Source organism: Athene noctua, chromosome 33 (genome assembly GCF_965140245.1).
Source record: "Athene noctua chromosome 33, bAthNoc1.hap1.1, whole genome shotgun sequence".
NCBI classification, from domain to species: domain Eukaryota; kingdom Metazoa; phylum Chordata; class Aves; order Strigiformes; family Strigidae; genus Athene; species Athene noctua.
In genome coordinates, this window is record NC_134069.1 from 1813436 (window position 1) to 2076830 (window position 263395).

At 59.9% G+C, this 263395-nt stretch overlaps 6 protein-coding genes, 1 long non-coding RNA gene and 1 pseudogene across 10 annotated transcripts in view; 4 read left to right on the forward strand and 4 right to left on the reverse strand.

Moving 5' to 3' along the window:
• The window catches only part of LOC141972475 (antigen WC1.1-like), a 9564-nt gene extending 8164 nt beyond the window's left edge, over positions 1-1400 (reverse strand). The window contains exon 1 of the mRNA XM_074930342.1: positions 1070-1400. Within this exon, the coding sequence (XP_074786443.1) occupies positions 1070-1400 (331 nt within the window). The remainder of the gene's footprint in view (positions 1-1069) is intronic.
• Positions 1401-24675: 23275 nt separating this feature from the next.
• On the forward strand, positions 24676-34241 carry LOC141972476 (antigen WC1.1-like). The gene is made up of 13 exons (XM_074930343.1): positions 24676-25006; positions 26679-26987; positions 27216-27530; positions 28109-28435; positions 28520-28834; positions 29190-29504; positions 29977-30039; positions 30117-30431; positions 30850-30885; positions 31167-31304; positions 32022-32117; positions 32611-32763; positions 34105-34241. The coding sequence occupies exons 1-13, from the start codon at positions 24676-24678 to the stop codon at positions 34239-34241; spliced, it is 2850 nt and encodes a 949-aa protein (XP_074786444.1).
• A 5436-nt stretch (positions 34242-39677) lies between these two features.
• LOC141972526 (uncharacterized) lies at positions 39678-41855 on the reverse strand. The gene is made up of 3 exons (XR_012635409.1): positions 41768-41855; positions 40533-40920; positions 39678-40081 (listed from the first exon to the last, which is right to left on the reverse strand). It is a non-coding gene; the product is annotated as an uncharacterized LOC141972526 (long non-coding RNA).
• Positions 41856-43100: 1245 nt separating this feature from the next.
• Positions 43101-58332, forward strand: LOC141972512 (SUN domain-containing protein 5-like). 4 transcript variants are annotated; one of them, XM_074930402.1, is made up of 15 exons: positions 43101-43215; positions 44024-44076; positions 50774-50934; positions 51841-52455; positions 52892-52983; positions 53233-53311; positions 53697-53761; positions 54318-54379; positions 54580-54620; positions 54873-54966; positions 55548-55623; positions 56175-56281; positions 56866-57033; positions 57368-57457; positions 57902-58332. In XM_074930402.1, exons 4-15 carry the CDS (start codon positions 52355-52357, stop codon positions 58028-58030), a joined length of 1104 nt encoding a protein of 367 aa, XP_074786503.1. In that variant the 5' UTR covers positions 43101-43215; positions 44024-44076; positions 50774-50934; positions 51841-52354; the 3' UTR covers positions 58031-58332. The 4 variants fall into 4 exon arrangements, with proteins under 4 accessions (XP_074786503.1, XP_074786507.1, XP_074786506.1 ...); XM_074930406.1 differs by having other exon boundaries at positions 51866-52455; XM_074930404.1 differs by lacking the exon at positions 43101-43215 and adding an exon at positions 44287-44337 and having other exon boundaries at positions 43898-44076.
• A 14500-nt stretch (positions 58333-72832) lies between these two features.
• On the reverse strand, positions 72833-82068 carry LOC141972477 (E3 ubiquitin-protein ligase PHF7-like; annotated as a pseudogene).
• A 6083-nt stretch (positions 82069-88151) lies between these two features.
• On the forward strand, positions 88152-237933 carry LOC141972478 (scavenger receptor cysteine-rich type 1 protein M130-like). The gene is made up of 17 exons (XM_074930344.1): positions 88152-88548; positions 89127-89453; positions 89538-89852; positions 90208-90522; positions 227757-228169; positions 230378-230681; positions 230910-231224; positions 231803-232129; positions 232214-232528; positions 232884-233198; positions 233671-233733; positions 233811-234125; positions 234544-234579; positions 234861-234998; positions 235716-235811; positions 236305-236457; positions 237797-237933. Exons 1-17 carry the CDS (start codon positions 88152-88154, stop codon positions 237931-237933), a joined length of 4281 nt encoding a protein of 1426 aa, XP_074786445.1.
• Positions 122518-125375, forward strand: LOC141972517 (sperm-associated antigen 4 protein-like). The gene is made up of 5 exons (XM_074930423.1): positions 122518-122666; positions 123218-123324; positions 123909-124076; positions 124411-124500; positions 124945-125375. The coding sequence occupies exons 1-5, from the start codon at positions 122555-122557 to the stop codon at positions 125071-125073; spliced, it is 606 nt and encodes a 201-aa protein (XP_074786524.1). The 5' UTR covers positions 122518-122554; the 3' UTR covers positions 125074-125375.
• LOC141972429 (uncharacterized) lies at positions 163633-177700 on the reverse strand. The gene is made up of 11 exons (XM_074930299.1): positions 177434-177700; positions 177241-177303; positions 176446-176498; positions 176185-176263; positions 168105-168157; positions 166999-167092; positions 166342-166417; positions 165684-165790; positions 164932-165099; positions 164508-164597; positions 163633-164063 (listed from the first exon to the last, which is right to left on the reverse strand). Exons 1-11 carry the CDS (start codon positions 177698-177700, stop codon positions 163935-163937), a joined length of 1179 nt encoding a protein of 392 aa, XP_074786400.1. The 3' UTR covers positions 163633-163934.
• Positions 237934-263395: the final 25462 nt, after the last annotated feature.

A 263395-nucleotide genomic window follows, 5' to 3' on the forward strand; every position in this document is an offset into this window, starting at 1 on the left:
GGGCTGCCCAGTTCTGGGCCCTGGGCACTGTCACACCCAGAGCACTTGGGGTTCAGGGAAATGGGCCCTGGGGTGTTGCGTTTTGCAGCTTGATCTAGTCCACTGAGCTCAGGGAGATGCATGAGGAACCCCTTGGTGACATGAGAAACAGAATCCATTGCCACATGGGTCTTGTGCTGTTGGGGCGCTGCTGAAGGACAGGAGAAATCACAGGTCTAAATTACAGTGAGGCTGTACTTGCAATCGGTGACTGTGCCACCACCCTGCTCAGGCGCCTACCCAGGAAAGAGGTTCTCAGCCACGGCCAGAGTGCACTGCTGGGCATGCACGTCCCTGCCCGTGGCCGGGCAGAAGGCCGGAGAGTGGAGAGAAGAGCAGCCCTGGGCTTACACGAGCTCCCGGTGCAAGGGCAGGCACAGAGCAGAGACAGCAAGTGCTGACAAATCCTCCGTGGCACCGAGCAGCCAGGGGCCGGGGCAGGCAGGAGAGGCTGGGCAGCAGGTCAGCACTGCCTGGCGGGGCCATGTCCCCATGCTCCGGCTCTCATGGGGTGACCTGGGAGAGGAACGAGGAGCCACGTGCCACCCTGCTCTTCTGACCAAGCCCAGCGCTTCTCCTCTCCATGTAACCCCTTTTCCACCGCGAAGGGACTCGTGACTGCCAGGGGGCACAACCCAACAGCAGCTATCCATCTCATGCCCTCGGCCAGGACTGTGGGTGGCCACAGGAGTCACTTGTGGTGCCTCTGGCACGGGGGCACGTGGCCCTCAGCACTGACAGACAGGTCCTGGGTGAACAGGAGGAGAGAGATGGGAATTGACAGACAGTGCAGGACAGGGATGGAGGGTTCATCTGCGGCACCTCAGGGGCCAGGCACCGTAAGGGCAACCCTGGGCAGGGTCCCACTGGCCTTTCCCCAGGGACTGGGGCACCAGTGATGACAGTGCCAGCTCAGCAGTGTGACCAGCCACATTGGGCACTGCTCTGGTGCCTGACGGCTGATCCCTGAGGGCACTGCCAGGTTCCTTCCACAATCCCAAACCGAGATGGAGAATAGTTGTCCCCTTACCTGAACACATCACTCCAGCGTCCCCTTCATGGACACAGTTATGTTCACCCCATCCGCTGTGTGTGCAGTCAGACAGGGCAGATTCGGTGCCATTACAACCAACATCGTCCATCCAAATTGGGCCAGAACCTGGCCCAAAGTGTCCGTACTGAGGAGCTCCAACAGCAGACCCACAGCCCAGCTGCTTACAAACCACTGCTGCATCATTCATGCTCCAGTAGTCACCACACACGGTCCCCCAACGGCCCTGTTGTTTCATCTCCACTCTCCCAGCACAGCGACTGCCGCCATCCGCCAGCCTCACCTCCACAGCTCCTGCAAACACCGACATGAGATGGGTCAGGAGAGCACCAAGGCCCAGCACTGCGGGTCTGAGGGAAGCCCCAGCCCGGGTAGTGTCAGAGGTACCAGGGTGGGAGCCCACTCACCCCCAGGCTGTCCCCAGGGCACTGCAGGGGTCCCTTCTCTCCTCATGGGCTGTGCAAGGCTGGGGGTGACAGCTCCAGCCCTGATGGGTCATTTGCCATCCCACCACACAAGGCATCTTTTCACAGCCCAGTGGGTACCTCCCTCCTGCCCATGGCCACCCGCACAGTGCCCAGCCCTGCACTGGGCCCCTGCTCCTCCCCAGCACCCCCTGAACAGCCCCATGTGCCCAGGCCTGCAGCTTCCCATGCAAACTGCCTGCCCCAGCACCATCCAAACCCACCGCCATGCCCAGGGCTTTCCCTGTTCCCACTGAGAGGATCCGGAAGGTCCCTGCACCCACATCCCCTCCTCACCCCCGGTGTCAGCCCAGTCCCTGCACTGGGCCGGGCCCCCCCGGCAGGATGTCCCTCTATGGTAGATGCCCCAGTCCCCTTCTCTCAGTGGGGTACAAACTGTCCCTGTGGGGTCAGGGCTCCCCTGGAACAAGGGGGCAGGGAGCAGCACACAAACCCTTCGGGGCACCCGAGAGATTGGCTGTGCCCTGGGGGATCTCTGGGGGCTGCCATCAGCCACTAGGCCACCACCGGCTCCAGAGGCTCAGTGACAGGGAACAGGGGGTCCCAAAAGGAACCCCAGGACAGGGTGTCTGTGAATCCAGGCAGGCACAGGCTGCCCTAAGCAGCAGAAGCCTGGAGAAGGAGATGATGCTCTCTCCCACCCAGGTGGGCACAGGGCCCAGGGACTGAGCACATTCGCCCCTCATCTCAGTAGCGCCTGCAAAGAGTCCCCATTCCCCGACAGATCCCGATGACCACGCTGGTACCCGCTGGCCCTGGGCTGTGGGACAAGGGAGATGGCACTTACCCCTGCACAGCTGTACCCAGAGGAGCAGCCACAGCACCTGAGGGGACAGGAGTCCCTCTCTGCCCATCCTGAGCCTCCTGCCCCGCCCGCACGTCCCTGCTGCGCCACGCTCCCTGCCACAGCTCCTGGGGCCTCGTGGGGACAATGACGACGGGAGGGCAATATCTCTCTGCACTGCCAGCCCAGCTACAGGAGGAGCCAATCACAGCAGCAGCCCCTTTTTAGACATTATCGGGAGCGATCTCCCCTCCGACACAGCCCAGCCCTCCAATGAACTTCTCCAGTGCCATTCATGACCATATATGAGGGATGGCTCCGCTGCAGGTGTCACGTCACGGTGGCGGTGGGGCGTCACAGGACAGGGTCAGTTGTAGTGGGGGAAATGGGTTTTTCATGCCTTGAAGCCTGCTGTGTGGACCAGGAGCGCTGAGCATCTCCTACACTGGGCACATCCAGGAGCCCAAGGTGCGCGTGTCCAGCCATGCCCCTGCCATGGGAACCGCAGGGCTGGGACTGCCCCGGGGGCTGTGTCAGGACGGGAAGGAACCAGCCCCTGCCCCTGCTTCAGACCCCTCTGTGCTGGGAGCAGCAGCTGGGAAAGGGCCTTAGCCCAGGCCAGAGCCCATCCCCGGAGCGCTGGCTCACCCGCCCCTCCCTGCAGAGCCCCAGGGAAGGGCCCTGCCAGTGAGCTGGAGCTGGAGCTGGGCCCTGTCCCTGTCCCGGCAGCAGACACACAGCTCAGACATATCCCTGACTCTCGGCATGTCACCGAGGGGCCGTTATTCCCCACGGGTGGCTCGGGAGCCGCAGCCTGCAGGTGCACAAACCACAGCCCACGTGAGCTCGCCGCGCTCCCTGCGCTCCCCCCGCAGAGCCCGGGCAGGAAGTCTGTGGTTTCCTCCTGGCGCCGAGCCCAGGCACATCCCTGCGGTGCCCCCGAGCCACCCCACGGGGACAGCTCCAGCCAGGGCTGCAGGGGCTGCTCCTTCGGCCTCGCAGACACGGGGCCGGGCAGCTCCTGCCCCTGCGACGCCCCTCTGAGGCACACGGCCGCTCTGCGCTCAGCCCCACGGCCACGGGGGGCATCGGTGACGGGACCTCACACCCTCCTGTGGCCACCACTGTGTGCCCAGGAGTCACACTGACAGTGACCTCACACCCTCCTGCCGCCACTGCTGGGTGCGCGTGCGTCACGCTGTCACACGCGTGTGCGGCGTAGGGACTTCTGCTGGCCATGGTTCTTCCAAAAAGCCACATCTGGGCACGCTCTAAAGATCCTTTGGTGACATCGGAAGCACCCACACAAGCGATGGGCCAGATCCTGGCCTGTCAGCTGCTCAGGCACCAGCGACATCACAAGCTCACACACAGCCAGGGGCTGCTCCTGGCCTATCTGCTACTCAGCCCCCGGCGATGTCACAGCATCCGCCCCTGCTCTTGGCCTGCTCCTGGCCTATCGGCCGTTCAGACACCAATGACCTCAAACCCGCCAACACAAACTCTGGCTCTGCCCCTGCCCTGTCAGCTGCTCAGGCAGCGGGGACATGATGAGCACCTACACATGCCGTGGGCCTACTCCAGGCCGAGGAGCTGCTCAGGCGTGAGTGACCTCATCAGCACAGACACAGCCGTGGGCCTGCTCCTGCCCTGTCAGCTGCTCAGGCAACAGTGACCTCAAAACACCCTACATGTATTTGTCGTGGTGTGACCCCAGGCAGCAGCTCAGCCCAACAGTCCTCACGCACTCTTTCATTAAATACAAGTTAGTTCTATCCCAGCCAAAACCAGTACAATGCCAGCTGCCTGCTCCTGCCCTGTCAGCCACTCAGGCACCAGTGACCTCACGAGTACAGGTACACCCATCGCCATGTTCTCACTGGTGAGGTACTCGGCCTCCAGTGACCTCACATGCCCCTGTCGAGGCCGTGCACCTGGTCCCGGCCAGTCAGCTGTTCAGCCAGCAGGGACATCACAAGCACAGTCCCAAGGCATTTGTCTCCCTCTTGCCTATCAGCTCCTCAGACACCTCTGACCTGACCACCACGCATCCCTCCGCTTGTGATCTGCTCGCCTACAAGGGAAGCAGGCACAAGTGACCTCGCAAGCTCTGACACAAGTCATGTGCATGCGCTTGGCCTATCAGCTGCTCAGGCACCAGCAATCTCACAAGCCCTACCGTATTCAGCACATTTACACCCAGCACCCCCTTCCCCATCCCCTGACATGACACACACACACAGAGCAGACTGGCTTTGGCTGGTGTGGCTCAGAGGGACCTGGACCAGTCCCAGCACACGCCTGACTCCTCCCCTCACTCAGTCAGCCAGAGCTATTCGGGCCATTCAGTCCGGTTACCAACCGAAGGACAAGGACATTTCTGTAGCACCAGCCTGCACCCCACAGTGCTCCTAGAGGCAGCTGTGAGACCCCCCCAGCCATGGGGAAAGGGAGTTCCCCTCCAGCACCCTACCCCTCTCTTTGGCACCTCCAAATCCAGTCTGTGGTTCCTGGGCTAACTGGCGAGTTCCTCTGGCTCACATGGTCTTTTCTGGGATCCCCTCTGGGTCCTTTCACTACTGTCCCCATGCACATATTCTTCTGGAGTTGGCATTTTGTCCTGCTTTCCCATGTTCGCAGACAGTGTTGCCTGTGCCTTGCAGCACCAAGAAGAGCTCAGAGTCTGCCCCAGTCTACGCTGCCTGGCCGTCCGGCAGGGCTGGGCTGCTGGGGCCTTCCAGTCCAGCTGGCAGCATCAGGCTCTTCTCTGGCTGCGCCAGGAATGGTGCTGAGGGCCCCTTAGTGATGTCCTGGGAGGGGCCATCGCCCTGGGGCATCTTCCAGCTTGTCTGTGTCCCCCCACCTTCTTGAGGTCCCCCCCAGCCCAGACATGTCCGGACTTCTGCAGCCTGGTGAGGTAGGGGTGGCTGAGGGATCTGGAGTTCTTAGGCCCATCGGTGTGGAGGCTCCAGGCAACACAGGAGTAGCCTGAGAGTGACCGAGGGGGGATTTCAGAGATGATGGAGATTTTATTTGTAGTAAGATACAGCATGAGAAGGAAGTGATGCCACACAGTGCAGCTGGAGTGGCCCAGACTGCGCACACAGCAATATCAGTCGAAGGGCAGTGCTGTGGTGTGACGAGTCACCCAGAGGGAGACTGGAGCAGCCCCAGGCTTTGTGTTTGCAGGAGCAGCCAGGGAGGACGGAGAGATCTCAGTAAAGGAGGGAAGATGCTGAGCCGAGAGCAGGGTGTGCTAGCCGGGTGGATGTCTCCAGCCTGCAGAGAAAGAGGTGCAGGTGTGGGACATGGTGGGACAGCCTGTGGTGGAGACGGTCGAGGGATGAAGTCTGAAAATCCCCCAACAGGAGATGGGCTCTTTCGGCCCTTGGCTCTGGCTGCTGTCTCAGCCACAGATGCCATGAGGAAGCCCCTTCCCCTTCCAGCACTGGGTGAGATAGGGAATTTAAACAATTTGAGTTAGATGGCGCAGGACTGAGGAGCTTGCGCCAAGATGAGGGGGCTATGCGCGAAGACATACCAGGGGCTGACAGTGTTGCTAAGATATTATCTTCTGGCTCAAACAGAAGCTTCCTATTGTCCTTGAAGTAGTACAAATCAGCAATAGATCACCTCAAATCCTAACACTAATTGGCCTTGCGGTTTAGCTAGGAGCCAGGGAACAACTGAGGCTGCGCACAAGGATAGGGTAAAGAGTTCATCAGCGAGGAAGAGGAGATACTTCATCTGTACGACCCCCAACCACCAAAGGAGCTCAACGCGCAGACGCAAGAGGAGGAGACCTAATTACCATGAGAAGCGAGGGGAGGCGGGGAAATATTATGTTTATGTATAAGCATTCTATGAATATGCATTATTTTGTAATATATAAGCAGGATGAGAGCTGCAAGGGGCGCACATGCTTGCGGAGGAGCGATCCCCCATGCGCCTGGCGCTGAATAAACATACCTACTTTACAACTTCACAGTTGGAGAGTTAGTTTTTTCCACAAGTCACTGGGGAAGGGGAAAGCTTTGTTCTAAAAACCCAAACTTCTTCATGGTTCTGAATTTGTTTTCAAAAAAAGAGGTTTTCTGTCACAGCTGGGGCTGTGCAGACGTTCTGCTGTGTGACTGTGCTGTCCTTTTCCCTTGAACTCGGGGGGTTTTGCTCTCTGTAGGGGTCTGTGGTGTCTGCGGGGTTTACCTGTCAGGTTTCCCCAGGGAAAGGGAATTTTAGCCCTTTATTTTTACTTCAGGTGGGAAAGAAGTGACACATTTCATATTCTGTGCTCTCTGTGGGGATTTGGGGGGCTCAGCCTGATGAAACACCTCGGAGCGGTGCTGCAGAGGGTGCCGGTCACCAGAGCCGAGAGGTGCTGCTCAGGAACCGGCATGAAGCCCGAGGGCGAGAGCTGGCCCAGGCGGGCTCTTGCCTTCTGGCTGTGGGACAGTGTTTCCCAGCTGGGAGGTGCTGGGAGAGATGTGGGGGGTGAGCAGGGGTGTGCTGGAGCCCAGCCCCTCTGCAGAGCCCGGCTGCTCCTCTGGCTTTCTGCACAAAGGTCAGTGTCTGTGCAGAGCTTCTACTTCACACCTAACTCACTGAACACGCTGAACTAACCTGACCATAGAGAAGACTGAGGTGAAGAGACCTGTTCTGTCAGTATTGGGTCCAGTGTCTGAACTGTAGTTCTCCCAAGAAGCAGCAGAAGGAGGGGTGTTCCTGCATCCATTCCCGCTCTCTGCTCTGGGATGCTGGGCCCACAGCCCTGCCAGCTGCCGGGTGCAAGGCAAAAGGTCTCTCTTCATTAAAATGACTTGTCTCATTTCAGAAACTGCCCACACAGAGTTCAGAGTTGTACTTTCCATATTCTGTTTGCACACTCGGAGAGAAGCAGTGGGGGGGTTTCAGGGCTGTGCCTGTGAAAGAGGCTTTAGGAGATTCTTGCCTCTCAGATGGGTGATGAAGAGGGTGAGAAAGTCATGGATATTGTTGATGTTCCCCAAAGCAGTTTGCTTTTGTGTAGCTTCTAGCCAGAGGCTGAATATTCGCAGTCTGATTTGGCATCAGCCTCGAAGCCTTTTTTTCCCGGTATGATGTGTGTGCACAGGAGCTGTCTCTTCCATTGTCACGGTTCTCCCTGTAGGTAAATGCTGCACCCGTCTGTACAGATGCTGGGCAGAGCAGAAGCTGTAGTGCCAGTCCACAATGGCAGCTCGGTGCTGGGATCCTGCTGCAGCTCTCCCAAGTGAGGAGGTTTTTGTTTGTTGGTCACGGATGTGTTAGAGGAATTTCCCAGGTTTGGTATCTAATGGGAAACCCCGGGGATGCTTCAGGGTGTCAGGGCTGGTGAAAGATGGTCCGTGTCGGAGTGGCTGCCTCAGTCCTGTGCGCTGGCTCCCCGCAGGGCGGCATCGACACCTGCCAGGTAGGAGCCTGCGACAAGGCAGCGCCCAGCGGCACCGGCAGCCCCCTAGAGCCACCCAGACACCCCCCAGCACGGGCTGTGCCTGGCCAGTCGCCCTCCCACCACCGCTGGGTCCCCACCGCTGCTGGGGCTCCCCTTCCCCGGCTGCAGGTCCTTGCCCAGGGCCCCACTTGCCCCAGAGGCCCGGGACTCTGCCCAGAAAGCCCACCCAGCGCTCCTGGCAGCCCCGAGGTCCGGCTCCCAGCCCTGGAACATCCCTCTTGCACCCGGCCAGCGTCGCTGTGCAGAGATGAGCGCCAGCCCTACCCCACGGGCCCACCACCCCCTCCCAGACAAGGTCCTGTCGGCCCCAGCACCTGAGCAGCGCCTCTGTGCCGCGGACACAGCTCTGGGGGTGCTGGCAGAGAGAAGGAGCCGGCCCCAGTGCTGCCAGCGGCCACCCGACACCACCGTGACCCTCTTTCCTCCGTCGCAGGGGGACAGCGGCGGTCCTCTCGTCTGCAAAGACAGGAGTGCTGACTACTTCTGGCTCGCTGGGGTGACCAGCTGGGGGAGAGGCTGCGCGAGAGCGAAACGGCCCGGAATCTACACCTCCACTCAGCACTACTACGAGTGGATCCTGGAACAGATGGGGCTGTACTGGACACCAAGGGCTGCTCCAACGTCACGGCCATGGAGTCCTTCTCTCAGCGCCTCAACCCCTCTTCAGAGGCCCAGCCCAACACCAGCACAGTCGGGCTGGTTTAGCTCCTGCCCCTTTCCCCTCCAGCAGCTGCTGCAATTCTTTACCCGGCTGCAGGGGCTCCTGCAGATCCTAAAGGGAACAAAGGCTTGAGCAGCAGGAGGAAGAGGATCCAGCGCAGGCGGCAGCGGACCAGGGCCATCTCCTGCTGGGACACTCCCTGCCTGCGGACCCAAAGGCAGCCTCCGTGTCAAAGGCCTGCTCCGTCCTGCCCACGCTCCTCTGAGCGCACACAAACGCTCAGCCTGACTTAGTGGTTGAAATAAAGTTGCCGGGTTTCCCAGCTCGCCACGCTGCAGGCCAGTTCAGTCTCCTGTGCAAGGCAAGGACTTCCATGCCTGGCACCTGCAGGGTGAGGCTGCAGGCAGCCACGTCGGGCACAAAGGGAAAGAGTCCCTCCAAAGGGCTGACCCCGGCCTGGTCGCAGAGGAAGGTGCTCAGAGCCACCCGGCACGGAGGGGACTGGCACATCGGGGCAGAGAGGGGACAGGAAAATGGATGTGACACGCAGACAGCTCTGGGGCACGTGCACACACACACACACACACACACACACACCCCACGCGCACAGGCAGCGCGTGCACACGCTGCAGCACACACGCACGCGGGATGCAGCCACCCGCACCCCCGCACGCACGCTTGCCAGCAGAGCAGGGTAATGGGGGGAGCAGAGCAAAGGATCCTCCTGTCGCCGACCCCTTGACAGTCTGCAGCTGCTCTCCATCGCTCATCGCCACCCAGACTGAGAAGGCTGAAGGGGTTCGGTTCTCCTGGAGTCGGGGCCAAATAACGGGCACTTGTCGCCGCACATCTGCACTTGGGACTCGTCCACGTCTGACTGACACGACCACGGCTGTGTAACACAGCGCAACACCCACAGTCTGTCCTAACACTCGATAACCGCGCCCAGAGGGCACCGCTCATGAAACAGCAGGGCCAGGCCTGAGGCAGAGATCTGCCCAGGGCAGGGGGAACGGGGAGGAAGATGCCATGCTGGAAACACCGGGCTCCTGAAGCTGACGGCAGCACGGGCGCCATCCGGACAAAAAGTTGTTTTCTCCAGGGTTTGGTCACCAGAGAGCTGCCCACCAGCCCCTGGGCAGAAGAGCACATCTCCTCCCAGGGGGGCAGCTCTCACTGCCACACTGCTGCCCAGGGAGCGCAGGGGAGGAGAGTCAGGACAGCTGCAAAAATTCATGGCTCTTGTCAAAGGGAAAAAAAGGAAAGAGAAAATAACCAAGATCTTTTTACCAGGCTGTCTGTGACAAGAGCCATCAAAGAGGAGTGTGGGTGATGGACAGCTGGGGAGAACAGTCGGGATTCGACAAAAGAGTGCAGACAGCATGAAATCAGAATGAGAATGAACATTCACCAAAAAAATCACTTAGTATTTTGCTCTGCCCAGGAGGTACCTCTGAGGCACAGGGTAAATATCCCATTCCGCTGCCCAGAGCCAGACCAAGCCCACTCCTTTCCCGAAGGCGGCTGCCACAGCCCGCGGCAGGGTGAGGATGGACACCATCTCTTCTCCAGCTGGTGAACCTGGGGAAGAGGAGCTCCCTGGGGTCCGACACACTGACTCTGGCAGGTATTCGAGTGGGCTGTGCTGCTCACACTCAGCTATGGCAGGATGGGCTCATGGCCTTGTCAGAGCCACAGCGGCAGCTAAATCCAAACCTCAGCCACGCCGACCTTCCTCATCTGCTCTGGTTTCATAGAGGTAATGCCCGTTTGGAAAGTAACTCCACACAACTCAGCTTTAGTGCCAGGGAACCCATCTTCAGTAGGGTTTTCCCCCTTTCCTTAAGGACGAAGGAAAGGGCAGGGGGGAGACGGATCAATTTGTTTCCCATCCGCGGGGAGCATTTGCTCAGCCCTCCAGCGCTGGGAGGCAAATGAGCTCTTGGTGCGAGGCCACAGAGTTCAGCACAGTTCTGCCAGCAAAGAGCTCGGCCCAGGTCTCCCTTCTCGATCCCTGCTTTCTAACAAGCATCCCATTGCTGAGCCGGGATTCAGGAACGGGGCACCCACACAGCTGAGCAGACCCGGGCTCCCACTGCCTCCTCCTGCCTTCCACAGCAGGCCTAACGCCCAGGGAAAAAAGATCCAGGATCATCAGACATAACATCTCCTTTGTTCCTTACAGCTGCCCCTGTTCTTCCCCCCAGGCCATTATGGTCAAAATGCAAGGTAATTAGCGTCCCCCTGCGGGTCCGTTCTCCACAGGGTTTGGAAGGGCAGCTCGGCAGCAGAGCCCCATGGAAATGGAGGCAGCTCCGAGATCTGCATCCCCAAGCTCAGTGGGGAGCGGGCAAGCCAAGTCGTGAGAAAAAGTCCGTCTTCCCCAGGAAGCCACCTAGGACACAATTCCCGCGCCCTCTGCCCTGTGCTCTAGCAGTTCCCTTTGTCACACCCAAGGTCTGCGGTGTCTGACGGTGCAGTTCGACACACTGCTCCCTCTCGTTGCTTCACAGCACTCCTGCTGTCACAGTACTGCCTCCAGAGCTCCTGTTCCCCAGCCAGAGCAAGGCTGCCCCAGCAGTCAGACACCAGAGAACAGGTTTACCTGGCGCGTTACAGCCAGCTCCGGCACAGCTCAAGCCCTGCACACTTTCTGGTGCTGCTGGAAGCTGGTGGCTACGGTTCAGGCAGCTGTGCATTTGGACAGGCACAGCCTCGTCCCGCTGGGGCTCTGCTGTGCCAGCCCAGAGCCAGACGTCTGTTCCACGCCGACACAGGGGGGATGTAGTCCCCAACTAGTCCTCCCAGCACACAACAGACAATTCTTAAAGAATTCCCATTTCTGCTTAGCAAGGAGGGGTGTGTTTTCATCCAACGGCTTTCCCGCCAGCTCACTACAGCACATCAGTGGCCTGCACTTCACTCACTTCCCAGTACTTGCTGACAGATCACGCTGGGAACAGATTTCCCGGGCCAGAAAAATCAGAGCCAGGTAAGATTCATTTGCTTTCATGTCCCGCCTCAAGAACTCCTTGTGCCAGGACTGCACTCACAGGGTGCAGCACCCGCTTGTCCTTTCTATCACTGTTACTGTTTTATTACAGTTGCTAGACCGTCTGCAGCCATCTCCATGTCACAACTGCAGCCGTGGCACCGGTCGGCACCTGTAAAGTAAAGGAGCTTTGCCCCTGGTGTGACCCTTCCCCGGGGAGACTGAGCCGGCTGCGGGGCCAGCGAGGCCCGAGGCACACGGCCATGGCGCTGGGCAGCCGGCCAAGGCCAGCCCGCAAGGAGGGAGGGCTGGGCAAGGGCTGCCAGGCCCCGGGGGAAGAAACCCTCTGGGCCCGGCCCCTAACGCTGCCCCTGGAGAAAGGGAGAGGCGGAGGAAGCCGACAGATGAGCGGGGAATCTCCCAGGGCAGAGGCCAACGGACAACTTTATTGTGCTGGTGGAGGGGGATCGGGGCCATCACGTGGGGACGGCGCACGGCTGGTCCCGCGTCTGCGTCCGGGCCGGCTGTAAGGGGTTTGGGCCCGACGTTCCAGGCGGGAGCCGTCCCTCCTCCGCACGGGCCCACGGCGGCTGGAGCTGCTGCTGCCCTCGAGCGCTGGGGAGTCCTGGGACGGCCCCGGTGCCGCCTGGCTGGGGGTGCTGGGGCTGCTGCTCTCCGGCACTGGGGAGCCCGGGGACGTCCCCAGCTCTGCCTGGCCGGGGGTGCTGCCCTCAGCCCTTGGTGCTGGCGCGCGGCTACTCTCCCGGCGTGTTCTGGGCCGGCTGTAGGGCGTCTGGGCACGACGCTGCACCTGGGAGCGGCGTTGCCTGTGCTCGGGCCCAGGTGAGCTGGAGCTGCTGCTGCTGCCCTGAAGCACTTGAGAGTCGGACGGCCCCGATGCCGCCTGGCTACCAGTGCTGGGGCTGCTGCTCTCCGGTGCTGGCGAGCCGTGGAATGACCCCGATCCTGAGCCGCTACCATTGCCAGAGCCAGCGAGCTCTGAGCTGTCAGTGGAGGCTGTAAGGGGAAGCGGGAAGGTCAGGGGCACAGAGGCCACAGTGGAGAGGCCGGAGCGGTGCCCCCAGCCCTCCTGGGGCAGAGAGGCTCTGCCAAGCCCAGCCTGGGCACCCGCTGCCAGGCCTTGCCTGGGCCCTGGCTCCAGCCCAGGGGCATGAAGGTGCTTTGCCTCTTACCGGTGCCCTGGCCAGCACAACTCCCACACTCCCAGCTGGTCTGGCTGTTCCTGACGCTGGAGCAGCGCCGGTGAGTGCGCCTGGCAGCGCAGGAGCTGCACAGCAGCAGTTCCCAGGGCCTGGGGAAGCAAAAGCGTTCACGGCTGTGAGGACAAAGCGACCACAGCACGGGGTTGTGCGGCACAGCTCCTGTTCTCAGTCCTTCTGCTTCCAGCTCTTGGCGAGGCAGCGATCCCGTGCAGAGCCCAGGGTGCTGCTTTGCCAACTTACCCCTGTTCCTCTGCGTGCTCCCTGCCTCCGGGACACAGGCACTCACGGGCATCGCAGCGGCTGTTCAGGATCAGTGCTTCAAATGGAGGCCTGTTACCCTGTGGTAGCAATCTAATGGAGAAAGGGAAATGGCTGAGCCCCTGCTGCCCCGGCATGAGGCCGATGCAGGGCAGCCCTGCTCCTGCCCCCTGCCCGGTTTCCAGCTCCTCCCTGAAGCTGAAGCCCAGGCAGACGGGACAGCGGAGGGGCAGGACTGCAGGGGAGCCCCGGGCACGGCACAGGGCTTGCAGCCTCCTGTGCTGTGAGCCGGCAGGACACCAACCTCATGGGGACTCGGATGCCCATGGTGAGCATGTCCCTGAGAAAGTCATTTCTGTCTCTGCAGTGGGGGCAGCTGAAGGTACTAATAGTGCTGTACCGACCCTGACCCTGCAGTGGAAACAGAAGGAGCAGGAGTCAGGCCCTGGTGCTGCCCAGCTCCTGCCGTGTCCCCGGGGCGAGGGAACGGCTCCTACCTGGATGCAGCCCCGGTGGAACCAGGCGTGTTTGCAGGCGGGACACACCAAGGTGTGGAAGGACTTTCTGTCCCCCACAGGCTCCAGGCAGATGAGGCACTCGGTGTCCTCCTCCAGAGCTGCCTCCACCTCCTGCTCTGGGCGGTGCTCCCTGCAGAAGGACCTGGGGGTCAGAGGCAAGGGATGGGTGAGGTGAGAAGCGCTGGGTCCTTCCCCGGTGGGGGCGAGGAGGGGAGAGGATGTACCTGAATGGGAAAAAGTACTGGGTGATGCATTCACCCTCCATGGCACAGGGCAGGTGGAAGCTGCGGTCGCAGCCCCGCCGGGTGCAGGTGATGGCGGCCCCGCTCTCCCCGCAGACGAAGCATCGCTGGAAAGAGCAGAGCAGCCCCGTCAGCGGCAGCCCCAGGGCCTCCCCAGCCAGCCCCACGCCTCCGGGCAGGGCGCAGGATGTGGCCGCTGCCGGGTCACAGCCCACACATCTGCCCGGCGCACGAGGCTCCTGGGCTGGAGCCTCTGTGGAGCTGCGGGGAGCAAGGCTTTTGTCCCAGAGCTGCTTGGAGGGGCTGAGATTTCTTTCCTGGCCTCTGGGGTAAGCTCCCCCAAACCTCTCCTGATATAAATCTCCCTGACCTGGTCAGGTCCTCACCTTCCATGCTGCCCGCTCGACTATGTGGTCAATGTGCTCAGTGACATATTTATGCTCCCCTGATTCGTCATCCTGACAGTCAAAAAGCACACTGGCAAAAATCTGCAAAAGAGAAGAGAAAAGAAGAGAGGAGTGATGAGGAGAGCGTGGCTGGGAGTGCATGTCAGGGAGCAGGTTGGCCCGCGGGACTCACCGTGCAAAAGAAATGCACACACAGGAATTCCACATCTACTTTTGGGCCGCAGAGAAATTGGTCCGCCGCTGCCTGGCCACACAGCACACACTCTGGAGGGAGAGAGCAAATGCCAGCGGGAATGAGCACCTCTGTGTGCCGGGGGAAGCATCCCTGAGGGATTGTCCCCAGGGCCCTGCCCCGTCCCTGAGGGGCTGAGGGGCAGGGCTGGGGGCCGTGGCGAGGAAAGGGCAGCGCAGGCACTGCCTCCCCCTGCCACCGCGCTCGGCCCCACGCTGGCCCCCCGACAGCCCCTCTGCTGTGCTGTGGGAGGAAACTTTGCTCTCACCCTGCTCCATGGAGTCGGGGGCCTCCTCCTCTCGCCTCTCGGCCATGGCGCACGTCCTCAGCGAGCGTTGGGAGCGTCCCTGTCCCAGCAGCACCGGGGTGTCTCTCCCAGATGCTCCTCGGCTGACTCTGAGGGAGAAGCGGGGCGCGGGTCAGCTCTCAGCACAGCCCCGGCGCCCCGAGGTGTGGGACCCCCCACTCCTCCCTCAGCAGCCCCCGACCAGCCCCATCCCTCCCCTGCCCTCTCCTCACCTCCCAGGTCGCACTGACGCACGGCTGGAGCCCAGCGACCCTTGTTACAGGCCTGTTGCCGTGGGGCACAGCGGCCATTGTGACATCAGGACCCCCATACATGGGCAGGATCAGCTCTGGCGGTCACCGTAGAACGGTGACATCAGCACCCCCACGTGCGGGCGCTGACCCGCCCAGCCCGAGCGGACTCCTGACAGCAGGGCTGGGCTGCAGACGTGGCTGCAGGTGCTGCGGGGAGACGCTGGGTGTCCGGGGGCTGACCTGGCTGCTTTGGTGGTTTGAGGGCGCTGTACTCTCTGCGCCCGCTGCTCAGAAGGTGTTTTCTGTCGGCAGGGCTGGGGGCCCATCGCTCTGTGTTCTCAGAGGTGAGCCCACAGGAGTCCCTCGCTGGGCCTGGCTGCAGAGAGCTCTGTGGTACTTGACAGGGTTTGACATTTCCCAGACAACGCCCAAAGCTGCCAGCTGACGCTGTTTGACACTCTCCTCTGTAAGAGCCTCCCAGCGGGGATGCCTCTCAACTCTGGCTTTCCCTTCAAGGAATTGTTACCAAAAGCTGCTGTATCTTTGCCACTTGCCAGATGCCACCAATGAATCTCGACTCCTGTTGTTTTGGGCTTTTACGTGTTGCCTTTAATTAGGATGTGTGCTCTTCTGCCCAGGGGCTGGTGGGCAGCTCTCTGGTGACCAAACCCCGGAGAAAACAAGGGCGTTTGCTGTAGGACCTCTGGTACTGGAAGGAACAATCCTTTAGCCCAGGTGTCTTGGGACGTGTCTTGTGGGAGGGGGATACCAGGCCTCCAAACCCAGCAGTTTCTGTCAGCTCATTCTTTGGTCTGTTTTGCTTCTGGCCCTTAACCTGCAGCAGCAGTTTGGGGCTGCACAGAGGTTCAGGGCAGGGTCACCTCTTCCTCCAGGACAGGATCTGCGGATTCAGCTCAGTATTTTAAGCAAGATGGAGCCAAATAAATCTTCCTTCTAGCAAGAGCTGGTACCCAGGGTGGATGAGCAGTTCATTCACAGCTCCTTCAACACTGAAGGAAGTTCCATTTGTCTATTTAAAATCCCTTTCTTGACCACTGTTTAGCATCCTGGTTAAAATTCCTCCGGCACCTTGGATCCGTGTATGGGGATTTAAAAGTGCTCCAGATGAAGCAGGCAAATGAGTCGAACGGCATTTAGTTAATTCCCTGGCTGTCGATAATGCAGCCCACCCTGTGCTGAAGACACCTGGGGCTCGTCTGCTGTTCCTAGTGGAGGTGTCGGGCCCGTTCTCAGAGATGTCCCCGCTCTGTCAGGGACGGCTTTACTGACCAGAGGGCAGGAGGCACTTTGGGAGTGGCCCCTTCGGATGGAGGCTGGAGAGCTCTGCTCTTCTGGCCTGGCCGTCAGGCCGTGGCTTTCACAGTGCTCCCGTCTCTCAGCTCAGCTCTGCTTTCTGTCCTTAGGACACAGCTTTGATTTGCCAGGGCTGAGTCCATCGGGACGTCCCCTACTGCCCACCTGCACGAGACACCCCCCTCTAGCAAGGGACAGGACAACCTCACACATACAGAAAGCAAAACCTCTCGCTAATTACTCCATGGGAATGAGCCGGCAGAGCTTTTTGTCCGGATGGCGCCCGTGCTGCCGTCAGCTTCAGGAGCCCAGCGCTTCCAGCACGGCATCTTCCTCCCCGTTCCCCCTGCCCTGGGCAGATCTCTGCCTCAGGCCTGGCCCTGCTGTTTCATGAGCGGTGCCCTCTGGGCGCGGTTATCGAGTGTTAGGACAGACTGTGGGTGTTGCGCTGTGTTACACAGCCGTGGTCGTGTCAGTCAGACGTGGACAAGTCCCAAGTGCAGATGTGCGGCGACAAGTGCCCGTTATTTGGCCCCGACTCCAGGAGAACCGAACCCCTTCAGCCTTCTCAGTCTGGGTGGCGATGAGCGATGGAGAGCAGCTGCAGACTGTCAAGGGGTCGGCGACAGGAGGATCCTTTGCTCTGCTCCCCCCATTACCCTGCTCTGCTGGCAAGCGTGCGTGCGGGGGTGCGGGTGGCTGCATCCCGCGTGCGTGTGTGCTGCAGCGTGTGCACGCGCTGCCTGTGCGCGTGGGGTGTGTGTGTGTGTGTGTGTGTGTGTGTGCACGTGCCCCAGAGCTGTCTGCGTGTCACATCCATTTTCCTGTCCCCTCTCTGCCCCGATGTGCCAGTCTCCTCCGTGCCGGGTGGCTCTGAGCACCTTCCTCTGCGACCAGGCCGGGGTCAGCCCTTTGGAGGGACTCTTTCCCTTTGTGCCCGACGTGGCTGCCTGCAGCCTCACCCTGCAGGTGCCAGGCATGGAAGTCCTTGCCTTGCACAGGAGACTGAACTGGCCTGCAGCGTGGCGAGCTGGGAAACTCGGCAACTTTATTTCAACCACTAAGTCAGGCTGAGCGTTTGTGTGCGCTCAGAGGAGCGTGGGCAGGACGGAGCAGGCCTTTGACACGGAGGCTGCCTTTGGGTCCGCAGGCAGGGAGTGTCCCAGCAGGAGATGGCCCTGGTCCGCTGCCGCCTGCGCTGGATCCTCTTCCTCCTGCTGCTCAAGCCTTTGTTCCCTTTAGGATCTGCAGGAGCCCCTGCAGCCGGGTAAAGAATTGCAGCAGCTGCTGGAGGCGAAAGGGGCAGGAGCTAAACCAGCCCGACTGTGCTGGTGTTGGGCTGGGCCTCTGAAGAGGGGTTGAGGCGCTGAGAGAAGGACTCCATGGCCGTGACGTTGGAGCCGCCCTTGGTGTCCAGTACAGCCCCATCTGTTCCAGGATCCACTCGTAGTAGTGCTGAGTGGAGGTGTAGATTCCGGGCCGTTTTGCTCTCGCGCAGCCTCTCCCCCAGCTGGTCACCCCAGCGAGCCAGAAGTAGTCAGCACTCTTGTCTTTGCAGACGAGAGGACCGCCGCTGTCCCCCTGCGACGGAGGAAAGAGGGTCACGGTGGTGTCGGGTGGCCGCTGGCAGCACTGGGGCCGGCTCCTTCTCTCTGCCAGCACCCCCAGAGCTGTGTCCGCGGCACAGAGGCGCTGCTCAGGTGCTGGGGCCGACAGGACCTTGTCTGGGAGGGGGTGGTGGGCCCGTGGGGTAGGGCTGGCGCTCATCTCTGCACAGCGACGCTGGCCGGGTGCAAGAGGGATGTTCCAGGGCTGGGAGCCGGACCTCGGGGCTGCCAGGAGCGCTGGGTGGGCTTTCTGGGCAGAGTCCCGGGCCTCTGGGGCAAGTGGGGCCCTGGGCAAGGACCTGCAGCCGGGGAAGGGGAGCCCCAGCAGCGGTGGGGACCCAGCGGTGGTGGGAGGGCGACTGGCCAGGCACAGCCCGTGCCGGGGGGTGTCTGGGCGGCTCTAGGGGGCTGCCGGTGCCGCTGGGCGCTGCCTTGTCGCAGGCTCCTACCTGGCAGGTGTCGATGCCGCCCTGCGGGGAGCCAGCGCACAGGACTGAGGCAGCCACGCCGACACGGACCATCTTTCACCAGCCCTGACACCCTGAAGCATCCCCGGGGTTTCCCATTAGATACCAAACCTGGGAAATTCCTCTAACACATCCGTGACCAACAAACAAAAACCTCCTCACTTGGGAGAGCTGCAGCAGGATCCCAGCACCGAGCTGCCGTTGTGGACTGGCACTACAGCTTCTGCTCTGCCCAGCATCTGTACAGACGGGTGCAGCATTTACCTACAGGGAGAACCGTGACAATGGAAGAGACAGCTCCTGTGCACACACATCATACCGGGAAAAAAAGGCTTCGAGGCTGATGCCAAATCAGACTGCGAATATTCAGCCTCTGGCTAGAAGCTACACAAAAGCAAACTGCTTTGGGGAACATCAACAATATCCATGACTTTCTCACCCTCTTCATCACCCATCTGAGAGGCAAGAATCTCCTAAAGCCTCTTTCACAGGCACAGCCCTGAAACCCCCCCACTGCTTCTCTCCGAGTGTGCAAACAGAATATGGAAAGTACAACTCTGAACTCTGTGTGGGCAGTTTCTGAAATGAGACAAGTCATTTTAATGAAGAGAGACCTTTTGCCTTGCACCCGGCAGCTGGCAGGGCTGTGGGCCCAGCATCCCAGAGCAGAGAGCGGGAATGGATGCAGGAACACCCCTCCTTCTGCTGCTTCTTGGGAGAACTACAGTTCAGACACTGGACCCAATACTGACAGAACAGGTCTCTTCACCTCAGTCTTCTCTATGGTCAGGTTAGTTCAGCGTGTTCAGTGAGTTAGGTGTGAAGTAGAAGCTCTGCACAGACACTGACCTTTGTGCAGAAAGCCAGAGGAGCAGCCGGGCTCTGCAGAGGGGCTGGGCTCCAGCACACCCCTGCTCACCCCCCACATCTCTCCCAGCACCTCCCAGCTGGGAAACACTGTCCCACAGCCAGAAGGCAAGAGCCCGCCTGGGCCAGCTCTCGCCCTCGGGCTTCATGCCGGTTCCTGAGCAGCACCTCTCGGCTCTGGTGACCGGCACCCTCTGCAGCACCGCTCCGAGGTGTTTCATCAGGCTGAACCCCCCAAATCCCCACAGAGAGAGGAGAGAATATGAAATGTGTCACTTCTTTCCCACCTGAAGTAAAAATAAAGGGCTAAAATTCCCTTTCCCTGGGGAAACCTGACAGGTAAACCCCGCAGACACCACAGACCCCTACAGAGAGCAAAACCCCCCGAGTTCAAGGGAAAAGGACAGCACAGTCACACAGCAGAACGTCTGCACAGCCCCAGCTGTGACAGAAAACCTCTTTTTTTGAAAACAAATTCAGAACCATGAAGAAGTTTGGGTTTTTAGAACAAAGCTTTCCCCTTCCCCAGTGACTTGCGGAAAAAACTAACTCTCCAACTGTGAAGTTGTAAAGTAGGTATGTTTATTCAGCGCCGGGCGCATGGGGGATCGCTCCTCCACAAGCATGTGCGCCCCTTGCAGCTCTCATCCTGCTTATATATTACATAATAATGCATATTCATAGAATGCTTATACATAAACATAATATTTCCCTGCCTCCCCTCGCTTCTCATGGTAATTAGGTCTCCTCCTCTTGCGTCTGCGCGTTGAGCTCCTTTGGTGGTCGCAAATTCCTGGGCGGGGGTCGTACAGATGAAGTATCTCCTCTTCCTCGCTGATGAACTCTTTACCCTATCCTTGTGCGCAGCCTCAGTTGTTCCCTGGCACCTAGCTAAACCGCAAGGCCAATTAGTGTTAGGATTTGAGGTGATCTATTGCTGATTTGTACTACTTCAAGGACAATAGGAAGCTTCTGTTTGAGCCAGAAGATAATATCTTAGCAACACTGTCAGCCCCTGGTATGTCTTCGCGCATAGCCCCCTCATCTTGGCGCAAGCTCCTCAGTCCTGCGCCATCTAACTCAAATTGTTTAAATTCCCTATCTCACCCAGTGCTGGAAGGGGAAGGGGCTTCCTCATGGCATCTGTGGCTGAGACAGCAGCCAGAGCCAAGGGCCGAAAGAGCCCATCTCCTGTTGGGGGATTTTCAGACTTCATCCCTCGACCGTCTCCACCACAGGCTGTCCCACCATGTCCCACACCTGCACCTCTTTCTCTGCAGGCTGGAGACATCCACCCGGCTAGCACACCCTGCTCTCGGCTCAGCATCTTCCCTCCTTTACTGAGATCTCTCCGTCCTCCCTGGCTGCTCCTGCAAACACAAAGCCTGGGGCTGCTCCAGTCTCCCTCTGGGTGACTCGCCACACCACAGCACTGCCCTTCGACTGATATTGCTGTGTGCGCAGTCTGGGCCACTCCAGCTGCACTGTGTGGCATTACTTCCTTCTCATGCTGTATCTTACTACAAATAAAATCTCCATCATCTCTGAAATCCCCCCTCGGTCACTCTCAGGCTACTCCTGTGTTGTCTGGAGCCTCCACACCGATGGGCCTAAGAACTCCAGATCCCTCAGCCACCCCTACCTCACCAGGCTGCAGAAGTCCGGACATGTCTGGGCTGGGGGGGACCTCAAGAAGGTGGGGGGACACAGACAAGCTGGAAGATGCCCCAGGGCAATGGCCCCTCCCAGGACACCACTAAGGGTCCCTCAGCACCATTCCTGGCACAGCCAGAGAAGAGCCTGATGCTGCCAGCTGGACTGGAAGGCCCCAGCAGCCCAGCCCTGCTGGACGGCCAGGCAGCGTAGACTGGGGCAGACTCTGAGCTCTTCTTGGTGCTGCAAGGCACAGGCAACACTGTCTGCGAACATGGGAAACCCGGACAAAATGCCAACTCCAGAAGAATATGTGCATGGGGACAGTAGTGAAAGGACCCAGAGGGGATCCCAGAAAAGACCATGTGAGCCAGAGGAACTCGCCAGTTAGCCCAGGAACCACAGACTGGATTTGGAGGTGCCAAAGAGAGGGGTAGGGTGCTGGTGGGGAACTCCCTTTCCCCATGGCTGGGGGGGTCTCACAGCTGCCTCTAGGAGCACTGTGGGGTGCAGGCTGGTGCTACAGAAATGTCCTTGTCCTTCGGTTGGTAACCGGACTGAATGGCCCGAATAGCTCTGGCTGACTGAGTGAGGGGAGGAGTCAGGCGTGTGCTGGGACTGGTCCAGGTCCCTCTGAGCCACACCAGCCAAAGCCAGTCTGCTGTGTGTGTGTGTGTCATGTCAGGGGATGGGGAAGGGGGTGCTGGGTGTAAATGTGCTGAATACGGTAGGGCTTGTGAGATTGCTGGTGCCTGAGCAGCTGATAGGCCAAGCGCATGCACATGACTTGTGTCAGAGCTTGCGAGGTCACTTGTGCCTGCTTCCCTTGTAGGCGAGCAGATCACAAGCGGAGGGATGCGTGGTGGTCAGGTCAGAGGTGTCTGAGGAGCTGATAGGCAAGAGGGAGACAAATGCCTTGGGACTGTGCTTGTGATGTCCCTGCTGGCTGAACAGCTGACTGGCCGGGACCAGGTGCACGGCCTCGACAGGGGCATGTGAGGTCACTGGAGGCCGAGTACCTCACCAGTGAGAACATGGCGATGGGTGTACCTGTACTCGTGAGGTCACTGGTGCCTGAGTGGCTGACAGGGCAGGAGCAGGCAGCTGGCATTGTACTGGTTTTGGCTGGGATAGAACTAACTTGTATTTAATGAAAGAGTGCGTGAGGACTGTTGGGCTGAGCTGCTGCCTGGGGTCACACCACGACAAATACATGTAGGGTGTTTTGAGGTCACTGTTGCCTGAGCAGCTGACAGGGCAGGAGCAGGCCCACGGCTGTGTCTGTGCTGATGAGGTCACTCACGCCTGAGCAGCTCCTCGGCCTGGAGTAGGCCCACGGCATGTGTAGGTGCTCATCATGTCCCCGCTGCCTGAGCAGCTGACAGGGCAGGGGCAGAGCCAGAGTTTGTGTTGGCGGGTTTGAGGTCATTGGTGTCTGAACGGCCGATAGGCCAGGAGCAGGCCAAGAGCAGGGGCGGATGCTGTGACATCGCCGGGGGCTGAGTAGCAGATAGGCCAGGAGCAGCCCCTGGCTGTGTGTGAGCTTGTGATGTCGCTGGTGCCTGAGCAGCTGACAGGCCAGGATCTGGCCCATCGCTTGTGTGGGTGCTTCCGATGTCACCAAAGGATCTTTAGAGCGTGCCCAGATGTGGCTTTTTGGAAGAACCATGGCCAGCAGAAGTCCCTACGCCGCACACGCGTGTGACAGCGTGACGCACGCGCACCCAGCAGTGGCGGCAGGAGGGTGTGAGGTCACTGTCAGTGTGACTCCTGGGCACACAGTGGTGGCCACAGGAGGGTGTGAGGTCCCGTCACCGATGCCCCCCGTGGCCGTGGGGCTGAGCGCAGAGCGGCCGTGTGCCTCAGAGGGGCGTCGCAGGGGCAGGAGCTGCCCGGCCCCGTGTCTGCGAGGCCGAAGGAGCAGCCCCTGCAGCCCTGGCTGGAGCTGTCCCCATGGGGTGGCTCGGGGGCACCGCAGGGATGTGCCTGGGCTCGGCGCCAGGAGGAAACCACAGACTTCCTGCCCGGGCTCTGCGGGGGGAGCGCAGGGAGCGCGGCGAGCTCACGTGGGCTGTGGTTTGTGCACCTGCAGGCTGCGGCTCCCGAGCCACCCGTGGGGAATAACGGCCCCTCGGTGACATGCCGAGAGTCAGGGATATGTCTGAGCTGTGTGTCTGCTGCCGGGACAGGGACAGGGCCCAGCTCCAGCTCCAGCTCACTGGCAGGGCCCTTCCCTGGGGCTCTGCAGGGAGGGGCGGGTGAGCCAGCGCTCCGGGGATGGGCTCTGGCCTGGGCTAAGGCCCTTTCCCAGCTGCTGCTCCCAGCACAGAGGGGTCTGAAGCAGGGGCAGGGGCTGGTTCCTTCCCGTCCTGACACAGCCCCCGGGGCAGTCCCAGCCCTGCGGTTCCCATGGCAGGGGCATGGCTGGACACGCGCACCTTGGGCTCCTGGATGTGCCCAGTGTAGGAGATGCTCAGCGCTCCTGGTCCACACAGCAGGCTTCAAGGCATGAAAAACCCATTTCCCCCACTACAACTGACCCTGTCCTGTGACGCCCCACCGCCACCGTGACGTGACACCTGCAGCGGAGCCATCCCTCATATATGGTCATGAATGGCACTGGAGAAGTTCATTGGAGGGCTGGGCTGTGTCGGAGGGGAGATCGCTCCCGATAATGTCTAAAAAGGGGCTGCTGCTGTGATTGGCTCCTCCTGTAGCTGGGCTGGCAGTGCAGAGAGATATTGCCCTCCCGTCGTCATTGTCCCCACGAGTCCCCAGGAGCTGTGGCAGGGAGCGTGGCGCAGCAGGGACGTGCGGGCGGGGCAGGAGGCTCAGGATGGGCAGAGAGGGACTCCTGTCCTCTCAGGTGCTGTGGCTGCTCCTCTGGGTACAGCTGTGCAGGGGTAAGTGCCATCTCCCTTGTCCCACAGCCCAGGGCCAGCGGGTACCAGCGTGGTCATCGGGATCTGTCGGGGAATGGGGACTCTTTGCAGGCGCTACTGAGATGAGGGGCGAATGTGCTCAGTCCCTGGGCCCTGTGCCCACCTGGGTGGGAGAGAGCATCATCTCCTTCTCCAGGCTTCTGCTGCTTAGGGCAGCCTGTGCCTGCCTGGATTCACAGACACCCTGTCCTGGGGTTCCTTTTGGGACCCCCTGTTCCCTGTCACTGAGCCTCTGGAGCCGGTGGTGGCCTAGTGGGTGATGGCAGCCCCCAGAGATCCCCCAGGGCACAGCCAATCTCTCGGGTGCCCCGAAGGGTTTGTGTGCTGCTCCCTGCCCCCTTGTTCCAGGGGAGCCCTGACCCCACAGGGACAGTTTGTACCCCACTGAGAGAAGGGGACTGGGGCATCTACCATAGAGGGACATCCTGCCTGGGGGGCCCGGCCCAGTGCAGGGACTGGGCTGACACCGGGGGTGAGGAGGGGATGTGGGTGCAGGGACCTTCCGGATCCTCTCAGTGGGAACAGGGAAAGCCCTGGGCATGGCGGTGGGTTTGGATGGTGCTGGGGCAGGCAGTTTGCATGGGAAGCTGCAGGCCTGGGCACATGGGGCTGTTCAGGGGGTGCTGGGGAGGAGCAGGGGCCCAGTGCAGGGCTGGGCACTGTGCGGGTGGCCATGGGCAGGAGGGAGGTAGCCACTGGGCTGTGAAAAGATGCCTTGTGTGGTGGGATGGCAAATGACCCATCAGGGCTGGAGCTGTCACCCCCAGCCTTGCACAGCCCATGAGGAGAGAAGGGACCCCTGCAGTGCCCTGGGGACAGCCTGGGGGTGAGTGGGCTCCCACCCTGGTACCTCTGACACTACCCGGGCTGGGGCTTCCCTCAGACCCGCAGTGCTGGGCCTTGGTGCTCTCCTGACCCATCTCATGTCGGTGTTTGCAGGAGCTGTGGAGGTGAGGCTGGCGGATGGCGGCAGTCGCTGTGCTGGGAGAGTGGAGGTGAAACACCAGGGCCAGTGGGGGACCGTGTGTGGTGACTACTGGAGCATGAATGATGCAGCAGTGGTTTGTAAGCAGCTGGGCTGTGGGTCTGCTGTTGGAGCTCCTCAGTACGGACACTTTGGGCCAGGTTCTGGCCCAATTTGGATGGACGATGTTGGTTGTAATGGCACCGAATCTGCCCTGTCTGACTGCACACACAGCGGATGGGGTGAACATAACTGTGTCCATGAAGGGGACGCTGGAGTGATGTGTTCAGGTAAGGGGACAACTATTCTCCATCTCGGTTTGGGATTGTGGAAGGAACCTGGCAGTACCCTCAGGGATCAGCCGTCAGGCACCAGAGCAGTGCCCAATGTGGCTGGTCACACTGCTGAGCTGGCACTGTCATCACTGGTGCCCCAGTCCCTGGGGAAAGGCCAGTGGGACCCTGCCCAGGGTTGCCCTTACGGTGCCTGGCCCCTGAGGTGCCGCAGATGAACCCTCCATCCCTGTCCTGCCCTGTCTGTCGATTCCCATCTCTCTCCTCCTGTTCACCCAGGACCTGTCTGTCAGTGCTGAGGGCCACGTGCCCCCGTGCCAGAGGCACCACAAGTGACTCCTGTGGCCACCCACAGTCCTGGCCGAGGGCATGAGATGGATAGCTGCTGTTGGGTTGTGCCCCCTGGCAGTCACGAGTCCCTTCGCGGTGGAAAAGGGGTTACATGGAGAGGAGAAGCGCTGGGCTTGGTCAGAAGAGCAGGGTGGCACGTGGCTCCTCGTTCCTCTCCCAGGTCACCCCATGAGAGCCGGAGCATGGGGACATGGCCCCGCCAGGCAGTGCTGACCTGCTGCCCAGCCTCTCCTGCCTGCCCCGGCCCCTGGCTGCTCGGTGCCACGGGGGATTTGTCAGCACTTGCTGTCTCTGCTCTGTGCCTGCCCTTGCACCGGGAGCTCGTGTAAGCCCAGGGCTGCTCTTCTCTCCACTCTCCGGCCTTCTGCCCGGCCACGGGCAGGGACGTGCATGCCCAGCAGTGCACTCTGGCCGTGGCTGAGAACCTCTTTCCTGGGTAGGCGCCTGAGCAGGGTGGTGGCACAGTCACCGATTGCAAGTACAGCCTCACTGTAATTTAGACCTGTGATTTGTCCCGTCCCTCAGCAGCGCCCCAACAGCACAAGACCCATGTGGCAATGGGTTCTGTTTCTCATGTCACCAAGGGGTTCCTCATGCATCTCCCTGAGCTCAGTGGACTAGATCAAGCTGCAAAACGCAACACCCCAGGGCCCATTTCCCTGAACCCCAAGTGCTCTGGGTGTGACAGTGCCCAGGGACCAGAACTGGGCAGCCCAAGGTCTCTGGGGCAGCAGCACTTTGTCTGAGAGATTCCTGTGGCTGTGGCTGTGGGGAGAGAAGCAAGCCCACGAGTGCTGTGCTGATTTCTGAGGAGCAGCAGGGTGGGGGCTGATGTGTTTGGGCCATCAGCACCCCCTGAGAGCAGCTGGGGATGTCGTGGGGATTTTTGTCTGTGGCCACCTGGGAGATCGGTCAGGGAATTGCCAGAGGGCTGTGGGAACTCTCAGGGGTCTTTGGCTGCTCCAGAATCTCTGCAGCTGCTCTGAGGGGACAGCCCCTCCTGAGGACGTAGAGGGACCCTTGATGAGGATCTTTGGAAAACTGTCTGTGACTCACACTTCGGTCCCAAAGGCACCCACATGGTTTGCAGGGTCTGCTGTGGGTCTGTCCCCGACACAGCCCCCTGAGTGCTGTGATGGAGCAGTGGAGGCGTGCAAGGGGGCCGGGATGTGTTTGTGTCACCAACACTCCCCCAGCAGCTTCCTCTGGGCTGTGCAATGGGAGAATTGGTCACGGCTTGCTTGGAGGGGATGTGGGATGTGGGCATGTAACTGCCAGAGGGCTCTGGGAACTCCCAGCTCTTTTGGGTTTTTTCCAGGATTTGTCCGTCTGGTGGAGGGGAAGAGCCGCTGCTCAGGCCGTGTGCAGATCCGTGACGGGGACCAGTGGAAAACTGTCTGTGATTCCCACTTTGGTGCCAAAGCTGCGGACGTGCTCTGCAGGGAGCTGCAGTGCGGCGCAGCCCTGCCTGTCCCTGGAGGAAGTCCCTTTGGAGAAGGGGCGGGTCCCGCCTGGGATGGAGAGCTGCAGTGTGTGGGGAATGAATCCCTCCTGGCCTCCTGCCCCAGGGGGTCCCGCGGGGACCAGCCCTGCAGCCCCGCAAACAGCGCTGCTGTCAGCTGCACACGTAAGGGCTCAGGGAGGGTGTTGAACGCTGGGGCTGTGCCGGGGGTTGGGCACCAGAGCAAGGACCGCGCTGGGCCGGGTGTGAGGACAGGAGGGGTGGGTGGGGTTGTCTGCAGCAGGAAAATAGTGCAGAAGGAGCACAAGGGCATGTTGTCCCTCTGGCCTCTCCGGCAGCTGCTGAGGGTCCCAGAGCACCCATCCACCCTCTCTCCTCCTCCTCTGTCCCCAGAGTACACAGGGTTCCGGCTGGTGAACGGCAGCGCAGTGTGTGCGGGGAGGGTGGAGGTGCAGGTGCTGGGGACCTGGGGGACCCTCTGTGCCTCCCGCTGGGATCTCTCGGACGCCCACGTTCTCTGTCGTCAACTCAACTGCGGGTTTGCTGAGTCCATTCCTGGGGGAGAGCATTTTGGGAGAGAGACTGGCCCTGTCTGGAGAGACTCCTTCCACTGTGACGGGACTGAAGCCCACCTGCAGCAGTGCCCAGTGACCGCCCTGGGGGCCTCACCGTGCTCCCGAGGGAACACTGCTGCTGTCATTTGCTCAGGTGAGTGCCAGGAGAATGCTGCATTCACTCCGTTTGTCATCTGTGTGCATCACGGCCACCCAGAGCAGGGCTCCCGTGGCCATACCAGGCTGACCTTCTCCGCGGAGAAGCCCTGGCTTCCCCAGGAGCCATCTGGAGGGCTTTCCCTGCTCAGAGTGAGCGCTCCGCTTTGGGAGAGCTGAGGCCTGAAGGGAGGCAGGCATCTGCCCCCAGGGCAGGGGCTGAGGCCCCAGTGCCACACCGCCAGGCCTGGGCTCCTCTGTTCTCGTACTGTGCAAGGAGCCCGGGACAGGGCCGCAGGGCTCTGCCCCATCCCTCTGGCTGCAGACACCCACATCCCATCCCGCAGAGAGCCCTGCAGAGCCTCGTCCCAGCACCCAGCAGGAGCTGCCTGGGTGCCCCCAGCAGCAGCAGACCTGGCTGTGAGGTGCAGGGAGGGCCCAGGCTTTGCCCTCGCTTCTCCTCAGCACAGGCTCCATCTTGTCCCGTTTGGTGGGGAAATCCCCCCTCGCCCCGCTCCCTGAAGGGTGCCACGCTCCCGGTGCCGCCCTTGGCCGTGGCATCTCTGCTCTCCCCAGGCTCGGCCGGCTTTGGATCCCTGCGGCTGGTGGGCGGAGGGAGCCGGTGCGACGGACGCGTGGAGATCTTCCAGGACGGGGCGTGGGGCAGAGTCCTGGATGACCAGTGGGACGTGCAGGAGGCCAGCGTGGTGTGCCGGCAGCTGCGGTGTGGGGAGGCCGGGACAGCCTACAGCCCCCCAAAGGCTGAGCGAGGGACGGGCCCCGTGGGGCTGCGAGGGGTCCGGTGCGCAGGGCACGAGGCCAGCCTGAGCCTCTGCAACACCTCCCTGCCTGAGAGCGCGCTGGCGGCAGGGGTCGCGGAGGACGTGGGAGTCGTTTGCGGGGGTGAGTGTCACTGCGCAGGCCCCCGGGTGACGTCTGTGCGGGCAGGCGGTCCCTGGCAGCAACCGGGGTTTGTACCCGCTGCAGGGAGCCGGTGGCTGCGGCTGGCGAACGGGGCCGGGCGCTGCGCGGGGAGAGTGGAGATCTACTACCAGGGCGTCTGGGGGACGGTCTGCGACGATGGCTGGGACCTGTCTGATGCCGCCGTCGTCTGCCACCAGCTGGGCTGCGGAGGGGCAGTGGAGGCAGCCGGCTCCGCTCGCTTCGGGGAAGGCTCCGGGCAGATCTGGCTGGCTGCTGTGAACTGCTCCGGGGCCGAAGCTGCTCTCTGGGACTGCCCGGCTGGGGCCTGGGGGCAGCACGACTGCGGGCACAAAGAGGATGCGGGAGTCATCTGCTCAGGTCTGTGCCGGGAGCGGTGGTGGGAGCCTGGTTCCTGGGGAGGCCAGGACGCGGGGAGAGCCGGGCATGGCTGAGGCTGTCCCTGGCTGCCTCTGAGCTCCTGCCCGAGCCCATCCTGTGGGCACCCGTGCCTGGGCACCCTCAGTCCCACTGGGGGTCCTGGGGAGCTCATTCCCTCCCAAGGGTTCTCGGGAGGGGCAGGGGTGTGTGTCCATCAGGGACTTCTCTCTGGCCCTGGGTGCAAAGGGGACGTGTTGGCCCTGCCCCTGCCTGGCTGAGGGCCTGGGGGTGCAGAGGTGTCCTGGCTCCCACACCCCAGGGCAGCCTGTTCCCCTCTGGGGCCTTTTCCTCCCAGAGTTCATGGCCCTGAGGCTGGAGAACGGCGACGGCTGCTCTGGGCTCCTGCAAGTTTTCTACAACGGGACATGGGGGAGCGTTTGCTCCAACTCGATGACTCCCGACACGGTGACGCTGGTGTGCAAGGAGCTGGGCTGTGGCGATGGAGGAACCCTGGAAAGACGCCAGCCGCCTTACAGGGAGTCTGGCCCTGCCTGGCTGGATCGTGTGCAGTGTGGGGAGAGCACCGGCTCCTTCTGGCAGTGTCCCTCCACTCCCTGGGACCCACAGTCGTGCCAAGACCCGCGAGAGGAGACCAACATCACCTGCAACGGTAACTCTGATCCTCCCGGGTACTCCCGTCAGCCCAGCTCCTGCTCCCCACTGGCCACGGCCAGGCACAGAGAAAGAGCTGGGAGGGGCTTTTCCTTTCCGTGTCAGACCCTTCTGCTGCCAGTGGCACAAACACGGCCACAGCCACACCCGTCCAGCAGCAGTTGCCACCCAGGCTGCCGGCAGCGCCTGGGGGAGGCAGAGGCATCTCCAGGTGAGGTCTCAGAAGAGACCAGACAGGTTTCAGAAGAGCCTCCCCTCCATAGACAAGCTACTGCTGCGCTGCGAACCAGGGAGCTCTTGGGGCTGAGCACTCGGGGTCCCCCCACGGTCCCGTGCGTGTCCCCTGGACGACCGCAGCTCAGTTCTGCCATGACCGAGATGGTACAGGGAGGCCCGAGCAGAGCTCAGCCCCGCTCTCGTCTGCATGGTCCCCCAAACCAGCCCCCTCACCGCAGTGTTTCCTTCTTCAGGGGGACGCCCAGAAATGCCCCTGGCCCCGCTGGCCCCGTGCCCCAACTCCTCGAGCTGCACCGGTAAGGAGTTGCCCCTCTGTGTCTGGCAGGGCTCTGCCTGCTGCCCTGGTGCCATGGGAGGTCTCTGCCTTCTGCAGGCAGGGAGAAGATTCGTGCCGTGGGCGGTGAGGACGGGTGCTCGGGCAGAGTGGAGGTCTGGCACCGTGGCTCCTGGGGGACGGTGTGTGACGACTCCTGGGACATGCGGGATGCCGAGGTGGCGTGCAGGCAGCTGGGCTGTGGCCCTGCGGAGTCTGCCCTGCGTGAGGCTGCCTTTGGGATGGGGACGGGCCCCATCTGGCTGGAGCGGGTGGAGTGCCGGGGGACGGAGCCGTCCCTGCAGGACTGCTGTGCCCGGCCTGGGGACGGCGGTGCTTGCCGGCATAAGGAAGATGCTGCCGTGCGCTGCTCAGGTGAGTGGCAGGGCTGGGACCCCTTGGTCGGGCACTGGCAGGGAGCTGGGGAAGACCTTTAGTCCATGAGGTCCTGACATGGCCCCGACCTCCCAAGAGCAAGAATGTTCCTGCAGAGTGCAGGAGGCTGGTGCCAGGCAGGGAGCAGCCTCGGTTGAACTGGATGTGCTCTGGCCACTGCCCATGGGGCCCTGCAGCCCCAGGGCTATCCCCTGGGCTGCCTGTGCCATCCTGCCTGCCTCCCCGAGCAGGGGCGCTGGGCCCTGGCCTGGCCTCCCTTTTGGGCACTACAGGAGGGGCAATGTGGGTTGGATGTGTCAGGGCCACCTACAGACACCCCCATGGTGTGCTGGGAGGAGGCTCCCCGCTCTCCGCACACCCACTGTCTCAGCCCCGCTCTCCTTTTCCTCCTCTGCAGCGACACCCAGGATGGCAACATCCCCTCCCCAAGCAGGTAAGTTGCCTTTCCCCTCAGGCTGGGTAACCCCGGGGCCAGGCTGTGACTCACAGACGGATGGAAGGGGCTCCTTGCTGGGCTGTGAAACTCTCTGGAGGAGGCACTGGGGTGATGGGAGGGTGAGAGGGAGAGTTTTCATTTTGTCAGCAGGGTGGAAGCTTCCCCACACTCACTCCTGGAGCCCCCCAGCTAATCCTGCCTTGTGTGATGGGGTCAGGACTGGTTCTGCGTCCACCTCTCCCACGTCTTGTACTTCTCCCATGTTCTCTCCCCTGCAGTTGCCACCCGAGGCCGTCAGAGCAGCAGCGGGAGTGTCTCAGTGCCCGTCATCATCTGCATCATCCTGGGGGCCCTTCTCTGCCTGCTCCTGGCCCTCCTGGCTGGGCAAGTGCTGAGCGCCAGGGCTGGGCGCAGAGGTGGGTCCTTCCCCAGAGGTCCCAGGGGGAGATACCTCCTGGAAGGGCTGTGGGGCGCTGTGGGGCGTGTCAGCGAGGGGCACAAGCAGAGTGGGGGATGAGACGGTGTGCTGCCACCTTCTCATGTCCTGCCCCACTGAGTGCCTGTCCGTGGCCACCAGCTGCAAGGGCTGGAGAGAGCCCAGAGGTGGGGGGAGCTAGCGATGGGGCGAGGAGAGAAGTGGCAGAGCGGGGACGGCCAAGGCTGGCAGTGCTCTAGGTACTGCTGGAGGGGGCTCTGGGGCAAGGGAGATGCGAGGAGGAGTGCGGGGCAGCAGGGCCCATCACCACGGTGTCAGGCCCAAGCCTGTCCCTCTGCCCAGGCCTGCCCACCCCCAGGACAGGGCCCCACTATGGACCCGTGGGGCAGACAGGGGCAAGCTCCGGGTGCAGAGGACATGTGGGAGCTGCTCCAGGGTGAGGTAAGGGGGACATGACCCAGGGCCAGAGGGACACGAGCGCTGTCTTCAAAGGGATGGTGCGAGGGCGACGCAGCCCCAGAGGATCTCCACAGCGATGTTGCCCTCACGGGGGATGTGGCAGCCGTGCCTGGGCAGCACCGTGGGGCTGTGCTGTCAGAGCAGTCCTGGGCTGGCCCAAGGCACTGGTTTGGGGGAGCACAGTGAGATCCCACTGCCCCTCTGCCTGTCCCTGTGCCAGCCCTGCTTCTGTCCCCAGGCTCCAGGAGAGCTCAGGAGCCCTTCCTCGAGGCCATGTATGAGGAGATTGGCTACAGCCCAGCTTTGGAGAAGCAGGCCACGTTTGGTCACTCAGGTGGGTGTGGGTCCTCCCTGGAGGCACATCTGCAGGACCCTTTCTGCTGGCCCCAACCCAGAGCTGATCCCCTGAAGCCCCCCAGTCCATGGTCCCTCTGGTGCTTGGTCCGTGGGGTCTGTGGGGAGAGCATCCAGGTCCTGGGCCCAAGAGAGAAGCTTTCTCCCAGTCAGATCAGACTGTCCCAGCCGGACAGCCCCTCTCTTCCTGCCCCTGCACCCCATGTGGCACCTGAGGAGTGAGGGCAGGGGCTGGCCTGGGGCAGCTCTGCAGCAACTTTGAGTCAGGGTTTGGCAGGAAGGGGTTGATCTCCCTGCAGAGATGTGATGGACAGAGGAGTCACTGAGTGTCACCATTGGGGATGGGGAGGACATGGGCATCTCCTGTGGTGCTGCCAAGCCCAGTGTCTCAGTCCTGGGTCCCTGCGCATCCTCCCACCCTCTGCTCTGCAGGACGTCTCTTCTCTCTGTCACCAGCTCCCCTCTCCTTTCAGATGTCCTTGTCCTGCCCAGAGATCACCCAGCAGATGGCTACGATGACGCCCGAGAGGTTTCTGATCTGGGGGAGGATGCTGTGCCTGGGCAGGGAGAGTGGGAAATGCCCAGGATGCCGGAGGAGGGAGCAGGCCCCAGGGATGCACCCAGAGGTGAGAGGGAAAGACAGCGCTGGCTGTTCCTAGGGTGCCATCCCTGCTGCCCCCCATGTCACTACTGTACTGAGGCCCAAACCTCCTGGGAAGGCAGAACCTGCCTGGGAGTTTTCCTTGAAAGGCCTGGAGGTGGGAGAAGGAGCTGAATGTGGTGAGGAGCAGGGAGGGTGGTGGGGTACAGACGCCAAGGGTGAACTGAAACGTCCAGCTTTGCTGCTTGCAGGGGTCACCCCCCGCTCCCGGAGAAGTGCCGAGGTCCCTGGAGCTGAAGGAGACACCTCGTCCCTGTCCCCGGGGAGCATGGGCTATGATGATGCTGAAGAGGTGTCTGTGGCACATCCCCATGAGGACCCAACGCCTGTGACACTGTGGCTTGGTGCACAACAGTCCCTGAGCCCCCGGCCAGGAGAGCCCATCCCTGCCCTGCAGCTGGGTGCAGGCGGGAGGGAGGAGAGGTCTGTGCAGCTGGGAGAGCCGTGAGCACCAGGGAACCGACTCCCTTGGCCCATGGGCAGCAGAAATCAGCGGGTGTTTCCTCTGGTTTTATTCCCATTTTTATGCTGGGCCTCCTTATTTGTTCTCATTAAAAGTCTGTGGGGGCTTTGACCCAGGGCTGTCCTTGCCTGCCAGGTGTCAGGGCATTTCCTGAGGCTGGTCGGGGGAGCAGAGAACAAAGACTCAGTGGTAGGGAAGGGCCGTGTCTCAGGACAGAGGTTTGTGGTCCCTGGGGAATACTCTTAGTGACAGAAATATTTCCATCCTGCTGGCCACAGGCAGTTCCTAGTCAAAATGTCTCTCTGATCGTTCCCGTGATGTACCCCGGTGGGAGCACCCGTCTCCTCACCCGCGGGTTCCGGCTGCTCTTTCCCCCAGGCCCTGACTCAGCCACAGGGATCCCGCAGTGCAGAGGCCGTGACAGAGCTGCCATGTCAGGGGAAGCCCTGGGCTCTGGCTCATAGAAGTGAGCCTAAGGTGACCACAGGGCCCGGAGCGCCCCAGCCTGACCAGGGGAGATGGTAACATGCAGATAGTTCCCTTGGTGCTCAGGGCAGGCCCCAGCATAGAGTGCAGAGCCACTTTCTGTTCACACGGGGCTGGGACTCTGGCCGGATTCCCTGTGGGGAGCAGCCGCAGCTCTGCAGCCCTGCAGACAGCAGGATCTGGCCCTGGAGCAGAAGCGGGGAGGAGGCAGATGTTGGGAACATCCTCTGCTATTGCAGTGTTGGCCCATTCCCTGCTGGGAGCTCCTCCACCCCTGGGGTGACCCTGGGGGGAGCCGGGGGGAGCTGAGGTTCACACACCCCTCTGCCCCACACCCGGAAGCCTTCTTGCTGGCAGCCCCCATGGGAGACCAGAGTTCCCAGGGCAAGACCCCCACGGTGACGGGTGACATACATGGGCGTGGCAAACACAGCCTCCAGCCCCTGACAAACTCCCGCTGGGATAAGCTCCAGCCCCGCATCTCAGAGGAATAAGGTCTGAAAGTGAAGTAAAGAAGAAGAGGGGAGTGTTATCTTCTGGACAAAGGATGGTGGGCGCCTCTGGGCAGTATGGCCTCAAGGTGCCCCAAGCGGGGACTGGGGAGAAGAGCCCAGTGCCTGTCCCGTGCCACCTCCCCGCCAGCTCTGCCCTCCCACAGGTATAATATTTCTGCCTTACTCTGGCAGCTGGTAGAGGTTTGGCTCTTCATTCCAGGCCTGGGTACGCTGGAGGGGGCAGCACCCCTGAGCAGAAGGAACCTGTTTCATGGCATTTGGGCACCGGAACACTCTGGCCCTGATGGCTGGGTCTGTTCTCTGCAGCCAAGCGGGATTGTCACTGTGCCCCAGAGCTGGGGGTGCTCCTGCAGCTCCTGAGAACCTGAGGGGAGCGCAGTGAGACCCCAACCCTCAGCACTGCAGCCCCACACCGGGCAGAGCTCAGCTGCGGAAAGCCCCCGGGAGATCAGCCTTATTTCTGAGTTTGGGCTCACCATGCCCAGGGGCTGGGCACCCTGAAGGGAAAGTCCGTGTCTCACACCCCATTTAGTTGCCAGTGTCTTGCTGGGGGAGCAGCCGAGGCACCACCTCCTGGCTATCGCCGCCTCTGCCTGGCGGTGGACAGGCCTGTGCCTCTCCAATCCCACCCACACAGGGCGGATGGAGACACCAAACACCCCAGCAACAAGAAGTGGGCACCGGCCCCACCAGACCCCCTGTGCAGGGCCGTGCCTGACCTCAGCATCTCCAGGTTCCCTTGTTTTGCAGAGAAATCACTCTATAACTTCTGGAGTTATAACGTGGGTATGTTTATTCAGCGCCGGGCGCATGGGGGATCGCTCCACCACAAGCACACGCGCCGTTTGCAGCTCCCGTCCGGCTGATACGTTACAGAATAGTGCATATTCATGGAACGCCTGTACATATACGTAGTGTACCCCCGCCTCCCCTCGCTCCTCATGGTAATCAGGTCTCCTCCCCTTGCGCCTGCGCCATGAGCTCTTCAAGCTCCGGTCAGGGGTCAGAAATTTCTGGGCAAGGGTCGGATAGGTGAAGTACCTCTTCTTCCTCGCTGATGAACTTTTCACCCTGTCGCTCTGCGCTGCCTCAGTTGTTCCCTGGGCCCCGGCCAAACCGCCAGGCCAGTTTGTGCTGGAATCTCGGGTGATTTGTTGCTGGAACACACAACTTCAAGGACCAGAAGAAACTTCTCTTTGGGCTAGGAGATTGCAGCCTAGCAACGTTATCAGCACCGTATGTCTTGTTCGAACAGTCCCATACGCCTCCCCTTGTTTTTGCGCAGGCCTTGCACCATCAATCTAAGATTGTTTAGACTCCCCGTCTCATCCCCCCCTTTTCTTCTTACTTAGTAAATTCTTTTACTACTTATTTATCTACTTCTTAATCTATTTCCCTTGTCCTATAATATGTTAGTGCTATCCTACAAATCAATCAGTTTATTGCTTAAAGCTCGGATTGTGATATAAAGCGTCATACACAGCTTGCAAGCGTTTTGTAAGTCTCCAGATCCATCCATATATAGCTACAGTAAGGATCAACAAAATTGCTACAGCTATTAATAAAGCAACCACTGGGTGAAGGGCTGTGTTTAAGGTGCCAGTAGCTGTCGGCGACCATCTGAAGAGCGTATCCCAGCAATTATGTTCCCCTTCCTGCTCAACCATCTTTAAGACCTTTTTTATCCTTTCCCCATCATGAAAGGTTGTGAGTAAAGTTTCTTGCCCTTTTTCCTTAACTTCTTCCAGTATCCGGTGTAAGTCTGGGTGTTTTAATAGGCTTTCTATATGACTGACATTTAACCCTGTGGGGACAGGAAGTACCTTTACCATGAGGCTGCTTTTCAAGAGGGAATGTGTAACCACCGGGGCAGAATAAGTGAAATCACACCCCAGGATGATGGTGAAATTACGAATACAATAATTTAGATCCTGTATCAATTTCTTCTCTTGCCCATCTATGATTATTGTGTCACACAGTGTCCTTAAACATGCACATCCCTTTCCGGTACAGACAACAACGGTCCTCAAATCTACATTGGGGCGTGCTTCAAAGTGGCAGATCTTTTGGTCAGTATCTAAGCAGGTACCCTGGGTTATTAAGGTATTACTGTCACATATAAATCCCTGTTGTTCTTTCATGATACAGGGTTTGAGATCTACTGCTTGCCATTTATTACCAGTATTCATAGCCCAGGTCTTATGTGCAAAGGGGTACAGCAGGGTCCCGTTGTAATTGACTCCGAGACTTACAATGGGGTGTATGGTGATTAATTTTGCATCACATATTGTTAACACAAAAGTCGTTACTGTACGTGTGTCAGGCCTATAGGTGAAGTTGACCATGTTCCACCATGATTGTAACTTTGTCTCTGTCTCTGGGCACTATCCCAAACTATTTTTCGAATTTCAGTGGGAAGTGCACCCTCCTCTCCTTCCCTTATTACAGATTCTGCTACTGTTTGCATCCTTAACTGGGCTTGTATGCAACTTAGAGCTACGGCGACATCACCTTGTAACGCTCCCAGGGCTTCAGCAGTAAGTGTGTGCTCCTTTGTGTCGACGGATACAGCCCGGGTATCCAGAATAACACCAATGTGGTTTGCCAGCTCGATCCAATTTTATTAAGCACAGAGCATCTGATATACTATTAGGGCGTGATCGCATACAGCTAAACAAGCTGTGATTGGTTCTAAGCCACTGTCCACACAATATAACTCATATTTCATTGGTACAACGCGAGAAGCACACGCAAGAAGCACGAGCCTATGGACCTCCTACTCAGTGTTTCAACTTCACTCCATATCTCTAGTTAAGGAATTTGCTGAACAATAGCTCTCTGTGCAGTGGCAGCCAGAGAGGAACATTGAACAGTGAGTTCTTTACACAGGGGCAGCTAGCACAGAGTTACCATGTCGGTATCAAGGAGCAGGTGGCCGTTATCTTCCAAAAACTTCTCCACACCCCAACCCCCCGCTCATCCCCACTGCCGGGGCAGGATGGGGCAGCGCACACACATCAGCATCGCAGGGCCACCGCTGCCCTGTCCCTTCCCCGTGGACACAGAATTCACCTCCCCCCAGAAAACCATGCTTGCGATGGGAGATCATGGAGGTGGGGAGAGTGTCGGGATAGGAAACCATCGCGGGGCTGAGAAATCGTCCTTGAGATGGGAAACCATCCCTGGGACGGGAAGCTGTTGGGAGGGGAACCATTGTGGGGATGGGAAATCATCCCTGGAGACAGAACAGCAGGATGGGAACCGCTGGGCTGGGGAGTTGTGGGGTGAAGCAGCAAAACCTCGTAAGGCTGGCTGAAGCAGGTGCTGGTGGAATGATGGCCGTGGGGCCAGACCCCCAAAACCCTGTTTGCCCCAAAGAGACCCCGCAGCGCCCAACCCCCACGGCAGGGGCAGCAGCAGGCTCCCGCTCCTCCTCAGGCTCCTGCTCTCCAGGGAACTCCCCCGCCAGCTCTGCCCGCCCGGCTCTCACCCCGTCACCCCTCTTCGCTCCCCCTGCAGAGAGGGTCCCTATCCAGCCGCCGAGGACGTCGGAGGCGCCCGGCGGGGGCTTCACCCCCCCAGCCATGTCCCCGCCGTCCCTGCCTGAGCGCTGCCCCCTGTCACGGCGCTGCCAGTGCCCCGTGAGCCTGCCCGGGTCCCCGCTGTCACCTGCCAGCTGGCCCAGGCCGCCGCCAGGCAGGGGGTGCCCAGGGCCCTTGGAGCCCCGGGCGGGTGTGTTGCGGGTGAGTGTTTTAGATCACTTGAAGAGTCGCTGTGGAAGGTATTAGCAAAAAGTGAGTTCAACGTGATGTTATAAAAGGGTGATTTTGCAAAGTCTGGTGGCAGCATTCACTCTATTGCTTACTACCTGGAAGAAACATACAAAGGAAAATCAAGTTCAAATTTATTTAAAATTATTTACACAGAGACCAGAAACAGAAAAAGGTAAGGGAGACCTCCCGCTGAGTCACAGAGTTCACAATGGACCCCCTTGCTTTCTCAACTCCTGATGGAGCTTAGATGCAGGTAGATTCAATCTCAATCCCAGACTTGGTCAAAGGTTTCTGCCTAATGGGAGAGGTACAAAGGGTAAGGAAGAGCTCCCGCTGAGACACGAGGTTCAGAACAGATCCCCTTGCTTTCGCAACTCCTTCTCAGAGAGGAGTCCAGGTGAGGCTGGATCCAGGCTTGTGGCAACCGGGGCACGGACTCTGCACCGAAGAGCGGAAGGAAAGACCCTTTCTTATTACAATAGCACATACTTATGCACTCCCCAAAGCTCTTACTTCACAATTAGCAAATCGGCAATTGGACAGCCATCAATCCTTTCTCCTATCAGCACCAGAGCACTCTCACACGCTGTGCAGACCAATCCCCTGCTTGCTCAGGCGCTGTTCACGCGGCGGGAACTCCTCACGGGTCAGGATTTCCCACAGCTCAGGGTGGCAGCTGTCCCTCGTTTTCCCCTGACGCCTCGGCACAACTCGGCAGTTTCTGATCTTTCTCCCCAGGGCTGTTCCTCATCAAAGCCTTGCTGCTGCTCAGGGGCTGTGCAGGGCTGACAGGCCGATGTCTCCCACAGTCAGAGAGTGGAAGAAGCTGCCCAGGGAGGGGGGAGAGTCCCCATCCCCGGGTGTGTTTAAGGGCCATTTGGATGAGCTGTGGGGGGATGTGGGGCAGGGGAGAACTTTGTAGAGTGGGCCTGAGGGTTGGACTCGATGATCCCGAGGGGATTTTCCAACCTGAAGGATTCTGGGATTCTGTGACTCTAAGGCAGCGCCCAGCGGCACCAGCAGCCCCCTAGAGCCGCCCAGACACCCCCCGGCACGGGCTGTGCCTGGCCAGTCGCCCTCCCACCACCGCTGGGTCCCCACCGCTGCTGGGGCTCCCCTTCCCCGGCTGCAGGTCCTTGCCCAGGGCCCCACTTGCCCCAGAGGCCCGGGACTCTGCCCAGAAAGCCCACCCAGCGCTCCTGGCAGCCCCGAGGTCCGGCTCCCAGCCCTGGAACATCCCTCTTGCACCCGGCCAGCGTCGCTGTGCAGAGATGAGCGCCAGCCCTACCCCACGGGCCCACCACCCCCTCCCAGACAAGGTCCTGTCGGCCCCAGCACCTGAGCAGCGCCTCTGTGCCGCGGACACAGCTCTGGGGGTGCTGGCAGAGAGAAGGAGCCGGCCCCAGTGCTGCCAGCGGCCACCCGACACCACCGTGACCCTCTTTCCTCCGTCGCAGGGGGACAGCGGCGGTCCTCTCCTCTGCAAAGACAGGAGTGCTGACTACTTCTGGCTCGCTGGGGTGACCAGCTGGGGGAGAGGCTGCGCGAGAGCGAAACGGCCCGGAATCTACACCTCCACTCAGCACTACTACGAGTGGATCCTAGTACAGGTGGGGCTGCCCCCAGCAGGAACGGCTGCTCCAATGCCACGGCCAGCCTTCCCCTCAACCCCCCTTCAGAGGCCAAGGCCAACACCAACACCATCAGGCGGGTTCAGCTCCCGCCCCCTTCTACCCCAGAAGTTGGTGGAATTCTTCACTTGCTTGCAGGAGCTCCTGCAGAACCTGAGGGAAGGCCTGAGCAGCAGGAGGGAGAGGATCCAGCGCAGGCTGCAGTGCACCACGGCCACCTCCTGCAGGGGCTCTGCCTGCTGAGCCAACGGCAGCCTCAGTGCCAACGGCCTGCTCGGTCCTGCCCACGCCCCCCGACTGCACACAACCACCCATGTTTGTCTTAGCTGTTGAATGAAGCTGCCGCCTTCCACAGCTCACCACGCTTCGGTTCCACCCCGCCTCCTGGGCAAGGCCCAGCGCCTGCAAAGTGAGGCTGCAGGCAGCCAAGGGGGGCACAAAGGGGAAGAGTCACTCCGAGGGGTGACCCCGAGCCTGGTCGAGGGGAGGGGGAGGGTGTGGTGGGAGAAGGGGCCACTGGTCACAGGGCCGAGAGGTCTTGGGGACAGCGGCTGGAACACAGAGTGTCTTAGGGCAGTCGTAGGGGGGGCCACAGGGCAGGACAGAGATTTTGGGAGGGCACACTTGGGGTCTGGGGGGGCAGACTGAGGGTCTGGAGGGGGCACAGGGCAGGACAGGGGCTCTGGGAAAGCACGTTGGGGGTCTAGGGGGCCACAGGGCAGGACAGGGGTCGGGGGGGGGGGCAGATTGGGGACTTGGGGCAGGGCGGGGGGGCTCAAGGGGAGGGGGGGGCAGGGGCTGTAGGTCAGACCCCCCTATAACCCCCCTTCTCCTCCCCACCCCACCATGGGGTGAACAGAGCCCACCGTGGGTCTTGCAAGGGCTCAAACCAGGGAATTTCTGATGAAGTCTGAACTGCGAGGCAGGAAGGTTTTGCTCGTGTTTGTTCCCCAGCGACTCCTCAGCGGTTTTCCGTCGGCCTCTTGGTCTGCGTGGACAAAAGTAAAACGCTCCCCATACACCTCACCGGTAGCAGCCTTCGGTGGGTGCTTGGGCAACCGAGCTAAGGGCAACTCGAAGACAAGGGCCCGGAGATACCGTCTAGGGAGGGTGATCTCGCCCATGCAGGCGGACGACACCTGGACCTTCCTCACGGCTCCTGCTCCACAAAGAGCCGACCCCGCGAAGAAGAGCCCGTACTCCTGCCCTCGGCCACCGAGGCCCCTCACTCTCTTGTCACTGGGCATGCTGGGGCTGCGCAAAGGAATCCCGGGAAGTCGTGATCATAAAACACCCCTTTCCAGGAAATTCACGCCTGTGTATGATTGGCGGGTGTGTAAACTGATGGCCCCCGCTAGTTCGGGGGAGCCCTTATGGTGGAGAAAGCCCAGGGCGACCCCAGCGCTGCTGATCAGGAATTCCCGCCGAGCAGTGCCTTTGGATTCCGACTGGTGAGGGAGTTTCTTGGTTTCAGTCCGGACCCCCCTGCTGTGGGTCCCGCTTGTCACCCCCCCCGGCTGTGGGGCAGAGGCCCCCTCCCGCCGGGGGTGTGGAGGGGAGGAGCGGCTGGAGGATTTGGGGCTGGGGGCCTACACCCCCGTGGGGCTGGTGCAAAACTTCCTCCAGCCCCTGCGCCTCCACGTGGGGCCGCCCTGGTGGGGGCCATGGCCCTCGGTGACCCGGGGCTGGGGGTCTCTGTGGGCTGGGGGGGACCTGGGGGGGTCTCTGCGGGGCCGGGAAACGTCCCCGTGGGGGTTTGTGGGGGGATTTGCGGGCGCTGCCTCGGGGCAGGTGTGGGGGGGTCCCTGGGGGCTGCCCCTGACCCCCCCGCCGCCCCCCAGGGACGCCGGGCCCCGCCTGGCCCCGCTGCCGCTGCCGGCCCGCGCCCCCCGTGCTCGCCGGGACGTCACGGCCCCGGTGACCCCCGGGAAGGGCGGGGAAGGGAAAGGCGAGGGGGGGAAGGGGAAGGGGGGGGAGGACCCGACCCCCCCGAGCCGCCGGGTTCACACCCCCCGGGCGGGGGGAGGCCGCGACGCGGGCGCGACGCCACCCCCGAGGGCCCCCCCACCCCGGGGCTCCCCTACCCGCCCTCCCGCCTCACCGGAGCCCGGGGAAGCTGCCGGGGCCGCCGCCGCCGCCATCACGGTGGCCCTGAGGGGAGCGGGGTCCGCCATGGCGGGTGAGGGCATTGCCAGCGAGGGGGCGGGGCCGGAGAGGAGCATGCGCAGGACGCGGAGGGGGTGCGGGGCGACGCCGCGGCCGCCATGGCGGGTGAGGGCATTGCCAGCGAGGGGGCGGGGCCGGCGCGGCGTGACGGCCCCAGGGCGGGAAGGCGCTTTCCCCCCGCAGTCGCCGCCGCCATTTTGTAGTCGGCGCCGGTCGGGGCGGGCGCGGCTGCCTTCTCTTCCTTCTCTTCTTCCTGCACTTCTGCTCTTCTCCTCGCCGGCTCCTGATGTAGGCAGGGGCTCCCCGCTGGGCGCCCCCTCCCCGTGGCACCGCCCTACGCTGGGGCGGGGGTCCCCGAGTTCTCCCTGGTACCCCCGGGCCCTCACGCACCCCTGTCCTCCCCCCTCGACCCCCCGGCAGGGCACCTGGCAGTGGGGGACGGGACCCCCCTGACAGTGTGGGGAGAGGGACACCCCTGCCCACTGGGATCCCCCGACCAGGGGGTTTTGGGTGGCAGGATCCCTCGGGGACCCCAGGCGAGGGCTGCGCCTCCATTAGTGCCACCGCTGCCCCGCTAACACATTATTTTCGTTCCTCCCCCCCGTAAAAGTTTCCCTTTTTCTCCCGGTTTCTGCCCCTCAGGTGATGGCGGAAGAGGCCGAGCCCGGCGCCCCCGTCCCGGCGGAGGGGACTCCCCCCACATGCCGGGGGTCCCCGCGCATCCCGGAGTCCTCTGAGGGCCCCCCCAAGATCCTGAGGGCTCCCCCCACACCGCGGGGTCCTCCTAGGGGTGCCGCCCCATCGCGGGCCGCTCCGAATGGGGCACCCCCCGACCCAGGGGGGTTCCCCTGAACCCCGGGGGGCAGTGAGGTGCCCCCCCGCCCGATCTCGGGGGGGCGCTGCGTGCGGCACTGGAGGCGGCTCGGACCCAGGACCCCGGGGAGGCGACACCGGCAGAGCTGAGCCCGATTTTGGGGGTCCCCAGGCCCCCTACAGCCCCCCCCCCCCCAAGACAAGTGTCGACACCTGGACGGTGCCCGACTGCTGTGCCACAACCTGTGCCTGGAGCGTTGGGGGGGACCCCAAAATGGGGGAGGTGGGGGCAGCCAAAATGCGGGGGAGGCACTCAAAATATGGGGGAATGGGGAATGTGGGCAGTGGGAGGGGGAGTGTGGGGGTGCGGTGGGGGTTTGGGGGCTCTCTCTGACCCTCCCTGTCCCCCCCAGCCGCTGGGGGGTGCGGCCACATGGTTTGGGGGGACCATGGACCGCTCAGCATCCTGGAGAAGTACGGTCAGAACCTGCTGCAGCCCGGCCCCCCCGGCACTGCCGCGCCGTCCGCTTCGGGAACCCCGTCTTCCGCGGCACCGTCGATGCTGTGCAGGTACCCCAAAAGCTGCACTGGCACCCCAAAACCTCAAGGACCCCAGTCCCCCCATATCACCCCAATATCCCCCACAGAACCCCAGTGTCCCTCACTAGCACCCCAGTATTTTGCTATGGGACTCCAGTATCTCCTGTATCACTCCAGTATCCCCCACAGAACCCCAATATCCCTCTCTAGCATCCCAATATTTTTCCATAGTACCTCAATCCCCCGTATCACCCCAATATCCCCTGTAGCACCCCAATATTTCCCTGTACAATCCCAGTACTCCTAGTATCCCCCCCAGTATCCCTCATATCCCCGCAGTATCCCATTACAGCACCCCAATACTCCCCTTTCACCCCAATATTCTGCTGTAGGTCCCTAGTTCCCCGCCGGGCCCCCCAGTTCCCCCTCACCTGCAGGGGGGCTGGGGGGTGCGGCGTCTGTTGGGGTATACAGAGGAGACAGGGCAGGGGCTGAGATTTCCCCCGAGGTTGGGGGTCCCCAAATCCCCCATGTGGCCACCATCACCGCTGATGTCCTGCTGCTGCGAGCCAAGCTGGACCTGCTGCTGGCCGTGAGCTCTGGGGGCCACTGGGAAGGTCATTAGGACAGTCTGGGGCGGCCCTGGGACATGCTGGGGAGCAGTGGGATATATTGGGGAGCACTAGGAAGGTCACTGGGATACACTGGGATATATTAGGGAGCGGTAAGAGGGTCACTGGGCCATACTGGGGAGTACTGGGAGGGGAACTGGGACATACTGGAAAGTACTGTGCTATACTGGGAGGGCTCTTGCTCTCCCTCTGCCTCTCTCCTCCAGAACGAGTACCTGAACCCCCAGTTCTTCACTGACCTCCTGGTGGGGGGGCTAAGGTGAGTGGGGACTGGGAGGAACTGGGGGGAGCACAGAGGTATATTGGAAGGGACTGGGAGGAGGTTGGGCTGCACTGGGATGGGTGGGTGGGGCACTGGGCTATAGTAGAGGTGCCCAGGGATGTACAGGGGGTGTGGAGTGGGGGTGTCACTGGTTCCTACTGGTCTGTACTGGTGTGAAGTGGGAGCGGTTCTTCTTCCCGTCCCCAGGGGCCGCTGGTGGCCGGATCGCTGGCAATAACGGATGGGGACAGCCCGCAGGTAGGGGGGTCTGTAGGGACTGGGGTCTGTAGAGGGAATATAGGGAGCTCTGTGGGATCTGGGGGGCTGTAGGGATTATAAGAAGCTTGTAGAGGCAGGGCGGAGCTGTAGAGGGGCTGCAGGGCGCTCTGTAGGGGTTGGTGGTCTGTAGTGGCATTATAAGGAGCTCTGTAGGGGCTGGGGTGGGAAGAGTGGTCATAAGGAGCTCTCTGGGGACTGGGGTGCTTGTAGAGTGGTTATAGGGAGCTCTGTAGGGGCTCGGGGGCTGTAGAGGGGATGTAGAGGTACTATAGGGAGCTGGGGAGGGCTGTAGAGGGGTTATAAGGAGCTCTGTAAGAGCTGTGGGAGCTGTACAGGCCCTATAGGGGGCTCTATAGGGGCTGGCGGGTTGTAGAGTGTCCTTAGGGACCTGGGAAGGGGTTTAGAGGGGTTATAAGGACCTCTGTAGGGGCTGCGGGTGTTGCAGAGGGGCTATAATGAGCTCTGTATGGGCTGGTGGGAGCTGTAGAGTGGTTATAGGGAGCTCTGTAGGGGCTGTGGGGGTTTTAGCAGGGCTATATGGAGCTCTGTTGGGTCGTAGGGGGGGCCCTAGATTGGCTATGAGGAGCACAGTCCAGGCTAGGGTGGGCTGTAGAGGGTCTATAGGGAGCTCTGTCGTGGCAGTTGGGGCTGTAGAGGGTTTATAAGGAGCTCTATAGGGGCTGGGGGGCTGCAGAGGGGCTCTAGGGAGCTCTGTATGGGCTGGTGGGCTGTAGAGGTGCTATATGGAGTCATGTAAGGGCTGGGGGGTCTTTAGAGGGGCTAGAAGGAGCTTTGTAGGGGCTGTGGGAGCTGCACAGGGCATATAAGGAGCTCTCTAGGGGCTGGTGGGCTGTAGAGGTGCTATAAGGAGTCATGTAAGGGCTGGGGGGCTCTTTAGAGGGGCTAGAAGGAGCTCTGTAGGGGCTGGGGGGCTGTAGAGGGACTATAGGGTTCTGGGGAGAGCTGTAGAGGGGTTATAAGGAGCTCTGGGGGGGCTGTAGAGGGTCTATTGTGAGCTCTGTAGGGGCTAGGAGGCCGTAGAGGTTCTATAGGAAGCTCCATAGGGACTGAGGGGCTGTAGAGGGTCTGTAGGGACCTGGGGAGGGGTTTATAGGGGTTACAATGAGCTCTGTAGGGGCTGGGGGTGTTGCAGAAGCGCTATAATGAGCTCTGTAGGGGCTGTAGAGGGGCTATAGGGAGTCATGGAGGGCCTGGAGGGGCTTTAGAGGGGCTAGAAGGAGCTCTGTAGGGGCTGTGGGAGTTGTACAGGGCCTATAAGGACCTCTGTAGGGGCTTGGGGGGCCGCAGAGGGTTTATAAGGAGCTCTGTAAGGGCTGGGGGGATGTAGAGGCATTATAAAATGCTCTGTATGGGCTGTGGGTCCCGAAGACTGTTTGTAAGGCGGTTTCTAGGGGCTGGGGGGGGAGAAGAGTGGTTCTAAGGAGCTCTGTAGGGGCTGAGGTGGCTGTAGCAGGGCTATATGCTGTTCTGTAGGGGCTGGGGGGGGGGGCCTAGATTGGCTATGAGGAGCTCTGTATGGGCTGGGGTGGGCTGTAGAGGTGTTACAATGATCTCTGGAGGGGGCTGTAGAGTGGTTACAGGGAGCTCTTGGGGGGCTGTAGAGGGGCTATAAGGAGTTCTGTAGGGGTTGGGGGGGCTGCAGAGGGTTTATAAGGAGCTCTGTAGGGGCTGGTGGGCTGTAGAGTTATTATAAGGAGTCATGTAGCAGCTGGGGGGGCTTTAGAGGGGCTAGAAGGAGCTCTGCGGGGGCTGTGGGAGCTGTACAGGACCTATAGGGATCTCTGTAAGGGCTGGGGGTTGTAGACGGTATATAGGGAGCTGTGTAGGGGCTCAGGGGCTGTTGAGGGGATGTAGAGGTACTATAGGGAGCTGGGGAGGGCTGTAGAGGGGTTATAAGGAGCTCTCTAGGGGCTGATGGAGCTGTAGAGGGGGTATAGGGAGTTCTGGTCGCTGTTGAGGGGCTATAGGGACTTCTGTAGGGACTGAGGTGTCCAGAGCTTATATAACGAGCTCTGTAGGGGCTGGGGAGCTGTAGAGGGGTTATACGGAGCTCTATAGGAGCTGGGGGGGCTGTTGAGGGGCTATAGGGAGCTCTGTAGGGGCTGAGGGGGTGGCCCTAGATTGGTTATGAGGAGCTTTTTACGGGCTGGGTTCGGCTGTAGAGCGGTTATAATGATCTCTATAGGGGTGGGGGGAGCTGTAGTGTGGTTATAGGGAGCTCGGGGGGGCCTGTAAGGGGGCTATAGCCATCTGTGTAGGGGCTTGGGGCCTGTAGAGGGGCTATAGGGATCTGGGGAGGGCTGTAGAGGGGTTATAAGGAGCTCTGGGGGGGCTGTAGAGGGTCTATTGTGAGCTCTGTAGGGGCTGGGGGGAGCTGTAGAGGGTCTGTAGGGACCTGGGGAGGGGTTTAGAGGGGTTATAAGGAGCTGTGTAGGGGCTGGGGGTGTCGCATAGGGGCTATAATGAGCTCTGTAGGGGCTGGGGGAGCTGTAGACAGGCTATATGGAGTCATGGATGGGCTGTGGGGGCTTTAGAGTGGCTAGAATGAGCTCTGAATGGGCTGTGGGAGCTGTACAGGGCCTGTAAGGAGCTCTGCAGGGGCTGGGGGGCTGTAGAGGCATTATAAGATGCTCTGTACGGGCTGCGGTGCCCGAACAATGGTTGTAAGGCACTTTGTAGGGGCTGGGGGGAGAAGAGTGGTTCTAAGGAGCTCTGTAGGGCCTGGGGGGCTGTAGAGGCCCTATTGGGAGCTCAGTGTGCTGTAGAGGGGTTGTAGGGAGCTCTGTAAGGGCTGGTGGGCTGTAGAGGTGCTATAATAAGGAGTCATGTAGGGGCTGGGGGGGCTGTAGAAGGGGTATAGGGAGCTCTGTAGGGGCTCTGGGGCTGTAGAGGGATTATAGGAAGCTCTGTAGGGACTGAGGGGCTGTAGAGGGGCTTTAGGAACCTGGGGAGGGGTTTAGAGGGCTATAAGGAGCTCTGTAGGGGCTAGGGGTGTCGAAGAGGGGTTATAATGAGCTTTGTAGTGGCTGGGGGTGCTGTAGAGGGGCTATATGGAGTCATTTAGGGGCTGGGGGGCTTTAGAGGGGCTAGAAGGATCTCTGTAGGGGCTGTGGGAGCTGTACAGGGCCTATAGGGAGCTCGGTAAGGGCTGGGGGTCTTTTGAGGGTATATAGGGAGCTCTGTAGGGGCTGGCGGGTTGTAGAGTGGCCTTAGAGACCTGGGGAGGAGTTTAGAGGGGTTATAAGGACCTCTGTAGGGGCTGCGGGTGTTGCAGAGGGGCTATAATGAGCTCTGTATGGGCTGGGGGGAGCTGTAGAGTGGTTATAGGGAGCTCTGTAGGGGCTGTGGGGGTTTTAGCAGGGCTATATGAAGCTCTGTTGGGTTATAGGGGGGGCCCTAGATTGGCTATGAGGAGCACAGTACAGGCTAGGGTGGGCTGTAGAGGGTCTATAGGGAGCTCTGTAGTGGCAATTGGGGCTGTAGAGGGTTTATAAGGAGCTCTATAGGGGCTGGGGGGTGCAGAGGGGCTCTAGGGAGCTCTGTAGGGACCAGGGGGCTGTAGAGGTGCTATAAGGAGTCATGTAAGGGCTGGGGCGTCTTTAGAGGGGCTAGAAGGAGCTCTGTAGGGGCTGGGGGGCTGTAGAGGGACTATAGGTTTCTGGGGAGAGCTGTAGAGGGGTTATAAGGAGCTCTGGGGGGGCTGTAGAGGGTCTATTGTGAGCTCTGTAGGGGCTAGGAGGCCGTAGAGGTTCTATAGGAAGCTCCATAGGGACTGAGGGGCTGTAGAGGGTCTGTAGGGACCTGGGGAGGGGTTTAGTGGGGTTACAAGGAGCTCTATAGGGGCTGGGGGTGTTGCAGAGGGGCTATAATGAGCTCTGTAGTGGCTGGGGAGGCTGTAGAGATGCTATAGGGAGTCATGTAGCGGCTGGCGGGTTTTAGAGGGCCTATAAGGAGCTCTGTATGGGCTGTGGGAGCTGTACAGGGCCTACAAGGACTTCTGTAGGGGCTTGGGGGGCCACAGGGTTTATAAGGAGCGCTGTAAGGGCTGGGGAGCTGTAGAGGCTTTATGAGATGCTCTGTACGGGCTGGGGGGCCTGAAGACTGGTTGTAAGGTGCTTTGTAGGGGTTGGGGGGGGGGGGGAGAAGAGTGGTTATAAGGAGCTCTTGGGGGGCTGTAGATGGGCTATAAGGAATTCTGTAGGGGTTGGGGGTGCTGCAGAGGGTTTATAAGGAGCTCTGTAGGGGCTGGTCGACTGTAGAGGTGCTATAAGGAGTCATGTAGGGGCTGGTGGGGCTTTAGAGGGGCTAGAAGGAGCTCTGTAGGGGCTTGGGGTGCCACGGAGCATTTATAAGGATCTCTGTAGGGCTTGGGGGGCTGTAGAGGGACTATAGGGATCTGGGGAGGGCTGTAGAGGGGTTATAAGGAGCTCTGGGGGGGCTGTAGAGTGGCTATGGTGAGCTCTGTAGGGGCTGGGGGGAGCTATAGAGGGGCTGTAGGGACCTGGGGAGGGGTTTAGAGGGTATATAAGGACCTCTGTAGGGGCTGGGGGGGCTGTAGAGGGGCTATGTGGAGTCATGTAGGGGCTGGGGGGAGCTGCAGAGTGGTTATAGGGAGCTCTGTAGGGGCTGTGGGGGTTTTAGCAGGGCTATATGGAGGTCTGTAGGGTCTTAGGGGGTCCCTATATTGGCTATGAGGAGCACAGTACAGGCTAGGGTGGGCTGTAGAGGGTCTATAGGGAGCTGTGTAGTGGCAGTTGGGGCTGTAGAGGGTTTATAAGGAGATCTATAGGGGCTGGGGAGCTTTATAGGAGCTCTAGGGGGGCTGTAGAGGGGCTCTGGGGAGCTCTGTTAAGGGCTGGTGGGCTGTAGAGGTGCTATAAGGAGTCATGTAGGGGCTGGGGAGGCTGTAGAGAGGGTATAGGGAGTTCTGTAGGGGCTGGGGGGCTTTAGAGGGATTATAGGAAGCTCTGTAGGGACTGAGGGGCTGTAGAGGGGCTGTAGGGAGCTGGGTAGGGGTTTAGAGGGGTTATAAGGAGCTGTGTAGGGGCTGCGGGTGTTGCAGGGGGGCTATAATGAGCTCTGTATGGGCTGGTGGGAGCTGTAGAGTGGTTATAGGGAGCTCTGTAGGGGCTGTGGGGGTTTTAGCAGGGCTATATGGAGCTCTGTAGGGTCTTAGGGGAGGCCCTATATTGGCTATGAGGAGCACAGTACAGTCTAGGGTGGGCTGTAGAGGGTCTATAGGGAGCTGTGTAGTGGCAGTTGGGGCTGTAGAGGGTTTATAAGGAGCTCTATAGGGGCTGGGGGGCTGTAGAGGGGCTCTGGGGAGCTTTATAGGGGCTGGGGGGCTGTAGAGGGGCTCTGGGGAGCTCTGTAAGGGCTGGTGGGCTGTAGAGGTGCTATAAGGAGTCATGTAGGGGCTGGGGAGGCTGTAGAGGGGGTATAGAGAGTTCTGTAGGGGCTGGGGGGCTTTAGAGGGATTATAGGAACCTCTGTACGGACGGAGGGGCTGTAGAGGGGCTGTAGGGACCTGGGGAGGGGTTAAGAGTGGTTATAGGGAGCTCTGTAGGAGCTGGGGGGGCTGTTGAGGGGCTATAGGGAGCTCTGTAGGGGCTGAGGGGGGGGCCCTAGATCGGTTATGAGGAGCTTTTTACTGGCTGGGTTTGGCTGTAGAGCGGTCATAATGATCTCTATAGGGGCGGGGTTCTATAGTGTGGTTATAGGGAGCTCGGGGGGGCCTTTAAGGGGGCTATAGCGATCTCTGTAGGGGCTCGGGGCCTGTAGAGGGGCTATATGGAGCTCTGCAGGGGGTTGGGGGGTCTGTAGAGAGGCTATAAGGAGCTCTGTAGGGTCTGGGGCAGTTCTGGAGGGGCTATAGGGATCTCTGTTGGGGCTGGGGTCCTGTAGAGGGGCTATAGGGAGCTTTGGGGGGGCTGTATAGGGTACATAGGGAGCTCTGTAGTGACTCGGGGGGCTATACGGGGACTATAGGGAGCTGGGGGGTGCTGTAGAGGGCTTATAGGGAGCTCTGTATGGGCTGGGGGGTGTGTAGAACGGCTCTGTAGGTCCTGGGGGGTCTATATGTGGCTTCTGTAGGGGCTGTTTGGGGCTGGAGGTGCTCCATGGATTATCTATGTTGGTAGGGGGGTGCGGGGGGGGCTCTAGGGGCTGCAGGGAGCTGTAGAAGGTCTGGGGTGCTCCTGGAGGTCGCATGTGGGACTGTAGGGCCCCTATAGATCCTGAGTGTCCCCCCGCCCCCTTCCTTCTCCAGGCATCCCCTTCCCCAGCCAGCCCCCATGGGGGGACCCCAGGGTGCAGCCCTCAACAGCCCCCCCAGATCCCCTATGGCGATTACGGGTATCTGTGGGGTCTCACCCCCTTTTTTTTTCCTCTCCAGTGCTGTAGGGCCCCCCTCTGACTCTGGGGCCTCCCCCCAACACCAGCAGCGTGGTGGGGGCTGCACCTGCGCCTCCTGCGCCTTCCTGAACCCCGGCCCCAGCGTCCCCCGCGGGGTCTGCGAGTGCCCGCGCCTCGCCCGACGGCCCCCTCAGCCCCCAGGTCAGTTTTGAACTTGAAAGGTCTGAAATTTGAAATTTCCAGATTGTGGAAAACTCCAAACTCTAAATTTGAATTTTCTGAATGTTAAACTTGAAATGTGCGGGGTTTGGAATGTTGGAATTTGGGATTTGGAAATGCCGAATTTTGAAATGTCCGCATTTTGAATTTGAGGTGTGTGGAATTGAAATGTCTGAATTTGAAATTTGAAATTTCCAAAAATTGAAATTTGAATTTCCACATTTCAGAAATGGAACTTTAAATCCAATCTGTGTTCTGTTTAATTGTACGGGCAACTTCAATTTAAACCCAATTGTATGCATGAAATTGGTATCAAGTAGTTTTAAACATCTAACACTCTGAACGTGTTTTATTTCCATTGTGCCATCAATTTAAGGAAGGTAAGGGAAAGAATCTCTTTAAGTGAGAAATATTTTTTTCTTCCTTTGGAACAGGAGAACTTCTCCAGGGAGCTGTGAGCGGGGTGTTTACAAGGTTCCCGCTCCCCTGGAGCGTGTCCTTAAAGGGCCTGACCACAGCCTGTCCCAGGAGAAGCCGCTGCAGTGAAAGGGGAGCTGACCGGAAAATAAGCCCCCGGGGAGCCTGGCGGGGGGGGACATCAGGGACACCCCTTTGTGCCCTGGGCTTAGAGCGGGGGAGCCTGCTGGGACGGCACTTATCTCCCAGGGACTGCGCAGAGTGGGAGCAGAGGCGGGGTCCCTGCTGACTCCCCCAGCTCTGACAGGCTGCAGAAGAGAAACAGTTCTTCTTTTTTTAAATAAGTGTTATTAAAAAAATCAGGAGTAGCACAGAAGAGGGCCTTCTTCAGAAACAGGGCTCTAGAGGTGAACCAGTGGATCAGATCAGGTTTCTAATTAATTCTCCAGTTCTCTGTCCCCTGCCTGACAGGGGTTTACTGAGGATCTCTCCGCAGCGGGCAGCTCTGCAGGGGACACCCAGCGGGCGCGGGGGGACGCAGCAGCCAGCCAGGCCAGACCTACTGCTTGTTCCTGCGTCAGCCAGGAAACCTTAAGGAGGGTGAAAGTTCCTGCTGCGACAGCAGAAGCCGAGCGGGACGAAGGGGCTTGAGAGAGATTTTTAGAGCTGTCTCCCCTCCGCCGTAACCCCGTCGCAAGAAGAGCTTTCCCAGCCCTTGCCGCTCTGCTCTGGCTGCTCTGTCGGGGATCTCTATGTGCCCGGTGGCAGCGGCCGTGTTGCCCCGGGCAGCCCCAGGGACTCCCCGCCCGCTCAGCCCCACGGAGCCCCCCTGTGAGGTCGCAGCTGCCCCTGTGACGTCACAGCTGGCGCCCACCAAGCCCCGCGGTGCGCGGGCAGGAGCCCACAGGTGCTGTGCGGCTGCTGCCCCGAGCAGGTCACGCTGCTGGGGCGGAGGGCACGGAGCAGAGCGGGTACCCGTGAGGAGATGCCGAGAAGGGCACCCCTGAGGAGATGCCGAGGGGCCCCCAGGGGCTCCCTGGGGAGCGAGGGCAGCGCGGCTGAGCCCCAGCCCGTGGAGAGCAGTGGGTAAGAAGTGGGCCGCTGCTGCCCGGGGCGTCAGGTCGGGGGCAGCAGGGACGCGGCTCAACACGGGCGCTGGGGCACGGAGCAGCGTGGGGAAGCGCCAGGGGTCTCTGAAGGAGAGCCCGTGGCCTGCGAAGCCCCTTGTGTGGGGGGTGGGCTGAGAGCCTGGCTGGTCGTGCCTGGCTGAGGGGAGAGGGGTGGCTGGCTGCGGGGGGGCACAGCAGCCTGTGCTGCCTCCTCTCCCGCTGCAGGCCTGTAGAGCAGAGGATGGGGAGGGGAGGGGGGCACCCTGGAAGCAGCCCAGCTGTGCTGCCCCCCCTCCCCGCAGTGGGGACGGGGACAGCCCCTGGGAGGCTTCCCGAGGCCGACCTCTGGCAGAGGCCTCGGCTCACGCAGCGTGGGGACGCTCGGCAATCGGCATCTCTTTTCCCTCCCATAGGAGCCTCTGCGTGGAGATGGAGGTGGCAGTGCGCTTTTTGCCTGCAGCCTCTGGCTCCAACAGCTGTGGCAAGGCGGCAGCAGAAACTGCAGGTAAGCTCAGAGCTGCTGCTTGCTGGGGAGTGCTGGGGGTGAACCCGGAGAGCCGCGCTGTGCCAGGGCTCTGGGCACGTGTCCCGAGCGGCAGGAGAAGCGGGGGCTGCGCTGCTCCTTGCCCCGGGGAGGGAGCGTGTAGGACTCGGTGCCCGCCTCCCCGCAGGGAGCTGGGACGTGCGTGGCTGGGGATGCTCGAGAAGAGACCTCCAGAGCCAGGCCTGACTCTTCTCTGGTTTCTTTGCCCAGGGACGGTTTCCAGCCTTCCGTGCCATCCACGCCTCGCCTCCCTGGGGAGAATTCTGCTGGGCATGTGCATCTTCGCCATGTACGTACTACATGTTTCTGCTGGGGATGGGGATGGGGAGGAAGGGGATGGCCGAGGGCCAGTGCAAGCCACAGGGGGAGCAGGGGGTGTTCCCCAGCCAGACTGCTGAAAAGGAGTCTTCATTTGCTCCACCTCTTTACTTGCCGGGACGATTTTCGTTCCCTTTTGGGAGGTGCTTCTGGCGCCCTCCCTCTGGGGAAGAGCTGCCGGCAGTGTTGACCGGTGCGGATGGAAATGGCGCTGCTCCTGGGCGCTGCTCTGTCGGGTCTCTGGCAGCAGCAGCTTCCAAAACAGAGGCTTTTCAGCCTGAAAATGGAAATCCACTGATGAAGGGCTTTGCTCAAGACTCGGCTCGTGGATAGACGCAGGACTCCCTCTTTTTCAGGCAACGGGTGGCCTCGCATAAGAAGAGGTTTCTACAAGTCATCGTGCTGCTCGCGGTGGCTCTTGGTGAGTTCGCATGAGCAAACATGCTGGGTGCCAGCTTTCTGCTGCCCAGCTTTCCTTCCCGGCCAGTGTGTGTGGAAACTCCCGTGGCCCAAGTGCTTCCTGAGTATGTCCTTGACTGGGACTTGCTTTTGGACTACCAGTAAGACTGGGAGTCTCCAGCCATGCTGCTGCTTGGCTGCTGGTGCAAGTCTGCAAGCCTGCGAGAGAAGGCTGCAGGTATTTCCAAGCCTGAACTGGGGGCTCCCAGAGGGGCCGTGCAGGGAGACTGGTGGAGAGGTGCCTCTCCTAGCCCGTGCAGCCTGGTCTCGGTGCTCACCGAAGCAGCGAGGGGGAATGGGGAGCAGCTCTGGGGCACTGAGCGCACCTGAAGAGCACGGCTGCGCAGTGCCCTCAAGCCTGGGGGGATGGCTCCCGGTCAGAGGCGTGTCCTCTCTCTGCACCCCACGTTACCGCACCAGCGGCCCCAGCCCCAAGGCGACAGGGAGGAGACAAGGTGACTGCAGGCATGGCTGGCAACCCCAGGCAAGTAACTGTCTCTTTGTGATGTGAATTGCAGCTGGTGGTTACTGCTGGACCTCGCTGCCAGCGTGGAGCACGTGCACCGAGGGACTAGTGGAGGTCAGTGACTCTGGTGGGTCGGGCACCTCCTGCAAGGGAGCGTTGCTGACAGCGCTGGATAAATCACCGGCTCCTCTGCTCCCACGCAGGATGACCCAAAGAAGCCGCAGCTTTTGCTGGCTCTTCTTAGGGAAGCCTCTCCTGGGAAGCCCCGGCAGCTCTGGTAGCGGATACCTGAACAGAGTGTTTTTCCCTTTCAGGAGCTGAGACGTGTGTGTGCGGCACCCCTGGAGACCCTGCGGTAAGAGACGTTTCCTGAGCTGGAATTGTGTCTGTGCAGCAGTCCTGGCTGACCTCGTGCTACCTGCACTCCTTTTCCTAACAGCCAGGGCTCTGGTACTTCCCTCCTGCCTTTGCCTTTTGCTCAGCCTGGCGAGGAAGGGGAGCACGTGCGGAGCAGGGAAGGCACACGTGTCTGCTGCTTGCTGAGCTCAGACGGTTCCCAGAGGGGATGGGCAGCTCTCTGACAAGAGCGGCTTTTGTCTTCCTGCAGGAACTGGCAAACTTTGTTGGCAGAGGAAACCCAAAACAAGGAGCGTCTGCGGGAGCAGGTGGCTCAGCTGAAGGCGAAGTTCAGCAGCGCAGAGGTGACCCTGCATTTTGGGGAAGGAGGGGTGGCTGGGCAGAACCCCCGAGAAAGCACTCCTCGGGGTTGTTGGTGGGCTCAGACCGCTGACTGCAGCGAGCCAGCCTTTGCCAGGGGCTTGCTGGGTGAGCTGCTGCGCTGCGCAGGCCCTTCTCCGGGCCCGGTTTCTCTGGGCCGCTTCAGGCAGCGGAGGACTCCCGGCAGCCTTCCCTCGGCACGCCGGGGCCTCTGCCTGCTCTGGCCGGGCCCCGGGGGCAGTGGTGAGACCCAGGTGTGCTCACGGGGTCAGCCAACGCCGGCGGGGCCTGGGACCGTCTCCCGACCGACCTGGAGAGCGTGGAGGGTGGGCACGGGACGGTGGGGACCCTCATCAACCCGCCTCGGGGCTGCGGCCACGGCCACGGCACAGATCCTGTTCCTCAGGCCTGGTGGCTCACACCAGCAGCAGAGCGTCTCTGGGCTCTGCGGACAAGGCTTGGCTTGCACCTCGGGCACCGCCCCTTTGCCTCTGCAGGCGCTAGTGGCCACGCTGCTCTGCCCGCTGACATGGTCCTTTTCTGTGTTCATTCACATCTTTACCAGGAAGTTCAGGACAGCAGCCAGGCAGCGCCTGCCAAAGTCTCTGCCGCGACGTATGACTGGGCCCTGAAAAGCTCTGGTATGGACGCAAGCAGCCCCACCTCCTTGCCCTGCGCTTGCCTGTAGCCCTGCCCAGAGGAGGCCGTGCTCTCCAAAGCGGGGCAGCTGAAATGCTGCCTGGGGTCCCCGAGCCAGGCTGTGGCCGAGCGGCTCTCTCGGGCTCCCTCCCAGTCCTGCCCTTGGCCCCTGCGCGGGGGCCTCTGGCGCTGCCCCCGCACACGCTGCTGCGCTGATGGAGGGGCTCTTCCTGCGGCTGCGTCCGCGAAGGGAACGGCTGGGTCACCCTTTGCTGCCCACGCGGCGAGCCCTCGGCTTTGCTCCGCTGTCGTCGCCCCGGCGCCTGCTGCCCCCCAGCACCCTCAGACCTTCTCCTCGTGGCGCCGTGGCGGCAGCAGTCGCCAGGCACGGGGATGCCGTCCCTGCCCCGCGCAGCCGGGCGCCCCCGCGGCCTGGGGGTGAGAACAGCGCTGACAGACGTGGAGCTGCTCGGCGGCACCAGAAATAGTGTCTGAGCACCGGGTGCTCCTGGTCTGGGGCCTCTGGCAGTGACCTGCTCTCCCTCCCTTACAGGTGCCTCCATTGACATGCGGAGAACTTCGGAGGCCTTCAGCTGCACACACTGGCGCTGCAGCGTTGTGGAGTGGTTCTCTCAGTCCACACCTGATGCTGTTTTGGAGGTACTGTAGCGGAACTCACGGGTGCTGGTTTCCTTCCCTCCGGTGAAGCTGGGACCGACCTCGGGGCTCTCCCCTCAGTGCAGGGCAGTGCCGCTCCAGCCCGCAGTGCCCATCAGGTTCCTGAAGCCAAAGCTCGGACACAGGGCTGGGCCTGCTGGAGATGAGCGGTTCCCCTCAGGAGGGGAACGGGGCTGAGCTGAGCGGAGCTGCTGCCCCTTGCCCACAGGCCTCTGTCCCAGCTGAGTGAAAGACTTTCTCCCTGGTGACCCCCTTTCCACACTTGTCCCTAACGGTGCCTTTTCAGGGGTGGGGGGTGCCCTGCTGAGCGCTGGGCAGAGAGGTGTTTCTGTAAGGCCCTGACTAGGGTGGCTTCATAACCAGTGTTCTCCTCTTTTCCGTAACACTGAGAGCCCCCTCTGTCGGGCAGGGAAGGCGGCCTCCTGCTTCTGTCCGCCCCTCACGGGCGCCTCATTTCCGAGCTGCAATAGCCCCCCCAGACACGCCGGTCCCGTGCTCCGAGCGGCACGAGCTGTGTTGTCCCCGACGCGCTCTCGCCCCTCACTGCTCTCTCGTCCTGCCTGCAGCCGGATATGTCCCCAGGGAACTGCTGGCCTCTGCCGAGGCACCAGGGCCAGGTGGTCATCAGGCTGCCAGCACGGGTCCATCTGACCGCCGTCAGCGTGCAGCACATCTACAAAGATGTGTCTCCGTCCGGGACCGTCGTCAGCGCCCCCAGAGACGTCGCTGTCTTCGTAAGTCTCTGCCGGGCGCGTCTGGTGGGGTCTGGCCCTGGGGGAAAGCCGTGACAGGGACTCGCCTGCGGCCTTCTGTGCGTTCCCTGGGGCTTGTGTCCTGCTCTCTGCTGAGCCCTGGGGGGACGCTTCGAGGGCTCCATCCCTCTCGGGACATCTTCTGGCCGAAGCACCTCCGGGTTCTTGACCCTGAGGAGCCTGAGCTCCGCCCCGGGCAGTGTCAGACAGCTGCTGGAGCCCGGGAGAGGCCGGGTACCTGCCCGGGCTGAGCCAGCGCGCACGTCCCCTCTGTGGGGCTGAGTCTGAACTGCTCTGCTTGTGCTTTGGCCCCAAGGGACTGGACGCGGATGGAGAGGAGGAAGCGCTGCTCCTGACGTTCACCTACGACGTGACCAAAGAGGCCATTCAGACCTTCCCTCTGAAGGTACGCTCCACGCGCGGGGGAGGATGCCGGGGGGCGAACCAGGCTTGGCTGGGAGCCCACGGCAGGGGGGTGTGAACGCTTCCTCCCTGGGCACAGGGCCCCGGGCCCCCGCCCAGAGAGCCCTGGCGGGGCTGAGGCGCAGGCGGTGGTTCTCCTCGCAGCAGAGCGTCCCCTTCTCTGCGGGAGGCAGGCAGAGCGGGCAGCGGGGCCTGGAGGGCCAGAGCAAGGGGCAGGGGGGCGCAGCCCCGGCCGGGCCGGCACGCAGAGGAGGCCAGGAGCCTTCCCCCGTCCCGTGCCCCGGCCTCCCCAGCAGCCCCGGTGGCAGCAGCCGCTCCCACCCGCCGCCGGGAGCTGGTTCCTGAGCAGGAGCAGGGCCGGCAGGGAGGGACTGACTGCACTGTCGCTCTTAACCCCTCTGCCTCCCTTTCCCTCTTGTCTTCGCAGACCGCGCCGTTTCCCAGAGCCTTTTCCTATGTCAAGTTCCTTGTGAAGAGCAACTGGGGCAACCCCGAGTACACCTGCGTTTACCGAGTGCAGGTGCACGGGCTGAGGGCGGGCGCAGGAACCAGCTGAGCCCTGTCCTGCTCTGGGCCAGGCGGGAGTTCCCTCTCCGTGGCCGAGGGGAGCACGGCCGAGGGCAGGGCTGCCTTGGAGCGTTCCACGTGGGGTCACGTCCCGCTCCCCGTCCAGGCGGACGCTGCTCCCCCGCGCCCCGTTTCGGTTCCGGGGTGGTGGCGGATTCTCTGGAGCGGTCGGGTCGCTGCTGGGACGGGCCCAGACCGGCCACCGCTCGGTGACCGCCTTCACCTGCTCGGCCTTGCTGTTGTTGTGTTGGTCCTGTTAGTACTAGTAAATCTTTTAGTTCAACCTGTGAATTTCCTCTTTTGTCCCTCTCCTGTTTCACCGGGCTGGGGTGGGGGGAAGTAAACAACTGGCCACGTGGCGATTGGCTGCTGGCCGAGTTCAAACCACAACACACCAGAGAAGAACAAGAAGGACCAACAGAAGAAAAGAGGGAAGAAATAACTAAAGGCTGTGGCCTTTCAGCTCAGCGTGGATTTGTCTCCATCGGGGGGGCACCAGAAGAGCCCTGGGGGGGCGGGGGTGCCCACTGCTATGGCCCCTGCCCAGCCTGCCGGTGGGTGTGGGGGCACCAGCAGCCCTGGGGCCAGCTCCTGGGGGCTCTCGGGGCCGGGGGGGAGCCCCTTCCCCACCCCGTGAGCGTCCCGGGCCGGGTCTCGCTGCTCTGTCCGGCAGCCGTTTGTGCCCGGGGACACCCAGACACAGACTGCGCCCTGCCGCCAGGCCCCCCCTGCTCAAGGCCTGGAAATAATTAATCGCCAGAGAGCGGCTGCGCAGATCCGGCCAGTGCACGCATTTCATTTCCCGCCGTAACAAAACTTCCTCAGCATCTCCTTCCTTCTCTTCCTCCCTGGAAGAGGAGGGTACAGGGGGGGCCCGGCGCTGGGGGAGACGCTCTTCCTGCGCCTCCTCCTTCCGAGAGTCTTTTTCCTTTACCTTTGTATTACAAAACACACAACGGCCTGGGGAATACCTTGCACAGTCTATTATTAAGGCCACACACATATATCAAATTTGCTCGTCCCAAAAACTATATGGACAATTAGCTGGCACTTTACCTGGTTAAAAATACCGCTGATACCAGACAAGTTGTGAACCACCAGACAGCTCCAGGCAGTCATCGCTTCCTACCCCCTCCACACCTTCACAGCTGAAGTCGCACGCTTCTCTCACATTCAGAATCACAGGCACCTTACGCGAAGCAATAAATATTTACATATACGTGCAAAATCACCCACAGAAGCAGCTCACGAGCCCCCACGGCAGGGAGCAGCACTAGAACCGAGAGGCTCCCGGTCCTCACGGAGCTGGACAGTGCTGTGGCACGAGCACAAGTTCAGTGCCAAGATGCTGCTCAAGAACACACTCTGCACTGCTGACATCTGGGCTCTGACCAAGTGTTCACTGACTTCACACACTGATCAGGGTACCTCCCGACTAGAAGCACTGCTGCCTTACCAACAACATAACTACCCGTAACCAGTTTACAAGAAAATCTAGTCAAACTCTCCATGAAAGAGTGTGATTCCTCCAGCTCCTATCACAGACGGGTACACAAAATGCTTCAGGTAACAGACAAAACTCCTCCCCAACAGACGGAGATTGGCCTCTTCTTGAGGGTTCAGCTACCTATGACAATTAAAAGGGGTCTTCTTTTCTCATTCTGATAATAGAACCTAGTCAGCAATGAGTATGTTCAATGCATTTTGAAAAAGTCCGAATAAACTAATAGAGACAGGTAAATACCACCAAGAATTCACACTTGACAAATTCTTCTAAGAGACGACTTATAGATGGCTTTTTGATTTCCAAAAGCGTCATAATCATGTAGGAGCTACTTCTGTATGAAACAGGTCATGACCCGGGGGAAATAAAGTCCCTTGTGTGTAAGGCACTAGCTGAGTCCTTTAGGGACTGGGTTCCTTTTCAGAACGTACCACAGATTCCCTCGGCGATCTTTAGAGAAATTATTTGGTTTATGCCTTCACACTCTGTATCTAAGGAGGGCCAGTACCTTTTTCGTCACCTTTCTTTGTGTGGTTTGCTAAGTATGCAAATTCTCTGCCATGGGAAACGTCCCTTCTCCGCGGGCTGCACCACACATTGCACCATGGAGGCTCTAACCCAGACAAGGACTAAAGTAAGGAATTTCCATCCATCCCTCAGCGCTGAGGGGGAAAGAGCTACGGATTCAAGTGTGCATCTGACACAGGTCACCCTGTAGGACGCAGACCGACGTATTAAAAACACAAGTGTTGCGGTGAGGGAATAGCTGTCTTTTTCTACCTGCCAAGCCACAGAGCTGTGGCGCTCAGATCACAGCTAACCCTTGCAGGAGGTTAAAACCTTCGCAGGAACAAAAGCACAGACACCGATATGACGGTTACTACTTGTTCAGCTTATTAGCTGTGCAAATGCCTTATATATGCTCCTTAAAGGGACCCACCTGAAGCATGGCTGTGTTTTGGTCACATCCTTCTTTGGCATCTTTGATTGGTTCCCTATTCTTCCCGTACATCGCGAGCTCTTCCGCGCGCCTCTCCCTACACACAAGCAATTTGTTGTTTTTAAATAGGTTCAGTGCACCAAAACTCACAAACAAACAAAAAGCAAACAACAAAAACCATTAATGGGGAAAAACCTCGGGTTTGACCTTCACCAGTAAACCCAGCGCCATCCACTGACCCCGTGTTTCTGTGCCCGGTGTGCCCGCCCGCAGCTCCGCACAGCAGCAGGGCTCTTCTCAACCCCGGGCTCTGCCCAGGGACACGAGAAATCACAGCGCTGCCAGCTCACAGCAAAGGCTCCAGGCTCTCGCCTCTGAAGCAAAACCCTTCAGATCTGCACTTAGGCATTTTAGACAAAGTCCACCAGCAATGCAAACAGCTCCGTCCACCACAAAAACAACGCCGGCTGCTATCGGTACGTGTGCCGCCGGGCACGTGTTATCAAGGGCAGAAACCCAGGGCCTGGAGCATCGCTTCACCGCGGGTGTATCCAGAAACACGCGATCCCGGAGATCCTGGCACCACTGCCCGGGGTTCCTCCCGCACCAAAAAGAGTTCTGACACTTCTACGCGTTTCCTTCCCGTTTACACCCAGCACCAACCGGGGCATCAATTCCTGTTTCTCGAGCCGTTACACTCTTGCCTTGATTAAAGCGTTTCATAACAGCCACCGCAGGCCAGACTCTCACCCAGATCTCCGGGAACCTCGGCAGATGGGTCTGGAGGGGAACGCCCGGTACCGCCGGGGGTCTGACAGCGGCGTTCCCTCGAGACAGCTCCCCTCCAGCTTTCCAAAACCCCCGAAAACACCCACAGTCCCGGTCAGACCGAGAAGGAGCGGGAAAACGGATCCTTTGCTCAACCTCACTGTTGCCCAAAGTGCAATTTCCACGCGGCCCTGGCGCCCAGAAACCCCCATTTTATCCTCACGTTTTCAACCCTCCTCCGCGCTCTCGACCCGCCCCTCGCGCAGTTTCTCTCTCCCGCGACCACGCGCAGACCCTGAGCGGATCCCCCCGCGTGTTCCCGGCCGCCCGCCCCGGGTCCCCGCGCAGAGCCCGCGGGAATCCCCCGCCCGGAGGAACCGCTGTCCCGGGACCGAGCGGCCGCGCCCGGCCCCGCCGGCCCCTCCGGCGGCGCCGCCCCGCCGGCCCCGCGCCTCGCTCCGCGCCCCCCCGCGCACGGCCCGGCCGCCCCCCCGGCCCCTCCCGCGCCCCCGAGCGCAGCCTGACCGCGGGAGCGGAGCCGCGGGGCGATCCGCGCCGTCCCCGCCGCCGCCGGGGAGCCGCCGCGCGTCCGCGGGGGACCGCGCCCGCGCGGGGGGGGCCGCGCCGGCGGCCGTCTCCGCGCGGGGCTCCGCGCCCGCCCGGCCCCGGTGCCCGGCGCCTCCGCCCCTGCGCGACGGGGCCGCCGCGCCCGCGGCGGGGGGGGCGCCCGCGTCTCCCGGGGCCGGTCGCGCGGGGCCGCGGCCGCGTCTCGGCTCCGGGCGGGGCCGGGACTCCGCGGGCGGGGCCGCGTCCGCGCACGGTCCCCGCGCCGCCGCCGCCGGGCGCTCTGCGGGGCTGGAGCGGCGCCGCCCGCCCCGCCCGCCCCGCCCGCGCTGCCCGCGCCCCTCAGCCTTGACAGCAGACGATGCCCACGACAGGCAGATGGGCAGTGACATCGTGGACATGGCCACGACAGACCCCGTGTCCTGGCTGACGGATGTAAGTGTCCCGTGGCTGGATTGTCCTTCCGTGTCAAGACGTGTCAAATCTTGTTCTTCCCTCCTGCCCTAACCGGGCTCTCTCGGGCACCCAAAGCCACGTCAAGGCAGCAGGGAGGGGTGGGAAGGGCAGCACCATCCTCACCCGTGTCCTCTCCAGGTGCCAAAAATCCTGAGACACATCCACAGAAATGTGGAGCGGATCCGCGAGGAGCCGGCCCGGCGCAGCCTGCACTCACTGCTGCTGCTGCTGACAGACTGGAGCCCCAGGGAGGTGGTCAGGAGCCTTCTGAGCATCTCTCCAACGTGTGACAGGTACCAGCCCTGACAGCCTTGAGGGCTCGTTCCCCACGGGGAGAGTGGCCCAGAGACTCTCTGGCTGCCAGACCCACGGGAAACTGCGGGATATCCCCGAGGAGCAGGGCTCTCCATCCCGCCGCGCTTCCCCCTGCAGCCAGAGCCGGCCCAAGCAGAGCCCCTGCCCCACGGGAACAGAACCTCACCCCCCTCGGCCTCCCCGGGCACCGCGAAAAGAGGGGGTGGGCAGGGCCGGGGTCCGGGGGAGCCGAGGCAGCTCTGCTGAGCGAGTTGGCTCTGGCTCCGCAGGGCGGCCATGGCCATGTGGGAGGTGATGATCTCCGTGCCCTGGGCTCTGCGGAGAGTCATGTCGGAGCTGCTCGGCGTGCTGCAGGACTGGCGGCTGTGCAGGGTGTTCAGCTCTGCCACGGATGACGCCTGCATCTACCCCTTGGCGGTGAGTGACCCACGCCCAGCCCCACCGCTCTGCCTTCCTCCTCCTCCTCCTCCTCCTCCTTCCCCTGCTCAGCACCAGCCAGACCCCCGTGCCACACGCTCGGGCCCACCCCACGCTGGTTTGGCCCCACCAAGCCTGTCCCGGCACAGGCAGCGCTCTGCCCTCCCCCCTGCCGGCATCCCCCTGCCCAGCTCCGCAGCCTGGAGACCCCGGGAAGGGGCAGAAACCAGAGTCGAGGCAGTTGCTGGTCCTGGGTCAGAGACGTGGGGACTCGGAGGTGGCCGCAGGGGGAGAGGAGACGCTTGCCATGGACCGTGCTGGTGCGGGGAGGGAGCCCTGCAGCTCTGCTGGTCTCTCACCACTGTCTCCATTGTAGCTCCTGGCCTGCGCTAACATCGACAGGAAGGAGTTTTCTGCCCTCTACAAAGCCCAGCGGTACCTGAGGCATCCCAGCCCCGTGATGCTCTCGCTGGTGCTCACGGGCCTCATCACGCTGTCGCAAACACCTGGAACGGTGAGTGGGGGGTCGGCAAGGGGAGCCACATCGGCAGGTGGGGGCTGGGGCGGTGGGGGGGTCTTTCACCGCTTCACAAAAAGGCAACGGTGTGTTTCGTACAGGCCAGAAAACTCCCGGTGCTGCTCCCTGACGTACTGGAGACCCTGACAGATGCCGACGCCGATGTCAAGACGAAGGTCCTGGTGTTGTTCATAAACGTGCTGGGTCACATGAAGAGGGAGGAGGCCAACCTCATCTCCCTGAGCCTGGCGGAGAAGCTCCTGCCCCTCTTCGATGATGTAAGGCTGCCATGGGAGCCTGAGCTGAGGCGATGGCTGCAGGATGGGTGCCCTTCAGGGTGGCCATGCGGGAAGCTTCTGGGCAGGGCTCCCCCCTTACTCCTCTTGTGTAGCCTTTGGGGGCTCTTCCCCTCCCCGCTCCTCTTCCGGGCCCTTTCAGGGCTCCGGGGCGTTGAGCCACAGCTGCAGGTCTGGCCGACGGCTCCTGCGTTCAGGCTCGGACCCCGGAGCAGCTCCTCTCCCCCGGCCACGCTGCCGCCCTGCTCCCTGTGGGCGAGGAGCGGCTGGTGCTGAGCTCCCTCTGTCCTCCTCCCTGCCAGGAGTGCAGCCGGGTGCGGGAGCTCTCCATCCGCCTCTTCAAAGATGTGATGAAGACCGCGGTGTGGAGAAATAAGAAAAAAATGGTGAAGAAAGTGCAGGGGGTGTTGCTGCCTCTGTTCTTCCACACCAACGAGCCCATCGAGAGCGTGGCCAAGGTGCGGTGACCAGCGATCGGTGTCGCGGGGAAGGGTGTGCTGACACCACGGGGGTGGCCTGGGCGTGAGGGACAATGGGAATATGTGTCACGGCAGGTCCCGCTGCACTGGTCCCAGTGCTGCAGAGCTGGAGGGGGAGGTGGGGCCCCCCAGCCCAGAGGAAGGGTCCCTGCAGCCCCAAGCACCAGCAGGGCTGGGGAACTGGGCACAGACATTTCCCTGCTCAGCAGCGGCCTGTGGCCACCGAGCCCCCGAGTCCCCACGGGCTTTGTGTGCTTTGAGCCCCCATCCCTGTCCCCCGGGGCTGTGCCAGGCCCAGAGCAGGAGGATGCCAGGTCTCCTTCCCCGGGCTCTGGTGCCATCGCCCGGCCTCTGCTTCTCCACAGGCTTCCTGGGACACCCTCCGCGCCTGTGCAGTGTTCCTGGGCTGGAGGAGGCTCAGCTCCCTGGCCGAGACAGAGCAGACACACCTGATTAGAGAGTGCTTGGTAAGGACAAGCCCCAAACCCTCAGGGCGGGCTGGACGGGGGCTGCAGCTGTGCCGTGGGGGGGGCTGTGCCGCTCTGCATCGCCGCCCTGCTCCAGCCCCGCTGCCCCAGCTGCATCCTCCTTCCCTGCCCTCCAGCACGCAGCCCCCAGGGCTCTTCTCCAGGACAGCCCGGCCCAGCCGGGCCCTGGCAGCGGGACGGAGGGGTCTCAGCACCCCCAGCCCCCTCTGCCTGCGGCTCTCTCTGCCCCTCAGCCCCACGGGGCTCCTGGCTGGGAGACGGGACTCACTGGGAGGGAGCGGGGGTGCTGGCAGGAGGGACTGCTCCGGATGGCTGCGGAGGGTCCGTACCAGCCCCGTGCTCCCGTGCTCCCTCAGATAACGCACAAGAGGAACAGCGTGGACGAGTATCTGCTCCAGAGCCTGCCCTACCTGAAGGACCCTCAGGCCACCATGCGAGAGGAGGCCGTCAGGTTCATCGGTGAGTGCCCTATTTCTGGCCTCCTGGCCCCAGTCCCCACTGGTGGGGCTCGCTGGGGGTCTTGCTGGATCCCAGCGCCCTCAGGTGCTGTCCTTGCTGGAGGACAGCCCTGCCCAGGGGGAGCAGAGCTCTGACTGGTGCTCTGTGCCCCAGGTCTTGCTGCGCGGCACTGGAGGATCCTCAGGTGGAAGAAGCTCTGGGAGATCTGCCACAGTGGTGAGCGGGGGCAGTGCTGTGCTGGCGGGGGCTGGTGGGGCAGGGGACAGAGCCTGGGCTGCTGGGCTCTCTGCGGGCAGGGGGGTTCACCTCTGCTCCCTTTCCTTCTCTTGCAGCCCTCCAGTCCTTGGGCAACGATGTGGAGTCGTCGATCAGGTCCCTGGCAGCTCAGACCATCCTCATCCTGACAGCTCTAAAGCAGAAGCCAAGGTCAGGATGGAGCCTGCGGTCGCTGTGCGGCTGCGCCTGATGAGCCTCGGAGAGGTGCAGTTCTCAGGGAAACGGCCGTACTTCAATAAATCTTTTTTTTAAATCAAGCTGGAGCAACAAGCCCAGTCCCATGGTGTCCTTCCCACAGGGACCCCCCGAGCAGTGTCCCTCTACCACTGCGCCCAGGGCCACACCCCTGCACCCAGGGTGTCCCGCGAGACCACAAAGCCCGGAGAGGAGGAGGAGGAGGGAAGCTTTAGCCCATCCTGCCCCTCCCAAGGCGTCTCAGGGCACAAAAAGGCACCCACGCGCCCAGCTGGCACATCACCATTTGTCCCAGGACCCCACTAGCTCCCACTGGACCCTTCTTGCACCCCATTACTGCCCCCAGGACCCCAATATCTCCCCCAGAAACCGTCCCCAGGAGCCCATTAGACCCACAGCCCACCCCCGACACTAATAACGCCCTCAACTCCCCCATGGCCCAAATAACACCCCCCAAGTAACAAGACGCCATTACATCCTTCCACACCCAGAACCGCAAGGAACGGTCCCTAACATCTCCAGGACCCCCACACCCCCCGACTCCATTACACTCCCTCTAGGACCCAAATAACCCCCACAGGGACCCCAATAACCCCCACAACTCCCACAGAACCCCAATAACACCCCCAATAACCCCCCGGGTCCCCAGTGACCCCTCATGGCACAGGCAGGAGTGTGGGCAGGTGCTGGGGGGACACAACGTGCTGGAGCCCCCCGGGGTCCCCCTGGCCCCACAGGGCCCACTGCCTGCGACACTCTGCCAGGGCTCCGTGGGCTCCAGGGAGGCGGCCTGGGCAGGAGGCCTCCAGCTCTCCTTGGCCTCCCCTGAGGGGTGTTCCTGCAGAGATTCGGGTCACCCAGGCAGTGGGAATTCCTCCTTTCTAAACACTCCTGTGTGCTGGCGGTGACGGAATGTTTCTCCCGCCAAGGTGGCACCAGCCCCGGCAGCCCCAGCACTAGTGGTGGTGGCTCCGGCCCAGCAGTGGGTGAGCCAGGGGCTGGGCCCATTTCCCTGGGGGGTGGGATCGCTGGGGAAGGGGAACGCTTTGCTCTAAAAACCCAAACTTCTTCATGGTTCTGAATTTGTTTTCAAAAAAAGAGGTTTTCTGTCACAGCTGGGGCTGTGCAGACGTTCTGCTGTGTGACTGTGCTGTCCTTTTCCCTTGAACTCGGGGGGTTTTGCTCTCTGTAGGGGTCTGTGGTGTCTGCAGGGTTTACCTGTCAGGTTTCCCCAGGGAAAGGGAATTTTAGCCCTTTATTTTTACTTCAGGTGGGAAAGAAGTGACACATTTCATATTCTCTGCTCTCTGTGGGGATTTGGGGGGTTCAGCCTGATGAAACACCTCGGAGCGGTGCTGCAGAGGGTGCCGGTCACCAGAGCCGAGAGGTGCTGCTCAGGAACCGGCATGAAGCCCGAGGGCGAGAGCTGGCCCAGGCGGGCTCTTGCCTTCTGGCTGTGGGACAGTGTTTCCCAGCTGGGAGGTGCTGGGAGAGACGTGGGGGGTGAGCAGGGGTGTGCTGGAGCCCAGCCCCTCTGCAGAGCCCGGCTGCTCCTCTGGCTTTCTGCACAAAGGTCAGTGTCTGTGCAGAGCTTCTACTTCACACCTAACTCACTGAACACGCTGAACTAACCTGACCATAGAGAAGACTGAGGTGAAGAGACCTGTTCTGTCAGTATTGGGTCCAGTGTCTGAACTGTAGTTCTCCCAAGAAGCAGCAGAAGGAGGGGTGTTCCTGCATCCATTCCCGCTCTCTGCTCTGGGATGCTGGGCCCACAGCCCTGCCAGCTGCCGGGTGCAAGGCAAAAGGTCTCTCTTCATTAAAATGACTTGTCTCATTTCAGAAACTGCCCACACAGAGTTCAGAGTTGTACTTTCCATATTCTGTTTGCACACTCGGAGAGAAGCAGTGGGGGGGTTTCAGGGCTGTGCCTGTGAAAGAGGCTTTAGGAGATTCTTGCCTCTCAGATGGGTGATGAAGAGGGTGAGAAAGTCATGGATATTGTTGATGTTCCCCAAAGCAGTTTGCTTTTGTGTAGCTTCTAGCCAGAGGCTGAATATTCGCAACTGATTTGGCATCAGCCTCGAAGCCTTTTTTTCCCGGTATGATGTGTGTGCACAGGAGCTGTCTCTTCCATTGTCACGGTTCTCCCTGTAGGTAAATGCTGCACCCGTCTGTACAGATGCTGGGCAGAGCAGAAGCTGTAGTGCCAGTCCACAACGGCAGCTCGGTGCTGGGATCCTGCTGCAGCTCTCCCAAGTGAGGAGGTTTTTGTTTGTTGGTCACGGATGTGTTAGAGGAATTTCCCAGGTTTGGTATCTAATGGGAAACCCCGGGGATGCTTCAGGGTGTCAGGTCTGGTGAAAGATGGTCCGTGTCGGAGTGGCTGCCTCAGTCCTGTGCGCTGGCTCCCCGCAGGGCGGCATCGACACCTGCCAGGTAGGAGCCTGCGACAAGGCAGCGCCCAGCGGCACCGGCAGCCCCCTAGAGCCGCCCAGACACCCCCCGGCACGGGCTGTGCCTGGCCAGTCGCCCTCCCACCACCGCTGGGTCCCCACCGCTGCTGGGGCTCCCCTTCCCCGGCTGCAGGTCCTTGCCCAGGGCCCCACTTGCCCCAGAGGCCCGGGACTCTGCCCAGAAAGCCCACCCAGCGCTCCTGGCAGCCCCGAGGTCCGGCTCCCAGCCCTGGAACATCCCTCTTGCACCCGGCCAGCGTCGCTGTGCAGAGATGAGCGCCAGCCCTACCCCACGGGCCCACCACCCCCTCCCAGACAAGGTCCTGTCGGCCCCAGCACCTGAGCAGCGCCTCTGTGCCGCGGACACAGCTCTGGGGGTGCTGGCAGAGAGAAGGAGCCGGCCCCAGTGCTGCCAGCGGCCACCCGACACCACCGTGACCCTCTTTCCTCCGTCGCAGGGGGACAGCGGCGGTCCTCTCGTCTGCGAAGACAGGAGTGCTGACTACTTCTGGCTCGCTGGGGTGACCAGCTGGGGAGAGGCTGCGCGAGAGCGAAACGGCCCGGAATCTACACCTCCACTCAGCACTACTACGAGTGGATCCTGGAACAGATGGGGCTGTACTGGACACCAAGGGCTGCTCCAACGTCACGGCCATGGAGTCCTTCTCTCAGCGCCTCAACCCCTCTTCAGAGGCCCAGCCCAACACCAGCACAGTCGGGCTGGTTTAGCTCCTGCCCCTTTCCCCTCCAGCAGCTGCTGCAATTCTTTACCCGGCTGCAGGGGCTCCTGCAGATCCTAAAGGGAACAAAGGCTTGAGCAGCAGGAGGAAGAGGATCCAGCGCAGGCGGCTGCGGACCAGGGCCATCTCCTGCTGGGACACTCCCTGCCTGCGGACCCAAAGGCAGCCTCCGTGTCAAAGGCCTGCTCCGTCCTGCCCACGCTCCTCTGAGCGCACACAAACGCTCAGCCTGACTTAGTGGTTGAAATAAAGTTGCCGGGTTTCCCAGCTCGCCACGCTGCAGGCCAGTTCAGTCTCCTGTGCAAGGCAAGGACTTCCATGCCTGGCACCTGCAGGGTGAGGCTGCAGGCAGCCACGTCGGGCACAAAGGGAAAGAGTCCCTCCAAAGGGCTGACCCCGGCCTGGTCGCAGAGGAAGGTGCTCAGAGCCACCCGGCACGGAGGGGACTGGCACATCGGGGCAGAGAGGGGACAGGAAAATGGATGTCACACGCAGACAGCTCTGGGGCACGTGCACACACACACACACACACACCCCCCACGCGCACAGGCAGCGCGTGCACACGCTGCAGCACACACGCACGCGGGATGCAGCCACCCGCACCCCCGCACGCACGCTTGCCAGCAGAGCAGGGTAATGGGGGGAGCAGAGCAAAGGATCCTCCTGTCGCCGACCCCTTGACAGTCTGCAGCTGCTCTCCATCGCTCATCGCCACCCAGACTGAGAAGGCTGAAGGGGTTCGGTTCTCCTGGAGTCGGGGCCAAATAACGGGCACTTGTCGCCGCACATCTGCACTTGGGACTCGTCCACGTCTGACTGACACGACCACGGCTGTGTAACACAGCGCAACACCCACAGTCTGTCCTAACACTCGATAACCGCGCCCAGAGGGCACCGCTCATGAAACAGCAGGGCCAGGCCTGAGGCAGAGATCTGCCCAGGGCAGGGGGAACGGGGAGGAAGATGCCGTGCTGGAAGCGCTGGGCTCCTGAAGCTGACAGCAGCACGGGCGCCATCCGGACAAAAAGCTCTGCCGGCTCATTCCCATGGAGTAATTAGCGGGAGGTTTCGCTTTCTGTATGTGTGAGGTTGTCCTGTCCCTTGCTAGAGGGGGGTGTCTCGTGCAGGTGGGCAGTAGGGGACGTCCCGATGGACTCAGCCCTGGCAAATCAAAGCTGTGTCCTAAGGACAGAAAGCAGAGCTGAGCTGAGAGACGGGAGCACTGGGAAAGCCACGGCCTGACGGCCAGGCCAGAAGAGCAGAGCTCTCCAGCCTCCATCCGAAGGGGCCACTCCCAAAGTGCCTCCTGCCCTCTGGTCAGTAAAGCCGTCCCTGACAGAGCGGGGACATCTCTGAGAACGGGCCCGACACCTCCACTAGGAACAGCAGACGAGCCCCAGGTGTCTTCAGCACAGGGTGGGCTGCATTATCGACAGCCAGGGAATTAACTAAATGCCGTTCGACTCATTTGCCTGCTTCATCTGGAGCACTTTTAAATCCCCATACACGGATCCAAGGTGCTGGAGGAATTTTAACCAGGATGCTAAACAGTGGTCAAGAAAGGGATTTTAAATAGACAAATGGAACTTCCTTCAGTGTTGAAGGAGCTGTGAATGAACTGCTCATCCACCCTGGGTACCAGCTCTTGCTAGAAGGAAGATTTATTTGGCTCCATCTTGCTTAAAATACTGAGCTGAATCCGCAGATCCTGTCCTGGAGGAAGAGGTGACCCTGCCCTGAACCTCTGTGCAGCCCCAAACTGCTGCTGCAGGTTAAGGGCCAGAAGCAAAACAGACCAAAGAATGAGCTGACAGAAACTGCTGGGTTTGGAGGCCTGGTATCCCCCTCCCACAAGACACGTCCCAAGACACCTGGGCTAAAGGATTGTTCCTTCCAGTACCAGAGGTCCTACAGCAAACGCCCTTGTTTTCTCCGGGGTTTGGTCACCAGAGAGCTGCCCACCAGCCCCTGGGCAGAAGAGCACATCTCCTCCCGGGGGGGCAGCTCTCACTGCCACACTGCTGCCCAGGGAGCGCAGGGGAGGAGAGTCAGGACAGCTGCAGAAATTCATGGCTCTTGTCAAAGGGAAAAAAAGGAAAGAGAAAATAACCAAGATCTTTTTACCAGGCTGTCTGTGACAAGAGCCATCAAAGAGGAGTGTGGGTGATGGACAGCTGGGGAGAACAGTCGGGATTCGACAAAAGAGTGCAGACAGCATGAAATCAGAATGAGAATGAACATTCACCAAAAAAATCACTTAGTATTTTGCTCTGCCCAGGAGGTACCTCTGAGGCACAGGGTAAATATCCCATTCCGCTGCCCAGAGCCAGACCAAGCCCACTCCTTTCCCGAAGGCGGCTGCCACAGCCCGCGGCAGGGTGAGGATGGACACCATCTCTTCTCCAGCTGGTGAACCTGGGGAAGAGGAGCTCCCTGGGGTCCGACACACTGACTCTGGCAGGTATTCGAGTGGGCTGTGCTGCTCACACTCAGCTATGGCAGGATGGGCTCATGGCCTTGTCAGAGCCACAGCGGCAGCTAAATCCAAACCTCAGCCACGCCGACCTTCCTCATCTGCTCTGGTTTCATAGAGGTAATGCCCGTTTGGAAAGTAACTCCACACAACTCAGCTTTAGTGCCAGGGATCCCATCTTCAGTAGGGTTTTCCCCCTTTCCTTAAGGACGAAGGAAAGGGCAGGGGGGAGACGGATCAATTTGTTTCCCATCCGCGGGGAGCATTTGCTCAGCCCTCCAGCGCTGGGAGGCAAATGAGCTCTTGGTGCGAGGCCACAGAGTTCAGCACAGTTCTGCCAGCAAAGAGCTCGGCCCAGGTCTCCCTTCTCGATCCCTGCTTTCTAACAAGCATCCCATTGCTGAGCCGGGATTCAGGAACGGGGCACCCACACAGCTGAGCAGACCCGGGCTCCCACTGCCTCCTCCTGCCTTCCACAGCAGGCCTAACGCCCAGGGAAAAAAGATCCGGGATCATCAGACATAACATCTCCTTTGTTCCTTACAGCTGCCCCTGTTCTTCCCCCCAGGCCATTATGGTCAAAATGCAAGGTAATTAGCGTCCCCCTGCGGGTCCGTTCTCCACAGGGTTTGGAAGGGCAGCTCGGCAGCAGAGCCCCATGGAAATGGAGGCAGCTCCGAGATCTGCATCCCCAAGCTCAGTGGGGAGCGGGCAAGCCAAGTCGTGAGAAAAAGTCCGTCTTCCCCAGGAAGCCACCTAGGACACAATTCCCGCGCCCTCTGCCCTGTGCTCTAGCAGTTCCCTTTGTCACACCCAAGGTCTGCGGTGTCTGACGGTGCAGTTCGACACACTGCTCCCTCTCGTTGCTTCACAGCACTCCTGCTGTCACAGTACTGCCTCCAGAGCTCCTGTTCCCCAGCCAGAGCAAGGCTGCCCCAGCAGTCAGACACCAGAGAACAGGTTTACCTGGCGCGTTACAGCCAGCTCCGGCACAGCTCAAGCCCTGCACACTTTCTGGTGCTGCTGGAAGCTGGTGGCTACGGTTCAGGTAGCTGTGCATTTGGACAGGCACAGCCTCGTCCCGCTGGGGCTCTGCTGTGCCAGCCCAGAGCCAGACGTCTGTTCCACGCCGACACAGGGGGGATGTAGTCCCCAACTAGTCCTCCCAGCACACAACAGACAATTCTTAAAGAATTCCCATTTCTGCTTAGCAAGGAGGGGCGTGTTTTCATCCAACGGCTTTCCCGCCAGCTCACTACAGCACATCAGTGGCCTGCACTTCACTCACTTCCCAGTACTTGCTGACACATCACGCTGGGAACAGATTTCCCGGGCCAGAAAAATCAGAGCCAGGTAAGATTCATTTGCTTTCATGTCCCGCCTCAAGAACTCCTTGTGCCAGGACTGCACTCACAGGGTGCAGCACCCGCTTGTCCTTTCTATCACTGTTACTGTTTTATTACAGTTGCTAGACCGTCTGCAGCCATCTCCATGTCACAACTGCAGCCGTGGCACCGGTCGGCACCTGTAAAGTAAAGGAGCTTTGCCCCTGGTGTGACCCTTCCCCGGGGAGACTGAGCCGGCTGCGGGGCCAGCGAGGCCCGAGGCACACGGCCATGGCGCTGGGCAGCCGGCCAAGGCCAGCCCGCAAGGAGGGAGGGCTGGGCAAGGGCTGCCAGGCCCCGGGGGAAGAAACCCTCTGGGCCCGGCCCCTAACGCTGCCCCTGGAGAAAGGGAGAGGCGGAGGAAGCCGACAGATGAGCGGGGAATCTCCCAGGGCAGAGGCCAACGGACAACTTTATTGTGCTGGTGGAGGGGGATCGGGGCCATCACGTGGGGACGGCGCACGGCTGGTCCCGCGTCTGCGTCCGGGCCGGCTGTAAGGGGTTTGGGCCCGACGTTCCAGGCGGGAGCCGTCCCTCCTCCGCACGGGCCCACGGCGGCTGGAGCTGCTGCTGCCCTCGAGCGCTGGGGAGTCCTGGGACGGCCCCGGTGCCGCCTGGCTGGGGGTGCTGGGGCTGCTGCTCTCCGGCACTGGGGAGCCCGGGGACGTCCCCAGCGCTGCCTGGCCGGGGGTGCTGCCCTCAGCCCTTGGTGCTGGCGCGCGGCTCCTCTCCCGGCGTGTTCTGGGCCGGCTGTAGGGCGTCTGGGCACGACGCTGCACCTGGGAGCGGCGTTGCCTGTGCTCGGGCCCAGGTGAGCTGGAGCTGCTGCTGCTGCCCTGAAGCACTTGAGAGTCGGACGGCCCCGGTGCCGTCTGGCTACCAGTGCTGGGGCTGCTGCTCTCCGGTGCTGGCGAGCCGTGGGATGACCCCGATCCTGAGCCGCTACCATTGCCAGAGCCAGCGAGCTCTGAGCTGTCAGTGGAGGCTGTAAGGGGAAGCGGGAAGGTCAGGGGCACAGAGGCCACAGTGGAGAGGCCGGAGCGGTGCCCCCAGCCCTCCTGGGGCAGAGAGGCTCTGCCAAGCCCCGCCTGGGCACCCGCTGCCAGGCCTTGCCTGGGCCCTGGCCCCAGCCCAGGGGCATGAAGGTGCTTTGCCTCTTACCGGTGCCCTGGCCAGCACAACTCCCACACTCCCAGCTGGTCTGGCTGTTCCTGACGCTGGAGCAGCGCCGGTGGGTGCCCCTGGCAGCGCAGGAACTGCACATCAGCAGTTCCCAGGGCCTGGGGAAGCAAAAGCGTTCACGGCTGTGAGGACAAAGCGACCACAGCACGGGGTTGTGCGGCACAGCTCCTGTTCTCAGTCCTTCTGCTTCCAACTCTTGGCGAGGCAGCGATCCCGTGCAGAGCCCAGGGTGCTGCTTTGCCAACTTACCCCTGTTCCTCTGCGTGCTCCCTGCCTCCGGGACACAGGCACTCACGGGCATCGCAGCGGCTGTTCAGGATCAGTGCTTCAAATGGAGGCCTGTTGCCCTGTGGTAGCAAGCTGATGGAGAAAGGGAAATGGCTGAGCCCCTGCTGCCCCGGCATGAGGCCGATGCAGGGCAGCCCTGCTCCTGCCCCCTGCCCGGTTTCCAGCTCCTCCCTGAAGCTGAAGCCCAGGCAGACGGGACAGCGGGGGGGCAGGACTGCAGGGGAGCCCCGGGCACGGCACAGGGCTTGCAGCCTCCTGTGCTGTGAGCCGGCAGGACACCAACCTCATGGGGACTCGGATGCCCATGGTGAGCATGTCCCTGAGAAAGTCATTTCTGTCTCTGCAGTGGGGGCAGCTGAAGGTACTAATAGTGCTGTACCGACCCTGACCCTGCAGCGGAAACAGAAGGAGCAGGAGTCAGGCCCTGGTGCTGCCCAGCTCCTGCCGTGTCCTTGGGGCGAGGGAACGGCTCCTACCTGGATGCAGCCCCGGTGGAACCAGGCGTGTTTGCAGGCGGGACACACCAAGGTGTGGAAGGACTTTCTGTCCCCCACAGGCTCCAGGCAGATGAGGCACTCGGTGTCCTCCTCCAGAGCTGCCTCCACCTCCTGCTCTGGGCGGTGCTCCCTGCAGAAGGACCTGGGGGGCAGAGGCAAGGGATGGGTGAGGTGAGAAGCGCTGGGTCCTTCCCCGGTGGGGGCAAGGAGGGGAGAGGATGTACCTGAATGGGTAAAAGTACTGGGTGATGCATTCACCCTCCATGGCACAGGGCAGGTGGAAGCTGCGGTCGCAGCCCCGCCGGGTGCAGGTGATGGCGGCCCCGCTCTCCCCGCAGACGAAGCATCGCTGGAAAGAGCAGAGCAGCCCCGTCAGCGGCAGCCCCAGGGCCTCCCCAGCCAGCCCCACGCCTCCGGGCAGGGCGCAGGATGTGGCCGCTGCCGGGCCTCAGCCCACAGATCTGCCCGGTGCACGAGGCTCCTGGGCTGGAGCCTCTGTGGAGCTGCGGGGAGCAAGGCTTTTGTCCTGGAGCTGCTTGGAGGGGCTGAGATTTCTTTCCTGGCCTCTGGGGTAAGCTCCCCCAAACCTCTCCTGATATAAATCTCCCTGACCTGGTCAGGTGCTCACCTCCTGCGCTGCCCGCTCGACTATGTGGTCAATGTGCTCAGTGACATATTTATGCTCCCCTGATTCGTCATCCTGCCAGTCAAAAAGCACACTGGCAAAAATCTGCAAAAGAGAAGAGAAAAGAAGGGAGGAGTGATGAGGAGAGCGTGGCTGGGAGTGCATGTCAGGGAGCAGGAGGTTGGCCCGCGGGACTCACCATGCAAAAGAAATGCACACACAGGAATTCCACATCTACTTTTGGGCCGCAGAGAAATTGGTCCGCCGCTGCCTGGCCACACAGCACACACTCTGGAGGGAGAGAGCAAATGCCAGCGGGAATGAGCACCTCTGTGTGCCGGGGGAAGCATCCCTGAGGGATTGTCCCCAGGGCCCTGCCCCGTCCCTGAGGGGCTGAGGGGCAGGGCTGGGGGCCGTGGCGAGGAAAGGGCAGCGCAGGCACTGCCTCCCCCTGCCACCGCGCTCGGCCCCACGCTGACCCCCCGACAGCCCCTCTGCTGTGCTGTGGGAGGAAACTTTGCTCTCACCCTGCTCCATGGAGTCGGGGGCCTCCTCCTCTCGCCTCTCGGCCATGGCGCACGTCCTCAGCGAGCGTTGGGAGCGTCCCTGTCCCAGCAGCACCGGGGTGTCTCTCCCAGATGCTCCTCGGCTGACTCTGAGGGAGAAGCGGGGCGCGGGTCAGCTCTCAGCACAGCCCCGGCGCCCCGAGGTGTGGGACCCCCCACTCCTCCCTCAGCAGCCCCCGACCAGCCCCATCCCTCCCCTGCCCTCTCCTCACCTCCCAGGTCGCACTGACGCACGGCTGGAGCCCAGCGACCCTTGTTACAGGCCTGTTGCCGTGGGGCACAGCGGCCGTTGTGACATCAGGACCCCCATACATGGGCAGGATCAGCTCTGGTGGTCACCGTAGAACGGTGACATCAGCACCCCCACGTGCGGGCGCTGACCCGCCCAGCCCGAGCGGACTCCTGACAGCAGGGCTGGGCTGCGGACGTGGCTGCAGGTGCTGCGGGGAGACGCTGGGTGTCCGGGGGCTGACCTGGCTGCTTTGGTGGTTTGAGGGCGCTGTACTCTCTGCGCCCGCTGCTCAGAAGGTGTTTTCTGTCGGCAGGGCTGGGGGCCCATCGCTCTGTGTTCTCAGAGGTGAGCCCACAGGAGTCCCTCGCTGGGCCTGGCTGCAGAGAGCTCTGTGGTACTTGACAGGGTTTGACATTTCCCAGACAACGCCCAAACCTGCCAGCTGACGCTGTTTGACACTCTCCTCTGTAAGAGCCTCCCAGCGGGGATGCCTCTCAACTCTGGCTTTCCCTTCAAGGAATTGTTACCAAAAGCTGCTGTATCTTTGCCACTTGCCAGATGCCACCAATGAATCTCGACTTCTGTTGTTTTGGGCTTTTACGTGTTGCCTTTAATTAGGATGTGTGCTCTTCTGCCCAGGGGCTGGTGGGCAGCTCTCTGGTGACCAAACCCCGGAGAAAACAAGGGCGTTTGCTGTAGGACCTCTGGTACTGGAAGGAACAATCCTTTAGCCCAGGTGTCTTGGGACGTGTCTTGTGGGAGGGGGATACCAGGCCTCCAAACCCAGCAGTTTCTGTCAGCTCGTTCTTTGGTCTGTTTTGCTTCTGGCCCTTAACCTGCAGCAGCAGTTTGGGGCTGCACAGAGGTTCAGGGCAGGGTCACCTCGTCCTCCAGGACAGGATCTGCAGATTCAGCTCAGTATTTTAAGCAAGATGGAGCCAAATAAATCTTCCTTCTAGCAAGAGCTGGTACCCAGGGTGGATGAGCAGTTCATTCACAGCTCCTTCAACACTGAAGGAAGTTCCATTTGTCTATTTAAAATCCCTTTCTTGACCACTGTTTAGCATCCTGGTTAAAATTCCTCCGGCACCTTGGATCCGTGTATGGGGATTTAAAAGTGCTCCAGATGAAGCAGGCAAATGAGTCGAACGGCATTTAGTTAATTCCCTGGCTGTCGATAATGCAGCCCACCCTGTGCTGAAGACACCTGGGGCTCGTCTGCTGTTCCTAGTGGAGGTGTCGGGCCCGTTCTCAGAGATGTCCCCACTCTGTCAGGGACGGCTTTACTGACCAGAGGGCAGGAGGCACTTTGGGAGTGGCCCCTTCGGATGGAGGCTGGAGAGCTCTGCTCTTCTGGCCTGGCCGTCAGGCCGTGGCTTTCCCAGTGCTCCCGTCTCTCAGCTCAGCTCTGCTTTCTGTCCTTAGGACACAGCTTTGATTTGCCAGGGCTGAGTCCATCGGGACGTCCCCTACTGCCCACCTGCACGAGACACCCCCCTCTAGCAAGGGACAGGACAACCTCACACATACAGAAAGCGAAACCTCCCGCTAATTACTCCATGGGAATGAGCCGGCAGAGCTTTTTGTCCGGATGGCGCCCGTGCTGCCGTCAGCTTCAGGAGCCCAGCGCTTCCAGCACGGCATCTTCCTCCCCGTTCCCCCTGCCCTGGGCAGATCTCTGCCTCAGGCCTGGCCCTGCTGTTTCATGAGCGGTGCCCTCTGGGCGCGGTTATCGAGTGTTAGGACAGACTGTGGGTGTTGCGCTGTGTTACACAGCCGTGGTCGTGTCAGTCAGACGTGGACGAGTCCCAAGTGCAGATGTGCGGCGACAAGTGCCCGTTATTTGGCCCCGACTCCAGGAGAACCGAACCCCTTCAGCCTTCTCAGTCTGGGTGGCGATGAGCGATGGAGAGCAGCTGCAGACTGTCAAGGGGTCGGCGACAGGAGGATCCTTTGCTCTGCTCCCCCCATTACCCTGCTCTGCTGGCAAGCGTGCGTGCGGGGGTGCGGGTGGCTGCATCCCGCGTGCGTGTGTGCTGCAGCGTGTGCACGCGCTGCCTGTGCGCGTGGGGGGTGTGTGTGTGTGTGTGTGTGTGTGTGTGCACGTGCCCCAGAGCTGTCTGCGTGTCACATCCATTTTCCTGTCCCCTCTCTGCCCCGATGTGCCAGTCTCCTCCGTGCCGGGTGGCTCTGAGCACCTTCCTCTGCGACCAGGCCGGGGTCAGCCCTTTGGAGGGACTCTTTCCCTTTGTGCCCGACGTGGCTGCCTGCAGCCTCACCCTGCAGGTGCCAGGCATGGAAGTCCTTGCCTTGCGCAGGAGACTGAACTGGCCTGCAGCGTGGCGAGCTGGGAAACTCGGCAACTTTATTTCAACCACTAAGTCAGGCTGAGCGTTTGTGTGCGCTCAGAGGAGCGTGGGCAGGACGGAGCAGGCCTTTGACACGGAGGCTGCCTTTGGGTCCGCAGGCAGGGAGTGTCCCAGCAGGAGATGGCCCTGGTCCGCTGCCGCCTGCGCTGGATCCTCTTCCTCCTGCTGCTCAAGCCTTTGTTCCCTTTAGGATCTGCAGGAGCCCCTGCAGCCGGGTAAAGAATTGCAGCAGCTGCTGGAGGCGAAAGGGGCAGGAGCTAAACCAGCCCGACTGTGCTGGTGTTGGGCTGGGCCTCTGAAGAGGGGTTGAGGCGCTGAGAGAAGGACTCCATGGCCGTGACGTTGGAGCCGCCCTTGGTGTCCAGTACAGCCCCATCTGTTCCAGGATCCACTCGTAGTAGTGCTGAGTGGAGGTGTAGATTCTGGGCCGTTTTGCTCTTGCGCAGCCTCTCCCCAGCTGGTCACCCCAGCGAGCCAGAAGTAGTCAGCACTCCTGTCTTCGCAGACGAGAGGACCGCCGGTGTCCCCCTGCGACGGAGGAAAGAGGGTCACGGTGATGTCGGGTGGCCGCTGGCAGCACTGGGGCCGGCTCCTTCTCTCTGCCAGCACCCCCAGAGCTGTGTCCGCGGCACAGAGGCGCTGCTCAGGTGCTGGGGCCGACAGGACCTTGTCTGGGAGGGGGTGGTGGGCCCGTGGGGTAGGGCTGGCGCTCATCTCTGCACAGCGACGCTGGCCGGGTGCAAGAGGGATGTTCCAGGGCTGGGAGCCGGACCTCGGGGCTGCCAGGAGCGCTGGGTGGGCTTTCTGGGCAGAGTCCTGGGCCTCTGGGGCAAGTGGGGCCCTGGGCAAGGACGTGCAGCCGGGGAAGGGGAGCCCCAGCAGCAGTGGGGACCCAGCGGTGGTGGGAGGGCGACTGGCCAGGCACAGCCCGTGCCGGGGGGTGTCTGGGCGGCTCTAGGGGGCTGCCGGTGCCGCTGGGCGCTGCCTTGTCGCAGGCTCCTACCTGGCAGGTGTCGATGCCGCCCTGCGGGGAGCCAGCGCACAGGACTGAGGCAGCCACTCCGACACGGACCATCTTTCACCAGACCTGACACCCTGAAGCATCCCCGGGGTTTCCCATTAGATACCAAACCTGGGAAATTCCTCTAACACATCCGTGACCAACAAACAAAAACCTCCTCACTTGGGAGAGCTGCAGCAGGATCCCAGCACCGAGCTGCCGTTGTGGACTGGCACTACAGCTTCTGCTCTGCCCAGCATCTGTACAGACGGGTGCAGCATTTACCTACAGGGAGAACCGTGACAATGGAAGAGACAGCTCCTGTGCACACACATCATACCGGGAAAAAAAGGCTTCGAGGCTGATGCCAAATCAGTTGCGAATATTCAGCCTCTGGCTAGAAGCTACACAAAAGCAAACTGCTTTGGGGAACATCAACAATATCCATGACTTTCTCACCCTCTTCATCACCCATCTGAGAGGCAAGAATCTCCTAAAGCCTCTTTCACAGGCACAGCCCTGAAACCCCCCCACTGCTTCTCTCCGAGTGTGCAAACAGAATATGGAAAGTACAACTCTGAACTCTGTGTGGGCAGTTTCTGAAATGAGACAAGTCATTTTAATGAAGAGAGACCTTTTGCCTTGCACCCGGCAGCTGGCAGGGCTGTGGGCCCAGCATCCCAGAGCAGAGAGCGGGAATGGATGCAGGAACACCCCTCCTTCTGCTGCTTCTTGGGAGAACTACAGTTCAGACACTGGACCCAATACTGACAGAACAGGTCTCTTCACCTCAGTCTTCTCTATGGTCAGGTTAGTTCAGCGTGTTCAGTGAGTTAGGTGTGAAGTAGAAGCTCTGCACAGACACTGACCTTTGTGCAGAAAGCCAGAGGAGCAGCCGGGCTCTGCAGAGGGGCTGGGCTCCAGCACACCCCTGCTCACCCCCCACGTCTCTCCCAGCACCTCCCAGCTGGGAAACACTGTCCCACAGCCAGAAGGCAAGAGCCCGCCTGGGCCAGCTCTCGCCCTCGGGCTTCATGCCGGTTCCTGAGCAGCACCTCTCGGCTCTGGTGACCGGCACCCTCTGCAGCACCGCTCCGAGGTGTTTCATCAGGCTGAACCCCCCAAATCCCCACAGAGAGCAGAGAATATGAAATGTGTCACTTCTTTCCCACCTGAAGTAAAAATAAAGGGCTAAAATTCCCTTTCCCTGGGGAAACCTGACAGGTAAACCCCGCAGACACCACAGACCCCTACAGAGAGCAAAACCCCCCGAGTTCAAGGGAAAAGGACAGCACAGTCACACAGCAGAACGTCTGCACAGCCCCAGCTGTGACAGAAAACCTCTTTTTTTGAAAACAAATTCAGAACCATGAAGAAGTTTGGGTTTTTAGAACAAAGCTTTCCCCTTCCCCAGTGACTTGTGGAAAAAACTAACTCTCCAACTGTGAAGTTGTAAAGTAGGTATGTTTATTCAGCGCCAGGCGCATGGGGGATCGCTCCTCCACAAGCATGTACGGCCCTTGCAGCTCTCATCCTGCTTATATATTACAAAATAATGCATATTCATAGAATGCTTATACATAAACATAATATTTCCCTGCCTCCCCTCGCTTCTCATGGTAATTAGGTCTCCTCCTCTTGCGTCTGCGCGTTGAGCTCCTTTGGTGGTTGGGGGTCGTACAGATGAAGTATCTCCTCTTCCTCGCTGATGAACTCTTTACCCTATCCTTGTGCGCAGCCTCAGTTGTTCCCTGGCTCCTAGCTAAACCGCAAGGCCAATTAGTGTTAGGATTTGAGGTGATCTATTGCTGATTTGTACTACTTCAAGGACAATAGGAAGCTTCTGTTTGAGCCAGAAGATAATATCTTAGCAACACTGTCAGCCCCTGGTATGTCTTCGCGCATAGCCCCCTCATCTTGGCGCAAGCTCCTCAGTCCTGCGCCGTCTAACTCAAATTGTTTAAATTCCCTATCTCACCCAGTGCTGGAAGGGGAAGGGGCTTCCTCATGGCATCTGTGGCTGAGACAGCAGCCAGAGCCAAGGGCCGAAAGAGCCCATCTCCTGTTGGGGGATTTTCAGACTTCATCCCTCGACCGTCTCCACCACAGGCTGTCCCACCATGTCCCACACCTGCACCTCTTTCTCTGCAGGCTGGAGACATCCACCCGGCTAGCATACCCTGCTCTCGGCTCAGCATCTTCCCTCCTTTACTGAGATCTCTCCGTCCTCCCTGGCTGCTCCTGCAAACACAAAGCCTGGGGCTGCTCCAGTCTCCCTCTGGGTGACTCGTCACACCACAGCACTGCCCTTCGACTGATATTGCTGTGTGCGCAGTCTGGGCCACTCCAGCTGCACTGTGTGGCATCACTTCCTTCTCATGCTGTATCTTACTACAAATAAAATCTCCATCATCTCTGAAATCCCCCCTCGGTCACTCTCAGGCTACTCCTGTGTTGCCTGGAGCCTCCACACCGATGGGCCTAAGAACTCCAGATCCCTCAGCCACCCCTACCTCACCAGGCTGCAGAAGTCCGGACATGTCTGGGCTGGGGGGGACCTCAAGAAGGTGGGGGGACACAGACAAGCTGGAAGATGCCCCAGGGCAATGGCCCCTCCCAGGACACCACTAAGGGGCCCTCAGCACCATTCCTGGCACAGCCAGAGAAGAGCCTGATGCTGCCAGCTGGACTGGAAGGCCCCAGCAGCCCAGCCCTGCCGGACGGCCAGGCAGCGTAGACTGGGGCAGACTCTGAGCTCTTCTTGGTGCTGCAAGGCACAGGCAACACTGTCTGCGAACATGGGAAAGCAGGACAAAATGCCAACTCCAGAAGAATATGTGCATGGGGACAGTAGTGAAAGGACCCAGAGGGGATCCCAGAAAAGACCATGTGAGCCAGAGGAACTCGCCAGTTAGCCCAGGAACCACAGACTGGATTTGGAGGTGCCAAAGAGAGGGGTAGGGTGCTGGTGGGGAACTCCCTTTCCCCATGGCTGGGGGGGTCTCACAGCTGCCTCTAGGAGCACTGTGGGGTGCAGGCTGGTGCTACAGAAATGTCCTTGTCCTTCGGTTGGTAACCGGACTGAATGGCCCGAATAGCTCTGGCTGACTGAGTGAGGGGAGGAGTCAGGCGTGTGCTGGGACTGGTCCAGGTCCCTCTGAGCCACACCAGCCAAAGCCAGTCTGCTCTGTGTGTGTGTGTGTGTCATGTCAAGGGATGGGGAAGGGGGTGCTGGGTGTAAATGTGCTGAATACGGTAGGGCTTGTGAGATTGCTGGTGCCTGAGCGGCTGATAGGCCAAGCGCATGCACATGACTTGTGTCAGAGCTTGCGAGGTCACTTGTGCCTGCTTCCCTTGTAGGCGAGCAGATCACAAGCGGAGGGATGCGTGGTGGTCAGGTCAGAGGTGTCTGAGGAGCTGATAGGCAAGAGGGAGACAAATGCCTTGGGACTGTGCTTGTGATGTCCCTGCTGGCTGAACAGCTGACTGGCCGGGACCAGGTGCACGGCCTCGACAGGGGCATGTGAGGTCACTGGAGGCCGAGTACCTCACCAGTGAGAACATGGCGATGGGTGTACCTGTACTCGTGAGGTCACTGGTGCCTGAGTGGCTGACAGGGCAGGAGCAGGCAGCTGGCATTGTACTGGTTTTGGCTGGGATAGAACTAACTTGTATTTAATGAAAGAGTGCGTGAGGACTGTTGGGCTGAGCTGCTGCCTGGGGTCACACCACGACAAATACATGTAGGGTGTTTTGAGGTCACTGTTGCCTGAGCAGCTGACAGGGCAGGAGCAGGCCCACGGCTGTGTCTGTGCTGATGAGGTCACTCACGCCTGAGCAGCTCCTCGGCCTGGAGTAGGCCCACGGCATGTGTAGGTGCTCATCATGTCCCCGCTGCCTGAGCAGCTGACAGGGCAGGGGCAGAGCCAGAGTTTGTGTTGGCGGGTTTGAGGTCATTGGTGTCTGAACGGCCGATAGGCCAGGAGCAGGCCAAGAGCAGGGGCGGATGCTGTGACATCGCCGGGGGCTGAGTAGCAGACAGGCCAGGAGCAGCCCCTGGCTGTGTGTGAGCTTGTGATGTCGCTGGTGCCTGAGCAGCTGACAGGCCAGGATCTGGCCCATCGCTTGTGTGGGTGCTTCCGATGTCACCAAAGGATCTTTAGAGCGTGCCCAGATGTGGCTTTTTGGAAGAACCATGGCCAGCAGAAGTCCCTACGCCGCACACGCGTGTGACAGCGTGACGCACGCGCACCCAGCAGTGGCGGCAGGAGGGTGTGAGGTCACTGTCAGTGTGACTCCTGGGCACACAGTGGTGGCCACAGGAGGGTGTGAGGTCCCGTCACCGATGCCCCCCGTGGCCGTGGGGCTGAGCGCAGAGCGGCCGTGTGCCTCAGAGGGGCGTCGCAGGGGCAGGAGCTGCCCGGCCCCGTGTCTGCGAGGCCGAAGGAGCAGCCCCTGCAGCCCTGGCTGGAGCTGTCCCCGTGGGGTGGCTCGGGGGCACCGCAGGGATGTGCCTGGGCTCGGCGCCAGGAGGAAACCACAGACTTCCTGCCCGGGCTCTGCGGGGGGAGCGCAGGGAGCGCGGCGAGCTCACGTGGGCTGTGGTTTGTGCACCTGCAGGCTGCGGCTCCCGAGCCACCCGTGGGGAATAACGGCCCCTCGGTGACATGCCGAGAGTCAGGGATATGTCTGAGCTGTGTGTCTGCTGCCGGGACAGGGACAGGGCCCAGCTCCAGCTCCAGCTCACTGGCAGGGCCCTTCCCTGGGGCTCTGCAGGGAGGGGCGGGTGAGCCAGCGCTCCGGGGATGGGCTCTGGCCTGGGCTAAGGCCCTTTCCCAGCTGCTGCTCCCAGCACAGAGGGGTCTGAAGCAGGGGCAGGGGCTGGTTCCTTCCCGTCCTGACACAGCCCCCGGGGCAGTCCCAGCCCTGCGGTTCCCATGGCAGGGGCATGGCTGGACACGCGCACCTTGGGCTCCTGGATGTGCCCAGTGTAGGAGATGCTCAGCGCTCCTGGTCCACACAGCAGGCTTCAAGGCATGAAAAACCCATTTCCCCCACTACAACTGACCCTGTCCTGTGACGCCCCACCGCCACCGTGACGTGACACCTGCAGCGGAGCCATCCCTCATATATGGTCATGAATGGCACTGGAGAAGTTCATTGGAGGGCTGGGCTGTGTCGGAGGGGAGATCGCTCCCGATAATGTCTAAAAAGGGGCTGCTGCTGTGATTGGCTCCTCCTGTAGCTGGGCTGGCAGTGCAGAGAGATATTGCCCTCCCGTCGTCATTGTCCCCACGAGTCCCCAGGAGCTGTGGCAGGGAGCGTGGCGCAGCAGGGACGTGCGGGCGGGGCAGGAGGCTCAGGATGGGCAGAGAGGGACTCCTGTCCCCTCAGGTGCTGTGGCTGCTCCTCTGGGTACAGCTGTGCAGGGGTAAGTGCCATCTCCCTTGTCCCACAGCCCAGGGCCAGCGGGTACCAGCGTGGTCATCGGGATCTGTCGGGGAATGGGGACTCTTTGCAGGCGCTACTGAGATGAGGGGCGAATGTGCTCAGTCCCTGGGCCCTGTGCCCACCTGGGTGGGAGAGAGCATCATCTCCTTCTCCAGGCTTCTGCTGCTTAAGGCAGCCTGGGCCTGCCTGGATTCACAGACACCCTGTCCTGGGGTTCCTTTTGGGACCCCCTGTTCCCTGTCACTGAGCCTCTGGAGCCGGTGGTGGCCTAGTGGCTGATGGCAGCCCCCAGAGATCCCCCAGGGCACAGCCAATCTCTCGGGTGCCCCGAAGGGTTTGTGTGCTGCTCCCTGCCCCCTTGTTCCAGGGGAGCCCTGACCCCACAGGGACAGTTTGTACCCCACTGAGAGAAGGGGACTGGGGCATCTACCATAGAGGGACATCCTGCCTGGGGGGCCCGGCCCAGTGCAGGGACTGGGCTGACACCGGGGGTGAGGAGGGGATGTGGGTGCAGGGACCTTCCGGATCCTCTCAGTGGGAACAGGGAAAGCCCTGGGCATGGCGGTGGGTTTGGATGGTGCTGGGGCAGGCAGTTTGCATGGGAAGCTGCAGGCCTGGGCACATGGGGCTGTTCAGGGGGTGCTGGGGAGGAGCAGGGGCCCAGTGCAGGGCTGGGCACTGTGCGGGTGGCCATGGGCAGGAGGGAGGTAGCCACTGGGCTGTGAAAAGATGCCTTGTGTGGTGGGATGGCAAATGACCCATCAGGGCTGGAGCTGTCACCCCCAGCCTTGCACAGCCCATGAGGAGAGAAGGGACCCCTGCAGTGCCCTGGGGACAGCCTGGGGGTGAGTGGGCTCCCACTCTGGTACCTCTGACACTACCCGGGCTGGGGCTTCCCTCAGACCCGCAGTGCTGGGGCTTGGTGCTCTCCTGACCCATCTCATGTCGGTGTTTGCAGGAGCTGTGGAGGTGAGGCTGGCGGATGGCGGCAGTCGCTGTGCTGGGAGAGTGGAGGTGAAACACCAGGGCCAGTGGGGGACCGTGTGTGGTTACTCTTGGGACATGAATGATTCAGCAGTGGTTTGTAAGCAGCTGGGCTGTGGGTCTGCTGTTGGAGCTCCTCAGTACGGACACTTTATGCCAGGAACTGGCCCCATTTGGATGGGTGATGTTGGCTGTAAAGGCACCGAATCTGCCCTGTCTGACTGCACACACGTTGGATGGAGTGAACATGAGTGTGATCATCGTTTTGATGCTGGAGTGATGTGTTTAGGTAAGAGGACAAGGTATTCCCCACCTCTGGTGCTGGGAGGGTGGAAGGGATCTGTCTCTGTCCTCAGAGAGACCAAGCGGGTGCTGGAGCACAGCACAGTGTGGCCGGTCACGCTGCCAAGCTTGGACTGTCATTGCTGATGTCCCCAGCCCCTGGGGAAAGCCCGGAGGGAGCCTACCCCAGGGTGAACTGACCCTGCCACAGGGCCTCAGCCCCTTCAGTCACTGTCTTGGGCTGCAGATGAACCTTCCATCCCTGCCCCAGTGTGTCCACTGTTGACCACTGCTCTGCACCCATTCTGCCAGTTCCCAGCCAGCAATGCTGAGGGTCCCTGTGCTGGAGAAACCTGGGGGGAACTTTCACAGACACCAGACCTTGGAGGAACAGCATGAGACGGCTGGTCCCCTGGGTCACCCCCCTCCCAGGCACGAGTACCTCGACTGAACCAAAAGGCTTTTCAGAGAGCATGGGCGCTGGCCCTGGGCAGAGGAGCGGGCCGGCACACAGCCCTGCGCCTCCTGTCCCCGGGGCTCGCCTGGGGGATGCGGCACTGTGAGGCCTCGGAGCTTGGCAGCTGCTTGGCTCTGGCTGCTCCCTACTGCATCACCGCGTGCCCAGGCTGGCACGAGGACATCCCTGGGGCCGTGACAGCCCTGCAGGGACAGGGTCCCATGCAGGCAGTGCTGCCCTGCTGCCCAACCCCTCCTGCCTGCCCACAGCTCCCCACACTGCCCCATGAAACAGGGGCTTGGGCAACACTCGCTGACTCTCACCTCTGCCTGCCGTGACCCTCCGAGCCAGTGTGAGCCCAGGGGCGTGTGCCGCTGCCCTGCCCCTCTGCCTGGCTGTCGTGTTGGGACCTGTGCTCTCTGGCAGAGTCCTGTGTCCCTGGCTGACGACACCCCCTCAGAGCAGCCATTGGAGGGGGCTGCACAGGCACCAGACATGGTAACAGCTGCACCATTTCTGTGCTCTCTGAAATCCCCCTGCTAACAGGAACATCCCAAAGTCCCAGAATACCCCTGGGAGCTGGTTCGATTTATGGCTGCATCAAGGTGAATGTCCCACCTGGTCCCATACACTGCAGGGACTGAGCAGGCTGCCGCAGTCATTATCATCTGGGTCACTTCTCCTGGACCCCAACTGCGCACACCTCTGCGGTGCTGGGGGACCATGCCAGGCAGCACAGGGCACCTTGTGCAGCCGCAGTTTGTCTGAATAGTGCTGCTGTTGAGACAGACACAGCCCCCTGAGTGCTGTGATGGAGCAGTGGAGGGGTGCAAGGGGGCCGGGATGTGTTTGTGTCACCAACACTCCCCCAGCAGCTTCCTCTGGGCTGTGCAATGGGAGAATTGGTCACGGCTTGCTTGGAGGGGATGTGGGATGTGGGCATGTAACTGCCAGAGGGCTCTGGGAACTCCCAGCTCTTTTGGTTTTTTTCCAGAATTTGTCCGTCTGGTGGAGGGGAAGAGCCGCTGCTCAGGCCGTGTGCAGATCCGTGACGGGGACCAGTGGAAAACTGTCTGTGATTCCCACTTTGGTGCCAAAGCTGCGGACGTGCTCTGCAGGGAGCTGCAGTGCGGCGCAGCCCTGCCTGTCCCTGGAGGAAGTCCCTTTGGAGAAGGGGCGGGTCCCGCCTGGGATGGAGAGCTGCAGTGTGTGGGGAATGAATCCCTCCTGGCCTCCTGCCCCAGGGGGTCCCGCGGGGACCAGCCCTGCAGCCCCGCAAACAGCGCTGCTGTCAGCTGCACACGTAAGGGCTCAGGGAGGGTGTTGAACGCTGGGGCTGTGCCGGGGGTTGGGCACCAGAGCAAGGACCGCGCTGGGCCGGGTGTGAGGACAGGAGGGGTGGGTGGGGTTGTCTGCAGCAGGAAAATAGTGCAGAAGGAGCACAAGGGCATGTTGTCCCTCTGGCCTCTCCGGCAGCTGCTGAGGGTCCCAGAGCACCCATCCACCCTCTCTCCTCCTCCTCTGTCCCCAGAGTACACAGGGTTCCGGCTGGTGAACGGCAGCGCAGTGTGTGCGGGGAGGGTGGAGGTGCAGGTGCTGGGGACCTGGGGGACCCTCTGTGCCTCCCGCTGGGATCTCTCGGACGCCCACGTTCTCTGTCGTCAACTCAACTGCGGGTTTGCTGAGTCCATTCCTGGGGGAGAGCATTTTGGGAGAGAGACTGGCCCTGTCTGGAGAGACTCCTTCCACTGTGACGGGACTGAAGCCCACCTGCAGCAGTGCCCAGTGACCGCCCTGGGGGCCTCACCGTGCTCCCGAGGGAACACTGCTGCTGTCATTTGCTCAGGTGAGTGCCAGGAGAATGCTGCATTCACTCCGTTTGTCATCTGTGTGCATCACGGCCACCCAGAGCAGGGCTCCCGTGGCCATACCAGGCTGACCTTCTCCGCGGAGAAGCCCTGGCTTCCCCAGGAGCCATCTGGAGGGCTTTCCCTGCTCAGAGTGAGCGCTCCGCTTTGGGAGAGCTGAGGCCTGAAGAGAGGCAGACATCTGCCCCCAGGGCAGGGGCTGAGGCCCCAGTGCCACACCGCCAGGCCTGGGCTCCTCTGTTCTCGTACTGTGCAAGGAGCCCGGGACAGGGCCGCAGGGCTCTGCCCCATCCCTCTGGCTGCAGACACCCACATCCCATCCCGCAGAGAGCCCTGCAGAGCCTCGTCCCAGCACCCAGCAGGAGCTGCCTGGGTGCCCCCAGCAGCAGCAGACCTGGCTGTGAGGTGCAGGGAGGGCCCAGGCTTTGCCCTCGCTTCTCCTCAGCACAGGCTCCATCTTGTCCCGTTTGGTGGGGAAATCCCCCCTCGCCCCGCTCCCTGAAGGGTGCCACGCTCCCGGTGCCGCCCTTGGCCATGGCATCTCTGCTCTCCCCAGGCTCGGCCGGCTTTGGATCCCTGCGGCTGGTGGGCGGAGGGAGCCGGTGCGACGGACGCGTGGAGATCTTCCAGGACGGGGCGTGGGGCAGAGTCCTGGATGACCAGTGGGACGTGCAGGAGGCCAGCGTGGTGTGCCGGCAGCTGCGGTGTGGGGAGGCCGGGACAGCCTACAGCCCCCCAAAGGCTGAGCGAGGGACGGGCCCCGTGGGGCTGCGAGGGGTCCGGTGCGCAGGGCACGAGGCCAGCCTGAGCCTCTGCAACACCTCCCTGCCTGAGAGCGCGCTGGCGGCAGGGGTCGCGGAGGACGTGGGAGTCGTTTGCGGGGGTGAGTGTCACTGCGCAGGCCCCCGGGTGACGTCTGTGCGGGCAGGCAGTCCCTGGCAGCAACCGGGGTTTGTACCCGCTGCAGGGAGCCGGTGGCTGCGGCTGGCGAACGGGGCCGGGCGCTGCGCGGGGAGAGTGGAGATCTACTACCAGGGCGTCTGGGGGACGGTCTGCGACGATGGCTGGGACCTGTCTGATGCCGCCGTCGTCTGCCACCAGCTGGGCTGCGGAGGGGCAGTGGAGGCAGCCGGCTCCGCTCGCTTCGGGGAAGGCTCCGGGCAGATCTGGCTGGCTGCTGTGAACTGCTCCGGGGCCGAAGCTGCTCTCTGGGACTGCCCGGCTGGGGCCTGGGGGCAGCACGACTGCGGGCACAAAGAGGATGCGGGAGTCATCTGCTCAGGTCTGTGCCGGGAGCGGTGGTGGGAGCCTGGTTCCTGGGGAGGCCAGGACGCGGGGAGAGCCGGGCATGGCTGAGGCTGTCCCTGGCTGCCTCTGAGCTCCTGCCCGAGCCCATCCTGTGGGCACCCGTGCCTGGGCACCCTCAGTCCCACTGGGGGTCCTGGGGAGCTCATTCCCTCCCAAGGGTTCTCGGGAGGGGCAGGGGTGTGTGTCCATCAGGGACTTCTCTCTGGCCCTGGGTGCAAAGGGGACGTGTTGGCCCTGCCCCTGCCTGGCTGAGGGCCTGGGGGTGCAGAGGTGTCCTGGCTCCCACACCCCAGGGCAGCCTGTTCCCCTCTGGGGCCTTTTCCTCCCAGAGTTCATGGCCCTGAGGCTGGAGAACAGCGACGGCTGCTCTGGGCTCCTGCAAGTTTTCTACAACGGGACATGGGGGAGCGTTTGCTCCAACTCGATGACTCCCGACACGGTGACGCTGGTGTGCAAGGAGCTGGGCTGTGGCGATGGAGGAACCCTGGAAAGACGCCAGCCGCCTTACAGGGAGTCTGGCCCTGCCTGGCTGGATCGTGTGCAGTGTGGGGAGAGCACCGGCTCCTTCTGGCAGTGTCCCTCCACTCCCTGGGACCCACAGTCGTGCCAAGACCCGCGAGAGGAGACCAACATCACCTGCAACGGTAACTCTGATCCTCCCGGGTACTCCCGTCAGCCCAGCTCCTGCTCCCCACTGGCCACGGCCAGGCACAGAGAAAGAGCTGGGAGGGGCTTTTCCTTTCCGTGTCAGACCCTTCTGCTGCCAGTGGCACAAACACGGCCACAGCCACACCCGTCCAGCAGCAGTTGCCACCCAGGCTGCCGGCAGCGCCTGGGGGAGGCAGAGGCATCTCCAGGTGAGGTCTCAGAAGAGACCAGACAGGTTTCAGAAGAGCCTCCCCTCCATAGACAAGCTACTGCTGCGCTGCGAACCAGGGAGCTCTTGGGGCTGAGCACTCGGGGTCCCCCCACGGTCCCGTGCGTGTCCCCTGGACGACCGCAGCTCAGTTCTGCCATGACCGAGATGGTACAGGGAGGCCCGAGCAGAGCTCAGCCCCGCTCTCGTCTGCATGGTCCCCCAAACCAGCCCCCTCACCGCAGTGTTTCCTTCTTCAGGGGGACGCCCAGAAATGCCCCTGGCCCCGTTGGCCCCGTGCCCCAACTCCTCGAGCTGCACCGGTAAGGAGTTGCCCCTCTGTGTCTGGCAGGGCTCTGCCTGCTGCCCTGGTGCCATGGGAGGTCTCTGCCTTCTGCAGGCAGGGAGAAGATTCGTGCCGTGGGCGGTGAGGACGGGTGCTCGGGCAGAGTGGAGGTCTGGCACCGTGGCTCCTGGGGGACGGTGTGTGACGACTCCTGGGACATGCGGGATGCCGAGGTGGCGTGCAGGCAGCTGGGCTGTGGCCCTGCGGAGTCTGCCCTGCGTGAGGCTGCCTTTGGGATGGGGACGGGCCCCATCTGGCTGGAGCGGGTGGAGTGCCGGGGGACGGAGCCGTCCCTGCAGGACTGCTGTGCCCGGCCTGGGGACGGCGGTGCTTGCCGGCATAAGGAAGATGCTGCCGTGCGCTGCTCAGGTGAGTGGCAGGGCTGGGACCCCTTGGTCGGGCACTGGCAGGGAGCTGGGGAAGACCTTTAGTCCATGAGGTCCTGACATGGCCCCGACCTCCCAAGAGCAAGAATGTTCCTGCAGAGTGCAGGAGGCTGGTGCCAGGCAGGGAGCAGCCTCGGTTGAACTGGATGTGCTCTGGCCACTGCCCATGGGGCCCTGCAGCCCCAGGGCTATCCCCTGGGCTGCCTGTGCCATCCTGCCTGCCTCCCCGAGCAGGGGCGCTGGGCCCTGGCCTGGCCTCCCTTTTGGGCACTACAGGAGGGGCAATGTGGATTGGATGTGTCAGGGCCACCTACAGACACCCCCATGGTGTGCTGGGAGGAGGCTCCCCGCTCTCCGCACACCCACTGTCTCAGCCCCGCTCTCCTTTTCCTCCTCTGCAGCGACACCCAGGATGGCAACATCCCCTCCCCAAGCAGGTAAGTTGCCTTTCCCCTCAGGCTGGGTAACCCCGGGGCCAGGCTGTGACTCACAGATGGATGGAAGGGGCTCCTTGCTGGGCTGTGAAACTCTCTGGAGGAGGCACTGGGGTGATGGGAGGGTGAGAGGGAGAGTTTTCATTTTGTCAGCAGGGTGGAAGCTTCCCCACACTCACTCCTGGAGCCCCCCAGCTAATCCTGCCTTGTGTGATGGGGTCAGGACTGGTTCTGCGTCCACCTCTCCCACGTCTTGTACTTCTCCCATGTTCTCTCCCCTGCAGTTGCCACCCGAGGCCGTCAGAGCAGCAGCGGGAGTGTCTCAGTGCCCGTCATCATCTGCATCATCCTGGGGGCCCTTCTCTGCCTGCTCCTGGCCCTCCTGGCTGGGCAAGTGCTGAGCGCCAGGGCTGGGCGCAGAGGTGGGTCCTTCCCCAGAGGTCCCAGGGGGAGATACCTCCTGGAAGGGCTGTGGGGCGCTGTGGGGCGTGTCAGCGAGGGGCACAAGCAGAGTGGGGGATGAGACTGTGTGCTGCCACCTTCTCATGTCCTGCCCCACTGAGTGCCTGTCCGTGGCCACCAGCTGCAAGGGCTGGAGAGAGCCCAGAGGTGGGGGGAGCTAGCGATGGGGCGAGGAGAGAAGTGGCAGAGCGGGGACGGCCAAGGCTGGCAGTGCTCTAGGTACTGCTGGAGGGGGCTCTGGGGCAAGGGAGGTGCGAGGAGGAGTGCGGGGCAGCAGGGCCCATCACCACGGTGTCAGGCCCAAGCCTGTCCCTCTGCCCAGGCCTGCCCACCCCCAGGACAGGGCCCCACTATGGACCCGTGGGGCAGACAGGGGCAAGCTCCGGGTGCAGAGGACATGTGGGAGCTGCTCCAGGGTGAGGTAAGGGGGACATGACCCAGGGCCAGAGGGACACGAGCGCTGTCTTCAAAGGGATGGTGCGAGGGCGACGCAGCCCCAGAGGATCTCCACAGCGATGTTGCCCTCACGGGGGATGTGGCAGCCGTGCCTGGGCAGCACCGTGGGGCTGTGCTGTCAGAGCAGTCCTGGGCTGGCCCAAGGCACTGGTTTGGGGGAGCACAGTGAGATCCCACTGCCCCTCTGCCTGTCCCTGTGCCAGCCCTGCTTCTGTCCCCAGGCTCCAGGAGAGCTCAGGAGCCCTTCCTCGAGGCCGTGTATGAGGAGATTGGCTACAGCCCAGCTTTGGAGAAGCAGGCCACGTTTGGTCACTCAGGTGGGTGTGGGTCCTCCCTGGAGGCACATCTGCAGGACCCTTTCTGCTGGCCCCAACCCAGAGCTGATCCCCTGAAGCCCCCCAGTCCATGGTCCCTCTGGTGCTTGGTCCGTGGGGTCTGTGGGGAGAGCATCCAGGTCCTGGGCCCAAGAGAGAAGCTTTCTCCCAGTCAGATCAGACTGTCCCAGCCGGACAGCCCCTCTCTTCCTGCCCCTGCACCCCATGTGGCACCTGAGGAGTGAGGGCAGGGGCTGGCCTGGGGCAGCTCTGCAGCAACTTTGAGTCAGGGTTTGGCAGGAAGGGGTTGATCTCCCTGCAGAGATGTGATGGACAGAGGAGTCACTGAGTGTCACCATTGGGGATGGGGAGGACATGGGCATCTCCTGTGGTGCTGCCAAGCCCAGTGTCTCAGTCCTGGGTCCCTGCGCATCCTCCCACCCTCTGCTCTGCAGGACGTCTCTTCTCTCTGTCACCAGCTCCCCTCTCCTTTCAGATGTCCTTGTCCTGCCCAGAGATCACCCAGCAGATGGCTACGATGACGCCCGAGAGGTTTCTGATCTGGGGGAGGATGCTGTGCCTGGGCAGGGAGAGTGGGAAATGCCCAGGATGCCGGAGGAGGGAGCAGGCCCCAGGGATGCACCCAGAGGTGAGAGGGGAAGACAGCGCTGGCTGTTCCTAGGGTGCCATCCCTGCTGCCCCCCATGTCACTACTGTACTGAGGCCCAAACCTCCTGGGAAGGCAGAACCTGCCTGGGAGTTTTCCTTGAAAGGCCTGGAGGTGGGAGAAGGAGCTGAATGTGGTGAGGAGCAGGGAGGGTGGTGGGGTACAGACCCCAAGGGTGAACTGAAACGTCCAGCTTTGCTGCTTGCAGGGGTCACCCCCCGCTCCCGGAGAAGTGCCGAGGTCCCTGGAGCTGAAGGAGACACCTCGTCCCTGTCCCCGGGGAGCATGGGCTATGATGATGCTGAAGAGGTGTCTGTGGCACATCCCCATGAGGACCCAACGCCTGTGACACTGTGGCTTGGTGCACAACAGTCCCTGAGCCCCCGGCCAGGAGAGCCCATCCCTGCCCTGCAGCTGGGTGCAGGCGGGAGGGAGGAGAGGTCTGTGCAGCTGGGAGAGCCGTGAGCACCAGGGAACCGACTCCCTTGGCCCATGGGCAGCAGAAATCAGCGGGTGTTTCCTCTGGTTTTATTCCCATTTTTATGCTGGGCCTCCTTATTTGTTCTCATTAAAAGTCTGTGGGGGCTTTGACCCAGGGCTGTCCTTGCCTGCCAGGTGTCAGGGCATTTCCTGAGGCTGGTCGGGGGAGCGGAGAACAAAGACTCAGTGGTAGGGAAGGGCCGTGTCTCAGGACAGAGGTTTGTGGTCCCTGGGGAATACTCTTAGTGACAGAAATATTTCCATCCCGCTGGCCACAGGCAGTTCCTAGTCAAAATGTCTCTGATCGTTCCCGTGATGTACCCCGGTGGGAGCACCCGTCTCCTCACCCGCGGGTTCCGGCTGCTCTTTCCCCCAGGCCCTGACTCAGCCACAGGGATCCCGCAGTGCAGAGGCCGTGACAGAGCTGCCATGTCAGGGGAAGCCCTGGGCTCTGGCTCATAGAAGTGAGCCTAAGGTGACCACAGGGCCCGGAGCGCCCCAGCCTGACCAGGGGAGATGGTAACATGCAGATAGTTCCCTTGGTGCTCAGGGCAGGCCCCAGCATAGAGTGCAGAGCCACTTTCTGTTCACACGGGGCTGGGACTCTGGCCGGATTCCCTGTGGGGAGCAGCCGCAGCTCTGCAGCCCTGCAGACAGCAGGATCTGGCCCTGGAGCAGAAGCGGGGAGGAGGCAGATGTTGGGAACATCCTCTGCTATTGCAGTGTTGGCCCATTCCCTGCTGGGAGCTCCTCCACCCCTGGGGTGACCCTGGGGGGAGCCGGGGGGAGCTGAGGTTCACACACCCCTCTGCCCCACACCCGGAAGCCTTCTTGCTGGCAGCCCCCATGGGAGACCAGAGTTCCCAGGGCAAGACCCCCACGGTGACGGGTGACATACATGGGCGTGGCAAACACAGCCTCCAGCCCCTGACAAACTCCCGCTGGGATAAGCTCCAGCCCCGCATCTCAGAGGAATAAGGTCTGAAAGTGAAGTAAAGAAGAAGAGGGGAGTGTTATCTTCTGGACACAGGATGGTGGGCGCCTCTGGGCAGTATGGCCTCAAGGTGCCCCAAGCGGGGACTGGGGAGAAGAGCCCAGTGCCTGTCCCGTGCCACCTCCCCGCCAGCTCTGCCCTCCCACAGGTATAATATTTCTGCCTTACTCTGGCAGCTGGTAGAGGTTTGGCTCTTCATTCCAGGCCTGGGTACGCTGGAGGGGGCAGCACCCCTGAGCAGAAGGAACCTGTTTCATGGCATTTGGGCACCGGAACACTCTGGCCCTGATGGCTGGGTCTGTTCTCTGCAGCCAAGCGGGATTGTCACTGTGCCCCAGAGCTGGGGGTGCTCCTGCAGCTCCTGAGAACCTGAGGGGAGCGCAGTGAGACCCCAACCCTCCCCAACCGGGAGATCAGCCTTGTTTCTGAGTTTGGGCTCACCATGCCCAGGGGCTGGGCACCCTGAAGGGAAAGTCCGTGTCTCACACCCCATTTAGTTGCCAGTGTCTTGCTGGGGGAGCAGCCGAGGCACCACCTCCTGGCTATCGCCGCCTCTGCCTGGCGGTGGACAGGCCTGTGCCTCTCCAATCCCACCCACACAGGGCGGATGGAGACACCAAACACCCCAGCAACAAGAAGTGGGCACCGGCCCCACCAGACCCCCTGTGCAGGGCCGTGCCTGACCTCAGCATCTCCAGGTTCCCTTGTTTTGCAGAGAAATCACTCTATAACTTCTGGAGTTATAACGTGGGTATGTTTATTCAGCGCCGGGCGCATGGGGGATCGCTCCACCACAAGCACGCGCGCCGTTTGCAGCTCCCGTCCGGCTGATACGTTACAGAATAGCGCATATTCATGGAACGCCTGTACATATACGTAGTGTACCCCCGCCTCCCCTCGCTCCTCATGGTAATCAGGTCTCCTCCCCTTGCGCCTGCGCCATGAGCTCTTCAAGCTCCGGTCAGGGGTCAGAAATTTCTGGGCAAGGGTCGGATAGGTGAAGTACCTCTTCTTCCTCGCTGATGAACTTTTCACCCTGTCGCTCTGCGCTGCCTCAGTTGTTCCCTGGGCCCCGGCCAAACCGCCAAGCCAGTTTGTGCTGGAATCTCGGGTGATTTGTTGCTGGAACACACAACTTCAAGGACCAGAAGAAACTTCTCTTTGGGCTAGGAGATTGCAGCCGAGCAACGTTATCAGCACCGTATGTCTTGTTCGAACAGTCCCATACGCCTCCCCTTGTTTTTGCGCAGGCCTTGCACCATCAATCTAAGATTGTTTAGACTCCCCGTCTCATCCCCCCCTTTTCTTCTTACTTAGTAAATTCTTTTACTACTTATTTATCTACTTCTTAATCTATTTCCCTTGTCCTATAATATGTTAGTGCTATCCTACAAATCAATCAGTTTATTGCTTAAAGCTCGGATTGTGATATAAAGCGTCATACACAGCTTGCAAGCGTTTTGTAAGTCTCCAGATCCATCCATATATAGCTACAGTAAGGATCAACAAAATTGCTACAGCTATTCATAAAGCAACCACTGGGTGAAGGGCTGTGTTTAAGGTGCCAGTAGCTGTCGGCGACCATCTGAAGAGCGTATCCCAGCAATTATGTTCCCCTTCCTGCTCAACCATCTTTAAGACCTTTTTTATCCTTTCCCCATCATGAAAGGTTGTGAGTAAAGTTTCTTGCCCTTTTTCCTTAACTTCTTCCAGTATCCGGTGTAAGTCTGGGTGTTTTAATAGGCTTTCTATATGACTGACATTTAACCCTGTGGGGACAGGAAGTACCTTTACCATGAGGCTGCTTTTCAAGAGGGAATGTGTAACCACCGGGGCAGAATAAGTGAAATCACACCCCAGGATGATGGTGAAATTACGAATACAATAATTTAGATCCTGTATCAATTTCTTCTCTTGCCCATCTATGATTATTGTGTCACACAGTGTCCTTAAACATGCACATCCCTTTCCGGTACAGACAACAACGGTCCTCAAATCTACATTGGGGCGTGCTTCAAAGTGGCAGATCTTTTGGTCAGTATCTAAGCAGGTACCCTGGGTTATTAAGGTATTACTGTCACATATAAATCCCTGTTGTTCTTTCATGATACAGGGTTTGAGATCTACTGCTTGCCATTTATTACCAGTATTCATAGCCCAGGTCTTATGTGCAAAGGGGTACAGCAGGGTCCCGTTGTAATTGACTCCGAGACTTACAATGGGGTGTATGGTGATTAATTTTGCATCACATATTGTTAACACAAAAGTCGTTACTGTACGTGTGTCAGGCCTATAGGTGAAGTTGACCATGTTCCACCATGATTGTAACTTTGTCTCTGTCTCTGGGCACTATCCCAAACTATTTTTCGAATTTCAGTGGGAAGTGCACCCTCCTCTCCTTCCCTTATTACAGATTCTGCTACTGTTTGCATCCTTAACTGGGCTTGTATGCAACTTAGAGCTACAGCGACATCACCTTGTAACGCTCCCAGGGCTTCAGCAGTAAGTGTGTGCTCCTTTGTGTCGACGGATACAGCCCGGGTATCCAGAATAACACCAATGTGGTTTGCCAGCTCGATCCAATTTTATTAAGCACAGAGCATCTGATATACTATTAGGGCGTGATCGCATACAGCTAAACAAGCTGTGATTGGTTCTAAGCCACTGTCCACACAATATAACTCATATTTCATTGGTACAACGCGAGAAGCACACGCAAGAAGCACGAGCCTATGGACCTCCTACTCAGTGTTTCAACTTCACTCCATATCTCTAGTTAAGGAATTTGCTGAACAATAGCTCTCTGTGCAGTGGCAGCCAGAGAGGAACATTGAACAGTGAGTTCTTTACACAGGGGCAGCTAGCACAGAGTTACCATGTCGGTATCAAGGACCAGGTGGCCGTTATCTTCCAAAAACTTCTCCACACCCCAACCCCCCGCTCATCCCCACTGCCGGGGCAGGATGGGGCAGCGCACACACATCAGCATCGCAGGGCCACCGCTGCCCTGTCCCTTCCCCGTGGACACAGAATTCACCTCCCCCCAGAAAACCATGCTTGCGATGGGAGATCATGGAGGTGGGGAGAGTGTCGGGATAGGAAACCATCGCGGGGCTGAGAAATCGTCCTTGAGATGGGAAACCATCCTTGGGACGGGAAGCTGTTGGGAGGGGAACCATTGTGGGGATGGGAAATCATCCCTGGAGACAGAACAGCAGGATGGGAACCGCTGGGCTGGGGAGTTGTGGGGTGAAGCAGCAAAACCTCGTAAGGCTGGCTGAAGCAGGTGCTGGTGGAATGATGGCCGTGGGGCCAGACCCCCAAAACCCTGTTTGCCCCAAAGAGACCCCGCAGCGCCCAACCCCCACGGCAGGGGCAGCAGCAGGCTCCCGCTCCTCCTCAGGCTCCTGCTCTCCAGGGAACTCCCCCGCCAGCTCTGCCCGCCCGGCTCTCACCCCGTCACCCCTCTTCGCTCCCCCTGCAGAGAGGGTCCCTATCCAGCCGCCGAGGACGTCGGAGGCGCCCGGCGGGGGCTTCACCCCCCCAGCCATGTCCCCGCCGTCCCTGCCTGAGCGCTGCCCCCTGTCACGGCGCTGCCAGTGCCCCGTGAGCCTGCCCGGGTCCCCGCTGTCACCTGCCAGCTGGCCCAGGCCGCCGCCAGGCAGGGGGTGCCCAGGGCCCTTGGAGCCCCGGGCGGGTGTGTTGCGGGTGAGTGTTTTAGATCACTTGAAGAGTCGCTGTGGAAGGTATTAGCAAAAAGTGAGTTCAACGTGATGTTATAAAAGGGTGATTTTGCAAAGTCTGGTGGCAGCATTCACTCTATTGCTTACTACCTGGAAGAAACATACAAAGGAAAATCAAGTTCAAATTTATTTAAAATTATTTACACAGAGACCAGAAACAGAAAAAGGTAAGGGAGACCTCCCGCTGAGTCACAGAGTTCACAATGGACCCCCTTGCTTTCTCAACTCCTGATGGAGCTTAGATGCAGGTAGATTCAATCTCAATCCCAGACTTGGTCAAAGGTTTCTGCCTAATGGGAGAGGTACAAAGGGTAAGGAAGAGCTCCCGCTGAGACACGAGGTTCAGAACAGATCCCCTTGCTTTCGCAACTCCTTCTCAGAGAGGAGTCCAGGTGAGGCTGGATCCAGGCTTGTGGCAACCGGGGCACGGACTCTGCACTGAAGAGCGGAAGGAAAGACCCTTTCTTATTACAATAGCACATACTTATGCACTCCCCAAAGCTCTTACTTCACAATTAGCAAATCGGCAATTGGACAGCCATCAATCCTTTCTCCTATCAGCACCAGAGCACTCTCACACGCTGTGCAGACCAATCCCCTGCTCGCTCAGGCGCTGTTCACGCGGCGGGAACTCCTCACGGGTCAGGATTTCCCACAGCTCAGGGTGGCAGCTGTCCCTCGTTTTCCCCTGACGCCTCGGCACAACTCGGCAGTTTCTGATCTTTCTCCCCAGGGCTGTTCCTCATCAAAGCCTTGCTGCTGCTCAGGGGCTGTGCAGGCCTGACAGGCCGATGTCTCCCACAGTCAGAGAGTGGAAGAAGCTGCCCAGGGAGGGGGGAGAGTCCCCATCCCCGGGTGTGTTTAAGGGCCATTTGGATGAGCTGTGGGGGGATGTGGGGCAGGGGAGAACTTTGTAGAGTGGGCCTGAGGGTTGGACTCGATGATCCCGAGGGGATTTTCCAACCTGAAGGATTCTGGGATTCTGTGACTCTAAGGCAGCGCCCAGCGGCACCGGCAGCCCCCTAGAGCCGCCCAGACACCCCCCGGCACGGGCTGTGCCTGGCCAGTCGCCCTCCCACCACCGCTGGGTCCCCACCGCTGCTGGGGCTCCCCTTCCCCGGCTGCAGGTCCTTGCCCAGGGCCCCACTTGCCCCAGAGGCCCGGGACTCTGCCCAGAAAGCCCACCCAGCGCTCCTGGCAGCCCCGAGGTCCGGCTCCCAGCCCTGGAACATCCCTCTTGCACCCGGCCAGCGTCGCTGTGCAGAGATGAGCGCCAGCCCTACCCCACGGGCCCACCACCCCCTCCCAGACAAGGTCCTGTCGGCCCCAGCACCTGAGCAGCGCCTCTGTGCCGCGGACACAGCTCTGGGGGTGCTGGCAGAGAGAAGGAGCCGGCCCCAGTGCTGCCAGCGGCCACCCGACACCACCGTGACCCTCTTTCCTCCGTCGCAGGGGGACAGCGGCGGTCCTCTCGTCTGCAAAGACAGGAGTGCTGACTACTTCTGGCTCGCTGGGGTGACCAGCTGGGGGAGAGGCTGCGCGAGAGCGAAACGGCCCGGAATCTACACCTCCACTCAGCACTACTACGAGTGGATCCTAGTACAGGTGGGGCTGCCCCCAGCAGGAACGGCTGCTCCAATGCCACGGCCAGCCTTCCCCTCAACCCCCCTTCAGAGGCCAAGGCCAACACCAACACCATCAGGCGGGTTCAGCTCCCGCCCCCTTCTACCCCAGAAGTTGGTGGAATTCTTCACTTGCTTGCAGGAGCTCCTGCAGAACCTGAGGGAAGGCCTGAGCAGCAGGAGGGAGAGGATCCAGCGCAGGCTGCAGTGCACCACGGCCACCTCCTGCAGGGGCTCTGCCTGCTGAGCCAACGGCAGCCTCAGTGCCAACGGCCTGCTCGGTCCTGCCCACGCCCCCCGACTGCACACAACCACCCATGTTTGTCTTAGCTGTTGAATGAAGCTGCCGCCTTCCACAGCTCACCACGCTTCGGTTCCACCCCGCCTCCTGGGCAAGGCCCAGCGCCTGCAAAGTGAGGCTGCAGGCAGCCAAGGGGGGCACAAAGGGGAAGAGTCACTCCGAGGGGTGACCCCGAGCCTGGTCGAGGGGAGGGGGAGGGTGTGGTGGGAGAAGGGGCCACTGGTCACAGGGCCGAGAGGTCTTGGGGACAGCGGCTGGAACACAGAGTGTCTTAGGGCAGTCGTAGGGGGGGCCACAGGGCAGGACAGAGATTTTGGGAGGGCACACTTGGGGTCTGGGGGGGCAGAATGAGGGTCTGGAGGGGGCACAGGGCAGGACAGGGGCTCTGGGAAAGCACGTTGGGGGTCTAGGGGGCCACAGGGCAGGACAGGGGTCGGGGGGGGGGCAGATTGGGGACTTGGGGCAGGGCGGGGGGGCTCAAGGGGAGGGGGGGGCAGGGGCTGTAGGTCAGACCCCCCTATAACCCCCCTTCTCCTCCCCACCCCACCATGGGGTGAACAGAGCCCACCGTGGGTCTTGCAAGGGCTCAAACCAGGGAATTTCTGATGAAGTCTGAACTGCGAGGCAGGAAGGTTTTGCTCGTGTTTGTTCCCCAGCGACTCCTCAGCGGTTTTCCCTCGGCCTCTTGGTCTGCGTGGACAAAAGTAAAACGCTCCCCATACACCTCACCGGTAGCAGCCTTCGGTGGGTGCTTGGGCAACCGAGCTAAGGGCAACTCGAAGACAAGGGCCCGGAGATACCGTCTAGGGAGGGTGATCTCGCCCATGCAGGCGGACGACACCTGGACCTTCCTCACGGCTCCTGCTCCACAAAGAGCCGACCCCGCGAAGAAGAGCCCGTACTCCTGCCCTCGGCCACCGAGGCCCCTCACTCTCTTGTCACTGGGCATGCTGGGGCTGCGCAAAGGAATCCCGGGAAGTCGTGATCATAAAACACCCCTTTCCAGGAAATTCACGCCTGTGTATGATTGGCGGGTGTGTAAACTGATGGCCCCCGCTAGTTCGGGGGAGCCCTTATGGTGGAGAAAGCCCAGGGCGACCCCAGCGCTGCTGATCAGGAATTCCCGCCGAGCAGTGCCTTTGGATTCCGACTGGTGAGGGAGTTTCTTGGTTTCAGTCCGGACCCCCCTGCTGTGGGTCCCGCTTGTCACCCCCCCCGGCTGTGGGGCAGAGGCCCCCTCCCGCCGGGGGTGTGGAGGGGAGGAGCGGCTGGAGGATTTGGGGCTGGGGGCCTACACCCCCGTGGGGCTGGTGCAAAACTTCCTCCAGCCCCTGCGCCTCCACGTGGGGCCGCCCTGGTGGGGGCCATGGCCCTCGGTGACCCGGGGCTGGGGGTCTCTGTGGGCTGGGGGGGACCTGGGGGGGTCTCTGCGGGGCCGGGAAACGTCCCCGTGGGGGTTTGTGGGGGGATTTGCGGGCGCTGCCTCGGGGCAGGTGTGGGGGGGTCCCTGGGGGCTGCCCCTGACCCCCCCGCCGCCCCCCAGGGACGCCGGGCCCCGCCTGGCCCCGCTGCCGCTGCCGGCCCGCGCCCCCCGTGCTCGCCGGGACGTCACGGCCCCGGTGACCCCCGGGAAGGGCGGGGAAGGGAAAGGCGAGGGGGGGAAGGGGAAGGGGGGGGAGGACCCGACCCCCCCGAGCCGCCGGGTTCACACCCCCCGGGCGGGGGGAGGCCGCGACGCGGGCGCGACGCCACCCCCGAGGGCCCCCCCACCCCGGGGCTCCCCTACCCGCCCTCCCGCCTCACCGGAGCCCGGGGAAGCTGCCGGGGCCGCCGCCGCCGCCATCACGGTGGCCCTGAGGGGAGCGGGGTCCGCCATGGCGGGTGAGGGCATTGCCAGCGAGGGGGCGGGGCCGGAGAGGAGCATGCGCAGGACGCGGAGGGGGTGCGGGGCGACGCCGCGGCCGCCATGGCGGGTGAGGGCATTGCCAGCGAGGGGGCGGGGCCGGCGCGGCGTGACGGCCCCAGGGCGGGAAGGCGCTTTCCCCCCGCAGTCGCCGCCGCCATTTTGTAGTCGGCGCCGGTCGGGGCGGGCGCGGCTGCCTTCTCTTCCTTCTCTTCTTCCTGCACTTCTGCTCTTCTCCTCGCCGGCTCCTGAGGTAGGCAGGGGCTCCCCGCTGGGCGCCCCCTCCCCGCGGCACCGCCCTACGCTGGGGCGGGGGTCCCCGAGTTCTCCCTGGTACCCCCGGGCCCTCACGCACCCCCGTCCTCCCCCCTCGACCCTCCGGCAGGGCACCTGGCAGTGGGGGACGGGACCCCCCTGACAGTGTGGGGAGAGGGACACCCCCGCCCACTGGGATCCCCCGACCAGGGGGTTTTGGGTGGCAGGACCCTTCGGGAACCCCAGGCGAGGGCTGCGCCTCCATTAGTGCCACCGCTGCCCCGCTAACACATTATTTTCGTTCCTCCCCCCCGTAAAAGTTTCCCTTTTTCTCCCGGTTTCTGCCCCTCAGGTGATGGCGGAAGAGGCCGAGCCCGGCGCCCCCGTCCCGGCGGAGGGGACTCCCCCCACATGCCGGGGGTCCCCGCGCATCCCGGAGTCCTCTGAGGGCCCCCCAAGATCCTGAGGGCTCCCCCCACACCGCGGGGTCCTCCTAGGGGTGCCGCCCCATCGCGGGCCGCTCCGAATGGGGCACCCCCCGACCCAGGGGGGTTCCCCTGAACCCCGGGGGGCAGTGAGGTGCCCCCCCGCCCGATCTCGGGGGGGCGCTGCGTGCGGCACTGGAGGCGGCTCGGACCCAGGACCCCGGGGAGGCGACACCGGCAGAGCTGAGCCCGATTTTGGGGGTCCCCAGGCCCCCTACAGCCCCCCCCCCCCCAAGACAAGTGTCGACACCTGGACGGTGCCCGACTGCTGTGCCACAACCTGTGCCTGGAGCGTTGGGGGGGACCCCAAAATGGGGGAGGTGGGGTCAGCCAAAATGCGGGGGAGGCACTCAAAATATGGGGGAATGGGGAATGTGGGCAGTGGGAGGGGCAGTGTGGGGGTGCGGTGGGGGTTTGGGGGCTCTCTCTGACCCTCCCTGTCCCCCCCAGCCGCTGGGGGGTGCGGCCACAGGGTCTGGGGGGGCCACGGACAGCGCTCAGCATCCTGGAGAAGTACGGTCAGAACCTGCTGCAGCCCGGCCCCCCCGGCACTGCCGCGCCGTCCGCTTGGGGAACCCCGTCTTCCGCGGCACCGTCGATGCTGTGCAGGTACCCCAAAAGCTGCACTGGCACCCCAAAACCTCAAGGACCCCAGTCCCCCCATATCATGCCAATATCCCCCACAGAACCCCAGTGTCCCTCACTAGCACCCCAGTATTTTGCTATGGGACTCCAGTATCTCCTGTATCACTCCAGTATCCCCCACAGAACCCCAATATCCCTCTCTAGCATCCCAATATTTTTCCATAGTACCTCAATCCCCCGTATCACCCCAATATCCCCTGTAGCACCCCAATATTTCCCTGTACAATCCCAGTACTCCTAGTATCCCCCCAGTATTCCTCATATCCCAGCAGTATCCCATTACAGCACCCCAATACTCCCCTTTCACCCCAATATTCTGCTGTAGGTCCCTAGTTCCCTGCTGGGCCCCCCAGATCCCCCTCACCTGCAGGGGGGCTGGGGTGTGCGGCGTCTGTTGGGGTACACGGAGGAGACAGGGCAGGGGCTGAGCTTTCCCCTGAGGTTGGGGGTCCCCAAATCCCCCGTGTGGCCACCGTCACCGCTGATGACCTGCTGCTGCGAGCCAAGCTGGACCTGCTGCTGGCCGTGAGCTCTGGGGGCCACTGGGAAGGTCATTAGGACAGTCTGGGGCGGCCCTGGGACATGCTGGGGAGCAGTGGGATATACTGGGATATATTGGGGAGCACTAGGAAGGTCACTGGGATACACTGGGATATATTAGGGAGCGGTAAGAGGGTCACTGGGCCATACTGGGGAGTACTGGGAGGGGAACTGGGACATACTGGAAAGTACTGTGCTATACTGGGAGGGCTCTTGCTCTCCCTCTGCCTCTCTCCTCCAGAACGAGTACCTGAACCCCCAGTTCTTCACTGACCTCCTGGTGGGGGGGCTAAGGTGAGTGGGGACTGGGAGGAACTGGGGGGAGCACAGAGGTATATTGGAAGGGACTGGGAGGAGGTTGGGCTGCACTGGGATGGGTGGGTGGGGCACTGGGCTATAGTAGAGGTGCCCAGGGATGTACAGGGGGTGTGGAGTGGGGGTGTCACTGCTTCCTACTGGTCTGTACTGGTGTGAAGTGGGAGCGGTTCTTCTTCCCGTCCCCAGGGGCCGCTGGTGGCCGGATCGCTGCCAATAACGGATGGGGACAGCCCGCAGGTAGGGGGGTCTGTAGGGACTGGGGTCTGTAGAGGGAATATAGGGAGCTCTGTGGGATCTGGGGGGCTGTAGGGATTATAAGAAGCTTGTAGCGGCAGGGCGGAGCTGTAGAGGGGCTGCAGGGTGCTCTGTAGGGGTTGGTGGTCTGTAGTGGCATTATAAGGAGCTCTGTAGGGGCTGGGGTGGGAAGAGTGGTCATAAGGAGCTCTCTGGGGACTGGGGTGCTTGTAGAGTGGTTATAGGGAGCTCTGTAGGGGCTCGGGGGCTGTAGAGGGGATGTACAGGTACTATGGGGAGCTGGGGAGGGCTGTAGAGGGGTTATAAGGAGCTCTGTAAGAGCTGTGGGAGCTGTACAGGCCCTATAGGGGGCTCTATAGGGGCTGGCGGGTTGTAGAGTGTCCTTAGGGACCTGGGAAGGGGTTTAGAGGGGTTATAAGGACCTCTGTAGGGGCTGCGGGTGTTGCAGAGGGGCTATAATGAGCTCTGTATGGGCTGGTGGGAGCTGTAGAGTGGTTATAGGGAGCTCTGTAGGGGCTGTGGGGGTTTTAGCAGGGCTATATGGAGCTCTGTTGGGTCGTAGGGGGGGCCCTAGATTGGCTATGAGGAGCACAGTCCAGGCTAGGGTGGGCTGTAGAGGGTCTATAGGGAGCTCTGTCGTGGCAGTTGGGGCTGTAGAGGGTTTATAAGGAGCTCTATAGGGGCTGGGGGGCTGCAGAGGGGCTCTAGGGAGCTCTGTAGGGACCAGGGGGCTGTAGAGGCTCTATTGGGAGCTCAGTGCTATAGAGTGTCTGTAGGGAGCTCTGTAGGGGTTGGTGGGCTGTAGAGGTGCTATAAGGAGTCACGTAAGGGCTGGGGGGATCTTTAGAGGGGCTAGAAGGAGCTCTGTAGGGGCTGGGGGGCTGTAGAGGGACTATAGGGTTCTGGGGAGAGCTGTAGAGGGGTTATAAGGAGCTCTGAGGGGGCTGTAGAGGGTCAATTGTGAGCTCTGTAGGGGCTAGGAGGCTGTAGAGGTTCTATAGGAAGCTCTGTAGGGACTGAGGGGCTGTAGAGGGTCTGTAGGGACCTGGGGAGGGGTTTATAGGGGTTACAATGAGCTCTGTAGGGGCTGGGGGTGTTGCAGAAGCGCTATAATGAGCTCTGTAGGGGCTGTAGAGGGGCTATAGGGAGTCATGGAGGGGCTGGAGGGGCTTTAGAGGGGCTAGAAGGAGCTCTGTAGGGGCTGTGGGAGTTGTACAGGGCCTATAAGGACCTCTGTAGGGGCTTGGGGGGCCGCAGAGGGTTTATAAGGAGCTCTGTAAGGGCTGGGGGGATGTAGAGGCATTATAAAATGCTCTGTATGGGCTGTGGGTCCCGAAGACTGTTTGTAAGGTGGTTTCTAGGGGCTGGGGGGGGAGAAGAGTGGTTCTCGGGAGCTCTGTAGGGGCTGAGGTGGCTGTAGCAGGGCTATATGCTGTTCTGTAGGGGCTGGGGGGGGGGCCTAGATTGGCTGTGAGGAGCTCTGTATGGGCTGGGGTGGGCTGTAGAGGTGTTACAATGAGCTCTGGAGGGGGCTGTAGAGTGGTTACAGGGAGCTCTGGGGGGACTGCAGAGGGTTTATAAGTACCTCTGTAGGGGCTGGTGGTCTGTAGAGGTAAATTAGGGAGCTGGGGGGGGCTGTAGAGGGGATATAAGGAGCCGTGTAGGGCCTGGCATGGGGGGTAGAGGGACTATTAAGTACGTCTGTGGGAGCTGTACAGGGCCTGTAGGGAGCTCTGGAGGGGCTGGGGGGCTGATGAGGTGCTATAGAGAGCTCTGGTGGCGTGTAGAGGGGCTATAAGGAGCTCTCTAGGGGCTGGGGGGCTGTAGAGTGGTTATAGGGAGCTCTGTAGGAGCTGGGGGGGCTGTTGAGGGGCTATAGGGAGCTCTGTAGGGGCTGAGCGGGGAGCCCTAGATTGGTTATGAGGAGCTTTTTACGGGCTGGGTTCGGCTGTAGATTGGTTATAATGATCTCTATAGGGGTGGGGGGGGCTGTAGTGTGGTTATAGAGAGCTCGGGGGGGCCTGTAAGGGGCCTATAGCGATCTGTATAGGGGCTTGGGGCCTGTAGAGGGGCTACAGGGATCTGGGGAGGGCTGTAGAGGGGTTATAAGGAGTTCTGGGGGGGCTGTAGAGGGTTTATTGTGAGCTCCGTAGGGGCTGGGGGGAGCTGTAGAGGGGCTGTAGGGACCTGGGGAGGGGTTTAGAGGGGTTATAAGGAGCTGTGTAGGGGCTGGGGGTGTCACAGAGGGGCTATAATGAGCTCTGTAGGGGCTGTGGGAGCTGTAGACAGGCTATATGGAGTCATGTAGGGGCTGGGGGGGCTGTAGAGGGGGTATAGGGAGCTCTGTAGGGGCTGGGGGCCTGTAGGGGGGCTGTAGGGACCTGGGGAGGGGTTTAGAGGGGTTATAATGAGCTTTGTAGGGGCTGGGGGAGCTGTAGACGGGCTATATGGAGTCATGTAGGGGCAGGGGGGGGCTTTAGAGGGGCTAGAGGGAGCTCTGAATGGGCTGTGGGAGCTGTACAGGGCCTATAAGGAGCTCTGCAGGAGCTGGGGGGCTGTAGAGGCATTATAAGATGCTCTGTACGGGCTGCGGTGCCCGAAGACTGGTTGTAAGGCACTTTGTATGGGCTGGGGGGGCGAAGAGTGGTTCTAAGGAGCTCTGTAGGGCCTGGGGGGCTGTAGAGGCCCTATTGGGAGCTCAGTGTGCTATAGAGGGGTTGTAGGGAGCTCTGTAATGGCTGGTGGGCTGTAGAGGGTCTTTAGGAACCTCTGTAGGGACTGAGGGGCTGTAGAGGTGCTGTAGGGACCTGGGGAGGGGTTTAGAGGTGTTATAAGGAGCTCTGTAGAGGCTGGGGGTGTCGAAGAGGGGTTATAATGAGCTCTGTAGGGGCTGGTGGGATGTAGAGGTGCTATAAGGAGTCATGTAGGGGCTGGGGTGGCTTTATAGGGGCTAGAAGGATCTCAGTATGGGCTGTGGGAGCTGTACAGGCGCAATGTTGAGCTCTGTAGGGGCTGGGGTGAACTGTAGAGGGACTATAAGATTCTCTGTAGGGACTGAGGGGCTGTAGAGGGTCTGTAGGGACCTGGGGAGCGCTTTAGAGGGGCTATAAGGAGCTCTGTAGGGGCTGCGGGTGTTGCAGAGGGGCTATAATGAGCTCTGTATGGGCTGGTGGGAGCTGTAGAGTGGTTATAGGGAGCTCTGTAGGTGCTGTGGGGGTTTTAGCAGGGCTATATGGAGCTCTGTGGCGTTGTAGGGGGGGCCCTAGATTGGCTACGAGGAGCACAGTACAGGCTAGGGTGGGTTGTAGAGGGTCTATATGGAGCTCTGAAATTGCAGTTGGGGCTGTAGAGGGCTTATAAGGATCTCTATAGGGGCTGGTGGGCTGTAGAGGCCCTATTGCGAGCTCAGTGTTCTATAGAGTGTCTGTAGGGAGCTCTGTAGGGGTTGGTGGGCTGTAGAGGTGCTATAAGGAGTCATGTAGGGGCTGGGGGGGGTGTTTAGAGGGGCTAGAAGGAGCTCTGTAGGGCTGTGGGAGCTGTACAGGGTCTCTAAGGAGCTCTGTAGGGGCTGGGGGGCTGTAGAGGCATTATAAGATGCTCTGTATGGGCTGCGGTGCCTGAAGACTGGTTGTAAGGCACTTTGTATGGGCTGGGGGGGAGAAGAGTGGTTATAACCAGCTCTGTAGGGGCTGGGGTGCCTGTAGAGTGGTTCTAGGCAGCTCTGTAGGGCTAGGGGGGGCTTTAGAGGGGCTATGAGTATATCTGTAGGGTTTGGGGTGGGCTGTAGAGGGGTTATAGGGAGCTCTGGTGGACTGTTTAGGGGCTCTAGGGAGCTCTTTTGGGGTTGGTGTGCTGTGGAGGCATTATAAGGAGCTTTGTAGGGGCTGGGGGAGCTGTAGAGGGGCTATAGGGAGCTCTGTAGGGGCTTGGGGACTGTAGAGGTGCTATAAGGGGCTCTGTAGGGGCTGGGGGGAGCTGTAGAGGGACTATAGGGAGCTCTGTAGGGATTGGCGGCCTGTAGTGGTATTATAAGGAGCTCTGTAGGGGCTGGGTTGGTGAAGACTGGTCATAAGGAACTCTGTAGGGATTGAGGGGGCCACAGAGGGTCTATAAGGAGCTCTCTGGGGACCGGGGTGCTTGTAGAGTGGTTATAGGGAGCTCTGTAGGGACTAGGGGGGCTGTAGCAAGGCTATAGGGAACTCTGTAGGGGCTGGCGTGGGCTGTAGAGTGTTTACAGGGAGCCCTGGGGGGGCTGTAGAGGGGCTATAGCGAGCTCTGTAGAGGCTGGGGGGAGTTGGAGAGGGGCTATAGTGAGCGGTGTAGGAGCTGGGATAGCTGTAGAGGGGCTGTACGGAGCTCTGTAGGGGCTAGTGGGCTGTAGGGAGCTCTGTAGGGTCTGTAGAGAGGTTAAAAGGAGCTCTGTAGGAGCTGGGGCTTGCTGTAGAGAGACTATAGGGAGGTCTGTAGGGTCTGTGGGGGGCCGAAGAGTGGTTATAAGGAGCTCTGTAGGGGCTGGGGTGCCTGTAGAGTGGTTCTAGGCAGCTCTGTAGGGCTAGAGGGGGCTTTAGAGGGGCTATGAGGATATCTGTAGGGTTTGGGGTGGCTGTAGAGGGGTTATAGGGAGCTCTGGTGGACTGTTGAGCGGCTATAGGGAGCTCTGTAGGGGTTGGTGTGCCGTGGAGGCATTATAAGGAGCTCTGTAGGGGCTGCGGAAGCTGTAGAGGGGCTACAGGGAGCTCTGTAGGGGCTCCGGAGACTGTTCAGAGTGTATATGGAGCTCGCGGGGGGCTGTAGAGGGGCTATAGGAAGCTCTGTAGGGGCTGAGGGAGCTGTACAGGGCCTATAGGAGCTCTCTAAGGGCTGGGGGGCTGTAGAGGCTATATATGGAGCTCTGTAGGGGCTCGGGAGCTGTTGAGGGGATGCAGAGGTACTATAGGGAGCTGGGGAGGGCTGTAGAGGGGTTATAAGGAGCTCTCTAGGGGCTGATGGAGCTGTAGAGGGGCTCTAGGGAGCTCTGGTCACTGTTGAGGGGCTTAGGGACTTATGCAGGGACTGGGGGTCCGCAGAGAGGCTATAACGAGCTCTATAGGGGCTGGGCGGAGCTGTAGAGTGGTTATAGGGAGGTCTGGGGGGCCTGTAGAGGGGCAATAGCGAGAGGGCTGGAGAGGTGCTATAAGGAGCTCTTTAGTGACGGGGAGGGCTTTAGAGGGGCTATGAGGAGCTCTGTGGGGGGCTGTAGAGGGACTATAGGGAGTTGGGGAGGGCTGTAGAGGGGTGATAGGGAGCTCTGGGGGGCTGTTGGGGGGCTATAGGGAGCGCTTTAGGGGTTGGTGGGCTGTAGAGGCATTATAAGGAGATCTGTAGAGGCAGGGGGGAACTGTAGAGGGGTTACAGGGAGCTCTGTGGGGGCTCGGGGGGCTGTTCAGGGTGTATATGGAGCTCTGTAGGGGCTGGGGGGCTGTAGAGGGTATATAGGGAGCTCTGAAGGGGCTTGGGGGGCTGGTGAGGGTCTATAGAGTGCTCTGTAGGGGATCGGAGGGCTGTAGAGGTACTATAGAGAGCTGGGGCGTATGTAGGGGTTTATAAGGAGCTCTGTCGGGGCTGGGGGAGCTATCGATGGGCGATAGGGAGCTCCGTAGGGGCCTCGGGGCTATAGGGAGCTCGGGGGGGGTGTGCTGTAGGGGGCTATTAAGGAGCTCTGTAGAGGCAGGGAGGAGATATAGAGGGGCTATAGGGAGCTCTGTAGGGGTTGTTGGGCTGTAGTGGCATTATAGGAGCTCTGTAGGGGTTGAGGGGCCGCAGAGGGTCTGTAAGGAGCTCTCTGGGGACTGGGGTGCCTGTAGAGTGGTTATAGGGAGCTCTGTAGGGGCTCGGGGGCTGTAGAGGGGATGTACAGGTACTATAGGGAGCTGGGGAGGGCTTATAAGGAGCTCTGTATGGGCTGGGGTGGGCTGTAGAGGTTTTAAAATGATCTCTGGAGGGGGCTGTAGAGTGGTTACAGGGAGCTCTTGGGGGGCAGTAGAGGGGCTATAAGGAGTTCTGTAGGGGTTGGGGTGGCTGCAGAGGGTTTATAAGGAGCTCTGTAGGGGCTGGTGGGCTGTAGAGTTATTATAAGGAGTCATGTAGCAGCTGGGGGGGCTTTAGAGGGGCTAGAAGGAGCTCTGCGGGGGCTGTGGGAGCTGTACAGGACCTATAGGGATCTCTGTAAGGGCTGGGGGTTGTAGACGGTATATAGGGAGCTGTGTAGGGGCTCAGGGGCTGTTGAGGGGATGTAGAGGTACTATAGGGAGCTGGGGAGGGCTGTAGAGGGGTTATAAGGAGCTCTCTAGGGGCTGATGGAGCTGTAGAGGGGGTATAGGGAGTTCTGGTCGCTGTTGAGGGGCTATAGGGACTTCTGTAGGGACTGAGGTGTCCAGAGCTTATATAACGAGCTCTGTAGGGGCTGGGGGGCTGTAGAGGGGTTATACGGAGCTCTATAGGAGCTGGGGGGGCTGTTGAGGGGCTATAGGGAGCTCTGTAGGGGCTGAGGGGGTGGCCCTAGATTGGTTATGAGGAGCTTTTTACGGGCTGGGTTCGGCTGTAGAGCGGTTATAATGATCTCTATAGGGGTGGGGGGAGCTGTAGTGTGGTTATAGGGAGCTCGGGGGGGCCTGTAAGGGGGCTATAGCCATCTGTGTAGGGGCTTGGGGCCTGTAGAGGGGCTATAGGGATCTGGGGAGGGCTGTAGAGGGGCTATAAGGAGCTCTGGGGGGGCTGTAGAGGGTCTATTGTGAGCTCTGTAGGGGCTGGGGGGAGCTGTAGAGGGTCTGTAGGGACCTGGGGAGGGGTTTAGAGGGGTTATAAGGAGCTGTGTAGGGGCTGGGGGTGTCGCATAGGGGCTATAATGAGCTCCGTAGGGGCTGGGGGAGCTGTAGACAGGCTATATGGAGTCATGTATGGGCTGTGGGGGCTTTAGAGTGGCTAGAATGAGCTCTGAATGGGCTGTGGGAGCTGTACAGGGACTGTAAGGAGCTCTGCAGGGGCTGGGGGGCTGTAGAGGCATTATAAGATGCTCTGTACGGGCTGCGGTGCCCGAACAATGGTTGTAAGGCACTTTGTAGGGGCTGGGGGGAAGAAGAGTGGTTATAAGGAGCTCTGTAGGGACTGGGGGGCTGTAGAGGCCCTATTGGGAGCTCAGTGTGCTATAGAGGGGTTGTAGGGAGCTCTGTAAGGGCTGGTGGGCTGTAGAGGTGCTATAATAAGGAGTCATGTAGGGGCTGGGGGGGCTGTAGAAGGGGTATAGGGAGCTCTGTAGGGGCTCTGGGGCTGTAGAGGGATTATAGGAAGCTCTGTAGGGACTGAGGGGCTGTAGAGGGGCTTTAGGAACCTGGGGAGGGGTTTAGAGGGCTATAAGGAGCTCTGTAGGGGCTAGGGGTGTCGAAGAGGGGTTATAATGAGCTTTGTAGTGGCTGGGGGTGCTGTAGAGGGGCTATATGGAGTCATTTAGTGGCTGGGGGGCTTTAGAGGGTCTAGAAGGATCTCTGTAGGGGCTGTGGGAGCTGTACAGGGCCTATAGGGAGCTCGGTAAGAGCTGGGGGTCTGTTGAGGGTATATAGGGAGCTCTGTAGGGGCTGGCGGGTTGTAGAGTGGCCTTAGGGACCTGGGGAGGAGTTTAGAGGGGTTATAAGGACCTCTGTAGGGGCTGCGGGTGTTGCAGAGGGGCTATAGTGAGCTCTGTATGGGCTGGTGGGAGCTGTAGAGTGGTTATAGGGAGCTCTGTAGGGGCTGTGGGGGTTTTAGCAGGGCTATATGAAGCTCTGTTGGGTTGTAGGGGGGGCCCTAGATTGGCTACGAGGAGCACAGTACAGGCTAGGGTGGGCTGTAGAGGGTCTATAGGGAGCTGTGTCGTGGCAATTGGGGCTGTAGAGGGTTTATAAGGAGCTCTATAGGGGCTGGGGGGCTGCAGAGGGGCTCTAGGGAGCTCTGTAGGGACCAGGGGGCTGTAGAGGCTCTATTGGGAGCTCAGTGCTATAGTGTGGCTGTAGGGAGCTCTGTAGGGGTTGGTGGGCTGTAGAGGTGCTATAAGGAGTCATGTAAGGGCTGGGGGGATCTTTAGAGGGGCTAGAAGGAGCTCTGTAGGGGCTGGGGGGCTGTAGAGGGACTATAGGGTTCTGGGGAGAGCTGTAGACGGGTTATAAGGAGCTCTGGGGGGGCTGTAGAGGGTCTGTAGGGACCTGGGGAGGGGTTTAGAGTGGTTACAAGGAGCTCTATAGGGGCTAGGGGTGTTGCAGAGGGGCTATAATGAGCTCTGTAGGGGCTGGGGAGGCTGTAGAGGTGCTTTAGGGAGTCATGTAGCGGCTGGCGGGCTTTAGAGGGGCTAGAAGGAGCTCTGTGGGAGCTGTACAGGGCCTATAAGGACCTCTGTAGGGGCTTGGTGGGCCGCAGAGGTTTTATAAGGAGCTCTGTAAGGGCTGGGGGGCTGTAGAGGCATTATAAGATGCTCTGTACGGACTGCGGTGCCCGAAGACTGGTTGTAAGGCGGTTTCTAGGGGCTGGGGGGGGAGAAGAGTGGTTCTAAGGAGCTCTGTAGGGGCTGAGGTGGCTGTAGCAGGGTTATATGCTGTTCTGTAGGAGCTGGGTGGGGGGCCCTAGATTGGCTATGAGGAGCTCTGTATGGGCTGGGGTGGGCTGTAGAGGTGTTACAATGAGCTCTGGAGGGGGCTGTAGAGTGGTTACAGGGCGCTCTTGGGGGGCTGTAGAGGGGCTATAAGGAGTTCTGTAGGGGTTGGGGGGGCTGCAGAGTTATTATAAGGAGTCATGTAGCAGCTGGGGGGGCTTTAGAGGGGCTAGAAGGAGCTCTGCGGGGGCTGTGGGAGCTGTACAGGACCTATAGGGATCTCTGTAAGGGCTGGGGGTTGTAGACGGTATATAGGGAGCTGTGTAGGGGCTCAGGGGCTGTTGAGGGGATGTAGAGGTACTATAGGGAGCTGGGGAGGGCTGTAGAGGTGTCATAAGGAGCTCTCTAGGGGCTGATGGAGCTGTAGAGGGGGTATAGGGAGTTCTGGTCGCTGTTGAGGGGCTATAGGGACTTCTGTAGGGACTGAGGTGTCCAGAGGTTATATAACGAGGTCTGTAGGGGCTGGGGAGCTGTAGAGGGGTTGTAAGGAGCTCTGTAGTGGCTGTTGGGGCTGTATAGATGCTATAGGGAGCTCTGTAGGGGCTACTGTGCTGTAGAGGGTCAGTAAGGAGCTCTGTAGGGACTGGCGGAGGCTGTAGAGGGCCTCTAGGCAGCTCTGTAGAGGTTGTACGGCTCTGTAGGGGCTATAAGTATCTCTGTAGGCACTGGGGGCTTTAGAGGGGTTATAAGTACCTCTGTAGGGGCTGGTGGTCTGTAGAGGTAATTTAGGGAGCTGGGGGTGCTGTAGAGGGGATATAAGGAGCCGTGTAGGGCCTGGCATGGGGGGTAGAGGGACTATTAAGTACGTCTGTGGGAGCTGTACAGGGCCTATAGGGAGCTCTGGAGGGGCTGGGGGGCTGATGAGGTGCTATAGAGAGCTCTGGTGGCGTGTAGAGTGGCTATAAGGAGCTCTCTAGGGGCTGGGGGGCTGTAGAGTGGTTATAGGGAGCTCTGTAGGAACTGGGGGGGCTGTTGAGGGGCTATAGGGAGCTCTGTAGGGGCTGAGGGGGGGGCCCTAGATTGGTTATGAGGAGCTTTTTACGGGCTGGGTTCGGCTGTAGAGTGGTTATAATGATCTCTGTAGGGGCGGGGGGGCTATAGTGTGGTTATAGGGAGCTCGGGGGCGCCTGTAAGGGGGCTATAGCGATCTGTGTAGGGGCTTGGGGCCTGCAGAGGGGCTATAGGGATCTGGGGAGGGCTGTAGAGGGGTTATAAGGAGCTCTGGGGGGGCTGTAGAGGGTCTATTGTGAGCTCTGTAGGGGCTGGGGGGAGCTGTAGAGGGGCTGTAGGGACCTGGGGAGGGGTTTAGTGGAGTTATAAGGAGCTGTGTAGGGGCTGGGGGTGTCACAGAGGGGCTATAATGAGCTCTGTAGGGGCTGGGGGAGCTGTAGACGGGCTATATGGAGTCATGTAGGGGCTGGGGGGGCTGTAGAGGGGGTATAGGGAGCTCTGTAGGGGCTGGGGGCCTGTAGGGGGGCTGTAGGGACCTGGGGAGGGGTTTAGAGGGGTTATAATGAGCTTTGTAGGGGCTGGGGGAGCTGTAGACGGGCTATATGGAGTCATGTAGGGGCAGGGGGGGGCTTTAGAGGGGCTAGAGGGAGCTCTGAATGGGCTGTGGGAGCTGTACAGGGCCTATAAGGAGCTCTGCAGGAGCTGGGGGGCTGTAGAGGCATTATAAGATGCTCTGTACGGGCTGCGGTGCCCGAAGACTGGTTGTAAGGCACTTTGTATGGGCTGGGGGGGCGAAGAGTGGTTCTAAGGAGCTCTGTAGGGCCTGGGGGGCTGTAGAGGCCCTATTGGGAGCTCAGTGTGCTGTAGAGGGGTTGTAGGGAGCTCTGTAATGGCTGGTGGGCTGTAGAGGGACTTTAGGAACCTCTGTAGGGACTGAGGGGCTGTAGAGGTGCTGTAGGGACCTGGGGAGGGGCGTAGAGGTGTTATAAGGAGCTCTGTAGAGGCTGGGGGTGTCGAAGAGGGGTTATAATGAGCTCTGTAGGGGCTGGTGGGATGTAGAGGTGCTATAAGGAGTCATGTAGGGGCTGGGGTGGCTTTATAGGGGCTAGAAGGATCTCAGTATGGGCTGTGGGAGCTGTACAGGCGCAATGTTGAGCTCTGTAGGGGCTGGGGTGAACTGTAGAGGGACTATAAGATTCTCTGTAGGGACTGAGGGGCTGTAGAGGGTCTGTAGGGACCTGGGGAGCGCTTTAGAGGGGCTATAAGGAGCTCTGTAGGGGCTGCGGGTGTTGCAGAGGGGCTATAATGAGCTCTGTATGGGCTGGTGGGAGCTGTAGAGTGGTTATAGGGAGCTCTGTAGGTGCTGTGGGGGTTTTAGCAGGGCTATATGGAGCTCTGTGGCGTTGTAGGGGGGGCCCTAGATGGGCTATGAGGAGCACAGTACAGGCTAGGTTGGTCTGTAGAGGGTCTATATGGAGCTCTGAAATTGCAGTTGGGGCTGTAGAGGGCTTATAAGGATCTCTATAGGGGCTGGTGGGCTGTAGAGGCCCTATTGGGAGCTCAGTGTTCTATAGAGTGTCTGTAGGGAGCTCTGTAGGGGCTGGTGGGCTGTAGAGGTGCTATAAGGAGTCATGTAGGGGCTGGGGGGGGTGTTTAGAGGGGCTAGAAGGAGCTCTGTAGGGCTGTGGGAGCTGTAGAGGGGCTATAGGGAGCTCTGTAGGGGCTTGGGGACTGTAGAGGTGCTATAAGGGGCTCTGTAGGGGCTGGGGGGAGCTGTAGAGGGACTATAGGGAGCTCTGTAGGGATTGGCGGCCTGTAGTGGTATTATAAGGAGCTCTGTAGGGCCTGGGTTGGTGAAGACTGGTCATAAGGAACTCTGTAGGGATTGAGGGGGCCACAGAGGGTCTATAAGGAGCTCTCTGGGGACCGGGGTGCTTGTAGAGTGGTTATAGGGAGCTCTGTAGGGACTAGGGGGGCTGTAGCAAGGCTATAGGGAACTCTGTAGGGGCTGGCGTGGGCTGTAGAGTGTTTACAGGGAGCCCTGGGGGGGCTGTAGAGGGGCTATAGCGAGCTCTGTAGAGGCTGGGGGGAGTTGGAGAGGGGCTATAGTGAGCGGTGTAGGAGCTGGGATAGCTGTAGAGGGGCTGTACGGAGCTCTGTAGGGGCTAGTGGGCTGTAGGGAGCTCTGTAGGGTCTGTAGAGAGGTTAAAAGGAGCTCTGTAGGAGCTGGGGCTTGCTGTAGAGAGACTATAGGGAGGTCTGTAGGGTCTGTGGGGGGCCGAAGAGTGGTTATAAGGAGCTCTGTAGGGGCTGGGGTGCCTGTAGAGTGGTTCTAGGCAGCTCTGTAGGGCTAGAGGGGGCTTTAGAGGGGCTATGAGGATATCTGTAGGGTTTGGGGTGGCTGTAGAGGGGTTATAGGGAGCTCTGGTGGACTGTTGAGCGGCTATAGGGAGCTCTGTAGGGGTTGGTGGGCTGTGGAGGCATTATAAGGAGCTCTGTAGGGGCTGCGGGAGCTGTTGAGGGGCTACAGGGAGCTCTGTAGGGGCTCCGGAGACTGTTCAGAGTGTATATGGAGCTCGCGGGGGGCTGTAGAGGGGCTATAGGAAGCTCTGTAGGGGCTGAGGGAGCTGTACAGGGCCTATAGGAGCTCTCTAAGGGCTGGGGGGCTGTAGAGGCTATATATGGAGCTCTGTAGGGGCTCGGGAGCTGTTGAGGGGATGCAGAGGTACTATAGGGAGCTGGGGAGGGCTGTAGAGGGGTTATAAGGAGCTCTCTAGGGGCTGATGGAGCTGTAGAGGGGCTCTAGGGAGCTCTGGTCACTGTTGAGGGGCTTAGGGACTTATGCAGGGACTGGGGGTCCACAGAGAGGCTATAACGAGCTCTATAGGGGCTGGGCGGAGCTGTAGAGTGGTTATAGGGAGGTCTGGGGGGCCTGTAGAGGGGCAATAGCGAGAGGGCTGGAGAGGTGCTATAAGGAGCTCTTTAGTGACGGGGAGGGCTTTAGAGGGGCTATGAGGAGCTCTGTGGGGGGCTGTAGAGGGACTATAGGGAGTTGGGGAGGGCTGTAGAGGGGTGATAGGGAGCTCTGGGGGGCTGTTGGGGGGCTATAGGGAGCGCTTTAGGGGTTGGTGGGCTGTAGAGGCATTATAAGGAGATCTGTAGAGGCAGGGGGGAACTGTAGAGGGGTTACAGGGAGCTCTGTGGGGGCTCGGGGGGCTGTTCAGGGTGTATATGGAGCTCTGTAGGGGCTGGGGGGCTGTAGAGGGTATATAGGGAGCTCTGAAGGGGCTTGGGGGGCTGGTGAGGGTCTATAGAGTGCTCTGTAGGGGATCGGAGGGCTGTAGAGGTACTATAGAGAGCTGGGGCGTATGTAGGGGTTTATAAGGAGCTCTCTCGGGGCTGGGGGAGCTATCGATGGCGATAGGGAGCTCCGTAGGGGCCTCGGGGCTATAGGGAGCTCGGGGGGGTGTGCTGTAGGGGGCTATTAAGGAGCTCTGTAGAGGCAGGGGGGAGATATAGAGGGGCTATAGGGAAGCTCTGTAGGGGTTGTTGGGCTGTAGTGGCATTATAGGAGCTCTGTAGGGGTTGAGGGGCCGCAGAGGGTCTGTAAGGAGCTCTCTGGGGACTGGGGTGCCTGTAGAGTGGTTATAGGTGTCTTGCGGAGATAAGACTCTACAACCGTGAAGCTGTAAAGTAGTGTGGTGGTTTGACTCTGGCTAAATGCCAGGTATCCACCAAGTCACTCTATCACTTCCCCCCCCCCCCCTTCCCTTTGTTTTCTCAACAGGGTAAAGAGGGGAAAGAAGATAAACTAACCCTTGTGGGTGAAACAAAAGCAGTTTTAATATAAGCAAAGCGAAGCCAAAGTCCGCGCGCGGAAGCAAAAGCAAACAGATTTATTCTCTCCTTCCCATGGAGAGGCGCTGTGGGGCCTTCTCGGGAAGCGGGGCTCCAATACACGGAGTGGTTGCCTCGGAGGACCGAGGGTGACCCACCCCTCCCTCCTTTCTCCCGGCTTTATACTGAGCCGACGTCACAGGGTCTGGAATATCCCTTGGGTCGGTTCGGGTCAGCTGTCCTGGCTGTGTCCCCTCCCGAGATCTCGCCCACCCCGTCCCGCTGGGGGAAATGTCAGGAAGAGCCTTGGTGCTGTGTGAGCACTGCTCAGCAGCAGCCACCACACCAGGGAGCTGCCAACACCCTGCAGCTCCCAGCACAAACCACAGCACCACGGGGCTGCTGTGAGGGAAAACCGATTCCGGCTCAGCCAGACCCAGTACAAGTAGGAACGTTTATCCGGCGCCGGGCGCATGGGGGATCGCTCCACCACGAGCACGCGCGCCGTTTGCAGCTCCCGTCCGGCTGATACGTTACAGAATAGCGCATATTCATGGAACGCCTGTACATATACGTAGTGTACCCCCGCCTCCCCTCGCTCCTCATGGTAATCAGGTCTCCTCCCCTTGCGCCTGCGCCATGAGCTCTTCAAGCTCCGGTCAGGGGTCAGAAATTTCTGGGCAAGGGTCGGATAGGTGAAGTACCTCTTCTTCCTCGCTGATGAACTTTTCACCCTGTCGCTCTGCGCTGCCTCAGTTGTTCCCTGGGCCCCGGCCAAACCGCCAGGCCAGTTTGTGCTGGAATCTCGGGTGATTTGTTGCTGGAACACACAACTTCAAGGACCAGAAGAAACTTCTCTTTGGGCTAGGAGATTGCAGCCTAGCAACGTTATCAGCACCTGGTATGTGGCTCTCCCCCCTTTTCTTTGTCCGTGCACAGGCCTCTGTCTTGTGCCATCTGACCAAAGTTACTCAAATCCCCTATCTCAGCACTCAAAATATGGGGGCAGTGGGAGGGGGAGTGTGGGGGCGCGGTGGGGGTTTGGGGGCTCTCTCTGACCCTCCCTGTCCCCCCCAGCCGCTGGGGGGTGCGGCCACAGGGTTTGGGGGGGCCACGGACAGCGCTCAGCATCCTGGAGAAGTACGGTCAGAACCTGCTGCAGCCCGGCCCCCCCGGCACTGCCGCGCCGCCCGCTTCGGGAACCCCGTCTTCCGCGGCACCGTCGATGCTGTGCAGGTACCCCAAAAGCTGCACTGGCACCCCAAAACCTCAAGGACCCCAGTCCCCCCATATCACGGCAATATCCCCCACAGAACCCCAGTGTCCCTCGCTAGCACCCCAGTATTTTACTGTGGGACTCCAGTATCTCCTGTATCACTCCAGTATCCCCCACAGAACCCCAATATCCCTCTCTAGCATCCCAATATTTTTCCATAGTACCTCAATCCCCCGTATCACCCCAGTATCCCCTGTAGCACCCCAATATTTCCCTGTACAATCCCAGTACTCCTAGTATCCCCCCCAGTATTCCTCATATCCCCGCAGTATCCCATTACAGCACCCCAATACTCCCCTTTCACCCCAATATTCTGCTGTAGGTCCCTAGTTCCCTGCCGGGCCCCCCAGTTCCCCCTCACCTGCAGGGGGTCTGGGGGGTGCAGTGTCTGTTGGGGTACACGGAGGAGACAGGGCAGGGGCTGAGCTTCCCCCTGAGGTTGGGGGTCCCCAAATCCCCCGTGTGGCCACCGTCACCGCTGATGACCTGCTGCTGCGAGCCAAGCTGGACCTGCTGCTGGCCGTGAGCTCTGGGGGCCACTGGGAAGGTCATTAGGACAGTCTGGGGCGGCCCTGGGACATGCTGGGGAGCAGTGGGATATACTGGGATATATTGGGGAGCACTAGGAAGGTCACTGGGACACACTGGGAGACACGGGGGGGTTACTGGGCTGTACTGAAGGGCACTGGGACATACTGGGATATATTGGGGAACGCTAAGAGTGTCACTGGGACATACTGGGGAGCACTGTGCCATACTGGGAGGGCTCTTACTCTCCCCTTGCCCCTCTACCAGAACCAGCACCTGAACCCCCAGTTCTTCACTGACCTCCTGGTGGGGGGGCTAAGGTGAGCGGGAACTGGGGGAAACTGGGGCGAGCACACAGCTATACTGGGAGGAGGTTGTGCTACACAGGGGTGGGTGGGGCACGGGGCTATACTGGGGGTGCCCAGGGATGTACAGGGGGTGTGGAGTGGGGGTGTCACTGGTTCATACTGGTCTGTACTGGTGTGAAGTGGGAGCGGCTCCTCTTCCTGCCCCCAGCGGCCACTGGTGCCTGATTTGGTGCCAATACCAGATGGGGACGGCCCGCAGGTAGGGGGGTCTGTAGGGACTGGGGTCTGTAGAGGGGCTATAGGGAGCTCTGGAGGGGCTGGGGGGGTGTGTGGAGTGGTTCTGTAGGGCTCGGGGGGGGCTATAGGGGGGTTCTATAGGGGCTGTTGGGGGCTGGAGGTGCTCTATGGGGCTTCTGTAGGGGTAGGGCGGTGCTGGGGGGGGCTCTAGGGGCTGCAGGGGTGCTTCTGGGGTTGCGTGTGGGACTGTAGGACCCCTATAGGGCCCCTATAGATCCTGAGAGTGTCCCCCTGTGACTCTGGTGGGTCGGGCACCTCCTGCAAGGGAGCGTTGCTGACAGCGCTGGATAAATCACCGGCTCCTCTGCTCCCACGCAGGATGACCCAAAGAAGCCGCAGCTTTTGCTGGCTCTTCTTAGGGAAGCCTCTCCTGGGAAGCCCCGGCAGCTCTGGTAGCGGATACCTGAACAGAGTGTTTTTCCCTTTCAGGAGCTGAGACGTGTGTGTGCGGCACCCCTGGAGACCCTGCGGTAAGAGACGTTTCCTGAGCTGGAATTGTGTCTGTGCAGCAGTCTTGGCTGACCTCGTGCTACCTGCACTCCTTTTCCTAACAGCCAGGGCTCTGGTACTTCCCTCCTGCCTTTGCCTTTTGCTCAGCCTGGCGAGGAAGGGGAGCACGTGCGGAGCAGGGAAGGCACACGTGTCTGCTGCTTGCTGAGCTCAGACGGTTCCCAGAGGGGATGGGCAGCTCTCTGACAAGAGCGGCTTTTGTCTTCCTGCAGGAACTGGCAAACTTTGTTGGCAGAGGAAACCCAAAACAAGGAGCGTCTGCGGGAGGAGGTGGCTCAGCTGAAGGCGAAGTTCAGCAGCACAGAGGTGACCCTGCATTTTGGGGAAGGAGGGGTGGCTGGGCAGAACCCCCGAGAAAGCACTCCTCGGGGTTGTTGGTGGGCTCAGACCGCTGACTGCAGCGAGCCAGCCTTTGCCAGGGGCTTGCTGGGTGAGCTGCTGCGCTGCGCAGGCCCTTCTCCGGGCCCGGTTTCTCTGGGCCGCTTCAGGCAGCGGAGGACTCCCGGCAGCCTTCCCTCGGCACGCCGGGGCCTCTGCCTGCTCTGGCCGGGCCCCGGGGGCAGTGGTGAGACCCAGGTGTGCTCACGGGGTCAGCCAACGCCGGCGGGGCCTGGGACCGTCTCCCGACCGACCTGGAGAGCGTGGAGGGTGGGCACGGGACGGTGGGGACCCTCATCAACCCGCCTCGGGGCTGCGGCCACGGCCACGGCACAGATCCTGTTCCTCAGGCCTGGTGGCTCACACCAGCAGCAGAGCGTCTCTGGGCTCTGCGGACAAGGCTTGGCTTGCACCTCGGGCACTGCCCCTTTGCCTCTGCAGGCGCTAGTGGCCACGCTGCTCTGCCCGCTGACATGGTCCTTTTCTGTGTTCATTCACATCTTTACCAGGAAGTTCAGGACAGCAGCCAGGCAGCGCCTGCCAAAGTCTCTGCCGCGACGTATGACTGGGCCCTGAAAAGCTCTGGTATGGACGCAAGCAGCCCCACCTCCTTGCCCTGCGCTTGCCTGTAGCCCTGCCCAGAGGAGGCCGTGCTCTCCAAAGCGGGGCAGCTGAAATGCTGCCTGGGGTCCCCGAGCCAGGCTGTGGCCGAGCGGCTCTCTCGGGCTCCCTCCCAGTCCTGCCCTTGGCCCCTGCGCGGGGGCCTCTGGCGCTGCCCCCGCACACGCTGCTGCGCTGATGGAGGGGCTCTTCCTGCGGCTGCGTCCGCGAAGGGAACGGCTGGGTCACCCTTTGCTGCCCACGCGGCGAGCCCTCGGCTTTGCTCCGCTGTCGTCGCCCCGGCGCCTGCTGCCCCCCAGCACCCTCAGACCTTCTCCTCGTGGCGCCGTGGCGGCAGCAGTCGCCAGGCACGGGGATGCCGTCCCTGCCCCGCGCAGCCGGGCGCCCCCGCGGCCTGGGGGTGAGAACAGCGCTGACAGACGTGGAGCTGCTCGGCGGCACCAGAAATAGTGTCTGAGCACCGGGTGCTCCTGGTCTGGGGCCTCTGGCAGTGACCTGCTCTCCCTCCCTTACAGGTGCCTCCATTGACATGCGGAGAACTTCGGAGGCCTTCAGCTGCACACACTGGCGCTGCAGCGTTGTGGAGTGGTTCTCTCAGTCCACACCTGATGCTGTTTTGGAGGTACTGTAGCGGAACTCACGGGTGCTGGTTTCCTTCCCTCCGGTGAAGCTGGGACCGACCTCGGGGCTCTCCCCTCAGTGCAGGGCAGTGCCGCTCCAGCCCGCAGTGCCCATCAGGTTCCTGAAGCCAAAGCTCGGACACAGGGCTGGGCCTGCTGGAGATGAGCGGTTCCCCTCAGGAGGGGAACGGGGCTGAGCTGAGCGGAGCTGCTGCCCCTTGCCCACAGGCCTCTGTCCCAGCTGAGTGAAAGACTTTCTCCCTGGTGACCCCCTTTCCACACTTGTCCCTAACGGTGCCTTTTCAGGGGTGGGGGGTGCCCTGCTGAGCGCTGGGCAGAGAGGTGTTTCTGTAAGGCCCTGACTAGGGTGGCTTCATAACCAGTGTTCTCCTCTTTTCCGTAACACTGAGAGCCCCCTCTGTCGGGCAGGGAAGGCGGCCTCCTGCTTCTGTCCGCCCCTCACGGGCGCCTCATTTCCGAGCTGCAATAGCCCCCCCAGACACGCCGGTCCCGTGCTCCGAGCGGCGCGAGCTGTGTTGTCCCCGACGCGCTCTCGCCCCTCACTGCTCTCTCGTCCTGCCTGCAGCCGGATATGTCCCCAGGGAACTGCTGGCCTCTGCCGAGGCACCAGGGCCAGGTGGTCATCAGGCTGCCAGCACGGGTCCATCTGACCGCCGTCAGCGTGCAGCACATCTACAAAGATGTGTCTCCGTCCGGGACCGTCGTCAGCGCCCCCAGAGACGTCGCTGTCTTCGTAAGTCTCTGCCGGGCGCGTCTGGTGGGGTCTGGCCCTGGGGGAAAGCCGTGACAGGGACTCGCCTGCGGCCTTCTGTGCGTTCCCTGGGGCTTGTGTCCTGCTCTCTGCTGAGCCCTGGGGGGACGCTTCGAGGGCTCCATCCCTCTCGGGACATCTTCTGGCCGAAGCACCTCCGGGTTCTTGACCCTGAGGAGCCTGAGCTCCGCCCCGGGCAGTGTCAGACAGCTGCTGGAGCCCGGGAGAGGCCGGGTACCTGCCCGGGCTGAGCCAGCGCGCACGTCCCCTCTGTGGGGCTGAGTCTGAACTGCTCTGCTTGTGCTTTGGCCCCAAGGGACTGGACGCGGATGGAGAGGAGGAAGCGCTGCTCCTGACGTTCACCTACGACGTGACCAAAGAGGCCATTCAGACCTTCCCTCTGAAGGTACGCTCCACGCGCGGGGGAGGATGCCGGGGGGCGAACCAGGCTTGGCTGGGAGCCCACGGCAGGGGGGTGTGAACGCTTCCTCCCTGGGCACAGGGCCCCGGGCCCCCGCCCAGAGAGCCCTGGCGGGGCTGAGGCGCAGGCGGTGGTTCTCCTCGCAGCAGAGCGTCCCCTTCTCTGCGGGAGGCAGGCAGAGCGGGCAGCGGGGCCTGGAGGGCCAGAGCAAGGGGCAGGGGGGCGCAGCCCCGGCCGGGCCGGCACGCAGAGGAGGCCAGGAGCCTTCCCCCGTCCCGTGCCCCGGCCTCCCCAGCAGCCCCGGTGGCAGCAGCCGCTCCCACCCGCCGCCGGGAGCTGGTTCCTGAGCAGGAGCAGGGCCGGCAGGGAGGGACTGACTGCACTGTCGCTCTTAACCCCTCTGCCTCCCTTTCCCTCTTGTCTTCGCAGACCGCGCCGTTTCCCAGAGCCTTTTCCTATGTCAAGTTCCTTGTGAAGAGCAACTGGGGCAACCCCGAGTACACCTGCGTTTACCGAGTGCAGGTGCACGGGCTGAGGGCGGGCGCAGGAACCAGCTGAGCCCTGTCCTGCTCTGGGCCAGGCGGGAGTTCCCTCTCCGTGGCCGAGGGGAGCACGGCCGAGGGCAGGGCTGCCTTGGAGCGTTCCACGTGGGGTCACGTCCCGCTCCCCGTCCAGGCGGACGCTGCTCCCCCGCGCCCCGTTTCGGTTCCGGGGTGGTGGCGGATTCTCTGGAGCGGTCGGGTCGCTGCTGGGACGGGCCCAGACCGGCCACCGCTCGGTGACCGCCTTCACCTGCTCGGCCTTGCTGTTGTTGTGTTGGTCCTGTTAGTACTAGTAAATCTTTTAGTTCAACCTGTGAATTTCCTCTTTTGTCCCTCTCCTGTTTCACCGGGCTGGGGTGGGGGGAAGTAAACAACTGGCCACGTGGCGATTGGCTGCTGGCCGAGTTCAAACCACAACACACCAGAGAAGAACAAGAAGGACCAACAGAAGAAAAGAGGGAAGAAATAACTAAAGGCTGTGGCCTTTCAGCTCAGCGTGGATTTGTCTCCATCGGGGGGGCACCAGAAGAGCCCTGGGGGGGCGGGGGTGCCCACTGCTATGGCCCCTGCCCAGCCTGCCGGTGGGTGTGGGGGCACCAGCAGCCCTGGGGCCAGCTCCTGGGGGCTCTCGGGGCCGGGGGGGAGCCCCTTCCCCACCCCGTGAGCGTCCCGGGCCGGGTCTCGCTGCTCTGTCCGGCAGCCGTTTGTGCCCGGGGACACCCAGACACAGACTGCGCCCTGCCGCCAGGCCCCCCCTGCTCAAGGCCTGGAAATAATTAATCGCCAGAGAGCGGCTGCGCAGATCCGGCCAGTGCACGCATTTCATTTCCCGCCGTAACAAAACTTCCTCAGCATCTCCTTCCTTCTCTTCCTCCCTGGAAGAGGAGGGTACAGGGGGGGCCCGGCGCTGGGGGAGACGCTCTTCCTGCGCCTCCTCCTTCCGAGAGTCTTTTTCCTTTACCTTTGTATTACAAAACACACAACGGCCTGGGGAATACCTTGCACAGTCTATTATTAAGGCCACACACATATATCAAATTTGCTCGTCCCAAAAACTATATGGACAATTAGCTGGCACTTTACCTGGTTAAAAATACCGCTGATACCAGACAAGTTGTGAACCACCAGACAGCTCCAGGCAGTCATCGCTTCCTACCCCCTCCACACCTTCACAGCTGAAGTCGCACGCTTCTCTCACATTCAGAATCACAGGCACCTTACGCGAAGCAATAAATATTTACATATACGTGCAAAATCACCCACAGAAGCAGCTCACGAGCCCCCACGGCAGGGAGCAGCACTAGAACCGAGAGGCTCCCGGTCCTCACGGAGCTGGACAGTGCTGTGGCACGAGCACAAGTTCAGTGCCAAGATGCTGCTCAAGAACACACTCTGCACTGCTGACATCTGGGCTCTGACCAAGTGTTCACTGACTTCACACACTGATCAGGGTACCTCCCGACTAGAAGCACTGCTGCCTTACCAACAACACAACTACCCGTAACCAGTTTACAAGAAAATCTAGTCAAACTCTCCATGAAAGAGTGTGATTCCTCCAGCTCCTATCACAGACGGGTACACAAAATGCTTCAGGTAACAGACAAAACTCCTCCCCAACAGACGGAGATTGGCCTCTTCTTGAGGGTTCAGCTACCTATGACAATTAAAAGGGGTCTTCTTTTCTCATTCTGATAATAGAACCTAGTCAGCAATGAGTATGTTCAATGCATTTTGAAAAAGTCCGAATAAACTAATAGAGACAGGTAAATACCACCAAGAATTCACACTTGACAAATTCTTCTAAGAGACGACTTATAGATGGCTTTTTGATTTCCAAAAGCGTCATAATCATGTAGGAGCTACTTCTGTATGAAACAGGTCATGACCCGGGGGAAATAAAGTCCCTTGTGTGTAAGGCACTAGCTGAGTCCTTTAGGGACTGGGTTCCTTTTCAGAACGTACCACAGATTCCCTCGGCGATCTTTAGAGAAATTATTTGGTTTATGCCTTCACACTCTGTATCTAAGGAGGGCCAGTACCTTTTTCGTCACCTTTCTTTGTGTGGTTTGCTAAGTATGCAAATTCTCTGCCATGGGAAACGTCCCTTCTCCGCGGGCTGCACCACACATTGCACCATGGAGGCTCTAACCCAGACAAGGACTAAAGTAAGGAATTTCCATCCATCCCTCAGCGCTGAGGGGGAAAGAGCTACGGATTCAAGTGTGCATCTGACACAGGTCACCCTGTAGGACGCAGACCGACGTATTAAAAACACAAGTGTTGCGGTGAGGGAATAGCTGTCTTTTTCTACCTGCCAAGCCACAGAGCTGTGGCGCTCAGATCACAGCTAACCCTTGCAGGAGGTTAAAACCTTCGCAGGAACAAAAGCACAGACACCGATATGACGGTTACTACTTGTTCAGCTTATTAGCTGTGCAAATGCCTTATATATGCTCCTTAAAGGGACCCACCTGAAGCATGGCTGTGTTTTGGTCACATCCTTCTTTGGCATCTTTGATTGGTTCCCTATTCTTCCCGTACATCGCGAGCTCTTCCGCGCGCCTCTCCCTACACACAAGCAATTTGTTGTTTTTAAATAGGTTCAGTGCACCAAAACTCACAAACAAACAAAAAGCAAACAACAAAAACCATTAATGGGGAAAAACCTCGGGTTTGACCTTCACCAGTAAACCCAGCGCCATCCACTGACCCCGTGTTTCTGTGCCCGGTGTGCCCGCCCGCAGCTCCGCACAGCAGCAGGGCTCTTCTCAACCCCGGGCTCTGCCCAGGGACACGAGAAATCACAGCGCTGCCAGCTCACAGCAAAGGCTCCAGGCTCTCGCCTCTGAAGCAAAACCCTTCAGATCTGCACTTAGGCATTTTAGACAAAGTCCACCAGCAATGCAAACAGCTCCGTCCACCACAAAAACAACGCCGGCTGCTATCGGTACGTGTGCCGCCGGGCACGTGTTATCAAGGGCAGAAACCCAGGGCCTGGAGCATCGCTTCACCGCGGGTGTATCCAGAAACACGCGATCCCGGAGATCCTGGCACCACTGCCCGGGGTTCCTCCCGCACCAAAAAGAGTTCTGACACTTCTACGCGTTTCCTTCCCGTTTACACCCAGCACCAACCGGGGCATCAATTCCTGTTTCTCGAGCCGTTACACTCTTGCCTTGATTAAAGCGTTTCATAACAGCCACCGCAGGCCAGACTCTCACCCAGATCTCCGGGAACCTCGGCAGATGGGTCTGGAGGGGAACGCCCGGTACCGCCGGGGGTCTGACAGCGGCGTTCCCTCGAGACAGCTCCCCTCCAGCTTTCCAAAACCCCCGAAAACACCCACAGTCCCGGTCAGACCGAGAAGGAGCGGGAAAACGGATCCTTTGCTCAACCTCGCTGTTGCCCAAAGTGCAATTTCCACGCGGCCCTGGCGCCCAGATACCCCCATTTTATCCTCACGTTTTCAACCCTCCTCCGCGCTCTCGACCCGCCCCTCGCGCAGTTTCTCTCTCCCGCGACCACGCGCAGACCCTGAGCGGATCCCCCCGCGTGTTCCCGGCCGCCCGCCCCGGGTCCCCGCGCAGAGCCCGCGGGAATCCCCCGCCCGGAGGAACCGCTGTCCCGGGACCGAGCGGCCGCGCCCGGCCCCGCCGGCCCCTCCGGCGGCGCCGCCCCGCCGGCCCCGCGCCTCGCTCCGCGCCCCCCCGCGCACGGCCCGGCCGCCCCCCCGGCCCCTCCCGCGCCCCCGAGCGCAGCCTGACCGCGGGAGCGGAGCCGCGGGGCGATCCGCGCCGTCCCCGCCGCCGCCGGGGAGCCGCCGCGCGTCCGCGGGGGACCGCGCCCGCGCGGGGGGGGCCGCGCCGGCGGCCGTCTCCGCGCGGGGCTCCGCGCCCGCCCGGCCCCGGTGCCCGGCGCCTCCGCCCCTGCGCGACGGGGCCGCCGCGCCCGCGGCGGGGGGGGCGCCCGCGTCTCCCGGGGCCGGTCGCGCGGGGCCGCGGCCGCGTCTCGGCTCCGGGCGGGGCCGGGACTCCGCGGGCGGGGCCGCGTCCGCGCACGGTCCCCGCGCCGCCGCCGCCGGGCGCTCTGCGGGGCTGGAGCGGCGCCGCCCGCCCCGCCCGCCCCGCCCGCGCTGCCCGCGCCCCGCAGCGGCGGCCGGGCCGCGGGCGGGGGGCGCCGGGCGGGGGCTCGGTGTCTCCCGGCACTGCCTGGGCTCGGCCTGCCCCGCGCGGCCGGGCTGAGGCGCCTCCAGCCCCGGGGGTGCCGAGGGGGCAGCGTCGGGGCCCAGCGCCGCCCCCCGCCGTCTGCCCGGCCCCGGGGCGCGGAGGGCGCTCAGGTGTCTCCCGCCGTGGCTGGCAGCTCCCGGCAGCAGAGGATCCCGGAGCCACGGCCCGGCTGCGGCGGGCGCGGGAGCAGGGCACGGGGCCGGGGGTGGGCGTCATTCTGGGGTCTCATTGCCAGGCACCCCCGGACGGCGTCGAACCGGGAGAGCTCCGCTAGATGCCTTCGCCGGCGCATGACGCTCTTTCCGGAGCTCCCTTTAAAACGCACAAGCTGTTCTGTGTCCGGGCGCTGCCGTCCCCGCCCCGCAGTCACCCAAAACCCACCACGACGCTTGGGTGCGCTGCCAGTCTGCCGCGAGCCCGGGCGGAAAGAGCCGTTCTGCCCCGCGGGGACGTCCCAGGCGACGTCAGCACGAAGCGCAGGGGCCGGGTGGGAAGGGCGGGGGAAGCTCGCGCTGGTGCCGATGGCCCCCGCGGAGCTGGAGGAGGAGCCGCTGGCCGGGGGCTCCAGCGGGGACCACGGGGCCCTGGCAGCAGCCCCCGGCCTCGGCTGCGCTTGGGGACCAGCAGCCCCCGGTTCTCGGCCTTTGCAGAGGAGACGACGCGGCTTCCGCGGGGGGGTGTCTGTGAGCCCTGGGCAGGGCTGGGGATCCCTCCTGGAGCCAAGGGCTTGCTGAAGCCTCCTCTGCCCGCCCGGGGCACCTCGGGGCGGCCCTTCCCTCCAGGCACCTCCCTGCAGCTCTGAGGTTGTCCCCGACGCTCGCTCGGAGCTCAGGGGGACGAGTGGCACCATGTGCGTGCGGGGAGCAGGGGAGGGGAGAGGCACGAGGGCTCCGCGCCAGGTCAGACAGCCCGGGCCAGGGGCTCTCCCTTTCCCAGGCAGGCTCCGACCTTCCGCTCCCATGCGCGCACACGAAGACACCCCCCTGAGATCCGGTACCTGCCCAGGCCTCAGCCCCTGCCCCACGTTTCCCCAGAGCTGCCTCAGGCAGACACCAGCCCCCGGGGCTCCCAGAGCTGTCGGGGGGGCAGAGGTCCCAGGAAGGACCAGGGGGCAGAAAGCCAGCCTGCCCCCAGCTCTGCTCTGCCTGGGAAAGCCGAGCCCAGCCCAGCCCAGCCCCACCTCTGCGGGGAGAGCAGCTGGGCAAGGGGCAGGGGGACGGGGCTGCCTCCAAACCCAGCTCAGCTCCCCTCGGGGCTTGACGCCGCTGCTTCTGCCTGACAGGAGGGACCGAGGAGCTCCCGGTCCAGCTCTGCTGTGGGCTTGGAAGAACGACAAAGACCGGCTGTATTCAGTCTAAGAGTATTTTCTGTATTTAGAAAAAGAGCACAACGCGTGGCCGAGGGCATCCAGAGCACAAGGGGTGGTCGGGGGCACCCAGAGCTCTCGTGCGCGGAGCAGCCGCTACTTCTTGCCACGTTTCTTGTTGGATTCCATCAGGAGCAGCCCCTGCTTCTTGATGTCTTCCCGGGAGAAGACAAGGTCGTCTTCGTCATCAGAAGCAGGGGGGTCTGGAGGAGAGAGCAGAGAGGAGCGGGTTGGGGAGGGTCTGCGGGGCCACCTCCGCTGTGCCCGTGTCCCCGGGGAGATGTGGCCCGTTTTGGAGGGCTGGTGGCGTCCCAGAGAGCCCCGGGCCAGGCCCTCGGGCACAGGCACTGTGACGGGCTCTCCCAGCCCAGCGTCCCAGGGTGACCTGCAGGGCCTGGGGATGCCACCGCTGGGGTCCCCCCCCAACACTGCTGGGGCTTCCCACAAAGGTCTGGAGCTGGGGGGCGGTGGGTTCACCCCGGCTTTGGGAAAAAAGCTGCCAAAAGCTCCTTGTCTGCTCCAATGGAAAGTACCAACGGGTGATGCACAAGGCGACTGCTCACCACCCACCGGCCAACAGCCCGCTCCTGGCCAGTGACCCCGACAGAACGAAGATCCCGCTGCTGCGAAACACAGCCCTGGGGCTGTGCTCCCTCCCAGCTGGAGAAAATTAACTCTATCCCGGCTGAAACCAGGAAACTCTTGTAGCAGATAAAACCTACTCTGGCAGTGTGGGAGAGAACTGGACATGGGCGAGCAAATGCTCCAGGTGACCGCAAGGGAGAGACGGGGCAGGCTGGAGGGTTTCTGCCGGATCGAAGCAGAAGGTCCGGGCTCCGTGCCGGGGTGTGAGAACCCTCTGGGACGAATCGGGGGGTACAGGAAGGTGCTGAGGGGACATGATGGGGGCCTGGGGACACCCCGAGAGGAGTCATGGCCCAGTGGTGAGCTGGGTAACCGCCCCGCACAGCGGAACCCTGCCCCACCCGGCCTGGGTGACGCGTCACAATGTGACCCCCTTTGTGACACCACTCCGTGTCACCCCCGGCACCGTATCTGAGCAGCGCAGCCCCGCAGTGTCTGACAGGACGGGAAAGGGACAGGGCAGGAGCGCAGCGAGGAGACTCCTGAGCACAACCCGCGTCTTTTCCCATCGCTCCTTAAAGCTGAACCCCCCCACCGTCCCTCAGCCATTTCTGAGGATGGCAGAGAGACCCCCCAGCAGCCCCAGGGTGGTTTGGGAGGAGGTCGGGGCTCCCCAGGAGAGCAGCTCTCTGCCGGAGCCCTGGGAGGTGTCCACGGTCCAGCCACTGTGGATGGGTGAGTGAGGGGGCTGACGCCAGGACCCCGTTTCCCCCGTTTCAAGCTCTTTTCACCCCTTGGGAGGCTGGTTGGCCGAGATGGCCGTTGTCTTACCGACTCTTCTGTGATTCCGTGTAGACGAGACGCTGCCAGAGGAGATTCCAGAGGAAGCGGGATGGGATTCTGACGGCGCCTGGTTGCTTTCTTTACTTGACTGCAGCGACATGAGGACGGTAACGAGCTCCCCCCTTGCCGGGACCCTTGTCCGTGGCATCGGCTTGTGTGAGCAAAGGGACCCAGAGGTGGTCGAGCTGCTCAGCCAAGCTCAGCGTGACACGTCTTCCCCCGTCCTTCCTCCCGTAGGTGTTTGGCGAATACTTCTGGCCTTCTCAGAAGACGGACGTTCTCCTCGTGGCCATCGAGGCCTTGACGGCAGACGATGCCCACGACAGGCAGATGGGCAGTGACATCGTGGACATGGCCACGACAGACCCCGTGTCCTGGCTGACGGATGTAAGTGTCCCGTGGCTGGATTGTCCTTCCGTGTCAAGACGTGTCAAATCTTGTTCTTCCCTCCTGCCCTAACCGGGCTCTCTCGGGCACCCAAAGCCACGTCAAGGCAGCAGGGAGGGGTGGGAAGGGCAGCACCATCCTCACCCGTGTCCTCTCCAGGTGCCAAAAATCCTGAGACACATCCACAGAAATGTGGAGCGGATCCGCGAGGAGCCGGCCCGGCGCAGCCTGCACTCACTGCTGCTGCTGCTGACAGACTGGAGCCCCAGGGAGGTGGTCAGGAGCCTTCTGAGCATCTCTCCAACGTGTGACAGGTACCAGCCCTGACAGCCTTGAGGGCTCGTTCCCCACGGGGAGAGTGGCCCAGAGACTCTCTGGCTGCCAGACCCACGGGAAACTGCGGGATATCCCCGAGGAGCAGGGCTCTCCATCCCACCGCGCTTCCCCCTGCAGCCAGAGCCGGCCCAAGCAGAGCCCCTGCCCCACGGGAACAGAACCTCACCCCCCTCGGCCTCCCCGGACACCCTGAAATGAGGGGGTGGGCAGGGCCGGGGTCCGGGGGAGCCGAGGCAGCTCTGCTGACCGAGTTGGCTCTGGCTCCGCAGGGCGGCCATGGCCATGTGGGAGGTGATGATCTCCGTGCCCTGGGCTCTGCGGAGAGTCATGTCGGAGCTGCTCGGCGTGCTGCAGGACTGGCGGCTGTGCAGGGTGTTCAGCTCTGCCACGGATGACGCCTGCATCTACCCCTTGGCGGTGAGTGACCCACGCCCAGCCCCACCGCTCTGCCTTCCTCCTCCTCCTCCTCCTCCTCCTTCCCCTGCTCAGCACCAGCCAGACCCCCGTGCCACACGCTCGGGCCCACCCCACGCTGGTTTGGCCCCACCAAGCCTGTCCCGGCACAGGCAGCGCTCTGCCCTCCCCCCTGCCGGCATCCCCCTGCCCAGCTCCGCAGCCTGGAGACCCCGGGAAGGGGCAGAAACCAGAGTCGAGGCAGTTGCTGGTCCTGGGTCAGAGACGTGGGGACTCGGAGGTGGCCGCAGGGGGAGAGGAGACCCTTGCCATGGACCGTGCTGGTGCGGGGAGGGAGCCCTGCAGCTCTGCTGGTCTCTCACCACTGTCTCCATTGTAGCTCCTGGCCTGCGCTAACATCGACAGGAAGGAGTTTTCTGCCCTCTACAAAGCCCAGCGGTACCTGAGGCATCCCAGCCCCGTGATGCTCTCGCTGGTGCTCACGGGCCTCATCACGCTGTCGCAAACACCTGGAACGGTGAGTGGGGGGTCGGCAAGGGGAGCCACATCGGCAGGTGGGGGCTGGGGCGGTGGGGGGGTCTTTCACCGCTTCACAAAAAGGCAACGGTGTGTTTCGTACAGGCCAGAAAACTCCCGGTGCTGCTCCCTGACGTACTGGAGACCCTGACAGATGCCGACGCCGATGTCAAGACGAAGGTCCTGGTGTTGTTCATCAACGTGCTGGGTCACGTGAAGAGGGAGGAGGCCAACCTCATCTCCCTGAGCCTGGCGGAGAAGCTCCTGCCCCTCTTCGATGATGTAAGGCTGCCATGGGAGCCTGAGCCGAGGCGATGGCTGCAGGATGGGTGCCCTTCAGGGTGGCCATGCGGGAAGCTTCTGGGCAGGGGTCCCCCCCTTACTCCTCTTGTGTAGCCTTTGGGGGCTCTTCCCCTCCCCGCTCCTCTTCCGGGCCCTTTCAGGGCTCCGGGGCGTTGAGCCACAGCTGCAGGTCTGGCCGACGGCTCCTGCGTTCAGGCTCGGACCCCGGAGCAGCTCCTCTCCCCCGGCCACGCTGCCGCCCTGCTCCCTGTGGGCGAGGAGCGGCTGGTGCTGAGCTCCCTCTGTCCTCCTCCCTGCCAGGAGTGCAGCCGGGTGCGGGAGCTCTCCATCCGCCTCTTCAAAGATGTGATGAAGACCGCGGTGTGGAGAAATAAGAAAAAAATGGTGAAGAAAGTGCAGGGGGTGTTGCTGCCTCTGTTCTTCCACACCAACGAGCCCATCGAGAGCGTGGCCAAGGTGCGGTGACCAGCGATCGGTGTCGCGGGGAAGGGTGTGCTGACACCACGGGGGTGGCCTGGGCGTGAGGGACAATGGGAATATGTGTCACGGCAGGTCCCGCTGCACTGGTCCCAGTGCTGCAGAGCTGGAGGGGGAGGTGGGGCCCCCCAGCCCAGAGGAAGGGTCCCTGCAGCCCCAAGCACCAGCAGGGCTGGGGAACTGGGCACAGACATTTCCCTGCTCAGCAGCGGCCTGTGGCCACCGAGCCCCCGAGTCCCCACGGGCTTTGTGTGCTTTGAGCCCCCATCCCTGTCCCCCGGGGCTGTGCCAGGCCCAGAGCAGGAGGATGCCAGGTCTCCTTCCCTGGGCTCTGGTGCCATCGCCCGGCCTCTGCTTCTCCACAGGCTTCCTGGGACACCCTCCGCGCCTGTGCAGTGTTCCTGGGCTGGAGGAGGCTCAGCTCCCTGGCCGAGACAGAGCAGACACACCTGATTAGAGAGTGCTTGGTAAGGACAAGCCCCAAACCCTCAGGGCGGGCTGGACGGGGGCTGCAGCTGTGCCGTGGGGGGCGCTGTGCAGCTCTGCATCGCCGCCCTGCTCCAGCCCCGCTGCCCCAGCTGCATCCTCCTTCCCTGCCCTCCAGCACGCAGCCCCCAGGGCTCTTCTCCAGGACAGCCCGGCCCAGCCGGGCCCTGGCAGCGGGACGGAGGGGTCTCGGCACCCCCAGCCCCCCCTGCCTGCGGCTCTCTCTGCCCCTCAGCCCCACGGGGCTCCTGGCTGGGAGACGGGACTCACTGGGAGGGAGCGGGGGTGCTGGCAGGAGGGACTGCTCCGGATGGCTGCGGAGGGTCCGTACCAGCCCCGTGCTCCCGTGCTCCCTCAGATAACGCACAAGAGGAACAGCGTGGACGAGTATCTGCTCCAGAGCCTGCCCTACCTGAAGGACCCTCAGGCCACCATGCGAGAGGAGGCCGTCAGGTTCATCGGTGAGTGCCCTATTTCTGGCCTCCTGGCCCCAGTCCCCACTGGTGGGGCTCGCTGGGGGTCTTGCTGGATCCCAGCGCCCTCAGGTGCTGTCCTTGCTGGAGGACAGCCCTGCCCAGGGGGAGCAGAGCTCTGACTGGTGCTCTGTGCCCCAGGTCTTGCTGCGCGGCACTGGAGGATCCTCAGGTGGAAGAAGCTCTGGGAGATCTGCCACAGTGGTGAGCGGGGGCAGTGCTGTGCTGGCGGGGGCTGGTGGGGCAGGGGACAGAGCCTGGGCTGCTGGGCTCTCTGCGGGCAGGGGGTTCACCTCTGCTCCCTTTCCTTCTCTTGCAGCCCTCCAGTCCTTGGGCAACGATGTGGAGTCGTCGATCAGGTCCCTGGCAGCTCAGACCATCCTCATCCTGACAGCTCTAAAGCAGAAGCCAAGGTCAGGATGGAGCCTGCGGTCGCTGTGCTGCTGCGCCTGATGAGCCTCGGAGAGGTGCAGTTCTCAGGGAAACGGCCGTACTTCAATAAATCTTTTTTTTAAATCAAGCTGGAGCAACAAGCCCAGGGCCACACCCCCGCACCCAGGGTGTCCCGCGAGACCACAAAGCCCGGAGAGGAGGAGGAGGAGGGAAGCTTTAGCCCATCCTGCCCCTCCCAAGGCGTCTCAGGGCACAAAAAGGCACCCACGCGCCCAGCTGGCACATCACCATTTGTCCCAGGACCCCACTAGCTCCCACTGGACCCTTCTTGCACCCCATTACTGCCCCCAGGACCCCAATATCTCCCCCAGAAACCGTCCCCAGGAGCCCATTAGACCCACAGCCCACCCCCGACACTAATAACCCCCTTAACTCCCCCATGGCCCAAATAACACCCCCCAAGTAACAAGACGCCATTACATCCTTCCAGACCCAGAACCGCAAGGAACGGTCCCTAACATCTCCAGGACCCCCACACCCCCCCGACTCCATTACACTCCCTCTAGGACCCAAATAACCCCCACAGGGACCCCAATAACCCCCACAACTCCCACAGAACCCCAATAACACCCCCAATAACCCCCCGGGTCCCCAGTGACCCCTCACGGCACAGGCAGGAGTGTGGGCAGGTGCTGGGGGGACACAACGTGCTGGAGCCCCCCGGGGTCCCCCTGGCCCCACAGGGCCCACTGCCTGCGACACTCTGCCAGGGCTCCGTGGGCTCCAGGGAGGCGGCCTGGGCAGGAGGCCTCCAGCTCTCCTTGGCCTCCCCTGAGGGGTGTTCCTGCAGAGATTCGGGTCACCCAGGCAGTGGGAATTCCTCCTTTCTAAATACTCCTGTGTGCTGGCGGTGACGGAATGTTTCTCCCGCCAAGGTGGCACCAGCCCCGGCAGCCCCAGCACTAGTGGTGGTGGCTCCGGCCCAGCAGTGGGTGAGCCAGGGGCTGGGCCCATTTCCCTGGGGGGTGGGATCGCTGGGGAAGGGGAACGCTTTGCTCTAAAAACCCAAACTTCTTCATGGTTCTGAATTTGTTTTCAAAAAAAGAGGTTTTCTGTCACAGCTGGGGCTGTGCAGACGTTCTGCTGTGTGACTGTGCTGTCCTTTTCCCTTGAACTCGGGGGGTTTTGCTCTCTGTAGGGGTCTGTGCTGTCTGCGGGGTTTACCTGTCAGGTTTCCCCAGGGAAAGGGAATTTTAGCCCTTTATTTTTACTTCAGGTGGGAAAGAAGTGACACATTTCATATTCTCTGCTCTCTGTGGGGATTTGGGGGGCTCAGCCTGATGAAACACCTCGGAGCGGTGCTGCAGAGGGTGCCGGTCACCAGAGCCGAGAGGTGCTGCTCAGGAACCGGCATGAAGCCCGAGGGCGAGAGCTGGCCCAGGCGGGCTCTTGCCTTCTGGCTGTGGGACAGTGTTTCCCAGCTGGGAGGTGCTGGGAGAGACGTGGGGGGTGAGCAGGGGTGTGCTGGAGCCCAGCCCCTCTGCAGAGCCCGGCTGCTCCTCTGGCTTTCTGCACAAAGGTCAGTGTCTGTGCAGAGCTTCTACTTCACACCTTTGCCAAAAGACAAATCCCGATGGGTTTAATTTTTTTCCTTCCAAGTTGGAACGAGCTGCTCTGCTTTCAGAAAAGAATCTCTTGGCATCTGCAGGCAGGGCCGACATCTCACACAACAGAGGTACGAGAGTTAATTGAAAAGTAATTAAAGGACAATGTCTGTGTGCTGGGAATCTGGGAGCGCTTCTGGGTGGGAAATCCGGCAGCAGCCCTTGCCCTGAGGCTGCCAACAGCCGGCAGAGCTGCTGCCGCGGGGGGCACTGCTTCAGCCTCCCCCGGCAGCTGCCCTTCATCTCCAGCTCTCCCCCCTGCACCAGCTCTGCAGAAAACAGTCGCTTTTCTCTGCCCCTGGCTGTGGATTGCTGTGAACGGGCTGTAACCGGTTGCCATCGTGTTTCTTTACAAGCGTGTCCCGCCCGATGTGCTGTGGGGCTGCAGACCGTCACCTCGTTCCTAGGGGAGTTTTGGGGCTTCTCCTGGGGTCTCCTGGGCATCCATTGCATGTTTGCATCCTCGGTCTGGGCACAGTGCCGTGACAGGTGTTTGCATCTGGGCGAGGGAAACTCTTCCAGGGGCTGTCAGGGCTTGTGGTCCTTGGTGGAGCTGTTACGCACTGGGGGTAGTTGGACTTGGGTGGTGTTTCTCATTCCCCTCGCAGGTTTCCCCATTCATGTTTGCTCTTTGGTTAATTTCTCTTTACGGTGTTTTGTAAAAGTTTTCAGTTCATAGCTGGAGTACATCTGCTTTGGTTTGGTTTCTAAATGGCAGGTGAAGGACATTTTCTTTTCTTTGAAAATCCATAAAGAGCTCTGGAGTTTTCCTTGGGAGCCCAGAAAATGGGGATCCCTTAGAGTAGAGAAGAGAATTGAATCTGAGAAGCACTTCAATGAGACGCTTCACTTGAGGAAAAAAGTCCCTGCTGTCAGTTTTTTGGTTGCTCCTGCATTATTTAGCAATAACTACTTACAAGTCTGCTTGCTTCAGCGAAGGGAGAAGAGATCGCTTCTGATTTCTGTATCTGACTAGAAAAGAACTAACCTGACCATAGAGAAGACTGAGGTGAAGAGACCTGTTCTGTCAGTATTGGGTCCAGTGTCTGAACTGTAGTTCTCCCAAGAAGCAGCAGAAGGAGGGGTGTTCCTGCATCCATTCCCGCTCTCTGCTCTGGGATGCTGGGCCCACAGCCCTGCCAGCTGCCGGGTGCAAGGCAAAAGGTCTCTCTTCATTAAAATGACTTGTCTCATTTCAGAAACTGCCCACACAGAGTTCAGAGTTGTACTTTCCATATTCTGTTTGCACACTCGGAGAGAAGCAGTGGGGGGGTTTCAGGGCTGTGCCTGTGAAAGAGGCTTTAGGAGATTCTTGCCTCTCAGATGGGTGATGAAGAGGGTGAGAAAGTCATGGATATTGTTGATGTTCCCCAAAGCAGTTTGCTTTTGTGTAGCTTCTAGCCAGAGGCTGAATATTCGCAACTGATTTGGCATCAGCCTCGAAGCCTTTTTTTCCCGGTATGATGTGTGTGCACAGGAGCTGTCTCTTCCATTGTCACGGTTCTCCCTGTAGGTAAATGCTGCACCCGTCTGTACAGATGCTGGGCAGAGCAGAAGCTGTAGTGCCAGTCCACAACGGCAGCTCGGTGCTGGGATCCTGCTGCAGCTCTCCCAAGTGAGGAGGTTTTTGTTTGTTGGTCACGGATGTGTTAGAGGAATTTCCCAGGTTTGGTATCTAATGGGAAACCCCGGGGATGCTTCAGGGTGTCAGGTCTGGTGAAAGATGGTCCGTGTCGGAGTGGCTGCCTCAGTCCTGTGCGCTGGCTCCCCGCAGGGCGGCATCGACACCTGCCAGGTAGGAGCCTGCGACAAGGCAGCGCCCAGCGGCACCGGCAGCCCCCTAGAGCCGCCCAGACACCCCCCGGCACGGGCTGTGCCTGGCCAGTCGCCCTCCCACCACCGCTGGGTCCCCACCGCTGCTGGGGCTCCCCTTCCCCGGCTGCACATCCTTGCCCAGGGCCCCACTTGCCCCAGAGGCCCGGGACTCTGCCCAGAAAGCCCACCCAGTGCTCCTGGCAGCCCCGAGGTCCGGCTCCCAGCCCTGGAACATCCCTCTTGCACCCGGCCAGCGTCGCTGTGCAGAGATGAGCGCCAGCCCTACCCCACGGGCCCACCACCCCCTCCCAGACAAGGTCCTGTCGGCCCCAGCACCTGAGCAGCGCCTCTGTGCCGCGGACACAGCTCTGGGGGTGCTGGCAGAGAGAAGGAGCCGGCCCCAGTGCTGCCAGCGGCCACCCGACACCACCGTGACCCTCTTTCCTCCGTCGCAGGGGGACAGCGGCGGTCCTCTCGTCTGCAAAGACAAGAGCGCTGACTACTTCTGGCTCGCTGGGGTGACCAGCTGGGGGAGAGGCTGCGCGAGAGCGAAACGGCCCGGAATCTACACCTCCACTCAGCACTACTACGAGTGGATCCTGGAACAGATGGGGCTGTACTGGACACCAAGGGCGGCTCCAACGTCACGGCCATGGAGTCCTTCTCTCAGCGCCTCAACCCCTCTTCAGAGGCCCAGCCCAACACCAGCACAGTCGGGCTGGTTTAGCTCCTGCCCCTTTCCCCTCCAGCAGCTGCTGCAATTCTTTACCCGGCTGCAGGGGCTCCTGCAGATCCTAAAGGGAACAAAGGCTTGAGCAGCAGGAGGAAGAGGATCCAGCGCAGGCGGCAGCGGACCAGGGCCATCTCCTGCTGGGACACTCCCTGCCTGCGGACCCAAAGGCAGCCTCCGTGTCAAAGGCCTGCTCCGTCCTGCCCACGCTCCTCTGAGCGCACACAAACGCTCAGCCTGACTTAGTGGTTGAAATAAAGTTGCCGGGTTTCCCAGCTCGCCACGCTGCAGGCCAGTTCAGTCTCCTGTGCAAGGCAAGGACTTCCATGCCTGGCACCTGCAGGGTGAGGCTGCAGGCAGCCACGTCGGGCACAAAGGGAAAGAGTCCCTCCAAAGGGCTGACCCCGGCCTGGTCGCAGAGGAAGGTGCTCAGAGCCACCCGGCACGGAGGGGACTGGCACATCGGGGCAGAGAGGGGACAGGAAAATGGATGTGACACGCAGACAGCTCTGGGGCACGTGCACACACACACACACACACACACACACACCCCACGCGCACAGGCAGCGCGTGCACACGCTGCAGCACACACGCACGCGGGATGCAGCCACCCGCACCCCCGCACGCACGCTTGCCAGCAGAGCAGGGTAATGGGGGGAGCAGAGCAAAGGATCCTCCTGTCGCCGACCCCTTGACAGTCTGCAGCTGCTCTCCATCGCTCATCGCCACCCAGAGTGAGAAGGCTGAAGGGGTTCGGTTCTCCTGGAGTCGGGGCCAAATAACGGGCACTTGTCGCCGCACATCTGCACTTGGGACTCGTCCACGTCTGACTGACACGACCACGGCTGTGTAACACAGCGCAACACCCACAGTCTGTCCTAACACTCGATAACCGCGCCCAGAGGGCACCGCTCATGAAACAGCAGGGCCAGGCCTGAGGCAGAGATCTGCCCAGGGCAGGGGGAACGGGGAGGAAGATGCCGTTCTGGAAGCGCTGGGCTCCTGAAGCTGACGGCAGCACGGGCGCCATCCGGACAAAAAGCTCTGCCGGCTCATTCCCATGGAGTAATTAGCGGGAGGTTTCGCTTTCTGTATGTGTGAGGTTGTCCTGTCCCTTGCTAGAGGGGGGTGTCTCGTGCAGGTGGGCAGTAGGGGACGTCCCGATGGACTCAGCCCTGGCAAATCAAAGCTGTGTCCTAAGGACAGAAAGCAGAGCTGAGCTGAGAGACGGGAGCACTGGGAAAGCCACGGCCTGACGGCCAGGCCAGAAGAGCAGAGCTCTCCAGCCTCCATCCGAAGGGGCCACTCCCAAAGTGCCTCCTGCCCTCTGGTCAGTAAAGCCGTCCCTGACAGAGCGGGGACATCTCTGAGAACGGGCCCGACACCTCCACTACGAACAGCAGACGAGCCCCAGGTGTCTTCAGCACAGGGTGGGCTGCATTATCGACAGCCAGGGAATTAACTAAATGCAGTTTGACTCATTTGCCTGCTTCATCTGGAGCACTTTTAAATCCCCATACACGGATCCAAGGTGCCGGAGGAATTTTAACCAGGATGCTAAACAGTGGTCAAGAAAGGGATTTTAAATAGACAAATGGAACTTCCTTCAGTGTTGAAGGAGCTGTGAATGAACTGCTCATCCACCCTGGGTACCAGCTCTTGCTAGAAGGAAGATTTATTTGGCTCCATCTTGCTTAAAATACTGAGCTGAATCCGCAGATCCTGTCCTGGAGGAAGAGGTGACCCTGCCCTGAACCTCTGTGCAGCCCCAAACTGCTGCTGCAGGTTAAGGGCCAGAAGCAAAACAGACCAAAGAAAGAGCTGACAGAAACTGCTGGGTTTGGAGGCCTGGTATCCCCCTCCCACAAGACACGTCCCAAGACACCTGGGCTAAAGGATTGTTCCTTCCAGTACCAGAGGTCCTACAGCAAACGCCCTTGTTTTCTCCGGGGTTTGGTCACCAGAGAGCTGCCCACCAGCCCCTGGGCAGAAGAGCACATCTCCTCCCGGGGGGGCAGCTCTCACTGCCGCACTGCTGCCCAGGGAGCGCAGGGGAACAGAGTCAGGACAGCTGCAAAAATTCATGGGACTTGTCAAAGGGAAAAAAAGGAAAGAGAAAATAACCAAGATCTTTTTACCAGGCTGTCTGTGACAAGAGCCATCAAAGAGGAGTGTGGGTGATGGACAGCTGGGGAGAACAGTCGGGATTCGACAAAAGAGTGCAGACAGCATGAAATCAGAATGAGAATGAACATTCACCAAAAAAATCACTTAGTATTTTGCTCTGCCCAGGAGGTACCTCTGAGGCACAGGGTAAATATCCCATTCCGCTGCCCAGAGCCAGACCAAGCCCACTCCTTTCCCGAAGGCGGCTGCCACAGCCCGCGGCAGGGTGAGGATGGACACCATCTCTTCTCCAGCTGGTGAACCTGGGGAAGAGGAGCTCCCTGGGGTCCGACACACTGACTCTGGCAGGTATTCGAGTGGGCTGTGCTGCTCACACTCAGCTATGGCAGGATGGGCTCATGGCCTTGTCAGAGCCACAGCGGCAGCTAAATCCAAACCTCAGCCACGCCGACCTTCCTCATCTGCTCTGGTTTCATAGAGGTAATGCCCGTTTGGAAAGTAACTCCACACAACTCAGCTTTAGTGCCAGGGATCCCATCTTCAGTAGGGTTTTCCCCCTTTCCTTAAGGACGAAGGAAAGGGCAGGGGGGAGACGGATCAATTTGTTTCCCATCCGCGGGGAGCATTTGCTCAGCCCTCCAGCGCTGGGAGGCAAATGAGCTCTTGGTGCGAGGCCACAGAGTTCAGCACAGTTCTGCCAGCAAAGAGCTCGGCCCAGGTCTCCCTTCTCGATCCCTGCTTTCTAACAAGCATCCCATTGCTGAGCCGGGATTCAGGAACGGGGCACCCACACAGCTGAGCAGACCCGGGCTCCCACTGCCTCCTCCTGCCTTCCACAGCAGGCCTAACGCCCAGGGAAAAAAGATCCGGGATCATCAGACATAACATCTCCTTTGTTCCTTACAGCTGCCCCTGTTCTTCCCCCCAGGCCATTATGGTCAAAATGCAAGGTAATTAGCGTCCCCCTGCGGGTCCGTTCTCCACAGGGTTTGGAAGGGCAGCTCGGCAGCAGAGCCCCATGGAAATGGAGGCAGCTCCGAGATCTGCATCCCCAAGCTCAGTGGGGAGCGGGCAAGCCAAGTCGTGAGAAAAAGTCCGTCTTCCCCAGGAAGCCACCTAGGACACAATTCCCGCGCCCTCTGCCCTGTGCTCTAGCAGTTCCCTTTGTCACACCCAAGGTCTGCGGTGTCTGACGGTGCAGTTCGACACACTGCTCCCTCTCGTTGCTTCACAGCACTCCTGCTGTCACAGTACTGCCTCCAGAGCTCCTGTTCCCCAGCCAGAGCAAGGCTGCCCCAGCAGTCAGACACCAGAGAACAGGTTTACCTGGCGCGTTACAGCCAGCTCCGGCACAGCTCAAGCCCTGCACACTTTCTGGTGCTGCTGGAAGCTGGTGGCTACGGTTCAGGTAGCTGTGCATTTGGACAGGCACAGCCTCGTCCCGCTGGGGCTCTGCTGTGCCAGCCCAGAGCCAGACGTCTGTTCCACGCCGACACAGGGGGGATGTAGTCCCCAACTAGTCCTCCCAGCACACAACAGACAATTCTTAAAGAATTCCCATTTCTGCTTAGCAAGGAGGGGTGTGTTTTCATCCAACGGCTTTCCCGCCAGCTCACTACAGCACATCAGTGGCCTGCACTTCACTCACTTCCCAGTACTTGCTGACAGATCACGCTGGGAACAGATTTCCCGGGCCAGAAAAATCAGAGCCAGGTAAGATTCATTTGCTTTCATGTCCCGCCTCAAGAACTCCTTGTGCCAGGACTGCACTCACAGGGTGCAGCACCCGCTTGTCCTTTCTATCACTGTTACTGTTTTATTACAGTTGCTAGACCGTCTGCAGCCATCTCCATGTCACAACTGCAGCCGTGGCACCGGTCGGCACCTGTAAAGTAAAGGAGCTTTGCCCCTGGTGTGACCCTTCCCCGGGGAGACTGAGCCGGCTGCGGGGCCAGCGAGGCCCGAGGCACACGGCCATGGCGCTGGGCAGCCGGCCAAGGCCAGCCCGCAAGGAGGGAGGGCTGGGCAAGGGCTGCCAGGCCCCGGGGGAAGAAACCCTCTGGGCCCGGCCCCTAACGCTGCCCCTGGAGAAAGGGAGAGGCGGAGGAAGCCGACAGATGAGCGGGGAATCTCCCAGGGCAGAGGCCAACGGACAACTTTATTGTGCTGGTGGAGGGGGATCGGGGCCATCACGTGGGGACGGCGCACGGCTGGTCCCGCGTCTGCGTCCGGGCCGGCTGTAAGGGGTTTGGGCCCGACGTTCCAGGCGGGAGCCGTCCCTCCTCCGCACGGGCCCACGGCGGCTGGAGCTGCTGCTGCCCTCGAGCGCTGGGGAGTCCTGGGACGGCCCCGGTGCCGCCTGGCTGGGGGTGCTGGGGCTGCTGCTCTCCGGCACTGGGGAGCCCGGGGACGTCCCCAGCGCTGCCTGGCCGGGGGTGCTGCCCTCAGCCCTTGGTGCTGGCGCGCGGCTCCTCTCCCGGCGTGTTCTGGGCCGGCTGTAGGGCGTCTGGGCACGACGCTGCACCTGGGAGCGGCGTTGCCTGTGCTCGGGCCCAGGTGAGCTGGAGCTGCTGCTGCTGCCCTGAAGCACTTGAGAGTCGGACGGCCCCGATGCCGCCTGGCTACCAGTGCTGGGGCTGCTGCTCTCCGGTGCTGGCGAGCCGTGGGATGACCCCGATCCTGAGCCGCTACCATTGCCAGAGCCAGCGAGCTCTGAGCTGTCAGTGGAGGCTGTAAGGGGAAGCGGGAAGGTCAGGGGCACAGAGGCCACAGTGGAGAGGCCGGAGCGGTGCCCCCAGCCCTCCTGGGGCAGAGAGGCTCTGCCAAGCCCCGCCTGGGCACCCGCTGCCAGGCCTTGCCTGGGCCCTGGCCCCAGCCCAGGGGCATGAAGGTGCTTTGCCTCTTACCGGTGCCCTGGCCAGCACAACTCCCACACTCCCAGCTGGTCTGGCTGTTCCTGACGCTGGAGCAGCGCCGGTGAGTGCGCCTGGCAGCGCAGGAGCTGCACAGCAGCAGTTCCCAGGGCCTGGGGAAGCAAAAGCGTTCACGGCTGTGAGGACAAAGCGACCACAGCACGGGGTTGTGCGGCACAGCTCCTGTTCTCAGTCCTTCTGCTTCCAGCTCTTGGCGAGGAAGCGATCCCGTGCAGAGCCCAGGGTGCTGCTTTGCCAACTTACCCCTGTTCCTCTGCGTGCTCCCTGCCTCCGGGACACAGGCACTCACGGGCATCGCAGCGGCTGTGCCTCATGATCAGTGCTTCAAATGGAGGCCTGTTGCCCTGTGGTAGCAAGCTGATGGAGAAAGGGAAATGGCTGAGCCCCTGCTGCCCCGGCATGAGGCCGATGCAGGGCAGCCCTGCTCCTGCCCCCTGCCCGGTTTCCAGCTCCTCCCTGAAGCTGAAGCCCAGGCAGACGGGACAGCGGAGGGGCAGGACTGCAGGGGAGCCCCGGGCACGGCACAGGGCTTGCAGCCTCCTGTGCTGTGAGCCGGCAGGACACCAACCTCATGGGGACTCGGATGCCCATGGTGAGCATGTCCCTGAGAAAGTCATTTCTGTCTCTGCAGTGGGGGCAGCTGAAGGTACTAATAGTGCTGTACCGACCCTGACCCTGCAGCGGAAACAGAAGGAGCAGGAGTCAGGCCCTGGTGCTGCCCAGCTCCTGCCGTGTCCCCGGGGCGAGGGAACGGCTCCTACCTGGATGCAGCCCCGGTGGAACCAGGCGTGTTTGCAGGCGGGACACACCAAGGTGTGGAAGGACTTTCTGTCCCCCACAGGCTCCAGGCAGATGAGGCACTCGGTGTCCTCCTCCAGAGCTGCCTCCACCTCCTGCTCTGGGCGGTGCTCCCTGCAGAAGGACCTGGGGGGCAGATGCAAGGGATGGGTGAGGTGAGAAGCGCTGGGTCCTTCCCCGGTGGGGGCGAGGAGGGGAGAGGATGTACCTGAATGGGAAAAAGTACTGGGTGATGCATTCACCCTCCATGGCACAGGGCAGGTGGAAGCTGCGGTCGCAGCCCCACCGGGTGCAGGTGATGGCGGCCCCGCTCTCCCCGCAGACGAAGCATCGCTGGAAAGAGCAGAGCAGCCCCGTCAGTGTCAGCCCCAGGGCCTCCTCAGCCAGCCCCACGCCTCCGGGCAGGGCGCAGGATGTGGCCGCTGCCGGGTCACAGCCCACAGATCCGCCCGGCGCACGAGGCTCCTGGGCTGGAGCTCTGTGGAGCTGCGGGGAGCAAGGCTTTTGTCCCGGAGCTGCTTGGAGGGGCTGAGATTTCTTTTCTGGCCTCTGGGGTAAGCTCCCCCAAACCTCTCCTGATATAAATCTCCCTGACCTGGTCAGGTGCTCACCTTCCACGCTGCCTGCTTGACTATGTGGTCAATGTGCTCAGTGACATATTCATGCTCCCCTGATTCGTCATCCTGCCAGTTAAAAAGCACACTGGCAAAAATCTGCAAAAGAGAAGAGAAAAGAAGAGAGGAGTGATGAGGAGAGCGTGGCTGGGAGTGCATGTCAGGGAGCAGGAGGTTGGCCCGCGGGACTCACCGTGCAAAAGAAATGCACACACAGGAATTCCAAATCTACTTTTGGGCCGCAGAGAAATTGGTCCGCCGCTGCCTGGCCACACAGCACACACTCTGGAGGGAGAGAGCAAATGCCAGCGGGAATGAGCACCTCTGTGTGCCGGGGGAAGCATCCCTGAGGGATTGTCCCCAGGGCCCTGCCCCGTCCCTGAGGGGCTGAGGGGCAGGGCTGGGGGCCGTGGCGAGGAAAGGGCAGCGCAGGCACTGCCTCCCCCTGCCACCGCGCTCGGCCCCACGCTGACCCCCCGACAGCCCCTCTGCTGTGCTGTGGGAGGAAACTTTGCTCTCACCCTGCTCCATGGAGTCGGGGGCCTCCTCGTCTCGCCTCTCGGCCATGGCGCACGTCCTCAGCGAGCGTTGGGAGCGTCCCTGTCCCAGCAGCACCGGGGTGTCTCTCCCAGATGCTCCTCGGCTGACTCTGAGGGAGAAGCGGGGCGCGGGTCAGCTCTCAGCACAGCCCCGGCGCCCCGAGGTGTGGGACCCCCCACTCCTCCCTCAGCAGCCCCCGACCAGCCCCATCCCTCCCCTGCCCTCTCCTCACCTCCCAGGTCGCACTGACGCACGGCTGGAGCCCAGCGACCCTTGTTACAGGCCTGTTGCCGTGGGGCACAGCGGCCGTTGTGACATCAGGACCCCCATACATGGGCAGGATCAGCTCTGGTGGTCACCGTAGAACGGTGACATCAGCACCCCCACGTGCGGGCGCTGACCCGCCCAGCCCGAGCGGACTCCTGACAGCAGGGCTGGGCTGCGGACGTGGCTGCAGGTGCTGCGGGGAGACGCTGGGTGTCCGGGGGCTGACCTGGCTGCTTTGGTGGTTTGAGGGCGCTGTACTCTCTGCGCCCGCTGCTCAGAAGGTGTTTTCTGTCGGCAGGGCTGGGGGCCCATCGCTCTGTGTTCTCAGAGGTGAGCCCACAGGAGTCCCTCGCTGGGCCTGGCTGCAGAGAGCTCTGTGGTACTTGACAGGGTTTGACATTTCCCAGACAACGCCCAAACCTGCCAGCTGACGCTGTTTGACACTCTCCTCTGTAAGAGCCTCCCAGCGGGGATGCCTCTCAACTCTGGCTTTCCCTTCAAGGAATTGTTACCAAAAGCTGCTGTATCTTTGTCACTTGCCAGATGCCACCAATGAATCTCGACTTCTGTTGTTTTGGGCTTTTACGTGTTGCCTTTAATTAGGATGTGTGCTCTTCTGCCCAGGGGCTGGTGGGCAGCTCTCTGGTGACCAAACCCCGGAGAAAACAAGGGCGTTTGCTGTAGGACCTCTGGTACTGGAAGGAACAATCCTTTAGCCCAGGTGTCTTGGGACGTGTCTTGTGGGAGGGGGATACCAGGCCTCCAAACCCAGCAGTTTCTGTCAGCTCGTTCTTTGGTCTGTTTTGCTTCTGGCCCTTAACCTGCAGCAGCAGTTTGGGGCTGCACAGAGGTTCAGGGCAGGGTCACCTCTTCCTCCAGGACAGGATCTGCGGATTCAGCTCAGTATTTTAAGCAAGATGGAGCCAAATAAATCTTCCTTCTAGCAAGAGCTGGTACCCAGGGTGGATGAGCAGTTCATTCACAGCTCCTTCAACACTGAAGGAAGTTCCATTTGTCTATTTAAAATCCCTTTCTTGACCACTGTTTAGCATCCTGGTTAAAATTCCTCCGGCACCTTGGATCCGTGTATGGGGATTTAAAAGTGCTCCAGATGAAGCAGGCAAATGAGTCGAACGGCATTTAGTTAATTCCCTGGCTGTCGATAATGCAGCCCACCCTGTGCTGAAGACACCTGGGGCTCGTCTGCTGTTCGTAGTGGAGGTGTTGGGCCCGTTCTCAGAGATGTCCCCGCTCTGTCAGGGACGGCTTTACTGACCAGAGGGCAGGAGGCACTTTGGGAGTGGCCCCTTCGGATGGAGGCTGGAGAGCTCTGCTCTTCTGGCCTGGCCGTCAGGCCGTGGCTTTCCCAGTGCTCCCGTCTCTCAGCTCAGCTCTGCTTTCTGTCCTTAGGACACAGCTTTGATTTGCCAGGGCTGAGTCCATCGGGACGTCCCCTACTGCCCACCTGCACGAGACACCCCCCTCTAGCAAGGGACAGGACAACCTCACACATACAGAAAGCGAAACCTCCCGCTAATTACTCCATGGGAATGAGCCGGCAGAGCTTTTTGTCCGGATGGCGCCCGTGCTGCCGTCAGCTTCAGGAGCCCAGCGCTTCCAGCACGGCATCTTCCTCCCCGTTCCCCCTGCCCTGGGCAGATCTCTGCCTCAGGCCTGGCCCTGCTGTTTCATGAGCGGTGCCCTCTGGGCGCGGTTATCGAGTGTTAGGACAGACTGTGGGTGTTGCGCTGTGTTACACAGCCGTGGTCGTGTCAGTCAGACGTGGACGAGTCCCAAGTGCAGATGTGCGGTGACAAGCGCCCGTTATTTGGCCCCGACTCCAGGAGAACCGAACCCCTTCAGCCTTCTCAGTCTGGGTGGCGATGAGCGATGGAGAGCAGCTGCAGACTGTCAAGGGGTCGGCGACAGGAGGATCCTTTGCTCTGCTCCCCCCATTACCCTGCTCTGCTGGCAAGCGTGCGTGCGGGGGTGCAGGTGGCTGCATCCTGCGTGCGTGTGTGCTGCAGCGTGTGCACGCGCTGCCTGTGCGCGTGGGGGGTGTGTGTGTGTGTGTGTGTGCACGTGCCCCAGAGCTGTCTGCGTGTCACATCCATTTTCCTGTCCCCTCTCTGCCCCGATGTGCCAGTCCCCTCCGTGCCGGGTGGCTCTGAGCACCTTCCTCTGCGACCAGGCCGGGGTCAGCCCTTTGGAGGGACTCTTTCCCTTTGTGCCCGACGTGGCTGCCTGCAGCCTCACCCTGCAGGTGCCAGGCATGGAAGTCCTTGCCTTGCACAGGAGACTGAACTGGCCTGCAGCGTGGTGAGCTGGGAAACTCGGCAACTTTATTTCAACCACTAAGTCAGGCTGAGCGTTTGTGTGCGCTCAGAGGAGCGTGGGCAGGACGGAGCAGGCCTTTGACACGGAGGCTGCCTTTGGGTCCGCAGGCAGGGAGTGTCCCAGCAGGAGATGGCCCTGGTCCGCAGCCGCCTGCGCTGGATCCTCTTCCTCCTGCTGCTCAAGCCTTTGTTCCCTTTAGGATCTGCAGGAGCCCCTGCAGCCGGGTAAAGAATTGCAGCAGCTGCTGGAGGGGAAAGGGGCAGGAGCTAAACCAGCCCGACTGTGCTGGTGTTGGGCTGGGCCTCTGAAGAGGGGTTGAGGCGCTGAGAGAAGGACTCCATGGCCGTGACGTTGGAGCCGCCCTTGGTGTCCAGTACAGCCCCATCTGTTCCAGGATCCACTCGTAGTAGTGCTGAGTGGAGGTGTAGATTCCGGGCCGTTTCGCTCTCGCGCAGCCTCTCCCCCAGCTGGTCACCCCAGCGAGCCAGAAGTAGTCAGCGCTCTTGTCTTTGCAGACGAGAGGACCGCCGCTGTCCCCCTGCGACGGAGGAAAGAGGGTCACGGTGGTGTCGGGTGGCCGCTGGCAGCACTGGGGCCGGCTCCTTCTCTCTGCCAGCACCCCCAGAGCTGTGTCCGCGGCACAGAGGCGCTGCTCAGGTGCTGGGGCCGACAGGACCTTGTCTGGGAGGGGGTGGTGGGCCCGTGGGGTAGGGCTGGCGCTCATCTCTGCACAGCGACGCTGGCCGGGTGCAAGAGGGATGTTCCAGGGCTGGGAGCCGGACCTCGGGGCTGCCAGGAGCGCTGGGTGGGCTTTCTGGGCAGAGTCCCGGGCCTCTGGGGCAAGTGGGGCCCTGGGCAAGGACGTGCAGCCGGGGAAGGGGAGCCCCAGCAGCGGTGGGGACCCAGCGGTGGTGGGAGGGCGACTGGCCAGGCACAGCCCGTGCCGGGGGGTGTCTGGGCGGCTCTAGGGGGCTGCCGGTGCCGCTGGGCGCTGCCTTGTCGCAGGCTCCTACCTGGCAGGTGTCGATGCCGCCCTGCGGGGAGCCAGCGCACAGGACTGAGGCAGCCACTTCGACACGGACCATCTTTCACCAGCCCTGACACCCTGAAGCATCCCCGGGGTTTCCCATTAGATACCAAACCTGGGAAATTCCTCTAACACATCCGTGACCAACAAACAAAAACCTCCTCACTTGGGAGAGCTGCAGCAGGATCCCAGCACCGAGCTGCCGTTGTGGACTGGCACTACAGCTTCTGCTCTGCCCAGCATCTGTACAGACGGGTGCAGCATTTACCTACAGGGAGAACCGTGACAATGGAAGAGACAGCTCCTGTGCACACACATCATACCGGGAAAAAAAGGCTTCGAGGCTGATGCCAAATCAGACTGCGAATATTCAGCCTCTGGCTAGAAGCTACACAAAAGCAAACTGCTTTGGGGAACATCAACAATATCCATGACTTTCTCACCCTCTTCATCACCCATCTGAGAGGCAAGAATCTCCTAAAGCCTCTTTCACAGGCACAGCCCTGAAACCCCCCCACTGCTTCTCTCCGAGTGTGCAAACAGAATATGGAAAGTACAACTCTGAACTCTGTGTGGGCAGTTTCTGAAATGAGACAAGTCATTTTAATGAAGAGAGACCTTTTGCCTTGCACCCGGCAGCTGGCAGGGCTGTGGGCCCAGCATCCCAGAGCAGAGAGCGGGAATGGATGCAGGAACACCCCTCCTTCTGCTGCTTCTTGGGAGAACTACAGTTCAGACACTGGACCCAATACTGACAGAACAGGTCTCTTCACCTCAGTCTTCTCTATGGTCAGGTTAGTTCAGCGTGTTCAGTGAGTTAGGTGTGAAGTAGAAGCTCTGCACAGACACTGACCTTTGTGCAGAAAGCCAGAGGAGCAGCCGGGCTCTGCAGAGGGGCTGGGCTCCAGCACACCCCTGCTCACCCCCCACGTCTCTCCCAGCACCTCCCAGCTGGGAAACACTGTCCCACAGCCAGAAGGCAAGAGCCCGCCTGGGCCAGCTCTCGCCCTCGGGCTTCATGCCGGTTCCTGAGCAGCACCTCTCGGCTCTGGTGACCGGCACCCTCTGCAGCACCGCTCCGAGGTGTTTCATCAGGCTGAACCCCCCAAATCCCCACAGAGAGCAGAGAATATGAAATGTGTCACTTCTTTCCCACCTGAAGTAAAAATAAAGGGCGAAAATTCCCTTTCCCTGGGGAAACCTGACAGGTAAACCCCGCAGACACCACAGACCCCTGCAGAGAGCAAAACCCCCCGAGTTCAAGGGAAAAGGACAGCACAGTCACACAGCAGAACGTCTGCACAGCCCCAGCTGTGACAGAAAACCTCTTTTTTTGAAAACAAATTCAGAACCATGAAGAAGTTTGGGTTTTTAGAGCAAAGCGTTCCCCTTCCCCAGCGATCCCACCCCCCAGGGAAATGGGCCCAGCCCCTGGCTCACCCACTGCTGGGCCGGAGCCACCACCACTAGTGCTGGGGCTGCCGGGGCTGGTGCCACCTTGGCGGGAGAAACATTCCGTCACCACCAGCACACAGGAGTGTTTAGAAAGGAGGAATTCCCACTGCCTGGGTGACCCGAATCTCTGCAGGAACACCCCTCAGGGGAGGCCATGGAGAGCTGGAGGCCTCCTGCCCAGGCCGCCTCCCTGGAGCCCACGGAGCCCTGGCAGAGTGTCGCAGGCAGTGGGCCCTGTGGTGCCAGGTGGACCCAGGGGGGCTCCAGCACGTTGTGTCCCCCCAGCACCTGCCCACACTCCTGCCTGTGCCGTGAGGGGTCACTGGGGACCCGGGGGGTTATTGGGGGTGTTATTGGGGTTCTGTGGGAGTTGTGGGGGTTATTGGGGTCCCTGTGGGGGTTATTTGGGTCCTAGAGGGAGTGTAATGGAGTCGGGGGGTGTGGGGGTCCTGGAGATGTTAGGGACCGTTCCTTGCGGTTCTGGGTCTGGAAGGATGTAATGGCGTCTTGTTACTTGGGGGGTGTTATTTGGGCAATGGGGGAGTTAAGGGGGTTATTAGTGTCGGGGGTGGGCTGTGGGTCTAATGGGCTCCTGGGGACGGTTTCTGGGGGAGATATTGGGGTCCTGGGGGCAGTAATGGGGTGCAAGAAGGGTCCAGTGGGAGCTAGTGGGGTCCTGGGACAAATGGTGATGTGCCAGCTGGGCGCGTGGGTGCCTTTTTGTGCCCTGAGACGCCTTGGGAGGGGCAGGATGGGCTAAAGCTTCCCTCCTCCTCCTCCTCTCCGGGCTTTGTGGTCTCGCGGGACACCCTGGGTGCGGGGGTGTGGCCCTGGGCTTGTTGCTCCAGCTTGATTTAAAAAAAAGATTTATTGAAGTACGGCCGTTTCCCTGAGAACTGCACCTCTCCGAGGCTCATCAGGCGCAGCAGCACAGCGACCGCAGGCTCCATCCTGACCTTGGCTTCTGCTTTAGAGCTGTCAGGATGAGGATGGTCTGAGCTGCCAGGGACCTGATCGACGACTCCACATCGTTGCCCAAGGACTGGAGGGCTGCAAGAGAAGGAAAGGGAGCAGAGGTGAACCCCCTGCCCGCAGAGAGCCCAGCAGCCCAGGCTCTGTCCCCTGCCCCACCAGCCCCCGCCAGCACAGCACTGCCCCCGCTCACCACTGTGGCAGATCTCCCAGAGCTTCTTCCACCTGAGGATCCTCCAGTGCCGCGCAGCAAGACCTGGGGCACAGAGCACCAGTCAGAGCTCTGCTCCCCCTGGGCAGGGCTGTCCTCCAGCAAGGACAGCACCTGAGGGCGCTGGGATCCAGCAAGACCCCCAGCGAGCCCCACCAGTGGGGACTGGGGCCAGGAGGCCAGAAATAGGGCACTCACCGATGAACCTGACGGCCTCCTCTCGCATGGTGGCCTGAGGGTCCTTCAGGTAGGGCAGGCTCTGGAGCAGATACTCGTCCACGCTGTTCCTCTTGTGCGTTATCTGAGGGAGCACGGGAGCACGGGGCTGGTACGGACCCTCCGCAGCCATCCGGAGCAGTCCCTCCTGCCAGCACCCCCGCTCCCTCCCAGTGAGTCCCGTCTCCCAGCCAGGAGCCCCGTGGGGCTGAGGGGCAGAGAGAGCCGCAGGCAGGGGGGGCTGGGGGTGCCGAGACCCCTCCGTCCCGCTGCCAGGGCCCGGCTGGGCCGGGCTGTCCTGGAGAAGAGCCCTGGGGGCTGCGTGCTGGAGGGCAGGGAAGGAGGATGCAGCTGGGGCAGCGGGGCTGGAGCAGGGCGGCGATGCAGAGCTGCACAGCGCCCCCCACGGCACAGCTGCAGCCCCCGTCCAGCCCGCCCTGAGGGTTTGGGGCTTGTCCTTACCAAGCACTCTCTAATCAGGTGTGTCTGCTCTGTCTCGGCCAGGGAGCTGAGCCTCCTCCAGCCCAGGAACACTGCACAGGCGCGGAGGGTGTCCCAGGAAGCCTGTGGAGAAGCAGAGGCCGGGCGATGGCACCAGAGCCCAGGGAAGGAGACCTGGCATCCTCCTGCTCTGGGCCTGGCACAGCCCCGGGGGACAGGGATGGGGGCTCAAAGCACACAAAGCCCGTGGGGACTCGGGGGCTCGGTGGCCACAGGCCGCTGCTGAGCAGGGAAATGTCTGTGCCCAGTTCCCCAGCCCTGCTGGTGCTTGGGGCTGCAGGGACCCTTCCTCTGGGCTGGGGGGCCCCACCTCCCCCTCCAGCTCTGCAGCACTGGGACCAGTGCAGCGGGACCTGCCGTGACACATATTCCCATTGTCCCTCACGCCCAGGCCACCCCCGTGGTGTCAGCACACCCTTCCCCGCGACACCGATCGCTGGTCACCGCACCTTGGCCACGCTCTCGATGGGCTCGTTGGTGTGGAAGAACAGAGGCAGCAACACCCCCTGCACTTTCTTCACCATTTTTTTCTTATTTCTCCACACCGCGGTCTTCATCACATCTTTGAAGAGGCGGATGGAGAGCTCCCGCACCCGGCTGCACTCCTGGCAGGGAGGAGGACAGAGGGAGCTCAGCACCAGCCGCTCCTCGCCCACAGGGAGCAGGGCGGCAGCGTGGCCGGGGGAGAGGAGCTGCTCCGGGGTCCGAGCCTGAACGCAGGAGCCGTCGGCCAGACCTGCAGCTGTGGCTCAACGCCCCGGAGCCCTGAAAGGGCCCGGAAGAGGAGCGGGGAGGGGAAGAGCCCCCAAAGGCTACACAAGAGGAGTAAGGGGGGGACCCCTGCCCAGAAGCTTCCCGCATGGCCACCCTGAAGGGCACCCATCCTGCAGCCATCGCCTCGGCTCAGGCTCCCATGGCAGCCTTACATCATCGAAGAGGGGCAGGAGCTTCTCCGCCAGGCTCAGGGAGATGAGGTTGGCCTCCTCCCTCTTCACGTGACCCAGCACGTTGATGAACAACACCAGGACCTTCGTCTTGACATCGGCGTCGGCATCTGTCAGGGTCTCCAGTACGTCAGGGAGCAGCACCGGGAGTTTTCTGGCCTGTACGAAACACACCGTTGCCTTTTTGTGAAGCGGTGAAAGACCCCCCCACCGCCCCAGCCCCCACCTGCCGATGTGGCTCCCCTTGCCGACCCCCCACTCACCGTTCCAGGTGTTTGCGACAGCGTGATGAGGCCCGTGAGCACCAGCGAGAGCATCACGGGGCTGGGATGCCTCAGGTACCGCTGGGCTTTGTAGAGGGCAGAAAACTCCTTCCTGTCGATGTTAGCGCAGGCCAGGAGCTACAATGGAGACAGTGGTGAGAGACCAGCAGAGCTGCAGGGCTCCCTCCCCGCACCAGCACGGTCCATGGCAAGGGTCTCCTCTCCCCCTGCGGCCACCTCCGAGTCCCCACGTCTCTGACCCAGGACCAGCAACTGCCTCGACTCTGGTTTCTGCCCCTTCCCGGGGTCTCCAGGCTGCGGAGCTGGGCAGGGGGATGCCGGCAGGGGGGAGGGCAGAGCGCTGCCTGTGCCGGGACAGGCTTGGTGGGGCCAAACCAGCGTGGGGTGGGCCCGAGCGTGTGGCACGGGGGTCTGGCTGGTGCTGAGCAGGGGAAGGAGGAGGAGGAGGAGGAGGAGGAAGGCAGAGCGGTGGGGCTGGGCGTGGGTCACTCACCGCCAAGGGGTAGATGCAGGCGTCATCCGTGGCAGAGCTGAACACCCTGCACAGCCGCCAGTCCTGCAGCACGCCGAGCAGCTCCGACATGACTCTCCGCAGAGCCCAGGGCACGGAGATCATCACCTCCCACATGGCCATGGCCGCCCTGCGGAGCCAGAGCCAACTCGGTCAGCAGAGCTGCCTCGGCTCCCCCGGACCCCGGCCCTGCCCACCCCCTCATTTCAGGGTGTCCGGGGAGGCCGAGGGGGGTGAGGTTCTGTTCCCGTGGGGCAGGGGCTCTGCTTGGGCCGGCTCTGGCTGCAGGGGGAAGCGCGGTGGGATGGAGAGCCCTGCTCCTCGGGGATATCCCGCAGTTTCCCGTGGGTCTGGCAGCCAGAGAGTCTCTGGGCCACTCTCCCCGTGGGGAACGAGCCCTCAAGGCTGTCAGGGCTGGTACCTGTCACACGTTGGAGAGATGCTCAGAAGGCTCCTGACCACCTCCCTGGGGCTCCAGTCTGTCAGCAGCAGCAGCAGTGAGTGCAGGCTGCGCCGGGCCGGCTCCTCGCGGATCCGCTCCACATTTCTGTGGATGTGTCTCAGGATTTTTGGCACCTGGAGAGGACACGGGTGAGGATGGTGCTGCCCTTCCCACCCCTCCCTGCTGCCTTGACGTGGCTTTGGGTGCCCGAGAGAGCCCGGTTAGGGCAGGAGGGAAGAACAAGATTTGACACGTCTTGACACGGAAGGACAATCCAGCCACGGGACACTTACATCCGTCAGCCAGGACACGGGGTCTGTCGTGGCCATGTCCACGATGTCACTGCCCATCTGCCTGTCGTGGGCATCGTCTGCCGTCAAGGCCTCGATGGCCACGAGGAGAACGTCCGTCTTCTGAGAAGGCCAGAAGTATTCGCCAAACACCTACGGGAGGAAGGACGGGGGAAGACGTGTCACGCTGAGCTTGGCTGAGCAGCTCGACCACCTCTGGGTCCCTTTGCTCACACAAGCCGATGCCACGGACAAGGGTCCCGGCGAGGGGGGAGCTCGTTACCGTCCTCATGTCGCTGCAGTCAAGTAAAGAAAGCAACCAGGCGCCGTCAGAATCCCATCCCGCTTCCTCTGGAATCTCCTCTGGCAGCGTCTCGTCTACACGGAATCACAGAAGAGTCGGTAAGACAACGGCCATCTCGGCCAACCAGCCTCCCAAGGGGTGAAAAGAGCTTGAAACGGGGGAAACGGGGTCCTGGCGTCAGCCCCCTCACTCACCCATCCACAGTGGCTGGACCGTGGACACCTCCCAGGGCTCCGGCAGAGAGCTGCTCTCCTGGGGAGCCCCGACCTCCTCCCAAACCACCCTGGGGCTGCTGGGGGGTCTCTCTGCCATCCTCAGAAATGGCTGAGGGACGGTGGGGGGGTTCAGCTTTAAGGAGCGATGGGAAAAGACGCGGGTTGTGCTCAGGAGTCTCCTCGCTGCGCTCCTGCCCTGTCCCTTTCCCGTCCTGTCAGACACTGCGGGGCTGCGCTGCTCAGATACGGTGCCGGGGGTGACACGGAGTGGTGTCACAAAGGGGGTCACATTGTGACGCGTCACCCAGGCCGGGTGGGGCAGGGTTCCGCTGTGCGGGGCGGTTACCCAGCTCACCACTGGGCCATGACTCCTCTCGGGGTGTCCCCAGGCCCCCATCATGTCCCCTCAGCACCTTCCTGTACCCCCCGATTCGTCCCAGAGGGTTCTCACACCCCGGCACGGAGCCCGGACCTTCTGCTTCGATCCGGCAGAAACCCTCCAGCCTGCCCCGTCTCTCCCTTGCGGTCACCTGGAGCATTTGCTCGCCCATGTCCAGTTCTCTCCCACACTGCCAGAGTAGGTTTTATCTGCTACAAGAGTTTCCTGGTTTCAGCCGGGATAGAGTTAATTTTCTCCAGCTGGGAGGGAGCACAGCCCCAGGGCTGTGTTTCGCAGCAGCGGGATCTTCGTTCTGTCGGGGTCACTGGCCAGGAGCGGGCTGTTGGCCGGTGGGTGGTGAGCAGTCGCCTTGTGCATCACCCGTTGGTACTTTCCATTGGAGCAGACAAGGAGCTTTTGGCAGCTTTTTTCCCAAAGCCGGGGTGAACCCACCGCCCCCCAGCTCCAGACCTTTGTGGGAAGCCCCAGCAGTGTTGGGGGGGGACCCCAGCGGTGGCATCCCCAGGCCCTGCAGGTCACCCTGGGACGCTGGGCTGGGAGAGCCCGTCACAGTGCCTGTGCCCGAGGGCCTGGCCCGGGGCTCTCTGGGACGCCACCAGCCCTCCAAAACGGGCCACATCTCCCCGGGGACACGGGCACAGCGGAGGTGGCCCCGCAGACCCTCCCCAACCCGCTCCTCTCTGCTCTCTCCTCCAGACCCCCCTGCTTCTGATGACGAAGACGACCTTGTCTTCTCCCGGGAAGACATCAAGAAGCAGGGGCTGCTCCTGATGGAATCCAACAAGAAACGTGGCAAGAAGTAGCGGCTGCTCCGCGCACGAGAGCTCTGGGTGCCCCCGACCACCCCTTGTGCTCTGGATGCCCTCGGCCACGCGTTGTGCTCTTTTTCTAAATACAGAAAATACTCTTAGACTGAATACAGCCGGTCTTTGTCGTTCTTCCAAGCCCACAGCAGAGCTGGACCGGGAGCTCCTCGGTCCCTCCTGTCAGGCAGAAGCAGCGGCGTCAAGCCCCGAGGGGAGCTGAGCTGGGTTTGGAGGCAGCCCCGTCCCCCTGCCCCTCGCCCAGCTGCTCTCCCCGCAGAGGTGGGGCTGGGCTGGGCTGGGCTCGGCTTTCCCAGGCAGAGCAGAGCTGGGGGCAGGCTGGCTTTCTGCCCCCTGGTCCTTCCTGGGACCTCTGCCCCCCCGACAGCTCTGGGAGCCCCGGGGGCTGGTGTCTGCCTGAGGCAGCTCTGGGGAAACGTGGGGCAGGGGCTGAGGCCTGGGCAGGTACCGGATCTCAGGGGGGTGTCTTCGTGTGCGCGCATGGGAGCGGAAGGTCGGAGCCTGCCTGGGAAAGGGAGAGCCCCTGGCCCGGGCTGTCTGACCTGGCGCGGAGCCCTCGTGCCTCTCCCCTCCCCTGCTCCCCGCACGCACATGGTGCCACTCGTCCCCCTGAGCTCCGAGCGAGCGTCGGGGACAACCTCAGAGCTGCAGGGAGGTGCCTGGAGGGAAGGGCCGCCCCGAGGTGCCCCGGGCGGGCAGAGGAGGCTTCAGCAAGCCCTTGGCTCCAGGAGGGATCCCCAGCCCTGCCCAGGGCTCACAGACACCCCCCCGCGGAAGCCGCGTCGTCTCCTCTGCAAAGGCCGAGAACCGGGGGCTGCTGGTCCCCAAGCGCAGCCGAGGCCGGGGGCTGCTGCCAGGGCCCCGTGGTCCCCGCTGGAGCCCCCGGCCAGCGGCTCCTCCTCCAGCTCCGCGGGGGCCATCGGCACCAGCGCGAGCTTCCCCCGCCCTTCCCACCCGGCCCCTGCGCTTCGTGCTGACGTCGCCTGGGACGTCCCCGCGGGGCAGAACGGCTCTTTCCGCCCGGGCTCGCGGCAGACTGGCAGCGCACCCAAGCGTCGTGGTGGGTTTTGGGTGACTGCGGGGCGGGGACGGCAGCGCCCGGACACAGAACAGCTTGTGCGTTTTAAAGGGAGCTCCGGAAAGAGCGTCATGCGCCGGCGAAGGCATCTAGCGGAGCTCTCCCGGTTCGACGCCGTCCGGGGGTGCCTGGCAATGAGACCCCAGAATGACGCCCACCCCCGGCCCCGTGCCCTGCTCCCGCGCCCGCCGCAGCCGGGCCGTGGCTCCGGGATCCTCTGCTGCCGGGAGCTGCCAGCCACGGCGGGAGACACCTGAGCGCCCTCCGCGCCCCGGGGCCGGGCAGACGGCGGGGGGCGGCGCTGGGCCCCGACGCTGCCCCCTCGGCACCCCCGGGGCTGGAGGCGCCTCAGCCCGGCCGCGCGGGGCAGGCCGAGCCCAGGCAGTGCCGGGAGACACCGAGCCCCCGCCCGGCGCCCCCCGCCCGCGGCCCGGCCGCCGCTGCGGGGCGCGGGCAGCGCGGGCGGGGCGGGCGGGGCGGGCGGCGCCGCTCCAGCCCCGCAGAGCGCCCGGCGGCGGCGGCGCGGGGACCGTGCGCGGACGCGGCCCCGCCCGCGGAGTCCCGGCCCCGCCCGGAGCCGAGACGCGGCCGCGGCCCCGCGCGACCGGCCCCGGGAGACGCGGGCGCCCCCCCCGCCGCGGGCGCGGCGGCCCCGTCGCGCAGGGGTGGAGGCGCCGGGCACCGGGGCCGGGCGGGCGCGGAGCCCCGCGCGGAGACGGCCGCCGGCGCGGCCCCCCCCGCGCGGGCGCGGTCCCCCGCGGACGCGCGGCGGCTCCCCGGCGGCGGCGGGGACGGCGCGGATCGCCCCGCGGCTCCGCTCCCGCGGTCAGGCTGCGCTCGGGGGCGCGGGAGGGGCCGGGGGGGCGGCCGGGCCGTGCGCGGGGGGGCGCGGAGCGAGGCGCGGGGCCGGCGGGGCGGCGCCGCCGGAGGGGCCGGCGGGGCCGGGCGCGGCCGCTCGGTCCCGGGACAGCGGTTCCTCCGGGCGGGGGATTCCCGCGGGCTCTGCGCGGGGACCCGGGGTGGGCGGCCGGGAACACGCGGAGGGATCCGCTCAGGGTCTGCGCGTGGTCGCGGGAGAGAGAAACTGCGCGAGGGGCGGGTCGAGAGCGCGGAGGAGGGTTGAAAACGTGAGGATAAAATGGGGGTTTCTGGGCGCCAGGGCCGCGTGGAAATTGCACTTTGGGCAACAGTGAGGTTGAGCAAAGGATCCGTTTTCCCGCTCCTTCTCGGTCTGACCGGGACTGTGGGTGTTTTCGGGGGTTTTGGAAAGCTGGAGGGGAGCTGTCTCGAGGGAACGCCGCTGTCAGACCCCCGGCGGTACCGGGCGTTCCCCTCCAGACCCATCTGCCGAGGTTCCCGGAGATCTGGGTGAGAGTCTGGCCTGCGGTGGCTGTTATGAAACGCTTTAATCAAGGCAAGAGTGTAACGGCTCGAGAAACAGGAATTGATGCCCCGGTTGGTGCTGGGTGTAAACGGGAAGGAAACGCGTAGAAGTGTCAGAACTCTTTTTGGTGCGGGAGGAACCCCGGGCAGTGGTGCCAGGATCTCCGGGATCGCGTGTTTCTGGATACACCCGCGGTGAAGCGATGCTCCAGGCCCTGGGTTTCTGCCCTTGATAACACGTGCCCGGCGGCACACGTACCGATAGCAGCCGGGGTTGTTTTTGTGGTGGACGGAGCTGTTTGCATTGCTGGTGGACTTTGTCTAAAATGCCTAAGTGCAGATCTGAAGGGTTTTGCTTCAGAGGCGAGAGCCTGGAGCCTTTGCTGTGAGCTGGCAGCGCTGTGATTTCTCGTGTCCCTGGGCAGAGCCCGGGGTTGAGAAGAGCCCTGCTGCTGTGCGGAGCTGCGGGCGGGCACACCGGGCACAGAAACACGGGGTCAGTGGATGGCGCTGGGTTTACTGGTGAAGGTCAAACCCGAGGTTTTTCCCCATTAATGGTTTTTGTTGTTTGCTTTTTGTTTGTTTGTGAGTTTTGGTGCACTGAACCTATTTAAAAACAACAAATTGCTTGTGTGTAGGGAGAGGCGCGCGGAAGAGCTCGCGATGTACGGGAAGAATAGGGAACCAATCAAAGATGCCAAAGAAGGATGTGACCAAAACACAGCCATGCTTCAGGTGGGTCCCTTTAAGGAGCATATATAAGGCATTTGCACAGCTAATAAGCTGAACAAGTAGTAACCGTCATATCGGTGTCTGTGCTTTTGTTCCTGCGAAGGTTTTAACCTCCTGCAAGGGTTAGCTGTGATCTGAGCGCCACAGCTCTGTGGCTTGGCAGGTAGAAAAAGACAGCTATTCCCTCACCGCAACACTTGTGTTTTTAATACGTCGGTCTGCGTCCTACAGGGTGACCTGTGTCAGATGCACACTTGAATCCGTAGCTCTTTCCCCCTCAGCGCTGAGGGATGGATGGAAATTCCTTACTTTAGTCCTTGTCTGGGTTAGAGCCTCCATGGTGCAATGTGTGGTGCAGCCCGCGGAGAAGGGACGTTTCCCATGGCAGAGAATTTGCATACTTAGCAAACCACACAAAGAAAGGTGACGAAAAAGGTACTGGCCCTCCTTAGATACAGAGTGTGAAGGCATAAACCAAATAATTTCTCTAAAGATCGCCGAGGGAATCTGTGGTACGTTCTGAAAAGGAACCCAGTCCCTAAAGGACTCAGCTAGTGCCTTACACACAAGGGACTTTATTTCCCCCGGGTCATGACCTGTTTCATACAGAAGTAGCTCCTACATGATTATGACGCTTTTGGAAATCAAAAAGCCATCTATAAGTCGTCTCTTAGAAGAATTTGTCAAGTGTGAATTCTTGGTGGTATTTACCTGTCTCTATTAGTTTATTCGGACTTTTTCAAAATGCATTGAACATACTCATTGCTGACTAGGTTCTATTATCAGAATGAGAAAAGAAGACCCCTTTTAATTGTCATAGGTAGCTGAACCCTCAAGAAGAGGCCAATCTCCGTCTGTTGGGGAGGAGTTTTGTCTGTTACCTGAAGCATTTTGTGTACCCGTCTGTGATAGGAGCTGGAGGAATCACACTCTTTCATGGAGAGTTTGACTAGATTTTCTTGTAAACTGGTTACGGGTAGTTATGTTGTTGGTAAGGCAGCAGTGCTTCTAGTCGGGAGGTACCCTGATCAGTGTGTGAAGTCAGTGAACACTTGGTCAGAGCCCAGATGTCAGCAGTGCAGAGTGTGTTCTTGAGCAGCATCTTGGCACTGAACTTGTGCTCGTGCCACAGCACTGTCCAGCTCCGTGAGGACCGGGAGCCTCTCGGTTCTAGTGCTGCTCCCTGCCGTGGGGGCTCGTGAGCTGCTTCTGTGGGTGATTTTGCACGTATATGTAAATATTTATTGCTTCGCGTAAGGTGCCTGTGATTCTGAATGTGAGAGAAGCGTGCGACTTCAGCTGTGAAGGTGTGGAGGGGGTAGGAAGCGATGACTGCCTGGAGCTGTCTGGTGGTTCACAACTTGTCTGGTATCAGCGGTATTTTTAACCAGGTAAAGTGCCAGCTAATTGTCCATATAGTTTTTGGGACGAGCAAATTTGATATATGTGTGTGGCCTTAATAATAGACTGTGCAAGGTATTCCCCAGGCCGTTGTGTGTTTTGTAATACAAAGGTAAAGGAAAAAGACTCTCGGAAGGAGGAGGCGCAGGAAGAGCGTCTCCCCCAGCGCCGGGCCCCCCCTGTACCCTCCTCTTCCAGGGAGGAAGAGAAGGAAGGAGATGCTGAGGAAGTTTTGTTACGGCGGGAAATGAAATGCGTGCACTGGCCGGATCTGCGCAGCCGCTCTCTGGCGATTAATTATTTCCAGGCCTTGAGCAGGGGGGGCCTGGCGGCAGGGCGCAGTCTGTGTCTGGGTGTCCCCGGGCACAAACGGCTGCCGGACAGAGCAGCGAGACCCGGCCCGGGACGCTCACGGGGTGGGGAAGGGGCTCCCCCCCGGCCCCGAGAGCCCCCAGGAGCTGGCCCCAGGGCTGCTGGTGCCCCCACACCCACCGGCAGGCTGGGCAGGGGCCATAGCAGTGGGCACCCCCGCCCCCCCAGGGCTCTTCTGGTGCCCCCCCGATGGAGACAAATCCACGCTGAGCTGAAAGGCCACAGCCTTTAGTTATTTCTTCCCTCTTTTCTTCTGTTGGTCCTTCTTGTTCTTCTCTGGTGTGTTGTGGTTTGAACTCGGCCAGCAGCCAATCGCCACGTGGCCAGTTGTTTACTTCCCCCCACCCCAGCCCGGTGAAACAGGAGAGGGACAAAAGAGGAAATTCACAGGTTGAACTAAAAGATTTACTAGTACTAACAGGACCAACACAACAACAGCAAGGCCGAGCAGGTGAAGGCGGTCACCGAGCGGTGGCCGGTCTGGGCCCGTCCCAGCAGCGACCCGACCGCTCCAGAGAATCCGCCACCACCCCGGAACCGAAACGGGGCGCGGGGGAGCAGCGTCCGCCTGGACGGGGAGCGGGACGTGACCCCACGTGGAACGCTCCAAGGCAGCCCTGCCCTCGGCCGTGCTCCCCTCGGCCACGGAGAGGGAACTCCCGCCTGGCCCAGAGCAGGACAGGGCTCAGCTGGTTCCTGCGCCCGCCCTCAGCCCGTGCACCTGCACTCGGTAAACGCAGGTGTACTCGGGGTTGCCCCAGTTGCTCTTCACAAGGAACTTGACATAGGAAAAGGCTCTGGGAAACGGCGCGGTCTGCGAAGACAAGAGGGAAAGGGAGGCAGAGGGGTTAAGAGCGACAGTGCAGTCAGTCCCTCCCTGCCGGCCCTGCTCCTGCTCAGGAACCAGCTCCCGGCGGCGGGTGGGAGCGGCTGCTGCCACCGGGGCTGCTGGGGAGGCCGGGGCACGGGACGGGGGAAGGCTCCTGGCCTCCTCTGCGTGCCGGCCCGGCCGGGGCTGCGCCCCCCTGCCCCTTGCTCTGGCCCTCCAGGCCCCGCTGCCCGCTCTGCCTGCCTCCCGCAGAGAAGGGGACGCTCTGCTGCGAGGAGAACCACCGCCTGCGCCTCAGCCCCGCCAGGGCTCTCTGGGCGGGGGCCCGGGGCCCTGTGCCCAGGGAGGAAGCGTTCACACCCCCCTGCCGTGGGCTCCCAGCCAAGCCTGGTTCGCCCCCCGGCATCCTCCCCCGCGCGTGGAGCGTACCTTCAGAGGGAAGGTCTGAATGGCCTCTTTGGTCACGTCGTAGGTGAACGTCAGGAGCAGCGCTTCCTCCTCTCCATCCGCGTCCAGTCCCTTGGGGCCAAAGCACAAGCAGAGCAGTTCAGACTCAGCCCCACAGAGGGGACGTGCGCGCTGGCTCAGCCCGGGCAGGTACCCGGCCTCTCCCGGGCTCCAGCAGCTGTCTGACACTGCCCGGGGCGGAGCTCAGGCTCCTCAGGGTCAAGAACCCGGAGGTGCTTCGGCCAGAAGATGTCCCGAGAGGGATGGAGCCCTCGAAGCGTCCCCCCAGGGCTCAGCAGAGAGCAGGACACAAGCCCCAGGGAACGCACAGAAGGCCGCAGGCGAGTCCCTGTCACGGCTTTCCCCCAGGGCCAGACCCCACCAGACGCGCCCGGCAGAGACTTACGAAGACAGCGACGTCTCTGGGGGCGCTGACGACGGTCCCGGACGGAGACACATCTTTGTAGATGTGCTGCACGCTGACGGCGGTCAGATGGACCCGTGCTGGCAGCCTGATGACCACCTGGCCCTGGTGCCTTGGCAGAGGCCAGCAGTTCCCTGGGGACATATCCGGCTGCAGGCAGGACGAGAGAGCAGTGAGGGGCGAGAGCGCGTCGGGGACAACACAGCTCGCGCCGCTCGGAGCACGGGACCGGCGTGTCTGGGGGGGCTATTGCAGCTCGGAAATGAGGCGCCCGTGAGGGGCGGACAGAAGCAGGAGGCCGCCTTCCCTGCCCGACAGAGGGGGCTCTCAGTGTTACGGAAAAGAGGAGAACACTGGTTATGAAGCCACCCTAGTCAGGGCCTTACAGAAACACCTCTCTGCCCAGCGCTCAGCAGGGCACCCCCCACCCCTGAAAAGGCACCGTTAGGGACAAGTGTGGAAAGGGGGTCACCAGGGAGAAAGTCTTTCACTCAGCTGGGACAGAGGCCTGTGGGCAAGGGGCAGCAGCTCCGCTCAGCTCAGCCCCGTTCCCCTCCTGAGGGGAACCGCTCATCTCCAGCAGGCCCAGCCCTGTGTCCGAGCTTTGGCTTCAGGAACCTGATGGGCACTGCGGGCTGGAGCGGCACTGCCCTGCACTGAGGGGAGAGCCCCGAGGTCGGTCCCAGCTTCACCGGAGGGAAGGAAACCAGCACCCGTGAGTTCCGCTACAGTACCTCCAAAACAGCATCAGGTGTGGACTGAGAGAACCACTCCACAACGCTGCAGCGCCAGTGTGTGCAGCTGAAGGCCTCCGAAGTTCTCCGCATGTCAATGGAGGCACCTGTAAGGGAGGGAGAGCAGGTCACTGCCAGAGGCCCCAGACCAGGAGCACCCGGTGCTCAGACACTATTTCTGGTGCCGCCGAGCAGCTCCACGTCTGTCAGCGCTGTTCTCACCCCCAGGCCGCGGGGGCGCCCGGCTGCGCGGGGCAGGGACGGCATCCCCGTGCCTGGCGACTGCTGCCGCCACGGCGCCACGAGGAGAAGGTCTGAGGGTGCTGGGGGGCAGCAGGCGCCGGGGCGACGACAGCGGAGCAAAGCCGAGGGCTCGCCGCGTGGGCAGCAAAGGGTGACCCAGCCGTTCCCTTCGCGGATGCAGCCGCAGGAAGAGCCCCTCCATCAGCGCAGCAGCGTGTGCGGGGGCAGCGCCAGAGGCCCCCGCGCAGGGGCCAAGGGCAGGACTGGGAGGGAGCCCGAGAGAGCCGCTCGGCCACAGCCTGGCTCGGGGACCCCAGGCAGCATTTCAGCTGCCCCGCTTTGGAGAGCACGGCCTCCTCTGGGCAGGGCTACAGGCAAGCGCAGGGCAAGGAGGTGGGGCTGCTTGCGTCCATACCAGAGCTTTTCAGGGCCCAGTCATACGTCGCGGCAGAGACTTTGGCAGGCGCTGCCTGGCTGCTGTCCTGAACTTCCTGGTAAAGATGTGAATGAACACAGAAAAGGACCATGTCAGCGGGCAGAGCAGCGTGGCCACTAGCGCCTGCAGAGGCAAAGGGGCGGTGCCCGAGGTGCAAGCCAAGCCTTGTCCGCAGAGCCCAGAGACGCTCTGCTGCTGGTGTGAGCCACCAGGCCTGAGGAACAGGATCTGTGCCGTGGCCGTGGCCGCAGCCCCGAGGCGGGTTGATGAGGGTCCCCACCGTCCCGTGCCCACCCTCCACGCTCTCCAGGTCGGTCGGGAGACGGTCCCAGGCCCCGCCGGCGTTGGCTGACCCCGTGAGCACACCTGGGTCTCACCACTGCCCCCGGGGCCCGGCCAGAGCAGGCAGAGGCCCCGGCGTGCCGAGGGAAGGCTGCCGGGAGTCCTCCGCTGCCTGAAGCGGCCCAGAGAAACCGGGCCCGGAGAAGGGCCTGCGCAGCGCAGCAGCTCACCCAGCAAGCCCCTGGCAAAGGCTGGCTCGCTGCAGTCAGCGGTCTGAGCCCACCAACAACCCCGAGGAGTGCTTTCTCGGGGGTTCTGCCCAGCCACCCCTCCTTCCCCAAAATGCAGGGTCACCTCTGCGCTGCTGAACTTCGCCTTCAGCTGAGCCACCTCCTCCCGCAGACGCTCCTTGTTTTGGGTTTGCTCTGCCAACAAAGTTTGCCAGTTCCTGCAGGAAGACAAAAGCCGCTCTTGTCAGAGAGCTGCCCATCCCCTCTGGGAACCGTCTGAGCTCAGCAAGCAGCAGACACGTGTGCCTTCCCTGCTCCGCACGTGCTCCCCTTCCTCGCCAGGCTGAGCAAAAGGCAAAGGCAGGAGGGAAGTACCAGAGCCCTGGCTGTTAGGAAAAGGAGTGCAGGTAGCACGAGGTCAGCCAAGACTGCTGCACAGACACAATTCCAGCTCAGGAAACGTCTCTTACCGCAGGGTCTCCAGGGGTGCCGCACACACACGTCTCAGCTCCTGAAAGGGAAAAACACTCTGTTCAGGTATCCGCTACCAGAGCTGCCGGGGCTTCCCAGGAGAGGCTTCCCTAAGAAGAGCCAGCAAAAGCTGCGGCTTCTTTGGGTCATCCTGCGTGGGAGCAGAGGAGCCGGTGATTTATCCAGCGCTGTCAGCAACGCTCCCTTGCAGGAGGTGCCCGACCCACCAGAGTCACAGGGGGACACTCTCAGGATCTATAGGGGCCCTATAGGGGTCCTACAGTCCCACACGCAACCCCAGAAGCACCCCTGCAGCCCCTAGAACCCCCCCCCAGCACCGCCCTACCCCTACAGAAGCCCCATAGAGCACCTCCAGCCCCCAACAGCCCCTATGGAACCCCCCTATAGCCCCCCCCGAGCCCTACAGAACCACTCCACACACCCCCCCAGCCCCTCCAGAGCTCCCTATAGCCCCTCTACAGACCCCAGTCCCTACAGACCCCCCTACCTGCGGGCCGTCCCCATCTGGTATTGGCACCAAATCAGGCACCAGTGGCCGCTGGGGGCAGGAAGAGGAGCCGCTCCCACTTCACACCAGTACAGACCAGTATGAACCAGTGACACCCCCACTCCACACCCCCTGTACATCCCTGGGCACCCCCAGTATAGCCCCGTGCCCCACCCACCCATCCCTGTGTAGCCCAACCTCCTCCCAGTATAGCTGTGTGCTCGCCCCAGTTTCCCCCAGTTCCTGCTCACCTTAGCCCCCCCACCAGGAGGTCAGTGAAGAACTGGGGGTTCAGGTGCTGGTTCTGGTAGAGGGGCAAGGGGAGAGTAAGAGCCCTCCCAGTATGGCGCAGTGCTCCCCAGTATGTCCCAGTGACACTCTTAGCGTTCCCCAATATATCCCAGTATGTCCCAGTGCCCTTCAGTACAGCCCAGTAACCCCCCCGTGTCTCCCAGTGTGTCCCAGTGACCTTCCTAGTGCTCCCCAATATATCCCAGTATATCCCACTGCTCCCCAGCATGTCCCAGGGCCGCCCCAGACTGTCCTAATGACCTTCCCAGTGGCCCCCAGAGCTCACGGCCAGCAGCAGGTCCAGCTTGGCTCGCAGCAGCAGGTCATCAGCGGTGACGGTGGCCACACGGGGGATTTGGGGACCCCCAACCTCAGGGGAAAGCTCAGCCCCTGCCCTGTCTCCTCTGTGTACCCCAACAGACACTGCACCCCCCAGCCCCCCTGCAGGTGAGGGGGAACTGGGGGTCCCAGGGGGGAACTAGGGACCTACAGCAGAATATTGGGGTGAAAGGGGAGTATTGGGGTGCTGTAACGGGATACTGCGGGGATATGAGGGATACTGGGGGGATACTAGGAGTACTGGGATTGTACAGGGGAATATTGGGGTGCTACAGGGGATATTGGGGTGATACGGGGGATTGAGGTACTATGGAAAAATATTGGGATGCTAGAGAGGGATATTGGGGTTCTGTGGGGGATACTGGAGTGATACAGGAGATACTGGAGTCCCACAGTAAAATACTGGGGTGCTAGCAAGGGACACTGGGGTTCTGTGGGGGATATTGCCGTGATATGGGGGGACTGGGGTCCTTGAGGTTTTGGGGTGCCAGTGCAGCTTTTGGGGTACCTGCACAGCATCGACGGTGCCGCGGAAGACGGGGTTCCCGAAGCGGGCGGCGCGGCAGTGCCGGGGGGGCCGGGCTGCAGCAGGTTCTGACCGTACTTCTCCAGGATGCTGAGCGCTGTCCATGGCCCCCCCAAACCCTGTGGCCGCACCCCCCAGCGGCTGGGGGGGACAGGGAGGGTCAGAGAGAGCCCCCAAACCCCCACCGCGCCCCCACACTCCCCCTCCCACTGCCCCCATATTTTGAGTGCTGAGATAGGGGATTTGAGTAACTTTGGTCAGATGGCACAAGACAGAGGCCTGTGCACGGACAAAGAAAAGGGGGGAGAGCCACATACCAGGTGCTGATAACGTTGCTAGGCTGCAATCTCCTAGCCCAAAGAGAAGTTTCTTCTGGTCCTTGAAGTTGTGTGTTCCAGCAACAAATCACCCGAGATTCCAGCACAAACTGGCCTGGCGGTTTGGCCGGGGCCCAGGGAACAACTGAGGCAGCGCAGAGCGACAGGGTGAAAAGTTCATCAGCGAGGAAGAAGAGGTACTTCACCTATCCGACCCTTGCCCAGAAATTTCTGACCCCTGACCGGAGCTTGAAGAGCTCATGGCGCAGGCGCAAGGGGAGGAGACCTGATTACCATGAGGAGCGAGGGGAGGCGGGGGTACACTACGTATATGTACAGGCGTTCCATGAATATGCGCTATTCTGTAACGTATCAGCCGGACGGGAGCTGCAAACGGCGCGCGTGCTCGTGGTGGAGCGATCCCCCATGCGCCCGGCGCCGGATAAACGTTCCTACTTGTACTGGGTCTGGCTGAGCCGGAATCGGTTTTCCCTCACAGCAGCCCCGTGGTGCTGTGGTTTGTGCTGGGAGCTGCAGGGTGTTGGCAGCTCCCTGGTGTGGTGGCTGCTGCTGAGCAGTGCTCACACAGCACCAAGGCTCTTCCTGACATTTCCCCCAGCGGGACGGGGTGGGCGAGATCTCGGGAGGGGACACAGCCAGGACAGCTGACCCGAACCGACCCAAGGGATATTCCCGACCCTGTGACATCTGCTCAGTATAAAGCCGGGAGAAAGGAGGGAGGGGTGGGTCACCCTCGGTCCTCCGAGGCAACCACTCCGCGTATTGGAGCCCCGCTTCCCGAGAAGGCCCCACAGCGCCTGTCCGTGGGAAGGAGAGAATAAATCTGTTTGCTTTTGCTTCCGCGCGCGGACTTTGGCTTCGCTTTGCTTATATTAAAACTGCTTTTGTTTCACCCACAAGGGTTAGTTTATCTTCTTTCCCCTCTTTACCCTGTTGAGAAAACAAAGGGAAGGGGGGGGGGGAAGTGATAGAGTGACTTGGTGGATACCTGGCATTTAGCCAGAGTCAAACCACCACACTACTTTACAGCTTCAAGGTTGTAGAGTCTTATCTCCGCAAGACACCTATAACCACTCTACAGGCACCCCAGTCCCCAGAGAGCTCCTTACAGACCCTCTGCGGCCCCTCAACCCCTACAGAGCTTCCCTATAGCCCCTCTATATCTCCCCCCTGCCTCTACAGAGCTCCTTAATAGCCCCCTACAGCACACCCCCCCGAGCTCCCTATAGCCCCGAGGCCCCTACGGAGCTCCCTATCGCCCATCGATAGCTCCCCCAGCCCCGACAGAGCTCCTTATAAACCCCTACATACGCCCCAGCTCTCTATAGTACCTCTACAGCCCTCCGATCCCCTACAGAGCACTCTATAGACCCTCACCAGCCCCCCAAGCCCCTTCAGAGCTCCCTATATACCCTCTACAGCCCCCCAGCCCCTACAGAGCTCCATATACACCCTGAACAGCCCCCCGAGCCCCCACAGAGCTCCCTGTAACCCCTCTACAGTTCCCCCCTGCCTCTACAGATCTCCTTATAATGCCTCTACAGCCCACCAACCCCTAAAGCGCTCCCTATAGCCCCCCAACAGCCCCCCAGAGCTCCCTATCACCCCTCTACAGCCCTCCCCAACTCCCTATAGTCCCTCTACAGCCCCCCACAGAGCTCCTCATAGCCCCTCTAAAGCCCTCCCCGTCACTAAAGAGCTCCTTATAGCACCTCTCCAGCCCTCTCGCTATTGCCCCTCTACAGGCCCCCCAGACCTCCCTATAACCACTCTACAGCTCCGCCCAGCCCCTATAGAGCTCGTTATAGCCTCTCTGCGGACCCCCAGTCCCTGCATAAGTCCCTAAGCCCCTCAACAGTGACCAGAGCTCCCTAGAGCCCCTCTACAGCTCCATCAGCCCCTAGAGAGCTCCTTATAACCCCTCTACAGCCCTCCCCAGCTCCCTATAGTACCTCTGCATCCCCTCAACAGCTCCCGAGCCCCTACAGAGCTCCATATATAGCCTCTACAGCCCCCCAGCCCTTAGAGAGCTCCTATAGGCCCTGTACAGCTCCCTCAGCCCCTACAGAGCTTCCTATAGCCCCTCTACAGGCCCCCGCGAGCTCCATATACACTCTGAACAGTCTCCGGAGCCCCTACAGAGCTCCCTGTAGCCCCTCTACAGTTCCCGCAGCCCCTACAGAGCTCCTTATAATGCCTCCACAGCCCACCAACCCCAAAAGAGCTCCCTATAGCCCCTCAACAGTCCACCAGAGCTCCCTATAACCCCTCTACAGCCACCCCAAACCCTACAGATATCCTCATAGCCCCTCTAAAGCCCCCTCTAGCCCTACAGAGCTGCCTAGAACCACTCTACAGGCACCCCAGCCCCTACAGAGCTCCTTATAACCACTCTTCGGCCCCCCACAGACCCTACAGACCTCCCTATAGTCTCTCTACAGCAAGCCCCAGCTCCTACAGAGCTCCTTTTAACCTCTCTACAGACCCTACAGAGCTCCCTACAGCCCACTAGCCCCTACAGAGCTCCGTACAGCCCCTCTACAGCTATCCCAGCTCCTACACCGCTCACTATAGCCCCTCTCCAACTCCCCCCAGCCTCTACAGAGCTCGCTATAGCCCCTCTACAGCCCCCCCAGGGCTCCCTGTAAACACTCTACAGCCCAACCCAGCCCCTACAGAGTTCCCTATAGCCTTGCTACAGCCCCCCTAGTCCCTACAGAGCTCCCTATAACCACTCTACAAGCACCCCGGTCCCCAGAGAGCTCCTTATAGACGCTCTGTGGCCCCCTCAATCCCTACAGAGTTCCTTATGACCAGTCTTCACCACCCCAGCCCCTACAGAGCTCCTTATAATACTACTACAGGCCGCCAATCCCTACAGAGCTCCCTATAGTCCCTCTACAGCTCCCCCCAGCCCCTACAGAGCCCCTTATAGCACCTCTACAGTCCCCAAGCCCCTACAGAGCTCCCTATAGCCCCTCTACAGCTCCCCCAGCCCCTACAAAGCTCCTTATAATGCCTCCACAGCACACCAACCCCAAAAGAGCTCCCTAGAGCCCCTAAACAGTCCACCAGAGCTCCCTATAACCCCTCTACAGCCCACCCCAAACCCTACAGACATACTCATAGCCCCTCTAAAGCCCCCCCTAGCCCTACAGAGCTGCCTAGAACCACTCTACAGGCACCCCAGCCCCTACAGAGCTGGTTATAACCACTCTTCTCCCCCCCAGCCCATACAAAGTGCCTTACAACCAGTATTCAGGCACCGCAGCTCGTACAGAGCATCTTATAATGCCTCTACAGCCCCCCAGCCCCTACAGAGCTCCTTAGAGACCCTGTACAGCTCCCACAGCCCTACAGAGCTCCTTCTAGCCCCTCTAAACACCCCCCCCAGCCCCTACATGACTCCATATAGCCCCTCTAAAGCCCCCCCAGCCCCTACAAAGCTCATTATAACCCCTCTTCGACACCCCTAGCCCCTACACAGCTCCTTATAACCCCTCTAAACCCCTCCCCAGGTCCCTACAGCCCCTCAGTCCCTACAGAGCTTCCTGTAATCCCTCTACAGCCCCCCAGCCCCTACAGAGCTCCCTAGAACCCCTCTACAGCCCCCCCAGCCCCTACATGACTCCTTATAGCACCTCTACAGCCCACCAGCCCTTACAGAGCTCCCTACAACCCCTCTATAGCACACTGAGCTCCCAATAGGGCCTCTACAGCCCCCCAGTCCCTACAGAGCTCGTTATATAACCTCTGGACACCTCAGTCCCTACAGAAGTCCCTATAGCCCCTCAACAGCGACCAGAACTCCCTATACCCCCTCTACAGCTCCATCAGCCCCTAGAGAGCTCCTTATAACCCCTCTACAGCCCTCCCCAGCTCCCTATAGTACCTCTACATCCCCTCAACAGCCCCTGAGCCCCTACACAGCTCCCTATATACCGTCTACAACCCCCAGCCCTTACAGAGATCCCTATAGGTCCTATACAGCTCCCACAGCCCCCGCAGAGCTCCTTCTAGCCCCTCTAAAGCCCGCCAGCCACTACATGACTCCCTATAGCACCTCTACAGCCCCTACAGAGCTCATTATAGCCCCTCTGCAACACCCCCAGCCCCTACAGAGCTCCTTGTAACCACTCTAAACCCCTCCCCAGGTCCCTACAGACCCTCTACAGCCCCTCAGTCCGTACAGAGCTTCCTATGGAACCTCTACAGCCTCCTAGCCCCTACAGAGCTCACAACAGACCCTCTACAGCCCCCGCAGAGCTCCTTATAACCCCTCTACAGCTCTCCCCAGAACCCTATAGTCCCTCTACAGCTCCCACAGCCCCTACAGAGCTCCTTCTAGCCCCTCTAAAGACGCCCCAGCCCTTACATGACTCCTTATAGCACCTCTACAGCCCCCCCCAGCCCCTAGAGAGCTCCTTATATGCCCTGTGCAGCTCCCACAGCCCCTACAGAGCTCCTTCTAGCCCCTCTAAAGACCCCCCAGCCCTTACACGACTCCATATAGCACCTCTACAGCCCACCAGCCCCTACAGAGCTCCCTACAGACACTCTATAGCACTGAGCTCCCAATAGAGCCTCTACAGCCCCCCGGTCCCTACAGAGCTCCCTAGAGCCCCTCTGTAGCCCCCCAGCCCCTATAGAGCTCCTTATAAACCCTCTACAACCCCAACTGCCACGACACAGCTCCCTATAGACCCTCTACAGCCCACCCTAGCCTGTACTGTGCTCCTCGTAGCCAATCTAGGGCCCCCCCTACGACCCAACAGAGCTCCATATAGCCCTGCTAAAACCCCCACAGCCCCTACAGAGCTCCCTATAACCACTCTACAGCTCCCACCAGCCCATACAGAGCTCATTACAGCCCCTCTGCAACACCCGCAGCCCCTACAGAGGTCCTTATAACCCCTCTAAACTCCTCCCCAGGTCCCTAAGGCCACTCTACAACCCGCCAGCCCCTACAGAGCTCCCTATATACCCTCAACAGACCCCCAGCCCTTACCGAGCTCCCTATAGGCCCTGTACAGCTCCCACAGCCCCTACAGAGCTCCTTCTAGCACCTCTAAAGCCCCCCAGCCCTTACATGACTCCATATAGCCCCTCTAAAGCCCCCCCAGCCCCTACAAAGCTCATTATAACCCCTCTTCGACACCCCTAGCCCCTACACAGCTCCTTATAACCCCTCTAAACCCCTCCCCAGGTCCCTACAGCCCCTCAGTCCCTACAGAGCTTCCTGTAATCCCTCTACAGCCCCCCAGCCCCTACAGAGCTCCCTATACCCCCTCTACAGCCCCCCCAGCCCCTACATGACTCCTTATAGCACCTCTACAGCCCACCAGCCCTTACAGAGCTCCCTACAACCCCTCTATAGCACACTGAGCTCCCAATAGGGCCTCTACAGCCCCCCAGTCCCTACAGAGCTCGTTATATAACCTCTGGACACCTCAGTCCCTACAGAAGTCCCTATAGCCCCTCAACAGCGACCAGAACTCCCTATACCCCCTCTACAGCTCCATCAGCCCCTAGAGAGCTCCTTATAACCCCTCTACAGCCCTCCCCAGCTCCCTATAGTACCTCTACATCCCCTCAACAGCCCCTGAGCCCCTACACAGCTCCCTATATACCGTCTACAACCCCCAGCCCTTACAGAGATCCCTATAGGTCCTATACAGCTCCCACAGCCCCCGCAGAGCTCCTTCTAGCCCCTCTAAAGCCCGCCAGCCACTACATGACTCCCTATAGCACCTCTACAGCCCCTACAGAGCTCATTATAGCTCCTCTGCAACACCCCTAGGCACTACAGAGCTCCTTGTAACCCCTCTAAACCCCTCCCCAGGTCCCTACAGACCCTCTACAGCCCCTCAGTCCCTATAGAGCTTCCTATAGAACCTCTACTGTCTCCTAGCCCCTACATAGCTCATAATAGACACTCTAGAGCCCCCCCAGAGCTCCTTATAACCCCTCTACAGCTCTCCCCAGATCCCTATAGTCCCTCTACAGCCCCCCAGCCCCTACAGATCTCCTTATACCCTCTCTAAAGACGCCCCAGCCCTTACATGACTCCTTATAGCACCTCTACAGCCCCCCGGTCCCTACAGTGCTCCCTAGATCCTCTCTGCAGACCCCCAGCCCCTATAGAGCTCCTTATAAACCCTCTACAGCCCCAACTGCCACGACAGAGCTCCCTATAGACCCTCTACAGCCCTCCCTAGCCTGTACTGTGCTCCTCATAGCCAATCTAGGGCCTCTCTTACGACCCAACAGAGCTCCTTATAGCCCGGCTAAAACCCCCACAGCCCCTACAGAGCTCCCTATAACCACTCTACAGCTCCCACCAGCCTCTACAGAGCTCATTATAGCCCCTCTGCAACACCCGCAGCCCCTACAGAGCTCCTTATAACCCCTCTAAACTCCTCCCCAGGTCCCTAAGGCCACTCTACAACCCGCCAGCACTTACAGAGCTCCCTATAGGGCCTGTACAGCTCCCACAGCTCTTACAGAGCTCCTTATAACCCCTCTACTGCCCTCCCCATCTTCCTATAGTACCTCTACATCCCCTCTACAGCCCCCGAGCCCCTACACAGCTCCCTATAACCACTCTACAAGCACCCCAGTCCTCAGAGAGCTCCTTATGACCACTCTTCCCACCCCAGCCCCTACAGAGCTCCTTATAATGCCACTACAGACCACCAACCCCTACAGAGCACCCTACAGCCCCTCTACAGCTCCGCCCTGCCGCTACAGAGCTTCTTATAATCCCTACAGCCCCCCAGATCCCACAGAGCTCCCTATATTCCCTCTACAGACCCCAGTCCCTACAGACCCCCCTACCTGCGGGCTGTCCCCATCCGTTATTGGCAGCGATCCGACCACCAACGGCCCCTGGGGACGGGAAGAAGAACCGCTCCCACTTCACACCAGTACAGACCAGTAGGAACCAGTGACACCCCCACTCCACACCCCCTGTACATCCCTGGGCACCTCTACTGTAGCCCCGTGCCCCACCCACCCATCCCAGTGCAGCCCAACCTCCTCCCACTCCCTCCCAATATAGCTCTGTGCTCCCCCCAGTTCCTCCCAGTCCCCACTCACCTTAGCCCCCCCACCAGGAGGTCAGTGAAGAACTGGGGGTTCAGGTACTCGTTCTGGAGGAGAGAGGCAGAGGGAGAGCAAGAGCCCTCCCAGTATAGCACAGTACTTTCCAGTATGTCCCAGTTCCCCTCCCAGTACTCCCCAGTATGGCCCAGTGACCCTCTTACCGCTCCCTAATATATCCCAGTGTGTCCCAGTGGCCTTCCTAGTGCTCCCCAATATATCCCACTGCTCTCCAGCATGTCCCAGGGCCGCCCCAGACTGTCCTAATGACCTTCCCAGTGGCCCCCAGAGCTCACGGCCAGCAGCAGGTCCAGCTTGGCTCGCAGCAGCAGGTCATCAGCGGTGACGGTGGCCACACGGGGGATTTGGGGACCCCCAACCTCGGGGGAAATCTCAGCCCCTGCCCTGTCTCCTCTGTGTACCCCAACAGACGCTGCACCCCCCAGCCCCCCTGCAGGTGAGGGGGAACTGGGGGGCCCGGGGGGGAACTAGGGACCTACAGCAGAATACTGGGGTGAAAGGGGAGTATTGGGGTGCTGTAATGGGATACTGCTGGGATATGAGGGATACTAGGGGGGTTACTAGGAGTACTGGGATTGTACAGGGGAATATTGGGGTGCTATAGGGGATATTGGGGTTATATGGGGGGACTGGGGTCCTTGAGGTTTTGGGGTGCCAGTGCAGCTTTTGGGGTACCTGCACAGCATCGACGGTGCCGCGGAAGACGGGGTTCCCCAAGCGGACGGCGCGGCAGTGCCGGGGGGGCCGGGCTGCAGCAGGTTCTGACCGTACTTCTCCAGGATGCTGAGCGTTGTCCGTGGCCCCCCCAAACGCTGTGGCCGCACCCCCCAGCGGCTGGGGGGGACAGGGAGGGTCAGAGAGAGCCCCCAAACCCCCACCGCACCCCCACACTCCCCCTCCCACTGCCCACATTCCACATTCCCCCATATTTTGGGTGCCTCCCCCGCATTTTAGCTGACCCCACCTCCCCCATTTTGGGGTCCCCCCCAACGCTCCAGGCACAGGTTGTGGCACAGCAGTCGGGCACCGTCCAGGTGTCGACAATTGTCTTGGATGGGGTGGCCGGGGGACCCCCAAAATCGGGCTCAGCTCTGCCGGTGTCGCCTCCCCGGGGTCCTGGGTCCGAGCCGCCTCCAGTGTCGCACGCAGCGCCCCCCCGAGATCTGGCAGGGGGGCGCCTCACTGCCCCCCGGGGTTCAGGGGAACCCCCCTGGGTCGGGGGGTGCCCCATTCGGAGCGGCCCGCGATGGGGGGGCACCCCTAGGAGGACCCCGCGGTGTGGGGGGAGCCCTCAGGATCTTGGGGGGGCCCTCAGAGGACTCCGGGATGGGCGGGGACCCCCGGCATGTGGGGGGAGTCCCCTCCGCCGGGACGGGGGCGCCGGGCTCGGCCTCTTCCGCCATCACCTGAGGAGCAGAAACCGGGAGAAAAAGGGAAACTTTTACGGGGGGGAGGAACGAAAATAATGTGTTAGCGGGGCAGCGGTGGCACTAATGGAGGCGCAGCCCTCGCCTGGGGTCCCCGAGGGGTCCTGCCACCCAAAACCCCCTGGTCGGGGGATCCCAGTGGGCGGGGGGTCCCTCTCCCCACACTGTCAGGCGGGTCCCGTCCCCCACTGCCAGGTGCCCTGTCGGAGGGTCGAGGGGGGAGGACGGGGGTGCGTGAGGGCCCGGGGGTACCAGGGAGAACTCGGGGACCCCCGCCCCAGCGTAGGGCGGTGCCGCGGGGAGGGGGCGCCCAGCGGGGAGCCCCTGCCTACCTCAGGAGCCAGCGAGGAGAAGGGCAGAAGTGCAGGAAGAAGAGAAGGAAGAGAAGGCAGCCGCGCCCGCCCCGACCGGCGCCGACTACAAAATGGCGGCGGCGACTGCGGGGGGGGGGGAAAGCGCCTTCCCGCCCTGGGGCCGTCACGTCGCGCCGGCCCCGCCCCCTCGCTGGCAATGCCCTCACCCGCCATGGCGGCCGCGGCGTCGCCCCGCACCCCCTCCGCGTCCTGCGCATGCTCCTCTCCGGCCCCGCCCCCTCGCTGGCAATGCCCTCACCCGCCATGGCGGACCCCGCTCCCCTCAGGGCCACCGTGATGGCGGCGGCGGCGGCCCCGGCAGCTTCCCCGGGCTCCGGTGAGGCGGGAGGGCGGGTAGGGGAGCCCCGGAGTGGGGGGGCCCTCGGGGGTGGCGTCGCGCCCGCGTCGCGGCCTCCCCCCGCCCGGGGGGTGTGAACCCGGCGGCTCGGGGGGGTCGGGTCCTCCCCCCCCTTCCCCTTCCCCCCCTCGCCTTTCCCTTCCCCGCCCTTCCCGGGGGTCACCGGGGCCGTGACGTCCCGGCGAGCACGGGGGGCGCGGGCCGGCAGCGGCAGCGGGGCCAGGCGGGGCCCGGCGTCCCTGGGGGGCGGCGGGGGGGTCAGGGGCAGCCCCCAGGGACCCCCCCACACCTGCCCCGAGGCAGCGCCCGCAAATCCCCCCACAAACCCCCACGGGGACGTTTCCCGGCCCCGCAGAGACCCCCCCAGGTCCCCCCCAGCCCACAGAGACCCCCAGCCCCGGGTCACCGAGGGCCATGGCCCCCACCAGGGCGGCCCCACGTGGAGGCGCAGGGGCTGGAGGAAGTTTTGCACCAGCCCCACGGGGGTGTAGGCCCCCAGCCCCAAATCCTCCAGCCGCTCCTCCCCTCCACACCCCCGGCGGGAGGGGGCCTCTGCCCCACAGCCGGGGGGGGTGACAAGCGGGACCCACAGCAGGGGGGTCCGGACTGAAACCAAGAAACTCCCTCACCAGTCGGAATCCAAAGGCACTGCTCGGCGGGAATTCCTGATCAGCAGCGCTGGGGTCGCCCTGGGCTTTCTCCACCATAAGGGCTCCCCCGAACTAGCGGGGGCCATCAGTTTACACACCCGCCAATCATACACAGGCGTGAATTTCCTGGAAAGGGGTGTTTTATGATCACGACTTCCCGGGATTCCTTTGCGCAGCCCCAGCATGCCCAGTGACAAGAGAGTGAGGGGCCTCGGTGGCCGAGGGCAGGAGTACGGGCTCTTCTTCGCGGGGTCGGCTCTTTGTGGAGCAGGAGCCGTGAGGAAGGTCCAGGTGTCGTCCGCCTGCATGGGCGAGATCACCCTCCCTAGACGGTATCTCCGGGCCCTTGTCTTCGAGTTGCCCTTAGCTCGGTTGCCCAAGCACGCACCGAAGGCTGCTACCGGTGAGGTGTATGGGGAGCGTTTTACTTTTGTCCACGCAGACCAAGAGGCCGAGGGAAAACCGCTGAGGAGTCGCTGGGGAACAAACACGAGCAAAACCTTCCTGCCTCGCAGTTCAGACTTCATCAGAAATTCCCTGGTTTGAGCCCTTGCAAGACCCACGGTGGGCTCTGTTCGCCCCGTGGTGGGGTGGGGAGGAGAAGGGGGGTTATAGGGGGGTCTGACCTACAGCCCCTGCCCCCCCCTCCCCTTGAGCCCCCCCGCCCTGCCCCAAGTCCCCAATCTGCCCCCCCCGAGACCCTGTCCTTCCCTGTGGCCCCCTAGACCCCCAACGTGCTTTCCCAGAGCCCCTGTCCTGCCCTGTGCCCCCTCCAGACCCTCCGTCTGCCCCCCCAGACCCCAAGTGTGCCCTCCCAAAATCTCTGTCCTGCCCTGTGGCCCCCCCTACGACTGCCCTAAGACACTCTGTGTTCCAGCCGCTGTCCCCAAGACCTCTCGGCCCTGTGACCAGTGGCCCCTTCTCCCACCACACCCTCCCCCTCCCCTCGACCAGGCTCGGGGTCACCCCTCGGAGTGACTCTTCCCCTTTGTGCCCCCCTTGGCTGCCTGCAGCCTCACTTTGCAGGCGCTGGGCCTTGCCCAGGAGGCGGGGTGGAACCGAAGCGTGGTGAGCTGTGGAAGGCGGCAGCTTCATTCAACAGCTAAGACAAACATGGGTGGTTGTGTGCAGTCGGGGGGCGTGGGCAGGACCAAGCAGGCCGTTGGCACTGAGGCTGCCGTTGGCTCAGCAGGCAGAGCCCCTGCAGGAGGTGGCCGTGGTGCACTGCAGCCTGCGCTGGATCCTCTCCCTCCTGCTGCTCAGGCCTTCCCTCAGGTTCTGCAGGAGCTCCTGCAAGCAAGTGAAGAATTCCACCAACTTCTGGGGTAGAAGGGGGCGGGAGCTGAACCCGCCTGATGGTGTTGGTGTTGGCCTTGGCCTCTGAAGGGGGGTTGAGGGGAAGGCTGGCCGTGGCATTGGAGCAGCCGTTCCTGCTGGGGGCAGCCCCACCTGTACTAGGATCCACTCGTAGTAGTGCTGAGTGGAGGTGTAGATTCCGGGCCGTTTCGCTCTCGCGCAGCCTCTCCCCCAGCTGGTCACCCCAGCGAGCCAGAAGTAGTCAGCACTCCTGTCTTTGCAGACGAGAGGACCGCCGCTGTCCCCCTGCGACGGAGGAAAGAGGGTCACGGTGGTGTCGGGTGGCCGCTGGCAGCACTGGGGCCGGCTCCTTCTCTCTGCCAGCACCCCCAGAGCTGTGTCCGCGGCACAGAGGCGCTGCTCAGGTGCTGGGGCCGACAGGACCTTGTCTGGGAGGGGGTGGTGGGCCCGTGGGGTAGGGCTGGCGCTCATCTCTGCACAGCGACGCTGGCCGGGTGCAAGAGGGATGTTCCAGGGCTGGGAGCCGGACCTCGGGGCTGCCAGGAGCGCTGGGTGGGCTTTCTGGGCAGAGTCCCGGGCCTCTGGGGCAAGTGGGGCCCTGGGCAAGGACCTGCAGCCAGGGAAGGGGAGCCCCAGCAGCGGTGGGGACCCAGCGGTGGTGGGAGGGCGACTGGCCAGGCACAGCCCGTGCCGGGGGGTGTCTGGGCGGCTCTAGGGGGCTGCCGGTGCCGCTGGGCGCTGCCTTAGAGTCACAGAATCCCAGAATCCTTCAGGTTGGAAAATCCCCTCGGGATCATCGAGTCCAACCCTCAGGCCAACTCTACAAAGTTCTCCCCTGCCCCACATCCCCCCACAGCTCATCCAAATGGCCCTTAAACACACCCGGGGATGGGGACTCTCCCCCCTCCCTGGGCAGCTTCTTCCACTCTCTGACTGTGGGAGACATCGGCCTGTCAGGCCTGCACAGCCCCTGAGCAGCAGCAAGGCTTTGATGAGGAACAGCCCTGGGGAGAAAGATCAGAAACTGCCGAGTTGTGCCGAGGCGTCAGGGGAAAACGAGGGACAGCTGCCACCCTGAGCTGTGGGAAATCCTGACCCGTGAGGAGTTCCCGCCGCGTGAACAGCGCCTGAGCGAGCAGGGGATTGGTCTGCACAGCGTGTGAGAGTGCTCTGGTGCTGATAGGAGAAAGGATTGATGGCTGTCCAATTGCCGATTTGCTAATTGTGAAGTAAGAGCTTTGGGGAGTGCATAAGTATGTGCTATTGTAATAAGAAAGGGTCTTTCCTTCCGCTCTTCAGTGCAGAGTCCGTGCCCCGGTTGCCACAAGCCTGGATCCAGCCTCACCTGGACTCCTCTCTGAGAAGGAGTTGCGAAAGCAAGGGGATCTGTTCTGAACCTCGTGTCTCAGCGGGAGCTCTTCCTTACCCTTTGTACCTCTCCCATTAGGCAGAAACCTTTGACCAAGTCTGGGATTGAGATTGAATCTACCTGCATCTAAGCTCCATCAGGAGTTGAGAAAGCAAGGGGGTCCATTGTGAACTCTGTGACTCAGCGGGAGGTCTCCCTTACCTTTTTCTGTTTCTGGTCTCTGTGTAAATAATTTTAAATAAATTTGAACTTGATTTTCCTTTGTATGTTTCTTCCAGGTAGTAAGCAATAGAGTGAATGCTGCCACCAGACCTTGCAAAATCACCCTTTTATAACATCACGTTGAACTCACTTTTTGCTAATACCTTCCACAGCGACTCTTCAAGTGATCTAAAACACTCACCCGCAACACACCCGCCCGGGGCTCCAAGGGCCCTGGGCACCCCCTGCCTGGCGGCGGCCTGGGCCAGCTGGCAGGTGACAGCGGGGACCCGGGCAGGCTCACGGGGCACTGGCAGCGCCGTGACAGGGGGCAGCGCTCAGGCAGGGACGGCGGGGACATGGCTGGGGGGGTGAAGCCCCCGCCGGGCGCCTCCGACGTCCTCGGCGGCTGGATAGGGACCCTCTCTGCAGGGGGAGCGAAGAGGGGTGACGGGGTGAGAGCCGGGCGGGCAGAGCTGGCGGGGGAGTTCCCTGGAGAGCAGGAGCCTGAGGAGGAGCGGGAGCCTGCTGCTGCCCCTGCCGTGGGGGTTGGGTGCTGCGGGGTCTCTTTGGGGCAAACAGGGTTTTGGGGGTCTGGCCCCACGGCCATCATTCCACCAGCACCTGCTTCAGCCAGCCTTACGAGGTTTTGCTGCTTCACCCCACAACTCCCCAGCCCAGCGGTTCCCATCCTGCTGTTCTGTCTCCAGGGATGATTTCCCATCCCCACAATGGTTCCCCTCCCAACAGCTTCCCGTCCCAGGGATGGTTTCCCATCTCAAGGACGATTTCTCAGCCCCGCGATGGTTTCCTATCCCGACACTCTCCCCACCTCCATGATCTCCCATCGCAAGCATGGTTTTCTGGGGGGAGGTGAATTCTGTGTCCACGGGGAAGGGACAGGGCAGCGGTGGCCCTGCGATGCTGATGTGTGTGCGCTGCCCCATCCTGCCCCGGCAGTGGGGATGAGCGGGGGGTTGGGGTGTGGAGAAGTTTTTGGAAGATAACGGCCACCTGCTCCTTGATACCGACATGGTAACTCTGTGCTAGCTGCCCCTGTGTAAAGAACTCACTGTTCAATGTTCCTCTCTGGCTGCCACTGCACAGAGAGCTATTGTTCAGCAAATTCCTTAACTAGAGATATGGAGTGAAGTTGAAACACTGAGTAGGAGGTCCATAGGCTCGTGCTTCTTGCGTGTGCTTCTCGCGTTGTACCAATGAAATATGAGTTATATTGTGTGGACAGTGGCTTAGAACCAATCACAGCTTGTTTAGCTGTATGCGATCACGCCCTAATAGTATATAAGATGCTCTGTGCTTAATAAAATTGGATCGAGCTGGCAAACCACATTGGTGTTATTCTGGATACCCGGGCTGTATCCGTTGACAAAATGGCGTCCGAACAGGGACTGGGGAGGCCTTTTTCTTAAAACATCGACCAGGACGTGGCGGTGAGCGGAGAACTTCGGATAAAAGCGGCGCAGAGAAACACAGAAGCCGGCGCACAGACGCACTTCTGGAGATAGGAGACAGTTCTGCAGGCTGTCCTCTGCGAAGGTGAGCTGCTATGGCACGAGAAGTGGTAGCAGCGATACGGCTCCTCACAAGTATACTCTCTAAGAGAGGCACTGATGTGAGTCAGTCCAAGCTAAAGGACTTGGTGCAATGGGCACAGGAACAGCAGCTTTGCCTCAGCGCCTCTATGTTATTTAATCTCTCCGAGTGGAGGGCAGTAGGAGATTTACTGTGGAAATTTACTATAAAGCGTGGAAAAGCAAGAAAGAAAGCAAAGGGACTTGGATCGGTGTGGTGGGAAGTGATTGCTGCTTTACAAGAGAGGAAAGCTGAGCGGAAGGTCGCCGCTGCAGCAATAGAGGCGTTACAATCAGGTAACACAGAGGTGAACAAAGCAGCAGCCACCCCACATCGTCCAGTGGCGAAATTTTTTGGCCTTGATGTTACTAAGTTGCCAGTTCGTGGTATGTCAGCTCCTGTCGCTCCTTCTGCAGCAGAAGTCACAGCTCGTGTGGAAGGGGGGGTACGAGCAGTGCAGCTCCGGTTCCAACTGAGAGTAAAACAGAAGTGAAAGAGACTGTTTCTAAGATGGAGGACGTTAAGAAAGAGTAGGCGGAGCAAGGTGGATCTAGCTGCCACCCACGAGCATATCCACCTCTTCCGGTTTCTGGTTCCTCCTCTTCCTCATCGTCAGCTGATAACTCTGGCAGTAACACGCCTCCAGCAGCTCCTGCTGCAGATGACCTAGAAAATGACAAACTGTTACATCAACTAATGAAAAAACTGGAGGAGTTGCATCCCAGTGCTGAGATAAAAAAGGACTCTTTAAAATCTACCACTTGGCGGCATTCTAATGCAGGCCCTGCAATTCCTTCTGCACCACCACTGCCACCACCACCAGCGGCTACAACAAATACAGCTCCGGCTACACAACAACTCCCATCTTATCACACTGCAGTATCTAACCTTGATCCTGTGCAGAGACGAGGGACTGGAGTAATCCGAGATGCTATTTTAGAAGGAGATTGGCAGACAGTTGGATCTTTAGCCTGCCCCATTATGGGAAAAAACTAAAACAAATTGTGCAGAAAGATTTGCATGGAAGCGTAAATCTAAAAGGAGAAAACGCCGTTAGGCTATCATGATGTGGTTAACATTAATGTGGATTTTAGTAAATGTGTCAACATTAGTAATATCAGATTTGACAAAAATTGATGTCAGAACAAATATGTGGGTTACATGGGCGAATCAAACTGGCCAAGATTCATTTTGCTTGAGCCTTGCTTCTGCCACGGACCCTTTTAGGACATGTTTAATTGGATATCCCTATTTTGACCTTAAGGATTTTGATGGTATGATTCTCAACTTTGCTCAGGCTCAGAATGTTTTTCATGATGTCATAGGGAATTGCATGACCCTCTATAACCGTATACAAACATGTCATGATCTTTCTTGGCCTGTGTTTCAAGGACAAATAATCAATAGTCTCAACATCAGTGCCCTGAATCCAATACAAGAATTAGAATTAAAAGGATCCCTTATGGCTCATGAAAGTAAAAACACAGGAGGAATGCCACGGGGATGTTTTTACTTTGCAGCATTTGATACTCATTTACGCTCCTCAAACATCAGTCTGGACAGACTTCAGCCAGGCTTGACATACAGTCGTTTACCCTATGCTACTGATGTTTCTTCTCCCTGGCCTGGTTTACATCTCTGCGGTAATTATTGTGGAAGCATGGAGGCTTCTGTATTTTTAGGTTCACGATTACCAGAAAAAGGAATATGGAATAACGGTAGTGCTAAAATGTTGCCCAAGGGGTATTTTTTGATTTGTGGAGATCGAGCCTGGGGAGGCATCCCAGGATATGCCTTTGGAGAACCTTGTTACATAGGGAAGCTTACATTGTTTGCACCCAGTCAGCATGATCTCACACAAGGTAGAAGGAAAGCACGATCTCTAGGAATCCTGACTGAACACTGCAAGGACAATGTGGAGCTAATGAGTAGAACTGTTATTTTTTGCTTCTTTGTTAGCGCCAGGTATTGCTTCTGCAAATGCTTTAGTTAACTTAGAAAAATTGGCTTGTTGGAGTGTAAAGCAATTTAATCTAACCTCAGAGATCATTTCAGCTTTACTAACCGATGTAGATAGTGTCAGGCATGCCGTGCTACAAAATAGAACAGCAGTTGATTTCTTACTGTTGGCACAAGGACATGGTTGTGAAGATTTTGATGGAATGTGTTGTATGAATCTGTCTGATAATTCCGAATCCATTCACAAGGCACTTAGCCTGATGAAAGAATATACAGCACATCCAGCAACATCACTCCGGATTTGATAGTTGGCTTCAGACTCTTTTCGGAAAATGGAATCTTCCCCTTTGGTTAGGTAGCTTGTTGCAGGAATTGATTCGATTTTGCCTTTATATTGTGATTGCAATGTTTATAATAGGTATTAGCATTTCGTGTATCAAGCGATGCATCACTAAGGTGACAAGCCAAGTCCTGACTGTTCAAAAAGAAAAAGGGGGAGTTCTGGAGAAGTTTTTGGAAGATAATGGCCACCTGGTCCTTGATACCGACATGGTAACTCTGTGCTAGCTGCCCCTGTGTAAAGAACTCACTGTTCAATGTTCCTCTCTGGCTGCCACTGCACAGAGAGCTATTGTTCAGCAAATTCCTTAACTAGAGATATGGAGTGAAGTTGAAACACTGAGTAGGAGGTCCATAGGCTCGTGCTTCTTGCGTGTGCTTCTCGCGTTGTACCAATGAAATATGAGTTATATTGTGTGGACAGTGGCTTAGAACCAATCACAGCTTGTTTAGCTGTATGCGATCACGCCCTAATAGTATATAAGATGCTCTGTGCTTAATAAAATTGGATCGAGCTGGCAAACCACATTGGTGTTATTCTGGATACCCGGGCTGTATCCGTCGACACATGATCATGACAGCCCTCGTTAGCATATTGAGGGTGTTAACTTTAATATGCATTTCGTGGATAATGAAGTAAAGTTCATTCACCGGACACATGGCCCTTGAAATCTGCCCAGGTGCCCCAGGGCAGAGCCGTCCTGTCTCCACAGGGCTCCCTCCCCCAGCTGTATGGGGCAGCGTTATCAGCTTCGGCCTCCACAGGATGCACCCTGCGACTCAGAGTTTTGTCTTGTGAGTGTTTGAGGCATTTCTTCGATCAGCCTCAACTTTTGCTTTCCCAGGCTGTTTGTCTTAGTTTCTCACAGGCCTGGTTTCTCGTCTCTCACACAAACATATCACCAAAAACAATTTTAACATGTTTAAAACTAACTAACTTTATAAAACCTAAACATTTTATAAACTAATTTTGAGGCTCTGACGAATCAGTAGAGGGAGGCAGCGATATTCTCCAAGAAAAGCAGTTACAGGGACAAAAGAAAAGTATAACAGTGATAAATAATAGCCAACAGGGAAAAAAAGACAACATGAATCAAAACTAATGCTAGAACGCCATCCATTTTTTTTTCAATTATAAACAAAAGATATCACAAACTGATTAGGGCCCTGCAAATCCACACAGTCGGCTGCTCCAGTCTGCTGGGGTCGGGATCAGCATGCGCAGAGGAAAAAATAAGGCTTTCCACCCCTTTCCCCATCCTAAAGCGCATGCGTCATATGAGCCTAGAAAATTCTATTTTAATTTTAAACCAAAACAAATAAACAATACTGCTATTTCTAACAATTATTAAAGCTAATTAACTTTATAGAACAAAGGCATCTTATAAACTAAATTTGAAATTCTGGAGAGTCAGCAAAAGAACACGAGGGCAGTTGAGGTTCAGGCAAAACAAAAGAACATGGGGGTTGAGGCTCAGGTAAAAGAGCGGAAGAGGTCGATGGTTGAGGTTCAGGAACAGCGGCACAGGAGGACGATGGTTGAGGAGGAGAGGCAGGGGAGCGCAGTGGTTGTTGCTCAGGCGAGGTGACAGAAGAAGGTTCAGGCGAAGCAGCAGAGGAACGTAAAGGTAACTTGGAAAACTGACATTCACACCGACAAAAAAGGAACATTACAAAAACAAATAAGGCGATAGCCGATAAAACAAGGACTAAAGCTAATGCGGAAATGCAATCCATATACATGGTGCGATAAATTCCAGAGCTCCAAAATGGTGGTCTGACTCGCCTGAGGGGGGGGGGTGTTTCCATCTCCGCAGCAAGAAAATGGATTTCCACACCCCAGCCTAAAGCGCATCTGTTGTTTAGGCCTAACAGCACCTATCCTAAATATAAACAAGGACACACGTGTGTATACATAAGGTTTAAATGATTGGTGCAGCGGCAGACTTTGATTGGCGAACAGCATGAATCTGTTTTACACCATCAGGTGAGGCAGTAGATGTAATTGCACGTTGGATACAACATGTTGGATTAACTGAACAAAGCAAGGGATGATACAGGGCAAAAACATCAAGGCAGCAAATGCATGTAACAGATAAAATAAAAGCTGTTTTACCCATGGTGCTCCGGGTAACCAAGACCATAAATCACCACTCCAGCCATTCCATGTTTGAACAGGGACGTGGGCCAGTTTCCTAATGTCTGTAGTTCGCTGAAGGACTACTTCACCTACATCGTCTATTTCCAAACAATTAGAAACATTTCATTTTCCACACACCCCTCCCTCTTCTGCTAGTAGATAGTCCAACACCACGCCATGCTGAAGGATTGCAGTGCGCATCTGTTGAGATTGTTGGGTTAAAATGTCTATAGCATTAGCAGTTTTATGGGCAATAATTTCTAAAACTGCTTGTAGTCGACTCATGCGATTCAAATTACAAATCGGTTCTCTTGTCCCTGATATTGGTTCATTGGGATTCCAGGTTGCAGGCCCGTAATGCTTAATTATTCTTTCGGGAGGCCACTCATTTTCTCCCCACTTTTGAGTTCTACCAATTTTGAACAGATCGCTTGCTGCGGACAATCCTTTTGTCCCCTAATTTGTCATATAGTCTTATTCCCAATTGAGGACCATCTGCCTCTGGAAGAAGGAAAAACAGAGGGCGAATAATCCCTATAGAACAAATCCCTGACCGGTTTGCTGGTGGGTGTTTGTAGGCAGTACATCCACAAATCCAATAATGGCCTTTCTGGGCTTTGGCACCGTTTGCAAATGGTCCAGCTGCAGTTTTTTGGAATTTGAAAGTAAGTTGTGTTTCTGTCCCCCAAGGGGCTAAAGAACTCATTAAGGTAACCATTTGCTCGAGCGGTACAACACCAGGCACCAGTGTCATTTTTCCACTCACAAGCTCGATGATAAAAATAATCTTCCCGTAATTTAGCATACGCAGTTTCATTTTTGTTTGACCAAAACCCCTGAAATCCTTTGTTACGCCCATTTTCATCAAGCCACATCCATATATAAACACCTCTATTTTTATTCACCAATTTCTGTCTGAGGGTCCACTGACACTTGTTCCCACATTAACCCCGCCCTTCTGGGTGCGATTTAACCAAAATTTACCCATACTAGGAAGTTGCATTGGCCATGTTTCACTACCATCCCAGGTGGTGTTACCAGTTTCACTATAGTTACTTACAATTTGTGCTGGGGTGAGGGGTGTAGGGACCCACGGCTAGCTTGACAATCCTAGAGGTCCTCCACAAACCCAGCAGCGACTTAAAGGTTTGGCTTACAGGTTTTGCTAACAAAACAAAGTCATTATCCTCAAAGGGGGTGTTATGGGTTGGGTGGGGAGATGGGGAATTGGTTTTCCTTCACTCCCATAGGTAAATGCACAAATATTATAATTAAAAGTAGCATATGCATCCTAACCAAATTATACTAAAATCTGCATCTGCTTCACTTCTTCTGTGCGTGCGTCTGTGTCGCCTCCTTCCTCCTGAAAGTGAAACAAAAGAACAAATTTGCTTCTCGGGTTAGAAAGAGGGAACAATCCACCTAGTGTGAATCTTGTGAGTTTTCCCACAGGCATCTTTTGCCTTCCAGGTGTATTTATTAAGGGCTGTGTCCAACACCCGTGGCACTTTGCCCACTGTGGGGAGTTCAACCAAGACAGGTTGTCCTGGGAAATGGGATGGATTGCTGGCCTGGTCGGGACCATGTGGGGCTGTGCTCCAGACAGACGCTTCAGTTGCCTCTGGCTGGGCAGCTGGCATCCAACTGTGCACTAAATAGGCTGTGGGTGGCAGGCCGGGCTCCAAGGCAGCTCTGAATAGGACCTGTCTGGCCAGCGGTGACAGTCCACGAGGGATGCAAGTCGGCTCTGCCTGAACTACCTCTTGTCCAGGCGGACTCTAAGTTGCCTCTGGCTGGCCAGGTGGTGTCCAGCTGGGCCCGGGGTTGCAGACCAAAAGGGCTGAAAGACAGCTCTGAGTTGGATCTGGCTGGGCAGCTGGGGATGTAGGGCTCTGGGTGTCCTGCACGGTTGAAAGAGGGCTCTGAGGAGGCTCTGGCTTGTGGGCTGGTAAAGGAAGGTGGCATCTGGCTCTCTGGCTACTGGGCTAGGGAAGGAAGGTGGCCTCTTGACATATGGCAAATCAGCTAGGTAATTAATGACGCCTCTGGCTTTCTGGATAACGGCTAGGAAAGGAAGTTGGCCTCGGACTGTCTGGCTGACGGGCTAGGGAAGGAAGGAGACCTCTGGTTTTCTCTTCAATGGGCTAGGGGAAGAAGAGAGCCAGAAGCCACCTTCCTTCCCCAGCCCATTAGCCACAGAGGTAGAGGACATCTTCCTTCCCTGGCCATTAGCCAGCGAGGCAGAGGCATCCTTCATTCCACAGGCCATCAGCCAGAGGCCACCTTCCTTCCCTATTATATAACCAGAGAGCTAGAGGCCACCTTCCTGCTTTACTAGCCACAGAGCCAGAGCCCACCTTCTTGAATTAATTAGCCAGTGCCAAAGCCACCTTCCTTACGTTCTTTGCCAGAGAGCAAGCTTCCTGTGCTCTTAGCCAGAGACGCATAGGCCACCTGCCTTCCCTTGCCCATCAGTCCATTAGCCAAAGGCCACCTTCATTCCCTAGCCCATTAGCCAGAGAGCGAGAGGGCACATCACATCACTAGGCTGTTAGCCAGAGAGGCAGAGGCCACTATCCTTCCCTGGCTGATTAGCTAGAAAGCCAGAGGCCACCTTCCTCCCCTAGCCAATCAGCCAGGGAGACAGAGGCCACCTATGTTCCCTAGCCCATTAGCCAGTGGCAAAGCTCTTTCCTTAGCCCATCAGCCCATTAGTCAGAGGCTGCCATATTTCCTAGCTCATTAGCCAAAGAGCAAACGGCCACCTTCCTTCAGTAGCTGAAGAACCAGAGAGACAGAGGCCACCTTCCTTCCCTATACCTTTAGTCAGAGAGCCAGAGGCCACCATCCTTCCCTCGCCATTAGCCAAATAACCAGGGTGGCTTCTGCCACTCTCTAATATTCTAGGGAAGGGGCCTGTGGCTCTCTGGCTCATGGTATAGTAAAGGAAGGTGGCCTCTAGATATATGGCTGATGGGCTAGGGAAGGAATTTGGCCTCTGGCTATGTGGCTAATGAGCTAGAGAATGAAGGTGGCCTCAGTCTCTCTGGCTAAAGGGCTAAGAAACGAAGGTGGCTTCTGGCTCTCTGGGTATTGGGCTAGGGAGGGAAGATGGATTAGGTCTGTCTGGCAAATGGGCTAGGTAAGGAAGGTGGCGTCTGGCTCACATGCTAATGGGCTAGGGAAGGAGGTGGCCTCTGGCTCTCTGGCTGATGGACAAGGGAGGAAAGTTGGCTGCTGGCTGTTTGGCTAATGGGCTAAAAATCAAAGGGGGCTTCTGGATCTCTGACTTAATGGGCTAAGGAAGGAAGGTGGCCTCTGGCTCTCTTGCTATTGAGCTGGGCAAGAAAAGTGGCTTCTTACTCACTGCCTGATTGGCTAGGGAATGAAGATGGCCTCTAGTTCTCTGGCTAATGGGCTAAGGAGGGAAGGTGGCCTCTGGCTTTCTTGCTGAGGGGCTAGGGAAGGAATGTTGCTTCTGGCTCTCTGGTTAATGAGGTAGAAAAGTAAAGTGGCCTCTGGCTCTCTGGCTATTGGACTACGGAAGGAAGGTGGCTTCTGGCTCTCTGGCAAATGCACTAGGAAAGGAAGGTGGCCTCTGAATATCTGCCTGACAGCCTGGGGAAGGAAGGTGGCTTCTGGCTTTGTGGCTAATGGGCTAGGGAAGGAAGGTGGCCTCTGTCTAGCTAATGAGCTAAGAAGCCGAGGTAGCTTCTGGCTTTCTGGCTAACGGGCTAGGGAAGAAAGTTTTCCTCTGAGTCTGTTTGATGATCTGGGGATGGAAGGTGGCCTCTGCCTCTCTTGCTGATGGGCTAAGGAAGGAAAGCAGTGTCTCCCTCACTGGCTAATGGGGTCGGGAAAGAAGGTGGCCTATCCCTTTCCGGATAGAAATCAAGGTGGCGTCTAGATCTCTGGCTGGTGGGCTAGGGATGGAAGGTGGCCTCTGCCTCTCTGGCTAAAGGCCTAGGGAAGTAAGGTGGTTTCTGGCTCTCTTCTTTCCCTAGCCCATTGAACAGAAAACCAGAGGCCACCTTCCTTCCTTAGCCTATGAGTCACAGTGCCAGAGGGCACCTTCCTTTCCTAGCCCATTAGCAAGTGAACCAGAGGCAATCTTGCTTCCCTAGCCATTATGCAGAAAGCCAGAGGCTGAACTAATACCGTAGCTGATTAAACATATATAAAGAGCCCACCTTCTTTCCCTAGCCCTTCAGCGAGACAGACAGAGGCTGCCTTCTCTAGCCCATTATCCGTTGAGACAGAGGCCTCCTTTCTTCTCTAGCCCATTAGCCAGAGAGCCAGATGCCTCCTTCCTTCCCTACTCCATTAGTCAGAGAGCCAGAGGTCACCATCCTTCCCTAGCCCATAAGCCAAAGTTCAACTTTCTCTCCTAGGCCATTAGCCAGAGATCCAGAAGCCATATTCTTTACCTATGCCATTTTTTTAGACAGACAGAGGCCACCTTCTTCCCTAGACCATTATCCATTGAGACAGAGGCCATCTTCCTTCTCTAGCCCATTATTCAGAGAGCCTGATGCCTCCTTCCCTCCCTACCCCATGAGCCAAAGAGACAAATTTCCACTTTCTCTCCTAGCCCATTAGCCAGAGATCTAGAAGCCACATTCTTTTCTTTTCCCGTTGTTCATACAGACAGAAGCTGCCATCCTTCTCTATCCCATGAGCCAGACATGGGAATTTTCCGTCCCTAGCCCATTAGCAGGAGGGCCAGAGGCCACCTTCCTTCCTTAACCCTTTATCCAGAGAGCAAGAGGTCACCTTCCTTCCCTAGCCCATTAGCCAGGGAGACAGAGGTCACCTTCCTTCTGTAGCCAATTAGTCAGAGAGCCAGCAGATGCCTTCATTCCTTAGCCCATTAGACACAAAGAGGTCACCGTCCTTCCCTCAAAAATCAGCCACAGAGCCAGAGGGCAACTTGTTTCTCTGGCTGATGGGCTAGGGAAGGCTGATGAGCCAGAGGCCACCTTCTTTCCCTAGGCCATTAGCCATAAAGCCAGAGATTCCCTTCCTTCTGTAGCCCCTTAGGTAGAGAGCCAGAGACAAAATACCTTCCCTACACTGAAGCCAGAGAGCCAGAGGCCACCTTCCTTCCTTAGATCATCAGCCAGAGAGACAGAGGTCACTTTCCTTCCCTAGTCCATTAGCCAGAGAGCCAGCAGCAAAATTCTTTCCCTAGCCCTGTAGCCAGGGACCAGAGGCCACCTTCCTTCCCTAGCTCATTACCGAGACTGCCAGAAGCCACCTTCATTAGCCAAATAGCCAGAGACACAGAGGTCACCTTCCTTCCCTAGTCCATTAGCCAGAGAGCCAGAGGGCAACTTCCTTCCCTAGCCAATTAGTCATTGAGCAAGAAGCCTCCTTCCTTTAACAGCCCATTAGCCAGATGCCTCCTTCCTTCCCTAATGCACTAGCCAGAGAACAACAGGCCACCATCCTTCCTTAGCCCATTAGGCAGAGAGCCAGATACCTCCTTCATTCCCTAGCCCATCAGACAGAGGCCACATTCCTTCCCTACCCCATTAGCCACAGAGCCAGAAGCCAGCTTTCCTCCCTAGCCCATAGGCCACAGAGCCAGAGGGCAACTTCCTTCCCTAACCCATCAGACTACCTTCTGCCCTGGCCCATTTTCGAGAGAGACAGAAGTCGCCTTCATCCCCTAGACCATTAGGAAGAGCCAGAGGTCACCATTCTTACCTAGACCGTTATCCACAGAGACAGAGGTTTCGTTCCTTCCCTAGCCCATCAGCCACAGAGACAGATGCCTCCTTCCTTTCCTAGCCCTTTCGCTAGAGTTCCAGAGACGTCCTTCCCTCCCTAGACCAGTAGCCAGATAGACAGAGGCCACATTCCTTTTCTACTTCATTAGTCAGAGAGCCAGAAGCCACCTTCTTTCCCTACTCCATTACTCAGAGAGCCAGAGGTCACCTTCCTTCCCTAGTGCATTAGCCACAGAGCCAGTAGTCACCTTTATTCCCTACCCCATGAGCAGGAGAGACAAAGTTCAGCTTTTTCTCCTAGCCCATTAGCCAGAGATCCAGAAGCCACCTTCTTTTCCTATCCCATTCTTCAGACAGACAGAATCTGTCATCCTTCCCTATCCCATGAGCCAGAGAGAATGACGCAAATTTCTTTCCTTAGCCCATTAGCAGGAGAGCCAGAGGCCACCTTCCTTCACTAGGCCATAAGCCAGAGAGACAGAGGCTGCCTTCCTTTTGTAACCCATTAGCCAGAGAGCCAGAAGCCGCTTTCATTGCCTTGCCCTGTAGCTAAAGTGCCAGAGGCACTTTCCTTCCCTAACCCTTTATCCAGAGAGGAAGAGGTCACCTTCCTTCCCTAGCCCATTAGCCGGGGAGACAGAGGTCACCTTCCTTCCGTAGCCAATTAGTCAGAAAGCCAGAGGCTGCATTCTTTTCCTAGTACATTATTCAGAGAGCAAGAGGCCCCCGTCCTTCCCTAGCCTATTAGCAATATAGCCAGAGGCATATTTCCTTCCCTATCCCATGAACCATTGAGCCAGACGCCACCTTCCTTTCCTAGCCCCGTAGTCAGACAGCCAGAGGCCACCTTTCTTTCCTAACCAATTAGCAGGAGAGCCAGAGGTCATCTTTCTCCTCTGGTCCATTAGCCAGGTAGCTAGAAATCACCTACCTTCCACATACCACCAACCACAGGCCACCTTCGTTCCCTAGCCCATTAGTCAGAGACACAGAGGCCACATTTCTTCCCTAGCCCCGTAGCCATAGAGCCAGAGGCCACCTCCCTTTCTGAAACCATTAACAGAGAGCCAGAAGCCACCTTCCTTCCCTAGCTCATTAGTCAGAGAGACAGAGGCAGCCTTCCTTCTGTAGCCCATTAGCCAGGGAGCGAGAGGGCACCTTCCCTCTTTAGCTCATTAGCTAGAGAACCACAGGCCAATTTATATCCCTAGCCCATCAGTCAGAGAGCCAGGGGCCACATTCTTCCCTCGTCCATTAGACATACGCCCATAGGCTGCCTTCCTTCCCTAACTCATTAGCCAGTGAGCCAGAGCCCACCTTCTTCCCTAGCCCATCAGCCAGAGAGCCAGCAGCCACCTTCCTTCCCTAGCTCATTAGTTGGAGAGACAGAGGCAGCCTTCATTCCATACCACATTAGCCAGAGAGACAAACTTCCTTCTCCAGCCCACTATCAGGAGAGCCAGAGGCAACCTTCGTTTGCTAGCCCACTAGAGAAAGAGCCAGAAGCCACCTTAATTCCCTACCTAATTAGCCAGAGCCGGAGGCAAACTTCATTCCCTAGCCCATTAGACAGAGAGCAGGAGGTCAACTTCTGTCCCTAGACCATTAGTCAGAGAGCCAGAAACCACCTTCCTTCCACAGCCCGTTAGCCAGAGTCAAATTACCTTCACTAGCCCATTAGAAGAGAGCCAGAGGCCACCTTCTTTCCCTAGCCCATTAGCAGGAGAGCCAGAGACAACCTCCCTTCCCTAGCCTATTAGACAGAGAGACAGAATCGACCTTACTCCCTAGCCCATTAGCCAGTGATCCAGAGGCTGCCTTCCTTCCATCGCCCATTAGACAGAGAGACAGAGGCAAACTCCCTTCGCTAGCCCATTAGAAGGAGAAACAGAGACCACCTTCCTTCCCTAACACAATAGCCAGAGAGACAGAGGTCAACTTCCTCCCCTAGGCCATCAGCCAGAGAGCCAGAAGCCACCTTCCTCCCCTAGGCCATTAGACAGAGCCAGATGCCGCCTTTCTTCCGTAGCCCATTACCCAGAGAGCCAGAGGCAAAATGCCTTTGCAAACCCTCTAGCAGAGATCCAGAGCTCACCTTCCTTCCCTAGTCCATCACCCAGGGAGACAGAGGCCTCCTTTCTTCCCTAGCCCATTAGGCAGAGAGACAAAGGCAACTTTCCTTCCCTAGCCCTGTAGCCAGAGAGCCAGAGGCCACCTTCCTTCTCTAGCCCATCAGCCAGAGCCTCCTCAGAGCTCTTTCACCCGTTCAGGACAGACGGACACCTACATCCCTAGCTGGCCAGCCAGAGCCTACTCAGAGCCTCATGGACCACCCCTAGCCAAGAGAGCCCACTCAGAGCATTCCTGTGACACGGACAGACAGGTCAGAGCCCTGAAACCAGCCAGCCATCGCCACCCTGGAGATGTCTTCACGTCTGGCCTGACACCCAGAGCTGACTGAGCTTGGGAGAGCCACGTGGACATTAGCTAGCCATCCAGAGGCAACATAGAGCCCACCCAGACCATAGGTCAGCCAGGTGGAGTCTGTTCAGAGTGTTCTTGGACCCCAGCTCACCAGCCACATCCTACTGAGAGCCCTTTTGGCCTGCAGGCTGCCAGCCACAGCCTACTTGGAGCCCTCTTGCTCCAAAGCTGCCCAGCCAGATCCCACTCAGAGCTGTCTCTCAGCCGTTTCGGCCCGCCACCCAGAGCCTCCTTAGACCCCAGCAGGACACCGCCTGGCCAGCCAAAGGCAATGTGGAGCATCTCAAGGGAGCCAGGAAAAGAGGAGAATTTCCAGGATTAATCTCTTGCCCCTCCAGACCACTGCTAAGTAGCTGAATGCTTTCTAAATCAAGTCTTGCTACCCAGGAAGCCTCACCCATCACCTTTATATTCCAGTCCCTCTCTATCACTTTGCTACTGTCATCCTGCAATTCCTTACAAAAGCTCGACCATAGCTGAGAGAATGAACAGGAGCCCAGTGTTACACCTTCCTGCTATTTAACGCACTTCAGCTGTCAGCTGACAGTGAGATGGACCAAGCTCCCTTCCAAGGGTCTGCTGGAGATTCCCCAGCTCCACATACTCTAACCTCCTGCTGTGGCTCCTGCCTTCAGTATTTACAGCGTATTTACCCTTTCCCAGCATCTGATCTCTGCTATCCTGGCGTGGCAACTTTGCAACTCCTTCTTTACTCTTTTTCTGGCATCTGGAGCACATTCCATAGAAGCATTTGGGTTGGAAAAGATTTTTAAGATGATCAAGTCCAACCATAAACCCAGCACCGGCAAGTCCACCACTAGTCTCCCTGGACGTTCGCAGGAATTGCTTCTCGGAAAATCATCTATGGATTTCAAATGCCAGGAAAGGGCAGGGAGGGGGAGTTGGATTTGCAGTTAGGACACCTGCTGCATTTTTCATCCTCAGCCTCCACAGCATTTTCTAGACAGAGCAAGAGTAAGCTAAGCCCTCACGTACACACCGTGCAGAACAGAATTCAGGCCGGAACAGCCCAAAGGCCCTCTGCAAACCAAGGCGGGCAAGGCCAGCGGCGGCGAGGCAGGCAGCCCCAGACCCCTCCACGTTTCACCCATAGCCGCAGCCCCAAGGAACAAAGGGAGACAGGCCAGCACTTTCTCTCCTCGGGAGCAAAGCTCGCTCCCTGCCCAGTTCTGCTCGGGGGGAGAAGGGCTCCAGCTCCCAGCCCCCAGACACGGAAAGTGCCGTAGCCTCCAGGTGCCTCTCGCCCAGCACAAGAGTCCCCCCGCCCCGTGCTCCAGGAGTAACCTCCCCCCTCGCATCCTCCCCAAAAAAGCAGCTTCTGTGCAGGGACACAGATGCCGCAGGAGGGCGAGTGCAGCCTGCGGCCAGCAGAGGTTGGGCAGGATCGAGGGCACCTGCCCCAGGCACCCCCTTCTCGCACAAGGGATGCACCCAGCCCCACGGCGTGGAGAAGGGGGTGTCACTGACACCCCCCCCCCCCACCACCCCCCGAGCTCCCCCGCAGCCCTGGTCCCTGCTCTGCTCTGCTCCCAAGCCCCCCCCTGCCCGTGGCTGAGCTGCCCGGGCAGCACCAGCACCCAGAGCCCCACTGCAGCTTTTGGCCAGGGAGGGGATGCAGACACCACCCCCCCAGCATTCCTCACCTCTCCCACTCTGCAGGGGCCATGCGGACACACTCACGGAAGCATCCCCGCTGCCAGACGAGCTGTTGCCCCCATTGCCAGGCAATTGGGTGTCCCAGCTGGCCCCAACACCACCATGGCAACGGCGGCGATGTGGTGGTGGGGGCCAGCTCCAGGACATGAGGGCAGAGGGCACAGGGATGCCCAGCGCCCAAAGCCCCCAGTGAGCACAGCAAGCAGGCCCTGAAACCGCCTCCAGCACAGCCGCAGCCCCGGGTGCGTCACCCCGGCACGGGGCAGCGGCTCCAGACAGTCCCTCGCTGACCCTGTTCCGCTCCCTGACCCTGTCCTGGGCCTCACCAGCCCAGGGGAGGCCCACGCTTTCAAAAAGAGAGCCCAGAAGCTGAAATTGACACCATCCCCCCATGCTCAGGACCATGGATTCAGAGGAGCTGCGGGCGTTTATATCACTGCCCCCTCTCCACTCCTGGGCTTGGACATACCCACCTCTGCTCCCAGGGACCCACAAGCCCCTCTTCCCTTGCCCACACTCTCTCTGCCCCATGAGCTCCCCTCTGCTTTCCTGCACAATATCCAGCTGTAACCAGTAAGCTCAGCTTGGAGCCATCATTCCCAGCTCACACTTGGCTCTCAGCTGGCTGCCTGCCTTTCTGACTCCAAGAGGACACATGTGGGGCAGCCCAGGGCATGGAGAGGGGATCACACTGGCACACAGCCCAGCACAGGAGCAAGGAGCCACCTCAGCGCTTCAGACAAGCCACCCTCCTCCATCCTAGCAGGCTCTGACCCAAGCAGGCTGCTGACCCTGCCCTCTCCAGAGGCACAGGGAACTGTTGGTTCATGTAGGGAGCCGCTCTACGGGGCTGAAAATCCTTCCCCCATCCCCTGGGCAACGCTGCCGGCACAGCTCTCATCCTCCTGCAGAAACACACGAGCGTGCAGCCAAGGGCAGCAGCAGGCGTGTGGCATTATTAACCTCTCTCTTGGTGCAGTGCTGGAAGGACACCGGGCACCATCAGCCTGCATCCCCCGACAGCCCTGCTGCAGGCTCCGAGACAAAGCCCCAGCACGGGCACCGCCCCGCTTCTGAAAATCCAGAAAGAGTCAATTGGTTTTTCAAATAAAGCGAAAAGTCCTTGGCCCCAACAAGTGTAATGCCTCCTAGGATTCCTTTTTCTGCAGTACTATGGAACCGTTTAACCCAGCCAGCTGTCTTCGTGTAAATGCAGAAGAAAATTTACAAGCCTCGAGGAGTTAATCGCAGCTCAAGGGAATCCCTGACGTGGAGGTTAGCAAGGCAGTAGCTGTGAGGCTGTGCCTGCCAGCAGACAGTGCCACAGGAAGGTGGGCCAGGTCTGGATGGAGGCTCGGGCCTGACTCAGCAGTGCACTGCCTTTAGGCATCTTGGCCTAAACAAGAAAGTGGGCAGCTCTCGAGGGCATTGATCACCTACAGGGTTACAGGATGCTTCGACAGTTGTTCTGGGGCTCACTCTACCTTAATCCCGACTGTCCTGGCTTTGTGTTTCCTCTGGCAGCTAACACCCACCTAAGTCCCCAGCACTGTGAGGGCAGAAACACGCTGCAGTACCAGCACCTGTAGGAGCAGGGCTTAGTGGCCTTTCCCAGTCACAGGGGCAGAGCAGGGCTCGGTCTCTCCTCCTCCACACCCAGCTCTTCTCCTCAGCTGGCAGGGTCCTGCCAGGGCATTCTCCATCCCACCCAGTGCCACGGGGCACCACAGGCTGGGGAGCACCAGGCCCTCCTCTCCTCCACCCAAGGAGGGCACAGAGCCTCCTTCAGAGCCCAAGCACATGGCAGCTCTCTACTGCTGGGCATCTCACACATTTAAAACCATGGCAATACCTGAGCACCCACAGCCCAGCAAGATCCTCCCATGCTCAGCTCCAAGGACCACGCTAAATGCCACAAGTGGTCCTTCCCTCCAACTTCTCCAGGCCAAGAAAAAAAAATCTTGATGTGCTTTACCTGCTCCACAACAGCTTGGTTGGCGTTTGCAGGCTCTGGCATCACTTGGCAGCTCCATTTGCAGTGGGACAGGTCTCCTTGGCTCCTGTCTTCACAGCAAATCCATCACCCAAAGCCCCAGCAGGTCCAATACCTCTCCTGCAGGGCACCAGCAAACACCAACATCTGGGTCTGTGACCTGAAGAAAGGAGAGGAAGATTAAAAACCCAACAGCTCTAAGTGGGACACAGGGAAGGGACAAACCCAGGCCGTGACATGCATTTCAGCCTCAGCCCACAGCAGCCCCAGGCACAGTCCTGGCAGCCGCAAAGCCCCCCAGCATGTTCAGAAGCAGTGCTGGGGAAGGGGCAGCTGGCTTTCTTTGTGCCTTGTGAAGCACTGAAGGGACAAGCTGGTCTCCTGGCCACTGCCAGCCCAGCGGGTGCAGCTCCCTGCAGCACTCGGGCTGTGCCAAGAGGTGTGGGGCAGCCTGAAGGCACCAGCTCTGCTGGGCGAGGAAGTTACAACGTGAACAGGCATCAAGAAAAAAGGCAAAGTGGAACGTGACTCCCAGCACATTCCATTTTGGCAGTGGGAGCAGAGGGGCAGATTTTCATTTTCCAAGCTGAACGAGCTCCTCAGGTTCTTCCTTTGAACCTCTTCCCGTCCTTCACACATCCCAAGAACTAAAGAGGCAGCAACAAAACCAGCCCCAAACATCTCCTGTAGATTCACCTTGAGAGAAACCTCATGAAAAAACAGCTTGGTAAGAAGCACATGGCCTCCAAAGCAGAGGGGAAAACCCTTCAAAACACAAAGCAGGAGTGGAGCCACTCAGGAAATTAGAGTGGTTGATCAGAAACGCTGATAGGTCTGCGCAGGGAGCACCAAAGGCCTGAAAGAATGAAACCGCCAAGCCACTGGTACCATTTAAAACAGCTAGGATTTTAGAAGACAAGACAGTAGCCACATTTAAAAAAACAAAAACAAAAACAAAAAACAAAAACCCCCACAAAAACGAGGATAAAAAATTAAAAGATAGGCACTCCAGTGGGTCCAGAAACAGCCAGGTTTGCATCTCAGTGACCACCAGCACAAACATCTCTGAGGTTCAAGGCTCAGCGCGGCAGGACAGACCCACCCAACCCCGAGCTGCCAGCCTCAGGGCAGAGCTTTTGTTTCCCATTCCGGGTCTGTTACAGGAGCAGCTCGGGAGGGTAGGCAGTTGGAGCAGCCTCTCTCTGCCTAGGATGAAAACAGGGACCTGCGTGCCCCAGGTGTGACTCCCTGTCACACTGAAAAGTCTTCCCAGTGCACCCTGGCACCGATCTCATTAAAGAGAGGGAGGGGGAGCAGGTGGAAACAAAAAGCAGCTGTCAGCTGCCAACCACCGACCCCATCCGACTCCATCCCTGTCCCCACTGTGGCAGAGGCACCACTGGCTGCTCCTGGAAGGCCAACAACAAGGCCAGCAGGAGACAGGAGGATTCAAGTGGGCAATAAACAGCAGGAGCAGATGAAATCTTGGTAAATAAGAGATCCTTTGTCAGGAAGAAATTCATCTGCCATCAGGAAAGATGACACGTGAGGACTGTGCTGCGTCCAGGACCATCCTGTCCCTGCCAACAGTCAGGAGCGGTGTGCTGGCTGGAACAGCCACCATGTCTCAAGCCTCTCCAGCACGTCTCTGCCTCCAGACACCAGCGATCCCAGCAGCAAAGTCCCGGTCCATGAGCTGGGATCCCCGGCAGGGGCTGCGGGAATCACACTCCTATCTCACAGCCTCTAGTTCAGGTATTCAAGCACTCCAGGAAGCCTCAGCAGACCCAGGTGATGTTCTGTGAGCAAGAGCATAGAGAAGGTACATACATCCACCCGCCTTCCTTCCCAAGGGTTTGCTTCATTCGAAACCCCAGAGCATCCCCCGTGGGCTCCACCACAGAGACAGCCCTGACACAAAACCACACAGGGACTCCCAGGGCAACCAGCCACAGAGAAGAAACCTTGCCCCATTTCCTCAACCAATCCAAAAGCTTCTCTTATCTTCTATAGATAGAAAAAAAAAAAAAAAAAAAAAATTCCCCCCCATGCCAGAGACAGCACCTAAGGGTGACACTGAAGGTCACAGATTTGCACTCATCTAATGGCAGCTCTGGCAGGGACCAGGCGAGGTGTTTGATCTCACAGGGACTCAACTTCCCTACCTGCCAGGCCAGGCCAGCAACACAGATTTGGGAAAAGGCAAAGTCACAAGGACAGCAAACAGCTCCCATTCCACACGGTGCTGTGAAGGCTGTGGAGAGGCTTAACTACCCTCTCTGCAGTCAGCCTCTCTGGGCAGCCTAGTGTTTTCCACACCATACAGAATAAACTTTCTTAGTAGAAAATGGTGTCTTTTACCAGACTAACTTGATGGGAACAAAAAGTTTTCCTGACAAACTTTACCTTCTCCATACCCTTACAGCATGTTGGCTGGATCAACGTTCTTTAAATTATGTGCCTACAGCAGTCCTGAAAGGCAGGGGAAAAGCCTCTCAGCTTGGTGGGTAGAACTGGGATGCAGATGGTATTGCACAGGAGAATTAAGGTGTAAGTTGTTATGCATCGGCTTTTCTCCTGCCTACAAGCAGGGTCCTGTCCCACGGAAGACACGAGGTGTCACACTCCCCATTCGCTGTGGGCTTCGATGCCCAGCACATCTGCAGCCAAGTTACAGCTGCCTGCCTCCGCCCTTGGCCACCCACCCAAAAACCCTGAACAGCCTCAAGGCCCTCAGCATCCTCCGTGTCTAAGGAAAAACAGAGCAGGGCACCAGGACCTTCTCGAGGCATCCATCAGCTGAACTTCAGACAGAGAAACAAATATCTAGGGTTTCTCTTTAGCACGGCCTCCAGGCACATACCTTCTTCCAACCCTCCCTGGCTGCTGCTCCCACCTTTTTCATCAGGAACTAGATGCTAATTTCTCCCAGACAGGTTCACAATATCTTGCTGGGCTGAACACAGACAGATGGCTTCTGTTTAATTTTCCTATGACTAGAAAACAGAGGTTTTCAAACCTGTTTGGAACCTTTTTTTTTTTTTTTTTTCCCTGACTGGTCTCACCAGCACTAGGAACTCATTAAAAATACATCTGGGATTAACCAAGCCAGCTACATCAAACCTTCCCAAGGAAGAGCTGGGCTGCAGGGGAGCTGATGAACCTCCTTACGGAGCAGATCTGGGTAACCAGCCCAGCAAGGAGACTGCTCAGGAAGCCTCCTTGGGAGTAACACTTCTACTCCATGAGCCAGAGCAGTGCCAGCTTTGCCGGCTGACTCTGGGAGGCTCCAGCTGCTGGCAGAACACGGCTCTCTCCTCCGCTGGTTTGCAAGCCCTCGTTCCCCAGGCAGAGACAGCACATGAGGTAGCCAACCTCCCTCCAGACAGGACATCTGGGCCTGTAACGGCAGCGTCGATCCCTGGGCTCGGCTTCCTTCCTCTCCACAGCTCAGAGCTTTTCTGCCTCGTTGGACTCACTGGTCCCTCCCTGCCCTGAACTCGAGAGAGGGCCCTGGGGAGGTCGGACTGGCCCCTCCACGTTTTCTAACTTGCTGGGCTGTACCTCTGTGCAATCCACAGGCCCTGCACACAAGGGCAGCCCTTTATTTAGTCCCTCTAGCAGACTCAAAGTGAGCTGAAAAGCAGCTGGGGAGAAGCGTTCACTTGGGAAAGCGGGATTTCTTCTTCCCAGCGAGCGGCATTTGCAGGGCAGCAGACAAACTGGCTGACATTTGCCGAGAGCTCTGAAGGCACACAACCCTCTAGAAAAGCCCATTATCAGTCCTGCTGTGATTGGCCCACAAAGCTTGTCCATCTCCCACAAAAGCTACGACACAGAAGCACAACCCTTGCACACATCCTCTCTCCCTGGGAACTAACCCTACGCTCGTCCCCCTTGACTTAACTGTCCCCTTGAGCCCACAGAAAAATTTCCAGGCCTAGAAACACCTGGTGTGAAATGAAAACAAAGGTCAGATATCCAGTGCAACCCCTCCTGGGGATGTATGCCCAACAAGAACCCCTCTCTCATTACGGTCACCATCCAGGTAAGCCAGAAACAGCTGCTCTTGGGGAGAGAAGCGAGTCCGAGATGGACATCCAGACAGACAGGGGATGGTGCAAACCAAAGGGCTTCAGCCAGAAAACACTGAAGAGAGGCCAGAGTCCCAAACAACCTGAGAGTAGAGCATGTGGTAAATGGGCTGAGGGAAAGAGGAAAAGGGTTCCCGAAGCCGCCAAGGCTTTTCCACGGGGCAGGAAAAGTCAGGAAGCAGGTAGCATTGCTGAGAGTCAGGGCAGCTGTGAGTGAGCCCAGCGCATGGGCTCAGAGAAGCAGAGCTGTAACTCGTACTGAGCGCCAGGATTTGCTCAGCTACGATGTGTCAAACACTCAGTAAACCACAGTTCTGGTTTGTTTAGTTGTGGGTGTTTTGTGGGAGGTTTTTGGTTTTGTTTTGTTTTGTTTCCGCTGGATGAATAATCTTTTCTATCGGGCTGTAATCAGGAACCCAACTCCAATTTGCCTGGAAGAGCCTTCCCTCTGATCAGGAACCTGGAAATCTCAGCTCAGCCACTCACAAGTTTCTTGCTCGCAGGGAGACTGCTTAGAACAGCGCAGCAGATCAGACACCACAAGTAGTCACTGCAAAAATCAGGAAAAACCAGAGCTGCTGCTTGCCAGCGGAGCAGGGTAATGGGGGGAGCAGAGCAAAGGATCCTCCTGTCGCCGACCCCTTGACAGTCTGCAGCTGCTCTCCATCGCTCATCGCCACCCAGACTGAGAAGGCTGAAGGGGTTCGGTTCTCCTGGAGTCGGGGCCAAATAACGGGCACTTGTCGCCGCACATCTGCACTTGGGACTCGTCCACGTCTGACTGACACGACCACGGCTGTGTAACACAGCGCAACACCCACAGTCTGTCCTAACACTCGATAACCGCGCCCAGAGGGCACCGCTCATGAAACAGCAGGGCCAGGCCTGAGGCAGAGATCTGCCCAGGGCAGGGGGAACGGGGAGGAAGATGCCGTGCTGGAAGCGCTGGGCTCCTGAAGCTGACGGCAGCACGGGCGCCATCCGGACAAAAAGCTCTGCCGGCTCATTCCCATGGAGTAATTAGCGGGAGGTTTCGCTTTCTGTATGTGTGAGGTTGTCCTGTCCCTTGCTAGAGGGGGGTGTCTCGTGCAGGTGGGCAGTAGGGGACGTCCCGATGGACTCAGCCCTGGCAAATCAAAGCTGTGTCCTAAGGACAGAAAGCAGAGCTGAGCTGAGAGACGGGAGCACTGGGAAAGCCACGGCCTGACGGCCAGGCCAGAAGAGCAGAGCTCTCCAGCCTCCATCCGAAGGGGCCACTCCCAAAGTGCCTCCTGCCCTCTGGTCAGTAAAGCCGTCCCTGACAGAGCGGGGACATCTCTGAGAACGGGCCCGACACCTCCACTAGGAACAGCAGACGAGCCCCAGGTGTCTTCAGCACAGGGTGGGCTGCATTATCGACAGCCAGGGAATTAACTAAATGCCGTTCGACTCATTTGCCTGCTTCATCTGGAGCACTTTTAAATCCCCATACACGGATCCAAGGTGCCGGAGGAATTTTAACCAGGATGCTAAACAGTGGTCAAGAAAGGGATTTTAAATAGACAAATGGAACTTCCTCCAGTGTTGAAGGAGCTGTGAATGAACTGCTCATCCACCCTGGGTACCAGCTCTTGCTAGAAGGAAGATTTATTTGGCTCCATCTTGCTTAAAATACTGAGCTGAATCCGCAGATCCTGTCCTGGAGGAAGAGGTGACCCTGCCCTGAACCTCTGTGCAGCCCCAAACTGCTGCTGCAGGTTAAGGGCCAGAAGCAAAACAGACCAAAGAATGAGCTGACAGAAACTGCTGGGTTTGGAGGCCTGGTATCCCCCTCCCACAAGACACGTCCCAAGACACCTGGGCTAAAGGATTGTTCCTTCCAGTACCAGAGGTCCTACAGCAAACGCCCTTGTTTTCTCCGGGGTTTGGTCACCAGAGAGCTGCCCACCAGCCCCTGGGCAGAAGAGCACATCTCCTCCCGGGGGGGCAGCTCTCACTGCCGCACTGCTGCCCAGGGAGCGCAGGGGAGGAGAGTCAGGACAGCTGCAGAAATTCATGGCTCTTGTCAAAGGGAAAAAAAGGAAAGAGAAAATAACCAAGATCTTTTTACCAGGCTGTCTGTGACAAGAGCCATCAAAGAGGAGTGTGGGTGATGGACAGCTGGGGAGAACAGTCGGGATTCGACAAAAGAGTGCAGACAGCATGAAATCAGAATGAGAATGAACATTCACCAAAAAAATCACTTAGTATTTTGCTCTGCCCAGGAGGTACCTCTGAGGCACAGGGTAAATATCCCATTCCGCTGCCCAGAGCCAGACCAAGCCCACTCCTTTCCCGAAGGCGGCTGCCACAGCCCGCGGCAGGGTGAGGATGGACACCATCTCTTCTCCAGCTGGTGAACCTGGGGAAGAGGAGCTCCCTGGGGTCCGACACACTGACTCTGGCAGGTATTCGAGTGGGCTGTGCTGCTCACACTCAGCTATGGCAGGATGGGCTCATGGCCTTGTCAGAGCCACAGCGGCAGCTAAATCCAAACCTCAGCCACGCCGACCTTCCTCATCTGCTCTGGTTTCATAGAGGTAATGCCCGTTTGGAAAGTAACTCCACACAACTCAGCTTTAGTGCCAGGGATCCCATCTTCAGTAGGGTTTTCCCCCTTTCCTTAAGGACGAAGGAAAGGGCAGGGGGGAGACGGATCAATTTGTTTCCCATCCGCGGGGAGCATTTGCTCAGCCCTCCAGCGCTGGGAGGCAAATGAGCTCTTGGTGCGAGGCCACAGAGTTCAGCACAGTTCTGCCAGCAAAGAGCTCGGCCCAGGTCTCCCTTCTCGATCCCTGCTTTCTAACAAGCATCCCATTGCTGAGCCGGGATTCAGGAACGGGGCACCCACACAGCTGAGCAGACCCGGGCTCCCACTGCCTCCTCCTGCCTTCCACAGCAGGCCTAACGCCCAGGGAAAAAAGATCCGGGATCATCAGACATAACATCTCCTTTGTTCCTTACAGCTGCCCCTGTTCTTCCCCCCAGGCCATTATGGTCAAAATGCAAGGTAATTAGCGTCCCCCTGCGGGTCCGTTCTCCACAGGGTTTGGAAGGGCAGCTCGGCAGCAGAGCCCCATGGAAATGGAGGCAGCTCCGAGATCTGCATCCCCAAGCTCAGTGGGGAGCGGGCAAGCCAAGTCGTGAGAAAAAGTCCGTCTTCCCCAGGAAGCCACCTAGGACACAATTCCCGCGCCCTCTGCCCTGTGCTCTAGCAGTTCCCTTTGTCACACCCAAGGTCTGCGGTGTCTGACGGTGCAGTTCGACACACTGCTCCCTCTCGTTGCTTCACAGCACTCCTGCTGTCACAGTACTGCCTCCAGAGCTCCTGTTCCCCAGCCAGAGCAAGGCTGCCCCAGCAGTCAGACACCAGAGAACAGGTTTACCTGGCGCGTTACAGCCAGCTCCGGCACAGCTCAAGCCCTGCACACTTTCTGGTGCTGCTGGAAGCTGGTGGCTACGGTTCAGGCAGCTGTGCATTTGGACAGGCACAGCCTCGTCCCGCTGGGGCTCTGCTGTGCCAGCCCAGAGCCAGACGTCTGTTCCACGCCGACACAGGGGGGATGTAGTCCCCAACTAGTCCTCCCAGCACACAACAGACAATTCTTAAAGAATTCCCATTTCTGCTTAGCAAGGAGGGGTGTGTTTTCATCCAACGGCTTTCCCGCCAGCTCACTACAGCACATCAGTGGCCTGCACTTCACTCACTTCCCAGTACTTGCTGACACATCACGCTGGGAACAGATTTCCCGGGCCAGAAAAATCAGAGCCAGGTAAGATTCATTTGCTTTCATGTCCCGCCTCAAGAACTCCTTGTGCCAGGACTGCACTCACAGGGTGCAGCACCCGCTTGTCCTTTCTATCACTGTTACTGTTTTATTACAGTTGCTAGACCGTCTGCAGCCATCTCCATGTCACAACTGCAGCCGTGGCACCGGTCGGCACCTGTAAAGTAAAGGAGCTTTGCCCCTGGTGTGACCCTTCCCCGGGGAGACTGAGCCGGCTGCGGGGCCAGCGAGGACCGAGGCACACGGCCATGGCGCTGGGCAGCCGGCCAAGGCCAGCCCGCAAGGAGGGAGGGCTGGGCAAGGGCTGCCAGGCCCCGGGGGAAGAAACCCTCTGGGCCCGGCCCCTAACGCTGCCCCTGGAGAAAGGGAGAGGCGGAGGAAGCCGACAGATGAGCGGGGAATCTCCCAGGGCAGAGGCCAACGGACAACTTTATTGTGCTGGTGGAGGGGGATCGGGGCCATCACGTGGGGACGGTGCACGGCTGGTCCCGCGTCTGCGTCCGGGCCGGCTGTAAGGGGTTTGGGCCCGACGTTCCAGGCGGGAGCCGTCCCTCCTCCGCACGGGCCCACGGCGGCTGGAGCTGCTGCTGCCCTCGAGCGCTGGGGAGTCCTGGGACGGCCCCGGTGCCGCCTGGCTGGGGGTGCTGGGGCTGCTGCTCTCCGGCACTGGGGAGCCCGGGGACGTCCCCAGCGCTGCCTGGCCGGGGGTGCTGCCCTCAGCCCTTGGTGCTGGCGCGCGGCTCCTCTCCCGGCGTGTTCTGGGCCGGCTGTAGGGCGTCTGGGCACGACGCTGCACCTGGGAGCGGCGTTGCCTGTGCTCGGGCCCAGGTGAGCTGGAGCTGCTGCTGCTGCCCTGAAGCACTTGAGAGTCGGACGGCCCCGATGCCGCCTGGCTACCAGTGCTGGGGCTGCTGCTCTCCGGTGCTGGCGAGCCGTGGGATGACCCCGATCCTGAGCCGCTACCATTGCCAGAGCCAGCGAGCTCTGAGCTGTCAGTGGAGGCTGTAAGGGGAAGCGGGAAGGTCAGGGGCACAGAGGCCACAGTGGAGAGGCCGGAGCGGTGCCCCCAGCCCTCCTGGGGCAGAGAGGCTCTGCCAAGCCCCGCCTGGGCACCCGCTGCCAGGCCTTGCCTGGGCCCTGGCCCCAGCCCAGGGGCATGAAGGTGCTTTGCCTCTTACCGGTGCCCTGGCCAGCACAACTCCCACACTCCCAGCTGGTCTGGCTGTTCCTGACGCTGGAGCAGCGCCGGTGAGTGCGCCTGGCAGCGCAGGAGCTGCACAGCAGCAGTTCCCAGGGCCTGGGGAAGCAAAAGCGTTCACGGCTGTGAGGACAAAGCGACCACAGCACGGGGTTGTGCGGCACAGCTCCTGTTCTCAGTCCTTCTGCTTCCAACTCTTGGCGAGGCAGCGATCCCGTGCAGAGCCCAGGGTGCTGCTTTGCCAACTTACCCCTGTTCCTCTGCGTGCTCCCTGCCTCCAGGACACAGGCACTCACGGGCATCGCAGCGGCTGTTCAGGATCGGTGCTTCAAATGGAGGCCTGTTGCCCTGTGGTAGCAATCTGATGGAGAAAGGGAAATGGCTGAGCCCCTGCTGCCCCGGCATGAGGCCGATGCAGGGCAGCCCTGCTCCTGCCCCCTGCCCGGTTTCCAGCTCCTCCCTGAAGCTGAAGCCCAGGCAGACGGGACAGCGGAGGGGCAGGACTGCAGGGGAGCCCCGGGCACGGCACAGGGCTTGCAGCCTCCTGTGCTGTGAGCCGGCAGGACACCAACCTCACGGGAACTCGGATGCCCATGGTGAGCATGTCCCTGAGAAAGTCATTTCTGTCTCTGCAGTGGGGGCAGCTGAAGGTACTAATAGTGCTGTACCGACCCTGACCCTGCAGTGGAAACAGAAGGAGCAGGAGTCAGGCCCTGGTGCTGCCCAGCTCCTGCCATGTCCCCGGGGCGAGGGAACGGCTCCTACCTGGATGCAGCCCCGGTGGAACCAGGCGTGTTTGCAGGCGGGACACACCAAGGTGTGGAAGGACTTTCTGTCCCCCACAGGCTCCAGGCAGATGAGGCACTCGGTGTCCTCCTCCAGAGCTGCCTCCACCTCCTGCTCTGGGCGGTGCTCCCTGCAGAAGGACCTGGGGGGCAGAGGCAAGGGATGAGTGAGGTGAGAAGCGCTGGGTCCTTCCCCGGTGGGGGCGGGGAGGGGAGAGGAGGTACCTGTATGGGAAAAAGTACTGGGTGATGCATTCACCCTCCATGGCACAGGGCAGGTGGAAGTTGCGGTCGCAGCCCTGCCGGTTGCAGGTGATGGCGGCCCCGCTCTCCCCGCAGACGAAGCATCGCTGGAAAGAGCAGAGCAGCCCCGTCAGCGGCAGCCCCAGGGCCTCCCCAGCCAGCCCCACGCCTCCGGGCAGGGCGCAGGATGTGGCCGCTGCCGGGCCACAGCCCACAGATCCGCCCGGCGCACGAGGCTCCTGGGCTGCAGCCTCTGTGGAGCTGCGGGGAGCAAGGCTTTTGTCCTGGAGCTGCTTGGAGGGGCTGAGATTTCTTTCCTGGCCTCTGGGGTAAGCTCCCCCAAACCTCTCCTGACATAAATCTCCCTGACCTGGTCAGGTCCTCACCTTCCGCGCTGCCCTTTCAACTATATGTTCAATGTTCTCAGTGACACATCTTTGCTGCCCGGATTCCTCATCCCGCCAGTCAAAAAGCACACTGGCAAAAATCTGCAAAAGAGAAGAGAAAAGAAGAGAGGAGTGATGAGGAGAGCGTGGCTGGGAGTGCATGTCAGGGAGCAGGAGGGTGCCCCGGGGGACTCACCATGCAAAAGAAATGCACACAGTACAATTCCCTATTTACTTTCGGCCCACAAAGAAAATGGTCCGCTGCTGCCTGGCCACACAGCACACACTCTGGAGGGAGAGAGCAAATGCCATCAGGAATGAGCAACTCTGTGTGCCGGGGGAAGCATCCCTGAGGGATTGTCCCCAGGGCCCTGCCCCGTCCCCGAGGGGCTGAGGGGCAGGGCTGGGGGCCGTGGCGAGGAAAGGGCAGCGCAGGCACTGCCTCCCCCTGCCACCGCGCTCGGCCCCACGCTGACCCCCCGACAGCCCCTCTGCTGTGCTGTGGGAGGAAACTTTGCTCTCACCCTGCTCCATGGAGTCGGGGGCCTCCTCCTCTCGCCTCTCGGCCATGGCGCACGTCCTCAGCGAGCGTTGGGAGCGTCCCTGTCCCAGCAGCACCGGGGTGTCTCTCCCAGATGCTCCTCGGCTGACTCTGAGGGAGAAGCGGGGCGCGGGTCAGCTCTCAGCACAGCCCCGGCGCCCCGAGGTGTGGGACCCCCCACTCCTCCCTCTGCAGCCCCCGACCAGCCCCATCCCTCCCCTGCCCTCTCCTCACCTCCCAGGTCGCACTGACGCACGGCTGGAGCCCAGCGACCCTTGTTACAGGCCTGTTGCCGTGGGGCACAGCGGCCATTGTGACATCAGGACCCCCATACATGGGCAGGATCAGCTCTGGCGGTCACCGTAGAACGGTGACATCAGCACCCCCACGTGCGGGCGCTGACCCGCCCAGCCCGAGCGGACTCCTGACAGCAGGGCTGGGCTGCAGACGTGGCTGCAGGTGCTGCGGGGAGACGCTGGGTGTCCGGGGGCTGACCTGGCTGCTTTGGTGGTTTGAGGGCGCTGTACTCTCTGCGCCCGCTGCTCAGAAGGTGTTTTCTGTCGGCAGGGCTGGGGGCCCATCGCTCTGTGTTCTCAGAGGTGAGCCCACAGGAGTCCCTCGCTGGGCCTGGCTGCAGAGAGCTCTGTGGTACTTGACAGGGTTTGACATTTCCCAGACAACGCCCAAACCTGCCAGCTGGCGCTGTTTGACACTCTCCTCTGTAAGAGCCTCCCAGCGGGGATGCCTCTCAACTCTGGCTTTCCCTTCAAGGAATTGTTACCAAAAGCTGCTGTATCTTTGCCACTTGCCAGATGCCACCAATGAATCTCGACTTGTGTTGTTTTGGGCTTTTACGTGTTGCCTTTAATTAGGATGTGTGCTCTTCTGCCCAGGGGCTGGTGGGCAGCTCTCTGGTGACCAAACCCCGGAGAAAACAAGGGCGTTGACTGTAGGACCTCTGGTACTGGAAGGAACAATCCTTTAGCCCAGGTGTCTTGGGACGTGTCTTGTGGGAGGGGGATACCAGGCCTCCAAACCCAGCAGTTTCTGTCAGCTCATTCTTTGGTCTGTTTTGCTTCTGGCCCTTAACCTGCAGCAGCAGTTTGGGGCTGCACAGAGGTTCAGGGCAGGGTCACCTCTTCCTCCAGGACAGGATCTGCGGATTCAGCTCAGTATTTTAAGCAAGATGGAGCCAAATAAATCTTCCTTCTAGCAAGAGCTGGTACCCAGGGTGGATGAGCAGTTCATTCACAGCTCCTTCAACACTGAAGGAAGTTCCATTTGTCTATTTAAAATCCCTTTCTTGACCACTGTTTAGCATCCTGGTTAAAATTCCTCCGGCACCTTGGATCCGTGTATGGGGATTTAAAAGTGCTCCAGATGAAGCAGGCAAATGAGTCGAACGGCATTTAGTTAATTCCCTGGCTGTCGATAATGCAGCCCACCCTGTGCTGAAGACACCTGGGGCTCGTCTGCTGTTCCTAGTGGAGGTGTCGGGCCCGTTCTCAGAGATGTCCCCGCTCTGTCAGGGACGGCTTTACTGACCAGAGGGCAGGAGGCACTTTGGGAGTGGCCCCTTCGGATGGAGGCTGGAGAGCTCTGCTCTTCTGGCCTGGCCGTCAGGCCGTGGCTTTCACAGTGCTCCCGTCTCTCAGCTCAGCTCTGCTTTCTGTCCTTAGGACACAGCTTTGATTTGCCAGGGCTGAGTCCATCGGGACGTCCCCTACTGCCCACCTGCACGAGACACCCCCCTCTAGCAAGGGACAGGACAACCTCACACATACAGAAAGCGAAACCTCCCGCTAATTACTCCATGGGAATGAGCCGGCAGAGCTTTTTGTCCGGATGGCGCCCGTGCTGCCGTCAGCGTCAGGAGCCCAGCGCTTCCAGCACGGCATCTTCCTCCCCGTTCCCCCTGCCCTGGGCAGATCTCTGCCTCAGACCTGGCCCTGCTGTTTCATGAGCGGTGCCCTCTGGGCGCGGTTATCGAGTGTTAGGACAGACTGTGGGTGTTGCGCTGTGTTACACAGCCGTGGTTGTGTCAGTCAGACGTGGACGAGTCCCAAGTGCAGATGTGCGGTGACAAGTGCCCGTTATTTGGCCCCGACTCCAGGAGAACCGAACCCCTTCAGCCTTCTCAGTCTGGGTGGCGATGAGCGATGGAGAGCAGCTGCAGACTGTCAAGGGGTCGGCGACAGGAGGATCCTTTGCTCTGCTCCCCCCATTACCCTGCTCTGCTGGCAAGCGTGCGTGCGGGGGTGCGGGTGGCTGCATCCCGCGTGCGTGTGTGCTGCAGCGTGTGCACGCGCTGCCTGTGAGCGTGGGGGGTGGGGGTGTGTGTGTGTGTGTGTGCACGTGCCCCAGAGCTGTCTGCGTGTCACATCCGTTTTCCTGTCCCCTCTCTGCCCCGATGTGCCAGTCTCCTCCGTGCCGGGTGGCTCTGAGCACCTTCCTCTGCGACCAGGCCGGGGTCAGCCCTTTGGAGGGACTCTTTCCCTTTGTGCCCGACGTGGCTGCCTGCAGCCTCACCCTGCAGGTGCCAGGCATGGAAGTCCTTGCCTTGCACAGGAGACTGAACTGGCCTGCAGCGTGGCGAGCTGGGAAACTCGGCAACTTTATTTCAACCACTAAGTCAGGCTGAGCGTTTGTGTGCGCTCAGAGGAGCGTGGGCAGGACGGAGCAGGCCTTTGACACGGAGGCTGCCTTTGGGTCCGCAGGCAGGGAGTGTCCCAGCAGGAGATGGCCCTGGTCCGCTGCCGCCTGCGCTGGATCCTCTTCCTCCTGCTGCTCAAGCCTTTGTTCCCTTTAGGATCTGCAGGAGCCCCTGCAGCCGGGTAAAGAATTGCAGCAGCTGCTGGAGGCGAAAGGGGCAGGAGCTAAACCAGCCCGACTGTGCTGGTGTTGGGCTGGGCCTCTGAAGAGGGGTTGAGGCGCTGAGAGAAGGACTCCATGGCCGTGACGTTGGAGCCGCCCTTGGTGTCCAGTACAGTCCCATCTGTTCCAGGATCCACTCGTAGTAGTGCTGAGTGGAGGTGTAGATTCCGGGCCGTTTTGCTCTCGCGCAGCCTCTCCCCCAGCTGGTCACCCCAGCGAGCCAGAAGTAGTCAGCACTCCTGTCTTTGCAGACGAGAGGACCGCCGCTGTCCCCCTGCGACGGAGGAAAGAGGGTCACGGTGGTGTCGGGTGGCCGCTGGCAGCACTGGGGCCGGCTCCTTCTCTCTGCCAGCACCCCCAGAGCTGTGTCCGCGGCACAGAGGCGCTGCTCAGGTGCTGGGGCCGACAGGACCTTGTCTGGGAGGGGGTGGTGGGCCCGTGGGGTAGGGCTGGCGCTCATCTCTGCACAGCGACGCTGGCCGGGTGCAAGAGGGATGTTCCAGGGCTGGGAGCCGGACCTCGGGGCTGCCAGGAGCGCTGGGTGGGCTTTCTGGGCAGAGTCCCGGGCCTCTGGGGCAAGTGGGGCCCTGGGCAAGGACCTGCAGCCGGGGAAGGGGAGCCCCAGCAGCGGTGGGGACCCAGCGGTGGTGGGAGGGCGACTGGCCAGGCACAGCCCGTGCCGGGGGGTGTCTGGGCGGCTCTAGGGGGCTGCCGGTGCCGCTGGGCGCTGCCTTGTCGCAGGCTCCTACCTGGCAGGTGTCGATGCCGCCCTGCGGGGAGCCAGCGCACAGGACTGAGGCAGCCACTCCGACACGGACCATCTTTCACCAGACCTGACACCCTGAAGCATCCCCGGGGTTTCCCATTAGATACCAAACCTGGGAAATTCCTCTAACACATCCGTGACCAACAAACAAAAACCTCCTCACTTGGGAGAGCTGCAGCAGGATCCCAGCACCGAGCTGCCGTTGTGGACTGGCACTACAGCTTCTGCTCTGCCCAGCATCTGTACAGACGGGTGCAGCATTTACCTACAGGGAGAACCGTGACAATGGAAGAGACAGCTCCTGTGCACACACATCATACCGGGAAAAAAAGGCTTCGAGGCTGATGCCAAATCAGACTGCGAATATTCAGCCTCTGGCTAGAAGCTACACAAAAGCAAACTGCTTTGGGGAACATCAACAATATCCATGACTTTCTCACCCTCTTCATCACCCATCTGAGAGGCAAGAATCTCCTAAAGCCTCTTTCACAGGCACAGCCCTGAAACCCCCCCACTGCTTCTCTCCGAGTGTGCAAACAGAATATGGAAAGTACAACTCTGAACTCTGTGTGGGCAGTTTCTGAAATGAGACAAGTCATTTTAATGAAGAGAGACCTTTTGCCTTGCACCCGGCAGCTGGCAGGGCTGTGGGCCCAGCATCCCAGAGCAGAGAGCGGGAATGGATGCAGGAACACCCCTCCTTCTGCTGCTTCTTGGGAGAACTACAGTTCAGACACTGGACCCAATACTGACAGAACAGGTCTCTTCACCTCAGTCTTCTCTATGGTCAGGTTAGTTCAGCGTGTTCAGTGAGTTAGGTGTGAAGTAGAAGCTCTGCACAGACACTGACCTTTGTGCAGAAAGCCAGAGGAGCAGCCGGGCTCTGCAGAGGGGCTGGGCTCCAGCACACCCCTGCTCACCCCCCACATCTCTCCCAGTACCTCCCAGCTGGGAAACACTGTCCCACAGCCAGAAGGCAAGAGCCCGCCTGGGCCAGCTCTCGCCCTCGGGCTTCATGCCGGTTCCTGAGCAGCACCTCTCGGCTCTGGTGACCGGCACCCTCTGCAGCACCGCTCCGAGGTGTTTCGTCAGGCTGAACCCCCCAAATCCCCACAGAGAGCAGAGAATATGAAATGTGTCACTTCTTTCCCACCTGAAGTAAAAATAAAGGGCTAAAATTCCCTTTCCCTGGGGAAACCTGACAGGTAAACCCCGCAGACACCACAGACCCCTACAGAGAGCAAAACCCCCCGAGTTCAAGGGAAAAGGACAGCACAGTCACACAGCAGAACGTCTGCACAGCCCCAGCTGTGACAGAAAACCTCTTTTTTTGAAAACAAATTCAGAACCATGAAGAAGTTTGGGTTTTTAGAGCAAAGCTTTCCCCTTCCCCAGTGACTTGTGGAAAAAACTAACTCTCCAACTGTGAAGTTGTAAAGTAGGTATGTTTATTCAGCGCCGGGCGCATGGGGGATCGCTCCTCCACAAGCATGTGCGCCCCTTGCAGCTCTCGTCCTGCTTATATATTACATAATAATGCATATTCATAGAATGCTTATACATAAACATAATATTTCCCTGCCTCCCCTCGCTTCTCATGGTAATTAGGTCTCCTCCTCTTGCGTCTGCACGTTGAGCTCCTTTGGTTGTTGCAAATTCCTGGGCGGGGGTCGTACAGATGAAGTATCTCCTCTTCCTCGCTGATGAACTCTTTACCCTATCCTTGTGCGCAGCCTCAGTTGTTCCCTGGCTCCTAGCTAAACCGCAAGGCCAATTAGTGTTAGGATTTGAGGTGATCTATTGCTGATTTGTACTACTTCAAGGACAATAGGAAGCTCCTGTTTGAGCCAGAAGATAATATCTTAGCAACACTGTCAGCCCCTGGTATGTCTTCGCGCATAGCCCCCTCATCTTGGCGCAAGCTCCTCAGTCCTGCGCCGTCTAACTCAAATTGTTTAAATTCCCTATCTCATTCCCCCCTTTTCTTCCTACTTAGTAAATTCTTTTACTACTCAAGCCATCTTACAGCTCACTTTTGTAACTAAGTTGTGTTAGTCTACATTACTTTTTTGAAACTCGGGTTATATTTTATCTGTTGTGTGCATTTGCTGCCTTGATGCTTTGCCCTGTATCATTCCTTGCTTTGTTCAGTTAATCCAACATGTTGTATCCAACGTGCAATTTACATCTACTGCCTCACCTGATGGTGTAAAACAGATTCGTGCTGTTCGCCAATCAAAGTCTACTGCTGTATTAATCATTTCAACCTTATATACACATGTATCCTTGTTTATATTTAGGCTAGGTGCTTTTAGGCCTAAACACCACATGCGCGTTGGGCTGGGGGCGTGGAAATCCTTTTTCTTGCTGCGTATTTGGACTTCCATTTTGGAGCTTTGCAATCTATCGCAACCATGGATATGGATTGCATTTCTGCGCTAGCTTTAATTCTTGTTTTATCGGCTATTGCCTTATTTGTTATTGTAATGTTTCTTTTTTGTCGGTGTGAATGTCAGTTTTGTAAGTTATCTTCACGTTCTTCTGCAGCTTCACCTGAATCTCCTGAGCAGCAACCACCGCAATCCTCTGTTGGTTCTCCTGCATCTCCTCCTCAGCTATCGTCCTCTTCTGCCGCTGTTTTTACTGCTACTATCCCTGAACCTCAACCATCGTGTTCTTTTGTTGACTTTCCGGAATCTCAGGTTTAGTTTATAAGATGTTTTTGTTCTATAAAGTTAGAAATAGTAGTATTGCTTACTTGTTTTGGTTGAAAATCAAAATAGAATTTTCTAGGCTCACATGACGCAGGCGCTTTGGGATAGAAAAGGGGGGGTGCGGAGAGCCTTTTTCCCACTGCGCATGCTGATCCCGACCCCAGCGGACCGGAGCAGCCGACCGCGTGGATCTGCAGGGCCATAATCAGTTTGTGATATCTTTTGTTAAAAAAATGGATCGCCTTTTGGCACTAATTTTGATTCATGTTGTCTTTTTTTCTCTATTGGCTATTATCTTACTTATCATTATTATACTTTTGTTTTGTCCTGGAATTTGTTGTTCTTGTAGAATATCACTGCGTCCCTCTACTGATTCGTTGGAGCTTCAAACTTAGTTTATAAAATGCTTAGGCTTTGTAAAGTTGATTAGTTTTAAACATGTTATATTTGTTAGATAAAAATGTTCAAGTATTGTTAAAAATATATGTTTGTTAGATAAAAATACTAAAAATGTTTATTGTTGTTAAAAATAGTGTTAAAAATATTGTTACAAATATATACTTGTTAAACTAAGATGTTTTGTAGTAGTTAAGAATAATGTTAAAAATATATATTTGTTAGTTACGGTATTGCACTTTTCCTAGCTTTTCTCTTTCTCTTTCTGTACTGTTATCTTTCACACCACCACGACGGCAGCAATGTTGCGCCATGGAGCGGTGTAAAGACTTTTGGTTTGTCTCAGCATTGCTGCCTCCATGAATACCACTTCCTGGCTACAGCATCTTGTTGTTGTGGAGGAGTGCGTTTAGGAGGCGACAAACAGTCCCTGGCAAAACCACGACATCCACCAAAGGCGAAAAACAGCAGCAGCCTTACCAGCACCCACCGAGCTGCACCTGCGCGCGAGCCAGGTGGAGGGGAAGCCACGGCGAGGCTGAAGACGCCGCAGATCGGCCCCTCACCAGCACGACCACCATGGACACCTGGGCACGCGCGTATGGAGGACCACGGGGCGGCACATAGAACAACGAGCCCCGTGGAAATGGGCGGACAGATCGTGGGGACGGGGACTATAAAAGGACAGACTGCGTACTCCTCTCAGAGGGAGAAACTAAAGCAGAAGATTGTTAGAGGATGCTGTTTGGTGGAGACTAACACGGAGCCAGGAACGTGGAGCATCATCGGGCCGCCAGAACATCGCGGGATCCCTGGTCGTGGTGGTGGTAATTAGTTGCGCCTCTACCGTGTTCTTGCTTAGGGATTCCGACCTTTTCCTTCTTTCCTCTCTGTTCTATGGCTCTGATCAATTGTTATAGAGAATAAAGTTTCTAAGGTTATACAGCATCTGACCTCATTCGTGTCTTAATCTCGCTTTTGGCTTGGTTCGTATTCGTAAAAGAGCTATATGGAGAGATAGAGACCAAGCCAAATTAGTCTCCTATAACTAATTCAGTGTTAGTAGAATCTACCCCAGTCTTTTAAAACTCGGATTATGGTATAAAGCTTCATGCATAATTTGCAGGCGTTTTGTAAGTCTCCAGTTCCATAGATATATAGCTGCAGTAAGAATTAACAAAATTACTACAGATATCAAAAGAACTACTACTGGGTGAAGGACTGTGTTAAAAATTCCGGTTGCCGTTGGTGACCATCCAAGGAGGATGTCCCACCAATGATGTTCTACTACCTTTCGTACTTTCGTCAAAATCTTGTGAATTTGTTCCGTATCATGTCTTACTTTCTATTCTAGAGGAAGTGAAACAAAAAGGGAAGGAGATGCTAATAGTAGTAAGTCTTGGTGCTGTAGCATCTCCTTCACTCTTTCCAAGTTCATTCCTATGGGGGTAGAGCCTATTCTTTGAAACAAGGTGTCTTCCGTTTCTATCACTTGGGAGCTCAGTACGGGGATAACATAGTTAAAGTCACACCCTTCAGTTTTAGTGAAATTATATGATTTTTCTGGGCGTGATTCCAAGGCCAGTCTTTAGGTTCCTGGGCACAGGCAAGAAGGATAATTCTAAACCATATTAACAGTTCCAACTCACGGCTGATCAGGTTGATCAGGTCTCAATCCAAAAGTTTTTGTTTGAATCTGAGTTTTAATGGTCCAGCTTCAGTCACCTCCCAGCGCTGTTTAGGAGCCTTCTTGACCCTAGTATGATGTATCCATGACGTGTGTTCTTTAATTTTCACTGCAGTAAAGGTCGTAAGCAGCACCTGGAACGGCCCCTCCCATTGTGGTTCCAGCGTTTTTTTCTGTAAGAGACTTAACATACACACAGTCTCCAGGCTGTATATCATGTACCGGTCCGTCTAACCCTCTACCCCGAGTTCCGAATACATGTTTCCCAATTTTGTTAAGCTGTTTGCTTAATGCTATCATGTATGAAGTCATAGTTTCCTCCCCAATTTGCACTGACATTCCCTTTTGCACTGCGTAAGGTCTGCCATATAACATCTCAAAAGGACTCAACCCTTCCTTGGCCCTCGGTTTTGCTCGTATGCGCAAGAGTGCCAATGGGAGAGCCTGGGGCCAGGTCAGGTTTGATTCCTGACTGAGTTTTACTATTTGCTGTTACTTCTCTTTGTTCTTTCCCTAGCTTTATTGTAACCAGCGGATCCGCTAGGGTGGATTCCCCAGGTCCCCGTCATTGTTCGTTTAAATTGGCTAGCATCTGCTGCTTGCGGCGGGTTCCTCCTTTCCCTTTATTTTTCCATCTCCCTGGACATTCGCTTTTCCAATGTCCAAATTCTCTACATATGGCACATTGATTTCTTTTGAGTGGGGGCAGTTCCGGTCTCTTCTGCTCCCCTTCCTTGATCACTGCAAGCATTTTCTTATGCCCTTTCTTGTAGTCCTCCTCCCTATTCCGAAATACTCTCCATGCCTCTTCCAATAGTGTCTCTAAGTTCCTCCCCCGGGAGGAGGTACTTTCTGAAGTTTTCTCCTAATATCCCGTGTGGCTTGCCCTAGGAACAGAGAAACGAGATGTTGTATCCCTGCCGCTGAGCTCGGGTCTAAGGTGGTGTTACAGCGCATTGTATCTCTCAGCCGATCCAGGAACTCTGATGGGGACTCGGATGGACCTTGTTTAATTTCATAGAGTGTGGCCCAATTTATTGTTTTAGGGATAGCCCTCTCCATTCCCTTTGCAATCCACTCTCGGTATGCTCTTAATCTTTCCACATGTGCAGACCGATTGGGATCCCATTTCAGGTCATCTTGTAAGGGGAGGAACTCCTTATAGTCCCCCCCAGTAGCTCTATAGTGATCCTCAGCCAAATTTTGTGCTGTTTTTAAAACCAGCTGTTTTTCGGTCTCAGTTAAGTGATCCAGTAGCAGCTGCATGTCTTCCCAGTCAGGGTTGTGTTGCCTCATAACGAACCGAAAATGCCTAGTCACACTCTCAGGGTCATTTCGGTAGTTTTTAGCTTTCTTTTCCCATATCTCTAAATCAGAGGTAGAAAACGGCACTTTAACCAACATAGTGCCCTGGGGTCCCACCGCCTCTCTGAGGGGTGCTTGGAGAGCTTTAGGAGCTCTTCCCCGCGTCCGGGAGGAGATTGGGCTATCTGGAGAAATGGGCTGTTCCTCCGAGTCCTCGTCCTGTTCCCGGGACTGAGGAGGGGGTTTGAATAGGTCCTCCGAGCTCTGCTCTTTCGCCCTTCTAGTCTCATCCGTTCTAGTACACCTCTGTCCGATGCTGCATGATGAGCAGCACCTTTTTAGTTCTCCTTTCATTTCTCCCTTATAATCCTTTTCCAGTGCAAGCACTAAAGGGTCTTGTGGTGGGACTAATCCACAATCCCTCTGCCACTCCGGGTGATTCCGGAGGGTGAAAAACATATCTGCGTAGGACACCTCGTCCCACTTCCCCTCTCTCCGTAAAAATAACATTAATTGTAGTAACGTATGGTAGTCTAAGGTCCCATTCAGTGGCCATTTAGCCCCCTCTTCCAGTTTGTAAAGTGGCCACCGCTGATTACAATATTTAATCAGAATTTTCTTACTTTCTGTGCTTCCCCTCCCCGCTATGTCTTTCCAGTGCGTGAGTATGCAATCCAATGGGCTTTTCTTTACAATTCTTCCCTGCTTATTCCCCATTATTATTTCTTCTCAAAATCCTTTCTTTCCACTTATAGCAGTTTCTACACTGTCTTTTAACCTTCTCCCACTCTTCCTCCTTTACTTCCCAAAGTTCCGGTATCTTATGACTTCTTCCACACACAAATTTAATAATTATCGACTCCTGTCTTTCGACCGAGAGGTCTAACGACACCTCTTCTTCCCGGCACTCTGCACACCTCGACCTCCTCTTATCAGACGCACAGTACCACTTACATGGACAGTCTACGCACTCTGCTAATACCCATGCGTGGTGAGGATTCCCCTTACCGGGGGCAGGAATACAAAGAAAGCAGGGGATTCTCCCACGGACCCGGGGGGTATAATCGACTGGTTGTTCCCGGTCTAATGCTACCAGCTGCCCAGAAGGAGTTGCATACAGCCCTTCTAGCAGGTATAAATCATTTCCCCGTGCCAACCATTCATTGCTTCTACGCAAATAATCACTAGATTCCAACCCAAACCAACGGAGAAGGGATCCGCTTTCCCGGTTCATGCGATGTTTTCACAAAACATTCAAAGACAGTGCATTACTTAAACAGATAGAAACTTCTCATTTGTTTTGCAGCGGCTGCGTCTCACTCACGCCCTGCAGGCACACAGACACACAGCAGCGGCTGCTCTCACTCTTAAAGGGCCCGTCACACCTTCCACTCACACCACAAAATAAAACAACAACTAGGTCCGTGTAGCGTATACCATAAACCATTAACAATTTGCCGTAAGTTCAAAACCAGTATATCCACAAGTAGTGCACTATACAATAACAGCCTGGAAAAATAGAGTAAGATCTGACAGGTGACGGTAATTGGTAATTACCAGAGCCCTGCCCAAATGCAACTGCCTCTTATATACCAGTCATTGGTAGCTTGACCCAAAAGACCTTACACCTTTCCCTTGGCTTTCCAAAACCAGAACCAAATGGGTACCCCCTCCTTGGGACTAGGCTGTGTGCCAGACGTCTCTGCGCATCTTACCAGCAGCCCGTTACCCTTTAAACATACCTTTGTCCGCGATTTAGATGGTCCTTGTCTGCTCCCGCAGTGGACAGCTGGGAGCGGAGTTCCTCCGAGAAAAGCTTGGGGTGCACCTAGGACGTCCACCCTCCAGCAGTGTCCCGGCAGCCGAGTAGAGAAGGTCCCATCTGGGGTGCCAAGACGTCTTACGGAGATAAGATTCTACAACCGTGAAGTTGTAAAGTAGGTATGTTTATTCAGCGCCGGGCGCATGGGGGATCGCTCCTCCACAAACATTTGCACCCCTTGCAGCTCTCATCCTGCTTACATATTACAAAATAATGCATATCCATAGAATGCTTATACATAAACATAATATTTCCCCGCCTCCCCTCGCTTCTCATGGTAATTAGGTCTCCTCCTCTTGCGTCTGCACGTTGAGCTCCTTTGGTGGTTGCAAATTACTGGACGGGGGTCGTACAGATGAAGTATCTCCTCTTCCTCGCTGATGAACTCTTTACCCTATCCTTGTGCGCAGCCTCAGTTGTTCCCTGGCTCCTAGCTAAACCGCAAGGCCAATTAGTGTTAGGATTTGAGGTGATCTATTGCTGATTTGTACTACTTCAAGGACAATAGGAAGCTTCTGTTTGAGCCAGAAGATAATATCTTAGCAACACTGTCAGCCCCTGGTATGTCTTCGCGCATAGCCCCCTCATCTTGGCGCAAGCTCCTCAGTCCTGCGCCATCTAACTAAAATTGTTTAAATTCCCTATCTCACCCAGTGCTGGAAGGGGAAGGGGCTTCCTCATGGCATCTGTGGCTGAGACAGCAGCCAGAGCCAAGGGCCGAAAGAGCCCATCTCCTGTTGGGGGATTTTCAGACTTCATCCCTCGACCGTCTCCACCACAGGCTGTCCCACCATGTCCCACACCTGCACCTCTTTCTCTGCAGGCTGGAGACATCCACCCGGCTAGCACACCCTGCTCTCGGCTCAGCATCTTCCCTCCTTTACTGAGATCTCTCCGTCCTCCCTGGCTGCTCCTGCAAACACAAAGCCTGGGGCTGCTCCAGTCTCCCTCTGGGTGACTCGCCACACCACAGCACTGCCCTTCGACTGATATTGCTGTGTGCGCAGTCTGGGCCACTCCAGCTGCACTGTGTGGCATCACTTCCTTCTCATGCTGTATCTTACTACAAATAAAATCTCCATCATCTCTGAAATCCCCCCTCGGTCACTCTCAGGCTACTCCTGTGTTGCCTGGAGCCTCCACACCGATGGGCCTAAGAACTCCAGATCCCTCAGCCACCCCTACCTCACCAGGCTGCACAAGTCCGGACATGTCTGGGCTGGGGGGGACCTCAAGAAGGTGGGGGGACACAGACAAGCTGGAAGATGCCCCGGGGCGATGGCCCCTCCCAGAACACCACTAAGGGGCCCTCAGCACCATTCCTGGCACAGCCAGAGAAGAGCCTGATGCTGCCAGCTGGACTGGAAGGCCCCAGCAGCCCAGCCCTGCCGGACGGCCAGGCAGCGTAGACTGGGGCAGACTCTGAGCTCTTCTTGGTGCTGCAAGGCACAGGCAACACTGTCTGCGAACATGGGAAAGCAGGACAAAATGCCAACTCCAGAAGAATATGTGCATGGGGACAGTAGTGAAAGGACCCAGAGGGGATCCCAGAAAAGACCATGTGAGCCAGAGGAACTCGCCAGTTAGCCCAGGAACCACAGACTGGATTTGGAGGTGCCAAAGAGAGGGGTAGGGTGCTGGTGGGGAACTCCCTTTCCCCATGGCTGGGGGGGTCTCACAGCTGCCTCTAGGAGCACTGTGGGGTGCAGGCTGGTGCTACAGAAATGTCCTTGTCCTTCGGTTGGTAACCGGACTGAATGGCCCGAATAGCTCTGGCTGACTGAGTGAGGGGAGGAGTCAGGCGTGTGCTGGGACTGGTCCAGGTCCCTCTGAGCCACACCAGCCAAAGCCAGTCTGCTCTGTGTGTGTGTGTGTCATGTCAAGGGATGGGGAAGGGGGTGCTGGGTGTAAATGTGCTGAACACTGTAGGGCTTGTGAGATTGCTGGTGCCTGAGCAGCTGATAGGCCAAGCGCATGCACATGACTTGTGTCAGAGCTTGTGAGGTCACTTGTGCCTGCTTCCCTTGTAGGCGAGCAGATCACAAGCGGAGGGATGCGTGGTGGTCAGGTCAGAGGTGTCTGAGGAGCTGATAGGCAAGAGGGAGACAAATGCCTTGGGACTGTGCTTGTGATGTCCCCGCTGGCTGAACAGCTGACTGGCCGGGACCAGGTGCACGGCCTCGACAGGGGCATGTGAGGTCACTGGAGGCCGAGTACCTCACCAGTGAGAACATGGCGATGGGTGTACCTGTACTCATGAGGTCACTGGTGCCTGAGTGGCTGACAGGGCAGGAGCAGGCAGCTGGCATTGTACTGGTTTTGGCTGGGATAGAACTAACTTGTATTTAATGAAAGAGTGCGTGAGGACTGTTGGGCTGAGCTGCTGCCTGGGGTCACACCACGACAAATACATGTAGGGTGTTTTGAGGTCACTGTTGCCTGAGCAGCTGACAGGGCAGGAGCAGGCCCACGGCTGTGTCTGTGCTGATGAGGTCACTCACGCCTGAGCAGCTCCTCGGCCTGGAGTAGGCCCACGGCATGTGTAGGTGCTCATCATGTCCCCGCTGCCTGAGCAGCTGACAGGGCAGGGGCAGAGCCAGAGTTTGTGTCGGCGGGTTTGAGGTCATTGGTGTCTGAACGGCCGATAGGCCAGGAGCAGGCCAAGAGCAGGGGCGGATGCTGTGACATCGCCGGGGGCTGAGTAGCAGATAGGCCAGGAGCAGCCCCTGGCTGTGTGTGAGCTTGTGATGTCGCTGGTGCCTGAGCAGCTGACAGGCCAGGATCTGGCCCATCGCTTGTGTGGGTGCTTCCGATGTCACCAAAGGATCTTTAGAGCGTGCCCAGATGTGGCTTTTTGGAAGAACCATGGCCAGCAGAAGTCCCTACGCCGCACACGCGTGTGACAGCGTGACGCACGCGCACCCAGCAGTGGCGGCAGGAGGGTGTGAGGTCACTGTCAGTGTGACTCCTGGGCACACAGTGGTGGCCACAGGAGGGTGTGAGGTCCCGTCACCGATGCCCCCCGTGGCCGTGGGGCTGAGCGCAGAGCGGCCGTGTGCCTCAGAGGGGCGTCGCAGGGGCAGGAGCTGCCCGGCCCCGTGTCTGCGAGGCCGAAGGAGCAGCCCCTGCAGCCCTGGCTGGAGCTGTCCCCGTGGGGTGGCTCGGGGGCACCGCAGGGATGTGCCTGGGCTCGGCGCCAGGAGGAAACCACAGACTTCCTGCCCGGGCTCTGCGGGGGGAGCGCAGGGAGCGCGGCGAGCTCACGTGGGCTGTGGTTTGTGCACCTGCAGGCTGCGGCTCCCGAGCCACCCGTGGGGAATAACGGCCCCTCGGTGACATGCCGAGAGTCAGGGATATGTCTGAGCTGTGTGTCTGCTGCCGGGACAGGGACAGGGCCCAGCTCCAGCTCCAGCTCACTGGCAGGGCCCTTCCCTGGGGCTCTGCAGGGAGGGGCGGGTGAGCCAGCGCTCCGGGGATGGGCTCTGGCCTGGGCTAAGGCCCTTTCCCAGCTGCTGCTCCCAGCACAGAGGGGTCTGAAGCAGGGGCAGGGGCTGGTTCCTTCCCGTCCTGACACAGCCCCCGGGGCAGTCCCAGCCCTGCGGTTCCCATGGCAGGGGCATGGCTGGACACGCGCACCTTGGGCTCCTGGATGTGCCCAGTGTAGGAGATGCTCAGCGCTCCTGGTCCACACAGCAGGCTTCAAGGCATGAAAAACCCATTTCCCCCACTACAACTGACCCTGTCCTGTGACGCCCCACCGCCACCGTGACGTGACACCTGCAGCGGAGCCATCCCTCATATATGGTCATGAATGGCACTGGAGAAGTTCATTGGAGGGCTGGGCTGTGTCGGAGGGGAGATCGCTCCTGATAATGTCTAAAAAGGGGCTGCTGCTGTGATTGGCTCCTCCTGTAGCTGGGCTGGCAGTGCAGAGAGATATTGCCCTCCCGTCATCATTGTCCCCACGAGTCCCCAGGAGCTGTGGCAGGGAGCGTGGCGCAGCAGGGACGTGCGGGCGGGGCAGGAGGCTCAGGATGGGCAGAGAGGGACTCCTGTCCCCTCAGGTGCTGTGGCTGCTCCTCTGGGTACAGCTGTGCAGGGGTAAGTGCCATCTCCCTTGTCCCACAGCCCAGGGCCAGCGGGTACCAGCGTGGTCATCGGGATCTGTCGGGGAATGGGGACTCTTTGCAGGCGCTACTGAGATGAGGGGCGAATGTGCTCAGTCCCTGGGCCCTGTGCCCACCTGGGTGGGAGAGAGCATCATCTCCTTCTCCAGGCTTCTGCTGCTTAGGGCAGCCTGTGCCTGTCTGGATTCACAGACACCCTGTCCTGGGGTTCCTTTTGGGACCCCCTGTTCCCTGTCACTGAGCCTCTGGAGCCGGTGGTGGCCTAGTGGGTGATGGCAGCCCCCAGAGATCCCCCAGGGCACAGCCAATCTCTCGGGTGCCCCGAAGGGTTTGTGTGCTGCTCCCTGACCCCTTGTTCCAGGGGAGCCCTGACCCCACAGGGACAGTTTGTACCCCACTGAGAGAAGGGGACTGGGGCATCTACCATAGAGGGACATCCTGCCGGGGGGCCCGGCCCAGTGCAGGGACTGGGCTGACACCGGGGGTGAGGAGGGGATGTGGGTGCAGGGACCATCCGGATCCTCTCAGTGGGAACAGGGAAAGCCCTGGGCATGGGGGTGGGTTTGGATGGTGCTGGGGCAGGCAGTTTGCATGGGAAGCTGCAGGCCTGGGCACATGGGGCTGTTCAGGGGGTGCTGGGGAGGAGCAGGGGCCCAGTGCAGGGCTGGGCCATGTGCGGGTGGCCATGGGCAGGAGGGAGGTAGCCACTGGGCTGTGAAAAGATGCCTTGTGTGGTGGGATGGCAAATGACCCATCAGGGCTGGAGCTGTCACCCCCAGCCTTGCACAGCCCATGAGGAGAGAAGGGACCCCTGCAGTGCCCTGGGGACAGCCTGGGGGTGAGTGGGCTCCCACCCTGGTACCTCTGACACTACCCGGGCTGGGGCTTCCCTCAGACCCGCAGTGCTGGGGCTTGGTGCTCTCCTGACCCATCTCATGTCGGTGTTTGCAGGAGCTGTGGAGGTGAGGCTGGCGGATGGCGGCAGTCGCTGTGCTGGGAGAGTGGAGGTGAAACACCAGGGCCAGTGGGGGACCGTGTGTGGTCACTACTGGAGCATGAATGATGCAGCAGTGGTTTGTAAGCAGCTGGGCTGTGGGTCTGCTGTTGGAGCTCCTAAATATGGACACTTTGGGCCAGGAACTGGCCCCATTTGGATGGGTGATGTTGGCTGTAAAGGCACCGAATCTGCCCTGTCTGACTGCACACACAAAGGATGGGGTGAACATAACTGTGATCATCGTTTTGATGCTGGAGTGATGTGCTCAGGTAAGGAGACAAGGTATTCCCCACCTCTGGTGCTGGGAGGGTGGAAGGGATCTGTCTCTGTCCTCAGAGAGACCAAGCGGGTGCTGGAGCACAGCACAGTGTGGCCGGTCACGCTGCCAAGCTTGGACTGTCATTGCTGATGTCCCCAGCCCCTGGGGAAAGCCCGGAGGGAGCCTACCCCAGGGTGAACTGACCCTGCCACAGGGCCTCAGCCCCTTCAGTCACTGTCTTGGGCTGCAGATGAACCTTCCATCCCTGCCCCAGTGTGTCCACTGTTGACCACTGCTCTGCACCCATTCTGCCAGTTCCCAGCCAGCAATGCTGAGGGTCCCTGTGCTGGAGAAACCTGGGGGGAACTTTCACAGACACCAGACCTTGGAGGAACAGCATGAGACGGCTGGTCCCCTGGGTCACCCCCCTCCCAGGCACGAGTACCTCGACTGAACCAAAAGGCTTTTCAGAGAGCATGGGCGCTGGCCCTGGGCAGAGGAGCGGGCCGGCACACAGCCCTGCGCCTCCTGTCCCCGGGGCTCGCCTGGGGGATGCGGCACTGTGAGGCCTCGGAGCTTGGCAGCTGCTTGGCTCTGGCTGCTCCCTACTGCATCACCGCGTGCCCAGGCTGGCACGAGGACATCCCTGGGGCCGTGACAGCCCTGCAGGGACAGGGCCCCATGCAGGCAGTGCTGCCCTGCTGCCCAACCCCTCCTGCCTGCCCACAGCTCCCCACACTGCCCCATGAAACAGGGGCTTGGGCAACACTCGCTGACTCTCACCTCTGCCTGCCGTGACCCTCCGAGCCAGTGTGAGCCCAGGGGCGTGTGCCGCTGCCCTGCCCCTCTGCCTGGCTGTCGTGTTGGGACCTGTGCTCTCTGGCAGAGTCCTGTGTCCCTGGCTGACGACACCCCCTCAGAGCAGCCATTGGAGGGGGCTGCACAGGCACCAGACATGGTAACAGCTGCACCATTTCTGTGCTCTCTGAAATCCCCCTGCTAACAGGAACATCCCAAAGTCCCAGAATTGTTGGGTTGTGCCCCCTGGCAGTCACGAGTCCCTTCGCGGTGGAAAAGGGGTTACATGGAGAGGAGAAGCGCTGGGCTTGGTCAGAAGAGCAGGGTGGCACGTGGCTCCTCGTTCCTCTCCCAGGTCACCCCATGAGAGCCGGAGCATGGGGACATGGCCCCGCCAGGCAGTGCTGACCTGCTGCCCAGCCTCTCCTGCCTGCCCCAGCCCCTGGCTGCTCGGTGCCACGGGGGATTTGTCAGCACTTGCTGTCTCTGCTCTGTGCCTGCCCTTGCACCGGGAGCTCGTGTAAGCCCAGGGCTGCTCTTCTCTCCACTCTCCGGCCTTCTGCCCGGCCACGGGCAGGGACGTGCATGCCCAGCAGTGCACTCTGGCCGTGGCTGAGAACCTCTTTCCTGGGTAGGCGCCTGAGCAGGGTGGTGGCACAGTCACCGATTGCAAGTACAGCCTCACTGTAATTTAGACCTGTGATTTCTCCTGTCCTTCAGCAGCGCCCCAACAGCACAAGACCCATGTGGCAATGGGTTCTGTTTCTCATGTCACCAAGGGGTAACTCATGCATCTCCCTGAGCTCAGTGGACTAGATCAAGCTGCAAAACGGAACACCGGAGGGCCCATTTCCCTGAACCCCAAGTGCTCTGGGTGTGACAGTGCCCAGGGACCAGAACTGGGCAGCCCAAGGTCTCTGGGGCAGCAGCACTTTGTCTGAGAGATTCCTGTGGCTGTGGCTGTGGGGAGAGAAGCAAGCCCACGAGTGCTGTGCTGATTTCTGAGGAGCAGCAGGGTGGGGGCTGATGTGTTTGGGCCATCAGCACCCCCTGAGAGCAGCTGGGGATGTCGTGGGGATTTTTGTCTGTGGCCACCTGGGAGATCGGTCAGGGAATTGCCAGAGGGCTGTGGGAACTCTCAGGGGTCTTTGGCTGCTCCAGAATCTCTGCAGCTGCTCTGAGGGGACAGCCCCTCCTGAGGACGTAGAGGGACCCTTGATGAGGACCTTTGGAAAACTGTCTGTGACTCACACTTTGGTCCCAAAGGCACCCACATGGTTTGCAGGGTCTGCTGTGGGTCTGTCCCAGACACAGCCCCCTGAGTGCTGTGATGGAGCAGTGGAGGGGTGCAAGGGGGCCGGGATGTGTTTGTGTCACCAACACTCCCCCAGCAGCTTCCTCTGGGCTGTGCAATGGGAGAATTGGTCACGGCTTGCTTGGAGGGGATGTGGGATGTGGGCATGTAACTGCCAGAGGGCTCTGGGAACTCCCAGCTCTTTTGGGTTTTTTCCAGGATTTGTCTGTCTGCTGGAGGGGAAGAGCCGCTGCTCAGGCCGTGTGCAGATCCGTGACGGGGACCAGTGGAAAACTGTCTGTGATTCCCACTTTGGTGCCAAAGCTGCGGACGTGCTCTGCAGGGAGCTGCAGTGCGGCGCAGCCCTGCCTGTCCCTGGAGGAAGTCCCTTTGGAGAAGGGGCGGGTCCCGCCTGGGATGGAGAGCTGCAGTGTGTGGGGAATGAATCCCTCCTGGCCTCCTGCCCCAGGGGGTCCCGCGGGGACCAGCCCTGCAGCCCCGCAAACAGCGCTGCTGTCAGCTGCACACGTAAGGGCTCAGGGAGGGTGTTGAACGCTGGGGCTGTGCCGGGGGTTGGGCACCAGAGCAAGGACCGCGCTGGGCCGGGTGTGAGGACAGGAGGGGTGGGTGGGGTTGTCTGCAGCAGGAAAATAGTGCAGAAGGAGCACAAGGGCATGTTGTCCCTCTGGCCTCTCCGGCAGCTGCTGAGGGTCCCAGAGCACCCATCCACCCTCTCTCCTCCTCCTCTGTCCCCAGAGTACACAGGGTTCCGGCTGGTGAACGGCAGCGCAGTGTGTGCGGGGAGGGTGGAGGTGCAGGTGCTGGGGACCTGGGGGACCCTCTGTGCCTCCCGCTGGGATCTCTCGGACGCCCACGTTCTCTGTCGTCAACTCAACTGCGGGTTTGCTGAGTCCATTCCTGGGGGAGAGCATTTTGGGAGAGAGACTGGCCCTGTCTGGAGAGACTCCTTCCACTGTGACGGGACTGAAGCCCACCTGCAGCAGTGCCCAGTGACCGCCCTGGGGGCCTCACCGTGCTCCCGAGGGAACACTGCTGCTGTCATTTGCTCAGGTGAGTGCCAGGAGAATGCTGCATTCACTCCGTTTGTCATCTGTGTGCATCACGGCCACCCAGAGCAGGGCTCCCGTGGCCATACCAGGCTGACCTTCTCCGCGGAGAAGCCCTGGCTTCCCCAGAAGCCATCTGGAGGGCTTTCCCTGCTCAGAGTGAGCGCTCCGCTTTGGGAGAGCTGAGGCCTGAAGGGAGGCAGGCATCTGCCCCCAGGGCAGGGGCTGAGGCCCCAGTGCCACACCGCCAGGCCTGGGCTCCTCTGTTCTCGTACTGTGCAAGGAGCCCGGGACAGGGCCGCAGGGCTCTGCCCCATCCCTCTGGCTGCAGACACCCACATCCCATCCCGCAGAGAGCCCTGCAGAGCCTCGTCCCAGCACCCAGCAGGAGCTGCCTGGGTGCCCCCAGCAGCAGCAGACCTGGCTGTGAGGTGCAGGGAGGGCCCAGGCTTTGCCCTCGCTTCTCCTCAGCACAGGCTCCATCTTGTCCCGTTTGGTGGGGAAATCCCCCCTCGCCCCGCTCCCTGAAGGGTGCCACGCTCCCGGTGCCGCCCTTGGCCGTGGCATCTCTGCTCTCCCCAGGCTCGGCCGGCTTTGGATCCCTGCGGCTGGTGGGCGGAGGGAGCCGGTGCGACGGACGCGTGGAGATCTTCCAGGACGGGGCGTGGGGCAGAGTCCTGGATGACCAGTGGGACGTGCAGGAGGCCAGCGTGGTGTGCCGGCAGCTGCGGTGTGGGGAGGCCGGGACAGCCTACAGCCCCCCAAAGGCTGAGCGAGGGACGGGCCCCGTGGGGCTGCGAGGGGTCCGGTGCGCAGGGCACGAGGCCAGCCTGAGCCTCTGCAACACCTCCCTGCCTGAGAGCGCGCTGGCGGCAGGGGTCGCGGAGGACGTGGGAGTCGTTTGCGGGGGTGAGTGTCACTGCGCAGGCCCCCGGGTGACGTCTGTGCGGGCAGGCAGTCCCTGGCAGCAACCGGGGTTTGTACCCGCTGCAGGGAGCCGGTGGCTGCGGCTGGCGAACGGGGCCGGGCGCTGCGCGGGGAGAGTGGAGATCTACTACCAGGGCGTCTGGGGGACGGTCTGCGACGATGGCTGGGACCTGTCTGATGCCGCCGTCGTCTGCCACCAGCTGGGCTGCGGAGGGGCAGTGGAGGCAGCCGGCTCCGCTCGCTTCGGGGAAGGCTCCGGGCAGATCTGGCTGGCTGCTGTGAACTGCTCCGGGGCCGAAGCTGCTCTCTGGGACTGCCCGGCTGGGCCCTGGGGGCAGCACGACTGCGGGCACAAAGAGGATGCGGGAGTCATCTGCTCAGGTCTGTGCCGGGAGCGGTGGTGGGAGCCTGGTTCCTGGGGGGGCCAGGACGCGGGGAGAGCCGGGCATGGCTGAGGCTGTCCCTGGCTGCCTCTGAGCTCCTGCCCGAGCCCATCCTGTGGGCACCCGTGCCTGGGCACCCTCAGTCCCACTGGGGGTCCTGGGGAGCTCATTCCCTCCCGAGGGTTCTCGGGAGGGGCAGGGGTGTGTGTCCATCAGGGACTTCTCTCTGGCCCTGGGTGCAAAGGGGACGTGTTGGCCCTGCCCCTGCCTGGCTGAGGGCCTGGGGGTGCAGAGGTGTCCTGGCTCCCACACCCCAGGGCAGCCTGTTCCCCTCTGGGGCCTTTTCCTCCCAGAGTTCATGGCCCTGAGGCTGGAGAACAGCGACGGCTGCTCTGGGCTCCTGCAAGTTTTCTACAACGGGACATGGGGGAGCGTTTGCTCCAACTCGATGACTCCCGACACGGTGACGCTGGTGTGCAAGGAGCTGGGCTGTGGCGATGGAGGAACCCTGGAAAGACGCCAGCCGCCTTACAGGGAGTCTGGCCCTGCCTGGCTGGATCGTGTGCAGTGTGGGGAGAGCACCGGCTCCTTCTGGCAGTGTCCCTCCACTCCCTGGGACCCACAGTCGTGCCAAGACCCGCGAGAGGAGACCAACATCACCTGCAACGGTAACTCTGATCCTCCCGGGTACTCCCGTCAGCCCAGCTCCTGCTCCCCACTGGCCACGGCCAGGCACAGAGAAAGAGCTGGGAGGGGCTTTTCCTTTCCGTGTCAGACCCTTCTGCTGCCAGTGGCACAAACACGGCCACAGCCACACCCGTCCAGCAGCAGTTGCCACCCAGGCTGCCGGCAGCGCCTGGGGGAGGCAGAGGCATCTCCAGGTGAGGTCTCAGAAGAGACCAGACAGGTTTCAGAAGAGCCTCCCCTCCATAGACAAGCTACTGCTGCGCTGCGAACCAGGGAGCTCTTGGGGCTGAGCACTCGGGGTCCCCCCACGGTCCCGTGCGTGTCCCCTGGACGACCGCAGCTCAGTTCTGCCATGACCGAGATGGTACAGGGAGGCCCGAGCAGAGCTCAGCCCCGCTCTCGTCTGCATGGTCCCCCAAACCAGCCCCCTCACCGCAGTGTTTCCTTCTTCAGGGGGACGCCCAGAAATGCCCCTGGCCCCGTTGGCCCCGTGCCCCAACTCCTCGAGCTGCACCGGTAAGGAGTTGCCCCTCTGTGTCTGGCAGGGCTCTGCCTGCTGCCCTGGTGCCATGGGAGGTCTCTGCCTTCTGCAGGCAGGGAGAAGATTCGTGCCGTGGGCGGTGAGGACGGGTGCTCGGGCAGAGTGGAGGTCTGGCACCGTGGCTCCTGGGGGACGGTGTGTGACGACTCCTGGGACATGCGGGATGCCGAGGTGGCGTGCAGGCAGCTGGGCTGTGGCCCTGCGGAGTCTGCCCTGCGTGAGGCTGCCTTTGGGATGGGGACGGGCCCCATCTGGCTGGAGCGGGTGGAGTGCCGGGGGACGGAGCCGTCCCTGCAGGACTGCTGTGCCCGGCCTGGGGACGGCGGTGCTTGCCGGCATAAGGAAGATGCTGCCGTGCGCTGCTCAGGTGAGTGGCAGGGCTGGGACCCCTTGGTCGGGCACTGGCAGGGAGCTGGGGAAGACCTTTAGTCCATGAGGTCCTGACATGGCCCCGACCTCCCAAGAGCAAGAATGTTCCTGCAGAGTGCAGGAGGCTGGTGCCAGGCAGGGAGCAGCCTCGGTTGAACTGGATGTGCTCTGGCCACTGCCCATGGGGCCCTGCAGCCCCAGGGCTATCCCCTGGGCTGCCTGTGCCATCCTGCCTGCCTCCCCGAGCAGGGGCGCTGGGCCCTGGCCTGGCCTCCCTTTTGGGCACTACAGGAGGGGCAATGTGGGTTGGATGTGTCAGGGCCACCTACAGACACCCTCATGGTGTGCTGGGAGGAGGCTCCCCGCTCTCCGCACACCCACTGTCTCAGCCCCGCTCTCCTTTTCCTCCTCTGCAGTGACACCCAGGATGGCAACATCCCCTCCCCAAGCAGGTAAGTTGCCTTTCCCCTCAGGCTGGGTAACCCCGGGGCCAGGCTGTGACTCACAGATGGATGGAAGGGGCTCCTTGCTGGGCTGTGAAACTCTCTGGAGGAGGCACTGGGGTGATGGGAGGGTGAGAGGGAGAGTTTTCATTTTGTCAGCAGGGTGGAAGCTTCCCCACACTCACTCCTGGAGCCCCCCAGCTAATCCTGCCTTGTGTGATGGGGTCAGGACTGGTTCTGCGTCCACCTCTCCCACGTCTTGTACTTCTCCCATGTTCTCTCCCCTGCAGTTGCCACCCGAGGCCGTCAGAGCAGCAGCAGGAGTGTCTCAGTGCCCGTCATCATCTGCATCATCCTGGGGGCCCTTCTCTGCCTGCTCCTGGCCCTCCTGGCTGGGCAAGTGCTGAGCGCCAGGGCTGGGCGCAGAGGTGGGTCCTTCCCCAGAGGTCCCAGGGGGAGATACCTCCTGGAAGGGCTGTGGGGCGCTGTGGGGCGTGTCAGCGAGGGGCACAAGCAGAGTGGGGGATGAGACTGTGTGCTGCCACCTTCTCATGTCCTGCCCCACTGAGTGCCTGTCCGTGGCCACCAGCTGCAAGGGCTGGAGAGAGCCCAGAGGTGGGGGGAGCTAGCGATGGGGCGAGGAGAGAAGTGGCAGAGCGGGGACGGCCAAGGCTGGCAGTGCTCTAGGTACTGCTGGAGGGGGCTCTGGGGCAAGGGAGGTGCGAGGAGGAGTGCGGGGCAGCAGGGCCCATCACCACGGTGTCAGGCCCAAGCCTGTCCCTCTGCCCAGGCCTGCCCACCCCCAGGACAGGGCCCCACTATGGACCCGTGGGGCAGACAGGGGCAAGCTCCGGGTGCAGAGGACATGTGGGAGCTGCTCCAGGGTGAGGTAAGGGGGACATGACCCAGGGCCAGAGGGACACGAGCGCTGTCTTCAAAGGGATGGTGCGAGGGCGACGCAGCCCCAGAGGATCTCCACAGCGATGTTGCCCTCACGGGGGATGTGGCAGCCGTGCCTGGGCAGCACCGTGGGGCTGTGCTGTCAGAGCAGTCCTGGGCTGGCCCAAGGCACTGGTTTGGGGGAGCACAGTGAGATCCCACTGCCCCTCTGCCTGTCCCTGTGCCAGCCCTGCTTCTGTCCCCAGGCTCCAGGAGAGCTCAGGAGCCCTTCCTCGAGGCCGTGTATGAGGAGATTGGCTACAGCCCAGCTTTGGAGAAGCAGGCCACGTTTGGTCACTCAGGTGGGTGTGGGTCCTCCCTGGAGGCACATCTGCAGGACCCTTTCTGCTGGCCCCAACCCAGAGCTGATCCCCTGAAGCCCCCCAGTCCATGGTCCCTCTGGTGCTTGGTCCGTGGGGTCTGTGGGGAGAGCATCCAGGTCCTGGGCCCAAGAGAGAAGCTTTCTCCCAGTCAGATCAGACTGTCCCAGCCGGACAGCCCCTCTCTTCCTGCCCCTGCACCCCATGTGGCACCTGAGGAGTGAGGGCAGGGGCTGGCCTGGGGCAGCTCTGCAGCAACTTTGAGTCAGGGTTTGGCAGGAAGGGGTTGATCTCCCTGCAGAGATGTGATGGACAGAGGAGTCACTGAGTGTCACCATTGGGGATGGGGAGGACATGGGCATCTCCTGTGGTGCTGCCAAGCCCAGTGTCTCAGTCCTGGGTCCCTGCGCATCCTCCCACCCTCTGCTCTGCAGGACGTCTCTTCTCTCTGTCACCAGCTCCCCTCTCCTTTCAGATGTCCTTGTCCTGCCCAGAGATCACCCAGCAGATGGCTACGATGACGCCCGAGAGGTTTCTGATCTGGGGGAGGATGCTGTGCCTGGGCAGGGAGAGTGGGAAATGCCCAGGATGCCGGAGGAGGGAGCAGGCCCCAGGGATGCACCCAGAGGTGAGAGGGAAAGACAGTGCTGGCTGTTCCTAGGGTGCCATCCCTGCTGCCCCCCATGTCACTACTGTACTGAGGCCCAAACCTCCTGGGAAGGCAGAACCTGCCTGGGAGTTTTCCTTGAAAGGCCTGGAGGTGGGAGAAGGAGCTGAATGTGGTGAGGAGCAGGGAGGGTGGTGGGGTACAGACGCCAAGGGTGAACTGAAACGTCCAGCTTTGCTGCTTGCAGGGGTCACCCCCCGCTCCCGGAGAAGTGCCGAGGTCCCTGGAGCTGAAGGAGACACCTCGTCCCTGTCCCCGGGGAGCATGGGCTATGATGATGCTGAAGAGGTGTCTGTGGCACATCCCCATGAGGACCCAATGCCTGTGACACTGTGGCTTGGTGCACAACAGTCCCTGAGCCCCCGGCCAGGAGAGCCCATCCCTGCCCTGCAGCTGGGTGCAGGCGGGAGGGAGGAGAGGTCTGTGCAGCTGGGAGAGCCGTGAGCACCAGGGAACCGACTCCCTTGGCCCATGGGCAGCAGAAATCAGCGGGTGTTTCCTCTGGTTTTATTCCCATTTTTATGCTGGGCCTCCTTATTTGTTCTCATTAAAAGTCTGTGGGGGCTTTGACCCAGGGCTGTCCTTGCCTGCCAGGTGTCAGGGCATTTCCTGAGGCTGGTCGGGGGAGCAGAGAACAAAGACTCAGTGGTAGGGAAGGGCCGTGTCTCAGGACAGAGGTTTGTGGTCCCTGGGGAATACTCTTAGTGACAGAAATATTTCCATCCCGCTGGCCACAGGCAGTTCCTAGTCAAAATGTCTCTGATCGTTCCCGTGATGTACCCCAGTGGGAGCACCCGTCTCCTCACCCGCGGGTTCCGGCTGCTCTTTCCCCCAGGCCCTGACTCAGCCACAGGGATCCCGCAGTGCAGAGGCCATGACAGAGCTGCCATGTCAGGGGAAGCCCTGGGCTCTGGCTCATAGAAGTGAGCCTAAGGTGACCACAGGGCCCGGAGCGCCCCAGCCTGACCAGGGGAGATGGTAACATGCAGATAGTTCCCTTGGTGCTCAGGGCAGGCCCCAGCATAGAGTGCAGAGCCACTTTCTGTTCACACGGGGCTGGGACTCTGGCCGGATTCCCTGTGGGGAGCAGCCGCAGCTCTGCAGCCCTGCAGACAGCAGGATCTGGCCCTGGAGCAGAAGCGGGGAGGAGGCAGATGTTGGGAACATCCTCTGCTATTGCAGTGTTGGCCCATTCCCTGCTGGGAGCTCCTCCACCCCTGGGGTGACCCTGGGGGGAGCCGGGGGGAGCTGAGGTTCACACACCCCTCTGCCCCACACCCGGAAGCCTTCTTGCTGGCAGCCCCCATGGGAGACCAGAGTTCCCAGGGCAAGACCCCCACGGTGACGGGTGACATACATGGGCGTGGCAAACACAGCCTCCAGCCCCTGACAAACTCCCGCTGGGATAAGCTCCAGCCCCGCATCTCAGAGGAATAAGGTCTGAAAGTGAAGTAAAGAAGAAGAGGGGAGTGTTATCTTCTGGACACAGGATGGTGGGCGCCTCTGGGCAGTATGGCCTCAAGGTGCCCCAAGCGGGGACTGGGGAGAAGAGCCCAGTGCCTGTCCCGTGCCACCTCCCCGCCAGCTCTGCCCTCCCACAGGTATAATATTTCTGCCTTACTCTGGCAGCTGGTAGAGGTTTGGCTCTTCATTCCAGGCCTGGGTACGCTGGAGGGGGCAGCACCCCTGAGCAGAAGGAACCTGTTTCATGGCATTTGGGCACCGGAACACTCTGGCCCTGATGGCTGGGTCTGTTCTCTGCAGCCAAGCGGGATTGTCACTGTGCCCCAGAGCTGGGGGTGCTCCTGCAGCTCCTGAGAACCTGAGGGGAGCGCAGTGAGACCCCAACCCTCAGCACTGCAGCCCCACACCGGGCAGAGCTCAGCTGCGGAAAGCCCCCGGGAGATCAGCCTTATTTCTGAGTTTGGGCTCACCATGCCCAGGGGCTGGGCACCCTGAAGGGAAAGTCCGTGTCTCACACCCCATTTAGTTGCCAGTGTCTTGCTGGGGGAGCAGCCGAGGCACCACCTCCTGGCTATCGCCGCCTCTGCGTGGCGGTGGACAGGCCTGTGCCTCTCCAATCCCACCCACACAGGGCGGATGGAGACACCAAACACCCCAGCAACAAGAAGTGGGCACCGGCCCCACCAGACCCCCTTGGCAGGGCTGTGCCTGACCTCAGCATCTCCAGGTTCCCTTGTTTTGCAGAGAAATCACTCTATAACTTCTGGAGTTATAACGTGGGTATGTTTATTCAGCGCCGGGCGCATGGGGGATCGCTCCACCACAAGCACGCGCGCCATTTGCAGCTCCCGTCCGGCTGATACGTTACAGAATAGCGCATATTCATGGAACGCCTGTACATATACGTAGTGTACCCCCGCCTCCCCTTGCTCCTCATGGTAATCAGGTCTCCTCCCCTTGCGCCTGCGCCATGAGCTCTTCAAGCTCCGCTCTGGGGTCGCAACTTCCTGGGTAGGGGTCGTATAGATGAAGTACATCTCTTCCTGCTAGCTTTTTCTCAGAAAGAGCCGTGGTGTGCGTTTTCGCCGGAAAACGCGTTTTCGGCCGAAAACGTGTACGTTTGCACTTCCCCGCCACAGGGAAGCTGCTAGCCGGGAATTCTCTGCCTGGTTCTACCCGCTGCCCGGAACGCTACGCAGGGCAAAAGCGGTTCTCGTCCTCCGTGCTTGCTTTTTCTCAGAAAGAGCCGTGGTGTGCGTTTTCGCCGGAAAACGCGTTTTCGGCCGAAAACGTGTACGTTTGCACTTCCCCGCCACAGGGAAGCTGCTAGCCGGGAATTCTCTGCCTGGTTCTACCCGCTGCCCGGAACGCTACGCAGGGCAAAAGCGGTTCTCGTCCTCCGTGCTTGCTTTTTCTCAGAAAGAGCCGTGGTGTGCGTTTTCGCCGGAAAACGCGTTTTCGGCCGAAAACGTGTACGTTTGCACTTCCCCGCCACAGGGAAGCTGCTAGCCGGGAATTCTCTGCCTGGTTCTACCCGCTGCCCGGAACGCTACGCAGGGCAAAAGCGGTTCTCGTCCTCCGTGCTTGCTTTTTCTCAGAAAGAGCCGTGGTGTGCGTTTTGGCCGGAAAACGCGTTTTCGGCCGAAAACGTGTACGTTTGCACTTCCCCGCCACAGGGAAGCTGCTAGCCGGGAATTCTCTGCCTGGTTCTACCCGCTGCCCGGAACGCTACGCAGGGCAAAAGCGGTTCTCGTCCTCCGTGCTTGCTTTTTCTCAGAAAGAGCCGTGGTGTGCGTTTTCGCCGGAAAACGCGTTTTCGGCCGAAAACGTGTACGTTTGCACTTCCCCGCCACAGGGAAGCTGCTAGCCGGGAATTCTCTGCCTGGTTCTACCCGCTGCCCGGAACGCTACGCAGGGCAAAAGCGGTTCTCGTCCTCGGTGCTTGCTTTTTCTCAGAAAGAGCCGTGGTGTGCGCTTTCGCCGGAAAACGCGTTTTCGGCCGAAAACGTGTACGTTTGCACTTCCCCGCCACAGGGAAGCTGCTAGCCGGGAATTCTCTGCCTGGTTCTACCCGCTGCCCGGAACGCTACGCAGGGCAAAAGCGGTTCTCGTCCTCCGTGCTTGCTTTTTCTCAGAAAGAGCCGTGGTGTGCGTTTTCGCCGGAAAACGCGTTTTCGGCCGAAAACGTGTACGTTTGCACTTCCCCGCCACAGGGAAGCTGCTAGCCGGGAATTCTCTGCCTGGTTCTACCCGCTGCCCGGAACGCTACGCAGGGCAAAAGCGGTTCTCGTCCTCCGTGCTTGCTTTTTCTCAGAAAGAGCCGTGGTGTGCGTTTTCGCCGGAAAACGCGTTTTCGGCCGAAAACGTGTACGTTTGCACTTCCCCGCCACAGGGAAGCTGCTAGCCGGGAATTCTCTGCCTGGTTCTACCCGCTGCCCGGAACGCTACGCAGGGCAAAAGCGGTTCTCGTCCTCCGTGCTTGCTTTTTCTCAGAAAGAGCCGTGGTGTGCGTTTTCGCCGGAAAACGCGTTTTCGGCCGAAAACGTGTACGTTTGCACTTCCCCGCCACAGGGAAGCTGCTAGCCGGGAATTCTCTGCCTGGTTCTACCCGCTGCCCGGAACGCTACGCAGGGCAAAAGCGGTTCTCGTCCTCCGTGCTTGCTTTTTCTCAGAAAGAGACGTGGTGTGCGTTTTCGCCGGAAAACGCGTTTTCGGCCGAAAACGTGTACGTTTGCACTTCCCCGCCACAGGGAAGCTGCTAGCCGGGAATTCTCTGCCTGGTTCTACCCGCTGCCCGGAACGCTACGCAGGGCAAAAGCGGTTCTCGTCCTCCGTGCTTGCTTTTTCTCAGAAAGAGACGTGGTGTGCGTTTTCGCCGGAAAACGCGTTTTCGGCCGAAAACGTGTACGTTTGCACTTCCCCGCCACAGGGAAGCTGCTAGCCGGGAATTCTCTGCCTGGTTCTACCCGCTGCCCGGAACGCTACGCAGGGCAAAAGCGGTTCTCGTCCTCCGTGCTTGCTTTTTCTCAGAAAGAGACGTGGTGTGCGTTTTCGCCGGAAAACGCGTTTTCGGCCGAAAACGTGTACGTTTGCACTTCCCCGCCACAGGGAAGCTGCTAGCCGGGAATTCTCTGCCTGGTTCTACCCGCTGCCCGGAACGCTACGCAGGGCAAAAGCGGTTCTCGTCCTCCGTGCTTGCTTTTTCTCAGAAAGAGCCGTGGTGTGCGTTTTCGCCGGAAAACGCGTTTTCGGCCGAAAACGTGTACGTTTGCACTTCCCCGCCACAGGGAAGCTGCTAGCCGGGAATTCTCTGCCTGGTTCTACCCGCTGCCCGGAACGCTACGCAGGGCAAAAGCGGTTCTCGTCCTCCGTGCTTGCTTTTTCTCAGAAAGAGCCGTGGTGTGCGTTTTCGCCGGAAAACGCGTTTTCGGCCGAAAACGTGTACGTTTGCACTTCCCCGCCACAGGGAAGCTGCTAGCCGGGAATTCTCTGCCTGGTTCTACCCGCTGCCCGGAACGCTACGCAGGGCAAAAGCGGTTCTCGTCCTCCGTGCTTGCTTTTTCTCAGAAAGAGCCGTGGTGTGCGTTTTCGCCGGAAAACGCGTTTTCGGCCGAAAACGTGTACGTTTGCACTTCCCCGCCACAGGGAAGCTGCTAGCCGGGAATTCTCTGCCTGGTTCTACCCGCTGCCCGGAACGCTACGCAGGGCAAAAGCGGTTCTCGTCCTCCGTGCTTGCTTTTTCTCAGAAAGAGCCGTGGTGTGCGTTTTCGCCGGAAAACGCGTTTTCGGCCGAAAACGTGTACGTTTGCACTTCCCCGCCACAGGGAAGCTGCTAGCCGGGAATTCTCTGCCTGGTTCTACCCGCTGCCCGGAACGCTACGCAGGGCAAAAGCGGTTCTCGTCCTCCGTGCTTGCTTTTTCTCAGAAAGAGCCGTGGTGTGCGTTTTCGCCGGAAAACGCGTTTTCGGCCGAAAACGTGTACGTTTGCACTTCCCCGCCACAGGGAAGCTGCTAGCCGGGAATTCTCTGCCTGGTTCTACCCGCTGCCCGGAACGCTACGCAGGGCAAAAGCGGTTCTCGTCCTCCGTGCTTGCTTTTTCTCAGAAAGAGCCGTGGTGTGCGTTTTCGCCGGAAAACGCGTTTTCGGCCGAAAACGTGTACGTTTGCACTTCCCCGCCACAGGGAAGCTGCTAGCCGGGAATTCTCTGCCTGGTTCTAGCCGCTGCCCGGAACGCTACGCAGGGCAAAAGCGGTTCTCGTCCTCCGTGCTTGCTTTTTCTCAGAAAGAGCCGTGGTGTGCGTTTTCGCCGGAAAACGCGTTTTCGGCCGAAAACGTGTACGTTTGCACTTCCCCGCCACAGGGAAGCTGCTAGCCGGGAATTCTCTGCCTGGTTCTACCCGCTGCCCGGAACGCTACGCAGGGCAAAAGCGGTTCTCGTCCTCCGTGCTTGCTTTTTCTCAGAAAGAGCCGTGGTGTGCGTTTTCGCCGGAAAACGCGTTTTCGGCCGAAAACGTGTACGTTTGCACTTCCCCGCCACAGGGAAGCTGCTAGCCGGGAATTCTCTGCCTGGTTCTACCCGCTGCCCGGAACGCTACGCAGGGCAAAAGCGGTTCTCGTCCTCCGTGCTTGCTTTTTCTCAGAAAGAGCCGTGGTGTGCGTTTTCGCCGGAAAACGCGTTTTCGGCCGAAAACGTGTACGTTTGCACTTCCCCGCCACAGGGAAGCTGCTAGCCGGGAATTCTCTGCCTGGTTCTACCCGCTGCCCGGAACGCTACGCAGGGCAAAAGCGGTTCTCGTCCTCCGTGCTTGCTTTTTCTCAGAAAGAGCCGTGGTGTGCGTTTTCGCCGGAAAACGCGTTTTCGGCCGAAAACGTGTACGTTTGCACTTCCCCGCCACAGGGAAGCTGCTAGCCGGGAATTCTCTGCCTGGTTCTACCCGCTGCCCGGAACGCTACGCAGGGCAAAAGCGGTTCTCGTCCTCCGTGCTTGCTTTTTCTCAGAAAGAGCCGTGGTGTGCGTTTTCGCCGGAAAACGCGTTTTCGGCCGAAAACGTGTACGTTTGCACTTCCCCGCCACAGGGAAGCTGCTAGCCGGGAATTCTCTGCCTGGTTCTACCCGCTGCCCGGAACGCTACGCAGGGCAAAAGCGGTTCTCGTCCTCCGTGCTTGCTTTTTCTCAGAAAGAGCCGTGGTGTGCGTTTTCGCCGGAAAACGCGTTTTCGGCCGAAAACGTGTACGTTTGCACTTCCCCGCCACAGGGAAGCTGCTAGCCGGGAATTCTCTGCCTGGTTCTACCCGCTGCCCGGAACGCTACGCAGGGCAAAAGCGGTTCTCGTCCTCCGTGCTTGCTTTTTCTCAGAAAGAGCCGTGGTGTGCGTTTTCGCCGGAAAACGCGTTTTCGGCCGAAAACGTGTACGTTTGCACTTCCCCGCCACAGGGAAGCTGCTAGCCGGGAATTCTCTGCCTGGTTCTACCCGCTGCCCGGAACGCTACGCAGGGCAAAAGCGGTTCTCGTCCTCCGTGCTTGCTTTTTCTCAGAAAGAGCCGTGGTGTGCGTTTTCGCCGGAAAACGCGTTTTCGGCCGAAAACGTGTACGTTTGCACTTCCCCGCCACAGGGAAGCTGCTAGCCGGGAATTCTCTGCCTGGTTCTACCCGCTGCCCGGAACGCTACGCAGGGCAAAAGCGGTTCTCGTCCTCCGTGCTTGCTTTTTCTCAGAAAGAGCCGTGGTGTGCGTTTTCGCCGGAAAACGCGTTTTCGGCCGAAAACGTGTACGTTTGCACTTCCCCGCCACAGGGAAGCTGCTAGCCGGGAATTCTCTGCCTGGTTCTACCCGCTGCCCGGAACGCTACGCAGGGCAAAAGCGGTTCTCGTCCTCCGTGCTTGCTTTTTCTCAGAAAGAGCCGTGGTGTGCGTTTTCGCCGGAAAACGCGTTTTCGGCCGAAAACGTGTACGTTTGCACTTCCCCGCCACAGGGAAGCTGCTAGCCGGGAATTCTCTGCCTGGTTCTACCCGCTGCCCGGAACGCTACGCAGGGCAAAAGCGGTTCTCGTCCTCCGTGCTTGCTTTTTCTCAGAAAGAGCCGTGGTGTGCGTTTTCGCCGGAAAACGCGTTTTCGGCCGAAAACGTGTACGTTTGCACTTCCCCGCCACAGGGAAGCTGCTAGCCGGGAATTCTCTGCCTGGTTCTACCCGCTGCCCGGAACGCTACGCAGGGCAAAAGCGGTTCTCGTCCTCCGTGCTTGCTTTTTCTCAGAAAGAGCCGTGGTGTGCGTTTTCGCCGGAAAACGCGTTTTCGGCCGAAAACGTGTACGTTTGCACTTCCCCGCCACAGGGAAGCTGCTAGCCGGGAATTCTCTGCCTGGTTCTACCCGCTGCCCGGAACGCTACGCAGGGCAAAAGCGGTTCTCGTCCTCCGTGCTTGCTTTTTCTCAGAAAGAGCCGTGGTGTGCGTTTTCGCCGGAAAACGCGTTTTCGGCCGAAAACGTGTACGTTTGCACTTCCCCGCCACAGGGAAGCTGCTAGCCGGGAATTCTCTGCCTGGTTCTACCCGCTGCCCGGAACGCTACGCAGGGCAAAAGCGGTTCTCGTCCTCCGTGCTTGCTTTTTCTCAGAAAGAGCCGTGGTGTGCGTTTTCGCCGGAAAACGCGTTTTCGGCCGAAAACGTGTACGTTTGCACTTCCCCGCCACAGGGAAGCTGCTAGCCGGGAATTCTCTGCCTGGTTCTACCCGCTGCCCGGAACGCTACGCAGGGCAAAAGCGGTTCTCGTCCTCCGTGCTTGCTTTTTCTCAGAAAGAGCCGTGGTGTGCGTTTTCGCCGGAAAACGCGTTTTCGGCCGAAAACGTGTACGTTTGCACTTCCCCGCCACAGGGAAGCTGCTAGCCGGGAATTCTCTGCCTGGTTCTACCCGCTGCCCGGAACGCTACGCAGGGCAAAAGCGGTTCTCGTCCTCCGTGCTTGCTTTTTCTCAGAAAGAGCCGTGGTGTGCGTTTTCGCCGGAAAACGCGTTTTCGGCCGAAAACGTGTACGTTTGCACTTCCCCGCCACAGGGAAGCTGCTAGCCGGGAATTCTCTGCCTGGTTCTACCCGCTGCCCGGAACGCTACGCAGGGCAAAAGCGGTTCTCGTCCTCCGTGCTTGCTTTTTCTCAGAAAGAGCCGTGGTGTGCGTTTTCGCCGGAAAACGCGTTTTCGGCCGAAAACGTGTACGTTTGCACTTCCCCGCCACAGGGAAGCTGCTAGCCGGGAATTCTCTGCCTGGTTCTACCCGCTGCCCGGAACGCTACGCAGGGCAAAAGCGGTTCTCGTCCTCCGTGCTTGCTTTTTCTCAGAAAGAGCCGTGGTGTGCGTTTTCGCCGGAAAACGCGTTTTCGGCCGAAAACGTGTACGTTTGCACTTCCCCGCCACAGGGAAGCTGCTAGCCGGGAATTCTCTGCCTGGTTCTACCCGCTGCCCGGAACGCTACGCAGGGCAAAAGCGGTTCTCGTCCTCCGTGCTTGCTTTTTCTCAGAAAGAGCCGTGGTGTGCGTTTTCGCCGGAAAACGCGTTTTCGGCCGAAAACGTGTACGTTTGCACTTCCCCGCCACAGGGAAGCTGCTAGCCGGGAATTCTCTGCCTGGTTCTACCCGCTGCCCGGAACGCTACGCAGGGCAAAAGCGGTTCTCGTCCTCCGTGCTTGCTTTTTCTCAGAAAGAGCCGTGGTGTGCGTTTTCGCCGGAAAACGCGTTTTCGGCCGAAAACGTGTACGTTTGCACTTCCCCGCCACAGGGAAGCTGCTAGCCGGGAATTCTCTGCCTGGTTCTACCCGCTGCCCGGAACGCTACGCAGGGCAAAAGCGGTTCTCGTCCTCCGTGCTTGCTTTTTCTCAGAAAGAGCCGTGGTGTGCGTTTTCGCCGGAAAACGCGTTTTCGGCCGAAAACGTGTACGTTTGCACTTCCCCGCCACAGGGAAGCTGCTAGCCGGGAATTCTCTGCCTGGTTCTACCCGCTGCCCGGAACGCTACGCAGGGCAAAAGCGGTTCTCGTCCTCCGTGCTTGCTTTTTCTCAGAAAGAGCCGTGGTGTGCGTTTTCGCCGGAAAACGCGTTTTCGGCCGAAAACGTGTACGTTTGCACTTCCCCGCCACAGGGAAGCTGCTAGCCGGGAATTCTCTGCCTGGTTCTACCCGCTGCCCGGAACGCTACGCAGGGCAAAAGCGGTTCTCGTCCTCCGTGCTTGCTTTTTCTCAGAAAGAGCCGTGGTGTGCGTTTTCGCCGGAAAACGCGTTTTCGGCCGAAAACGTGTACGTTTGCACTTCCCCGCCACAGGGAAGCTGCTAGCCGGGAATTCTCTGCCTGGTTCTACCCGCTGCCCGGAACGCTACGCAGGGCAAAAGCGGTTCTCGTCCTCCGTGCTTGCTTTTTCTCAGAAAGAGCCGTGGTGTGCGTTTTCGCCGGAAAACGCGTTTTCGGCCGAAAACGTGTACGTTTGCACTTCCCCGCCACAGGGAAGCTGCTAGCCGGGAATTCTCTGCCTGGTTCTACCCGCTGCCCGGAACGCTACGCAGGGCAAAAGCGGTTCTCGTCCTCCGTGCTTGCTTTTTCTCAGAAAGAGCCGTGGTGTGCGTTTTCGCCGGAAAACGCGTTTTCGGCCGAAAACGTGTACGTTTGCACTTCCCCGCCACAGGGAAGCTGCTAGCCGGGAATTCTCTGCCTGGTTCTACCCGCTGCCCGGAACGCTACGCAGGGCAAAAGCGGTTCTCGTCCTCCGTGCTTGCTTTTTCTCAGAAAGAGCCGTGGTGTGCGTTTTCGCCGGAAAACGCGTTTTCGGCCGAAAACGTGTACGTTTGCACTTCCCCGCCACAGGGAAGCTGCTAGCCGGGAATTCTCTGCCTGGTTCTACCCGCTGCCCGGAACGCTACGCAGGGCAAAAGCGGTTCTCGTCCTCCGTGCTTGCTTTTTCTCAGAAAGAGCCGTGGTGTGCGTTTTCGCCGGAAAACGCGTTTTCGGCCGAAAACGTGTACGTTTGCACTTCCCCGCCACAGGGAAGCTGCTAGCCGGGAATTCTCTGCCTGGTTCTACCCGCTGCCCGGAACGCTACGCAGGGCAAAAGCGGTTCTCGTCCTCCGTGCTTGCTTTTTCTCAGAAAGAGCCGTGGTGTGCGTTTTCGCCGGAAAACGCGTTTTCGGCCGAAAACGTGTACGTTTGCACTTCCCCGCCACAGGGAAGCTGCTAGCCGGGAATTCTCTGCCTGGTTCTACCCGCTGCCCGGAACGCTACGCAGGGCAAAAGCGGTTCTCGTCCTCCGTGCTTGCTTTTTCTCAGAAAGAGCCGTGGTGTGCGTTTTCGCCGGAAAACGCGTTTTCGGCCGAAAACGTGTACGTTTGCACTTCCCCGCCACAGGGAAGCTGCTAGCCGGGAATTCTCTGCCTGGTTCTACCCGCTGCCCGGAACGCTACGCAGGGCAAAAGCGGTTCTCGTCCTCCGTGCTTGCTTTTTCTCAGAAAGAGCCGTGGTGTGCGTTTTCGCCGGAAAACGCGTTTTCGGCCGAAAACGTGTACGTTTGCACTTCCCCGCCACAGGGAAGCTGCTAGCCGGGAATTCTCTGCCTGGTTCTACCCGCTGCCCGGAACGCTACGCAGGGCAAAAGCGGTTCTCGTCCTCCGTGCTTGCTTTTTCTCAGAAAGAGCCGTGGTGTGCGTTTTCGCCGGAAAACGCGTTTTCGGCCGAAAACGTGTACGTTTGCACTTCCCCGCCACAGGGAAGCTGCTAGCCGGGAATTCTCTGCCTGGTTCTACCCGCTGCCCGGAACGCTACGCAGGGCAAAAGCGGTTCTCGTCCTCCGTGCTTGCTTTTTCTCAGAAAGAGCCGTGGTGTGCGTTTTCGCCGGAAAACGCGTTTTCGGCCGAAAACGTGTACGTTTGCACTTCCCCGCCACAGGGAAGCTGCTAGCCGGGAATTCTCTGCCTGGTTCTACCCGCTGCCCGGAACGCTACGCAGGGCAAAAGCGGTTCTCGTCCTCCGTGCTTGCTTTTTCTCAGAAAGAGCCGTGGTGTGCGTTTTCGCCGGAAAACGCGTTTTCGGCCGAAAACGTGTACGTTTGCACTTCCCCGCCACAGGGAAGCTGCTAGCCGGGAATTCTCTGCCTGGTTCTACCCGCTGCCCGGAACGCTACGCAGGGCAAAAGCGGTTCTCGTCCTCCGTGCTTGCTTTTTCTCAGAAAGAGCCGTGGTGTGCGTTTTCGCCGGAAAACGCGTTTTCGGCCGAAAACGTGTACGTTTGCACTTCCCCGCCACAGGGAAGCTGCTAGCCGGGAATTCTCTGCCTGGTTCTACCCGCTGCCCGGAACGCTACGCAGGGCAAAAGCGGTTCTCGTCCTCCGTGCTTGCTTTTTCTCAGAAAGAGCCGTGGTGTGCGTTTTCGCCGGAAAACGCGTTTTCGGCCGAAAACGTGTACGTTTGCACTTCCCCGCCACAGGGAAGCTGCTAGCCGGGAATTCTCTGCCTGGTTCTACCCGCTGCCCGGAACGCTACGCAGGGCAAAAGCGGTTCTCGTCCTCCGTGCTTGCTTTTTCTCAGAAAGAGCCGTGGTGTGCGTTTTCGCCGGAAAACGCGTTTTCGGCCGAAAACGTGTACGTTTGCACTTCCCCGCCACAGGGAAGCTGCTAGCCGGGAATTCTCTGCCTGGTTCTACCCGCTGCCCGGAACGCTACGCAGGGCAAAAGCGGTTCTCGTCCTCCGTGCTTGCTTTTTCTCAGAAAGAGCCGTGGTGTGCGTTTTCGCCGGAAAACGCGTTTTCGGCCGAAAACGTGTACGTTTGCACTTCCCCGCCACAGGGAAGCTGCTAGCCGGGAATTCTCTGCCTGGTTCTACCCGCTGCCCGGAACGCTACGCAGGGCAAAAGCGGTTCTCGTCCTCCGTGCTTGCTTTTTCTCAGAAAGAGCCGTGGTGTGCGTTTTCGCCGGAAAACGCGTTTTCGGCCGAAAACGTGTACGTTTGCACTTCCCCGCCACAGGGAAGCTGCTAGCCGGGAATTCTCTGCCTGGTTCTACCCGCTGCCCGGAACGCTACGCAGGGCAAAAGCGGTTCTCGTCCTCCGTGCTTGCTTTTTCTCAGAAAGAGCCGTGGTGTGCGTTTTCGCCGGAAAACGCGTTTTCGGCCGAAAACGTCGTACGTTTGCACTTCCCCGCCACAGGGAAGCTGCTAGCCGGGAATTCTCTGCCTGGTTCTACCCGCTGCCCGGAACGCTACGCAGGGCAAAAGCGGTTCTCGTCCTCCGTGCTTGCTTTTTCTCAGAAAGAGCCGTGGTGTGCGTTTTCGCCGGAAAACGCGTTTTCGGCCGAAAACGTGTACGTTTGCACTTCCCCGCCACAGGGAAGCTGCTAGCCGGGAATTCTCTGCCTGGTTCTACCCGCTGCCCGGAACGCTACGCAGGGCAAAAGCGGTTCTCGTCCTCCGTGCTTGCTTTTTCTCAGAAAGAGCCGTGGTGTGCGTTTTCGCCGGAAAACGCGTTTTCGGCCGAAAACGTGTACGTTTGCACTTCCCCGCCACAGGGAAGCTGCTAGCCGGGAATTCTCTGCCTGGTTCTACCCGCTGCCCGGAACGCTACGCAGGGCAAAAGCGGTTCTCGTCCTCCGTGCTTGCTTTTTCTCAGAAAGAGCCGTGGTGTGCGTTTTCGCCGGAAAACGCGTTTTCGGCCGAAAACGTGTACGTTTGCACTTCCCCGCCACAGGGAAGCTGCTAGCCGGGAATTCTCTGCCTGGTTCTACCCGCTGCCCGGAACGCTACGCAGGGCAAAAGCGGTTCTCGTCCTCCGTGCTTGCTTTTTCTCAGAAAGAGCCGTGGTGTGCGTTTTCGCCGGAAAACGCGTTTTCGGCCGAAAACGTGTACGTTTGCACTTCCCCGCCACAGGGAAGCTGCTAGCCGGGAATTCTCTGCCTGGTTCTACCCGCTGCCCGGAACGCTACGCAGGGCAAAAGCGGTTCTCGTCCTCCGTGCTTGCTTTTTCTCAGAAAGAGCCGTGGTGTGCGTTTTCGCCGGAAAACGCGTTTTCGGCCGAAAACGTGTACGTTTGCACTTCCCCGCCACAGGGAAGCTGCTAGCCGGGAATTCTCTGCCTGGTTCTACCCGCTGCCCGGAACGCTACGCAGGGCAAAAGCGGTTCTCGTCCTCCGTGCTTGCTTTTTCTCAGAAAGAGCCGTGGTGTGCGTTTTCGCCGGAAAACGCGTTTTCGGCCGAAAACGTGTACGTTTGCACTTCCCCGCCACAGGGAAGCTGCTAGCCGGGAATTCTCTGCCTGGTTCTACCCGCTGCCCGGAACGCTACGCAGGGCAAAAGCGGTTCTCGTCCTCCGTGCTTGCTTTTTCTCAGAAAGAGCCGTGGTGTGCGTTTTCGCCGGAAAACGCGTTTTCGGCCGAAAACGTGTACGTTTGCACTTCCCCGCCACAGGGAAGCTGCTAGCCGGGAATTCTCTGCCTGGTTCTACCCGCTGCCCGGAACGCTACGCAGGGCAAAAGCGGTTCTCGTCCTCCGTGCTTGCTTTTTCTCAGAAAGAGCCGTGGTGTGCGTTTTCGCCGGAAAACGCGTTTTCGGCCGAAAACGTGTACGTTTGCACTTCCCCGCCACAGGGAAGCTGCTAGCCGGGAATTCTCTGCCTGGTTCTACCCGCTGCCCGGAACGCTACGCAGGGCAAAAGCGGTTCTCGTCCTCCGTGCTTGCTTTTTCTCAGAAAGAGCCGTGGTGTGCGTTTTCGCCGGAAAACGCGTTTTCGGCCGAAAACGTGTACGTTTGCACTTCCCCGCCACAGGGAAGCTGCTAGCCGGGAATTCTCTGCCTGGTTCTACCCGCTGCCCGGAACGCTACGCAGGGCAAAAGCGGTTCTCGTCCTCCGTGCTTGCTTTTTCTCAGAAAGAGCCGTGGTGTGCGTTTTCGCCGGAAAACGCGTTTTCGGCCGAAAACGTGTACGTTTGCACTTCCCCGCCACAGGGAAGCTGCTAGCCGGGAATTCTCTGCCTGGTTCTACCCGCTGCCCGGAACGCTACGCAGGGCAAAAGCGGTTCTCGTCCTCCGTGCTTGCTTTTTCTCAGAAAGAGCCGTGGTGTGCGTTTTCGCCGGAAAACGCGTTTTCGGCCGAAAACGTGTACGTTTGCACTTCCCCGCCACAGGGAAGCTGCTAGCCGGGAATTCTCTGCCTGGTTCTACCCGCTGCCCGGAACGCTACGCAGGGCAAAAGCGGTTCTCGTCCTCCGTGCTTGCTTTTTCTCAGAAAGAGCCGTGGTGTGCGTTTTCGCCGGAAAACGCGTTTTCGGCCGAAAACGTGTACGTTTGCACTTCCCCGCCACAGGGAAGCTGCTAGCCGGGAATTCTCTGCCTGGTTCTACCCGCTGCCCGGAACGCTACGCAGGGCAAAAGCGGTTCTCGTCCTCCGTGCTTGCTTTTTCTCAGAAAGAGCCGTGGTGTGCGTTTTCGCCGGAAAACGCGTTTTCGGCCGAAAACGTGTACGTTTGCACTTCCCCGCCACAGGGAAGCTGCTAGCCGGGAATTCTCTGCCTGGTTCTACCCGCTGCCCGGAACGCTACGCAGGGCAAAAGCGGTTCTCGTCCTCCGTGCTTGCTTTTTCTCAGAAAGAGCCGTGGTGTGCGTTTTCGCCGGAAAACGCGTTTTCGGCCGAAAACGTGTACGTTTGCACTTCCCCGCCACAGGGAAGCTGCTAGCCGGGAATTCTCTGCCTGGTTCTACCCGCTGCCCGGAACGCTACGCAGGGCAAAAGCGGTTCTCGTCCTCCGTGCTTGCTTTTTCTCAGAAAGAGCCGTGGTGTGCGTTTTCGCCGGAAAACGCGTTTTCGGCCGAAAACGTGTACGTTTGCACTTCCCCGCCACAGGGAAGCTGCTAGCCGGGAATTCTCTGCCTGGTTCTACCCGCTGCCCGGAACGCTACGCAGGGCAAAAGCGGTTCTCGTCCTCCGTGCTTGCTTTTTCTCAGAAAGAGCCGTGGTGTGCGTTTTCGCCGGAAAACGCGTTTTCGGCCGAAAACGTGTACGTTTGCACTTCCCCGCCACAGGGAAGCTGCTAGCCGGGAATTCTCTGCCTGGTTCTACCCGCTGCCCGGAACGCTACGCAGGGCAAAAGCGGTTCTCGTCCTCCGTGCTTGCTTTTTCTCAGAAAGAGCCGTGGTGTGCGTTTTCGCCGGAAAACGCGTTTTCGGCCGAAAACGTGTACGTTTGCACTTCCCCGCCACAGGGAAGCTGCTAGCCGGGAATTCTCTGCCTGGTTCTACCCGCTGCCCGGAACGCTACGCAGGGCAAAAGCGGTTCTCGTCCTCCGTGCTTGCTTTTTCTCAGAAAGAGCCGTGGTGTGCGTTTTCGCCGGAAAACGCGTTTTCGGCCGAAAACGTGTACGTTTGCACTTCCCCGCCACAGGGAAGCTGCTAGCCGGGAATTCTCTGCCTGGTTCTACCCGCTGCCCGGAACGCTACGCAGGGCAAAAGCGGTTCTCGTCCTCCGTGCTTGCTTTTTCTCAGAAAGAGCCGTGGTGTGCGTTTTCGCCGGAAAACGCGTTTTCGGCCGAAAACGTGTACGTTTGCACTTCCCCGCCACAGGGAAGCTGCTAGCCGGGAATTCTCTGCCTGGTTCTACCCGCTGCCCGGAACGCTACGCAGGGCAAAAGCGGTTCTCGTCCTCCGTGCTTGCTTTTTCTCAGAAAGAGCCGTGGTGTGCGTTTTCGCCGGAAAACGCGTTTTCGGCCGAAAACGTGTACGTTTGCACTTCCCCGCCACAGGGAAGCTGCTAGCCGGGAATTCTCTGCCTGGTTCTACCCGCTGCCCGGAACGCTACGCAGGGCAAAAGCGGTTCTCGTCCTCCGTGCTTGCTTTTTCTCAGAAAGAGCCGTGGTGTGCGTTTTCGCCGGAAAACGCGTTTTCGGCCGAAAACGTGTACGTTTGCACTTCCCCGCCACAGGGAAGCTGCTAGCCGGGAATTCTCTGCCTGGTTCTACCCGCTGCCCGGAACGCTACGCAGGGCAAAAGCGGTTCTCGTCCTCCGTGCTTGCTTTTTCTCAGAAAGAGCCGTGGTGTGCGTTTTCGCCGGAAAACGCGTTTTCGGCCGAAAACGTGTACGTTTGCACTTCCCCGCCACAGGGAAGCTGCTAGCCGGGAATTCTCTGCCTGGTTCTACCCGCTGCCCGGAACGCTACGCAGGGCAAAAGCGGTTCTCGTCCTCCGTGCTTGCTTTTTCTCAGAAAGAGCCGTGGTGTGCGTTTTCGCCGGAAAACGCGTTTTCGGCCGAAAACGTGTACGTTTGCACTTCCCCGCCACAGGGAAGCTGCTAGCCGGGAATTCTCTGCCTGGTTCTACCCGCTGCCCGGAACGCTACGCAGGGCAAAAGCGGTTCTCGTCCTCCGTGCTTGCTTTTTCTCAGAAAGAGCCGTGGTGTGCGTTTTCGCCGGAAAACGCGTTTTCGGCCGAAAACGTGTACGTTTGCACTTCCCCGCCACAGGGAAGCTGCTAGCCGGGAATTCTCTGCCTGGTTCTACCCGCTGCCCGGAACGCTACGCAGGGCAAAAGCGGTTCTCGTCCTCCGTGCTTGCTTTTTCTCAGAAAGAGCCGTGGTGTGCGTTTTCGCCGGAAAACGCGTTTTCGGCCGAAAACGTGTACGTTTGCACTTCCCCGCCACAGGGAAGCTGCTAGCCGGGAATTCTCTGCCTGGTTCTACCCGCTGCCCGGAACGCTACGCAGGGCAAAAGCGGTTCTCGTCCTCCGTGCTTGCTTTTTCTCAGAAAGAGCCGTGGTGTGCGTTTTCGCCGGAAAACGCGTTTTCGGCCGAAAACGTGTACGTTTGCACTTCCCCGCCACAGGGAAGCTGCTAGCCGGGAATTCTCTGCCTGGTTCTACCCGCTGCCCGGAACGCTACGCAGGGCAAAAGCGGTTCTCGTCCTCCGTGCTTGCTTTTTCTCAGAAAGAGCCGTGGTGTGCGTTTTCGCCGGAAAACGCGTTTTCGGCCGAAAACGTGTACGTTTGCACTTCCCCGCCACAGGGAAGCTGCTAGCCGGGAATTCTCTGCCTGGTTCTACCCGCTGCCCGGAACGCTACGCAGGGCAAAAGCGGTTCTCGTCCTCCGTGCTTGCTTTTTCTCAGAAAGAGCCGTGGTGTGCGTTTTCGCCGGAAAACGCGTTTTCGGCCGAAAACGTGTACGTTTGCACTTCCCCGCCACAGGGAAGCTGCTAGCCGGGAATTCTCTGCCTGGTTCTACCCGCTGCCCGGAACGCTACGCAGGGCAAAAGCGGTTCTCGTCCTCCGTGCTTGCTTTTTCTCAGAAAGAGCCGTGGTGTGCGTTTTCGCCGGAAAACGCGTTTTCGGCCGAAAACGTGTACGTTTGCACTTCCCCGCCACAGGGAAGCTGCTAGCCGGGAATTCTCTGCCTGGTTCTACCCGCTGCCCGGAACGCTACGCAGGGCAAAAGCGGTTCTCGTCCTCCGTGCTTGCTTTTTCTCAGAAAGAGCCGTGGTGTGCGTTTTCGCCGGAAAACGCGTTTTCGGCCGAAAACGTGTACGTTTGCACTTCCCCGCCACAGGGAAGCTGCTAGCCGGGAATTCTCTGCCTGGTTCTACCCGCTGCCCGGAACGCTACGCAGGGCAAAAGCGGTTCTCGTCCTCCGTGCTTGCTTTTTCTCAGAAAGAGCCGTGGTGTGCGTTTTCGCCGGAAAACGCGTTTTCGGCCGAAAACGTGTACGTTTGCACTTCCCCGCCACAGGGAAGCTGCTAGCCGGGAATTCTCTGCCTGGTTCTACCCGCTGCCCGGAACGCTACGCAGGGCAAAAGCGGTTCTCGTCCTCCGTGCTTGCTTTTTCTCAGAAAGAGCCGTGGTGTGCGTTTTCGCCGGAAAACGCGTTTTCGGCCGAAAACGTGTACGTTTGCACTTCCCCGCCACAGGGAAGCTGCTAGCCGGGAATTCTCTGCCTGGTTCTACCCGCTGCCCGGAACGCTACGCAGGGCAAAAGCGGTTCTCGTCCTCCGTGCTTGCTTTTTCTCAGAAAGAGCCGTGGTGTGCGTTTTCGCCGGAAAACGCGTTTTCGGCCGAAAACGTGTACGTTTGCACTTCCCCGCCACAGGGAAGCTGCTAGCCGGGAATTCTCTGCCTGGTTCTACCCGCTGCCCGGAACGCTACGCAGGGCAAAAGCGGTTCTCGTCCTCCGTGCTTGCTTTTTCTCAGAAAGAGCCGTGGTGTGCGTTTTCGCCGGAAAACGCGTTTTCGGCCGAAAACGTGTACGTTTGCACTTCCCCGCCACAGGGAAGCTGCTAGCCGGGAATTCTCTGCCTGGTTCTACCCGCTGCCCGGAACGCTACGCAGGGCAAAAGCGGTTCTCGTCCTCCGTGCTTGCTTTTTCTCAGAAAGAGCCGTGGTGTGCGTTTTCGCCGGAAAACGCGTTTTCGGCCGAAAACGTGTACGTTTGCACTTCCCCGCCACAGGGAAGCTGCTAGCCGGGAATTCTCTGCCTGGTTCTACCCGCTGCCCGGAACGCTACGCAGGGCAAAAGCGGTTCTCGTCCTCCGTGCTTGCTTTTTCTCAGAAAGAGCCGTGGTGTGCGTTTTCGCCGGAAAACGCGTTTTCGGCCGAAAACGTGTACGTTTGCACTTCCCCGCCACAGGGAAGCTGCTAGCCGGGAATTCTCTGCCTGGTTCTACCCGCTGCCCGGAACGCTACGCAGGGCAAAAGCGGTTCTCGTCCTCCGTGCTTGCTTTTTCTCAGAAAGAGCCGTGGTGTGCGTTTTCGCCGGAAAACGCGTTTTCGGCCGAAAACGTGTACGTTTGCACTTCCCCGCCACAGGGAAGCTGCTAGCCGGGAATTCTCTGCCTGGTTCTACCCGCTGCCCGGAACGCTACGCAGGGCAAAAGCGGTTCTCGTCCTCCGTGCTTGCTTTTTCTCAGAAAGAGCCGTGGTGTGCGTTTTCGCCGGAAAACGCGTTTTCGGCCGAAAACGTGTACGTTTGCACTTCCCCGCCACAGGGAAGCTGCTAGCCGGGAATTCTCTGCCTGGTTCTACCCGCTGCCCGGAACGCTACGCAGGGCAAAAGCGGTTCTCGTCCTCCGTGCTTGCTTTTTCTCAGAAAGAGCCGTGGTGTGCGTTTTCGCCGGAAAACGCGTTTTCGGCCGAAAACGTGTACGTTTGCACTTCCCCGCCACAGGGAAGCTGCTAGCCGGGAATTCTCTGCCTGGTTCTACCCGCTGCCCGGAACGCTACGCAGGGCAAAAGCGGTTCTCGTCCTCCGTGCTTGCTTTTTCTCAGAAAGAGCCGTGGTGTGCGTTTTCGCCGGAAAACGCGTTTTCGGCCGAAAACGTGTACGTTTGCACTTCCCCGCCACAGGGAAGCTGCTAGCCGGGAATTCTCTGCCTGGTTCTACCCGCTGCCCGGAACGCTACGCAGGGCAAAAGCGGTTCTCGTCCTCCGTGCTTGCTTTTTCTCAGAAAGAGCCGTGGTGTGCGTTTTCGCCGGAAAACGCGTTTTCGGCCGAAAACGTGTACGTTTGCACTTCCCCGCCACAGGGAAGCTGCTAGCCGGGAATTCTCTGCCTGGTTCTACCCGCTGCCCGGAACGCTACGCAGGGCAAAAGCGGTTCTCGTCCTCCGTGCTTGCTTTTTCTCAGAAAGAGCCGTGGTGTGCGTTTTCGCCGGAAAACGCGTTTTCGGCCGAAAACGTGTACGTTTGCACTTCCCCGCCACAGGGAAGCTGCTAGCCGGGAATTCTCTGCCTGGTTCTACCCGCTGCCCGGAACGCTACGCAGGGCAAAAGCGGTTCTCGTCCTCCGTGCTTGCTTTTTCTCAGAAAGAGCCGTGGTGTGCGTTTTCGCCGGAAAACGCGTTTTCGGCCGAAAACGTGTACGTTTGCACTTCCCCGCCACAGGGAAGCTGCTAGCCGGGAATTCTCTGCCTGGTTCTACCCGCTGCCCGGAACGCTACGCAGGGCAAAAGCGGTTCTCGTCCTCCGTGCTTGCTTTTTCTCAGAAAGAGCCGTGGTGTGCGTTTTCGCCGGAAAACGCGTTTTCGGCCGAAAACGTGTACGTTTGCACTTCCCCGCCACAGGGAAGCTGCTAGCCGGGAATTCTCTGCCTGGTTCTACCCGCTGCCCGGAACGCTACGCAGGGCAAAAGCGGTTCTCGTCCTCCGTGCTTGCTTTTTCTCAGAAAGAGCCGTGGTGTGCGTTTTCGCCGGAAAACGCGTTTTCGGCCGAAAACGTGTACGTTTGCACTTCCCCGCCACAGGGAAGCTGCTAGCCGGGAATTCTCTGCCTGGTTCTACCCGCTGCCCGGAACGCTACGCAGGGCAAAAGCGGTTCTCGTCCTCCGTGCTTGCTTTTTCTCAGAAAGAGCCGTGGTGTGCGTTTTCGCCGGAAAACGCGTTTTCGGCCGAAAACGTGTACGTTTGCACTTCCCCGCCACAGGGAAGCTGCTAGCCGGGAATTCTCTGCCTGGTTCTACCCGCTGCCCGGAACGCTACGCAGGGCAAAAGCGGTTCTCGTCCTCCGTGCTTGCTTTTTCTCAGAAAGAGCCGTGGTGTGCGTTTTCGCCGGAAAACGCGTTTTCGGCCGAAAACGTGTACGTTTGCACTTCCCCGCCACAGGGAAGCTGCTAGCCGGGAATTCTCTGCCTGGTTCTACCCGCTGCCCGGAACGCTACGCAGGGCAAAAGCGGTTCTCGTCCTCCGTGCTTGCTTTTTCTCAGAAAGAGCCGTGGTGTGCGTTTTCGCCGGAAAACGCGTTTTCGGCCGAAAACGTGTACGTTTGCACTTCCCCGCCACAGGGAAGCTGCTAGCCGGGAATTCTCTGCCTGGTTCTACCCGCTGCCCGGAACGCTACGCAGGGCAAAAGCGGTTCTCGTCCTCCGTGCTTGCTTTTTCTCAGAAAGAGCCGTGGTGTGCGTTTTCGCCGGAAAACGCGTTTTCGGCCGAAAACGTGTACGTTTGCACTTCCCCGCCACAGGGAAGCTGCTAGCCGGGAATTCTCTGCCTGGTTCTACCCGCTGCCCGGAACGCTACGCAGGGCAAAAGCGGTTCTCGTCCTCCGTGCTTGCTTTTTCTCAGAAAGAGCCGTGGTGTGCGTTTTCGCCGGAAAACGCGTTTTCGGCCGAAAACGTGTACGTTTGCACTTCCCCGCCACAGGGAAGCTGCTAGCCGGGAATTCTCTGCCTGGTTCTACCCGCTGCCCGGAACGCTACGCAGGGCAAAAGCGGTTCTCGTCCTCCGTGCTTGCTTTTTCTCAGAAAGAGCCGTGGTGTGCGTTTTCGCCGGAAAACGCGTTTTCGGCCGAAAACGTGTACGTTTGCACTTCCCCGCCACAGGGAAGCTGCTAGCCGGGAATTCTCTGCCTGGTTCTACCCGCTGCCCGGAACGCTACGCAGGGCAAAAGCGGTTCTCGTCCTCCGTGCTTGCTTTTTCTCAGAAAGAGCCGTGGTGTGCGTTTTCGCCGGAAAACGCGTTTTCGGCCGAAAACGTGTACGTTTGCACTTCCCCGCCACAGGGAAGCTGCTAGCCGGGAATTCTCTGCCTGGTTCTACCCGCTGCCCGGAACGCTACGCAGGGCAAAAGCGGTTCTCGTCCTCCGTGCTTGCTTTTTCTCAGAAAGAGCCGTGGTGTGCGTTTTCGCCGGAAAACGCGTTTTCGGCCGAAAACGTGTACGTTTGCACTTCCCCGCCACAGGGAAGCTGCTAGCCGGGAATTCTCTGCCTGGTTCTACCCGCTGCCCGGAACGCTACGCAGGGCAAAAGCGGTTCTCGTCCTCCGTGCTTGCTTTTTCTCAGAAAGAGCCGTGGTGTGCGTTTTCGCCGGAAAACGCGTTTTCGGCCGAAAACGTGTACGTTTGCACTTCCCCGCCACAGGGAAGCTGCTAGCCGGGAATTCTCTGCCTGGTTCTACCCGCTGCCCGGAACGCTACGCAGGGCAAAAGCGGTTCTCGTCCTCCGTGCTTGCTTTTTCTCAGAAAGAGCCGTGGTGTGCGTTTTCGCCGGAAAACGCGTTTTCGGCCGAAAACGTGTACGTTTGCACTTCCCCGCCACAGGGAAGCTGCTAGCCGGGAATTCTCTGCCTGGTTCTACCCGCTGCCCGGAACGCTACGCAGGGCAAAAGCGGTTCTCGTCCTCCGTGCTTGCTTTTTCTCAGAAAGAGCCGTGGTGTGCGTTTTCGCCGGAAAACGCGTTTTCGGCCGAAAACGTGTACGTTTGCACTTCCCCGCCACAGGGAAGCTGCTAGCCGGGAATTCTCTGCCTGGTTCTACCCGCTGCCCGGAACGCTACGCAGGGCAAAAGCGGTTCTCGTCCTCCGTGCTTGCTTTTTCTCAGAAAGAGCCGTGGTGTGCGTTTTCGCCGGAAAACGCGTTTTCGGCCGAAAACGTGTACGTTTGCACTTCCCCGCCACAGGGAAGCTGCTAGCCGGGAATTCTCTGCCTGGTTCTACCCGCTGCCCGGAACGCTACGCAGGGCAAAAGCGGTTCTCGTCCTCCGTGCTTGCTTTTTCTCAGAAAGAGCCGTGGTGTGCGTTTTCGCCGGAAAACGCGTTTTCGGCCGAAAACGTGTACGTTTGCACTTCCCCGCCACAGGGAAGCTGCTAGCCGGGAATTCTCTGCCTGGTTCTACCCGCTGCCCGGAACGCTACGCAGGGCAAAAGCGGTTCTCGTCCTCCGTGCTTGCTTTTTCTCAGAAAGAGCCGTGGTGTGCGTTTTCGCCGGAAAACGCGTTTTCGGCCGAAAACGTGTACGTTTGCACTTCCCCGCCACAGGGAAGCTGCTAGCCGGGAATTCTCTGCCTGGTTCTACCCGCTGCCCGGAACGCTACGCAGGGCAAAAGCGGTTCTCGTCCTCCGTGCTTGCTTTTTCTCAGAAAGAGCCGTGGTGTGCGTTTTCGCCGGAAAACGCGTTTTCGGCCGAAAACGTGTACGTTTGCACTTCCCCGCCACAGGGAAGCTGCTAGCCGGGAATTCTCTGCCTGGTTCTACCCGCTGCCCGGAACGCTACGCAGGGCAAAAGCGGTTCTCGTCCTCCGTGCTTGCTTTTTCTCAGAAAGAGCCGTGGTGTGCGTTTTCGCCGGAAAACGCGTTTTCGGCCGAAAACGTGTACGTTTGCACTTCCCCGCCACAGGGAAGCTGCTAGCCGGGAATTCTCTGCCTGGTTCTACCCGCTGCCCGGAACGCTACGCAGGGCAAAAGCGGTTCTCGTCCTCCGTGCTTGCTTTTTCTCAGAAAGAGCCGTGGTGTGCGTTTTCGCCGGAAAACGCGTTTTCGGCCGAAAACGTGTACGTTTGCACTTCCCCGCCACAGGGAAGCTGCTAGCCGGGAATTCTCTGCCTGGTTCTACCCGCTGCCCGGAACGCTACGCAGGGCAAAAGCGGTTCTCGTCCTCCGTGCTTGCTTTTTCTCAGAAAGAGCCGTGGTGTGCGTTTTCGCCGGAAAACGCGTTTTCGGCCGAAAACGTGTACGTTTGCACTTCCCCGCCACAGGGAAGCTGCTAGCCGGGAATTCTCTGCCTGGTTCTACCCGCTGCCCGGAACGCTACGCAGGGCAAAAGCGGTTCTCGTCCTCCGTGCTTGCTTTTTCTCAGAAAGAGCCGTGGTGTGCGTTTTCGCCGGAAAACGCGTTTTCGGCCGAAAACGTGTACGTTTGCACTTCCCCGCCACAGGGAAGCTGCTAGCCGGGAATTCTCTGCCTGGTTCTACCCGCTGCCCGGAACGCTACGCAGGGCAAAAGCGGTTCTCGTCCTCCGTGCTTGCTTTTTCTCAGAAAGAGCCGTGGTGTGCGTTTTCGCCGGAAAACGCGTTTTCGGCCGAAAACGTGTACGTTTGCACTTCCCCGCCACAGGGAAGCTGCTAGCCGGGAATTCTCTGCCTGGTTCTACCCGCTGCCCGGAACGCTACGCAGGGCAAAAGCGGTTCTCGTCCTCCGTGCTTGCTTTTTCTCAGAAAGAGCCGTGGTGTGCGTTTTCGCCGGAAAACGCGTTTTCGGCCGAAAACGTGTACGTTTGCACTTCCCCGCCACAGGGAAGCTGCTAGCCGGGAATTCTCTGCCTGGTTCTACCCGCTGCCCGGAACGCTACGCAGGGCAAAAGCGGTTCTCGTCCTCCGTGCTTGCTTTTTCTCAGAAAGAGCCGTGGTGTGCGTTTTCGCCGGAAAACGCGTTTTCGGCCGAAAACGTGTACGTTTGCACTTCCCCGCCACAGGGAAGCTGCTAGCCGGGAATTCTCTGCCTGGTTCTACCCGCTGCCCGGAACGCTACGCAGGGCAAAAGCGGTTCTCGTCCTCCGTGCTTGCTTTTTCTCAGAAAGAGCCGTGGTGTGCGTTTTCGCCGGAAAACGCGTTTTCGGCCGAAAACGTGTACGTTTGCACTTCCCCGCCACAGGGAAGCTGCTAGCCGGGAATTCTCTGCCTGGTTCTACCCGCTGCCCGGAACGCTACGCAGGGCAAAAGCGGTTCTCGTCCTCCGTGCTTGCTTTTTCTCAGAAAGAGCCGTGGTGTGCGTTTTCGCCGGAAAACGCGTTTTCGGCCGAAAACGTGTACGTTTGCACTTCCCCGCCACAGGGAAGCTGCTAGCCGGGAATTCTCTGCCTGGTTCTACCCGCTGCCCGGAACGCTACGCAGGGCAAAAGCGGTTCTCGTCCTCCGTGCTTGCTTTTTCTCAGAAAGAGCCGTGGTGTGCGTTTTCGCCGGAAAACGCGTTTTCGGCCGAAAACGTGTACGTTTGCACTTCCCCGCCACAGGGAAGCTGCTAGCCGGGAATTCTCTGCCTGGTTCTACCCGCTGCCCGGAAAGCGGTTCTCGTCCTCCGTGCTTGCTTTTTCTCAGAAAGAGCCGTGGTGTGCGTTTTCGCCGGAAAACGCGTTTTCGGCCGAAAACGTGTACGTTTGCACTTCCCCGCCACAGGGAAGCTGCTAGCCGGGAATTCTCTGCCTGGTTCTACCCGCTGCCCGGAACGCTACGCAGGGCAAAAGCGGTTCTCGTCCTCCGTGCTTGCTTTTTCTCAGAAAGAGCCGTGGTGTGCGTTTTCGCCGGAAAACGCGTTTTCGGCCGAAAACGTGTACGTTTGCACTTCCCCGCCACAGGGAAGCTGCTAGCCGGGAATTCTCTGCCTGGTTCTACCCGCTGCCCGGAACGCTACGCAGGGCAAAAGCGGTTCTCGTCCTCCGTGCTTGCTTTTTCTCAGAAAGAGCCGTGGTGTGCGTTTTCGCCGGAAAACGCGTTTTCGGCCGAAAACGTGTACGTTTGCACTTCCCCGCCACAGGGAAGCTGCTAGCCGGGAATTCTCTGCCTGGTTCTACCCGCTGCCCGGAACGCTACGCAGGGCAAAAGCGGTTCTCGTCCTCCGTGCTTGCTTTTTCTCAGAAAGAGCCGTGGTGTGCGTTTTCGCCGGAAAACGCGTTTTCGGCCGAAAACGTGTACGTTTGCACTTCCCCGCCACAGGGAAGCTGCTAGCCGGGAATTCTCTGCCTGGTTCTACCCGCTGCCCGGAACGCTACGCAGGGCAAAAGCGGTTCTCGTCCTCCGTGCTTGCTTTTTCTCAGAAAGAGCCGTGGTGTGCGTTTTCGCCGGAAAACGCGTTTTCGGCCGAAAACGTGTACGTTTGCACTTCCCCGCCACAGGGAAGCTGCTAGCCGGGAATTCTCTGCCTGGTTCTACCCGCTGCCCGGAACGCTACGCAGGGCAAAAGCGGTTCTCGTCCTCCGTGCTTGCTTTTTCTCAGAAAGAGCCGTGGTGTGCGTTTTCGCCGGAAAACGCGTTTTCGGCCGAAAACGTGTACGTTTGCACTTCCCCGCCACAGGGAAGCTGCTAGCCGGGAATTCTCTGCCTGGTTCTACCCGCTGCCCGGAACGCTACGCAGGGCAAAAGCGGTTCTCGTCCTCCGTGCTTGCTTTTTCTCAGAAAGAGCCGTGGTGTGCGTTTTCGCCGGAAAACGCGTTTTCGGCCGAAAACGTGTACGTTTGCACTTCCCCGCCACAGGGAAGCTGCTAGCCGGGAATTCTCTGCCTGGTTCTACCCGCTGCCCGGAACGCTACGCAGGGCAAAAGCGGTTCTCGTCCTCCGTGCTTGCTTTTTCTCAGAAAGAGCCGTGGTGTGCGTTTTCGCCGGAAAACGCGTTTTCGGCCGAAAACGTGTACGTTTGCACTTCCCCGCCACAGGGAAGCTGCTAGCCGGGAATTCTCTGCCTGGTTCTACCCGCTGCCCGGAACGCTACGCAGGGCAAAAGCGGTTCTCGTCCTCCGTGCTTGCTTTTTCTCAGAAAGAGCCGTGGTGTGCGTTTTCGCCGGAAAACGCGTTTTCGGTACCGAAAACGTGTACGTTTGCACTTCCCCGCCACAGGGAAGCTGCTAGCCGGGAATTCTCTGCCTGGTTCTACCCGCTGCCCGGAACGCTACGCAGGGCAAAAGCGGTTCTCGTCCTCCGTGCTTGCTTTTTCTCAGAAAGAGCCGTGGTGTGCGTTTTCGCCGGAAAACGCGTTTTCGG

Bases quoted from the DNA above. Each gene is read 5' to 3' on its own strand.
- LOC141972476 (XM_074930343.1), top strand. From the start codon at position 24,676: ATGTCGGTGTTTGCAGGAGCTGTGGAGGTGAGGCTGGCGGATGGCGGC. The intron at 30,040-30,116 runs GTAAGGAGTTGC...TGCCTTCTGCAG, and splicing joins CAACTCCTCGAGCTGCACCG to GCAGGGAGAAGATTCGTGCC. The intron at 32,118-32,610 runs GTGGGTGTGGGT...CTCTCCTTTCAG, and splicing joins GGCCACGTTTGGTCACTCAG to ATGTCCTTGTCCTGCCCAGA.
- LOC141972517 (XM_074930423.1), top strand. From the start codon at position 122,555: ATGGTCCTTTTCTGTGTTCATTCACATCTTTACCAGGAAGTTCAGGAC. The intron at 124,077-124,410 runs GTAAGTCTCTGC...TTTGGCCCCAAG, and splicing joins CCAGAGACGTCGCTGTCTTC to GGACTGGACGCGGATGGAGA. The intron at 124,501-124,944 runs GTACGCTCCACG...TTGTCTTCGCAG, and splicing joins TTCAGACCTTCCCTCTGAAG to ACCGCGCCGTTTCCCAGAGC.
- LOC141972478 (XM_074930344.1), top strand. From the start codon at position 88,152: ATGTTGTCCCTCTGGCCTCTCCGGCAGCTGCTGAGGGTCCCAGAGCAC. The intron at 230,682-230,909 runs GTAAGGGCTCAG...CTCTGTCCCCAG, and splicing joins CGCTGCTGTCAGCTGCACAC to AGTACACAGGGTTCCGGCTG. The intron at 234,999-235,715 runs GTGGGTCCTTCC...TTCTGTCCCCAG, and splicing joins CGCCAGGGCTGGGCGCAGAG to GCTCCAGGAGAGCTCAGGAG.
- LOC141972512 (XM_074930402.1), top strand. From the start codon at position 52,355: ATGCCGAGAAGGGCACCCCTGAGGAGATGCCGAGGGGCCCCCAGGGGC. The intron at 52,984-53,232 runs GTAAGCTCAGAG...TTCTTTGCCCAG, and splicing joins GGCGGCAGCAGAAACTGCAG to GGACGGTTTCCAGCCTTCCG. The intron at 54,380-54,579 runs GTCAGTGACTCT...TTTCCCTTTCAG, and splicing joins GCACCGAGGGACTAGTGGAG to GAGCTGAGACGTGTGTGTGC.
- LOC141972429 (XM_074930299.1), bottom strand. From the start codon at position 177,700: ATGGGGCACCCCCCGACCCAGGGGGGTTCCCCTGAACCCCGGGGGGCA. The intron at 168,158-176,184 runs GTAGGGGGGTCT...CCCCTCTACCAG, and splicing joins CGGATGGGGACAGCCCGCAG to AACCAGCACCTGAACCCCCA. The intron at 164,598-164,931 runs GTAAGTCTCTGC...TTTGGCCCCAAG, and splicing joins CCAGAGACGTCGCTGTCTTC to GGACTGGACGCGGATGGAGA.